This window comes from Enhydra lutris, unplaced genomic scaffold (assembly GCF_002288905.1).
Source record: "Enhydra lutris kenyoni isolate GAN:26980312 unplaced genomic scaffold, ASM228890v2 scaffoldscaffold24, whole genome shotgun sequence".
In the NCBI taxonomy this organism is placed as follows: domain Eukaryota; kingdom Metazoa; phylum Chordata; class Mammalia; order Carnivora; family Mustelidae; genus Enhydra; species Enhydra lutris.
The window spans coordinates 23,074,239-23,347,807 of record NW_019154108.1 but is presented as its reverse complement, the minus strand read 5'-3'; the positions used below and the strand labels follow the sequence as shown (position 1 = coordinate 23,347,807).

Below are 273,569 nucleotides of genomic sequence, written 5' to 3'. Positions count from 1 at the left end.
ATATATCATTGGAAAGTTTAACTACAATCCTGACTATCAGTACCAAAAAGTATGCCCTTTTTTTTTTTTAAGATTTTGTTTATTGGGGAGCACCTGGGTGGCTCGGTGGGTTAAGCCTCTGTCTTCAGCTCAGGTCATGATCTCAGAGTCCTGAAGGCAGAGGCTTAACCCACTGAGCCACCCAGGTGCCCCTATAATGAGAATTCCAATATATTTTTTTTCCTGCAGCCAAGTAGATCTTTTTGTGCTTCCTCTGAGCTGCACCCACACTACTTTTGGGACCAGTTTTCTAGAGGAAGGAAGAGTGGGGAGGGGGGAAAACAAATTGACCTTCAGGGGGTTGGGATACCATAAGACCTTAGGCTGAAGAGATAGATATGACTTATTATATAAAGGACTGGGTAGTTGAGGTTGGATGAGGGGTAGCAAATGAGTTTCACTAATAATAAAGAATAAAAGAGGGTGTCCAAATTGCACAGTGTACGGAAGAGGAGGAAGAAATAGAGTTGTTTCTATATGGAGAAGATAAGTGATTTGGGGCTATTTAGGTGTTACATGTCTACTGTTAAAGATGTGAGGGAGCTTCTCTTCCATATATATGCACATTTTATGAAGGTGTTATATGTGAGTTAGTCTTTATTAAAATGACTTTCTAGAACAATGGAGGGAGGAATGGATGGCATGCTTTCAGGGAAGATCATCCAAGTAGCCTAGCTTTATGGTAAGTGTTAGAATGCATTAAACTTGGCCCAGCAGGCAACAGTGATTTTCTTCCTCCAGCGTCTTATTGAAGACAAACTTTTCAGAGAAGGAGGAATGTCATGAAGAACAGAATAAGAAGAGATTTTGAAGGATGGAAGGATTTGGATCTCTGGAGCAAGGGAAAGAGGGCAGGCTGGGGAGGAGAGACAACTTGAGTATAAACAGTGGGAATTAACATCATTTCTTGGTGGGGTATTGAGGAGACATCTGTCGGGAATGAAGCAAGTTCTCCAGGAGTCAATCCTAGAGCAAAAACTGCAGGAATCAAGTTCTGGTCCTGGCTCCACCTGGCTGTGTGATTTAGTTACTTGCCATCTTTGGGTTTCTTTATCTGCAAAATGTAGGATTGGATGATTCCTAAGGTACCTTCTGACTCTAAGATTTTATGATTCTAATTAAAGTGATGGCAAGAAAGCTTTGGATATGTTTGATTGGGCCCGGGTGATGGAAAATGTGGCAGAGGAGTTTATATCAGTTTACATGATTGGCGAATTCATAGGATATATCAGCAAACCCAGGTATGTAATGCTGAAAGACTGGCCTTAAGTGGAGGCACAGGAAATAGGAGTAAGTTTAAGGGATATTTCATTCAATAAACAAAAGTTTTTTTGACTACCTGTTATCTAACTGGGCTCTGGGAATGTTGCTGTCCCTTATAGAACTTGAAGGACTTCATGATTCAGTATAGAGAATGAAAGAAGAGAGATCACTTTGGAGTATTTATTAAGGGCATGAACTCTGCGGCCGTTCTGCCTGGATTTGAAACCTGCCTCACCTGTTTATTTGTGTGATTCTGGGCAATTATTTAACTTTTTATGCCTTGGACTCCATTGGTAAAATGGGGATAAGAGCACCATTAATAATAGTACCAAGACTAAATTAGTTAATATTCATAAGGCACTTATTGCCTGACCAACAGTAAGAGTTAATATCGTTAGCTGCTGTGATTACTACCACTACTATTATAAAAATAGTATATTTTTAGGGGTGAGTCAGAGACTAGGAGGTTTTGAAATTGGCTGAAGTAATAATTATTTTATCAACAATTTTGGAAGTCAGAAGCAGATCGAAAGGATGGGACAGGGTAACTTTGTTGCTGAAGTTTAGTATGAAAAGACTGTCATTAGCAGATAATATAGGAAATAAAGATGGAGTACTGTTTCTAGACAGATGAGCGTTTATAAACTTCTTTAAAAATTTTCTGGTACTAATGGGGCGCCTGGGTGGCTCAGTGGGTTAAAGCCTCTGCCTTCGGCTCAGGTCATGATCACAGGGTCCTGGGATGGAGCCCCGAATCGGGCTCTCTGCTCAGTGGGGAGACTGCTCCCCACCACCCCCGCCTGCCTCTCTGCCTACTTGTGATCTCTCTCTGTCAAACAAATAAATAAAATTTAAAAAGAAAAGATTTTGTTTATTTATTTGGCAGAGAGAGACACAGCAAGAGAGTGAAAACAAGCAGAGGGAGTGGGAGAGGGAGAAGCAGGCTTCCTGCCGAGCGGGGAGCCCAATGTGGGGCTCGATCCCAGGACCCTGGGATCAGGACGTGAGCCTGACCTTAGCCGAAGGCAGACACTTAACGAGTAAGCCACCCAGGCGCCCCCCCCAAAAGTACCTGTCAAAGTATGAGAAAGAGAAATGCATGATCATCTGCTTTAGGAAAAAGAACAACATGAGCTGAGGATCTAGAGACTCATAAAGCTTTCCTCCCTTACTCCGAAGGTTTGTATATGTCAGTTTGAAGACCATTCTTCTGGGTAATATCATAGGAAAATGGAATGGCATAAATATCAGGAAACTGATTATTTGCATCTCTGATTGTAAATTTAGAAACCCTGAGGTGCTCAATTAAAGTTTCAGAGTTGATACCGCAAGTTAAAATGGCTTACATCTGAGTAAGGGTACACAAACGTAGCAGCTTGCTTTTACAGGAGTGATAACAAGTTTGAAATAGAATTGCAGATAAAGAGGGGCGCCTGGGTGGCTCAGTGGGTTAAAGCCTCTGCCTTCGGCTCGGGTCGTGGTCCCGGGGTCCTGGGATTGAGCCCCGCATCAGGCTTTCTGCTCCGCAGGGAGGCTGCTTCCTCCTCTCTCTCTGCCTGCCTCTCTGCCTCATTGTGGTTTCTCTCTGTCAAATAAATAAAATATTTTAAAAAAACAAAAAAGAATTGCAGATAAAGAAAGAAATATATACATATGCATACGTATGTATGTATATGAAATAAGTTGATCAGAAATACATTAAGCGGGGAAGTAAGTGGGAAACTGTAATTAAGAACACAAAGGAGTGCCTAGTGGCTCAGTTGGTAAAGCATGTGACTCTCTGGATCTTTGGGTGATGAAGTTAAGCCCCACATTGGGCATAGCACTTGCTTAAAAAAAATTCTTTTTTTTAAAAAAGGTTTTATTTATCTATTTGACAGACAGAGATCACAAGTAGGCAGAGAGGCAGGCAGAGAAAGAGAGGGGGAAGCAGGCTCCCTGCTGAGCAGAGAGCCCAGAGGCAGAGGCTTAACCCACTGAGCCACCCAGGCGCCCCCCAATTTTTTTTAATTAAAAAAAAAGAAAAAAGGATATCTGGGTGGCTCAGTGGGTTAAGCCCCTACAATTTGGCTTAGGTCATGATCTGAGGACACAGGGATCAAGTCCTGCATTGGGCTCCCTTTTCAGCGGGAAGCCTGCTTCTACCTCTGCCGGCTGCTCCCCGTGCTTGCGCTCTCTCTCCCTCTGACAAATAAATAAAATCTTAAAAAAAAATTTTTTTAAGTGAAAAGAATATAAAGATTAACTAATAAGTAGAAAATTCTTCCTGAGAAAGAGTATTATAAATTATAACTTCTAAGAAATTGTTTTACCACAATTTTAACAAAAATCCTTAATATAAAATAAACACCTATTTTTAATATTTTCTATCAATGGAAGAGCACATATGTGTATAATTTAAAAATACACACACACACATACACGCACACACCTATATCGAGGGAAAGAGGGAGTAAGATATGGCTTATATTCCAGTTTGGCTCTCTAAAAAGTTGGTCACCCTATACTGGGCATTCATTCACTAAATATTTATTAAGTTCTTACTATGTGCCAGAGGCTGTGTCAAGGACTAAGGACTAAGGTTACAGCTGTAAAAAGGTGAACAAAAGGGGCGCCTGGGTGGCTCAGTGGGTTAAGCCGCTGCCTTTGGCTCAGGTCATGATCTCAGGGTCCTGGGATCGAGTTCCGCATCGGGCTCTCTGCTCAGCAGGGAGCCTGCTTCTCTCTCTCTCTCTCTGCCTGCCTCTCCGTCTACTTGTGAGCTCTGTCAAATAAATAAATAAATAAATAAATAAATAAATAAATAAATAAATAAAATCTTAAAAAAAAAAAAGGTGAACAAAATTCCCTTCTCAAGAAGACCATATAGTTTAATGGGTACTCAGTTAAGATAACAGACATTATAATATACTGTGTGGTAAGTGTTAAGGCAGGGGAAATGATCTAAGAGCACAGAGGCAGGTCAAGGAAGGCCTCCCCTAGGATGGGAAACTGGAGGATGAATATGAGTCAGCCAGGGGAAGCTGGGGGTTGGGGAAAGGGCACAAGGAAACATCCTTCAGGCCCTAAATAAGGCCAGTGAGATCATGGCACAAGTGGGGAGCTATGAAACTTTCTATCATGTTTTTTAACATAGCATCAGCAAATAATTGTGTTTTCTGTGTGCCCTATGAGAAATACGAAGGGCAGCCAATAATCACAGAGTGATGACAATTTGGTGGGAATGTACGAGATAAAGTGCAATTTCAGTGGAGGAACATCACAGCACAAAAAATGTCACAACTATTAAGATACAAATTCCGGGGGCGCCTGGGTGGCTCAGTGGGCTAAAGCCTCTGCCTTCGGCTCAGGTCATGATCCCAGGGTCCTGGGATCGAGCCCCGCATCGGGCTCTCTGCTCAGCAGGGCTCTCTGCCTGCCTCTCTGCTACTTGTGATCTGTCAAATAAATAAATAAATAAATAAAATCTTTAAAAAAAAAAGATACAAATTCAGTTTACATTGAGGGGCGCCTGGGTGGCTCAGTCAGTTAAGCGTCTGACTTCGGCTCAGGTCATAATCTCAGGGTCCCGGGATCGAGCCCAGCATTAGGCTCCCCACTCAGCAGTGAACTGGCCTCTTCCTCTACCTCTCCCCCGCTTGTGTGCACTTTCTCTCTCTCTCTCTCTCTAATAAAATCTTTTTTTAAAAAATTCAGTTAACATTGTAAATTACTTAGGTCAATGCTTTCACATTCCAATTTGTTTATTTTGAACAATCTCTCCCTCCCCACCTAGATACGCCAGCTACTAACACCTTACCATACCTGCTTCCTCTCTCTCCATATGCGTACATACGCTTTCCTTTTGCCAAAACAGCTGAAGGTAGGTTGCCCACATCCTCCTACATTAGCCTTAAATATGTTATCCTGAATCTCCTAAGAACAGAAACATTCTCCAATACTAGCACAAGGTCCTAACTACACCTAAGAAAATCAACACAAACTCAATCACAACAACCAACACAGAGTGAACACTCTAAGTTCCACAACTGTCCCCAAAATGTCCCCTCCTTAATCGTTCCACCCACCTATTACATTTAAAAAGTTCTTCTTAGGGCACCTGGGTGGCTCAGTTGGTTAAGCTTCTGACTTGATCTCAGCTCCGGTCTTGATCTCAGGGTGGTAAGTTCAAACCCTGCATTGGGCTCCACGTTGGGCTTGGAGCCCACTTAAAAAGAACAAAGTTTTTCTGTATTTGTGATGTACTTCTGTTCCTAGAAAGTGAATATAACCTCTGTAGGTCTGTTTCCTCCCCTATATGATTAGCTATACATTAATGTTTATTCTATCTGGGCTTATTGGATCTATGATTTATGACAGGATCTGCGAGGAAAACAATTTGGAAAACGTTTCAGGATAGGCTTCCACATCACAAATAGCCTCTAGGTGTCCTCCTTGGATAGAGGAAACCTGTAGCTTGCTGCTACAGAGGACTATCCCAGAGCAGTCACCGCCTGAAGAAATAACCTTTTTCTCTTGTCAGTGTAGGTCAGAGAGTCTCACAAATGTCTCAGCACAAAAATAAACTCACTTCATCCAGTTCTCCAAACATTTGGCATGCTTGACCTGGGTAACGAAGTGGGAGTGTGAGGATAATAAAGTGACAGAACAAAAATAAACCAGGTTAAGTAGTGACCGACTTGTTTTCCCCACTTCTGTGCTTTTTTAAAAGGACCTTTTTTATTGCTGGGTATTGTGCCCTTGTGAGACTCCTCAGTTAAATGGATAGAGAAATAGACTAGAACGAGCCTAAGTAAGAAGGCCCAGGGGAGGGCTCCTGGCTGGCTCAGCTGGAAGAGCTTGAGACGCTTGATCTTGGGGTCGTGAGTTCGAGCCCCACATTGGGTGTAGAGATTACTTAAAAATAAAGTCATAAAGGGGCACCTGGGTGGCTTAGTCGGTTAAGCATCTGCCTTCTGCTCAGGTTATGATCTCAGGGTCCTGGCATAGAGCCCACGGGCTACAAGTTCACTGGGAAGTCTGCATCTCTCTCCGCCCCTCCCACCCCCCTTACACAGGCACGTGTGCACTCTCTCTCTCAAATGAATAAGTAAAAAAAAAAAAAAACTTAAAAAAAAAAAAAAAAAAAAGAGGGAGCCATAGAGGAGATATCTGTCAGGAGTGGTTCAGAAGGAGAGGAGAAGGGACCAAGAAAGGGTGGGAACTTCTGAAAAAGAAAGAAAAAAGGACTTGCGACCTCTCACCCTCTCTTTCCCTCTTTCTCTCAAAACCAAGGCACTGTAGATTGCCCATTTCTATTCTTTGGAAGAACAGCAGCAGTGAGAAAATGGCCAACATTTCCATGTATGATTCAGAGAAATGTGTTCCCCACCATTGGAATAAACTCCTCACCCAGTAGGGTAGGCAAATAATGCCCCTCTCCCCAAAGATAGTCAGGCCATAGTTTCTGGAACCTGTGACTATATTACCTCACAAGGTAAAGAGGATTTTGCAGGTGTGATTAAATTAAGTGTGCCGAGATGGGGAAATTTTCCTTGTCTATCCAGATCGGCCCCAAATCAACACAAAGGTCTTGTAAGGGAGTGGCAGGAGAGTCAGAGATGTGCTGATGAAGCAGAAGTTGGAAAAATGAGGGTCTACAAGCCAAAGAATTCAGGCAGCCTCTAGAAGATGGAAGAGGCCAGAACAGATTCTCCCCCAAAGCCTCTGGAATTGGTTTCAGCAGCCACAGGAAGCTAATAGGCCCAATGCAGGGTTGCACAAAATCCTTCAGGCAGACTCACGGTCACACTTAAAGCAAAGTCAATTCCTTGTTCACAGGAAACCCGGTCCAAACCCAGTCCAAGCCCAGTCTGATGCGGAGGGTGGGGGGGTGGGGGTAGGGAGCGGCGGATGGGCAGAGTTCTCAAGGAGGCCAACTCCTCCACAGGCAGGGGAAAGGAGAGTCTCCCACATCTGTAATAATGCTAAAAAGTCATACAGTTCTTATCCTGCACCAGGTATGTTCTAAGAGGTTGAGCCCATTACAGCACTGAATTCTCAGAGCAGATGAGGAAAGTGAAGCCCAGAGAGGTCAAATTCTCTGCACCCCTGAACGCCTGCTTTATTTTTCTCCTTAACACTTAACTTTATCCTGGGATCTCTGGAAAACAATCAGAGGGAATGATTAAGTGGCCATGCTTTCCCTCAGAGAAGGGAAGCCAGGGCAGCTATCCGCAGAAGAAGGGAAAGTGAAAATGTGAGGAAATGTGAAGTAATGCAGGACAACTGACGTCTCACTTCTTGCTCTGGAGACCCAGCGGGTCTCGAGATCAGCCAGCTGGGCCGTCATGAAGGGACATGAATTGGATAGACCTGATAGATGATTGTTTTGCCCTACATCGTCTCTCTTGGGAAAAAATATCCTTAAATATCACTTCCTCTTTTTCTTTTTTTGGTTGCTCTCAGGGTTCTGAAATTCTCCTGTTCTATCTGCTCTGTAACTTCCAGGGTCCTTGGGGAAAGGAGGAGACTCCGACAAGGAGATCACAGGTCACACGGGGTCAGTACTTGTTTATTTCATCTCTGTTGGCTGAGGAAGCACACACATTTTTAAAAAATATTCTATTTACTTATTTGAGAGAGACAGAGATAGTGAGAGAGAACATGAGCAGGAAGAAGGCAGAGAAGCAGACTTCCCGATGAGCAGGGAGCCCAACCTGGGGATTGATCTCAGGACCCCGGGATTATGACCTGACCCGAAGGCAGACACTCAACCGACTGAGCCACCCAGGCACCCCTGTCCCACATATTTTTCTTTTATGTTAATTATGTTCCCATAGTCAGTAATCAGAAGTGTTGTAGGGTTGGTTTTTTTTTTTTTTTAATATTTTATTTATTTATTTGTCAGAGAGAGAGAGAGAGAGAGCGCACAAGTGGGGGGAGCAGTAGACGGAGAGGGAGAAGCAGGCTCCCAGCCAGGCAGGGAGTCCAATGCAGGACTGGATCAATCGCAGGACCCTGAGATCATGACCTGAGCCCAAGGCAGCCACTCAAAGGCCAGGGCCACCCAAGCACCCCAGTATTATGTTTTTAAGAATGGTTTTTATTAACAATATCCTTCTACTTAATTGTTATGCATAAACAATGTTTCGCGTTCTTTAGCTGTAAATGCCTTTACAAGTGTGGGATGGTCATGGAACAGAATCACAGGGTGTGAGAGAAGCCCTGGGGTCCCAGGGTGACTCCTGGCCTGATCTTCCTGTGGAAGTCCCCTCCTCCAGGCTCTCACACATCTAAATTATTAGGAATTTAGGGTTTTCTATTCTGGGGTGCCTGGGTGGTTCAGTGGGTTAAAGCCTCTGCTTTCGGCTCGGGTCATGATCCCAGGGTCCTGGGATCGAGCCCCGCATCAGGCTCTCTGCTTAGCAGGGAGCCTGCTTTCCTTCTTCTCTCTCTGCCTGCCTCTCTGCCTATTTGTGATCTCTGTCTGTCAAATAAATTTAAAAAAAAAATTAAAAATAAAGGAATTTAGGGTTTTCCATTCTGCTTCTAAAAACGCCCACAAAAGGGTATTTAATCCATGGTAGTGATTTGAATTTTTAGCTTTGTAATGTAGTAAGTATTTATACAGGGTTTATGAGTGCCAGGCAGTATTCAAATTATTTTACAAATATTAATTTGTCTATTACTTTTAATAACCCTATAGGGTATGTACTATTATTATCATCCCTGTTTTGCAGATAAAGAAATGGAGGCCCAGAGAGACGAAATTACTTGCCCAAAGGTTATATAGCTAGTAAGTAACACAGCTGGGATTGGAACACAACTTCTTTGACTCAAGAGTCCATGGACTTGACCAGCTAGTAATGATGTTTGCCAGGCCAATAAAGAGCTCATCTTCAAATGGCATCATTTTTTTTTTTTTAAATAATGCAGAGGGATGCTTAGAATAACAAAGTCATAATGCAGGAATAAAACAGTGTGAGAGGTCACTTAATCCTCAAATACTGGATGAATTCGATTGATTTACATGCATTTTAAAATTTTCTTTCCAGAATTGATAAAATGTCATGTCACTGTCTAAAAGCCTGAGCATTAAGGTTCTTATTTAAAGTACAATTGATTGGGGCACCTGGGTGGCTCAGTCAGTTAAGCGTCTGCCTTTGGGTCAGGTCATGATTCCGGGGTCCTGGGATCGAGCTCTGGGTCCTGGGATTGAGCTCTGCGTCCTGGGATCAAGCTCTGCATCGGGCTCCCTGTTCAGCAGGGACCCTGCTTTCTCCTTCTCCTTCTGCCCCTCCACCCTGCTTGTGTACGCTCTCTCTCGCTCTCTCTCTCAAATAAATAAATAAAATCTTAAAAAATAAATTAAAAAAGTACATTTGATCCCCAAATCTGAAGCTGGCTCTGGGACCAGCCCCATCTTTTTAATGAGCTTGAATCAGGCAGGATCTACGGCCTAGTCAGTGCTCTGTTCTAGCTCACTAAGGGAAAGGACTCCAGGGAAGTAGGAAGGAAGGGGCTTGGAATGAGGCAGAGTTGGTTGAGTTGTCATTTAGCAGCCTGAATTCATCCCTTTGCTGATGAAAATATTCCAAAGTCCCAAAGTAAAAGTTAAATTTACTTTCTATACAATCAAAGTAAAATAAATTACTTTGATCTCGATTTGTGTTTTAGAGAAAAAGAGGATAGGTAGCCTTCAGGACTGGATCAGTTTTAATTCTTATCCCCATCCCTTCTGCACACATCTCTCACTTAGGTGATGGTCCTTTTTGTTTCTAGAACATCTAAGCATGACATAGAATTATCTTTTTCCTGGAGAAAGGATATCTGTATCCATTATTTACAGGATGTGAACAGTCATATGGACATTTTCATTCCACACTTAAAACTGCCAATGCTTTCATTCACTCATTCAAGAAATATTTATTGTTTGATCACTGGGTGCCAGGCACTGTTCAAGGCAGCTGGGATACAACAGTAAAGAAAACAAAGATCCTGCTTTCACAGAATCTGTATGTTGTTTCAGAAGTTCTACTTACATTTCTGAGTCCCTGTCATTCAAACAATTTTTCTCTGGTTGTTTATTTAAAGATTTTTTAAAAAATTTATTTATTGGACAGATAGAGATCACAAGTAGGCAGGGCGGGGGCAATGGAAGCAGGCTCCCCACTGAGCAGACAGCCCGATGCGAGGGGGGGTGCCTCCATCTCAGGACCCCAGGATCATGACCCAGCCGAAGGCAGGGGCTTTAACCCACTTAGCCACTCCTGCACCCTCTCTGGTTGTTTATTTAAAGTATATACGGGGGGCGCCTGGGTGGCTCAGTGGGTTGGAGCCTCTGCCTTCAGCTCGGGTCATGATCTCAGGGTCCTGGGATCGAGGCCCGCATCGGGCTCTCTGCTCGGCGGGGAGCCTGCTTCCTCCTCTCTCTGCCTCCTCTCTGCCTACTTGTGATCTCTCTCTCTCTCTCTCTCTCTCTCTCTGTGTCAAATAAATAAATAATTTAAAAAAATAAAGTATATACGGAAAATGTGTCTTTATTAACAGATGTATCAAAATGTTTCTCCAGCAGGTGACACTAAATTGTACTTGGTTTTATTTTTATCTATGGCTTTCATAACCATTTCCAGTCTTGTTCTAAAGTAGTGATCTTGGGACACCTGGGTGGCTCAGTTGGTTAAGCATCTGCCTTCCACACAGGTCATGGTCTCAAGGTCCTGGGATCAAGCCCCAGGTCTGGCTTCCTACTTGGTGGATAGCTGGCTTTTACCTCTCCTTCTGCTGCTCCCCTGCTTGTGTTCTCTCCCTCTCTCTGTGTCAAATAAATCAATCTTAAAACAAAAACAAAAGTTTCAAAAAAAAAGTAAAGTAGTGATCCGTAGCTGGGAAGCACTACTGTTCTCAAGTAGGGTTCCCAGATTTAGCAAATAAAAACACAGGATGTCCAGTTAAATTTGGGTTTCAGATAAATGATGAATTTTTTTTTGAGTGTAAGTATGTCTCACATATTGCATATATCCTACACACTGTAGTTTTTCTGGCAACTCTATTGATGAGGGAGCAGGACTTGCTGAAGACTAGCAAAGCTGATCCCCTACAACCCTCCCCAACCCCACACTTGGGTGGGACAAGTGTGCCATGCTTCCAGGAATCTCCCAACTATCTTAATGTTAATGCCTTGCTGGAGGGGGGATAAAACAACCTTAACCTGACAATGGCAAGCCTCTGTATCTTATAGGTCCTCTTTAGCATTTGGAAGTTCTTTTGAAATCTCCCTTTTTCCATACCTCCCCAACCCCAGAGTCTGTAATCAGCCACCCCTCTCCGCCACCTTTTTGCACCAAAGACATCTCAATAATTTTTTCTTGGTGGTCAGCCTCGGAGTCTACCCCACTGAACCCCACCTGTATTCCAGAACTACATCACTACCCACAAATGCCTGGAGACATTTTTGGTTCTCAAAGCTGGGGGTATGGTGCTGTAGGCATCTAGGGGATAGAGAGACCAGGGACACTGCTAACCATCCCAAAACACACAGGGCAGGCCCCACAGAGAAGAATGATTGGGCAGGAAATGTCAGTATTGCTACGGCTGAGAAACCCTGCTCAAAAATGATTTCCAAAAGAAACAGGACAGCTCAAAATCACCTGAGAAGTTTTTTCAAAATGTACCTCACTACCCATTCCCAGCCTGGGATACATCGGAGAGGTGTGTACTTCCAAAAAATAACCCCCCTTCACTTTAGAGATGCATCCCAGGCCCACCTTTGAAAACTAGTGGTCTGAATGAGTCCTAAGGAAATTAAGGAATGTAAGGGCCTTTTTAGCCAGAGTGATTCCATCCGGTTAAACAGTGATTTTGTTGTTTATGCAGTAAAATTTAAACTGTCCCTGACCCCCTTCCCCCCAGGGGACTTACTTAAAAACAAGTCCTGGAAACCAGTCCCAGGTAACAAAGCCCAAATACAAGGGTGGGTCAGGCCAGGTGGGGACATCCGATCAGTGGGGGTGCATACTGTCTCCCTAGTTACCAAGGAGTATGGGCCCCGCCCTTTGGGCGCCTTTTGGGCACCAATTCTGACCAAGGTGATAGGCTAGTTCAAATACTACTATAGGGTAAATTGTAATTCAATTGGTCACTTATGTGTGACCTAGCATGACTGTGCAGCTTTCTCTGTGTGTTACAATCTCATTGGCCACCTGTGCGTGGCCAAGGCCCAACCACATGGCCTTTGCCCTTAAAAGCTAGTCTGTAAAGCAGAGAGGGGTCGCCCTCTCTGTAAGAGGCGCGGCCCCAGCCAGTCGGTTTGATTCTTGATGCTTGGCACGGAATAAAGCTTTGCTTGACCTTTGCTTTGTATCAGTCTCGCTCCTTTAATCACGGACCCATTAGTGGGGGACCTTTCAGGAAAAAATAAATCCTTTTCTTTTCCTTTTCCTGGACTGCATATTGTACATACCACAGGTAACGTTTTACTTGGCATTATAAAGTTGGAGTACATACCATATCCTCTACCGGCCTTAAATACGTAGGAAATGTTTAACTGGAAAACGTGGGTCCCTGGCCCTCCTCTCTCCCTTTACTGAAGTAGGTGCTAGAAAGTTACCTTGGTCCCTTTTATCCATTAATCCTGAAAGTGACTCCTCCTCCCCTCATCACACATGCATAAAAGGGGATGTGCAGCGACACCAGGAGGCAAGCTGGGCAATTAGGTCAATTATCTGGGAAAGGTAGTGTAATTAGGACTTCTGTGTTTGGGAGTTGAAAATAAAATGTTGCTTAACCTGTTGAGCAGTGGATCACACTTGTGAGAGAAAAGGCTTTGGGTCACAAGTGATGAACATTTCAGCCCACCCTGACTAAGTGACCAAACATCCCAGACAGCCTGAGACCAGAAGAGGGACTTTCAGTGCTCAAACCAGGAAAGTCCCAGACAGACCAAGACAGTTGATGATCCCACCTACCTACCACCTGACCTGGTACTCCTGTGGTGTCTGGCTTGTGGGATGATGGATCCGATCACACCAGGCACCAATAGAACTCCTTTGGAAAATAAGCTCAGGGGCGCCTGGTTGGCTCAGTTGGTTGGGCATATGCCTTCAGCTCAGGTCATAATACCAGGGTCCTGGGACTGAGTCCTAGATCGGGCTCTCTGCTTCCTCCCTCTCCCTCTGCTGCTCCCTGCTGCTTGTGCTCTGTCTCCCTCCCTCCACCACCACCACCACCCCTTATCTCTCTCTCTTTCTCCCTGTCAAATAAATAAAACCTTTTAAAAAAACAAAAAATGAAAACAAAAGAAACCAAGAGAAACAACCTCAGATGAGCTTATCATTAAGTGAAAAGGCTCATCCTCCTTCAAGGTTCTACCAAGCCCTGTGCTGAGATCGGTGTCAGGATCTACCAGTATCTTCTCTCAGTAGAGTTAGAGCAGAGGTCAATACCATCACCTTGTATCAGTGAGAAACAATAGGAACAGTAGACTGGTCAACTTTAGGGGCTCCCCCACTCAACTGTTTTATTAGTTCAGCTAACACTAGCTGTTTCCCTGGATCAATGGTTGTCCAACTTCACTGTGCATCAGGATACCCTGAAAGGCTTGCTGGGCCCCACCCCCAGCACTCTGGTCTAGGGGGGTCACACAGAATTTGGATTCCTTCCTCCCTTCCTTCTTTCCTTTCTTGAAAAGTTGGATTTCTAACAAGGTGCCAGGTGATACTGATGCTGCTGGTCTGGAGCCGCCTTTGAGAGCCACTGACTTAGGTGAGTCCTCAAAATCTCAGTGGTTTGATATTAATTGTCATTCACCCCAACAGTCCAAAGTGTGTGTTTGCGGTTAGGTGGCTGTCTTGGGCAGCTCTCATCTGAATGGTGATTCAAGTGCCCAGCTTCCTTCACGTTGGTTCTGCCATCTTCAGTGTGTCCCCAAGGTGGCTATAGGAATCATCATCTTCTAGTCATCTGGAAGGGGGAGAAACATAAAGGGTTGTAAGGGCCTATTTAGCCAGAGCAGCTCCATCTCGGTTGAACAGCCATTTTGTTGTTTATGCAGTAAAACTTACACTGACCCTCCCCTCCCATCGCCCCCCCCAGGAACTTAGAAGCAAGTCCGGGAAACCAGTAAAATGTGGTCGACCAGTCCCTGATAACAGAGCCCAAATACAAGGGCAGGTCAGGTCAGGTGGAGACAACAGAGCCCAGATGCAGGGATGAGTCGGGCCAGGTGGAGACATCCAAACAGTGGGGCGTGCATACTGTCTCCCTAGCTACAAAGGAGTGTGGGCGGCGCCTTTTGGGTGCTAATTCTGACCAAGGTGATAGGCTAGTTCAAATAGCTACTATGGGGTGAATTGTAATTCAATTGGCCACCCGTGTGTGACCTAGCATGACTGTGCAGCTTTCTCCGTGTGTTACAATCTCATTGGCCACCTGCGTGTGGCCAGGCCCAACCACATGGCCTTTGCTCTGTAAAAGTTAGTCTGTGAGGCTAGGGGTGGTCACCCTCTCTGTAAGAGGCAGCCCCGAACAGTCGGTTTGATCCTTGATGCTTGGCGCGAAATAAAGCTTTGCTTGACCTTCGCTTTGTATCAGTCTTGCTCCTTTGATCACGGACTTCTCAGGGTCACTCCTGGGAAGTCTTTATGGACCAGGCCTAGAAGTCACTATATTGCTGAGACATATGGCCACACCTAACTGCAAAGAAGGCTGGGAGATGTTGTCCAGCCATGTGCCCAGGAAGAAGAGAATATAGATGAGGTCTCTGCCGTAGTCCACTTTTCTGGTCATCAAATATCCATTTCATACTTTTCACTATACATAGAGTACAATCCTCTTTCTCCACCAAGAGAAACAATCTGGTCTTTTTTAGTCATCACACCAAGCTGGAAACTGAGGATCTCTGGGAGACACTGTCTTCCCCATTATGTTTGCATCGAGCTCCCCATGATCTAATCACTCTTGAATTAGGAAAATTGTTTTCTTTAAATTGCCCCTCTCCTCTCTTGTAGATACGTTGGTAGAGCTAGGACATACTGTCCACAATGCAACAAACAAAAGGAAAAGTTAGGAAAAGGAAGTTAGGAAAAGGAAGAAGGAGATAGACACAGTTGTTAGTCCTTAGCAGTTTTGAAAAACGTCTGGGCAGGATTTGCGGAGACTTCTGTCTTGGGATGGGAGAATCTCCTTCATTAGATCATGTCCTGCCTTTTGGGAAGAGTTCCTGCTACCATTTTCCTTGGGAGCCCCTGGCTCCATCTTCTCAGAGGCTCTTCCTTTTTCATTATCCTTCATGGCCACATGTGAAATTGGCGTTGCAGAGCATGTCAACTTTGAGGACTTTTCATAGTGTGCTTCCTGCCCAGGCAAATTTGGAGGCTTGATTTTATTCATTTTTTTAAAAAGTTTTTATTTCAATTCCAGTTAGTTAAGATACAGTTCAATATTAGTTTCAGGGGTACAATATAGGGATTCAACACTTCCATATAACACCCGGTGCTCATTATAGCTTGATGGTTGTTTTTTAAAGTTTCTTGGATATGCCAAAGCTTTTATAGACTAGGCTCCTGGTTTCTTTGCCAGTGCCACTCCCTCAAAAAAAAAACTTGGATGTTTCTGCGATGCCTGGGTGGTTCAATCAACTGAAGCATCTGCCTTCGGATCATGTCATGATCCCAGGGTCCCGGAATGGAGTCCCACATCGGGCTCCTTGCTCAGTGGGGAGCCTGCTTCTCCCTCTTGCCCTGTTTGTGTGCTCTCTCCCCCTCTCTCTGACAAATAAATAAATAATATCTTTAAACAAACAAACAAAAAAAAAAACTTGGATGTTTCTGACCTATTTGCTTTCAGAAAGACTCACGTGCTAGTAACTATTCCAAAAGTTATTTTCTAGATGTAGGATTACCAGAAAAATTATTGGGCATTCCATATTTTTATTGGCTGCATTTGTTTTTTAAGATTTTATTTATTTATTTGACAGACAGAGATCACAAGTAGGCAGAGAGCAGGGAGAGAGAGAGGAGGAAGCAGGCTCCTTGCCGAGCAGAGAGCCCGATGCAGGGCTCAATCCCAGGACCCTGAGATCATGACCCGAGCGGAAGGTAGAGGCTTTATCCCACTGAGCCACCCAGGTGCCCCATATTGGCTATATTTTTAAAAAAAAAGATTTTATTTATTTGTCAGGAAGAGAGAGGGCAGGCAGAGGGAGAAGCAGTCTCCTTGCTGAGCAAAGAGCCTAATGTGGGATTCGGTCTCAGGAATGCCGAGCTGAAGGCAGTCACCTAACCAACTGAGCCACCCAAGGATCCCTTATTGGCGAAATTTGACAATTATATCGAGGTCGGGTTCTAAAGGCTGTCTTATTTCTTTGCTTCTTTACCCCATGATTTACTCTTTCACCTAATAGATGGTTGATTACCTGAAGGCTTGGCAGACAAGGGAATATCCTTAATCTAATTGCCACACAGCTGGGACGCCTGGGTGGCTCAGTTGGTTAAGCAGCTGCCTTCGGCTCAGGTCATGATCCCGGCGTCCTGGGATCGAGTCCCACATCGGGCTCCTTGCTCATCAGGGAGCCTGCTTCTCCCTCTGCCTCTGCCTGCCATTCTGTCTGCCTGTGCTTGCTTTCTCTCCCTCTCTCTCTCTCTGACAAATAAAAAAAAAAAATTTTTAAAAAAAAAAAAAAAAAAAAAAGATTTAATTGCCACACAGCTGTTATTTTGTTTACTTAGTAATCTTACCTTGAGCCTTTGTCACTCAAGGCTTTTACTATCTAATTCCTTAATTTTGGATTCTAGAAGCAGTAGGATTTTCCAGCCCTCCGAAGCTCATGATCTCTGGGTTTTCTTCGAAGCCTCTCCAATCTCTGATTAAATTGAGTCTCTCTCAGTGGTAGCTTGTGTTTCTCCCTCTTCGATAGTAACTTGCTGAAGAGCAGAAAGTTAAACCTCAAGCACGCCAGCACTCAAATTCTTTCCAACCACTTCCCCTAGAACAGGGATTCTTTTTTTTTTTTTTTTTTTTTTTTTAAAGATTTTATTTATTTATTTGACAGACAGGGATCACAAGTAGGCAGAGAGGCAGGCAGAGAGAGAGGAAGGGAAGCAGGCTCCCTGCCAAGCAGAGAGCCCGACGCGGGGCTCGATCCCAGGACCCTGGGATCATGACCCGAGCTGAAGGCAGAGGGTTCAACCCACTGAGCCACCCAGGCACCCCTAGAACAGGGATTCTTGAAGTAAGGGTTATACAACTTGGATGGTGTATGAAGTCAAGTTTTCTGGAAGCAGACCCTGAAATGAGGCTTCGTGTGCAAGTGGTTTACTAAGGACCGACCAGGAATGAGGGAAAAGCAGAATAATGATAGGATGCAGTTTTAGGCAAATTCCCAAGCTCACCACCCTCATCCCAACGTAGGAAGCTGGGTTTCATATATGCTCACCAGTCAGTCATTGGCTATGGGTTGCCCTTTGCCACGTAAACACCCATGCACTTCCAACTTTCTGATCAAAGGTTTGCAGTAGCCCAAGGGTAGGCCTCTGAAGTAAGTCTCAGGTGAGAGCTGATTTAAAAAAAAAAAAAAAAGTAATAGAAGCTGTAGGATTAGCACATGGAGCCCCTAAAAAGGATCTGAGGGGATCAGGAGGACTACCAACAGTGTTCACCAGTATGGGGGATAAATCACTTCTTTGTTTTCACCAATCCGCAACTGAAATGTAGCATTTACTTCACTCAGTTTTGAATGAAGCCAACAAATCACAGTAGTATTAGCTGTTCCTGAGAATTATAAGTCACAGGTATTGTCATCATGGTAGTCGCACACATGTTGCAACATCTCTCAAGATATCGTTTACACTCGGGGTATCTGGGTGGCTCAGTGGGTTAAAGCCTCTGCCTTCAGCTCAGGTCATGATCTCAGGGTCCTAGGATAGAGCCCCACATCCTGCTCCCTGCTCAGCAGGGAGCCTGCTTCCTCCCCTCTCTCTCTCTGCCTACTACTTGTGATCTGTCAAATAAATAAAATCTTAAAAAAAAAAAAAAGATATCGTTTACACTCATCGCCCATCACTACTTTGAAACTGGGTTAGTCCCAAGATCTGTAGTTCGCAAACTGAAGGCCTCGGAGAGCTGATGGTGTCGTTCTATCTCAGCCCGATGGCCTTGATGTGGTTTTGGAATATTGGTGAGGTCCAGATACGACAGCCGGGAAAGAGTTCTTGAGACATCTTTGGTGCAAAAAAATGATTTTACTAAAGCATGGGGACAGGACCCGTGGGCAGAAAGAGCGACTGCACTGGGGTTGTGAGGAATGGCTGATGATATACTTGGGAGTTGGGGGAGGTAAGACTGTTGAACTGCTTAAGTCCCCAAGTTAATTGCAAATTCAGGGAGAGAAGGAAGTCTGTACAGGGAGATTCCAGACTTCCTGATTCGTGGGATTGAGACTAATGCAATTTACTCGGGGAGATAAAGAGATGGGACAATATTTGTATCATGTATTCACAAAGGGAATAAGTTACATTACCAAGGGTCTTTTTTTTTTTTCTTTTCAGCGTAACAGTATTCATTGTTTTAGCAGCACACCGAGTGCTCCGTGCAATCTGTGCCCTCTCTAAAACCCACCACCTGGTTCCCCCAGCCTCCCACCCCCCGCCCCTTCAAAACCCTCAGATTGTTTTTCAGAGTCCATAGTCTCTCATGGTTCACCTCCCCTTCCAATTTACATTACCGAGGGTCTTATCCTAGGGTATTTATGAACTTTCCATCCTGTACATGCTTCTTTTACGGACTATGGAAACTCAGGGCGCCTGGGTGGCTCAGTGGGTTAAGCCTCTGCCTTCAGCTCAGGTCATGGTCTGAGGTCCTGGGATAGAGCACCGCATGCATCAGGCTCTCTGCTCAGCGGGGAGCCTGCCCCGCCCCCCCCACTATTTGTGATCTCTGTCAAATAAATAAATAAAATCTTAAAAAAAAAAAAAAAAAAGGACTACGGAAACTCCCCAAATGGGAAGTATTTGATATTTTTTAGACAGTGGCTATGATGCTGCAGACAGGCTAGAACACGTGGGTGGGTGTAGATACTTAAAAGTCTCTGCTAATGTAGGGGACAGACACTAGTGGTCTGTGGCGAACGGGGATTCTGCACTACACTTTCAAACCAGGCAGGTTAGAGTAGTTGGTGATACAGTTTTTTGACTGTAGGTGAGGTCCGGAGCTGACAGCCAAGAAAAAATTCTCGACACGTCTTTGGGGTGAAAAGGTGGTTTTACTGAAGCACAGGGACAGAACCCATGGGCAGAAACAGCTGTTGTACTGGGGTGAGGAATGGTTGATGATATGCTTGGCAGTTGAGGGAAGGGAAAAAGGGAGGTTTTCAAAAGAACTTTCACACACTGAAGAGGACCTATAAGATATTGGAGGCCTCGTCATTGTCAAGTTAAGGTTGTTTTTCCCTCTAGCAAAGCAGTAACATTAAGATAGTTGGGAGTTTCCTTCTGAAAGTTAGACTATTGATAAGAATGCTTTTTTCTTGTAAATCACTGACATTTGTAAACTGGGAGAGGCTCCTGTTCTGCAGGACTGTGTTGTCTATAAGTTAACCCTTTGTTTTTCTTTCCCTTAGCTTCAGGGCAGCTAGGAGTACCTAAGGAATGTGCCACATTTCCCACCTGGAAGCAAGGACTGTAGTTTGTGCTTTGCCCTCAACTTGCCTTTTGCTCCCTCATCAGTTGGCAGACAATGCAGGAGAGAAGACCTGATGATATTAATTTTTTGTTTGTAATCCCTATCCCTAGAGAATTTTGCGTAAGGTACATATATAGAAGGTAGTTTCCAGAACTTTTAACTCAGACTCTACAAAGTTCTAAAAATACCAGCACTCTTCCTTAAAGCAGGGACTGTGGCAAGTCTTGGTGTACAAAAAAACCTTTATTACCTCAAGCTTGCTTGAACAAGTCAAAGACATGCCCAACATGTTCTATTGCAGTAGTGGGGGCAGGTGGGAGCCATTCAGCCTCTGATAGAAATAATGTTTCCCAGAATCTGAGGGTCTGATCTGGAATGATCTTTACATCCCCAGAAAAGAAACAAAATTTTTAATTAGGACATATTGTTGAAGGCCTATAAAAGAGGCAGATAATAGAAGATATTAGAAGTTAGGACAGGGGTGCCTGGTGGCTCAGTGGGTTAAATCCTCCGCCTTTGGCTCAGATCATGATCCCAGGGTCCTGGGACTGAGCCCTGCATAGGGCGCTCTGCTCAGCGGGGAGCCTGCTTCCTCCTCTCTCTCTGCCTGCCTCTCTGCCTACTTGTCATCTGTCAAATAAATAAAATATAAATAAATAAATAAAATATATAAATACTTATATTAAATATAAATAAATATAGTATATATAATATAATATGTAAATATTATATTATATATAATATATCAAGATAAATATAAAAAATAAAAATAAATAAAATATAAATAAAGAAATAAAATAAAAAATCTTAAAAAAAAAAGTTAGGACAAATTGCAGAAGTCCTGCAAAAGAGACAGATATCAACACAGTGCTTCAGTGGGGGTGCCCTGAAAGTTACTGATGACCCTTTGATAGAAAATACCTTTATGGCTGTGCAAAGTATTTGGAGGTTCTTAAAAATATTTGGACAAAATAGTTTTTTCCATTTTTATAAAAAAGCATGATTTTTATGTACAGTAAAACTCGCTCTTTATCAAAACTGGACATGAGCTATAGTTCTCTGAGTTTTGAGTCATTTAACATCCACCAGAATCAAGATATGTAAGTAACATTTCCATCTCCCCAAATCACTGCCTTTTGTAATCACCCCCCCGCCCCAGCCCCAGTCTGTGGCATCCACTGATCTCTTTTCTGATGCTCTGGTTTCGCCTTTTTCAGGATGCACATCAATGGAATCATATAGTATGTAACCTTGTGAATCTGACTTGTTTCACTAAAGAGAACATTGTTGAGATTCATTCCTGTTGTTGCAGGTATTAGGATTTGAGACCTTTAAACTTAAAAAAAAATTTTTTCTTAGAATATAAAGAATCATCAGACATTTATTTATTTTTAAAGATTTTGTTTATTTATTTGAGAGAGAGAGAGAGAGAGAGAGCGTGACAGCACAAGAACCAGGGGGAGGGAAAAGCAGACTCCCTGCTGAGCAGGAAGCCCAAAGCGGGGCTCAATCCCAGGACCCTCGGATCATGACCTGAGCCGAAGGCAGAGGCTTCACCAACTGAGCCACCCAGGCGCCCCATGATGGGTATTCATAGAAGACTGCACAAAGGAGAGCCATAAAAGATAAGCCATGTTTTGGAGTTTTCAGAAAACAAGGGTAAAGAGAAAGGAGGATCCCAAAGCTGATACCAGCTTTCCCTCCCTCCATAGGTAGCAAAAGATCCAAAACAGAGAGAAGGCAGAGGCTCAAATGTTCACAAAATAATAGAGAATATGGGAGCTGGCCACCTCCAAGCTAGATCGCCTCTTATTTTGCTGCCTAAATGGTAGTTACTATCCATTCTTTGAATCCCATGGCAGGAACCAAGAAAAGTCTGGGAAAGAGTGCCCATTAATATAAAAAAGGAGCTGTATCTTTCCTTCTGTGGGGCCCACAGACTTAGGGGGTGGTCATAATTCTGAGGATTAAAGAAGGCTTGGCTGGATAGTCAGGCTAGAAAATCAATATATCTTTCTGTTTAGAGCTGAATTTGAAAGTAATGTGTCAGGTTCCCAAAGAGGAAAAGAGAACAATTAGCCAGAGCCTTGGGTTCATGAGGTGGCAGGTACCAGAATACATCCCGATTCTGGGTCTAAGGCCAGTTTATTGTCTATAAGGCAGTAGTGCTTAAGGATGGAGGAGATTTTTATAAAACAGGCATCGTACCAGCGCCTTAGCAGAAGCCAGCACAAAGCCCAGCACTCTGCATAGGCCTGCTGCCTTTTTATTGTCAGTATTCTACTTTATGATAGCATAACAAAGTCTGTGTACTGATTAATCTGGATTCTCTAAGAGTCCTAGATTACAGGGACCCAGGATGCACACTACGAGGAAAAGCTAGGGCTTGAGTAAACCCCAGTCTTGGAGACTAGGAGAATGGAGTCTCTGATTACATACACTGTTGTTGTTGTTTTAAGATTTATTTATTTTTAGGTGGGGGAGGAGGAGAGGGAGAGGGAGAGAATCTCCAGCAGATTCCCCACTGAGTGTGGAGCCAGACAAGGGGCTCCTGGGCCCAATCCCGTGACCCTGAGATCATAACCTGAGCTGAAACCAAGAGTCAGATGCTTAACCTACTGAGCCACTCAGGTGCCCCTGGTTACATATACTTTCATAAAACTTTGTCATACATAACTCTGCATCCCTCACAATGCTTTTTAAAATTATTCATTTAGGGGCACCTGGGTGGCTCGGTGGGTTAGGCCGCTGCCTTTGGCTCAGGTCGTGATCTCAGGGTCCTGGAATCAAGTCCCGCATCGGGCTCTCTGCTCAGCAGGGAGCCTGCTTCCCTTCCTCTCTCTCTGCCTGCCTCTCTGCCTACTTGTGATCTCTCTCTGTCAAATAAATAAATAAAATCTTAAAAAAAAATAAAAAATAAAATTATTCATTTAATTAAATGTTTACTGAGTGCCTGTTATGTACAAAGGTCTGTTAGGGAAGTCAAGTTCACCTATTAATCCCCTTTGCCCTGGTGACTTGAAACACTGATCCTATCGGTATATACACTTATGGAGTACTAATCACAATGATGGGTTCAATAAACCTTTCCATAATTTCTTTAAGAATTATTTAAAAAGGGGCACCTGGGTGGTTCAGTGGGTTAAAGCCTCTGCCTTTGGCTCAGGTCATGATCCCAGGGTCCTGGGTTCGACCTGCACCGGGCTCTCTGCTTGGCAGGGAGCCTGCTTCCCTTCCTCTCTCTCTGCCTGCCTCTCTGCCTACTTGTGACCTCTGTCAAGTAAATAAATAAAAATCTTAAAAAAAAAAAAAAGAATTATTCAAAAAGATGGGGCATCTGGATGGCTCGATTGGAGGAGGATGCAAATTTGGGGGCACCTGGGTGGCTCAGTGGGTTAAAGCCTTTGCCTTCGGCTCAGGTCATGATCCCAGGGTCCTGGGACCAAGCCTCGCATTGGGTTCTCTGCTCAGCAGGGAGCCTGCTTCCTCCTCTCTCTCTGCCTGCCTCTCTGCCTACTTATGATCTCTGTCTGTCAAATAAATAAAATCTTAAAAAAAAAAAAAAGGAGATTTGGAAGAGGATGCAAATTTGGTCTCAGGTTGGCAAGTTCAAGCCCCACACTGGGTATAGAGAAAGTATAGAATAAATCCCTTCAGTGTGAGAGCCAGACCATAGCATGTTGAAATCTGTGGGGTTTTCCTTTTTAAATAACTGGCAGATATTTCTACCAGAATATCTTCAAATATAATCATCTGGTAAATGAACAAATATTTACCAAGTACTTACCATGGGCCAAACACACTGTGTTACATAGTTTCAAATGTGCATGAGTATATTTTCTTATTCTTACTGTATCTTTTTTTTTTAACGATTTTGTTTATTTATTTGACAGAGAGAGAGAAAGCACAAATAGGGGGAGTAGCAGGCAGAAGGAGAAGGAGAAGCAGGCTCCCCATTGAGCGGGGAGCCCAATGCGGGGCTCAATCCCAGGACCCTGGGATCATGACCTGAGCCGAAGGCAGAGGCTTAACCAACTGAGCCATCCAGGTGCTCCTGTACTTTCTCATTCTTGACCTGTAAAAAGGTCATATGCTCTCAGAAAGGAGAATTCTCATTTACTTTTATAATTATGGAGAAAACATTTTGTAGAGGCAATTAAGTAAAGGTCTATGTGGTAAGATTTCTTTGAGAGCTGCCTGCTCCAAGACATCCTGATCATAGATTTGCTGATGTGCTAAGTTAGGAAAATGACAGACATTTGGGTTGGGAGGAGATACGAAAGACAAATCACATCTATTTCATGGTTTGGTTTCAGGGAGGCTCCATTACTGAGGGAGGAAAAGGCACTATGTAAGGTTTATTAAAAAAAATTAGTACTGCAGATGCTCTTTCTTGCAATGCAATAGTATTTGAAGCTTGGGTTGATTTTTTTCCCCCCTATAATGAATTTGAATGAGTGGAAAAATGCATCTTTCTCTCTTAATTCTTTTTTTCTAAAAAACCATAGCCAAAAGATATTTCAGGCTCTGAATGTTATTTTAACAAACAGATGGTTTAAAATGTAGTTTAAGTGAGTTACTGACGGTAAAAAGACCACCTTTTCTTGTCTCCTTGACTACCAAAAAGTTTGAAGTCAAATTTGATTTTCAGGGATACTGGTTACTACAAATGTGTAAATCAGATTTGATACTGGCTAAATCAAAGGTGTTCGTGTTCATTTTTTTGGTCCTGAGGCTCTACTTCTATTGTATAGATTATTACTGTTATTTAATATGTTTCTGATATAAAGTTACCATAAATTCTTCACTTAATAACATGAATGAATGAATAAGAAAACAATGAATAAATATATAAACAAAACATTGCTCTGTATTTGTTGGGACAACTGGATGAGCACGTGCAAAAGAAGGAAGTTGGACACTTTACCTCACACCATAGACAAAAATTAACTCAAAATGGATCAAAGACTTAAATATACAAGCTAAAACTACAAAACTTTTTAGAAAAAACATAGGAATACATCTTCATGACCATGAATTTGGCAATGGCTTCTTAAATATGGCACTAAAAACACATGCAACAAAAGAAAAGAAATAGGTACATTGGACTTCATGACAATTGGAAACATTTGTGTATCAAAGGATACTATTGAAGAGTGAAAAGAGAACCCAGAAAAGGGGAGAAAATATTTTCAAATCCTGTAATGTAAAGACTACTTACTACTCCAAAACAAAAGACAAACAGCGTAACTTAAAACTGAGCAAGGACTTGAATAGACATTTCTCCAAAGAAAATATACAAGTGGCTAATAAGTACATGAAAAGATTCTCGATGTCATTAGGAAAATGCAAACCACAACCACATTGAGATATGACTTCAGATCACTCAGAACACTTAAAAACAACAATGACAACAACAAAACAAGGGAGAATAACAAGTTTGGGTGAGGATGTGGAGAAATTGAAATCTTCATACATTGCTGGTAGGAATGTAAAATGGTGTCATTTCTGTGGAAAAAAGTTTGGCAGTTCATCCACAAGTTGAACATTGGATTCCATGTGATACACCAATTCCACTCCTAGTTATATAACCCAAAGAACTGAAAATAGGTGTTCAAATAAAAGCTTACACAAGAATGCTCCTAGTAGGGCGCCTGGGTGGCTCAGTGGGTTAAGCCTCTGCCTTCAGCTCAGGTCATGATCTCAGGGTCCTGGGATCGAGTTCCGCATCAGGCTCTCTGCTCGGCAGGGAGCCTGCTTCCTCCTCTCTCTCTCTCTCTCTCTCTCTGCCTCTCTGCCTACTTGTGATATCTCTCTGTCAAATAAATAAATAAATTCTTAAAAAAAAAAAAGAATGCTTCTAGTAGCACAGTTTTTAAGAGTCAAAAGTAGAAGTAATCAAATGTCCATCAACTGGTGAATAGATAAATGAAATGTGGTATCTTCATATAATGGTAAGAAAGGAACAAAGCACTGATACATTCTACAACATAGATAGACCTTGGAAACATTATGCTAAGTCAAATAAGCCAGACACAGAAAGTCATATCTTGTATAATTTCATTTGTATAAAATATCAAAAATAGGCAAATTCATGGAAATACAAAGCAGATTACTGATTATGAGGGGCTATGGGGAGCAAGGAATGGGGAGTGATTGCCTAATGGGTACAGGTTTTCCTTTGGGGTGGTGAAGATGTTCTGGAATTAGATAATAGTGATTGTTGCAGGACATTGTGAATTTAATACTTTACATTTTAAGTATTAAATGGCACTTAATTGTACACTTCATAATGGTTAAAATGTATATGTATATTTATAAGTGTGTATATATTTACCACAATTAAACAAAAAGAGTAATCTATGAACTTGTGAAAGGTTAAACAAACTGGGACATATTCATACACAAAATATATGTATACTGGGAAATAAAATGGAATGAACGGATGTAGGAAACAATATCGATTAATCTCAAGAGTATTTTATAATGTTAAAAAAAAAACACCATGTCATTTATAAGACATTCTAGGAAAAGAGAAACTGTAGATACAGAAATCAGAGCAGCAGTTGCCAGGGCTTGGGGTGGAGGATTGACTGCAAAGGGGAAGGAGGGTTTGTTTGAAAGCTGTAGACTAGTTTGTATTTCTATTGTGGTGGGGATTATTCTTTGGGTTTGTCACAGTGCATCACGCTCTACACCCAAAAAGGGCAAGTTTTGCTGTATATAAAAAAAAAATCTTGAGGCGCCTGGGTGGCTCAGTGGGTTAAAGCCTCTGCCTTCGGCTCAGGTCATGATCCCACGGTCCTGGGATCGAGCCCCACATCAGACTCTCTGCTCAGCAGGGAGGTTAAAGCCTCTGCCTTCGGCTCAGGTCATAATCCCAAGGTCCTGGGATCGAGCCCCACATCAGACTCTCTGCTCAGCAGGGAGTCTGCTTCCCCCACCCCTCTTTCTCTGCCTGCCTACTTGTGATCTCTGTCAAATGAATAAATAAAATCTTAAAAAAAAATCTCATAAAACTGACTTAAAATTTCAACATAGAGAAATTATACCCAAACTTTTAGAGAGATTCAGAAGATTATAAAATAAATTTTCTTGAGCTAGAAAAAGAAGAAACAAGCTTTGAAAATCAAGAACGGGGCGCCTGGATGGCTCAGTTGGTTACGTCCAACTGGAGTCCAGCTGGAGATTTCAGCTCAGGTCATGATCCCGTGGTATCGAGCCCCTTGTAGGGGTCTATGCTCAGCGTGGAGTCCGCTTCTCCCTCTCTCCTCTGCCCCTCCCCTTGCAAAATAAATGAACCTAGGCTTGGAGCCCGCTTAAGATTCTTGCTCTCCTCCGACTTTCCTTCCACTCTTCTATTCTCTCTCTTCCTCTCTAAAAAAAACAAAACAAGAACAACATTACTTTGGCTTTATCTAATGCCTTTCTTCTGAGAAATGAATGTAGATATTTCTATTATCCTGACCCATCAGCCTCTAAGGTAATATATTTTAAAAAATATGCAGTGTAAACATGAATCCTGAAGGCATTATAAATCACCATCCGGAAGTATTCCAAATAAAATTACACAGAATAGGGTACTAAAAAGAAACTCCTGGGGCGCCTGGGTGGCTCATTGGGTTAAGCCTCTGCCTTTGGCTCAGGTCATGATCTCAGGATCCTGGGATCGAGCCCCAAATAGGGCTCTTTGCTCAGCAGGGATCCTGCTTCCCCCTTCCCCTCTGCCTGCCTCTCTGCCTACTTGTGATCTCTTTCTCTCTGTCAAATAAATAAATATTTTTAAAAAAAGAAAAGAAAAGAAAGTCCTGCTGGCATCACATAAACATCACTATTCTATTTGAGGAACTCCTGTAAAGAGATATGCTCTTGTTTTCAGAAAAGAGCACCTAATATTTTGCATTCAGGTTATAGGTGAACTCTAGTGAACTCTGCTTGATTACCCAAGAACTAACCTTGGGGCACAGGTACCTGGTTTACAGCCAAACCTTGCAAGAAGTAGGTAGATAAGAACATCAGGAACATCAATCACCTGTATTCTTAAATTTTCACTTTGGTGTGGCTTTATCTGTATGATCTGATTTCCCAGAATTTATCATCTTATTCTCAATGGACGTCACAAACAAAATAATCAATGTCATAAACAAAATAATTAAATCTAGCCAGAAAACAAATACTGTAACTTTTTAAAATTTTTAATTTCAATTCAATTTAATTAACATATACTGTATTATTGGTTTCAGAGGTGGAATTTAGTGATTCATTGGTTGCATGTAACACCCAGTGCTCATGGCTCCAAATGCCCTCCACAAATACCATAAGTTTAAAAAGATCTATTTTCTGTTTTCTCTTCACTGGGACTCTTCCATTTAGATGTTATTTCCAAACTGGCTTCTTACATCACTTACATGCACTATTGTAACCCCAGCTATCTAATTGTTCTTCCGGTCTCGTTTTGGGGCTGTCAAAGGTCAGTAGCTCTTTTATGCCTGGCTATACCTTATCTGTATTAAATTAACCAATTTTAAGTGATGATGTTACAATATTGACTTTTACCCTCTATTCATGTTACAACAAACTCTCCAGGCTTATTAACAAACTATGTACATTCTTTAGATGAGAATGGAAAAAAAAATCTATTCTCAATTTACATATATATTCTACAATATATTGATTTCACATTTAGCATAGAAATACAACATAAAGATCATGCATGATCGTGGCTCATTACAGGATTTGTTCTGTGATCTTGATGGGGTAGCAGCAAGCCTGGGCCATTTCTCTTCCAGTCGCTTCTCATCATTCAGTAGCCAGCCTAAGCTTTCTTACATAGCCCCCTTGTTCCAGAAGAACAAAGGCAGAAGCAGCAAGCGTCCGAAAGCATAGGCTCCAGAACTCACGTGCCATTTCCACTGTGTTCTATTGGTCAGAGCAAGTCACAAGGTCTGTTTGTTCAGATTCTAGAGAGTACAATGAAAGACTCTACCTTCTGATGGAAGGAAAAGCAACACCACTTTGCAAAGGGCTACGAAGACAGGGACTCATGATACCATGGGAGCCATTATTATAATGCTCTACACAGTTGGGGAACGCAAATTATTTTGCTACCTAGGGATTTGATCAAAAGTTCTTTCTTTTTTCCTTTTGAATTATTCAGGGAAAATCTTTAGGATAAATCCCATGTATTCAATCAGCATAAAATATATTCCTGAACCATTTTCAATGTACCTGGAAAGCAAAACTGAAAGTTCACCTAGAAATGGCAAGAACTCTGCATTTTTCTTTTCCATTTGAACTCTATGTCTGAAGCATAGGATTCCCGGGGTTTGGACTCTCTGAACTACAAGCACTACTTAAACACTGATTAAAGGGAGCACTTACCGAAGAGAGGAAAGAAGTGATTTTTATCCTGTATAAGGCAAGAATAGCATGAATTTCTAAACACGATGAATGCTCCTCAAATCTGTTCTTTTCTACTTTTTTTTTTTTTAAGATTTTATTTATTTATTCGACAGACAGAGATCACAAGTAGGCAGAGGGGCAGGCAGAAAGAGAGGAGGGGAAGCAGGCTTCCTGCTGAGCAGAGAGCCCGATGCGGGGCTCGATCCCAGGACCCTGAGATCATGACCTGACCTGAAGGCAGAGGCTCAACCCATTGAGCCACCCAGGCGCCCCAATCTTTTTTAGTTTTTATTGAACACTTTGGCTCATCCTATGCTTTGTGATTTCTTAGGAAAAAATACATTTATCTGTATTGAGATGATGAATTTCAAGGTGAACAATACTTAAGCTTCTCTTCTTACTTGCTCCAGTACCTGCACATGCATATGATGATTATCTTTATTTATGCTCCATTTAAGCTACGGTGAGGCACCATGGAGTCCTGTATAGCAAATTCAGTTTCAAGGTATATTAACTCAGCTGAAGCTAAATTCCAAAAAAGATTGAAAATGGGGTTGCCTGAGTGGCTCAGTTGGTTCAGAATCTGATCAGTGGGGAGTCTGCTTTTCCCTCTCCCTCTGCACATACTCTCCCCAACCCCGCTTCTATGTTCTCTCTCAAATAAATTTTTTTTTTATTTTTTTTTTAAAGATTTTATTTATTTATTTGAGAGAGAGACAGTGAGAGAGAGCATGAGCAAGGAGAAGGTCAGAGGGAGAAGCAGACTCCCCATGGAGCTGGGAGCCCGATGCGGGACTCGATCCCAGGACTCCAGGATCATGACCTGAGCCGAAGGCAGTCGTCCAACCAACTGAGCCACCCAGGCGTCCCTCAAATAAATTTTTAAAATATATTTAAGAAAAAGAGACTGAAGATGGTCTTTGCAATTAAATGGGTATAAAATGATCTGGAAATTTATAGGGTGAAAAGGATTATAGAGAAGTAACATGGTATACAACAGGATTATAGAAAAGGATATAAAAAAGGGTCATAGGAGGCGAGCCTGGTGGCTCAGTGGGTTAAAGCCTCTGCCTTCAGCTCAGGTCATGATCTCAGGGTCCTGGGATCTGAGCCCCGCATTGGGCTCCCTGCTCACTGGGGAGCCTGCTTCCCTTCCTCTCTCTCTGCCTACTTGTGATCTCTGTCAAATAAATAAATAAAATCTTCTTTAAAAAAAGATTATAGGAAAGTAAACAAGGAATACAATAACTAAAATATTTCTCTGGGTTCTGACTTCTTTTTCTCTCTTATGGTTTCTGTAGATTTTACTTTTTCTCCCTTTATTTTATTAATGGTAGCTCATTATGTGTATGAGAACATAAGGATTAATTTCCTCATCTATAAAATGCAAGTTTATATTAGGTAATCTCTACAATTCTGTGATTTTTTCTTTTTATTTGTTAGAGGGGGCGGGGGAGCACAGGCAGACAGAGTGGTAGGCCAAGGCAGAGGGAGAAGCAGGCTCCCCACCGAACAAGGAGCCCAATGTGGGACTCAATCCCAGGACGCTGGGATCAGGACCTTAGCCGAAGGCAGAGGCTTTAACCACCTGAGCCACCCAGGCCCCCCTGATTCTGTGATTCTATTTGCCATCATGGGAAACGTTCATGACTCATTCAGGCTGGCTTTGGTTCTGATATTAACACCAAAGGATGTTTTGTGAGCAGATTTCTTTCCTAACTTCAATTGTAAGAAGATGATACGATTCTGAGATTTTAATTCTCTCAGTAAGTCTTTAAAATATCATGAAGTAAATTTTCTTTTAAGTTATTCAAGAAAACTCATTATTTTTATTTTTTTAAGAGATTTTATTTCTTTGACAGAGAGAGACGAAGAGCACTAGCAGAGGGAGCAGGAGGGAGAGGGGGAGAGAGAAGCAGGCTCTCTACTGACCAAGGAGCCCAGCGCGGGACTCAATCCCAGGACCCTGGGACCATGACTCGAGCTGAAGGCAGATGCTTCACTGACTGAGCCATCCCCCAACTTGTTTTAGAAAATGCAGTAAGTTGAGTTAAAATTCACATGCAAGTGAAATTGTCTGATATCATAATGCCTTTTTTTTTTTAAAAGATTTTATTTATTTATTTGACAGAGAGAGATCACAAGTAGGCAGAGGCAGGCAGAGAGAGAGAGGAAGGGAAGCAGGCTCCCTGCCGAGCAGAGAGCCCAATGCAGGGCTCGATTCCAGGACCCTGGGACCACAACCTGAGCCGAAAGCAGAGGCTTTAACCCACTGAGCCACCCAGGCGCCCCTCATAATGCCTTTTAAAAAATATTTTATTTTATTTTTTTCAGTGTTCCAAGATTCATTGTTTATGCACCACACCCAGTGCTCCAAGCAATATGTACCCTCCTTAATACCCACGACCAGGCTCACCCAACCCCCTACCCCCCTCCCCTCCAAAATCCTCAGTTTGTTTCTCAGAGTCCACAGTCTCTAATGGTTTGTCTTCCCCTCCGATTTCCCCCCACTCACTTCTTCTCTCCATCTCCCAATGTCTTCTGTGTTATTCCTTATGCTCCGCTACATACAATGGAGTATTATGTCTCCATCAGGAAGGATGAATACCCAACTTTTGTATCAACAGGACGGGACTGGAAGAGATTATGCTGAGTGAAATAAGTCAAGCAGAGAGAGTCAATTATCTTACTTGTGGAGCATAATGCCGTTTTGATAAGGGGCAATATGGAGCTTGGGGAAGTAACATATTAGTTTGTTCATTTCTGGTAGTACATTTCACTGTTTTATAATTTTCATGGTGAAATAGTCTTACCTTTTATTTGTTAATATTTACTTTTCAAAAGCTTCAAGGTGTGTCCTGGCCAAGAAGGCCAAACTGATAGGTAGAATAATGTCAAGGGTCAGGACCTACAAGTATATCTCATTTGGCTCTAATTCACATCTACCTTTGCCATCCCAATCCAGTTGTGGAGTATGTGGCTAGCAGGTGGAGAAATGTCAGAAGGAAACAAGGCTTATTTTCAGGAAAGGAATATAGGTTTCATTGTTCTATCGAAAAAACGGTGCTTGGTGACACCTGGAATATGTTCAGAAAATAAATGGATTTATCTCAGTTTGAGCCTTATATAAAGAATTGTAGGGGCCCCGGGGGTGGGGGGGGTGCTCAGTTGTTTGTGCATTCAACCCTTGATCTCGGAATGGTGTGATTGAGCCCTGTGTCAGGCTCTGTGCTCAGTGCGGTGTCTGCTTGTTCTTCTCCTTCTGCTCCTCCCCTACTCGTGCTGTCTTTCTCAAATAAATAAAAATCTTAAAAAAAAAAAAAGAATAGACTGTATGGGTCTCCTAGTAATGAAAATAGACCCCACTAAAAAAGAATGGAACCCTTGACGCAAGGATTTATAAACAAACAAGAAAGAAGGAAAGGAAAAGAAAATATAAAGGACAAATTAGGGGTGCCTGGGTGGCTCAGTGGGTTAAGCCTCTGCCTTTGACTCAGGTCATGCTTTCAGGGTCCTGGGATCGAGCCCCGCATTGGCTTCTCCACTCCGCAGGGAGCCTGCTTCCTCCCTCTCTCTCTGCCTGCCTCTGTGCCTACTTGTGATCTCTCTCTCTCTGTGTCAAACAAATAAATAAAATCTTTATTTATTTTTTTTAAAAGATTTTATTTATTTATTTGACAGACAGAGAGCACAAGTAGGCAGAGAGGCAGGCAGAGAGAGAGAAAGGGAAGCAGGCTCCCTGCCGAGCAGAGAGCCCAACACGGGGCTCAATCCCAGGACCCTGGGATCATGACCCGAGCCGAAGGCAGAGGCTTTAACCCACTGAACCACCCAGGCGCCCCTAAATAAAATCTTTAAAAAAAAAAAAAAAAAAAGGACAAATTAAAAAGTAGAGAAAGAAAAAAGGAAATTAGTCAAATTTATTTGAAGCATCAAATGCAAGATCATTAAACACAAAAATGCATCTTTATTATTTTTTTAAAAGATTTATTTATTTGTCAGAGAGAGAGAGAGAGAGAGAGCACAAGCAGGGGGAGTAGCAGGCAGAGGGAGAAGCAGGCTCCCCGTTGAGCAGGGAGCCCAATGTGGGACTCGATCCCAGGACTCTGGGATCGTGACCTAAGCTGAAGGCAGATGCTTAACTCACTGAGCCACCCTGGCATCCCAAAAAATGCATCGTTACATTAAAAAAAAAAAAAAAAAAGAACTTACTGGGGCACCTGGAGTTCAATTTGTTATCCGACTCCTGATTTGGACTCAGGTAATGATCTCAGGGTCATTGGCTGGAGCCACGTGATAGGCTCTGAACTCAGTGTGGAGTCTGCTCGAGATTCTCCCTCTCCCTCTGTAGCCCCTGCTCACGCACTCTGTGTCTTTCTCTCTCTCAAAAAACAAAACAAAACAAAAACAAAAACAAAAAAACTTACTGAAATTAAAATGCGAAACCTTTAGGGAAATGTTCACCTGGGTTTTCAACTAATAAATAGTATTACAGAAAGCGCTTGGTTAAAAATCAAAAGAGTCCCAGTATTCAAAACCAGGCTCTTTCATTAACAACCTGAATGAAACTGAGCAAACTAATTAAATTTGTTTATTTTCAGTTTCCTCATAGAGTTAAACAGGGATCTCTGATTCATTCAAGCGCTATCGTTCTCTGTTGTCGGTTATGTGTCACATCTTTAGCTGTAAATTCCATGTTGGAGTCTTTGATATTGATTGAAGACATTTCCTACCCTCTTGACCAACATAGGCGATTAGCAAGAGGACTCCTTGCATTTCACAACGGCGGCGGACACAGTGAATCATATTGACCTTCACAGGTGTCATGTTATCTTTCTATGATAGATTAACTGTCTTTAATAGAATCACGTTTCCTCAGACTGGCCTGAAGTGTGGCTTTTAAAACCATGAGGTTTGTTATTGGGAGCCTCTCACCTCCTTTTCTTCACCTCCTCCTACTAGTGTTGCCTTTGGCCTAACGCCAAGGGTTCCCATTTTCACAATTACTCTGCAGCTGCCAACGCCCACCTAACCTCCTCTTCCTCACCTTCTCATGCCCTGCCTGTGAGTTTATCCTTTAATACCCAATTATTAAAATTTTGTCATATTTACCCACAAAAACCAATGTCCGCTCTTAATGTCCCTAATTCGGTGGATACACTGAGGAAAACTATCCGAATGAAAGAATCAAGGGGTGCCTGGGTGGCTCAGTGGGTTAAAGCCCCTGCCTTCAGCTTGGGTCATGATCCCAGGGTCCTGGGATGGAGCCCTGCATCAGGCTCTCTGCTCAGTGGGGAGCCTGTTTGCCCCTCTCTATCTGCCTGCCTCTCTGTCTACTTGTGATCTCTGTCAAATAAATAAATAAAATCTTTTAAAAAGAAAGAGAGAAAGAATCAAGGGGCGCCTGGGTGGCTCAGTTGGTTAAGCATCTGCTTTTGGCTCAGTTGGTTAAGCATCTGCTTTCAGCTCAGTTCTGGATTGAGTCTGGCATCGGGCACCCTGCTCAGTGGAGAGTCTGCTTCCCTTTCTCCCTCTGCCCCTGTCTCCCACTCATGCTCTCCCTATTTCAAATAAATAAATAAAATCTTGGAGAAAAAAAAAAGGAAGAGTCAATATTAAGTTATATATAATCTGCAACTTGTTTCAGAAGAGTATAGTTGGTGGAATTTCAGATTCGGCAGCAAAATAAAAGAATTTTAGGAAATGGAGGGAAATTCGGGAACATACAAGTGGCAGAAAGAGTGATGTATAGTCCTAGAAGCACTAGCAATAAAATCTACTGGGAGCTTGTTGGAAATGCAGACTCTCAGGCCCTCTCTGCCCTCCTAGTCAGGCAGTGGGAGAGGTAGTGGTAGTTCACATGCACGGTACGGTATGAGAAACATGGTTTATAATATTCCGCATAGGTGAACACCCTGTCCCTTCTCTACTGTAAAGTTGGCCAACTACTGCTTCATTCAAATGAAGATCCATTTTCTATTTCTCAGCAGCCTTCCTTCTGATTATTGACCCAAAGACATTATTGCCACAAATACAGATTCCATTGTAATCTAATCCATTTGGAGAGGAGTAGGCATTACAGAAATTTCTCATTTAACACAGTATTGGAAGGAAGGATAGAAACCAGAAATTAGGAAACCAGGTAGGATACTCAAGTTGGAGTAGTGAAAGTGGAAGCCAGTGGTTGACTAAAAGATCCCGATCCATATGGCAGTCCAAACAAGGTATTCCCAGGAACACAATCACGACACAGTTGCTAGGACTGCTATTGGCTAGAGAAGAGAAGATGTTGAGCTCTTATGTATGTTACAGGTATCAATTGAAGAAGGCAGCCAATCTAATCTGACTAATTTTTTTTTTTTAAGATTTTACTTATTTAGGAGTGCCTGGGCGGCTCAGAGGGTTAAGCCTCTGCCTTTGGCTCAAGTCATGATCTCAGGGTCCTGGGATCAAACCCCGCACTGGGCTCTCTGCTCGGCAGGGAGCCTGCTTCCCCATCCCTCTCTGCCTGCTTCTCTGCCTACTTGTGATCTCTCTCTCTCTCTGTGTCAAATAAATAAATAAAATCTTTTTTAAAAATTTATTTATTCACCAGAGAGAGGGGGAGAGCACAAGCAGGGAGAGCAGCAGGCAGGGGGAAAAGCAGGCTTCCTGCTGAGCAAGGAACCTGATGCAGGACTCGATCCCAGGACCCTGGGATCATGACCTCAGCCGAAGGCAGATGCTTAACAGACTGAGCTACCCAGGCGTTCCTCCAACTAATTTTTTTTTTTAAAGGGTTTTATTTAGGGGCACCTGGGTGGCTCAGTCAGTTAAGTGCCATGATCAGGTCATGATCTCAGGGTCCTGGAGTCGAGTCCTGTGTCAGTTTCCCTGTTCAGTGGGGAGCCTGCTTCTCCATCTTTCTCTACCCCTGCCCCCTGCTTCTGCTCTCTCTCCTATGAATAAATAAAATTTAAAAAAAGATCTTATTTATTCATTTGAGAGAGAGAGAGAAAGCATGCATGAGTGGGGGAGAAAGGGCAGGTGAGAGAGAGAAACAGGCCCCCACCCCCCCGCCCCGCCCTGAGCAGGGAGCCTGATATGTGGCTCCATCCAGGACCCAGAGACCATGATCCGAGCTGAAGGGAGACCCTTGACTGAGACCCATCCAGGTGCTCCCAACTAATTTTTAGAGGGTCCTTTTCAACTTTCATTTCCTGTCTTCTATGAGGTCTACTCTGACTCCCCTTACAACATTGCCTTTGTTAAGGTGACCAACTGTCCTGTTTGCCCAGTACTATCTTGGTTTTCTCTCTGAAGGTTCTGTGTTCCGGGAAGCCACTCAGTTTCAGAAGACCAGGACAGTTGGTCAACCCACTCACAGTCGAGGCTAGAAGTACTGATCCTTACCTTGAACTGCTTTAGCTATTTCAACTCTCACCGTTTATTAAGCACTTGCCATGCTTACTTTGCATGGTAATCATTTGTACACAAGAAATGCTTCCCAGATTTGCTTATAAATTACATAACAGCAGAACTTGTCTTTCATGATTTCTTTCACTCCACACAGCAAGAAACAAGTGTCAGGCACACAGGAACCGCTTAACAGTTTGAATGAAAGAAGCTATTTGTTGGGGCGCTTGGGTGGTTCAGGCGGTTAAGCGACTGCCCTTGGCTCGGGTCATAATCCCAGGATCCTGGGATGGAGTCCCACAGTGGGCTCCTTGCTCAGCTGGAAGCCTGCTTCTCCCTCTACCTGCCGTTCCCCCTGCTTACGCTCTCTCCCTCTCTGACAAACAAACAAAATATTTTTTAAAAAATGAATGAAAGAAACTATTTGGAAAGAAAAAAAAAGCCCAAACAACTATTGCCAGTTAGAATTTCATCCTATTGAGGGGCGCCTGGGTGGCTCAGTGGGTTAAGCCTCTGCCTTCGGCTCAGGTCATGGTCTCAGGGTCCTGGGATCGAGCCCCGCATCGGGCTCTCTGCTCGTCAGGGAGCCTGCATTTCCCTCTCTCTCTGTCTGCCTCTCTGCCTACTTGTGATCTCTGTCTGTCAAATAAATAAATAAAATCTTTAAAAAAAAAAATTTCAGCCTATTGAATCACAAAAGTGACAATTTGGAAGTACAAATATGCTTACATTTGGATTGAAGAAGGCTTTAAATGTGACCTCAATTTACCTTTTCAATCTAATCTTTCCCTCCTCTGTGTTACTTCAACCATGACTGATGCAAGAATGTCCAGGGTAAAAGAGAGCACAGAATGAGCAGGGCACATTTTCCCAAAGACTAGTGTTTGTTTAAAGTTTTTGTTTTTGTTTTAAGAGTGGGGTAGAATGGGGAGTGTGAACGGCACAAATATACTTTGTCAGATTTTTTCATTTTGGGTCTTATGGCAGATTAATAGTCTAGAGAAATCCTGGTATGGCATATCTAAAAACACTAAAGCACACATATATACACACACATTTGTGAATGTGTGTGTGTGTGTTTATAGCTTTAAAATGTGTGGCTGAATTGGTTGAAAACCTCGAAATCATCAATGCAGTCAGATGTCGGTATTTACTCTAGGGGCATCTGTCTACACAGGTGGCCTAATGTTTGAGTTCTAAAAGGTGTAGTGAGCAGGGGAGAAAATTAAGACTTGCCCTGTTACGATGGAACATTGGTTAGAAACCCTCCCTTGAATGCGGAAATCCCCTCAAAGCTACTTTTCTTCAGCATATAAACCAGGAAAAAAAAATACCACAGAGAGTTTGTCAGTGACTCTTGTCGGTCTCCACCTAAGCGTTGTCGGAGGAAATACATGACTCTTGAGGATTTCCCAATCATTCAAAAAACAAAATAAACAGGACTCTAGCTAAAAATGTAGTTAAAACTGGTGTCAGATTGTTACTGTTTCACTTGGCAGAAGCACTTGACAGAGTCCATTTAAATACTCCCAGGAAGGACGCACTTTAAACGGGGGCCTCAAAAGCAAAAAACAAAAGACAAAAACAAAGGAAATAAACCGGGGCCTCCGGGCCTCCAAGACTTCCCAAAGAATGAGTTATACCTGTGGTAACTCCAAGTTTAACTTTTTGGGGGAACTGCCAAACTGTTTTCCAAAGGGGCTATACCACATTACATTCCTTCGAACAATGTGGCAGGACTCCAGGTCCTCTGTATCTTTGCCAACACCTGCTGCTGTTGTTGTTGTTATTATTATTATTTTTAATTACAGACACCTTAGTCAGTGTGAAAGAGTATCACATTGTGGTTTTCATTTGCATTAGTCCGTAATGACTAATGCTGTTGGGCATCTTTTCATGTGGTGTTGGCTGTTTATTTGGCTTTGGGGAAGTGTCTATTCAAATCCTTGGCCCATTTTTAAGTTAGGTTATTTTTCTTCTTATTGTTGCATCAAAAGTTCTTTAGATATTCTAAAAATGATTACTTTCTGATAAAGTACAGTTTACTCTTTTTTTCCTTTTTCTTTTTTTTTTTTAAAGATTTTATTTATTTATTTAACAGAGAGAGAGAGATCACAAGTAGGTAGAGAGGCAGGCAGAGAGAGAGGAGGAAGCAGGCCCCCCGATGAGCAGAGAGCCCGATGCGGGGCTCGATCCCAGGACCCTGGGATCATGACCTGAGCCGAAGGCAGAGGCTTTAATCCACTGAGCCACCCAGGCGCCCCGCTTTTTTTCCTTTTTCAAAAAAAAAATTTTATTTATTTATTTGACAGAGAGAGAGAGGGACAGAGAGAGAGGGAACACAATCAGGGGGAGTGGGAGAGGGAGAAGCAGGTTTCCCACCTAGCAGGGAGCCCGAATGCGGGGCTCAATTTCAAGAGCCTGGGATCATGATCTGAGCTGAAGGCAGACGCTTAATGACTGAGCCACCCAGGTGCCCCTATCCATTTTTTTTCTATTGCTGCTTGTGCTTTTGGTGACTTTTTAAAGAAACCATGGCAGAATGTAAGGTCACCAAGATTTAGGCCCCTGTTTATTTCTAGGAGTTGTGTAGTTTTCGCTCTTACATTGGGTTTTGATCCATTTTGAGCTGTGCTTTGTGTGATTGATGTGAAGTAGATGTTCAACTTCATTCTTTTGCATGTGGGTGTCCAGTTGTCTCAGCATCATGTGTTGAAAAAGACTAGTCCTTGGGGCGCCTGACTGGTTCACTCAGTAGAGCATCCAACTCTTGATCTTGACATTGGGTGTAGAGGTTACTTAATAAAAAATTATAAAAAAACTAAAAGGAAAAAAAAGAATATTTAATGATAAATTTTTAAAGAAGGAAGAGAAGAGGGGCACCTGGGTGGCTCAGTGGGTTAAAGCCTCTGCCTTCGGCTCAGGTCATGATCCCAGGATCCTGGGATCAAGCCCCGCATCGGGCTCTCTGCTCAGCTTGGAGCCTGCTTCCCCCCTCTCTCTCTGCCTGCCTCTCTGCCTACTTGTGATCTCTCTCTGTCAAATAAATAAATAAAGTCTTTAAAAAAAAAAAAGAAGAAAAGAAAAAGACCCTTCCTTTCTCATTTAAATGATTTGGCACCTTCTTGAGCCCAACTGTCCATAAATGTAAAGTTTATGTTTGGATTCTCAGTTTTATTCCCTTGACTTATTATATATCTATATTTATGTCATAGGATCTTTAATAATGTCATCTAAAACTTTTTTTTTTTAAAGATTTTATTTATTTATTTGACAGACAGAGATCACAAGTAGGCAGAGAGGCAGGCAGAGAGAGAGGAGGAAGCAGGCTCCCCGCTGAGAGCCCGATGTGGGGCTCGATCCCAGGACCCCAGGTTCATGACCTGAGCTGAAGGCAGAGGCTTTAAGCTGCTGAGCCACCCAGGCGCCACCTTTAATAATGTCATCTAATGGCATATTATCACTTCTGCCGTGTTCTATTGATTATGCTGATCATCCCTGGTACAGTATGGGAAAAACTATGTAAGGGTGTGAAAAACAGGAGACAAAAATAATTTGGGGTCATCTTGGAGGCTAGGTACCGTATAGCAATAACCATATCATTACCAAGACATATACAGAAAAAAATATGCTCTTAGCAATTTAGTAACACAAGAGCACTTTTAAATCTGAAAAAAAAGTTAGTTTCAAAATACCCTAAATATATGGGACGCCTGGGTGGCTCAGATGGTTAAGTGTCTGCCTTTGCCTCAGGTCATGATCCAGGGTCCTGGAATCAAGCCCGCATCCGGCTCCCTGCTCAGTGGGAAGCCTGCTTCTCCCTCTCCCACTCCCCCCGCTTGCATTCCTTCTCTAGCTGTCTCTCTCTCTGTCAAATAAATAAATAAAATCTTAAAGAAAAAATACCCTAAATATCACATTCAATGGTGAAACACTAGAAGTCTTCCCTTTAAAACCAGGAATAGGCAGAAATGTCCTCTTTGCCCATTTTTTTTTTAATATTTTATTTATTTATTTGACAGAGAGAGATCACAAGCAGGCAGAGAGGCAGGCAGAGAGGGAGAGAGGAGGAAGCAGGCTCCCTGCTGAGCAGAGAGCCCGACATGGGGCTCAATCCCAGGACCCTGGGACCACGACCCGAGCCAAAGGCAGAGGCTCCAACCCACTGAGCCACACAGGCGCCCTCTCTTCGCCCATTCTTACTCACTGTTGTATTATCAGTTTTAGCTAGTGTAACCAGGCAAGGAAAGAAATAAAGTATGTAAGAATTTGAAGGGAAGATATGACTATAAATCTTTGGAGAGAACGTATTTTCTACATGAGGGACGTCTGGGTGGCTCAGTTGTTAAGCAATTGCTGTTTGATTTCTGCTCAGGTTGGGATCTCAGTGCTCTGAGACTAAGCTCCCCCCATCAGGCTCTGTGCTTGGCACGGAGACTGCTTAAGATTCTCTCTCTCAGGGTTCCTGGGTAGCTCAGTCAGTTGAGCGTCTGACTCTTGATTTTGGTTCAGGTTGTGATCTCCGGGTCATGGGATTGAGCCCGGGTTTGGGCTCCACTCTCTGCAGGAAGTCTGCTCAGGATTCTCTCCCTATTAGGAAGGACTCATGACTCTATTATCATTGTAACAACAAAAAAAAGTGTAAAATATTGAGGAATAAACCTGGCAAAAATGTACAAGATATTCATAGAGCAATTTGTAGACAAAATAAATAGGGAGGGGCACCTGGGTGGCTCAGTGGGTTGAGCCTCTGCCTTCCGCTCAGGTGATGATCTTGGGATCCTGGGATGGAGCCCTGCATTCGGCTATCTGCTCAGCAGGGAGCCTGCTTCTCCCTGCCCCCACCCCCGCCCCGCCTCTCTGCCTGTCAAATAAATAAATAAATAAATAGGGAGACATAGCCTATCACGAATAAGAAAAATCAGATAATAGAGTCATGGCCTACTAGATATATATATCTATATATAGATATATAGATATATCGATATATCGATATATCTATATATCTATATATCGATATATCTATATATCTATATATAGATATATATATAAAAATAATTCAGGTGTAATAATTGAAACAATGTGGTACTGAAAAAAGGATTAACAAACTAATGGAATTGACAAGAAAGCACAGAAACAGGGTCACCTGGCTGGCTCAGTCCATATGTCACATGTCCATGTGTCACAGCTCCGGCCTGTGAGCTCAAGCCCCACATTGGGTGTAGAGATTACCTAAAAAAAATTTTTTTTAATCACAAGAGAAAGGTATATATAGGGGTGTCTGGGTGGATCAGTCCAATAAGTCGCTGCCTTCAGCTCAGGTCACAGCTCAAGTCATGATTCCAGTGTCCTGGGATTGAACCCTGAATCAGGCTCCCTGCTCAGTGGGAAGCCTGTTTCTCCCTTCCTCTGCTTTTGTGCTCTCACTTGCCCCCCCCTCAAATAAATGAAATCTTTAAAAAAAAGAGAGAGAAAGAAAAAGGTGTATATGTATATATATATTTTTATATAGATCATACATATTTATATATTTATATATATATTTAGAAAAGATGTGTATGTGTGTGTATATATGTATAGGCACAGAAACAGACCATACTATGGCAACTTGATATACAATAGGGCTTTCAGTTGAGAAAAGATCCTCAATGAGACTTATTTTTACAAATTTACCTCACATTAGGGTAACTGGCTGGCTGAGTCAGTAGAGTATGTGACTTTTGATGTTGGAGTTGTGAGCTTTAGCCTCATGTGTGGTGTAGTGTTTACTTAAAATAAAAAAAAAAAAGATTAAAAATTTACCTCATATCAAACAAAATTAAATTCCAAGTGTGTGATTAAAGACTTAAATATGAAAAACAAAACTTGTGAAACTTCTAGGATAAATTATAGGAAAACTTCTCTGTGATTTTATGATGGAAACATTTAAGATAAAAATGCTCAAAACATTAAGGAAAATATTGCTAGCTCCTGCTCATCAAAATACGATATCAAAAGAGTGAAAAGGACAAGAAACACCAGAAGTGACACTTGTAATATATATGACTGGCAAAGTGTTAGTACTCATAATATTTTTTATTAAGTTTTTAATTTTAATTCTAATATAGCTAACATAAAGTGTTATGTTAGTTTCAGATGTACGATCTAGTGATTCCATAATCCTATACATTACTTAGTGCCCATTATGGTAAGTAGACTCTTTCATTCCCATCACCTATTTCACCCATCTCCCCACCGACCTCCCCTCTGGTAACCTTCAATTTGTTCTCTATAGCTAAAGGTTTGTCTCGTTTCCCCCTGTCCCCTTTGTTCATTTGTTTTGTTTCTTAAATTCCACATATGAATCACACGGTATTCACCTTTCTCTGACTGACTTATTTCACTTAGCATATACTCTCTAGCTCCATCCATGTTGTTGCAAATGGCAAGCTTTCATTCCTTTTTATGGCTGAGTAATATTCCATTGTGCATATACACCACATTTTCTTTATCCGTTTGTCTCTCAATAGACACTAGGGCTGCTTCCATAATTTGGCTATAGTAAAAATGGTACAATAAACATGTACATTCATGCATCCCTTTGAATTAGTGTTTTTGTACTTTTAGGGTAAATATCCAGTAGTGCAATTACTGGATCTTAGGATAGGTCTTCTTATAGTTTTAAACAGTGACTGTACTAGTTTGCATTCCCACCAATAATGTATAAGACTTCCTTTTTCTCTACATCCTCACCAACACTTATTGTTGTTTGGGTTTTTGATTTGAGTCATTCTGACAGGCATGAGGTGATATCTTATTGTGGTTTGGATTTGCATCTCCCTGATGATGAGTGATGGTGAGCATCTTTTCATGTGTCTGTTGGCCATCTGTCTGTCTTCTTCAGAGAAATATCTGTTCATGTCTTCTGCTCATTTTTAAATTGGATTATTTATGTTTTGGGTGTTGAGTTGTGTAAGTTCTTTATGTATCTTGGATACTAATCCTTTATTGGATATATAATTTGCAAATATCTGCTCCCTTTCAGTAGATTGTCTTTTAGTTGTGTTGATTGTTTCCAGTACTGTACAGTACAGTACAGTAATATTTTTTTAAGTCCTACAAAGAAAATCTAACAGAAATATAAGCAAAAGCCTTGATGTTATGATAGAAAAAACACAGATGACCACTAAATAGATGAAAATGCTCGAATTCTCTGGTAAATACAGAAATTTAAACTAAACCATAATCGTATGTCATATCACATGTCTTAGAGATGCAAAAACTAAAGCCTGGTGAAGGTGTAGAAAAGATACTCTCATTAAATACTAGTGTAGATTGGTATAACCACTTTGGAAGATAATTTGTTATTTTTCTGGTGTTCCATTGTTGCATATGAACCACTCCAAACTTAGTGACTTAAAATAACATTCCAAAGGTTCCATGGGTCATCAAACTGGAAAGATCTTGGCTGGGCAACTCTGAAATCATTCTTTCAGTGACAGTGAAACATCTGGGGACTGGGGGCTGGCTAGGTTATCTCTTCATGTCGTCTGAGGTCCCTCCTTATGATCTCTACACATGGGTTGCTTGGTTGAGCTCGGAGCATGGTGACCTTTGGCCCTATGCCTATAAGGAAGCTAGAGTCTTTTAAGAGTTAGTATTTGAGCTAACAATGTAGATGTATGGACTTTTATATACTAGACTTCAAGTCATGTACAATAACTTCTTTTTTCTTTTTTTTTTTAAGATTTTATTTATTTATTTGTCAGAAAGAGAGAGAGCAGCAGTAGGCAGAGGGAGAAGCAGGCTTCCTGCTTGAGCAAGGAGCCCAATGCAGGACTTGATCCCAAGATTCTGGGATCATGATCTGAGCCAAAGGCAGATGCTTAACTGAGCCACTGAGTATGACTGAGCCACTCATAAAGAGTAACTTCTGCCATATTCTGTTGTTTGAAACAGTTACAAAACCTCACCCACTAAGAAAGGGAGGGGACATAGACTCTACCTCTCTCTCTCTCTCTCTCTCTCTCTCTCTTTTTTAAAGATTTTATTTATTTATTTGACAGACAGAGATCACAAGTAGGCAGAGAAGCAGGCAGACAGAGAGAAGGCCAATGCAGGGCTGGATCCCAGGACCCTGGGATCATGACCTGAGCCAAAGGCAGAGGCTTTAACGCACTGAGCCACCCAGGTGCCCCTAGGCGCTACCTCTTAATGGGAGGTATGTCAAGCTCACATTATAAAAAGAGCACGTGGATGGAAGTTTGTATTTTTTTTTATTTTATTTATTTATTTGACAGACAGAGATCACAAGTAGGCAGAGAGGCAGGCAGAGAGAGAGGAGGAAACAGGCTCCCCACCGAGCAGAGAGCCCAATGTGGGGCTCGATCCCAGGACCCCGGGATCATGACCTGAGCCGAAGGCAGAGGCTTTAACCTACTGAGCCACCTAGGCGCCCCTGTATTTTTTTTTAAGATATTATTTTTAAGTAATCTCTATGCCCAATGTGGGGTTCAAACTCACAACCTTCAGATCAAGAGCTGCACACTCCACTGAGTGAGCCAGCCAGGGACCTCAAATGGAGGATATTTTTGTAGGTACCTTTAGAAAATGCTATATCTTCTATAGGCACTATTTACTGAAATGGAAGATGTGTATACTTTATGATTCATAATTTCACTCCTGAATATTTACCCCATAGAAATTCCTTCCCATGTGCATCTGGAGACACATCACTTTGTAATTATAGAAAACTGAAAATAATGAAAATGCCTGGCAACACGGAATGGATACATAAAAAAAGATATTTTTTGTAAGTGAAAAATGAATGAACTTTAGCAATGCAATTGACATGGACAAATCACAAAAACAATATGGAACTGAAAAAGCAAATTCTAGAATACGTACATCGTTTATATTACAGTCACAAATAAACAAAGCTGCTTATGCTACTTTGTTATACTATTTAGGAATATCTGCGTTTGTGTTAAGCTAGCAAATTACAGAGAAAAACAGAGGAGGTGATTAACATAAAAGTCAAGATAGTGGTTTCAGGAATAGAGAACAAGTAAAAGAAGCAATCTGGAAGGGGCATATTAGAAGTTTTAAGATTCTGGGATATTTCATTTCTTAAGTTAGTGGTAGTTATTTAGTGTTTGATTTATTATTATTCTTTTTTTTTTAAAGAGTTTTGTTTTGTTTTATTTTATTTTTTTTTATTTATTTATTTTTTAAGATTTTATTTATTTATTTGACAGAGAGATCACAAGCAGGCAGAGAGGCAGGCAGAGAGAGAGAGAGGAGGAAGCAGGCTCCCCTAGAGAGCAGAGAGCCCGATGCGGGGCTCGATCCCAGGACCCTGAGATCATGACCTGAGCCGAAGGCAGCGGCCTAACCCACCGAGCCACCCAGGCGCCCCTGTTTTGTTTTGTTTTAAAGACTTTATTTGAGGGCGCCTGGGTGGCTCAGTGGGTTAAGCCGCTGCCTTCGGCTCAGGTCATGATCTCAGGGTCCTGGGATCGAGTCCCGCATCGGGCTCTCTGCTCAGCAGGGAGCCTGCTTCCCTCTCTCTCTCTCTCTCTGCCTGCCTCTCTGTCTGCTTGTGATCTCTGTCAAATAAATAAATAAAATCTTTAAAAAAAAAAAAAAAAAAAGACTTTATTTGACACAGAGCGAGAGAGAGAGATCACAAGTAGGCAGAGAGGCAGGCAGAGAGAGAGGAGGAAGCTGACTCCCTGCTGAGCAGAGAGCCGGATGTGGGGCTGGATCCCAGGACCCAGAGATCACAACCCGAGCCGAAGGCAGAAGCTTAACCCACTGAGCCACCCAGGTGCCCCTTATTACTCTTTATTTTTTAAAGATTTCTTTATGTATCTGAGAGAGAGAGAAAGAGAGACAGAGCATGAGAGGGAGGGGCGGAGGGTGAGGGAGAGAATCTCAAGCAGACTTTTCACTGAGCCTGGAGCTAGACTAAAGGATCAGTCCCACAACCGTGAAGATCAGGACCTGAGCCAAAACCAAGAGTTGGACCTTAGTAAACTGTGCCACCCAGACGCCCTGTTTCATTATTAATCTTTAAAACATATGCATATACTGAATACACATTTGTAGTTAAGATCATTCTCACAAAATTTGAAAAATATGCATTTAATATAAAAGGCTTTGTCATATTTAGGATGGAGTAAAACCAGTAGGAACCTATTTTTCCAAGGAAGTCTATTAGCCAAGGATAGAAATAGGAATCTTGTTTTTCCTCTAGGAAGAGATCTTTAAAATAGTATTTTTTAAAAGATTATATTTATTCATTTGAGACAGAGAGATACAAAGAGAGAGAGAGAGAGATAGAGCATGAGCATGGGGGGAGAGAGAAGGAGACTCCCTGCTGAGCTGGGAGCCGGACGTGGGGCTCTATCCCAAGACCTGGAGCTCATGACCTGAGCTGAAGGCAGATGCTTAACTCTCTGAGCCACAAAGGTGCCCCTAAAACATAATTTTTATATGATACTAATGTGGTGGACTGGTATGGGAAATTTGCATTCATTTTATCATATTTATTTATTTATTTAAGATTTCATTCATTTATTTATATGACAAAGTGAGAGAGAAAGAGAGCACAAGCAGGGGGAGCTGCAGAGAAAGAGGGAGAAGCAGACTCCTACCAAGCAGGGAGCCTTTATGTGGCACTTGATCCCAGGACCCCGGGATCATGACCTGAGCTGAAGGCAGATGTTCAACCTACCAAGCCACCCGGGCATCCTGTATTCATTTTAAAGATAAAACATAAGACATCAAAGACATTGGATGGAGATATGGGGACAAATGCTTAGATTTCTTGGCAAGTGGGGCATTCAAGTTTATTTTTTCTCTGTAAGAAGATATTTTGACAGACATGTCAACATATACTGTCTCTTCTAACTTCTATGCTTTTGCTCCTGCCATCATCTCCAATATAAACCTTTCAAGTCACAAAATTTACTCGGTGAGACGGAGGAGAGCCAACTTGCCCTTGCCCAGACTGAGCACAATTTTAATTTACATTCTATGTAGAATGTAAATTAGAAGGGAGACAGTCCTCTAATGTTTGTGCACGCCTGCCTTCTGACCTGAAAGGTGAAGACCTGCATTCATTGTTGCATGCTAATCTTGCAACAGCATGAAATGAGAGCTGTTCGGTGAAATTAACTGTTGCTTCACCTTATTTTCATTATTTAAAATGAGATCAGGGGTGCCTGGGTGGCTCAGTGGGTTAAGCCTCTGCCTTTGGCTCAGGTCATGATCTCAGGGTCCTGGGATCGACACCCGCGTCGGGCTCTCTGCTCAGCGGGGAGCCTGCTTCTCTTCCTCTCTCTCTGCTGGACTCTCTGCCTACTTGTGATCTCTCTCTCTCTCTGTGTCAAATAAATAAATAAAATCTTAAAAAAAAAATGAGGTCAGCCTCAGGGTGAGTGGCTGGCTCAGTTGGTAGAGTGTGTGGCTCTTGATCTCACGATCGTGAGTTCAAGCTCCACATTAGGTGTATAGAGATTACTTTAAAAAATAATTTTTAAAGAGGATTTTATTTATTTGACACACACACAGAGTGAGCACAAGCAGGGGGAACTGCAGAGGAAGAGGGAGAAACAGGCTCCCTGCTGAGCAGGGAGCCTGACATAGAACTCGATCCTGGAACCCTGAGATCATGACCTGAGCCAAAGAGAGATGCTTAACCGACTGAGCGACTCATGCCCCCCCCCAAAAAAAACCAAGTAAAATTAACTCAGCCCCAACAACCTAGTAGGAAATTTAGTCAAATTTGTAGTAGATAGCTATTCACTATGTTGTTGCTAAAACCACCACAATTATTACTTGAATCTTTACTGGTAATTTCTACAGAGTTAGAGTCCTGTGAAAATAAAAGCTGGATAGTTAAAATATTGCATAGAGGATCTTATATAGTTCTAGAGAGAGTGATGTTTTTGGTTTTGTTTTTGGCTTTGTTTTTCTCTGAGCATGAGGTTTAATGTTTTCCTCCTCTCCTTCTAAAGCAACATACCAAGAAGACATACGTCTCATTACTGTTCACTGGCCAGCCCAACTCTGGGTCAGTGAACTTTTCTCCTGTAGAAGTTATTCACTGTGCCGAAGGATGCACGGTAGTGACTCGGACTGGGTAAACTTGTTCTCTATTGTTTATACTTCACATGTCCTGAGGGCAAAAGACTTGACTTTTCATACCTATCACTCCCTCCTGTTTTTGGATTTCTTAAATCCACCATATCTAGAGAAATCTCTTGAAGTATACCTCCTACTTCCAACACATGTGATTCAGTTAAATTACTGGTGCCTACAGTCACTGTGATAGACACTATACCAGGGAATCAAGCATTGGTTGATACCTCTGTTCTTCAGAAGCAATACAGAATTGTGTGTGTGTGTACGTGTGTGTATGGTATTCGTGGGAATTTGGAGAAGGCAGTTAAAAAGTATATAGATGTCTGTAAACAAGGCAGCCCTATGTAGGCCCACCAGTACCATTTGTAGGAGTGATGACAAAAGAACAAATTGAAGCCCATATGCCTTAAGTTTAATCCTTTAAAGGTTATAAATCAAGTTTACACAGACTCAGACTATCAAAATCTATCCTCCCATTTTTATAAGAATCAAATAAGAGAATACATGTGATGCTATGGGTTTTTATGTGAGTGAAGGCCAAAAATGACAATTTAAGTATTATTGCATTTGTCTAGAATTTTGGCTGATGATCTAATGATGTTTGGATGAGGGATAAAATTAAAACATATTCTATTTATATATCATCATGTATTTATTCCATAACTTTTATCTTGCTATTATTTGAATAAAATCATTATTAGAAATAATTACCATAGAAAATTTTCATGTATTTGTGTTCTATCTGCTGTAATGATCTAAAGTATTAGTACACAAGTGTAGCAGTATTTATTTATTTATTAATTATTATTTTTTTAAAGATTTTATTTATTTATTTGACAGACAGAGATCACAAGTAGGCAGAGAGGCAGGCAGAGAGAGAGAGAGGAGGAAGCAGGCTCCCTGCCGAGCAGAGAGCCCGATGTGGGGCTCGATCCCAGGACCCCGGCATCATGACCTGAGCCAAAGGCAGAGGCTTTAACCCACTGAGCCACCCCGGTGCCCCGTGTAGCAGTATTTAAAAGTGTATGCGGCGGGGGGACATACGGGGTTAAGCCTCTGCCTTTGGCTCAGGTCATGATCTCAGGGTCCTGGGATCGATACCCGCGTCGAGCCTGCTCCCCCCTCCACTCGCCTGCTTCTCTGCCTACTTGTGATCTCTCTCTCTGTCCGATAAATAAATAAAATCTTAAAAAAAAAAAGTGTATGCAGGGGTGCCTGCGTGGCTCTGCCTTCAGCACCTGCCTTTGGTTAGAGTCATGATCCCAGAGTCCCGGGATTGAGCCCAGGTTGGGCTCCCTGCTCAGCCTCTCCCTCTCCAACCCCCTCTGTTTGTGTTCCCTCTCTCGCTGTGTCTCCCTCTGTCAAATAAATAAATAAAATCTTAAAATAAATAAATAAATAAAAGTATGCAAATTGAATGTGTTGAATATAGTTTCACTAAGAAAGCAAATGTAGGAGCCCTTGGGTGCCTCAGTCGGTTAAGGGTCAGACTCTTGATCTCAGCTCAGGTCTTGATCCCCAGGGTTGTGAGCTCGAGCCCTGCCTAAAAAAAAGGAAAGTAAATGTATAAAAATTTTATATGAATGGAAACATACAATATGGGCTCCTTTGTGACAGCCTTTTTTTTCCTTAGTAGAATGTTTTCGAGTTTAATCCAAGTCATAGCATATATCAGCACTTTTTTTTTTTTTTAAGGTTTGATTTATTTACTTCACAGAGAAAGAGAGAGAGAGGGTGAGCACAAGCATAGGGGAAGGGGCAGAGGGAGAGAGAGAAGCAGGCTCCCTGCTGAACAGGAAGACTGATATCAGGCTCGATCCCAGGACCTGGGATCATGACCCTAGCCGAAGGCAGATACCCAGCCGACTGAGCCACCCAGGTGCCCTGTACTTCATTTCTTTTTATGGCTCAATAATATTCCATTATATGGATATATCATATTTTATTTATCTCTTCGTTAGTGGGTGAACATTCAGGTTGTTTTCTCTTTTTAGCCACTATGAATAATGCTGCTATGAGCATTTTTGGACAAGTTTTTTATGGAGGTAGGTTTCCATTTCTCTTGGGTCTATACCTAGGAGTAGAATTGCTGGGTCACATGGTCACTCTGTTACAGGATTTCCTTCTCTTTGGTGCCCACGTTTCTTGGTCATGCCACTTCGAAGAATGAAGAGGTAGACCAAATGAAGAGTGGTGGGCTGCAAAGCAGTTTATTGAGCCATAATAAAGTGGTAGTACAAAGCTCCCGCAAAGGGAAGGATCCCAAGGGAGTTGCCACCTGTGTGTCTAAGTCTAGGGGGGTTTTAAGGACTTGTGGGCGGGATGCTTTAATCTAATTAACCCTCCCTGCACCTCTCATCCAATCAGATTTTTGTCATCTATCTATTGAAAGGGTGGAGGGCTCCTTCCCCAGGGAGTGTAAAATCTTTTTAAGTATGATTTCCTCTTAGGGTGGTGGGAGCTCCTGTCCCTGTCTGCCTTCCAAACGTCCTTCATCAACTCTAACTTTCACACTGTCTTGCTAAGTGGTACAGCATTTAAGCAATTTTTTTTTTTAAGATTTTATTCATCCATTTGACAGACAGAGATCTCAGGTAGGCAGAGAGGCAGGCAAGAGAGAGAGCAGGAAGCACACTTCCCGCCAAGCAGAGAGCCCGATGCGGAGCTCAATTCCAGGATCCAGGGACCATGACCTGAGCTGAAGGCAGAGGCTTTAACCCACTGAGCCACCCAGGTGCCCCTAGCATTTTTGCCTTCAAGTTTATTTTGTTTGATATTAACACAGACACTTAAGCTTCCTTATGGTTGCTTTTCGCATGATACATCTTTTTCCATTTTTAAAATTTCAACCTATGTGTATCTTTGAATCTAAAGAGTGTCTCCTAGGGCACCTGGGTGGCTCAGTCATTAAGCATCTGCCTTTGGCTCAGGCCATGGTCCCAGAGTCCTGGAATCGAACCCTGCAGTGGGCTCCCTGTCTGCTTCTCCCTCTGTCCCTCCCCCAACTCATTCTCCCTCTCAAATAAATAAATAAATAATTAAAAAAAAAAAGAGTATCTCCTAAAGATAGCATACAGCTGGATCTTATTTATTAATGTTTATTAATGACAATCTACATTGGATTGCTCAGTTCATTCACTTTTAATGTTGCTACTATCGATGTAGTTGAACTTAAGTTCTGCCATTTAAATTTTTCTTTTCTATGTCTCACATCCTTTTTGTTCTCTTCTTTGCTTTTGTTTGTTTGTTTGTTTTCATTACCTGAATATTTTCTAGTGTAACATTTTTTTAAAAGATTTTATTTATTTATTTGCCAGAGAGAGCAAGAGTGAAAGAGTGAACTTTTTAAAAAAGATTTATTTATTTGTCAGAGAGAAAGAGAGCACAAGCAGGGGGAGCTTCAGGCAGAGGGTGAAGCAGGCTCCCCACTGAGCAGGGAGCCTGATGTGGGACTTGATCCCAGGACCATGGGATCATGACCCGAGCCATAGACAAACGCCCAACCGACTGAGCCACCCAGGCATCCCTCTAGTGTAACATTTAAATTCCTTTACTTTTTTTCACTTTTTGGAAGATTTTACTTATTTATTTGACAGAGACACAGCGGGAGAGGGAACACAAGCAGGAGGAGTTAGGAGAGGGAGGAGAAGGCTTCCTGCAAAGCAGGGAGCCCGATGTGGAGCTCGATCCCAGGACCCTGGGATCATGACCGGAGCCAAAGGCAGACGTTTAAGGACTGAGCCATCCAGTGATCCAGCCACCCAGGTGCCCCTTTTCACTTTTTTTAGAGCTATTTTCTTAGTGATTCCTCTCGGGCTTAACATATTATCCTAAAGGTTCATAATCTTCTTTAGATTTATACCCACTTAATTTCAGTGAGATTAAAAAAAATAATCTGTGGTGATTCAGGAACTCTTGAGGGTGTTTCCTCTTATGTGTATATCCCTCGAACTATTATTATATTTGTGGCAGTGCCTAAAATGTGCTTCGCTATTTTGATAGAGCGAATCAACAGAGTCAAGTTGACTGCCTGTTTAACTGGGGTAGATGGTGCTCACCTTTTATACACCAACACTTCTGTCTGTAGAAAAACAAATGATGATGACAGAGCATGGAAGATGACTGAAACACTGAGACAAAGAATGAAATTGTGCCTGACATCTGTTTTGTTTGGGATCTGTCCCACAATCTAGGGACTTATGCCTTCTGTTGGCTTCATTAACCCATTCAGTGTATTTATCTGGTGGTTTTTGCGTACTGTGCTGGGTGCTTCTGGAATACATTACTAAGGTAGGGTTCCAGCTCTCCCAGTGTTTTCAGGAACATAGCAATCTAGGTCGTTCTGATTTACACTCTTGACTCATTGTCCTTAGTGCTTAGCCATAGAACTTCAACTCCAGCTGAGTCTAGCTCTCTTTCGCTAGACTGAAGTGCCAATGAAGAAATTACACGAACTTGGGCTGGGTTATTATTATTTTTTATTTTATTTTATTTATTTAATTAATTTATTTTATTTATATAAATAGATTTTATTTATTTATTTGACAGAGAGAGAGATCACAAGCAGGCAGAGAGGCCGGCAGAGAGAGAGAGAGGAGGAAGCAGGCTCCCTGCTGAGCAGAGAGCCCGATGTGGGGCTCGATCCCAGGACCCCGGGATCATGACTTGAGCCGAAGGCAGAGGCTTTAACCCACTGAGCCACCCAGGCGCCCCTGGGCTGGGATATTTATTGCTTGTTTGGTATCGGTCAGGGAGATGTGAACCTTTGAAGAACTGAGATATCTGTACTTTATTTTATTATTTATTTGTTTAGAGAGAGAGAGAGAGCACGTGAGAGAGCACGAGTGGGAGGGCTAGAGGGAGAGGGAGAGAGAGAATCTCAACAGATCCTGCCAAGCGTGGAGCCCGATGCAGGGCTTGATCCCACGGCCCTGAAATCGTGACTCCAGCTGAAACCAGGAGTCGAATGCTCAACTGATTGCTCCCTCCAGATGCCCCGAGATGTTTGTATTTTAAGCCCTGGTGTGGTTCCTTTTCAGTCTCCCTTTCTGGTTCCCCATAGAACCCAGTGCTTTCTTGTGACTGAGCTCAGTCCCAGGCTCAGGCCATTGTTCTCTTCCTTCCCCACATCAAATTTTAGGTGGATCTCTGGGTTAGCATTAGATGGCTTTTACCTATGACCTGTTCAACCTTTGATTTTATTTCCCGCAGTAAGTGTGCAATATCAACACAACCAGAAAAACAACAACAACAACACGTTAAAGCAATTTTATTCTGAAAACAAAACAGGGTGATGCTTCTTGTTCAGTTTCTTTAGGTCTTAATAAGAGATGGATGAGTTCAGCTGATGTGTTGTCCAGGATATATTTTCTTACCTCACTTAGCATCAACTTGGCAAACTCATTAACTTAGCCATTCAGGGGCATCTGGGTGATACAGCTGGTTAAGCGTCTGTCTTCGGCTCAGGTCATGATCCCAGGCTCCTGGAACTGAGTCCTGTATTGGGCTCCTGGTTCAGCAGGGAGCCTGCTTCTCCCTCTGCCTGCTGCTCCCCCTGCTTGTCGCTCTCTTTTTCTCTGACAAATAAATAAATAAAACCTCTTTTAAAAAATTTTTTAAAAAAACCCAGCCATTCAGTTTGCTAAGCTAGATATCCTAGCTACATCCTTAATCCCCACATCCAAACACTTACTAATTCTGTCAACTGTCCTTTTATTTTTATTTTTTTTTTTAATTTTTTTTAAAGATTTTTTATTTATTTATTTGACAGACAGAGATCACAAGCAGGCAGAGAGAGAGGAGGAAGCAGGCTCCCTGCTGAGCAGAGAGCCCGATGCGGGGCTCGATCCCAGGACCCTGAGATCATGACCCGAGCCGAAGGCAGCGGCTTAACCCACTGAGCCACCCAGGTGCCCTCAACTGTCCTTTTAAATATCTCTCAAATATGTCCCCTTCTTCTCACCCCACTTGGCTGCTACCTTAGTTTAAGCATTTGTCATCCTTCATCTATGTTACTGTAATGCCTTCCTAATTGAGCTCAAGTGCAGTTGCATTTCCCTCGAGTTCCGTCTCCTAAATAGTGACTCTTCTCTATGGAACGTCCTTCACTGGCTCTTCTGGGGGAAGTCTATGTCAGATTGTCCCAGCATGGCCTACACGCTTCTTAAGCACTGACACTAACTGGATCTCCTGCTGCTTCACACTCAAACTGCCTTCTTTCCTAGATGGCTCTGGTTCCCTCTTATCTGTTGGCCTTTGACTTTGTTTTTCCTTTGGTCAGAATGTCCCTCTTCCCTTGCCTGCCAACTAAACTCCTCCCCTACTGGTTCGGAAGCTGGAGTCAGTCCTTCTCCATTCAGCCTTCCCTCTCATAGAGTGCAGGCTGTGAAAATCATCCCATCTGCTCCCACTGTATCCAGAAGATAGCAACATCAACAGTGATGATGGATCTCGGGGTAGAAATTTTAAAATAACTGTTGATGTTTATTGAACACTTCTATATGCCAGTATCTGTGCTTGGGGCTTCCTAAGTATTAATAATGCATTTAATCCTTACAATGACCCTATTAGGTAGGCCTTTTTATCACCTCATTTTATTATAACACTTGGCCCGTTGTCTTTTTTCATTTATTCATTCGAGAGAGAGTATGAGTTGGGGGAGGGACAGAGGAGGAGGGAGAGGGACAATCTGACCCCATGCTGAGTGTGGAGCCCAATGTGACACTGGAACCCAGGACCCCAAGACCATGCCAAAGCTGAAAACAAGAGCCATTGGCTTTAACTGACTAAGCCACCCAGGTGCCTCAACACTCATCCCATTGTTTTGAAATGGATTAGTTATTATTTATCTCCCTAATAGACAGTTGTTCTTATTCATCTTTATATCCTTAGCAACTAGAACAAGTTCTGTACACATATTATTTGGAATACGGGGAAACCAACATTCACATTTAACCAAGCTTTAATATCAAGGATTGAGTGACGTGAGATTTTCAGGCCAGTGGGGGAAGAGGATCAGAGTTTGGGCATAGGGTTACCTTCCAATCAAATTAAATAGTTTTCCCCCTTGAACTAAATGGCACTGCCATCTTTCTACTTGCTTAAGAAAACAACCTGGTAGTCACCTTGTTTACTGTATTTCTTTACACCTGTACCTCAGAAAAATATCTTGAAATTTTTCCACTTCTATTTCCATAGCAGCTACCCAAATTCAGGTCACCGTCATCTATCCCACAGATTCGTGCTGTAGCTTCCTACCATTCTCTGGCTTTTCCCTGTTCCATTTCTGCTCTCTTCCAAGTTATACTCTACAAGATAGGTTGATTTAAAAAACAAGACGGTGTGTGTGTGTGCGCATGTGTGCACGCGTGTACCCACATGGTTTAGTAGGTTGAATGTCCGACTCTTGGTTTTGGCTTAGGTTATGACCTCAGGGTTGTGAGATTGAGCCCAGAGTTGGGTTCCATGCTCCGAGGGGAGTCTGCTTGAGATTCTCTCCCTTTCCCTCTGCCCCTCCCCTGTTCATGCTCTCTCTCTCTCTCTCTCTCCCTTTCCCTAAAATAAATAAATACATCTTAAAACAATAAAAAAAACCAACAAGATGGGGCACCTGGGTGGCTCAGTCAGTTAAGCATTTGATTCTGCTCAGGTCATGATCTCCAGGTCATGAGATTAAGCCCTATGCTGGGCTCCACGCTGGGCATGGAACCTGCTTAAGACTCTCTCTCTTCCTCTCCCTCTGCCCTGCCACCCCCAACATGTGTGTGCTCTCTTTCTCTCTAAAAAAGAAATAAAAATTAAAAAACAAGGTAAGACTTAACAACAAAAAGTCCAAACAGCATGGTTGACTCTCCTACCTCACTCTCCAACCTGTCTCATACTATCCACGAATGTGCTTCAGGCCTCCTGGCCTGTTCCTCACATAAGCAAAACTATGTATCAGCATCAGCAACTTCATAATCATTGTCCACTGTCTAGAATGCTCTACTTCCTCATGGTTGGCATAACTTGCTCCTTCATCTCTTTTTCTTTTCTTTTCTTTTTTTAAGATTTTATTTATTTATTTTACAGAGAGAGATCACAAGTAGGCAGAGAGGCAGGCAGAGCGAGAGGGGGAAGCAGGCTCCCTGCTGAGCAGATAGCCCGATGTGGGGCTTTGATCCCAGGACCCTGAGATCATGACCTGAGCAGAACGCAGAGGCTTAACCCACTGAGCCACCCAGGCGCCCCTACCAGCTCCTTTTGCCATCTAGTTGGCAGAAGCAGCAGTCACAGTTGTAGAGGAGGCAAGCTCTGAATCTGACTGACTGTTAGGGCCAGCTCTGCTCTGGGGTGAACAGTGCTGCAAGGGTAACTTGTATAAATCCTCTTGTTTAAAGGTTCACAGAGTAGTCAGTTCAAATAAAGCTGATCCATTTGTTCAGGGTGGTTTGACAGGGTCATGGGTGACTATCTCAGCTCTTGGAGTAGGGTCTCAGTCATTAGGCAGGCTAGGATAGCTCGCAGTGGTTTGTAGGCTGAGTGTGACCCCTCAGTCTCTCCTGCTCTCATCCATCCCTTTGCACCTACCTTTACTCTAAATTCACCTAAATCCGATTAACTGTTGCATCTAATCTACGTCCTAAATCTCTCTGCATCATTATTTTTCCTTTGATTAGGAAGTCTCCTTTTTAATTTTTTTAAAAGATTTTATTTATGACAGACAGAGATCACAAGTAGGCAGAGAGGCAGGCAGAGAGAGAGGGGGAAGCAGGCTCCCTGCTGAGCAGAGAGCCCGACGTGGGGCTCGTGGGGCTCGATCCCATGACCTTGAGGTCATGACCTGAGCAGAAGGCAGAGGCTTAACCCACTGAGCCACCCAGGCGCCCCTCCTTTTTAATTTCTTAATTGTCGCAATAAATTTCACTGTTTCCTTATCTAGTTCGCCTGTGAAGTCCACAGTCAAGTATAGTTCACGAAGCATTAAAGCATCCCATGATGAACGCTGCTGGCTAAGTGCTTCAGTTTTGTTCCTAGAGGGTTAGTTCCAACTTCAAAGATCCACGGTTCTAGGGGAGGCTTCTCTGAGTCTTTGGAAGAGGCACCAGACTGGCCGGTCCGGAGCTATCGCGCCGGGTGCCGTTTCGGACTTGTAGGACGTTATCTCAGCCTCCTCTCTGCCGCACATCGGATCGCTGGAGCAAAACGGAAAGCAAGCTGCTGTCACGACCCGATCGCGCGTAGCTCCCCGGCCCGGGTGCCGGGGCCAGGTGGGCTCTCCGGTCCCGGATACCCGGGAGCCCGGGAAGGGGCGGGGCGGCCGTGGGCGGTGGGCGGAGCCTGGCGGCGACCTGGGCCGCCAATAAAATCGCGAGCCGGCGCTGGCCGTGCGCGTGACGCTGCGTAGCGGGCTGCGAGCTTGGGGGCGGAGGGGCCGGGGAGCGGGGCGCTTTATCTTCGCTGGCGGTGGGGCTAGCTGCGACGCTAGCCTTGGGCACCGGGAGAGCTCCCCTCAGTGCACCTTTCTGCCGGCCGTGACGGCTTCCCGGCTTTGCCGTTCCTGACGAGGTCTCCGCTGTCGGGCTCCGGCCCCAGGTAATGCTCGTGAGGATCCGCTCCTCACTTTCCGCCCGGGTCCCCCCGCCTCAGCCGCAGAGGAAGGGGGAAGAAGTGGCGGCTGCACCTCCGGCCCAGCGGGCCTGGCCTTGCTCTGGGCCAAAGGGTGGGGGAGGCGGCCCGGAGCCGCGAGAGGGGGAGGCTCCGCGAGTCCTGGGGAGTTTGGGGGCTGGGGAGGGCGGGAAAGTTACCGTGGGGCGCCCTTTAAATCTTGGAGGTTTGTTACGTGCGCCCCAGATCTCGTGGCATCTGTCAAGCTGGGAGTAAAGTTATGAATTAGAAGACATTCTGTTGAAAAAGCGAAACCAAAAATGTGCCCAGGAAGTCTAGAATTGATTTGGGGGAAAAGTGTGTCAGGGGGCAGATGGCGCCTCAAGACGTCGAAGGCTGTCTGGGCACCAAAGCCTTTAATCACGCTCATATTTTTAAATATTAAAGTGCAATTTTTTGTCACTGTTAAATGTTAATAGCCATTCAGTTTCTCTGATAGGTATATTTAGAAGTTATTTGTAACCGAGAAACAACTGTAAACGCTATTTTTCTTACTTATATGTAGATGAAGTTCACTTGTCACTTTATAAGTCACTGCCATAGTTGAAACTACTTTTTTCAGAGTACCTTCCTTTGGCATAGAATTCAGCTTGAAGCGGTTTTTCCCCCCTTTGTGTGGGTAATATCAGTGAATGACTTGTTGGGGAAGTTTATGTGCTCTCTAGGCATGAGAATGGCTTTTGGAAGGAGCTCTGGTATATTCAAGACTAATCACTTAAAAATGCACGTGTCTCGGGGCACCTGGGTGGCTCAGTGGGTTAAAGCCTCTGCCTTAGGCTCAGGTCATGATCCCAGGGTACTGGGATTGAGCCCCGCATCGGGCTCTCTGCTCAGTGGGGAGCCTGCTTCCTCCTCTCTCTCTGCCTGCCTCTCTGCCTATTTCTGTCAAATTAATAAATAAAAATCTTAAAAAAAAATGCACGTGTCTCAATGTCTCACATGCTTAGAACTCTTAAAACACTTGACGTTCTCCTAGAATAAAGACCAAAATACTGCTGCCACTCTTCTCCATTTCATTTTGGGCCACTTTCCTTCTGGCTCTCTAGACTCAAGCCACATTGGTTTTATTTTTGTTCTAAGAAGTCCTCTTCACCATCTCCTGGTCTTTTGGGGTTTCCTCCACCTCTGATGTGCCATTCTCTTTTTTTACTCAAATCCAACACATTCCTCAAGTATCACTTCAGGAAACCCAGCCTTATCTCTCTTAAGCCCACCTGGTAGTGTGTTTTCTTTAGCAGCAGGTAATCATCAGTTGTAATGTTTGTTCTCTTTGTTTCTTCTACTAGCCTGTACCTTTCACGAAGGCTGGGGTAGTGCATCTTTTTTGTGTCTTAATTACCAGAGTCTGGCCAGGCACCTGGCACAAAGAAAGAATGAATGAGTTGGCGAACAGAGGAAAGAACTTTGTTTGAATGGAAAATGTTAACAAGGGAGTTAACAAGGAAGGAGTGCTCCTTCCTTTGGGGAAGGAAATGGAAAAGTTTTTAACAAAAGCCAGTTAACACCTTTTTTTTTTTTTTTTTTTTTTAATTTGTCACTTAGAGTAAATAATTATATTGCCCATATAGATGTGAATGAGATCTTGGGTTCTTTAGTTTAGCTAAGTGACTTAATCATTTAGTGATATTTAAGTGTTGTAGGGTTGTACTTGGGTTAAGTCTTTGTTGGGAAGAGAAGCGGGGGAAACTTTATTTTGGAATTTCCAAAATTTCCAAAATTCACTTTCACTGAAAGTGGGAGTGACACAGTGAAGTTGGTCCCTGAGAGTTAGTTGGTTACTCTCTTTGTTTTATATAGGTTCTTTTTTTTTTTTTTTTTTTTTAGATTTATTTATTTGACAGAGAGAGAGAGATCACAAGTAGGCAGAGAGGCAGGCAGAAAGAGAGGAGGAAGCAGGCTCCCTACTGAGCAGAGAGCCTGATGTGGGGCTCGATCCCAGGACCCTGAGATCACGACCTGAGCCGAAGGCAGAGGCCTAACCCACTGAGCCACCCAGGCGCCCCTATATAGGTTCTTTTGAAAGCTTTTTTTTTTTTTTAATTAAAAAAAAAATTTTTTTTTAAAGATTTTATTTATTTGTTTGACAGAGATCACAAGTAGGCAGAGAAGCAGGCAGAGAAAGAGGAGGAAGCAGGCTCCTCACTGAGCAGAGAGCCCGATGCGGGGCTCAATCCCAGGACCCTGGGATCACGACCTGAGCTGAAGGCAGAGGCTTTAACCCACTGAGCCACCCAGGCACCCCGTGAAAGCTTTTTTTTTTTTTTTTAAAGAGCTTTTTAAAATTTATTTGACAGAGAGCACTCACAAAGCGGTGGGGTGGGGAACGGCAGGCAGAGGGAGAAGCAGGCTCCCTGCTGGGAGCTCCCTGTTGGGACTGGGTCCCCAACACCCTGGGATCATGAGATGAAGGCAGACGTTTATGGACTGAGCCACCCAGGCATCCCTGAAAGCTTGCTTGCTTGCTTATTTATCTGTTTTTATTTGGGATAGAGAATGAGAGAGAGCACAAAAGTAGGGGAGGTCAGAAAGAGAGGCGGACTCCCTGCTGAGCAACTTCCTTCGACTCAAGCATTGTGACCTGAAGGCCATTTAACCAGCTGAGCCACCCAGGCACCCCTGAGAGCTTTTTTAACAGGTACACTGCATGCAGGCCGAAGTTGACATTCAGTTGACAAATCAGTTTTGTGTTGCTTCATTTTTTTTTTTTTAAGGATTTTACTTATTGGGGCGCCTGTGTGGCTCAGGGGTTTAAGCCTCTGCCTTGGCTCAGGTCATGATCTCAGAGTCCCACATCGGGCGCTCTGCCCAGCGGGGAGCCTGCTTCTTCCTCCCCTCTCTCTTGCCTGCCTTTCTTCCTATTTGTGGTCTCTCTCTGTCAGATAAATAGATAAAAATCTTTAAAAAAATCTATGCAAAAAAAAAATGATTCTATTTATTTGAGAGAGAGAGAGAGAGAGAGAGAGAGAAAGGCTTGCATAAGCAGGGGGAGGGGCAGAGAGGGAGAAGCGGGCTCCCCGATGAGCAGGGAGCCTGATTCCAATGCTGGCATGATCCCAGGATACTGGAATCAGGAGGGTAGCCGGAGGCAGAGGCTTAAAGAACGGACTGAGCCACCCAAGTGCCCCTTATGTTGCTTTCTTAAGGCAAATAGATATTGTCACACTGAACATGACAGAACCAATGCATAGATTGGAATCTTTGTATGTTGTATTTTAAAATAGCTCTCTGCTCAGATTTATGTCACCTTGAGTGAAAATGTTTCCATTGCCACTTACTGGCTGTGTGACTTTGGACAGGCTTTATAGTGTTTCTGAATCTTTTGCGTCTTTTAAAATGCAAATGTTAAATGCGATCCGTAGTGCACATGCCCTTTTCCCCAGTACTGTAAATGTTACTGGATTAGTAAACATGAGTTCCTGCTTCCTTTATTGCTAGACCTTCTGAGAGACTGGTCTTATGATCACTGTTTTTACTTCAACTCATTTTGCAACCCAGTCCAATATATTTCTTTGTCCTTCTTCCTGAAACATTGTACAAGTAAAGTAAATTGTAGCTATTAATGTCCCCAAATTGTGAAATATTCTAGGTCCCACCTCCTGTTTAGTTTTCTCCTTCCTTTTTTTTTTTTTGTCTAACTTGAATTTTCCATGATATTGATCAGATTAGTTCTTGAATCTTTTAACTGGCTTTATGACATTGCTTGCTCATAGTTTTCCTCTAATCTCTCCTAGGCCTTGGGTTTTCACTGTTGTTTAAGTGCCTTGTACTACTGGGAAAATTACTTAACCTCTAATAAGGGAAGATAGTATCTACTGCATAGGTTGTGAGAATTGAATGAGCCATAGTATTTACTAGGGAAATGTTAAGCTTTATTATTTCCTAGCTATTTCTTGATTTATGGTCTCTCCCTAGGAGATTTCCTTCCTGTGCCTTGGCCTTAGCGGACACTGATGTGTCCATATCTTTGTCTTTAGTCCAGACTTGTACATTCACCTGTCTGCTTTTTCATTATCTCTTGGCTGACCCACAGACATATCAGACTGAACTTACCTACTCCTTTTTCCATCTGTAGTTACTTAGCTTGATGGCACACCCATAACCTTTGTCAACTAAGGTTTCTAACAGAGTTAGAAAACTCTGGATCTATATTTCCAAATGCCTCTGGATATAGCCACCTGGATATCCTAGACACCTCAGCCTAATGCTTGTAAATTTATCTCCCTTATCTCTAATTTGTTCGTGAAATCATTTGTTCATTTAATAATTACATGCCATTTGAGCCCTATTTCAGGTCCTTTTTGTGTGTGTGTGCTAATTGTCCTTGCCATTCTCTCATTCTCCACATTGTTGCCTCAATTATCTTACTAAAAGACAAATATCAAGTCACCCTCTTGTTTATTTTTTTATATTTTATAAAAGTTTTTTTTAAGGGGCTCCTGGGTGGCTCAGTGGGTTAAGCCTCTGCCTTAGGCTCAGATCATGATCTTGGGGTCCTGGGATCTAGTCCAGCATGGAGCTCTCCGCTCAGAAGGGAGCCTGTTTCCTCCTCTCTCTCTCTGCCTACTTGTGATCTCTGTCTGTCAAATAAATAAATTCTTAAAAAAAAAAAAAAAAAAAAAATTTTTTTTTTTTTTTTTTTTTTTTTTACATAATCTCAGCACCCAACGTGGAGCTCGAGCTCACAACCCCAAGATCAAGAGTATGATCAAGATCAAGGACTGAAAAAAAATAAAAATAAAAAATCAAGGACTGAACCTGCCAGGCGCCCCTGTCCTCTTGTTTTTTAAACTCTGCAGCTCCCTGTTTGTGGAAGTTGCAAATATTTTCTAATCAGTTCCGAGGGTCCTTGACCTTTGGTCATGCCCTTCCATGTAGCCTGTGGAATTCGTATTCCTTCTCTTCCGTTAAGATTTAACCTAGATTTTACTTTATTTGGTAAACCTTTCCTAGGCACTAGTCTTGTAATTCCTTAATACCCTGTACATCTCAGTTATAGTTCCGTAATACCACTAGGTGTTAAAATTATGTTTTTGTCTTTTACCCACTAGAATTTCACTCTTTGAGGGCAAAGGCTGTTATGTAGTCATTTTTGTATCCCAGGGCTTGGTACTGTAGTAGACCTCCTTAAAATATTTGAAATAGTGAATCTGTCACCAAGGTCTGTACTTAGGTTTTTCATAAAGTGCTCTCTCCGTCCCATCCTGTTTTGATACCTAGAAACTTCATTTCTTCTTCTTCTTTTTTTTTTTTTTAAAGATTTATTTATTTATTTGACAGACAGAAATCACAAGGAGGCAGAGAGGCAGGCAGAGAGAGAGGAGGAAGCAGGCTCCCCGCTGAGCAGAGAGCCTGATGTGGGGCTCGATCCCAGGACCCTGGGATCATGACCTGAGCTGAAGGCAGAGGCTTTAACCCACTGAGCCACCCAGGCGCCCCTTCATTTCTTCTTTGAACTCTGGCTGGAATATCACCTCTTCGATGAGGACTTGTTTGACTTCCCTAAATAGTTTGTTATACTGTATGTGTGTGTGTGTGTGTGCGCGCAACCAGTGTGATGGGGGTAGACCTCTCTATTACACAGCACATTTATCTGGTATCATTGTAGAAAGAGGTGCTTAATCTACATGAATTTTCACATACTTGACATGTGCCTTTGAAGTGTCAGAACTTAAAAGAATTTTTTTCAGTTCAAATTACAAAGATTTTTCCTGCCTTCTAAGTTCATTTTATTTATTTTAAAGATTTTATTTATTTGGCAGGGAGAGACACAGTGAGAGAGGGAACACAAGCAGGGAGAGAGGGAGAGGGAGAAGCAGGCTTCCCGCTGAGAAGGGAGCCTGATGCAGGGCTGATTGGGATCATGACCTGAGCCGATGGCAGACCCTTAACCAACTGAGCCACCCAGGCACCCTCCTGCCTTCAAAGTTTAAACCAGCATAGCCTTTTTAAGGTGCCAGGGTCATTTGAGCATGAACTTTCAAGGTCTAATTTGATACACTGATGTTTTATGGGCCTTATAAGAAACATAACCCTTCTGGTCCTTCATTGAAAGACTTACTCTTGCTCTCTCTCTTTAATGTTTATTTCTACTTTTAAAGTTTTTTTTTTCCCTTGGATGCCTGCGTGGTTCTGGTTAAGCAGCCACCTTCTGCTTAGGTCTTCATCCCTGGGGTCCTGGGATAGAGTCCCACATTGGGCTCCCTGCCCAGCTGGGTGCCTGCTTCTCCTTCTGCCTGCCGCTCCCCCTGCTTGTGTGCTCCCTCTGTCTTTCTCTCTCTGACAAATAAATAAATAAAATCTTAAAAAAGTTTCCTTTCTTTACTGTTGTCTAGAGTTAGGCCTCTGGCAGCCACTGCCTTTTTCTGTTTGAAGATGCTGATGGGATTACCTCCCTCTTAGGGTTATTGTTAGGATTAAAGGAGGGAATGTACACAAAGGTCTTTTTTTTTTTTTAAAAGATGTTATTTATTTATTTGACAGACATAGATCACAAGCAGGCAGAGAGGCAGGCAGAGAGAGGGAGAGAGGGAAGCAGGCTCACTGCTGAGCAGAGAGTCCGATGTGGGGCCCAATCCCAGGACCCTGAGATCATGACCTGAGCTGAAAGGAGAGGCTTTAACCCACTGAGCCACCCAGGCGCCCCGTTTTTTTTGTTTGTTTTGTTTTGTTTTTTAAGATTTTATTTATTTGACAGAGAGAGATCACAGTAGACAGAGGCAGGCAGAGAGAGAGAGAGAGAGAGAGAGGGAAGCAGGCTCCCTGTTGAGCAGAGAGCCTGATGCGGGACTCGATCCCAGAACCCTGAGATCATGACCTGAGCTGAAGGCAGCGGCTTAACCCACTGAGCCACCCAGGCGCCCTGTTTTTTTTTTTTTTTTTTTTTTCTTAAATACTTAATTTATTTGAGGGAGAAAGAGAAGCAGACTCCCTGCTGAACCGGGAGTCCTGATATGGGACTCGATCCCAGAACCCTGGGCCAAAGGCAGACACTTGATGGACTGAGCAACCCAGGTGCCCCTTTTATTAAGTATTTTTTTCACCTTTTTTAAAGTAGGCTCCACAACTCGAATGAAACTCGAGGCAGGGCCTGAATTCACGACCCTGAGATCAAGACCTGAGCTGAGACCAAGAGTTGGATGCTCAACCGACTGAGCCACCCAGGTGCCCCATTTATTAGTGCTTTTAATCAACAAGGGATAATCAACATGATACAGTATCAGCCAAAAGCAAAGTAACATTGTTTTAGTCACCTTGTACAACTTAACTTTATGTGATAAAATGTGTAATTATTTCAGTTGCTGAAATATTTTAAGTTTTTGCATAGCCTTAAAAGTCTAGGGACCTCTTCTCACCCCCGATTAAGAACAGTTCTCTTAGGTCTTGATGAGTAGGATACAGGGAGCTCTTCATAGTAAAGATGATGCTCGTTGTCATCCTCCCAGTATCTGTTTTCCTCCTGATCCTCTGTGAGGAGCACAGTATCCTGTTGGAATAACTAGTCGCTCTGTACTCCTGCATGCCTGTCACGCTCCAGGTGCTCCCTTTCTAGATTTGAGGGTTAGGGTTAGGTTATTGTCCCTGTCTTGGAGAAGCTGATGCTTAGTGTAAGAGGCAGATGGTGTCGCTGAGTGTTGTGGTGTGATAGGATACAGAGTGCAGTGGGACTACAGAGAAGGGGGTGATGTGAGAGATAGTGCTCAAAGAAACCTTAGCACAGGAGGTCATTCAAGGTCATCTGGTCATCACAGGCCAGTCTCTGGAATTCCTGGGGTCTGGTTTTGGATCTCAGTTCTGCCTTTGGAGAATTAGGTGATTTGGGCAAGTTCAGTTCCTCTAAACCGTATTAGCCTCCTGTAAAATGAGGCTAATACCTGCCTCCTAAGGTTGTAAAGATTGGAAACATAAAGGACTTGGCAGTACAGTGTCTGGTAGGTACATAATAGCTGCTCATTAAATCAAAGCTCTGTTGTTACTGTTGTTGTTCCTATTGCTGTTGCTGTGACCCTCACTCACTTTGATGGGTGGGTAGGGTTAGAGGAATAAAGGGCAGAGGACAAAAACAGCTTTCTAGAGATAGGAAAGAGTATATGGAGAGACATGGTGACTAAAGATAATATTTGGGGAATAAAATAACATATCTGCCTTACAGATTATGTTGAGAATAAAATACATGTGAAACACATAAACATGCAAAAGTATAGTACCCTTCACGTCCCTGTTTAGATGCCAGGAAAAAAAAAAAGTACAGCCCTTATTTTTAAATTGCACATTACCCCTTTATAATTCCTTCGTTTTTAAAACATCTTGGTTCTTTTTTTGCATCTTTATATCTCTGTTGTTTTCTTCCCTGATTTCTTCTCTACTTCTTGATGTCTTACTTTGAGGCATCCCCCAGAGTTTAGTTGTCTGTTGTCACTTTTCTGTTGGAGAGGTTAGATGCTCTTCGGGCTTCCTCTGTCACTGTTAACACAAAGCACTTTTAACTTCATCAGTGGCCCTGACCTCTTTCCTAGGTTCCTTTAAATTGGCTCCTACTGGTCTTCTAAAATTTCGACCTGATCCATAATTCTGTCTCATTTGTTTGATTTCTGAAAAAACCAGAAGGGAATGATCTAGATTAGTCAGATGTTTACATTGCTAAGGAATGATGCTTAAGAAAACAATCAGACTCCCCATGTACTACATTTCATACTGGAAAGGATTTTTTTTTTTTAAGATTTTATTTATTTATTTGACAGAGATCACAAGTAGGCAGAGAGACAGGCAGAGGGAGAGGAAGGGAAGCAGGCTCCCCACCAAGCAGAGAGCCCAACGCGGGGTTCGATCCCAGGATGCCTAGGATCATCACCTGAGCTAAAGGCAGAGGCCTCAACCCACTGAGCCACCCAGGCGCCCCTGGAAAGGACATTTTAAAAGTGTAGAAAGGCCATTAATATTAGAATTTAAAAATACGGAGCTTTAAAAATTATGTAGTGCGGACTTCATTGTTTTTCCTTTTGCCTGAGACTAATAAATATCTAGTAAAATACTGTACTGTGTTGATATCAATCTGCCTAAAGTTTGACTGTTGTCGTATTTTTCAGTGCTTAGAATGGCTCGCTGTTGCCTAACTAAAACAAAACAAAACAAAACAAAACCCCTCCTTTCTTAGGCCTTTAGAGTTTAACTCTAGCTCTCCTTTCTAGTCTTTTCCCTTATCACATTTCTCTGTTACCAACTTAAAAAAAATTCAGAAAGTGTATGGTGTTTGTGGTTTGGATCTGACCCAGGTTCAAATTTGGGCCTGTGTGGTCTTGGGCAAGTTACTGTCAAGAGAAGAAAAGCAGCCCTTGGCATCCCGGAGCTGTGCTGGTACTGTCAGCTGGCCTTGATGTTGTTGTGAGCTAGCCTGGCACCTAACATCTGGGTCTTTGTGTTCTTGTGTTGAACACAAACAATTTCACTGAATATCAGCATCAGACAAGGCTACTCTCTAACAGTGATGGATCAAGACAAAAACAAGAACATCCCATAATCATGTCTTGACCTAGACAAAACATGAACATTGTCCAACTCACAAAATACACAACATCCCTCTCTCCAGGCTGTGATGTGAGTGATCATTGCTGTTCTACTGGTTATAGCTTTAGCCTCGGTAAAGAGATTTGTTGATATATCCAGTTGTAGAATTGTTCCCACTTTCTGATAGTACCCAACCAGAGTGAACCCCTGCTGCTTTGGACTCTTACAAAAAAATCACCTAGCCAATTCCCAAATCCTAAGTAAGTCATTTTTGATATTCTGGAATTCCTCATAGTTTCCCTTGGTGCGTGTTCTTAATAAATTCAACTTGTTCAGCTATAAGTATGTTCCTGGTGTGTGGGCAGAGGGCCTTGACAGTAACAATATGAGCCTTACTTGTTTTAATATGTGAACTGGGATTAATAACATCTTTTTTGGCAGAGTTACTGAAGATTAGGTGAGAAAATGTAAAGCACCCAGCAGAGTCCTCCAACTTTGAGCTGCTCAACAAAAGCCTGTTTCCGGTACTCTGATTAGTCATGGTCCCCTGGCAGGGCTTGGAAGGACCTTGTTTTAACCCTTTCTCATCCGTGGAGTACTCTGTTCTCATCCTTCAGGACTCAGTTCAGATACCTTTTCCGTGAAACCTTTCCCATCTCTTCATGAGCTCTTTTGTCTGAACTTGAGGTATTGTTTTTACCATTGACTTGCCTATTAATTCTACTCTATTTTGTGGCATCTTTGTACTTAACTTCTGTTATCTAATTTTTTTTTTTTTTAAGATTTGTTTATTTATTTGTGGGGGCGCGGAGAGACTCAAGCAGACTCCCTGCTGAGTGTGGAGCCTGAATTGGGGCTCAGCCTCCCAACCCAACCTGGAGATCATGACATGAGCTGAAACCAAGAGTTGGACACGTGACCAGCTGTGCCACCCAGGCACCCCTTCTTATCTGAATTTTTCATGTACTATGCCTTGTTCAACTAAATTGTTCTCTAGGGGTGGGGGCTTTGTTTAAACAAGGACCTTTGAAACCAGTTGTTTTGTAAGGACTCATTTATTTGAATTTGTTACAGTATGTTAGAAAATGCTTAAACATGATTAAATTAAAACAAAAGGGAGAGAACACATCATTTGTCACCTCCTGTGAATATGGTGATAGTGTGACGTTTGCCTAAGCCAGGTACTTCAAAGTGAAGGGGAGCAAATACACCACCCCAAAATGTGCCGCTTTGGCATATTATTTTGAGTCAAAGTTAACTTAAGAACATCCATTGCATGAGGATGCTCTGAGCCTCCCTTGTCTTTCTGAAAATAGGAGGTAAATCTCCCATGTGAAACATACCCTCCTTGTACCGGGAGAGTAGAGGACATACCTATCACCAGGCTTAAGGAATTTAGGGCTGAGAAGGATGTTTAACAAACGTTAAACAGCCTTCTTCAGTGATTTACTACCCCAAGTCCAAATCTCTTTGTCTTAACAGTTAATTCTTCACACATTTATTGTTCTTTGTCTGGAAAGATAGCAGCGTTGCCTGCTTTGATCCCACATTTTTATGGGCTCCCCTACATATGAAATTAAGTGTGTTTTTCTCCTGTTAATCTGTCTTAGGTCACTCTGATTGTCAGACTAGCCCAGCACCCTAGAAAGGAAGAAAGGAAAAGTTCTCCTCTCCTACAAAAGCTTTTTATATTTTCCTTCCTAGATAGTACAATGGTGGGCGAAGAGAAGACGTCTCTAAGAAAACGGCTGTCAAAGTCCAGGGAAGATTCTGAGGAAGATGAAGACCAGAGAAGCCCTTCAAGCGGGTCCCTGGAGACAGCTAGTAATGGTGAGGTTTTTAATTTTTTTCCTCCTGCTATTTAACTTTTGTTAATTTTAGTCAGTAAATACGTAGGATGTGAAGTAATTTTTATAATTTTATAGTGAAGATTGCTGAGGACACTGCAGAGGACACGCTTCACTTCTGTTGACTCAGGGACCTTGCTGACAGGGGATGACTGCTTATCTGCTGTCTTGATAACTCCAAGGATCATCGTTGTGTCATGTCCCGCGCAGCAAAATGGCCTAGACCTGGGTACTCAGAGGAGGTCTCCTCACACATGGCCTTGCTGGGGGCCGTCTGCACAGTGGCTGCCTCACCAGGCCTCAGGGCTTAGGGTTGTCCTCCAGCCTCTTGGCCGAGTGCTGGTCCGTGTTTTCCTTCCGTTCAGGAGATGTGAGCATGTGGTAGCCCAGCACTGCCTTGTAGCCAGCGTGGCTCTGCCCGGGGTGGTTGAGGACCATCACCTGTGGGCAGCCTCCAACGGAGCAGTTATTCCTGCTGTCTCTTGGACACATGCTTTGTGTCGGAGTCCACGTTGTCATCAGGCAGGGCCTCCGGCAGGCCTCATGGGGCATCATCACAGACTTGAGCTTGGGTGGGGACAAGGTGACCACCATCCCATATTTTGGGCAGCTAGTCTCCACCCAGCCCACAGGCATGGGGCCAGTGTTCCCGATCTTGTACATTCCGTGCAGAGCCAGCCTTAGGGGCTTGTCGACTGGGTGGGGGGCAGAGTCCAGAGACCTCTAGCAGAGTCACCTGGTGATGTTTCATTTACCCTCTTGACCTTCCAGCCAGGGCACATTGTTGCTGTGCCAGCCTGAGATGGGCACAGTGGCCACAGTGACCAGGTTGTAGCCGATCTTCTTGAGGCAGATGCTCACTTCTAGTGATCTGGAAGCACATGGTGCTGGAGGTAGGCTCGGCAATGTCCCTCTCGTTGATGACCACCCTGAGCTGCAAGCTGCTTCAGGCCCAGCGTGTAGGCCCCAGTGCGTAGGCCCCAGTGCGTGTTCACAGGTCTGCCGTTCTTAGAGATGCCTGCTTCGAACTTGAGCATGCTGCCGCCATGATGAGCATGACACACTTGGCCTTGGATGTCCAGTGATCGCATTCTTTTTCTTTCTTTTTTTTTTTTTTAAAGATTTTTATTTTTATTTATTTGACAGAGAGTTTAGAGGCAGGCAGAGAGAGGGGGCAAGCAGGCTCCCTGCTGAGCAGAGAGCCCAATGCAGGGCCCAATCCCAGGACCCTGAAATCATGACCTGGGCCGAAAGCAGAGGCTTAACCCACTGAACCACCCAGGTGCCCCCATTGATCACATTCTTGATGGATTCCCTGGGGCCTGGAGCATTGATGTTGGTGATGTCATGGTGGTTAGTCTTTTGACTTCCACAGGGAGGTAGGAGTGGTGATGCCATGCTTGCTTTCCACCTTCAGCTTGTCCAGCACCTGGGCGTATTTGAAGGGGTCCTTGCCCATCACTGTTCTCCGCCCTTGAACGTCTCAGTGGTTCCTTTATCAGTGCTCCCCTGCTTGTAGATGAGCTAGATCCCTGGTGGTGGGGGGGGGCGGGGAGGAGGAATTAGAGGAGTCCACGTGGCTAAGGATAACGATACTGATAGGGTCTTTGCCCATGGGGATAGGTTGATTAGTGCTCTAGAGAACCAGCAGCAAACTCGATTCAGAGATCAGCAAGAGCTCAGCAACTGTGGGAGAGACTTGTAATATTTTTGAGGTGAGTTAATGAAAGAAGAACAAATTCAGTGTTTTTTAGAGCAGGAATTGCCATCTCTTTAGCTCTCTTTATTATAGGTGGGTATGCTGGCAGTGTGAAGGTACAGAGGTGAAAAATACATTGATAAAGAGAATAGAAAGGAGCATTTTGATTTAAGTGCTGGTCACAGCAGCATTATGCTGGTGACACTGGAGTGTAAGTTGCTGCATGTGTCAGATCAGAGGTGAGCTTTACTGATGTAAGTGGAATTTGCAGTGTGTACTTAAAGATTTATATACATAAAATTTTCTATATCTGGTAACAAAGAAATTAGAAAATAAGCCTTTCTTGTTAATGAATTCAATGAACTTTTTTGGGGTATGTACTATGTTTTATTTTTAAAAATACTTTATTTATTTATTTGACAAAGAGACAGCGAGAGAGGGAACACAAGCAGGGAGAGTGGGAGAGGGAGAAGGAGAAGCAGGCTTCCCTCTAAGTAGGGAGCCTAGTGTAGGGCTGGATCTTAGGACCCTGGGATCATGACCTGAGCCGAAGGCAGACACTTAACGACTGAGCCATCCAGGCACCCTGGTACTATGTTTTAGACACCATTCATCCGTTTATTTATTCCTTCAACCACCTAACTTACCAGTGATTACTGGTGCCCTGCTAGGTGCTGGGTGTAGTGATGTATGTGTGTGTTTGCCCTCGTGGAGTTCCAGGTTAAGTGAATGAGAATCCCACCCCCAATTAACGTAATTATATTACTACAAATAAGTGGTACTAATTACTCCTGGGAGTTGTAATGAGCATAGTGAGACTAATTAGCGGGGTACCTAACTTATTAAGTACAGGGCTATAAATCTTGGGGGAGGGAGAGTTAAGGGAGTTTTTTTTTTTTTTTTTAAGATTTTATTTATTTATTTGACAGACAGAGATCACAAGTAGGCAGAGAGGCAGGCAGAGAGAGAGAGAGGAAGGGAAGCAGGCTCCCTGCTGAGCAGAGAGCCCGATGTGGGGCTCGATCCCAGGGCCCTGGGATCATGACCCGAGCTGAAGGCAGAGGCTTTAACCCACTGAGCCACCCAGGCGCCCCAGTTAAGGGAGTTTTACTAGTTCTTCTATCCAAGTTTGCTTAACACACAAATACAAAGAGTACGACACAGTGCTTATTGTTAAGGTCAAGGCTTAATGCTTGAGATTGATAGACCTGTAAGCACAACTCCAGCTGATGTCACCTCTTGCATCAATCTATTTATTTTTGCAATGACATTTGTATAGGTTTGATTTCAAGAAGGATTTGAAATTTGAGCCTTGTTTGGTTAACAAATAGGGATGGAACTTTCTGAGACAGGTTGTCTTCAGCATTGTGAGGTGTCCTACATAGAGAAACGTGCTTTGCTTTTCCTACTTAAATCTAATTGTAAATACAGCAGCTGGATCCCACCAGGAATATAAATGGTGCTGCTTACATTTGCATTACATCATTAAGCTCTTCATTAGCTACTTATGAAATATTTATTTTGTGTATTTTTAGTTTTAATATGTTAAAAAATGGGAAATTTGCATATAAGGATGAGTCCACATTGAGTAGAAACCTTCCCTTTCTGTGATCCTGGGACTGGGTGATAATCCATGTTGTCTGTCTTGGGAGACAGAAAAATCCCTTTTTGTTGAAACTTTCTGTCACCAGATGCAGTTTTCTCTTTATGTTCCATTTTGTAAAAATCTTTAAAATTACTCTAAATTTCTGCATATTTTCAGTACTCCTTACTGTCTTAAGTTTTAAACATTTCAAGTTCTACTGCAGGTATTAAAAATTGAATTGCTGAGCTTAAAGCAAGAAGTATGACCTCCTTGGTTTTAATGCTGATCTGAAAATAGAGTAATTCTCCACTTGAATTAACATTTGTTCACTTTGGGGAAGAAGCAGATGGGTAAAATTGTGGCCTTTGAGAGCAAGCCATGCCAATCATTGTGGTCCACCAACCAGGACTAGGGTCATCTGCACCATTGGTAGAACTTGGTAGAATGCCTCACCTCACCTTTACTGAATAAGGTTTTATTTTAATAAGATTTCCAGGTGATATGTAGGTTCAAGTCTGAGGCACAATTCTTAGAGGGGCAGTTCTCAATTGGTGTGTGCATTGGAGTCCTCCAGAAGAATGGAACCAGTAGGATATATACAGATACATAGAAAGATTGGCTCAGGTGGAGGCTAAGAAGTCCCACAATCTTCTGTGTACAGGTGGAGTCCCAGGGAAGCCAGTGTGTAGTTCCAGCCCAAATCCGAAGTCTTCAGAGACCAATGGCATAAGACTCACTCCAAGGCCTGAGAACCAGGGAAGGAGGAGAAGATGGATGTCCCAGTTTAATCCAGAGCACAAATTTGCCCTTCCTCTATATTTTGTTCTACTGTGCCAGCCCTCCAGCCATGGGGAGAGTGATCTTTACTGAGACGGATTCAAAAGCTTATCTCTTCTGGAAACACCCTTAACGTCTAGATTCTATTCTATCAGCCATCTGGGCATTACTTACCCCAGTCTAGTTGACACATAAAATTAGCTTATAGAATGAAAATAATTCATCAAACAAAAACAGCTTATTAGACCCCATTATAGTTGTACTCAATCAGAATCTCAGGGAAGGGGTCCCAGGAATGTTAGGTTTGAAAGGTTGCTGGGTAATAGTGACTGGCATTGTCGTTGAAACCCACTGTTACCAAGAGCTTACACCTGTCTTGTAACACGTCATTTTGACATTGCTCTAAGGATTTATTCATTACACTCAACTTAGTGTAATTCTTGAATTCTTACCCTGCATTCAGAATTCTAGTAAGCTATGGATGTGATGACTTTATGCTCAGTTTAGCCTCACAGGTTATCTGTGTCCAGCCTAATTCTTTATAGTGCCCCCTTACATTCTCAGAGGTGGACCAGTTTATTTCAGAAGGTGTCACGCAACTTCTGGGTTATTGAATTAACAGTGACCATTACTGTCACTTTATAGTATTCATATATCTTTATATGTGAATATATATAAAGTATCTTTAGTTTATCCAGTGCCTATCAGGTGAAATTATGATTAATTAGCTTTTTTGTATTTTGTGGCATTTGTTTGAAATACCCCTTCTGAAGATAAAAACTTTATGCCTAAATTTAAAAAATATTACCATTACCTGATTTTAAAAGTAATACATACTCATTTAAAAAAAGTGTTACTGTGCCATCATGTACCTTCAGTTAAAGTGTTCAGCTAGTTCAAAGTACATGGAAGAGGATAAACAAGAAAGCAGAAGTGACTCAAAATTCTGTAATGGAAAAATGAGTATGTGTTGTCCAGACATTTCATTTCCATAAATTATTAACATCTTACATAAATAGAATACTTTTTAAGTTGTTTAGTAACTGGGATCCCAAGAACCCCATGATAGACATCTTTCCATTGTCAAGTAGTAAATAGATGAGTGGCTATAAAGTATTTGATATGTGTCATACTTGTTTCCCTGATGAATATTTTTTCTGCTATAAACAAATGCTAATGAACATATTTACATATTTCTCCGATGCCTAAGGTAGAATTGCAGGTTTAAGTTGTTATTTTAAAATAAGTATTTTGAAATACTGTACTGGGTTGCAGCATTTACCTTACATTCTATTAATTTATCTTTCCTTGTTTTTGGTGTTACTGTGTCCAAATTTTAAAAATCTTACTTTTCCCTTACTACTACTTTTCATGACAGTATAACCAGCTTTTTGTTGTTGTTGTTGTTGTTGTTGCTTTTACTCTCTGATTTGCATTTCTTGTAATATGCTGTGTAATGGTTTTTCTAAGAAGTATATAGAAATGATGGCCCTGTATAACTTAAGCGAAAAAGCTAATAACATTTAGAGTCTTACCCAGACCCAGTATTAGCTCTGCCATTTACCAGTTCTGTCTTTTTTTTACGATTTTATTTGACAGAGAGTGAGCACACAAGCAGGGGAGCTGTAGAGAGAGAGGGAGAAGCAGGCTCTTGGCGAAGCAGAGGGAGTGCCCTCTTTTTTTTTTTTTTTTAAAGATTTATTTTTTTAGGGGCACCTGTGTGGCTCAGTCGTTAGGCATCTGCCTTCAGCTTGGGTCATGATCCTGGGGTCATGGGATCGAGCCCCGCATCAGGCTCCCTGCTCTGCTTCTCCCTCTCCCATGCCCTCTGCTTGTGTTCCCTCTCTCACTGTGTCTTTCTCTGCCAAATAAACGAAATCTTAAAAAAAAAAAAAAAAGATGTATTCATTTATTTGAGAGAGAGAGCATATGCACATGAACGGGGGAGGGCAGAGGGGGAGGGAGGGAGACTCTTAAGCAGACATAATGCTGAGCATGGAGCCCGTCCCATGACCCCAAGATCATGACCTGAGCTGAAACCAAGAGTTGGCACCTCGGCTGACTGAGCCACCCATTCGCCCACCAGTTCTGCCTTTATGCTGAATGTGGAAACATGATTTGAGTAGAGCTTGGTCTAGGTTCTTTTTTCTTTTTCTCCTCATTTTCATCTCTTCTTTCCTACTCCCTCCTCCTCCTTACAGCTCTTTCTCCTCTTCCTTTTTGCTTCTATTCCTCCTAATTTTTTATTGATACAATTCATATACCATAAAATTCAGTAATATTTTATTCTAATTTTTAAAAATTGTATTTATCTATTTGACACAGAGAGAACACAAGTAGGAGGAGAGGCAGGCAGAGGGAGAAGGAGAAGCAGACTCTCCACTGAGCAGGGAGCCTGACATAGGACTCGATCCCAGGACCCTGGGATCATGACCTGAGCCAAAGGCAGCCACTTAAGCAACTGAGCCACCCAGGTGCCCCAAATTCACTAATATTTTAAATGGTTTTTTTTTGTTTATTTGTTTTTTTTTTTTAAAGATTTTATTTCTTTATTAGACAGTGCAAGCAGAGGGAGCAGCAGAGAAGCAGACTCCCTGCTGAGTAGGGAGTCCGATGTGGGGCTTGATCCTAGGACCCTGGGATCATGACCTGAGCTGAAGGCAAATGCTTAATTGACCAAGCCACCCAGGTGCCCTTCATTAGTATTTTATTTTATTTTTTTTAAAGATTTTATTTATTTATTTGACACAGAGAGAGAGAGAGAGAGAGACCACAGGTAGCAGAGAAGCAGGCGGGGGCTGGGGGCAGGGAAGCAGGCTCCCCGCTGAGCAGAGAGCCTGAAGCGGGGCTCAATCCCAGGACCCTTTGATCATGACCTGAGCAGAAGGCAGAGGCTTCACCCACTGAGCCATCCAGGTGCCCCTTCACTAGTATTTTAAAGGATACAATTCAGTGGTTGCAAATATGTTTACACCGTTGTACAGCCATCATCGCTGCTTGCTTCTAGAACTTTTGTATCCCCCCCCCCCCAGAGAGGAACTCTGTTCTTGTAATAGTCATTCTCCATTCTCCCTTCTCTCAGCCCTGGCAACTACTAATCTATTTCCTGTCACTTTGGATTTGCCAGTTGTGGGCATTTCATACAGAAGGAATTCTAGAATATGTGATGTTTTGTGTCTGACTTCTCACTTAGCATAATGTTCTCCATGTTTTAGCAGGTATTGCTTGATTCTTTCTGAAGGCTGAGCATTATTCCATTGTATGGATAAACCTTTGTTCAGCTGTTTATTAGCTGATGAATATCTGATTATTTGGGTTATTTAAAGTTTTTGGCTCTTAGGAATCATATAGCTGTGAATATTCATGTATAAGCTTTGTGTGAACTAATGATTTTTCTTGGGTATATACTTAGAAGTGGGTTGTTGAGTTACATGGTGTATTAATGTTTAACTTTTTTTTTAAGTGAAGATACAGGAAAAGCTCTTAAGAGTGAGAGAGGGGTTCTGACAGGACCTTTAGGGTTGGTCTTTTATAGAAAGCTAACCAGGGAACATAAACCGTTTTAGCACCTCTGTTGATACCACCATTGAGCAAGGACTAGTGATGACACCTTCAGTGGCCCACCTCCCACCTCTGGTCTGGTTATTCTTTGTTGGTCATAGGTGATTATCATAAAAGACGCCCCCTGGCCCCCCCACACCTAGGGCAGGGTGGTCCCCACATCTTTGGTTTCCCTACACCTCCACATTTTTGGGATTTCTGTGAGCCTGATCACATAGCTCCTTGTCTGTCTCTCCCTACCTAGCCCCGCGTCCCTTACCCATTCATCTCCCTGCAGCGGTAACCCTAACTATCGTTAGGGAATAGGACAAGGAGTACTCTGGCTGCGTCCTGCTGAAAAGGGGTAGTGGGCTGTATGGCAGGTAGAATCTATCTATCCAGGGTTCAGTCCGGGGGCCCACCAGATGGCTCCAGGGGGATCCTGATGGGCAGCAAACGGTACATGCACCAGTACATGCAAAGGATGGACAGAAAACAAATTTTAGGCCCAAAATTATGATCACATCCCTTAGATAAGATCCCCAGTTACCAATTTTGTCAAATAGATCAGTGGATATTTTGATCTTAACTGATCACATATGTCCCCTTTTAATTGGGACACCTTGCAGGAGTTAACTGTAATGTTAAAACATAATGTGAGGAAATTTTTCACACCCCAGATGGTCTACAATAGTGCAGTCAAGAGTGGTGTAGTTCTCGAGAAGTCCTTCTCTGACTTCATTTAATTCTTGGCTTGAGTGCATCCAGTGCCTGGGTATTACTGTTTAGAGCCCTGCTGAGCAAGCATCCTGTTTGCTTGTTTTATATTGCAGTTCTCACTTAAGTCCCAGAAAGCCCATGATGAGCTTTGAGACTCTTACTGCTAGGAGGGCTGTTGTATGCATGGTTAAAGCCTTTGTTTGCAATTGTAGGTCAGTAGAGGTGGCTTCCAGGATAAATGACTATGAGGGATGAAACCATCAAGAAGCCCTTTTTGTTTGAGGTCCAGCCTGAACAATATCCTGATTACAAGGAATCACTGGCAAATGCGAGAAGACTTGTCTCAGGAGATGAGGGCATCCCCAAGTGCATTATCCTATCTAATCATAAAGAAAGTGGGGCCTCCATTATCTCCATGGGGTACCCTCTGACTTTTTTTTTTTTTTTTTAAGATTTTATTTATTTATTTGACAGAGATCACAAGTTGGCAGAGAGGCAGACAGAGAGAGAGGAAGGGAAGCAGGCTCCCTGCTGAGCAGAGAGCCCGATGCGGGGCTCGATCCCAGGACTCTGGGATCATGACCTGAGCCGAAGGCAGAGCCACCCAGGCGCCCTCCCCCCTCTGACTTTTTAAAAGAGCGATTTTGTCATCCCAGCCACATAGAATTGGTCAGGGTGATAGCTGAGTTACACAGTTATTGGGGAATCTATCCCATTTCCCAGTTCAAGTAATCCTATGCCCATGGGGTCCTCTTATCCCCACAGAATAACAAGCAAGGAGATTGTCTATACATGACCTACTGTGGCAATGTCTCTGAAGTTTACCTCAAGTTGTCTAGCATAGGCAAACAAAATTCAAAGACAATCAGAACTAAAATTTAGCATCTCGCAAAGGTGTGTTATTGAAACAGTTTCTCTCTGTAATAACCCTCATTTCCAGAGATAACCAAATAAGACTAATTTATTTGAAAAATGAGTCCAGTTTTAACAAACGGTGTCAATTATTTACATAAGCTCAGCAAGAATGATCATATAGAACTTTTAGAATCTGCTTTGCTAGAACTTTATTATAAACAATCTCTAGGTAGAACTTTTAGTAGCCTCTCTAGGCCAGAAGCCAAGCTCAGTACTTGCCATCAGACATGCCTGCAGGACCTGTAGATGTGGGTGAATTCCTTTTCACAAGGTCCCCAAAGTATCCTGAGGTTCCTGCACCTGCCAGGAAGTGACATTCTTTACTCACCTGGTGAGGCTGCTGGGCACTTTGTAAGTAATGTTTCAGGCCAACAGTTCAAGGGGCTTTATGGTTCCAGGTTTCATAAAGTCATTCTTAGTTCCTCAGAGCTGTCTGGTCATATTTGAGTCTATTCCTGTCTCTCTCAGATAGGACATTCAGACAAAGCCTTGGTAAAATTTAACCAATGTTTCCAATGGTACCCTGTTACAAGGAGATGGGGTCCTTATTGAACTTATGCAAATGACTATGATTGCCATGGAAGAGAGAGTACTTATTGAGATCTTTTGAATTTCAGAGGGTTCAGGTAGAGAAAAGTTAGGTGCTTTAATTTGTTTACAAATGAATACTTCGTTACTTTGTGAAAGTCGTAGATATCTTAAAAGTTTCCTTGATCTTGGAGAGCAAACATTAGAGAACCAGCAGTGTTTTAACCAAGAGTTCCAAAAAACCATAATCATTTTTTTCCCTGATTCACGTAGTCCCATGTTACTATTCTTGTTTAATTTTTTTTTAAGATTTTATTTATTTATTTGACAGAGATCACAAGTAGGCAGAGAGGCAGGCAGAGAGAGAGGAGGGAAGCAGGCTCCCTGCTGAGCAGAGAGCGATGCGGGGCTTGATCCCAGGACCCTGGGATCATGACCTGAGCTGAAGACCCTGGGATCATGACCTGAGCCGAAGACAGAAGCTTAACCCACTGAGCCACCCAGGCACCCCACTATTCTTGTTTAATTTGAATGCAGCTATAGTTCTGGAAATTCTTACCCATTTCAGTTTTTTTTTTTTTTTTTTTAGATTGTATTTATTTATTTGACAGACAGAGATCACAAGTAGGCAGAGAGGCAGGCAGAGAGAGAGAGGGAAGCAGGCTCCCTGCTGAGCAGAGAGCCTGATGCGGGGCTTGATCCCAGGACCCTGAGACCATGACCCCAGCCAAAGGCAGAGGCTTAACCCACTGAGCCACCCAGGTGCCCCACCCATTTCAGTTTTGATCTACTGAGTGTCTGTATTTGTCCTAAAGTCCTTTTTATGAACCTCCTTAAAGATGAAACTCCTTTTGCAGGAGAATAAGAAAGTTACAAATGACAGAAATTCAGAATGGGCATGGTTAAAGATCTGATGAGAGGTTGCAACATAGCTTGCAAGGCAATCTGGTTATTTCTGTGACACTAACCCTTCAGTAGCTAGAATATGGAGTGATAATGACCTTATGCCAGAATGTACCATACCAAACAAACAAGCGTAATTAGTCAAAGAGACTTAGCTCATGATTTAACTCTTGGGGAAGTTTGTTAAGACCTTAGAAAGGCACGTGAGTAAAGAGGATTGGGGATCATCAAAGACCTGATAAAGGAAAACCACAGTTCTTCTGCGCAGACAAAAAAGAGAAAATAGCTGTTTATGTTTTATCAAGAGCACCAACAATTCAAGAAAACTTAGTCTTTTTAAGATGGACTTTCAGTCTTATACGAATGTACTTTAAAATCCTTCTATTTTAATTTTAGTCCATCCTCACTGCGCCTAAAATTCCCTTCGAAAGTTTCCCCTTCACAAACCTACAACTATTTTTTGCGTTCAGATTTTGTCCCAAGCCATTTGTCTCCAAATAACCATCTGTTTAGGACATAATTAACTTCTTTTTCCTTCAACAAAAATGGATTCCCATTCTTTATATCTTTCTTACATACCTCCTACTTTTCTGCATACAGAATTGTTTTGTACTCTTAGAAATCTCAGTTTCCGGTGAAGACTAAGTAGTAACCAGTTGTGAACTGTCGCACCAGAATTCTTCAGATGGCAAACTTATGAACCAGTTAAGCACAAAATGTGTTTGCTAGCAGATTTAAATACCCTTAGTTTCTTTGCAATAAGTAATCAAAAGCACAAACCCACATCCACTAAGCAATGATTTAGCAATTATCCTGTTTGAAAAAGACCTAGATGTCCAATGAATTTAATCCCAAAGACTTTGAAAGCTGTTTTAACAATTCCCTATAAGAACTTTGATGGGACAATTATTTTAGTCATCTTTTGCTAACACATTGCAACAGAAAGAACATGAGCATATTTGACCTTCAGCAAACCTTGGCAGAATAAAAGTTTCATATTTAATGCTGATAACTTTTTTTTCACTCTTTTTTTTTTTGAAAGATTTTATTTATTTATTTGACAAATCACAAGTAGGCAGAGAGAGGGGGGAAGCAGGCTCCCCGCTGAGCAGAGAGCCCGACTCAGGGCTCAATCCCAGGACCCTGAGAGCTGAAGGCAGAGGCTTAACCCACTGAGCCACCCAGGTGCCCCTAATGCTGATAACTTTAAAGACATCTCTGTCCTGGGGCACCTGGGTGGCTCAGTGGGTTAGGTAGTCCATGTCAGGCTGGAGAAGACCGGGAACTTCCTGAAACAGAGTTTGGCAGCTGCTGGGGAATGTTCCTTAGAGTCCCTGTCCTGAGGTAGACAAGCCACAGTTGGCTCCACTTAACAGCCATTAACCTGGGAAATAAGGAAGAAGCCCCCACATCTATCAGGAGGAACGATGAGAGAGACAGTCAGCATCCCCCTCTCCGCCGTCGCCCCCCCGCCCCCCGCCGCCACAGAGGGCCTAGCAAAGTTTCTTCCAGCAACCTGGTTTTATTTGGAGGAGGCCTATTCAGACAATCAGACAATCATCTAGTATGTCAGGGAGTTTCCTGGTGTGGTTACCATCAAACGTGTTCCAGGAGGCCCTTAAGTCTGAGTCCCGATTAGGGCCCTGAAAGCCCGGATGGACTTAGGGTACCTGTCTATTCACCCTTTTCCTTCGGGAGAGACCCGATCCCACTGTGGCCATGCAGTGAGTATTAACAGGAGCTCAACCCTTTCCTGAAAGTAAATGGATTTCTTTTTCTTAGTTTGTTGCTACTGTATAGAAATGCAGCTGGGTTTGTATATTGATACTGTATCCTGCAGCCTTGCTGAATTCATTTGTTAGCTTTAATCATTTTTTTTTGCATGTATGGTTTTTGTAGTATTTATGATGTACAAAATCGTGCCATCTTTAAAGAAGAGGTAGTTTTACTTCTCTGTTTCCAATCTGCATGCCTTTTCATTTTGTTGCCTATTTGCACTTGATAGAATTCCATGCAATATTGAATAGAATTGGGAAGAGTAAACAAACTTGTCCTGTTGCTGACCTTAGGGAGGGAGTAAGCTTTGTCTTCCCATGAATTATGATAGCTGTGGGTGGTTTTTTTTTTTTTAATCAGGTGAGGGAGGTCTCTACCTTTTTCTAATTTACAGGTTGTGTTTATTCTTGATTACCTTTTATTTTGCTGTTTTGTTCACTTTCATAACTTAATCAATATACTAATAATATTACTAGCTACTAGCATCAGTTTTATCATGTGCCAGGCATTGTTTTAAGTGTTTCACAAGTAACAGCTCAGTTGATATATTTTAGTTCTGTTCAATTTCAGTATTTTTGATCTATACATCTATTGGAATATCTGGAGAAATGCCTTTTGTAAGAAATTTTGAGACTCCTTTGGCAAAAATATATGAGAAAAAGTTTTGAATGTTGTTACTCTATAGTCATTCCCTGTGTTCAGTATACACATCTAATCCTAAAACTGGCCAGTTCATATAGAGCTTTGAAGAAGCAGCTGAGTATGGCCAGTCCAAATAGAGCTTTGAACAACTGAGTAGGTTGAAAACACATTTTTTTCATTACAGTAAAAGCCAAACATGTTTACTTTAGAAAATGCAGATAAGCCAAAGTTTAGGTGTTTACAATTCCTCTTTGGGTACATTCCTAGAAATGAGGTCAAAAGAATATGTATTTCTGAGGGTTTTATGGATATAAATGCCAAATGGCTTTCTGGAAATAATGCACTTGTAGTAGCAAAATGTGAGTGCCAGTTATTTTGAACTTTTTCCCATCATAGATGATGTGAACTCTTTTTTTAAAATTTATTTGCTTTAAAGATTTTATTTTTTTGACAGAGTGAGAGAGCACACGCAGGGAGAACAGCAGAGGGAGAGGGAGAGGCAGGCTCCCTGCCAAGCAGGGAGCCCAATGGGGGGCTTGATTCTAGGACCAGGGGTCATGACCCAAGCTGAAGGCAGACGCTTAACCATCTGAGCCACTTAGACACACTGACTTTGACAGCTTTTTAACTTAAAAAAAAAAAACAAAATGCTAAAAATAATCCTGAAAAGGTTTCAAATTCTAAGAGGGCAAACAAAATACTGTGTGGGTTTTTTTGTTTGTTTTTTTGTTTTAAAGATTTTATTTATTTAGTTGACAGAGACAGAGAGAGGGAACATAGGCAGGGGGAGTAGGAGAGGGAGGGAGAAGCCGACTTCCCTTTGAGCAGGGAGCCACATGCGGGCCTGAGACAGGTGCTTAACGACTGAGCCACCCAGGTGCCTCTGTTTTTATATTTTTAAAAGATTTTATTTAGGGATGCTTGGATGCCTCTGTTGGTTAAGTGTCTTTGGCTCAAGTCATGATCCCAGGACTTTTGGGATCAAGCTCCACATTGGGCTCCCTGCTCAGCAGGGAGCCTGCTTCTCCCTCTGCCTGCTGCTCCTCCTGCTTGTACACTCTGTCTCTTTTTCTCTCACTCTCTGACAAATAAGTAAAATCTTAAAAAAATATTTTATTTATTTATTTGAGAGAGAAGACAGTGTGTGTGTGGCAGGGGCAGCATGGAGGGAGAGGCACAAGCAAGACTCTGAGTGCTGAGGGCAGAGTGGGACGTGGGGCTGGTTCCAGGACCCAGACCCCATGGGCCGAAATCAAGAGTCTGTCACTCAGCGGACTGAGCCACCCAGGTGCCCGAGGTACACTCATTTTTAAATAATGTGATATGAAGTACAACTTGACTATTTTGAAAGAAAATGAGGTCAGTAATTGTCTTTTGCTTTTAATGAGGTACTTTTCCTGGTCCTGCCTCTATATGTTTCCAGGCCCTGGAACTGGAATAGAACTGCAAATTGTAACAATGTACTGATGGGGAAAATACATAGTCAACTTTGACAAAATTTTTTTTTAAGATTTTTTTTTTTAAGATTTTTTTTTTTTAAATTTATTTATTTGACAGACAGAGATCACAAGCAGCCAGAGAGACAGGCATAGAGAGAGGAGGAAGCAGGCTCCCTGCTGAGCAGAGACCCCCCCCCGACCCTGATTCGGGGCTCGATCCTAGGACCCTGAGATCATAACCTGAACTGAAGGCAGAGGCTTTAACCCACTGAGCCACCCAGGTGCCCCCATGTAATTCTTAATCATGACCTTTTGAAGTCCTTAGAATTGTGTTACAATAAGACTTAAAAGCTCTTGGAACAGTCCAAGGGAGATTCAAGTGATTAAATCCCAACCAATTTACTGTTAATAGATGAATTAACTTTGTTTTAACATTGTGTTAATGAAACTATTTGAAACAGTTTCTTTGGTTGTAAATAAAAGAAACCTACTTCTGGCTTAAGTATAAAAGGAAACATTTGAAAGATATTAATGTATCTCATAGAACCCCAGAAGTTGAACACTTACGTTTTGGAAATGGAAAGGCTTTAATAGCAAGAGTTCATGTATTTCTGAATTTTTCAGTTAATCAGATTTTCAGTCTCCTCTCAGAGTTTCAGATTTATGAGAGAGAGAGAATTGGGTTTTGGCCAGAAAGGCAGGGCCATATAGTATCGCCCTGGTCTAACCACTGAGGACAGTTTCTGAGAAAAGTGAGTATGAGAAGAGTTAAAAGGGAGTGCCTTGATACTATGAATATTTGTAGAACTTTCATTAATTCATACAACTTTATAGAGGAAATGCTAGATCTAATGTGAGGGGATGAAAAATTACTTCCTATTTCTATTTCTTAAAAACACATATTTATTGCAACATACTTCATTTCCTTCTGGTGTGGCATTTAAGATCCTATTTGACACATCAGTACCTATGCTGTTGCCTAACTATTAAATGAGCAAACCGTAATGAGTAAGGCTCAGATGGCATGTCTGCAAATGAGGACTTCTCTTTATGGTTTATTGCTCATCCAAGTAACCTCTTCTAAAAAAGTGAGTGGTTAGATAGTGCCAATCTATTTGACTTATTGGCAGACTGCTGGAGCGACAAGTCTCTAAGTTTTTCCTGCCCAGAAATTGTTTGGTTATTATGTACGTTGAGGTTAGGTTGTGCTGTGGGAGACTAACATAAGATGAACACAAATAATTGTGGCTTTGTGTAATGCCCTTCCATGTAAATGATTTAGAAGTGGAAGGCTAGAATGGTTACGGTGACTCTGTGGTCCTCCCAGGACCCTGGTCCCTTCTGCTTCTGTGCTTTTGATTTTGTAGGCTGTGACCTTCCTATTCATTGTCCAGATGACTCCAGCCACTTCATCGGGAGTTTCAGGAAGCATGACTGAGTTAGGAAAACAAGAGAGGGTTGATAACTAACAGCCTCTACTACAACTTGTCCATTCTCCTTCCCTGCCCTTGATCCTTCTGGTCAAGTCTTCTTTTGACTGTATCCACGTGATTGTATCCTTCTGATACCTCCCTTTCTGGCTTTTTCCATTTTGCTTAAATACGTAGGTATATCAGTCTCTACTTTCCTTTGATGAACCTTGGGAAAATCAGTTTATTGTTCTTTATGATTTCATCACTTATAAATGCAGGAAGGTGCCTGTCAATATTGCCCTCTTAGGAATGTTCAGTAATCTAGCTCCATGAATAACCTACTTGGTTCGTCAGGTACTGTGTTAGGTGCTGGGATTCTGAAGAAGTCACAGTTCCTGTCCTCATGTTAGCTGAGAATATCATGTATAAAATGGATAAAAAGAGGAACAACAACTGAATTAGATACTTCAGAAGTGTTCTTTGAAAGCTGAAAAGTGATGTCAGTGTAGGTTGGTATTTGTGATAAGAAATTGCATTATTTTAGAGCTTTATTGAGGTCCTTACATGTGGTAGTTAACTCTCTATTTTATATTAATGAGAATCCAAAATATCAAAACTAGTCAGATGGTGATACTATGTATTTCGCTGATTGAGGGACATTTTGGTTCTGCCCCACCCCCAATATTTTGTTTTCCTTCTTCATTGTATACACAGATTCACGTGGACAGTGTAGACACATCTAGGCTTATACCGCATAAGTCTTAATGGCAAAAATAGCATCAATTCATATGTCCAGTTACATATTTTTACACATTATTTTGTGGGATTTTTTTGTGTTAAAATAGTTTTTGAAAATGTGATATAAAATGATTTTGCAATCATTTGTATGAATGTATGATTCATTAATTACTAGGAATGTATTTTTACTACTCTCTGGTTTTCTAACATTTAACAATGGCTGAGTGAAGGAGGTTGGTAAAGATGATGAGAAATGGCAGAATATATCAATCAAGTAAGATGGGGAGCTCCCTGAATAGATGAAAATAAATGTGTTAGCTTAGTTCGTATTGATAATAATGTGATATCAGGAATATTGTAGTCTGACTTAAGCTGGGAGACAGCTCTGGATGTATTTTATTTTAAATAAAAAGGGATTATAGTTTAGAGCTCTAATTTCATTAGTTGGGTATCTTGAACCTTTGGCTTCCGGTAGTAAGGATTATGCAGTAGTTAATGTTCAAGACTTAACTTCCAAACGTGTGTGTGTGTGTGTGTGTGTGTGTGTGTGTGTGTTTAATATGGAGGAGGAGTTTATTACAGCGCACTGTTTATGACTGTAAACCTCTTTTATATTGGTGCATTCAAATGAAATGTTTGTTATAGGACTGATTTATTAGATTACCTACCATTTTCAGGCTGCCTTTACACTGTTGACTTTTTTTTTTAGGTTTTATTTTTGGCTTATGGTACTAAGCATATAGAAAATATTTTATTTTTTTAAAGATTTTATTTATTTATTTGACAGAGAGAGAGAGAGAGAGATACAGTGAGAGGGAACATAAGCAGGGGAAGTGAGGGAGAGGCAGGCTTCCCGCTGAACAGGGAGTCCGATGCGGGGCTCGATCCCAGGACTCTGGGATCATGACCTGAGCTGAAGGAAGACACTAATGACTGAGCCACCCAGGCGCCTCCATATAGAGACATTTTAGATCAAGTACAGTGGAAAGCAGTATAATGTTTTATGAACTCAGAGTCCTATAGATTGGGGGTTGTCAAAGTCACAGCTTTCAAGTTCTGTGACTTTGGCCAAGTCACATTACGTGGTTTGTTCGAGTTTGGCTCTCTCTTGGGTAGAATAGGAATTATGTTGCTTATTTCACAAAGATTGTTTTAGAACTAGAACTAATAGTATATAAAAGCTTCTAACAGAGTATCTGGCATTTAGCAGTCACAGGCGTTGAATAAATCCCAGGCATTACCGACAATGGCAACAATAGTGATTTTTAGTCCCTTTTCCTTCATAACCTTTAGAAAGAAAGCAGGGCTAGGGAGTTCTTTTACACAAGTACTTTCTGCTTTTTGATAGACACTGAGTAAAGTCAGCAGTGGTGTGAGTAGGAGTTTCAGTGCCAGGGGTTGGTTTCAAAAGCTGTTTTGAAATATACTTAACGTCTCCTCTCTCTGACTGCCTCTCTGCCTACTTGTGATCTCTGTCTGTCAAATAAGTAAATAAAATCTTAAAAAAAAAAAAAAGGGGCGCCTGGGTGGCTCAGCGGGTTAAAGCCTCTGCCTTCGGCTCAGGTCATGATCCCAGGGTCCTGGGATCGAGCCCCACATTGGGCTCTCTGCTCCACAGGGAGCCTGCTTCCTCCTCTCTCTGACTGCCTCTCTGCCTACTTGTGATCTCTGTCTGTCAAATAAGTAAATAAAATCTTAAAAAAAAAAAAAATATATATATATATATATATATATATATACTTAACGTCTACAATCTTGCCAGTTCCTTCGCTGAGTACTAGATGTGCAGTGATTAACAAAAAGACGTGCTGTTTAAACTCAGGTTGGGGAGGCAGACATTAAGACATCAAGAAATAGAAATACATAGAATTTCAGATGGCATTAAGTGCAGTGAAAGAAATGAATAAGATGCAGTAGCTTTAGAGTGAATTGTTAGGGGAAACCTCTCTTGAGTTAATTTAGTTTAAGACCTAAACTTTGTATTACTTGTTCTATTGTGTTACCTGTTTTGCCCCAAAAGGTCCGGTTTCTGGTTCCACACCACTGTGGGTTTAAAAGATTGTCTGTATAAAGCCAGGCAGTGAGTCAGGGGAACAAGTAGTTCATGGTCTAGCAAGTAATATGACCTTGTGGAGTAGGAGTATAATTTTTTAAACACTCTTCTCAGTGTATGTTTTTACTTTGTGTTTCTCTCTGCCTTTTTTTTTTTTTTTGTGCCTTTGTGCCTTTGTGCCTTTGAAAGGGTGATTTTATCTATTCATAAATGACCCTGCTCTTCTCTCATTCTAAGTAAGTCTCAGTTCAAGGTAACCTCTCCTTAGAAGGCTTTTTAGAAGAATTACCTTTCTAAAATGCAGATCTGAGCATGTTATGTGTTTAAAATATCACTGGTTTCCAGTTGCCCTTTAGGAAAAAATGAAAAATTCTTAAAATGGCCTAAGGGTCTGTCATGCTGTGGCCCGTTTGCTTCTTCAGCCTAACTGCTTTCAGTAAGTGTTCGGACGGTGGGATCTTGGCTTCATGGTGGTTGTTCTTAGATTATTAGAAGTTGTCCAGTTCAGCCGCTTATTTTAAAAATGGGGTTTCTTTCAGAGGAGAGAGGGGTAAGGGGATGGGCAGAATGGGTGAAGGGGAAAGGGAGATACGGGCTTTCAGTTTATGGATGCTCATTCTCTCTCTCTGTCTCTCTCTCTCTCTCTCTCTGTCTCTCAAATGAATAAGTAAAGTCTTCTTTTTTTTTTTAAGATTTTATTTAATTATTTGGCAGAGAGAGAGATCACAAGTAGGCAGAGAGACAGGCAGAGAGAGGTGGAGGGGGAGCAGGCCCCCCGCTGAGCAGAGAGCCCGATGCACGGCTTGATCCCAGGACCCTGGGATCATGACCCGAGCCGAAGGCAGAGGCTTTAACCCTCTGAGCCACCCAGGCGCCCCTTTAAAGAGGTTTCTTGGGGTGCCTGGGTGGCTCAGTCACTTGGGTGTCTCATTCTTGATTTTGGCTCAGCTCATGGTTTCAGGATTGAGCGATAGAGCCCTGTGTCAGAGGTTTCTTTGAGCTCTAAAATACAGTGATTTAAGCACCTGCTTTTCTAGTTTCTAATTAACTGCCTGCCTCCTTCCTTTGGTCATCCTTCTGTCCATCTGTCATCGTGCTTGGACAATCATAATCCACGGGCTGAATGAAGTTAATATTCATAGAGGTGAGGTTAGGAAGATCAGCAAATTAGAAAGCCTGTAACACTCCAGTCTCCTTTTTCAGGTTACTAGTATCAGATTGTTCTGATTTATAATGATCACAGTGTGATGTTCGATTAATGACAGTTTCATATTAGGGAAGAACTCCAAAGGCAGGAGTGGAGCACTATTTGCTTTCTAAACTTAGTAAATCTTAGATGTCTTTTTATTCAGTATACATTAAGTGTGAGTTTTTAAAAGTATGTATGTGGGTATTTCTGTTCCACAGATGCTTGGTAATTTAACTTATGCATCACTGATGGGCATTTCAGTTGTATCCAGCATTTCAGTATCCTAAACAGTCCTGTAGGAAGCTTTCTTTTTTTCTTTTTTTTTAAAGATTTTATTTATTTATTCATGAGAGAAAGAGAAAGGCAGAGGGAGAAGCCCACCACTGAGCAAGGAGCCTTATGCAGGCCTCCATCCTAGGACCCCAGGATCATGACCTGAGCCAAAGACAGATGTTTAACTGACTGAGCCATTTAACATTTCAATGTTATTCTTCAAACAATAACATTGCTGACTTGTGCTAGTGTGCTCATAGGACACTTAATAGTGAAATTTCTGGATCAAAGAGTTTTTTTAGTTCACAAATTTAGGTATTACTTTGTTTTAAAAATGTTATACTTGGGGGGCGCCTGGGTGGCTCAGTGGGTTAAAGCCTCTGCCTTCGGCTCAGGTCATGATCTCAGGGTCCTGGGATCGAGCCCCGCATCGGGCTCTCTGCTCAGCAGGGAGCCTGCTTCCTCCTCTCTCTCTCTGCCTGCCTCTCTGCCTACTTGTGATCTCTGTCTGTCAAATGAATAAATGAAATCTTAAAAAAAAAAAAATGTTATACTTGTTCACGTGTATTTTTTCCCATACAGTTACCAGTATGTCTTTCCCAGTCTTTTTTTAAACTTTGCTAGTTTTGATGAGTGATGAACAGTATAGCATATAGCATAAATTTTCTTAGGATAAATTATAAGTGAGGTAGAGAACTTTTTCCATACATTTATTGACTGTTTTTCTTTGAAAACCTTATTCATATTCTGCACATTTTTGTTCCCTACCTGGTGGCTGCTATTTTTCACTCATTCATTCATTTATTAAAAGATTTTATTTATTCATTTGAGAGAGAGAAAGTCAGCATGAGCAGGCCGGAGGGGCCGAGGGAGAAGGAGACTCCCCAGCTGAGCAAGGAGCCTGATGCTGGCTGATCCTAGGACCCTTCGATTATGACCTGAGCTAAAGGCAGACTCACCAGCTGTGCTACCTAGATGCCCCATTTTTCTTCTTTTATTTTCTCCTTTTTAATTTTTTTTAGCATTTTATTTATTTATTTGACTGAGAGATCACAAGAGAGACAGGAAGAGAGAGGGGGGAAGCAGGCTCCCCGCTGAGTAGTGAGCCCAATGCAGGGCTCCATCCTAGGACCCTGAGACCATGACCTGAGCTGAACACAGAGGCTCAACCCACTGAGCCACCCAGGTGCCCCTCTCTTTTAAATAACTTACATTTTAAGGAAATAAATCTTTGTCATATACGTGCATACTTTTTAAACTAGCTACTTGTTTTTTTGACTTTGCTTATGGTGTGCTATGCCATGTTTAGTTTTTATATTACCAAATGTTCTTTTATTGCTTTTAGATTTCTTGTTATGCTTAGGAATCATCCAAGATTATGAAGAAGGAAAACATGAATTTTTTTTACTTTTTTGGGGGCTTTTTGTACTTAAATATTTAATCTGTATGAAATTTATTTTGAATAATAAATGAATTAGGGATCTAATTTTTCAGTTTTAGTTTTCCAAAATGGCTAGCAGATTTTTCAATAGTATCTATTAAAACCTGTTCTGTATGAATACTTATATACTGATCCTCATTTGTAGTTTTTATTTCTGTGCCGTTAGTACAGACGTGTAATTAGTTGAGAATTTCAGATTTTTGAGGTCAGTGGAGTAGTAGAAGGTGGTAGGTGGATTATACTATCTCCCCTTTTGCTGTTAAGGTTGATTAATGATTGGGGCACCTGGGTGGCTCAGTCAGTTAAACATTGAGACTCTTGATTTCGTCTCTGGTGGTTATCTCAGGGTGGTGGGATTGAGCCCCTTGTTGGGCTCTGTGCTTAGTGCAGGGTCTGCTTGAGATTCCTCTCTCTCCTCCTCCCTCTGCCCCTTCCTCTCAAGCAATCTCTCTCTGTCTCTCTCTCTCTCAAATAATAAATCTTTAAGAAAAGATTGACACATGATTGATTCTTTCAAGGAATACTTGTAACCATAACATCCTACAGACTTGAAGCTACTCTCACTTACTCTCTTGGATTACTTTTCTGTGGAGAGCGAAGTGAAGCTGAGATGAAGATCTAAGGCATAGTCAATGAGAGCTTTTTCTTTTTTACCCCCCAAAATAACCAGGATTCTAAAATGAGTTTGAATTTCTCTAGGCAATAAAAACCTGCTAGTCAGTGCCTACACGTTAGCTAATTCTGTACTTGCCACAAAGAGACAAAGAAAATGTTTGTTAAAAGAACTGAAAGTTGAAAAAATGGTTATTAGTCACTGCATAGAACTTAGTTGTCTTTAGGAAGGTAGTCACTATAATAGGCCTTGATTTTTTTTTTCTTTTTTTTAATTTTAATTTATTTTTTTTTAATTTTGTTTATTTATTTGACAGATAGAAATCACAAGTAGGCAGAGAGGCAGGCAGAGAGAGGAGGAAGCAGACTCCCCGCGGAGCAGAGAGCCCGATGCGGGGCTCGATCCCAGGACCCTGAGACCATAACCCGAGCCGAAGGCAGAGGCTTTAACCTGCTGAGCCACCCAGGCGCCCCTTCTTTTTTTTTTTTTTTTTTTAATTTGTTTTATTTTTCTGCTGCTTGCTGCATGACTTAGGGTTTAGAAGATGGGTATTAGTTCGGGCTCAGTTACTCAGTGGCCATATGACTGTGAGCCAGGAGTTTAATTTCTTTGAATCTTAGTTTTCTTTTTTAAAGATTTTATCCATTTGTCGGAGGGAACGCAAGCAGGGGGAGCAGCAGGCAGCGGGAGAGGCAGGTCCCCCCAAAGACGGAGCCTGATGTGGGACTCGATCTCAGGACCCCGGGATCATGACTTGAGCCAAAGGCAGACATTTAACCAACTGAGCCACCCAGGCGTCCCCAATTTGAACAGTATCTCTAAGGATGTGGAAGGATCAGGGCAGTAGTTTGAAGGGTTAGTGTGGAAGAGGAGATGGCCTCTGCCTTCTTCCGATGGTCGGAACAACAGAGATAGTGAAAGTTAAGAAAGAAGACATTTAAGGAGTTAGTATCCAAGGTGATCACCTGAAGGTTGCTGGGTAGGGCTTGGACTTGGGGGAAGGTGGAAAATACATGGAGCTACAGGTGTGAGGATTGTTAAATTCATCAAGAGGCCAAGGTGAAGATTTCATTTTTTATTGCAGGACTGGTTAAGGCTTGACAGCATCAGTTTAGAGTGGGCCCATTTTTAAAATTATCTCTGTAATAATTACTTCTGTAGTGCGCGGCAGTTTGAAATCTGAGAAAGCAAGTAGAGGGTGGTATCTGGGATTTTGCTGTGGCGTGGTAGGTCCAGGAAATTGGTGGTGGTGATGAAATGATTGAGGTTAGTAACTCTAGGCTGAGTAAGAAAACTGGTAAGGCAAACAGTCTAAATAAAAAAAACAGTTTTGATAGAAGAAGAGAAACTGTGTCCCTATGTTTCTCTTTAGAGCAATGAAATTTTAACTAGACATTCCCCAGTTTGGCTATAATTGGATTACAAGTTATGCTAGCTATTTTCCTTTTGTTTCTGTACTCTTCTCCCGGGTTTTGTGCCCCAGGAGGCTGGACTGTTATCAGTAAGGTGTGGTTGTGGCGGCGGGAGGGCGAGGGCTAGGGTAGGGTTGGGAGGGGACTGGCAGAGAGAGTAAGGGGAGTGTGTTGGTTGGTTTCCTCCTTGCTGGGTGACCGTCACTCCTGTCCAACAGTTCTCCAAGGGGTTCTCTTTGGGTTTCCCTGTTTCCTTTCTTTGTCCTTTGAGGCCTAGGGATGGGAATGGCTTCCCTGGTACTTTTTACTAGCTGTAGAATTAATTCCACACCATCTTTTGTTGCTTTTCTTAAATTCTGCCCACACATGTACATGTACACGCGTGTAAAGGGCCCTCTTTAAACTCATCTCAGTAAACTAGCTCACCTGGGTCATCTTTATGCTGCCCTCACTCTGGGAGATACTTGTGCCCGTTCTTAAATCAGTCTCTGGCAAGGGGAATGAAACACAGCCCTTACTGGGGAAGCAGCCAACAGCGTTGACCATGGTCTGTTAGCATGTACAAAGTCCCTTGTACTTTACCTGTCAGCTTTGTTGGGCAAATTTACAATTAATTTGCCATCTAGAACAGGAGTTGGCGACCACAGCCTTGTATGTTCATTTGTTGTGTTTGTAGTGAGTGGGCCATATGGCCTGCAAAGCCTACAATACTGACTGTTTGGCCCATTTGCTGACCCCTGAGTTTAGAACTACAGTGTGGGAGCCAGTAGTGTACTTCAATGTGGTCCAGCCAGTTAAGTGCTTGAAATGTGGCTAGTTTGCATTGAGGTCAGCACTCTAATTATAAAATACATATCACATTTCAGGAACTCACTTGTTACCTACCTACCTACTCCTCCCTCCCTTTATTTCTTTTTAGAGAGAGTGAGTGTGCCTATGCTGGGGGGCTTGGAGGGGCAGAGGGAAAAGGAGAGAGAGTATCAAGCAGGCCTGATGCTCTGTGCAGTGCCTGATCTCACAACCCTGAGATGGTGATCTCCGCTGAAATCAAGAGTCAGAGGCTTAACCCATTGAGCTATCCAGGCACCCCTCTTTTTTACTTCTTAATGTGGCTCCTAGAAACTTTAAAATTACATATGTGGTTCACATTCTATCTCTCTGGGACAGCACTGAGCTGGCAAGTGACTGGTCACTTAGAAAGTGAGTAGGTAGGGGCACCTGGATGGCTCAGTCGGTTACGCCTCTGCCTTCAGCCTCAGGTCATGATCTCGGTCCTGGAATCGAGTCCTGCATCTCCAGCATCTGGTTTCTTGCTCAGCTGGGTGCTGTTCCCCCTGCTTGTGCATGCACACATGCTCTTGCCCTGATAGACAAATAAATCTTTAAAAAAAAAAAAAAAGAGTAGATAAAAGCTAACAGGCAAAAAGCCTGTTAAACTTAGTTTGTAAAGCAAAGCAAGCGTGGCATCTAGAGAGACATTTGACCCAGGTTTTTTATGTCTTCATGTTCTCTCCTCTGCCTGAAATAATCTTTCTAGCACCTGTTACCATGATTTTCCTTTATTACCTGGGACTCAGCTCAAATATTTACTTACTCTGCAAAAGCTCCCTCCAGCGCAGAGTCCTCTGTGTGTTGAAATTATCTATGTTTGCACATTTCTCCTGAGATCCTAAAGGAAGGGTTTGGAGTACATGTGTACTACTCTATTTTGAGTACTCAGTGGGTTTTCATTTAATGAGTCAAATATATGATAGAATGAATAAATGAGTTACCAACTCAACGAGCTTGGTTATCTGCCTTTTCCTTCAGGGTGACTTTGGCAGAGTAGTATAAACACGGGCTTGCTACAGGAAGCAGATTTTTGGTGCAAAGTTGTGAAGAGGTAGCCCAAGTTGAAAAGAGCTTATTGTAGTCCTGATTGCTTTCATCTCTGTTTTACTGGAGGTATTGCTATGATAGAACAGTGCAGTAAGTAAAAAATCTTCTTTTTTTTTTTTTTTAAGATTTTATTTTATTGGGGCACCTGGGTGGCTCAGAGGGTTAAATCCTCAGCCTTTGGCTCAGGTCATGATCCCAGGGTCCTGGGATTGAGCCCTGCATCGGGTTTTCTGCTCGGTGGGGAGCCTGCTTCCTCCTCTCTCTGCCTGCTTCTCTGCCTACTTGTGATCTGTCAAATAAATAAATAAAATCTTAAAAAAAGAAAAGATTTTATTTTATATATAGTCTTCTGTGCACCCACATGGACATGAGCTGGAGGAGGGGCGGGGGCGGGGAGAAGCAGATTCCCCACTGAGCGGGGGCGGGGTGGGAGGAAGGGGGCACACAGGCTCCATCCTAGGACTCTGAGATCATGATCTGAGCTGAAGGCAGACACTTAACTGAGTCACCCAGGCATCCCTCGTCTGGTTTTTGGTTTTTTGTTTTTTTTTAAGGTGGTATATAGCATATAATAATTTTAGAAAGCTCTTCATCAAAACTGACTAAAATGAGGCAGACTCTTGATTTTGGCTCAGGTCGTGATCTCAGGGTTGTGAGATGGAGCCCTGATTCTGCCTCCATGCTCAGAGGGAAGTCTGGGATTCTCTCTGTCCCTGACCTCCCCTCCCCCCACCTCACTGGGTGCATGTGTGTGTGCTTTCTCTCTTTAAAATAAATAAATCGGGGCGCCTGGGTGGCTCAGTGGGTTAAGCCTCTGCTTTTGGCTCAGGTCATGATCTCAGGGTCCTGGGATGGAGCCCTACATGGGCTCTCTGCTCAGCGGGGAGCCTGCTTCCCCCGCCCCCCTCTGCCTGCCTCTCTGCCTACTTGTGATCTCTCTGTCAAATAAATAAATAAAATCTTTAAAATAAATAAATAAATCTTTTAAAAAATGGTTAAAATAAGACTTTTGATACTTCAGGGAATAAATTTGTGATATTTCAATTAATATATTGTAAAATATTGTAGACTTTACAAAGGTTAGATAATGTTCACAAAGGTAAATGTTGGATGCCTGATTTGTTGGAGATCAGAAGGCTAGGAGAAAACAAAATGTAAACTAGTTTTTTTATGGACTTATCCTTGGGTGTACTCATTAGATATTATCAGTTAGTGATTTTAGTAGACCTAGGCAGATCTTTCAGAAGTCGTATGACTCTCAGTCCTGGCTTATCACTATTTCAGGGTCAGTGTTTTAGAAACTTAGAAACCTTGACTTGACTTATGTGGTTGGATGTCTGTTCTTTAATCATTGGATGTTAGCTTTTAGGACTTATTCTTTTGGCTTTTATGGCATTTGATTTTTAAATTTTGAGGTAGTAAGAAAGTAACTTTGTTTTGACTATTACATGAAATTAATTTTAAGGTGAAGAAAAATAAGTAGAATTGGCTTTTTTTTCTTTAAAGATTTTATTTATTTATTTGACAGAGACAGGGAGCATGAGCAGAGGGAGTGGGAGGCAGAGGCAGAGGCAGAGGGAGAAGCAGGCTCCGGCTGAGCAGGGATTCTGATGTGGGGCTTGATCCCAGGACCCTGGTATCATCACTTAAGCTGAAGGCAGACACTTAACAAACTGAGCCACCCAGGCACCCTAGAATTGGCTTTTTAATACATTTTTTCCTACTATATAGCTTTGTAATGCTGCTTTAAAAAAAATTTTTTTTAAAGATTATATTTATTTATTTGACAGATCACAAGTAGGCAGAGAAGCAGGCAGAGAGAAAGGAGGAAGCAGGCTCCCCGCTGGGCAGAGAGCCTGATTCAGGACTCGATCCCAGGACCCTGGGATCATGACCTGAGCCGAAGGCAGAGGCTTTAACCCACTGAGCCACCCAGGCACCCCTAAAAATTTTTTTTTAAGGTTTATTTATCTTTAGAGAGAGTGAGAGGTGTGGGTGTATGGGTGGAGGAGCAGAGGGGGAGGATCTTTGAAGCAAACTTTGTGCTGAGTGAGGAGCCCCTATGCAGGGCTTGATTCCACAACCCCTGAGATCATGACCAGAGCCAAAACCAAGAACTGGATGCCTAAGCAACTGAGCCACCCAGGTAAACTTTAATTTTTTTTTTTTTTTTTAAAGTTATCTTTACAACCAACATGGGGCTAAAACTCAACAAACCCGAGATCAGTCAAGAGTCACACGCTCGAGTCACACGCTCCACCGGTTTAGGCAGACAGGTGCCCCATTCCACTAGATAGCTTTGATGTCATTCTGAGTGAGACCTTCAGAGAGTAGTCTCTCTGTGAGGAAAAATTCTCCCTGCCAAAATCTCTCTCTGTCAAATAAATAAAATCTTAAAAAGAAAATTCAACTGGGAGAAGTTGAAATCTAATTGGCTTTATTAATTGATTCATGAATTGGACATCACCCATCTGCCAAGTAGAGGGGAGTTCAGAGGAGAGGGCCATGTATAGGCTGTTACCTCATTGATGCTGACCAGAAAATTCCTGATTGGTTAAAACTGCATTTCTGGAAGTGGTTGCAAATTTAAGTAGGTTAGATTCTTGGTTTTGGTGACTTGTCCTACCATATGCAACTCCATTTTTGGCCTGTGGTTTTCGTTTTAGCACTGACAAAGTAAATATTTCTGGAAAATTACTTAAAACTTTGAGTGCCGGGGGAGGAGTCAAGATGGCGGAGAAGTAGCAGGCTGAGACTACTTCAGGTAGCGGGAGATCAGCTAGATAGCTTATCTAAAGATTGCAAACACCTACAAATCCAACGGGAGATCGAAGAGAAGAACAGCAATTCTAGAAACAGAAAATCAACCACTTTCTGAAAGGTAGGACTGGTGGAGAAGTGAATCCAAAGCGACGGGAAGATAGACCGCGGGGGGAGGGGCCGGCTCCCGGCAAGCGGCGGAGCAACGGAGCACAAAATTGGGACTTTTAAAAGTCTGTTCCGCTGAGGGACATCGCTCCAGAGGCTTAACCGGGGTGAAGCCCACGCGGGATCAGCGTGGGCTCAGGTCCCGCAGGGTCACAGAAGGATCGGGGGTGTCTGAGTGTCGCAGAGCTTACAGGTATTAGAACGGGCAAGCCGGCTACAGAGACAGAGCCGAGGAGTGAGCTCTAAGCTCGGGGTTACCTTGAACCGGTCGCAGGCTCGGTCAGCTCGGAGCGTGGCCAGAGGCAGGGTGACGGGAGTAATTGGGCGCTGTTCTCTGAAGGCGCACTGAGGAGTGGGGCCCCGGGCTCTCGGCTCCTCCGGGCCGGAGACCGGGAGGCCGCCATCTTCATTCCCGCCCTCCGGAGCTCTACGGAAAGCGCTCAGGGAACAAAAGCTCCCGAAAGCAAACCCGAGCGGATTACTCAGCCCGGCCCCAGGTAAGGGCCGTGCAACTCCGCCTGGGGCAAAGCCGCTTGAGAATCACTACAACAGGCCCCTCCCCCAGAAGATCAACAAGAAACCCAGCCAGGACCAAGTTCACCTACCAAGGAGTGCAGTTTCAATACCAAGGAGAGCAGCTGAATTCCAGAGGAGGAGAAAGCAAAGCACGGAACTCATGGCTTTCTCCCCATGATTCTTTAGCCTTGCAGTTAATTTAATTTTTTTTTCAATTTTTTTTTTCTCTTCTTCTGCTAATTTTTTTAAACTGTTACCCTTTTCTTTTTTAACGTTTTTTAACTAGTTTATCTAATATATATATATATATTTTTTCCTTTTTATATTTTTTCTTTATTTTTTTTATTTTTTTTTTATTTCTGAACCTCTTTTTATCCCCTTTCTCCCCCCTCATGATTTGGGATCTCTTCTGATTTGGCTAAAGCATATTTTCCTGGGGTTGTTGCCACCCTTTTAGTATTTTACTTGCTCCTTCATATACTCTTATCTGGACAAAATGACAAGGCGGAAAAATTCCCCACAAAAAAAAGAACAAGAGGCAGTACCAAAGGCTAGGGACCTAATCAATACAGACATTGGTAATATGTCAGATCTAGAGTTCAGAATGACGATTCTCAAGGTTCTAGCCGGGCTCAAAAAAGGCATGGAAGATATTAGAGAAACCCTCTCGGGAGATATAAAAGCCCTTTCTGGAGAAATAAAAGAACTAAAATCTAACCAAGTTGAAATCAAAAAAGCTATTAATGAGGTGCAATCAAAAATGGAGGCTCTCACTGCTAGGATAAATGAGGCAGAAGAAAGAATTAGCGATATAGAAGACCAAATGACAGAGAATAAAGAAGCTGAGCAAAAGAGGGACAAACAGCTACTGGACCACGAGGGGAGAATTCGAGAGATAAGTGACACCATAAGACGAAACAACATTAGAATAATTGGGATTCCAGAATAAGAGGAAACAGAGGGGAGCAGAAGGTATATTGGAGAGAATTATTGGAGAGAATTTCCCCAATATGGCAAAGGGAACAAGCATCAAAATCCAGGAGGTTCAGAGAACCCCCCTCAAAATCAATAAGAATAGGTCCACACCCCGTCACCTAATAGTAAAATTTATAAGTCTTAGTGACAAAGAGAAGATCCTGAAAGCAGCCCGGGAAAAGAAGTCTGTAACATACAATGGTAAAAATATTAGATTGGCAGCAGACTTATCCACAGAGACCTGGCAGGCCAGAAAGAGCTGGCATGATATATTCAGAGTACTAAACGAGAAAAACATGCAGCCAAGAATACTATATCCAGCTAGGCTATCATTGAAAATAGAAGGAGAGATTAAAAGCTTCCAGGACAAAAACAAAGAATTTGCAAACACCAAACCAGCTCTACAGGAAATATTGAGAGGGGTCCTCTAAGCAAAGAGAGACCCTAAGAGTAGTAGATCAGAAAGAAACAGAGACAATATACAATAACAGTCACCTTACAGGCAATACAATGGCACTAAATTCGTATCTCTCAATACTTACCTGAATGTTAATGGGCTAAATGCCCCAATCAAAAGACACAGGGTATCAGAATGGATAAAAAAACAAAACCCATCTATATGTTGCCTACAAGAAACTCATTTTAGACCCGAAGACACCTCCAGATTTAAAGTGAGGGGGTGGAAAAGAATTTACCATGCTAATGGACATCAGAAGAAAGAAGGAGTGGCAATTCTTATATCAGATCAATTAGATTTTAAGCCAAAGACTATAATAAGAGATGAGGAAGGACACCATATCATACTCAAAGGAACTGTCCAACAAGAAGATCTAACAATTTTAAATATCTATGCCCCTAACGTGGGAGCAGCCAACTATATAAACCAATTAATAACAAAATCAAAGAAACACATCGACAATAATACAATAATCGTAGGGGACTTGAACACTCCCCTCACTGAAATGGACAGATCATCCAAGCAAAAGATCAACAAGGAAATCAAGGCCTTAAATGACACACTGGACCAGATGGACATCACAGATATATTCAGAACATTTCATCCCAAAGCAACAGAATACACATTCTTCTCTAGTGCACATGGAACATTCTCCAGAATAGATCACATTCTCGGTCCTAAATCAGGTCTCAACCGTTATCAAAAGATTAGAATCATTCCCTGCATATTTTCAGACCACAATGCTCTGAAGCTAGAACTCAATCACAAGAGGAAATTTGGAAAGAACCCAAATACATGGAGACTAAACAGCATCCTTCTAAAGAATGAATGGGTCAACCAGGAAATTAAAGAAGAATTGAAAAAATTCATGGAAACAAATGATAATGAAAACACAACGGTTCAAAATCTGTGGGACACAACAAAGGCAGTCCTGAGAGGAAAATATATAGCGGTAGAAGCCTTTCTCAAGAAACAAGAAAGGTCTCAGGTACATAACCTAATCCTACACCTAAAGGAGCTGGAGAAAGAACAAGAAAGAAACCCTAAACCCAGCAGGAGAAGAGAAATCATAAAGATCAGAGCAGAAATCAATGAAATAGAAACCAGAAAACAATAGAACAAATCAACGAAACTAGGAGCTGGTTCTTTGAAAGAATTAATAAGATCGATAAACCCCTGGCCAGACTTACCAAAAAGAAAAGAGAAAGGACCCAAATAAATAAAATCATGACTGAAAGAGGAGAGATCACAACTAACACCAAAGAAATACAGACAATTATAAGAACATACTATGAGCAACTCTACGCCAACAAATTTGACAATCTGGAAGAAATGGATGCGTTCCTAGAGACATATAAACTACCACAACTGAACCAGGAAGAAATAGAAAGCCTGAACAGACCCATAACCAGTAAGGAGATTGAAACAGTCATCAAAAATCTCCAAACAAACAAAAGCCCAGGGCCAGTCGGCTTCCCGGGGGAATTCTACCAAACATTTAAAGAAGAACTAATTCCTATTCTCCTGAAACTGTTCCGAAAAATAGAAATGGAAGGAAAACTTCCAAACTCATTTTATGAGGCCAGCATCACCTTGATCCCAAAACCAGACAAGGATCCCATCAAAAAAGAACTACAGACCAATATCCTTGATGAACACAGATGCAAAAATTCTCACCAAAATACTAGCCAATAGGATTCAACAGTACATTCAAAGGATTATTCACCACGACCAAGTGGGATTTATTCCAGGGCTGCAAGGTTGGTTCAACATCCGCAAATCAATCAATGTGATACAACACATTAATAAAAGAAAGAACAAGAACCATATGATACTCTCCATAGATGCTGAAAAAGCATTTGACAAAGTACAGCATCCCTTCCTGATCAAAACTCTTCAAAGTGTAGGGATAGAGGGCACATACCTCAATATTATCAAAGCCATCTATGAAAAACCCACCGCAAATATCATTCTCAATGGAGAAAAACTGAAAGCTTTTCCGCTAAGGTCAGGAACACGGCAGGGATGTCCGTTATCACCACTGCTATTCAACATAGTACTAGAAGTCGTAGCCTCAGCAGTCAGACAACAAAAGGAAATTAAAGGCATCCAAATCGGCAAAGAAGAAGTCAAACTATCACTCTTCGCAGATGATATGATACTATATGTGGAAGACCCAAAAGACTCCACTCCAAAACTGCTAGAACTTGTACAGGAATTCAGTAAAGTGTCAGGATATAAAATCAATGCACAGAAATCAGTTGCATTTCTCTACACCAACAACAAGACAGAAGAAAGAGAAATTAAGGAGTCAATCCCATTTACAATTGCACCCAAAACTATAAGATACCTAGGAATAAACCTAACCAAAGAGACTAAGAATCTATACACAGAAAACTATAAAGTACTCATGAAAGAAATTGAGGAAGACACGAAGAAATGGAAAAATGTTCCATGCTCCTGGATTGGAAGAATAAATATTGTGAAAATGTCTATGCTACCTAAAGCAATTTACACATTTAATGCAATTCCTATCAAAGTACCATCCATTTTTTTCAAAGAAATGGAACAAATAATCCTAAAATTTATATGGAACCAGAAAAGACCTCGAATAGCCAAAGGAATATTGAAAAAGAAAGCCAAAGTCGGTGGCATCACAATTCCGGACTTCAAGCTCTATTACAAAGCTGTCATCATCAAGACAGCATGGTACTGGCACAAAAACAGACACATAGATCAATGGAACAGAATAGAGAGCCCAGAAATAGACCCTCAACTCTATGGTCAACTAATCTTCGACAAAGCAGGAAAGAATATCCAATGGAAAAAAGACAGCCTCTTCAATAAATGGTGTTGGGAAAATTGGACAGCCACATGCAGAAAAATGAAATTGGATCATTTCCTTACACCACACACGAAAATAGACTCAAAAGGATGAAGGACCTCGATGTGAGAAAGGAATCCATCAAAATCCTTGAGGAGAACACAGGCAGCAACCTCTTCGACCTCAGCCGCAGCAACATCTTCTAGGAACATCGCCAAAGGCAAGAGAAGCAAGGGCAAAAATGATCTATTGGGATTTTATCAAGATCAAAAGCTTTTGCACAGCAAAGGAAACAGTTAACAAAACCAAAAGACAACTGACAGAATGGGAGAAGATATTTGCAAATGACATATCGGATAAAGGGCTAGTGTCCAAAATCTATAAAGAACTTAGGAAACTCAACACCCAAAGAACAAATAATCCAATCAAGAAATGGGCAGAGGACATGAACAGACATTTCTGCAAAGACATCCAGATGGCCAACAGACACATGAAAAAGTGCTCCATATCACTCGGCATCAGGGAAATACAAATGAAAACCACAATGAGATACCACCTCACACCAGTCAGAATGGCTAAAATTAACAAGTCAGGAAATGACAGATGCTGGCGAGGATGCGGAGAAAGGGGAACCCTCGTACACTGTTGGTGGGAATGCAAGCTGGTGCAGCCACTCTGGAAAACAGCATGGAGGTTCCTCAAAATGTTGAAAATAGAACTACCCTATGACCCAGCAATTGCACTGCTGGGTATTTACCCTAAAGATACAAACGTAGTGATCCGAAGGGGCACGTGCACCCGAATGTTTATAGCAGCAGTGTCTACAATAGCCAAACTATGGAAAGAATCTAGATGTCCATCAACAGACGAATGGATAAAGAAGATGTGGTATATATACACAATGGAATACTATGCAGCCATCAAAAGAAATGAAATCTTGCCATTTGCAACGACGTGGATGGAACTAGAGGGTATCATGCTTAGCGAAATAAGTCAATCGGAGAAAGACAACTATCATATGATCTCCCTGATATGAGGGAGAGGAGATGCAACATGGGGGGTTAAGGGGGTAGGAGAAGAGTAAATGAAACAAGATGGGATTGGGAGGGAGACAAACCATAAGTGACTCTTAATCTCACAAAACAACCTGAGGGTTAATGGGGGGTGGGGGTTAATGGGGGGAGGGAGGTGGGGTTATGGACATTGGGGAGGGTATGTGCTATGGTGAGTGCTGTGAAGTGTGTAAACCTGGCGATTCACAGACCTGTACCCCTGGGGATAAAAATATATGTTTATAAAAAATAAAATGTAAAAAAAAAATAGTAAAAAAAAAACCAAAAAACTTTGAGCACCCTTCACTCTTCTTGTAAGTGTAATATGCAGTAGCAATTGTTGACACAAAAATACTCAAGTAGATTTTGCCAAGGAGAATAGATGAGAAAATATAAATTCTCATTTAAAAATTATTACTAAAATGATAAGAAGTTACCTTACAGTTCTTTCAAAGACTTCGGGAGCTAGAAGTTTTAGTTTTCCACTTCACATGTTTCAGCTCTGTCTGTTCTGTTTTATTCATTTGTGTGGAAGATCTCTACACATGATGGTGGCTGATAGCCTTGGTTCCCATAGTACAACAGGTAACTTTACATTTCACTTAAAATGATAAGGTAATATTTGCTATCAGATTATGAAATTCCTTTTCTGGAAGAAGGTACTATTAATATTTGAAAATAAGCTTTGAAAAAAATATAAAATGAAAGATACTGTAATGTTTGAAAATATGCTTTGAAAAAATATGAAATATACCATTTCAAGATAAGTCTATGTCGAACTTAAATGGATTCCAGTAAAACTGTAACTCAGAAAAATCTAACCATAACAAAAATTTCCAGTAACAGATTATTATAGTAAGAAAAGTGAGCAGTGTATGTGACTGTTAATGGGCACCAGGTTTATTTTTATTTTTATTTTTTTTTAAAGATTTTATTTATTTATTTGACAGACAGAGATCACAAGTAGGCAGAGAGGCAGGCAGAGAGAGAGGAAGGGAAGCAGGCTCCCTGCCAAGCAGAGAGCCCGATGCGGGACTCGATCCCAGGACCCTGAGATCATGACCTGAGCCGAAGGCAGCGGCTTAACCCACTGAGCCACCCAGGCGCCCCGGGCACCAGGTTTAATAGAATGGACATTAGCTTTCGCATTACTATTTAATTGTTCAGTTACCTTAAAAGTGTTGCATTAAGCTGTGAATGTTTTGCCAGAGAAAAAACTTAAAAAAATTTTTTATTTTTTAAAATATGTATTTATTTGACAGAGTGAGATCACTAGTAGGCAGAGAGGCAGGTGGGGTGGGAAGGTGGTGGGGGGAGGGGAAGCAGGCTCCCTGCTGAGCAGAGAGCCCGATGTGGGACTTGATCCCAGGACCCTGAGATCATGACCTGAGCTGAAGGCAGAGGCTTAACCCACTGAGCCACCCAGGCGCCCCCAATTTTTTTTTTAAACAGTTTTTTTCCTTTCTCCAGGTAGGAAGGATACAAGTTAGATATTTTTCAAAAAAACCTTAAAAACACTTTTTTTTTTTTTTTTGAAGATTTTTACTTATTTGTTAGAGTGCCATCACAAGCAGAGGGAGAAATGGGCTCCCTGCTGAGCAAGGAGCCCGATGCGGGGCTCGATCCTTAGGACTCCAGATTCATGACCTGAGCCAAAGGTAGACCCTTAACCAACTGAGCCACCCAGGTATCGTAAAATTTTTTTAGGGATGAATTATGCAAGATAATTGTTTGTGAAGACAAACTGATGAATGAAGGCAAATCTCTACCCATATTGAAAGGGCAGACAGTCTGCTGCTTGCTTAAATTATAATAGTACTGTGATTCTGTATGAAAATTAGGAACTGTCTGCAAATCTGTGACAGTAATAAATCAAAATATACAATGTATATGGGAGCAACAAATTCTAATTAGAAATATTTTAGTACATTGAAAATCAGTTTCTCTTTAAAAAATCATGAAAAAGATGCTCATGTTAGTTAATAATTGATTCTAGGGACGTCTGGGCGGCTCAGTGGGTTAAAGCCTCTGCCTTCGGCTCAGGTCAGGATCTCAGGGTCCTGGGATTGAGCCCCACATCGGGCTCCCTTCTCAGCGGGGAGCCTGCTTCCCCTCGCCTCCTTCATCTCTGCTTACTTGTGATCTCTGTCAAATAGATAAATAAATTAAAAAAATAATTGACTCTAAACCTCATTGAACATTAGGAAGCTATGTTAATGTGACTTAGTATACAGAAAGGAATCTTTGAGAATAAGGAAATGAGAACAAAATGAATTTTATTTATTTATCATTTATTTATTTACTTCATTTATTTATCAGAGCACAAGTAAGGGGGAGTAGCAGACTTCCCACTGAGCAGGGGTCCTGATGTGGGACTCCATCCTAGGGATCATGACCTAAGCTGAAGGCAGATGCTTAATGGACTGAATCACCTAGGCATCTCAGAATGAAATGAATTTTAGAATATTTTTACGCCCCCCCCACCCCGCCCCCTGCAAGAACAAGCGAAAAACAAGTCTGTACCCATTAGCAGTCATTCCCTATTCCTCACACTTCTACCCCTGGTCCCTGGGCAACAACCAGCCTTCTGTCTGTCTCTGTAGAATCATCTCTTCTGCATTTCATGTAAATGGAATCCTACAATATGTTGTTTTTTTGTGACTTTCATTTAGCTGTTTTCAGGTTTCATACATATTAAAGTGTGTCTCATGTTTCTCTCCTGTTGCTGCTGGGTAATATTTCATTATATGGATCAAAAACATTGTTAATCTATTGAGTTAATGGATATTGGAGTTGTTTTCAGTTCGTTATGGATATCGCAGCTATGAACATTTATATTCAGGCTTTTGGCTGGACACGTTTCATTTCCCTGTGTGTATACTTAGGACTGGGATTTGGTTGGGTGGTAGCTCTGTCAACCCTTTTGAAGAACCTTCAGACTGGTTTTCAGAGCGTCGTTTTACATTCCCACTAGCAGTGGAGGAGGGTTTTAATTTCATGTTCTGGCCAACACCTTTTTTACTCCCTGTGCCCCCAAACAAAAAACAAAACCTCTGTTTTATTCTTACCAAGTGGATACCATTCTTCTAGATATTCTTGTTACAGGTGTTTATAAACACTTATACCTAATTGTATCGCAAAAGAACTATCACATCCAGTCCCTGAAATAACACTTTTCTCAAACAACTTTTTTCCTCCCCCCAGCTTTATTGAAATCAAATTGACACATTAACATTGTATAAGTTTATGGTGTACAGTGGCCAACACTTGTTATTTTTGATTGTAGTCATACCGTGGGTGGGCGTGAAGTGCTGTTTTGTCTTGGTTGTGATTTGTGTTTTACTGGTGGGCAGTGATATGGAGTATCTTAGTATTGGCTATTTGGATATATTTTGGGGAGCAGTGTCTGCTCAGATACTTAGCCTATGTTTAAACTGGATTACTTGTCTTTGTATTACTGAGTTGTAAGAATTCTTTATATATATATATATACATATATGTGTATATATATATATATATATATATATATATATATATATATGTCCCTGATTACATTTGCAAAATTTTTTTTCTTGTTCTGTGGGTTGTCTTTTTACTTTCCTCATGTCCTTTGCAGGAATAAATTTTGATGAGGTCCATTGTATCAAGTTTTCTACTGTTGATTGTGCATTTTTTGGAGTCACAGTTGCAAGATCCATTCAGAGTCTAATTTCTCATGGTCAGAATTGGATCTTTTTATTTTTTTATTTTTTATTTTTTATTTTTTTAGATTTTATTCATTTATTTGTCAGAGAGAGAGGGAGAGAGAGCGAGCACAGGCAGACAGAATGGCAGGCAGAGGCAGAGGGAGAAGCAGGCTCCCTGCCAAGCAAGGAGCCCGATGTGGGACTCGATCCCAGGACGCTGGGATCATGACCTGAGCTGAAGGCAGCTGCTGAACCAACTGAGCCACCCAGGCATCCCCAGAATTGGATCTTAAAGCATCATACGATTAATACAGTTCTGATTACTGTGTGTACCTAGTTTTGTTCTTTCTTCTTAACATATTTTTTGGTAAGATTTTATTTATTTGTTGGAGAGAGAGAGCACAAGCAGGGGATGTGGCAGACAGAGGGAGAAGCAGGCTCTCCCTGCTGAGCAGGGAGCCTGATGCAGGACTCAATCCTAGAACCCTGGGATTATGACCCGAGCCGAAGGCAGACGCTTAACCAACTGAGCCATCCAGGTGTCCTTCTTAATATTTTTATGTATAAATTTCCTTCTATTGATACTGCCCATGCTGCATTTTTTAAGAGTTATATCATGTTTTGTTGTTGTATTACAATTTACATAGTTATCCTCTTGCTTGTTTTTCAACTTCATGATTTAAATAGTGCTGGTTAATAGCTATATCCATCAACTTAAGAGTTGCCTTGTTTTCTTTCCTTAGGTAGGATTAACTTAAAACAGTTGATGGCAAAGAAGATACAGTTGACAGCAGAGGCAGAGGTAAGTAGTAGCTTCCTGTTCTGAAACAAGAATGTAGAGTTAGGGTAAGGGATTTTGTTTAGAAAGTGTTTGATGCTCTGTTGCTTAAAGAATAATTTACCTTCCTTCTCAGTTGACACTATCCTGCCACTTCTGTCGTCCTACATGTAAGAACCCGATTGCTTTTTTGTCCCCATCCTGCCCACCACTCTCAATTTTCTGGCTTTTATTTATTTAAAAAAAAAAATTTTTTTTTTTTTTTTAAAGATTTTTAGCTTCTTCTTTGAGAACGAGAGAGAGAGAGAACATGAGCGGGGGTAAGGCAGATGGAGAGGGATAATCAGTCTCCCGTCTGAACAGGGATCCTGAAGTGGGGCAGATCTTAGGACCTCAGGATCATGACCCCAGTGGAAGGGGCTTGACTAACTGAGCCACCCAGGTGTCCCTCATTTTCTGGCTTTTACCAGCAGAACTTGATTTTAGTGAACCGTGATATAGTTGAATGTCTGTACAAGTGCTATAATGAAAGGTTCTGTCACCACCTGTCATGGTTTGTATTGAATAATGGCTCAGCAGTAAGTCTAAAAGTGGATTCCTGTTGTTAGGGAGGGTATGGCTTGAGCAGAAGTATGGAGGTAGGAAGTTTAGACTATCTCTTGGAAATGTTGCTTCAGTTGATCGGCATCTGTGCTCCTGTTAGAGCGTGACAGAAAGAAAAATACAGTTGGACAACTGGGGCTAGATTGTTAAGCATTTTTTCCCCTCTGTCTTCATGCCCTCTTCATAAAGCTCTTTCTTCTTGAAACTTGTAACTTCTGTTTTCACTAGTCAGAATACTGCATATCCATCAAATTCTAGCTCAAATGCTGCTGCTTCTGTAGTTTGCTAAGTACCAGCCTGAAATGGTGTCCTTCCTTCCTCCTTTTTACTTCTAATCACCAAAATTTTTTTGGTGAACTTACAGACTTAGGAATGTTTTAATTGGTAATTTGATATCTAATGAGATTGAACATCCTACCATTGTTTATTAATTGGAATGTTTTTGAGGGAGATATATTAGGAATGCTATTTTGATAGCAAAGTTGAAGATACTGTATGGACTTTGGAGATGAGACTATTGTAATATTCTACTATTCTAGATAGGGTAAACGGGCAGGGAGGAGAAGGGAACTCCATTTAGCAGTCCTGTTATGGGCTAGGCCGTGTACTAGGTGGTTTACATGCAAAATTTTATTAAATTACCTGATTTACAAGGTTGATCTCTAAATGATTACATTCGTTTTTTTATGGGTTGATATTTACTAATGTGAAAGGACCATTGAGGTTGACAGTATGTGAATATTATTTGGAGACCATGAAATGTACTTGTTCTTCTCTTTTGTGGGCTTTTAGAAATAACTGTGTTTCTTTTTTTAGAGAGGAAGAGGGGCAGGGAGGATCAGAGGGAAAAGGAGAGAGAATCTTAAGCAGGCTCTGTGTTGGTGAAGACCCCAAGGCAGAGCTTGATCTTAATACCCTAAGAGTGTGACTTGAGCTGAGATCAAGAGTTGGTTGCTTAACCAACTGAGCCACCCAGCTGCCCCTAGAAATAATTTTTAAAACAAATGAAAATCAAAAATCTTTTTAGTCATTTGTAGTTTGAAGTCATGCTCTGACCCAGTTCTCACTCAACTAGGTTGGACCATCTTCCCCTAATCTTTTTTTTTTTTTTTTAAGATTTTATTTATTTATTTGACAGGGATCACAAGTAGGCAGAGAGGCAGGCAGAGAGAGAGAGAGGAAAGCAGGCTCCCTGCTGAGCAGAGAGCCTGATGTGGGACTCATCCCAGGACCCTGAGATCATGACCTGAGCCGAAGGCAGCGGCTTAACCCACTGAGCCACCCAGGCGCCCCTCCCCTAATCTTTAAGGTGAAAACATGGTTCTGACTATCTCCAGGGTTCTGTTCAGCTCCAGTAGTCTGTGTCATTGCATAACTAATCTAAACTTTTGCTCCTAACTCACTGTTTCCTGGTGTCAAGGAAATGGATAATCTGTAGATTTTACTGGGCAACTCTTTCAGCTCCACAGAACTGGAATTCTCAGATAAAATATAGTATACTTAGCAAATTTGAATTTCAGATAAATAATTTTTTAGTCATCGTGCAACATTTGAGATATAATTATACTAAAAAAGTCATTTGTTTATCAAATTCACATTTAACTGAGTGTCCTATATGCTTATTTGCAAAATTTGGCAACCAACAAAGAACTTTCTGAAAGTTGAGATATACAGATAGAAGAGCTCGTATTAAAGAAAGGTGTGGAAAGGTTGTCAGGTATGAAACTCTAGACTGAAGGGAAGACAAATGACAGAGAGGATGATGAAATTAGTGGGTTGAACTGATAGAATCTGTTAAGGTCATGTCTAGGTACAAATGCTGTCTGTCATTAAAAAAGTTTTAAGTATTGAATTAAAAAAATCCAGTGCTAGTCGTATTATACAACATTATGTATTTCTTTATTATTATTATTATTTTTAAAGATTTTATTTATTTATTTGACAGAGATCACAAGTAGGCAGAGAGGCAGGCAGAGAGAGAGGAGGAAGCAGGCTCCCTGCTGAGCAGAGACCCCCCCCCCGACCCTGATTCGGGGCTCGATCCCAGGACCCTGAGATCATAACCTGAACTGAAGGCAGAGGCTTTAACCCACTGAGCCACCCAGGTGCCCCCATGTAATTCTTAATCATGACCTTTTGAAGTCCTTAGAATTGTGTTACAATAAGACTTAAAAGCTCTTGGAACAGTCCAAGGGAGATTCAAGTGATTAAATCCCAACCAATTTACTGTTAATAGATGAATTAACTTTGTTTTAACATTGTGTTAATGAAACTATTTGAAACAGTTTCTTTGGTTGTAAATAAAAGAAACCTACTTCTGGCTTAAGTATAAAAGGAAACATTTGAAAGATATTAATGTATCTCATAGAACCCCAGAAGTTGAACACTTAACGTTTTGGAAATGGAAAGGCTTTAATAGCAAGAGTTCATGTATTTCTGAATTTTTCAGTTAATCAGATTTTCAGTCTCCTCTCAGAGTTTCAGATTTATGAGAGAGAGAGAATTGGGTTTTGGCCAGAAAGGCAGGGCCATATAGTATCGCCCTGGTCTAACCACTGAGGACAGTTTCTGAGAAAAGTGAGTATGAGAAGAGTTAAAAGGGAGTGCCTTGATACTATGAATATTTGTAGAACTTTCATTAATTCATACAACTTTATAGAGGAAATGCTAGATCTAATGTGAGGGGATGAAAAATTACTTCCTATTTCTATTTCTTAAAAACACATATTTATTGCAACATACTTCATTTCCTTCTGGTGTGGCATTTAAGATCCTATTTGACACATCAGTACCTATGCTGTTGCCTAACTATTAAATGAGCAAACCGTAATGAGTAAGGCTCAGATGGCATGTCTGCAAATGAGGACTTCTCTTTATGGTTTATTGCTCATCCAAGTAACCTCTTCTAAAAAAGTGAGTGGTTAGATAGTGCCAATCTATTTGACTTATTGGCAGACTGCTGGAGCGACAAGTCTCTAAGTTTTTCCTGCCCAGAAATTGTTTGGTTATTATGTACGTTGAGGTTAGGTTGTGCTGTGGGAGACTAACATAAGATGAACACAAATAATTGTGGCTTTGTGTAATGCCCTTCCATGTAAATGATTTAGAAGTGGAAGGCTAGAATGGTTACGGTGACTCTGTGGTCCTCCCAGGACCCTGGTCCCTTCTGCTTCTGTGCTTTTGATTTTGTAGGCTGTGACCTTCCTATTCATTGTCCAGATGACTCCAGCCACTTCATCGGGAGTTTCAGGAAGCATGACTGAGTTAGGAAAACAAGAGAGGGTTGATAACTAACAGCCTCTACTACAACTTGTCCATTCTCCTTCCCTGCCCTTGATCCTTCTGGTCAAGTCTTCTTTTGACTGTATCCACGTGATTGTATCCTTCTGATACCTCCCTTTCTGGCTTTTTCCATTTTGCTTAAATACGTAGGTATATCAGTCTCTACTTTCCTTTGATGAACCTTGGGAAAATCAGTTTATTGTTCTTTATGATTTCATCACTTATAAATGCAGGAAGGTGCCTGTCAATATTGCCCTCTTAGGAATGTTCAGTAATCTAGCTCCATGAATAACCTACTTGGTTCGTCAGGTACTGTGTTAGGTGCTGGGATTCTGAAGAAGTCACAGTTCCTGTCCTCATGTTAGCTGAGAATATCATGTATAAAATGGATAAAAAGAGGAACAACAACTGAATTAGATACTTCAGAAGTGTTCTTTGAAAGCTGAAAAGTGATGTCAGTGTAGGTTGGTATTTGTGATAAGAAATTGCATTATTTTAGAGCTTTATTGAGGTCCTTACATGTGGTAGTTAACTCTCTATTTTATATTAATGAGAATCCAAAATATCAAAACTAGTCAGATGGTGATACTATGTATTTCGCTGATTGAGGGACATTTTGGTTCTGCCCCACCCCCAATATTTTGTTTTCCTTCTTCATTGTATACACAGATTCACGTGGACAGTGTAGACACATCTAGGCTTATACCGCATAAGTCTTAATGGCAAAAATAGCATCAATTCATATGTCCAGTTACATATTTTTACACATTATTTTGTGGGATTTTTTTGTGTTAAAATAGTTTTTGAAAATGTGATATAAAATGATTTTGCAATCATTTGTATGAATGTATGATTCATTAATTACTAGGAATGTATTTTTACTACTCTCTGGTTTTCTAACATTTAACAATGGCTGAGTGAAGGAGGTTGGTAAAGATGATGAGAAATGGCAGAATATATCAATCAAGTAAGATGGGGAGCTCCCTGAATAGATGAAAATAAATGTGTTAGCTTAGTTCGTATTGATAATAATGTGATATCAGGAATATTGTAGTCTGACTTAAGCTGGGAGACAGCTCTGGATGTATTTTATTTTAAATAAAAAGGGATTATAGTTTAGAGCTCTAATTTCATTAGTTGGGTATCTTGAACCTTTGGCTTCCGGTAGTAAGGATTATGCAGTAGTTAATGTTCAAGACTTAACTTCCAAACGTGTGTGTGTGTGTGTGTGTGTGTGTGTGTGTGTGTTTAATATGGAGGAGGAGTTTATTACAGCGCACTGTTTATGACTGTAAACCTCTTTTATATTGGTGCATTCAAATGAAATGTTTGTTATAGGACTGATTTATTAGATTACCTACCATTTTCAGGCTGCCTTTACACTGTTGACTTTTTTTTTTAGGTTTTATTTTTGGCTTATGGTACTAAGCATATAGAAAATATTTTATTTTTTTAAAGATTTTATTTATTTATTTGACAGAGAGAGAGAGAGAGAGATACAGTGAGAGGGAACATAAGCAGGGGAAGTGAGGGAGAGGCAGGCTTCCCGCTGAACAGGGAGTCCGATGCGGGGCTCGATCCCAGGACTCTGGGATCATGACCTGAGCTGAAGGAAGACACTAATGACTGAGCCACCCAGGCGCCTCCATATAGAGACATTTTAGATCAAGTACAGTGGAAAGCAGTATAATGTTTTATGAACTCAGAGTCCTATAGATTGGGGGTTGTCAAAGTCACAGCTTTCAAGTTCTGTGACTTTGGCCAAGTCACATTACGTGGTTTGTTCGAGTTTGGCTCTCTCTTGGGTAGAATAGGAATTATGTTGCTTATTTCACAAAGATTGTTTTAGAACTAGAACTAATAGTATATAAAAGCTTCTAACAGAGTATCTGGCATTTAGCAGTCACAGGCGTTGAATAAATCCCAGGCATTACCGACAATGGCAACAATAGTGATTTTTAGTCCCTTTTCCTTCATAACCTTTAGAAAGAAAGCAGGGCTAGGGAGTTCTTTTACACAAGTACTTTCTGCTTTTTGATAGACACTGAGTAAAGTCAGCAGTGGTGTGAGTAGGAGTTTCAGTGCCAGGGGTTGGTTTCAAAAGCTGTTTTGAAATATACTTAACGTCTCCTCTCTCTGACTGCCTCTCTGCCTACTTGTGATCTCTGTCTGTCAAATAAGTAAATAAAATCTTAAAAAAAAAAAAAAGGGGCGCCTGGGTGGCTCAGCGGGTTAAAGCCTCTGCCTTCGGCTCAGGTCATGATCCCAGGGTCCTGGGATCGAGCCCCACATTGGGCTCTCTGCTCCACAGGGAGCCTGCTTCCTCCTCTCTCTGACTGCCTCTCTGCCTACTTGTGATCTCTGTCTGTCAAATAAGTAAATAAAATCTTAAAAAAAAAAAAAATATATATATATATATATATATACTTAACGTCTACAATCTTGCCAGTTCCTTCGCTGAGTACTAGATGTGCAGTGATTAACAAAAAGACGTGCTGTTTAAACTCAGGTTGGGGAGGCAGACATTAAGACATCAAGAAATAGAAATACATAGAATTTCAGATGGCATTAAGTGCAGTGAAAGAAATGAATAAGATGCAGTAGCTTTAGAGTGAATTGTTAGGGGAAACCTCTCTTGAGTTAATTTAGTTTAAGACCTAAACTTTGTATTACTTGTTCTATTGTGTTACCTGTTTTGCCCCAAAAGGTCCGGTTTCTGGTTCCACACCACTGTGGGTTTAAAAGATTGTCTGTATAAAGCCAGGCAGTGAGTCAGGGGAACAAGTAGTTCATGGTCTAGCAAGTAATATGACCTTGTGGAGTAGGAGTATAATTTTTTAAACACTCTTCTCAGTGTATGTTTTTACTTTGTGTTTCTCTCTGCCTTTTTTTTTTTTTTTTGTGCCTTTGTGCCTTTGTGCCTTTGAAAGGGTGATTTTATCTATTCATAAATGACCCTGCTCTTCTCTCATTCTAAGTAAGTCTCAGTTCAAGGTAACCTCTCCTTAGAAGGCTTTTTAGAAGAATTACCTTTCTAAAATGCAGATCTGAGCATGTTATGTGTTTAAAATATCACTGGTTTCCAGTTGCCCTTTAGGAAAAAATGAAAAATTCTTAAAATGGCCTAAGGGTCTGTCATGCTGTGGCCCGTTTGCTTCTTCAGCCTAACTGCTTTCAGTAAGTGTTCGGACGGTGGGATCTTGGCTTCATGGTGGTTGTTCTTAGATTATTAGAAGTTGTCCAGTTCAGCCGCTTATTTTAAAAATGGGGTTTCTTTCAGAGGAGAGAGGGGTAAGGGGATGGGCAGAATGGGTGAAGGGGAAAGGGAGATACGGGCTTTCAGTTTATGGATGCTCATTCTCTCTCTCTGTCTCTCTCTCTCTCTCTCTCTGTCTCTCAAATGAATAAGTAAAGTCTTCTTTTTTTTTTTTAAGATTTTATTTAATTATTTGGCAGAGAGAGAGATCACAAGTAGGCAGAGAGACAGGCAGAGAGAGGTGGAGGGGGAGCAGGCCCCCCGCTGAGCAGAGAGCCCGATGCACGGCTTGATCCCAGGACCCTGGGATCATGACCCGAGCCGAAGGCAGAGGCTTTAACCCTCTGAGCCACCCAGGCGCCCCTTTAAAGAGGTTTCTTGGGGTGCCTGGGTGGCTCAGTCACTTGGGTGTCTCATTCTTGATTTTGGCTCAGCTCATGGTTTCAGGATTGAGCGATAGAGCCCTGTGTCAGAGGTTTCTTTGAGCTCTAAAATACAGTGATTTAAGCACCTGCTTTTCTAGTTTCTAATTAACTGCCTGCCTCCTTCCTTTGGTCATCCTTCTGTCCATCTGTCATCGTGCTTGGACAATCATAATCCACGGGCTGAATGAAGTTAATATTCATAGAGGTGAGGTTAGGAAGATCAGCAAATTAGAAAGCCTGTAACACTCCAGTCTCCTTTTTCAGGTTACTAGTATCAGATTGTTCTGATTTATAATGATCACAGTGTGATGTTCGATTAATGACAGTTTCATATTAGGGAAGAACTCCAAAGGCAGGAGTGGAGCACTATTTGTACTGTATTTTTCTGTATTTCCTCTTATATGGGGGAGTGATAGCAACAAGCATTCACTCTTCTATTTTCATCAGTATTTAGATACATGAAAGGAAAGGCTAAGGAAACTTGGTGCCCACAGCTGAGTTCTCCTTGTGTCCTGGTGGCATCAACTCCTGTGCACTTGAATTCCTTGGAAGAGGAGGAGAAATCTCAGCATTAAGAAATGAATATTAGTTATGCTGAGCGAAATAAGTCCATCAGAGAAAGACAGTTATCGTATGATCTCTCTGACAGGAGGAATTTGAGAGGCAGGGTGGGGAGTTGTGGGGGTAGGGAAGAAAAAATGAAAGAAGGTGGGATCAGGAGGGAGACAAACTATGAGACTCTTACTCTCACAAAACAAACAGGGTTGCTGGGGGGAGGGGGGTATGGAGAGGGTGGCTGGATTATGGACATTGGGGAGGGTATGTGTTGTGAGTGCTGTGCACAAGTAGGCAGAGAGACAGGCAGAGAGAGAGGAGGAAGCAGGCTCACCGCTGAGCAGAGAGCCCTATGTGGGGCTTGATCCCAGGACCCTGGGATCATGACCTGAGCTGAAGGCAGAGGCTTAACCCACTGAGCCACCCAGGTACCCCTAATAATAATTTTTTAAAAAAGAAATGCATATTAGGCATCTGGTTAGTATAATGCTGTGTATAGGAATGTGGTAGACTTGAATTATTTCCTTTTAATAGTTCTGTTGCAGTGACATGGGTGGAGTATTGTGCTAATAAGCAGGAGAAGTCATTCAGAGAAAGGCATTTCATTTATGTGGAATTTAAGAAACAAAACACGTGAGCATGGGGGGAAAAGAGAGAGAGAGACAAACCAAGGAACAGACTCTGAGCTGGAGAGAACAAACTGATGGTCACCAGAGGGGAGTAGGGTGGGGGGGATTTAAATAGGTGATGGGGATGAAGGAGGGCACTTCTAATGAGCACTGGGTGTTGTGTAGAAATGTTGAATCATTATATCGTACACCTGAAGCTAATATTATTACACTGTATGTTAACTAACTGCAATTTATTTACTTATTTATTTTTTTAAAAGATTTTATTTATTTATTTGACAGAGATCACAAGTAGGCAGAGAGGCAGGCAGAGCGATGGGGAAGCAGGCTCCCCGCCGAGCAGAGAGCCTGATGGGGGGCTTGATCGCAGGAACTTGGGATCATGCCCTGAGCCGAAGGCAGAGGCCTTAACCCACTGAGCCACCCAGGCACCCCTACTTACTTATTTTTAAAGATTTAATTTATTTAACAGAGCACAAGCAGGGGGAGGCAGAAGGATAGGGAGAAACAGACTCGCCACTGAGCAGGGAGCCCGATGGGGACCCCAGGACCCTGGAATCATGACCTGAGCTGAAGGCAGATGCTTAACCAGCTGAGCCACTCAGGTGCCCCCACTAACTGGAATTTAAATAAAAATACATATAAAAAATAGTTATAGGATGATTTTTATTGTGCTTTTTTTTTTTTTTTTCTCTTCATTGGTTAGTTCTGACTGGGTTGGAGCAGCAGATAGCTGTAAGGTGATGACTGTGTCAGGTACTGTGCTGGGCATTTTTTGCAGGGGATTTGTTTTGGGGCTTTTAAAAAAATTTACACTAGTTTAGTAAGATGTTTTTATTCATCTCAACTTTGCACTTGAGTAACTGCTCATAAAAGTGAAAGAGCTTGCCTGAGGCCACCACACTCAAGTGGTGGAGGTAGTATTTGAACCCAGGTCTGCCTGGCAGAAAGCTTCTGTCTCTTTACTACGTCACTACTCATCTTTTTCCTTCCTGCATATAAATTTTACTGCAGGAAAAGGAGACACAAATTAATCATATTAAAATGGAACTCTTGGGGCTGCCTGGGTGGCTCAGTGGCTTAAGCCTTTGCTTTGGCTCAGGTCATGATCTCAGGGTCCTGGGAACGAGCCCTCTATCGGGCTCTCTGCTCAGCAGGGGGCCTGCTTCCCCCTCTCTCTCTGCCTGCCTCTCTGCCTACTTGTATCTGTCAAATAAATAAAATCTTAAAAAAAAAAAAAAAAGAAATAGAGCTCTTTTTAGTTCAGCATTCCTGAGATGTGTTCTGTCCTGTCTTTGGTGTGAGAGGTTGGGGTCGTAGATGGGGGGGTCGGGGCGAGGCTGTTGTGAAAGGAAGTTACAAGGAGACTTGACATCTGCACCACCTTATGTTGGCTCTCACGCTGTTGAGATGCCTGTGATTTTTCTTTTTTTACTCTTTCTCTTCCCTTTCCCCCGTTCTATTAGTCGGAATGCCCCTTGTGACATTCACTACACTGTGAATAAATTACGTCTTTCCTCATTGATGGACGGTGAGCTCAGTGAGAGCAGGGCTGCGTGTATCTTGCTCAGCACCTTTGGTGCTGAATAAAAATATTCCTAGTCGTCCAGATCTGTTTGGTTCCTGGGGTTGGATAGTGGGTTTTCCTGGGGTTGGATACTGGGTTAGGATAACAAGGGGTACTCTTATTGGTGGAGTGACCGGAAAAGATCAAAAGATAGGAGTTTTGGAATATGGAGCAGAAGGAAGGAAATAGAAGTAAGGGGGAAAAGAAAAGGGTACAGTTGATAAAGAGGGTGGGAGGGTTGTTGTAGGTCTTCTCACTACAGGACGGGAAGCTGCAAGTTCTGTCGTATAAGGCAAAGGAGTGTGCAGGTGGGTTGTGTGGAAGGCCAAGCCAAGACTTGTGCTGGAAGACGTTGGCCGTGTGCTCTTCACTTTGAGTTGGGTGGATTAGGACCTGATTTTTAACAGCTTTTACTGGCATTTGTGTAACATTTATTAATGATTTTTTTTTTTCATATTTCTGGTCTGCTTCATCTAGTACTTAACTGGGAAGGAGACTGGTTGCAGAGTAAGAGGAATCCTAGTTAAAAGAAATGGTTTGACATCCTAAGCCACAGCTAAAGATTCCAGGCCTCTTTCTTAAAGTCGAGTAAAATTTCAGTGGACTGATGGGATTAGGGAGCAAAGTTTTAAAACCTTTATTTATTTTTATTATTTAAAATTTTTTTTTTAGAGTAGGCTCTTCTTCCAATATGGGGCTTGAACGCACGACCCCAAGATCAAAAGTCACTTGTTCTGCCTACCAACTGAGCCAGCCAGGCGCGCACCCTACCCCTGCCTTCTCTTCTAATCTCAGGTCTTACACTCCTCTTAAGCTTTGACATCCTCCTTCCTTGCTGCTTCTCAAACCTGTCCAGGTTCCCTGCTTTAGGACTTTCTACACTCATGCTTTTTTTCTTCCTGGTACTTTCCCCACAGGTACCCACTAACTTGCTCTCTTACCTTCAGATCTCCAATGTCATGCTGTGTTTGAGGCTTTCCTTTGACCTCTGTGAAAAACACGTCCCCTGCCCCCCCATACCTCTGCATTATTTCTTTCTGTACCACCATCTGGCATTCTCTGTGTCCTGTCTACCCTCATTGGAAATTTAAGTTCCATGAAGGCAGGGACTTGGTTTTGTTCATTGTTGTATCTCTAGTGCCTGGAACAACAGTGCCCAGAACTAGCACTTCCCTTCTACGTGGGACAGTGTTTCCATTGTCTCTTCATACCACTTTTCACTTAATCTTAATTCTTCCAATGTTTTTGAGGTTCCAGCTCAACTCCTATCTCAGAAAAGACACTTTTAATCATCTCCTAGTAGCTGTTGTGTAGAAACCAATTTTCTGTTTTTACTTCTGTGAAGTGACTTAACATGGACTTCTTTGATCCAACTCTGTTTAAGAGAATCCTTTGGAAAAAAAAAAAAGAATCCTTTGGAAAAATGTTAATAACCCACAAGTGTGTGTTAGTTCCTAATGTTTTTTGTTTTTATTTGCTTTAAAATTCTAGGAATTGAAGCCATTTTTTATGAAGGAAGTTGGCAGTCACTTTGATGATTTTGTGACCAGTCTCATTGAAAAATCAGCATCCTTAGACAATGGTGGGTGTGCTATCACAAGCTTTTCTGTTCTTGAAGGAGAGAACAACCACAGAGCTAAGTAAGTATGAGTATTAGTTTCTTTTAGTGCAGACATGTTCTCTGATAATGCTCAGCAGTCGGAATCAGGACTGCAGTAAAAATGCCTGGTTTCACACCGTGGTGCCACTTTTTATTAGCTCTGTGTTGCCTTGGGCAAATTAACCACTTGAAAGGTGGATTTCTTCTTTTTTTTTTTTTTTTTAAGATTTTATTTATTTATTTGACAGACAGATCACAAGTAGGCAGAGAGGCAGGCAGAGAGAGGGGGAGGCAGGCTCCCTGCCGAGCTCTGCTCGGTGCGGGGCTGGTGTGGGGCTTGATCCCAGGACCCTGAGGTCATGTCCTGAGCCAAAGGCAGAGGCCCGACCCACTGAGCCACCCAGGCACCCCGGGTTTCTTCATCTTAATATGAGGATTATAATAAATCCGGACCTCATTTAAGACTGTGTTGACTTACAGAACAAAAGAGCCAACACTTGTTGCATGCTCTACATTTAAACCAATGAGTCCACGAGGTAGGTACCAGAACTGCTTGCTGCAAATTAGGATGCTGAAGTGTGGGACAGTTACATGTCCAGGATCATACAGTGGGTATTGGAAGCCAGAGCCTTGCTCAGGAGTCCATGCCCTTTGTCACATCAGTAAAGTGCCTCTTTTTTGTACTCTATCCAATACTTGCAGTAAGGTTCAGTGCAGTTGGTGTATATGTTTCTGATTGGTCGGGCATCCAGAGCAGCAGAAGGAAAGCTATCAAAGGCCAATATGCGCTCATTGCCATTCTGTGCTCTCTCCGATTTTACGCCCCAGTGGTCTCTGATAGTCATGTTCTGGATTACAGTTTGACCACTAATAGTTGACAGAGTGGGTGGTTGTGCAGAAGCCCTAAAAAAGGTAATAATGCTGGATATTCACTATGTGAGATTTTAGTAACTGGAGGCAACCTATAAGATCAGGAGGCTGTTAGGGATTGTTGGGAGTCCTTTGACATTAGGGAGGGTGAAGGTCTCATAAATTTTCGTGCAGTTTCAGAGGACAGACCAGTAACAGCCTGTGAACTGGAGTATGGCTAGAGGCCTATCTCTGACCTTAGCGATGTTTAGGAGAAGGAAGAGGGGTTGCCATTGTTTGATGCCAGGAATGTGTTTCCACAGGGGCTGGGCTGCGGTGTGCTTCCTGGGGTGTGCTTAACGTCTCTTCCTTCTCACCAGATCTGCATGTATCTACCTCATTGCATTTTTCAGGAGTAAATGACATGCATAAAACCCTTCATACCTGGGTTAGAGTGAGAAGGTGCTTTATTACATGCTGTAGTTGGTAATATTCGTTCTCTTATGCATAGGCTTAGATGTCTTAAAATACTTGAAGTATTTATATTTTATTTTAATTTTTTGCTCTTCCTAGAGATTTCAGAGCACCTCCAGAACATGGAAAGGTTTTTGTTCTAAGGCAATCTCTCTTAGAGTGAGTATTTTTAGTTGCTTTTATTAATTATAAGTTTGAATTAAAAACTACTCTGATTATTAAAATCACTGCTTAGTCTATGCATGTTTAGTGAGTTTGTTCTGAATTCATGGAAATCATTAGTTTTGGTACTTATTGTACATTTGCTGTCTTGCTCCTGCTTTGTGAGTTTCTGGTTCTATATGTAGTTTCAAAGGCGGGTTTAGAGGTGAACATGGTTATCTATCCCTTGACAAATTTCTTGAAGTCGTATATACAGAAAATCGGTTACCCAAAAAGCTAGAACAAGCGTTTTCTAACTAGGTACTCCGCTCATGAGTGTTTTGGTGTTGCTGTTTCTTGGTATATTATGTATTTTTTATCTCTTATTTGGCTAGCTAGCTTAGAAACCTGATAGTTTTCTCACTTACTTTAAAACCCTGATTGTGTGAATTTTATAGAGAAAATTAGGCAGTATAAATTACTTATGGGACCTCATGTGTGAATGGAAAAAGATGTGCTTCGGGTAGGCAATGAATATTTCTTTAGATCATTTATTTATTTACTCAGTCGTTCCTCAGAATACTGCTGCAGTTTCACCTGTGTTAGGATAGGTCATCTGAAATAGTTGGGCTGGTGAAAATTACCTTGAGTGTCTTAATGTGCTTATTTATTTGTCAGTGAGAGAGACAGAGAGCACACAAGCAGGCAGAGTGGCAGGCAGAGGCGCAGAGAGAAGCAGACTCTGCTGAGCAAGGAGCCTGATGTGGGACTAGATCCCAGGAGTCTGGGATCATGACCTGAGCTGAAGGCAGCGGCTTAACTGACTGAGCCCCCCAGGCATCCCTTAATGTGCTTTTTAAAAAACAACATCTTACACTTACCATAGTTTACTTTCTGTACGCCACCTTGATCTATATTTGATGAGAAGGCCATATATCTAGGGGAAGATAAATTATTTTGAACATTATAAGATTGTAATGATAGAATTGTACTATATGAAAAAGAGAGCACTTAAAAGTTACTTATTTATTTACTGGAGAGAGAGAGACAGATAGCCAGAGATAGCAGGAGCAGGGAGTAGAGGGAGAAGCAGGCTCCCTGCTGAACAGGGAACCCATGGTTGGGGCTCAGTCCCAGGACCCTCTAACCATGACCTGAGCTAAAGGCAGATCCTCAACCAACTGAGCCACCCAGGCGCCCCTAAAGTATACTCCAATTACAAAGCTTTTTATTTTTTTATTTTTTAAAGATTTTATTTATTTATTTGAGAAAGAAAATGAGGGCATGCAAGCATGAGAGGAGGAAGGTCAGAGGGAGAAGCAGACCGCCTGCTGAGCAGGGAGCCTGATGTGGGACTTGATCCCAGGACTCCAGGATCATGACCTGAGCTGAAGGCAGTTGCTCAACCAATTGAGCTACCCGGGTGCCCCTAAAGTATACTTTAATTACAAAGTTTTTTTTTTTTTTTCAAAGATTTTATTTATTTATTTGACAGATCACAAGTAGGCAGAGAGGCAGGCGGTGGGGGGTGTGTGTGGAGAAGCAGGCTCCCCGCTGAGCAGAGAGCCCAATGAGGGACTCCATCCCAGGACCCAGGACCTGAGCCGAAGGCAGCGGCTTAACCAACTGAGCCACCTAGGCGCCCCTACAAAGCTTTTTTTTTTTTTTTTTAAAGATTTTATTTATTTACTTGACAGAGAGAGAGATCACAAGTAGACGGAGAGGCAGGCAGAGAGAGAGAGAGAGAGAGAGGGAAGCAGGCTCCCTGCTGAGCAGAGAGCCCGATGCGGGACTCGATCCCAGGACCCTGAGATCATGACCTGAGCCGAAGGCAGCGGCTTAACCCACTGAGCCACCCAGGCGCCCCCCTACAAAGCTTTTTAAAAGAGATTTTATTTATTCTAGAGAGAGAGAGAGTGCGTGCACATTCGCCAGTTGGGAGAGGGGTAGATGGAGGAGGGAAGCAGAGTCCCTGCTAAGCACAACGCCCTGCCAGTGCCCTGCTGGAAAGAAAGGCTAAAAAGAACAATACCACCTCACACTAGTTAGAATGGCTAAAATTAACAAGACAGGGAATAACAGATGTTGGCGAGGATATGGAGAAAGGGGAACCCTCTTAACACTGTTGGTGGGAATGCAAGCTGGCGCAGCTCCTCTGGAAAACAGTATGGAGGTTCCTCAAAAAGTTAAAAAATAAAGCTATCCTACAACCCAGCAATTGCACTATTGGATATTTGCACCAAAGATACAGATGTAGTGAAAAGAAGGGGCACATGCACCCCAGTGTTCATAGCAGCAATGTCCACAATAGCCACACTGTGGAAGCAGCCGAGATGTCCTTCAACAGATGAATGGGTAATGATGTGGTTCATATATACAATGGAGTATTACTCAGGCATCAGAAAGGATGAATACCCAACTTTTGCATCAACATGGTTGTAACTGGAGGAGATTTTGCTGACTGAAATAAGTCAATTATCATAGGGTTTCAGTCTTATGTGGGATATAAGAAATAGTGCAGAGGACAGAAGGGAGGGAAAACTTAATGGGAAGAAGTCAGAGAGGGAGAAAAAAACCATAACAGAATCTTGACTCCAGGAAACAAACTGATGGTTGTGGAAAGGGAAGTGGGTGGGGGGCTAGGGTGGTAACTGGGTGATGAACTTTAAGGAGGGGGCATGATGGAACACTGGGTGTTATATGCAACTAGTGAATCATTGAACACTACATCAAAAACTAATGATGTACTTACTATATGTTGGCTAATTGAATTTAAATTAAAAAAATTTTTTAAAAAAGCTAAATCTATACCACGACTTCTGAGATCATGACCTGAGCTGAAACCCAGAGTTGGATGGATGCTTAACCACCTGAGCCATCTGGGCAACCCCCTAAAACATTTTTTTAACCAAGGAAGTAAAACACATATTTTATGGCTCAGGTTGATTTTTACTGGAATTTGAAGATCCTTAATCCAGGGTAATCTAAAATATCCTTGAAAAGTTAATGTAGATGTGAGCACACATCATGGCAAAAACAAAGCTAAAAAAAATTTGTTTTAGTGAAATATAAAAAAGTACCTCTCCAAGAAAATGACATCTGGAAAGTCATTGCTCTATTTTGGAATTAGCCCTGTTATAATCAAATAAAAAGATAGGTGATGATAGAAAATAACAATATTTGTAAATGGTTAAGTTTATAGACATGTAGGGTAGTAGTTGGATTATAGAATAGCACTTAATAGTAGTTAGGTAGAGGGGGTGGAATGTAATATGATTAAAGACAAACACTTGTTAACATTTGGAATAGCTTTTGTGTTTCCTGTTTTGCCTACCTGAGAAGCACTCACTTTCGGCAGGTTTTCAAAAATGCTCCCCATTTGCTTTAAGTGTTTGATATCCATACTGTTCTCTAGGGGTAGTATCATTTTATTGGAAAGAGCCTTACCCTAACTTTTACATTCAGTTTTCACCTTGGCTGTGGCATTTATGTCTGTGCTTCACATTTAATATTCTGTGATTCCTCTTGGAGATGTTTAGTCATGATTACTATTTGAGGATGGGTTAAGAATGTGCTGAACTGCCTTAAAGACTTTAATGTATGGTGTTTTAAAATGAAATATAATTTCATTTGTTCAAACTGTATTTACAGTGAGCTGTTTGAGGTGGACCACATCAGAACAATCTATCACATGTTTATTGCTCTCCTCATTCTGTTTATCCTCAGCACACTCGTTGTAGATTACATTGATGAAGGAAGGTAAGACAAGAAAAAAGACGTTTGGCTAGTTGATGCATGGGATGTTGGGAGTTTTCATGATATTTAAATTTTGGTAAATTTTGGTGTTTCGGGTGAATTTGCTTCAGAAAATCGCAAAGCAGCTGATTGGAGGGTGAGATTCTTTTCTTCCGAAAAGGACAACTAAAGGAATATTAGAAGTTTTAATACTTTTATTTATTTAATTTTTTACCTTTATTTTTAAAATGGTCTATTTTAGGAGTCCATAATTGGTAGTTTCTAGGTAATTTCCAGATGGAAGAATTCTGTATATATGATTTAAAAATTTTCTCACTGTGGTATGCATTTCAGGTTATTATCAAAAATAAGTAGCTTATTAGAATTTCATGTTTGAAAACCTTTTTTTTTTTCTTTTACAGATTTATTTTTTAGGGAGAGAGAGTGCATAAGCATGTGTGTGTGAGTCGGGGGTGGGGCAGAGGGTGGGGGTGGGGGAGAGAGAGAGCGGTGGGGAGGAGTCTGAAGCAGACTCCAGATTGTAGGTGGAGCCTGACTCAGGGCTCCATGCCAGGACCTGGAGATCATGACCTGTGCTGAAACAGTCAGACACCCAACTGATTGAGCCACTTAGGTGCCCTGAAAAACTTTTCTTTTTAATACAAAAGTGAAATAAAACTTAAAAAATGACAGTGTGGTAATCATCCACCAAATTATGTACATTATTAGAAAATTATATTTTGAGGTAATGGTATAATAGTGTATTAATAGATTTTTGAATTCTTTTTTCTGAAAAATCATCCTTTTTTTTTTTTTTTTTTAAAGATTTTATTTATTTATTTGACAGAGAGAGATCACAAGTAGACAGGCAGGCAGAGAGAGGGGAAGGGAAGCAGGCTCCCGGCTGAGCAGAGAGCCTGATGCGGGTCTGGATCCCAGGACGCTGGGATCATGACCTGAGCGGAAGGCGGAGGCTTTAACCCACTGGCCACCCAGGCGCCCCCTGAAAAATCATCTTTTGAACATAGGTGATCGCTGTTTGAATACTTTTATGTATTAGATTATCTTAGAGTTTAAAATTTATTAATGATAGTCTCTAATCACTGCTTAAAATTTTATTATTTTAGGTTATCTTGGGTATCTTATGTTCAAATACTGTATTACCTTAGGACTTTTAGAATATTTATTGTTGGGTTATATTGTGAAGCAGAGGCTTAGAAGCACCTTTTCTTCTCGTACAACTTTACCCTCATGACCACAATGATGTTGTGTTTTCTAAGTTTGAGAGTTCTAGGTGTGAAAGTTTTGAGTTTTGAGTTTTGAGTTCTGTGAGTCAGTCAGTGCATATTGAAAATTTACTTTTGTGCTCTTTCTCTGTGCTTTTTCTCCCTAGGCTGGTGCTCGAGTTCAGTGTCCTGTCTTATGCTTTTGGCAAACTTCCTGTTGTTATGTGGACGTGGTGTACCATGTTCTTGAGTACACTTGGTGTTCCCTATTTCCTCTTTCAACGTTGGGCCAGAGGTTATAGCAGGAGTACTCACCCAGTGGTCCATTCTCTCTTCCACTGCTTCCTTTTCATGGTCTTCCAGATTGGCTTTCTAGGTTTGGGACCAGCGTATGTTGTATTAGCATATACGCTACCGCCAGCTTCCCGGTGCATTGTTATACTTGAACAGGTAAGGTTTTGAGGATTGCCCGATGCAATGCTATGTTTTGTTAAAAGAATAATACTGGTATTCTGTTACTTTCAATTGTATTAGTTGGGTCAGTTTTCCTGTTAGTTCTTCATGCTATTATTTATAAAATTAAAGTTTTAAACTAGATCATCTCATGTCTTAAAATTCATACTAGCTTCAGTGTTCTTTGATTCTTGGTAATGAAATTATATTGAGCTGTTTAGGACGAATTCAGATTTTATTCTTGAACACTTTGTAGAAGTCATTTATTTATTTTTATTTATTTATTTATTTTGTAGAAGTCATTTATATGATAAAGTTGTTTTGTAATTAAAAACTCTGCCTTTCAGGTTATCAGATTCATTGTTTTGTCATATAAACTGTTCCCATCTAAATAAAGGATTTGTTTTGTTTATATACCCTTCAGAATTTTTGGACTTAAATTGGCTGGCTGTTAATGCTCTGAAGGACTGTTGAAGGAGACTGTCTTTGAACAGGCTTTTAATTTCTTATTGTAATATAACTATAATAGATAGTGCTGTTAGATGCAAAATAATTTGAGTAATAACTTGTCCTTGTTTACACTTTGTTTTTCATTTGCTTTATTCCATAAACATGAATTCGAGTTGGTGTATGCAAAATTAGGAAGTTCTTCATATGATTTAGTGCTGTTCTGGGGTTGCTTATAGGAGACAAGACAATGGCAGAAAGTTCATCTTTTTTTCCTCTCCCCTTCTTTTGTAGATTCGTTTCGTAATGAAAGCCCATTCATTTGTCAGAGAGAATGTGCCTCGGGTACTAAATTCAGCTAAGGAGAAATCAAGTATGTAATTTCGTTAGGTCAAGGATTATTCAATGGATTATTTCAAACTTTGTATTTAGTGGGATGGCGTTTTACATTCTGTAGATGTTATGTTGGATTTTAAAGATGTGTAGGATCCATATTGATTTGGAAGACTATCTCACTATTTCTTCATTGTCCCCTGTTTCGTCTTTGTACCTACAATTTAAAAACACTGATCACCAGAGTGTTAAGCTTTACCTTACTTTCATAGAGTGTTAATAGACTCATTACCCCCATGTGTGCTTACTCTTTGAATTGCTGCTTCAAACTCTAGAAGGTATTTCTAAGTCACAGAAATAGCTTAGTTTAGAGGGATTGATAATACTGAATCAATATAAGTGTAAGAAGTCACTCTGGGAGATAAGAAATGATAGGAGCTAAGAGAGTCATTTTTTTACTCTTCCCTATTATATGCTTGCTTATTTCTCCCTTTTAGTTTTGCCAGGAAACACTGAAGAGTATCTGATCTAACCAGAGTTTCCCTTTTCCAGAAACGATTCCAATACCCACAGTCAACCAGTACCTGTATTTCCTGTTTGCACCTACCCTCATCTACCGTGACAACTATCCCAGGTATCTGTTCTGTGAACCAGAAATGTGTTGAGCAGCAGAAGTGTAGCGTGAATGAGGTGGGATAGGTAGGCAGGGGCCAGTTCATGTAGGGTTACAAAAAACATAAAATGAGTTTTAATTTTCTTGCTGGCTTGGGAAAGCCCCAGATGGTGATTCTAGCAATCCAGTTTGATTATGGTAATTCTTGACAGAATTATACAGGCATTCCACATGGGAAAAATGATGTGTTCTCTATGGAAAAAACATTACGAGGATCTTTATTAAAGTACAACTTACTTTATTTAGAAAATTTACTTTCTTTCTTTCTTTTTAGGACTCCCACTGTAAGATGGGGTTATGTTGCTATGCAGTTTTTACAGGTGAGTTTTTTCTTTAATCACTAAGATTTGTAGATTAGTGGGACATGGAGATTCAAATTTATAATAATAATTTATTTAGAGTGTTGGTAAATTCATGTCTACTGGGAACTTTAGACCTCTTTCTAAAGTCTTTTAAATTCTTTTTTTTTTTTTAAAAGATTTTATTTATTATTTATTTGACAGAGAGAGATCACAAGTAGGCAGAGAGGCAGGCAGAGAGAGAGGAAGGGAAGCAGGCTTCCTGCTGAGCAGAGAGCCCGATGTGGGACTTGATCCCAGGACCCTGAGATCATGACCTGAGCCGAAGGCAGCAGCTTAACCCACTGAGCCACCCAGGCGCCCCAAGTCTTTTAAATTCTTTACCAGTCCAGTAGATGGTCTTTGTCTTGCCAACGTCAGAAGCAATTTCCTTCAGTAAAAGAGTTCAAATGCTTTCCGTTTGGTTACTTTAGTAAGCATCTACATTAATCCCCCCCCCTTTACTTTTTTTTTTTTTTAAAGATTGTATTTATTTATTTGACACAGAGATCACAAGTAGGCAGAGAGGCAGGCAGAGAGAGAGGGTGAAGCAGGCTCCCTGCTGAGCAGAGAGCCCGATGTGGGGGCTCCATCCCAGGACCTCAGGATCATGACCCGAGCCGAAGGAAGAGGCTTTAACCCACTGAGCCACCTAGGCGCCCCTCCTTACGTTTTTTTATTTTGGGATATATTGTGGGTATGTTGTGACAGCTTCCCCATTGGCCACCCCTGCCCTTCTCCATCAGAATCATAAGTCCCAGGAGATCCATTTTAAACTTTTTTTTTTTTAAGATTATTTATTTATTTATTTGACAGATAGAGATCCCAAGTAGGCAGAGAGGCAGGCAGAGAGAGAGAGAGAGAGAGGAGGAAGCAGGCTCCCCACTGAGCAGAGAGCCCGACTTGGGGGCTCGATCCCAGGACCGCAGGATCATGACCCGAGCCGAAGGCAGAGGCTTTAACCCACTGAGCCACCCAGGTGCCCCGCCCATTTTAAACTCTTAATCTCAATCGGACACCCATGTGGTAAAGGGTTGGGAGAAGATTATGACAGAAACTAGCTGTGTAACGTCTCTGAAAGATTGAAGTCTGGCAGTCTTACATACTTAAGAACATACATATGAACGTTAGTCTAAGGGTCACATATCTATCTTCCTTTGAAGGAAAAACAATCACCGTCTTTCCTTCTATCAATCCATCAGTATTATAACTATATCTCTGTTATATTCTAGGTTTTTGGTTCCTTTTTTTATGTGTACTACATCTTTGAAAGGCTCTGCGCCCCCTTGTTTCGGAATATTAAACAGGAGCCCTTCAGCGCTCGTGTTCTGGTCCTATGTGTATTTAACTCCATCTTGCCAGGTAACATGGGTACTGGTTAATGTGGCCATTCATGAAGTTGTGAGGAAAAAAAGCTGTTGCACAGGCACATCTTTGATTTTCCTGCTTTGTGCTCTGAAGTCATCTCTACATCTGTCCTCATCTCGACTTCTTTCCGTCTGTTTTCATAAGTGAGTATACTTCCAGGTTCAGCCCAGTCTTTCTCTTTGTCTTCTGACTTTCATTCAAGTTTTGCTTTTTTTGGCTGTGGGTAGTCCATATTTATGCCTGATCTTCCTGTTCAGTCTTCAGTCCATTGTAATTTTGCTACTAATCCAGCCAGGATGCTGATGGCCTTTATGGAAGTCTCTCCTGATTCTAAATCTGGTAGATGGTTTAGCCCTTATTTGGTTTCATCTGTATGAAGCATTGTTTGCATCCACAGTGTGAAATTTCTCTCTTGCTACTCATTCTCATTCTCCTTTCTTTCTGGCCATTGCTCAGTCTCCTGACTTGATTCATATTTTTTTCTAGAGATACATGAGTACCTATCATGTGCCAGGGGTTGAGGACCTACCTACCAGTGAAGAGGACATAACATGCTCTTTACTCTCTGGAAGTTTGCAGTTTAATTGCATTTACAGTTTCCTTTACTTACTCTCTTTTCTCTACCTGTCAGATGTTGGTCATGTTTTCTGTTACCTTCTTTCTTCCTTAACCTCCGTCCCAGACTCCTAGGTAACCCTCCCTGATTGCCCCCCCCCCCCCGCAAATTGACTCCAATAAATTATTTTATCTGTCCCTTTAACAGAATATGTATTAAATACATATCTTCTTCACTAGGCTACAAATTCATTGAGATCAAGGATTGTGTTTTAACAGTGAGCCAGTCTTTCCCATATTGTCTAATGCATAAGAGATGATCCATAAATATCTTTTGATATTTTTTGAATAGGTTAATGAAAGGGATGGGCATAAAAATGGCTCTTTTGCAATGTAGTGTAGTAAGTAGGATAAGCAAAGTGCTGATGAACTTTGTATCATATTGGATATGACATTTAATATTGGGTATTGAGAAATAGGTGTTTGGCAGAGAAGTAGTGGAAACATGCTTCTAGGTAGTGGATGGAAGCAAAAGCATGGAGTATTTCAGAACGGCAGAAGTCCAGGTATGGACGATGTTTACAACACTGGGAATAGAGTCAGAGATAAGGTAACCTTGTCACTGGACATTTAAGGGGCTGTCTTGTGCATTATAGGATATTTAGCAATATCCTTCCTCTAAAAACTAGATACCAGTAGTACGACCCTTACCTCTTGAGTTGTGACAACGAAAATTGTCTGCAGAATTGTCAGATGTTCTGTAGGGGCAAAATCTCCCATAGTTTACAGCACCTGGTTTAGAGGAATGCACGAGGGCCATATGTTGAAGGGCTTTGGGTACCACGTTAAGCCATACATCCAGGCGTTTCTATTAAAAACAGGCTGGGTCATTTGTTATCTATAAAACCCACTTAGCAGGAATTTAATGCTTTCTAAAATTAAAAAAACTTCCAAAGAACATGGTGTCACTCTTGAATGGGTAAGCTAGAACAGTAACTTTTATTTTACAGAATAATTCTAGCTTTTAAGCACATCATGACATAAAATTAACTGCTTTGCGTGAGCTATTTGGAAAAGACTCTTAATATCGTTAATCTTATTTTTAGGTGTGCTGGTACTGTTCCTCACGTTTTTTGCCTTTTTACACTGTTGGCTGAATGCCTTTGCTGAGATGTTACGCTTTGGTGACAGGATGTTTTATAAGGTAATGCATACTTGGACTCCTTTCTTTGCACATTATATTTGTGCACTTACATCCTCATTGTTGAGTATTTGAACATCGTTGGCTACTAGCTTTTTAGCATAAACATTGTGAAGTTCTTTTTCCATAAGTTTTACCAATATTAATTCTGAGATTCTGATGTTGATATGCTTAGCACAGACTCACAGCCTTATCTTCTACCTCTAATATCTGTTCTCTTGAAAAAGCATATGGTTTCTGTTGGATCCTGTATCGGTGGGAAGGTGTGTGTTCAGAGGGCATCATGAGACTTCGCAGATCATTCTTTTGGAATTGACTGTCTGGTGCTGTAGGAGTGATCTTAGCAAATTATTTAAGACTGTTGAATAGTTCATAAAGGAAATAACTTTTCCCTCCTTTATTTTGAAAGACATTAATTATACTTAAATAGTATTCTCACACAGTTGGAATTAAGCTCTGGATGAGCCAGGGTGTTCTAGTGTTCTGTAATGCTGCGTAAAGCCCTCTAGGGTTCTGTTTGTTTTTGGTGGTTCTGGTAACACCCAGAGCCTTGCACTCCTTTCTCCAAGAAATGGGGGTGTGGGTTGCAGCATCTGTCTGATTCCATGGGCCTGATATTAAGATAAGGAGGGATATGTTACAGGTAACCATTGTCTCACTCCTTGTACAATGTAAATTTTGTCATTTATGGTACCAGCGGGGCAGTTCTTAGAATTCTCTCCCTGTGTTTTAGCAATGTAAGGGGATATACTGATCACTATTTAGGTGAACCTTAGATTTAATGATTCTCTATGTTCTGTATCTTCGATCATAACTTTTTTGATAATGGGACAAAGTAAAGTTGGGGACTTCATCATATATGGAACTAAAATTCATATATTGAGCACTAATAACCAAAATGCCTTTTAAGATTTTTCTAACATCAGTGTATAGACTAACGGATTGTCATAACACCTTCTGGATATATTTTGTGTGTGTATGTTCTTTAGGAATATTCAGGGGGTTTTGCTTTGGTTGTGTGTGTGTGTTTGTGTAGTTCTAAACCTTTGTTTTTTTTCCTCAGGATTGGTGGAACTCCACATCATACGCTAACTATTACAGGACCTGGAATGTTGTGGTTCATGACTGGTTGTATTACTATGCTTACAAGGACTTTCTCTGGGTTAGTGGCAAGATACAGTTGATGTGAAAGAAATAGAGATCCTTTTCCAGAAAGTTTGTTGTGTTTTTTTTTTTTTAAGATTTTATTTATTTATTTGATAGAGATCACAAGTAGGCAGAGAGAGGGGGAGGAAGCAGGCTCCCTGCTGAGCAGAGAGCCCGAGGTGGGGCTTGATCCCAGGACCCTGGGATCATGACCGGAGCCGAAGGCAGAGGCTTTAACCCACTGAGCCACTCAGGCGCCCCTCCAGAAAGTATTATTCTGCAGCTAGAAGTGGTCTTCATTTCTCTGTGGGCCATTTATGTCTAAGACAGCTGACGCTTTGGACAGTACTGCTTAGAGACCAGTATGAACAGTGATGAGATCTAATACCACAGTTGTGCTCTGGGTTTATTTTACACAATTATGAAGTAAGAACGCATGGAGGCATCTAGAGAAGGTGAAATGATCCGTCGGTAATGGATCATTTCTTATGAATCTCATTGCTAGTAAATAATCTCCGTCTAGCTTTTTTGGGTTTTTTGTTTTTTGTTTTTTTTGTTTTTTTTTTTTTTTTTGTTTCTCTGCTAAAGTAGGGAAACACTTAGTTTGGATTTATATCTCTCCATTGGTGATACGTGTCTTTGAGATATTCTTTAGAATGGAATGTTATATAGACTAATGACTGTCATGATTGACGATCCCTGGTATCTCTGGATTGCAGGTTTTGGTTATTAAGTCACTATTTGGCTAAGTGATTGCATGACATAGTGCAAACAGTGCTGTCGTCAAGCGTTCTTTCATTCATAAATGTGGTGTCACTTAAAGGTCTGTAGTGCAGATGGAGAGGATGTGTGCCTTTTCCACCATACCGTGTTACTCTAAAGGTTGAGATTTGATATGTCCATTTATATATGAAAACTATGTTTTGTCTACTGTAATGATTTACAAATACAGGTTACAGGTAGGTTTTTAAAAATATGCCCAATTTTTCCAACATGAATGGTTTTGACAGTGCCTCATTTTAGTAAAATAAAGATTTTAAGCGTAGATTTTTTTTGTAATTATTTACTACATTTTTTTTTAAAGATTTTATTTATTTATTTGACAGAGAGAGATCACAAGTAGGCAGAGAGTCAGGCAGAGAGAGAGGGGGAAGCAGGCTCCCCGCTGAGCAGAGAGCCCAATGTGGGGCTCGATCCTAGGATCCTGGGATCATGACCCGAGCAGAAAGCAGGGACTTTAACCCACTGAGCCACCCAGGCGCCCCTATTTACTACATTTGGATTAACCCAAGGAGTAGATTGGAAAAATCAAATATAAACATAATAAAATAGGTGCCTTTAGCATGTGATAATTATAAGTCTTATATACAGTTGACTCTTGAACAACAAGTGGGGTAGGGGTGCTGACCCTCCCATGAAGGGGGAAAATCTGCATGTAATTTTTTGAGTCCCCCAAAACTTACCTACTAATCACCTACTATTGACTGGAAACCTTACTGATAAGATAAACAGTTGGTTAACATGCATTTGTATGTTCTGTGTATTATATACTATATACTTAGAATAAAGCTAGGGAAAGGAAAATGTTGATAAGAATATGATAAGGAGAAATACATTTACTGTACTGTGCTGTATTTTTTAAATAATTTTTTATTTTTTATTAACATAAAATGTATTACTAGCCCCAGGGGTACAGGTCTGTGAATTGCCAGGTTTACATACTTCACAGCACTCACCATAGCACATACCTTCCCCAGTTGTACTGTGCTGTATTAATTGAATAAGTGGCCCCATGCTGTTCAAACCTGTGTTGTTCAAGGGTCGGCTGTGTCTACTTTGGGCTTAATTACTTTTTAAAAAATTGCTTTTTCATATTCTCCTTTTACCCTAGTTTTTCACCAAGAGGTTCAAGTCAACTGCCATATTAGCTGTCTTTGCTGTGTCTGCTGTAGTGCACGAATATGCCCTGGCTATTTGCTTGAACTTTTTCTATCCGGTGCTTTTCGTGCTCTTCATGTTCTTTGGAAGTAAGTATCTGGGCCTGCTGAGAATACTGAGGGTCGCGCTAAAAGAAATGTAGACGATGACGTCTAAGGCATGGCGGACAACTAGATCATAGCAATAGCATTTCAAGGCAGTGTTTATCAGACAGTCACAGCATTGACTTTGAGTAATTAACCACGCTCTGGCGCACGGCGCTCATCCTATGAAGAAGAGAAATGAACTTAAGTAGCCTCTTGAAGACTAATGATAAACACTGATTTGGGAGGTCATGAAGACTATAAACAAGTTCCACACTCTGTTAGTGTTCACCCCAGAAAAACATGGACCCTTGTTTGGGTGCGTGGAGGGAAGAACAAGTTCAAATATGAATGATTCCATGAAATATATTTTCACCTGCTCTGAATATTCTCTGATTTCTTGTTAATCACTGATTAATAAATTTCAACACTTAAAGCTTCATTTTTAAAAATTTTTAAATTATTTTTAAAGATTTTATTTATTTATTTGACAGACAGATCATAAGTAGGCAGAGAGGCAGGCAGAGAGAGAGAGAGAGGGGGAAGCAAGCTCCTTGCCAAGCAGAGAGCCCCACATGGGGCTCGATCCCAGGACCCTGGGACCATGACCCGAGCCAAAGGCAGAGGCTTTAACCCACTGAGCCACCCAGGCGCCGTGAAGCTTCATTTTTACTTACAGTACCAGTAGTCAGAATAAAACCTGTATACCCATAGTTGATGCTCATTGTGATAACAGCACGATTACAGCACATGTCTTAGGCCCCCTTGTTTCCTGATAGATGATGTTGTGATAACTATATATATTTTTTATCATTCTAACTTCAGTGGCTTTCAACTTCATTGTCAACGACAGTCGGAAAAGGCCAATTTGGAATGTTATGATGTGGACTTCCCTTTTCGCGGGCCATGGCGTCATCTTGTGCCTTTATTCCCAAGAGTGGTATGCACGTCAGCACTGTCCTCTCAAAAATGTGAGTCTTCGGTTAGGCTGGAGTGGAAAAGTAACGTTTTTGTCCCCTGATTGTGAGGCTGCGTAGGCAGTATTAAGAAGAAGAGTAGTGGAAATGATGCTGAATTAATGCTAAGGGAAGGTAAATAAGGAGGAAAAGGATTAGGTTATTATCTGATCTTACTGTACTGGCTTTGAAATTTTTTTCTCTCTGGTTTTCTTTACATTGAATGTTCCTAGTTCTTGGTTCTCTCTCTCTCTTTTTTCTTTCTTTTTTTTTTTTTCTTTTTCACTGTTTTCTGTTTTGTTTTGTTTTGTTTTAAAGGATCTTCTGATTTCCTTCCTGTGTCCTGAAAATGTAGGTGTTCTGCAGGGTCTTCTCAGTGGCATGTATATGCCCCCTCTGCCACCATCTACATATACATGTATTTCTTCCCTCTTCCTTCCTAGAGTAATAAACACTTTGTGAAAATGTCCAGCTATACTCCTATGTCTAAGATCCCATTTCCCTTGACCTTTGTTGTTGTGGTTGTTTGTAATTATGTAAGAGTCTCATTTTTAAATCTTTCACTTCTAGTTGCATACGGATAACTCCCAAATATTTAGGGGGCACCTTCTTGGTATTTCTGACTATTTCTCACAGGTACCTGTAACTGAAGACCCCTATAGGCAAATTAATGTTTCTTTCCCAAAGCTTCTCCTGCTGTTTATCCTGTATTTCTTATGCTGCCCTAATGCCTCCTCCTTTTCTCTTTATCCCCTTTGCGCATCTGAACTAGCTGCTTTGGGCTGTCTTTGGTAATGGTGCTCTCTGCACACCGAGTCCACCTGTCAGATTTTCTCAAAATCCACTTCGGATGCAGCATCTTCCAGCTTTTTCAAATTCTTGCTCCAGTCTTTTCCTGTTGGTGAACTTTCATAATGCTTCATGTGTTCTCATTTAGATAATTTAGTAATTCTAAACCTTATAGTAATTTGTGTATATATTTTATCATCCTTACCCTACCACAGTTTAGATGTTAGGCCACAAACCATAGGTCTGTGCTAAAATAAAATGCAAGATCCAGAAGAGAGGTAGCGCCTGTTTGGAATTTGGTCGGAAGTCCACGTAATTGTATAGAATTTACTGGACTTCAAAAGCTTTCTGTAAAACTTCTAAAGCACTATAATTTGTGTTACAGATAAAAATAATGAACATCTTTTAAATTAGCAAGCTGCTTATGGCTTAAAGGTTACTGAAATGATGGGAGGCATTGTAGAGGTACGCAGTGTATAAAATTAACGCACCCCTGTCTACCCTGACACCTTGTGCACACATGTGTGCAAATAAACTACTCTTTCATTCTTCTTTCCCCGTTGAAGCCCACATTTCTGGATTATATCCGGCCACGTTCCTGGACTTGTCGTTACGTGTTTTAGAAGCTTGGACTTTGTTTCATTCCTTGACACTGAAGATGGGTATTCTGCCTGATTTCGGGCCAGCATCTGTTTCCAGTCGTTACTGAAGTTATCTGTGGTATTTGGATCACTCCGTGCTTTACAGATGGTTTGCTCCGTTCCTAGGTCAGCTGAGATGTTGCGAGTTTACTGGAATCTTGTGCACTTAAAGCAGTACTTTTTTTTTTTTTTTTTTAAACCTTTTTGGGAGAAGGAGAAGGGAGACTTACAGCTGACAACAGTGACCAATTTTTGCTGGGTTTTGTTTTTGACTCCCATCTAAACATCATGACTAAACCCCCATGTGTCCTTGGCCACTGACTTCGCCAAAACACTTAACGAAGAAATAATTTAAATATTTTGGTCTTTGAAATTTTTTTCAGGCACACTGTTGGAATGTATGCTAATTAACTATGTACCTGGGGAAGAAAACAAAATAATGAGGAACATTTTGCTATTTCTAGTAGAGTGAAAATCTCTGGTTTCTGAAGATAATCTTGTTATGCCTCCTATTTGTTTTTTGTTGTTTTTTTTTTTAAAGTTTGTTCTACTCAGTTTTTACCTTGTTTTCTTTATGAAGTGTAGGTCATGATTTCTGTGAAGCAAAATTACACCTTTCACCTTGAATTCTTGAGTTTATATCTGAAATCTTACATATTGAGGGAACAGAAAGAAGTAGGAAGGGAAGAAGAGAGAAGTGGCACGGGACAAAGAAAAGACATTTCCTTTTACATCTTCCAAAGTAATTTTTAAAAAAGACTTGCTGAGTCAATCAAATGTTTAATTATTTTATCGTGGAACTTAATGTGGAAGATAACTTTTTTTTGTTGTAAACGCTTTAAGGTAATAACTTTTGGGAAGTTATTTAGAAGTACTCTTTGGTATACTTATTGTTTAATAAATACTGACTTGAAATAGTTGGCAGACTAGTAAGTCTGTAACATATAAGTATTAATCACATTCCATTAATATTAAAGTGATTTTTAAAGATCCAGAAGCTGGCTTCTGCGGTGCTTAATTATTATACTTTTAATGGTAGTATGTATACTTTAGCTGAAACAAATTAATATGTTATCATTTTCAAGAAAATGTACTCTATTATGTGATGTTTCCATGGTATAAGATGCTTATTGCTAATACAGTGTGGTGTGCAGGAATTATTTTGTTTGTCTGTATGGGGTGTGATTATGTTTGTCGAGACCGAGCATTGAATGGGATCAGAGACGGAGTTGAATCTTCCACTCAAACAAGTGAGACTTAAGAATTACCCAAAAGGTGATTTTTATTTGGAGTAGCCAACCTGAGAGGCTGTGTTGGTATTCTAATAGCCCTACTTCTATCCAGAAAGTTGTGGGACATCTTTCTAGAATTGTTTTAAAGTCAGTTTGAGTGTCATAAGGAGAATGGAGTTTCTTAGTCACAACTTAATTTGTACCACAAGTACCCAGCCTCATTACCCATTTTTCTTCAGTACCTTTGATGCAGATGACTTTGGGCAATTTTCAAACACCAAACCCAGCTTTAACAGATAGGCTTCTGGCTGTGACAGGAGGTTTTCACACATTCCCAGCAGTAACTGTCTATACAGTGGTGGTGTAATTGTGATGGAGCCATAACCTTCAAACGAGACTGCTTTATACTACATCTTGTAATTGCTGGTGTTTTTTTTAAAAGTTAAAACGAGTCACTTGAAATTTTTTTTTTAAAAGATTTTATTTATTTATTTGACAGACAGAAATCACAAGTAGGCAGAGAGGCAGGCAGAGAGAGAAGGGGAAGCAGGCTCCCTGCTGAGCAGAGAGCCTGATGTGGGGCTCAATCCCAGGACCCTGGGATCATGACCTGAGTCGAAGGCAGAGGCTTAACCCACTGAGCCACCCAGGTGCCCTCAGTCACTTGAATTTATGACTACATTTTAAATATATTGAGGGAGTTAAGAAAACCAGATTGGTCTAAGATTTGTTCATGAGTGAGTCATCGCCTGAAGGGAGAGAATGAAACCCTCAAATCTGTGTTTCTGTTAAGTGCTGTAAATGTTGGACTCTCATTGCTCATTGATTTTTGTTGCTCTCTATCAATTCTGAATATTGTATTTGTTGGATTGATTAAGGCTGGTGGGTTTTTTGTTGACTTGCTTTTTTTTTTAGCATGATTTCATCTTCCCTTTACTAGTATTTTTTCCCCCCTGCCCAAGACCTTGAAGTGACAACAAAGAATACTTAAAACTAAGGGTTTTTTAGAACCCTTAGACCTTAAGACTGCCATAAGAAATTTTCACAAATGCGTAAAGGAAGAGCTACTTTCTGTGACAGAAACTAGTTTGATAGCCATGGACTGCTAGCTGCTCATAGCAAAAGTCATTTTATTTAAACCACTATCTACACTCCTAAATAATTAAAACTTCTGGTGTGTTTTAGGAAGATTTATTGACTTTTCCTCTTTTGCTTATAGGATGATACTTTTTTTGTTTTGAAAAGGAAAGCTTTTAAAACTTCTGTCCTATAAGAAGTATTAATGATAGTAGCCATTATTGTGGGTGTTTCCTCCAAGGCAACAACTATATCTCAAACTTCGTTTTAAAATCCATTAGATGCTTTCATTCTCAGTCCTAGATAGTGAAGGAAAATGGAGTTGTTTTTGGTGGATTAACCTTCTACAATTGCCTAATAAGTGAAGTTGCTTGCTTTATGATAGAATTTAATTAGAAAATTCAGGCTGCTTTTAACCTTTCAGTAACTACTTTTTGATTTTGGAAGCATGAGGAGGGGGGGAAATGCCTTTTCCTTTTAGTTGTAGGGTAAGAGAGGGTGACATTGGTAGCTTAAGAGGGTACAGTGTGTAAATAGTCTATAATTGGGAGCACAGATTGTTGCACAAGTCATTGATTTTGTGTAGGCGGTTTTCATTGAATTTTAAAATTATACTTGGTCTGAAGAATGGAATCCTGAAGTCTTTATAGAAAGCCTAATAGAACATCATGTATCTAAAAAGGTTTGTCATGTGGGCTATGTACCTAAAAAGATGTAATTTATGAATTGTTGAAGTCTTCTATGCAAAAAGATGTTTGTTTTATGTGGTCATGAGTAATTTTGAGTAAAGCTCATTATTTTGTAAGGGAAAAATAATGACGGTAAACTAATAACAATTGTAGTAACCAGGTGGCCTGATGGAGTGTGTTTTAGTTATGAAACTATAAAAAAAAAATTGTTACACTTAAGCCCATCATGCAAAACAGAGAGAATAGAGCTGCTTCTGGTTGAGATTGGGATGCAGGGCTGGAGTCCTGTTGTTCGGGACACCCATTTTCTCCTACCCCCAGATACCAGTCAGAAAACCAATGACGCAGCGCAAAAGGCATGCACCAATGTTTGAGATAGCCTCCTTACTAAGCAGTGTGGCAGTAGGCACAGCTGCCTTGTTTATCAGAGCCACAGTTTCCCTCATCTGTAAAATGGGAGCAGTAACTACCTCATAGGGTTGTTGGAAAACACTAGCCCTGGCCGAAAGTGGGCCTCATTATCTTCTGACCTTCCATAAATTCTAAACCTGAATGCTTGTTAACTTGTTGGAATCTTGCAAAAATGTGAATGTTTCAAATGCTGCACACTCCTGAGAGTATGTGCTTTTAAATAGACTCGATGATGTGAATTCCCGTCATTACCTTGACTGATAGAAGCACTCCTGTAACAGAACTGACAAGAATTTAACAAGATTTCTTAAAGGCACTCATGTTTCCACCTCCAAAATTACTTTCATATTTACCTGCTTAGTATTTTTTTAAAAAGATTTTATTTATTTATTTGACAGAGAGATCACAAGTAGGCAGAGAGGCAGGCAGAGAGAGAGGGGGAAGCAGGCTTTCTGCTCAGCAGGGATGCCGAGGCAGATGCGGGGCTCCATCCAGGACCCCGAGATCATGACCTGAGCCGAAAGCAGCGGCTTAATCCACTGAGCCACCCAGGCACCCCTACCTGCTTAGTATTTTAAAAAGGAAAAGCATATCTGCTTTTACCTAGGTATTTAAGTGTTAGAAATAGTGTGTATACTTTATAGTTAAATTTTAGAATTTATGGAGAGGAAGGAAACCAATAAGGCCTTAATTTTTGCCGGTGTAAAGAAAGCTTCTAGTCTTGAAAGGCAAAATTCTTAATGGAAGATAGTTCACACTTTTGTTAATAATGTGTAATGGACTTGCTTGTTAACCTTGTGCAAAATTTTATGTGACTTACATAGTTTTTATGAACAGTTTATATGTGTGTGCATAAATACTACAGAGACAGCTCTGTCTTGGACACTTTTACATATCTTATCTCTAGGCTTTATGTTTATGGCTCAGAAATTGAGGAAACGAACATAAATGTTCTGAGGAATAAAATGAGTATTACTAGTAAAGCTTATATAAGCATTTGAGTAGTTTCTAACATCACTAAAGTTTCTATCAGGTCATAGAATTTTGGAACCCAGTTTATAAAGGAGGTGAAACACAATTTCAGCTCTGGTCGAAAGAGGGGAGAACGGAGTCCTTCTTGCTTGGTCTGCCTGTGCTTTTTCTCCCCCTGAATTTAATGCCTTGCTTGAACATCAATAATGATAAAAACTGGAAAGCTATAGCCTATGTAATCTACGAAGTCCTTTTAATCAAGTTCCCACTTTGTTTTTCTGTAAAGCATAAAGACTTTTTTTTTTTTTTAAGATTTTATTTACTTATTTGACAGAGAGAGATCACAAGTAGGCAGAGAGGCAGGCAGAGAGAGAGGAAGGGAAGCAGGCTTCCTGCTGAGCAGAGAGCCCCTTGCGGGGCTCGATCCCAGGACCCCGAGATCATGACCTGAGCCGAAGGCAGCAGCTTAACCCACTGAGCCACCCAGGCGCCCCAAGCATAAAGACTTTTTAATAGTTAATTTGGATCTGAGAAAAAGGGTTAATCTCAGAAGTGATATAGTTCTAAAAAAACAACTAAGACTGCCTTATTCTTTTTTTTTCCCCAAATGTTTTCTTCCTTATTTCTACTAGCACTGCCAAGGGAGTGCTGATGTGACACTAGCAGGTAATCTCCTTGCTGTGGGGTCCGTTTGTTTCAGTGAGGGGGTGGGTGTGCTCCCTCGTGGTTCCGACACTTGAGGCAGTTTGTGCATGCAGTCACGTAGGGATACAGTTTGGATTCCCGTGTGCAGATGTGCCAATTCTTGAGTGAGAAGAGCGCTGCAGCTCCAGCCACGGCTCTGCCATTTGGGCCCGTGCGGCAGCTTCCTTCCTGTGTCTACACTCGTCCAGCTTGTGCTTTGAAATCTGTCGTGTTCTGAGCACAGCAGAGGTCATGGACATCTGTGGTGGTTTTAAAGGTTTTCCTATAATTAAAGATGTCTTTTCTGATTCAGTCCTGTTGCTGTTTTCCAGAATTTCTATACAGGAACCATCCCCTTCTCCCCAACACCCTGCCCTGTGTGTCTAATCACTGGTACTGTCACTTTGTTCAGTATGCACTGTCTTAAAATCTACATACATAAAATGGCAAGATATTGGATATGTGAAGAATGTGGTCAATAAAAATATTTGGGAAAAACTTAGTTCTGTTGTTTTTAAAAGTCATCAAGTTCATTCAATATTTACATATTTCATAATTACAGATGTTTTTCAGTTTTAAAAGATTGTGACAGCGCGCATACACAAGCGGGGTGTGAGGGGCCGAGGGAGAAGCAGGCTCCTCGCTAAAGTAAGGAGCCTGATGTGGGGCTTGAGCCCAGGACCCCGGGATCATGACCTGAGCCAAAGGCAGGCACTTAACTAAGCCACCCAGGAGCCCAGAGTGATGGAGGGGGAATCATGTTAAAGATTACAGATCAATAAATGGTAGGGCCCAGTTGTGACAACTGCCACTTTGAGCTGCCTCTCTTCATTGTGGTCATTATTTGTTGCCTGACTACTTTTGCAGTTGGCCTCTTAAAACTTGTGAATGGCGGGGCACCTGGGTGGCTCAGTGGGTTAAAGCCTCTGCCTTCGGCTCAGGTCGTGATCCCGGAGTCCTGGGATTGAGCCCCACATAGGGCTCTCTGCTCGGCAGGGAGCCTGCTTCCTCCTGTCTCTCTCTGCCTGCCTACTTGTGGTCTCTGTCTGTCAAATAAATAAATAAAATCTTTAAAAAAAAAACAAAAACTTGTGAATGGCTGTTTCTAGAAATGTACTCAGCTCTTCCCCTAATGGGTAGAAATGGACTTCCTTTTCTAATGAGAGTTGGGAAATACGTTGGTGGAAAAGTGTCCCTTTTCAGACAAGACTGGGGGAAACTGATTTTGAAGCAAGATTCATTGCTTTCATTCCTCCAAGGAATCTCATAATAGAAACCTATTATGAGTAGGATTTGACATCAGAACATTCTTCCCATAGAAGCATCATCATACTAACAGCTAAGAAGTCTTCTAATCTCCCCTGCTCTGGCTCTAGCCACCTGCTTCTGCAGGGCCAGAGGACAGGGAAGGGTGCAGTTCCTCCAGAAATTAGATGAGTCCCTTTCTGTTTCTTGGACCTAGTGAGTATTTGGCACCAGGGCAGAACCATGGTGTGGCAGTTTTCCTTAATGAATTTAATGATGTTGAGGGTCTTGACCCTTTAGGCTCAGCTTGCATTTGGACTCCAATGAATGAAGTTCATGAAACTTAAAACTGGAATACCAGTTTGTAACTATACTGCGAGAAATCACATGGGTTGGTAAATAACACCATGAGAAATCAATGAGGTTGGCAACGATTGCTCTGTACAAGACCAGTTTATGGTATGATGAGAAGGAGGAATTTCTTCTAGACCGCATCAACATCACATGCCAGGTACCGCACTGTACTGTTCACAAGATAGGCTTGTGAACAAAACCAAAAGCATCTTCTTCCATATGCACACTCATGTGGAATCAGAAGGAGGGGACTTAACTGAATGATGACATAACTGAGACAAGCTCAGGCATCATCTCAGTTTTAGGAATGTCCTCCTGTGGAAGCAACACTAGAAGTTACTCTTCCCCTGAGAGACGCTTGACTGGGCAGTGTCTCCTTCACAGCACTTAGGGATACCTTCAGTGTTCAGCTACACTAAGTACAAATATTGGCCTCTTCCCCAGTCAGACTCCTTCAGGAAGCTATGCATGCTATTTGTAAGTACCCACGAATGAGTGTGTAATCCCTGCCCATACACTTAGAAAGGTAATTGGTGAGGGGTTCCTTGGTTGTTCAGTCAGTTAAGCATCCAGACTTGATTTTGGCTCAGGGTGGTGAGACTGCACTGAGCTTGGATCTTGCTTAAGATTTTCTCCCACTCCCCAACTCTTTTTCTCTCTCTCAAAAAAAAAAAAAAAAAATGGAATGATCAAAGAGATTGGTGCGAATGCACTCCTGCTTTTTCCCCAGCTCAGGACATGTTCAGTGATCACACTGAATCTCTTCTGAGGTACTCTTCGCCTGAAGCGGGAGGTCCCTACTGCTGAGCTGGGTGTGTGTTAAGCTGCCACAGAATTCAGTCAATGCCAACAAGCTCAGTTAGCCCTGTTTGTTATAACTACGTGACATTTTTACTATCATGAGGTTTTCCATTTAGGAAAATTACTACCCGCTCATCTAGGATTGTGCTGTGATATTTTCCATCAAAGACCTCAATATTTTACTTCTCTCCACTTCAGGGTTCCCTTGGTATCGAAGTTAGGAGTTTTCCCAAGACTGGCAACTGTGTTATTCGATAGCTATGATCTTATTGTAATATATATATTTTTAAATTTTATTTATTCATGAGAAAGAGGCAGAGGCAAAGGGATAAACAGGCTCCGCAAGGAGCAGGGAGCCCAACGTGGGACTCGATCCCAGGATCCCGGGATCATGACCTGAGCCAAAGGCAGACACTCAACCATCTGACCCACTCAGGCACCTTTATTGTAATATTCTTAAGTTCTCACCTGTTTTTGTGCATTTACTTCATATACTTCTACAACTTTAATGCACACCTTTGCTCGAAACAGTATGTATAATCACACCATTGCATAGGATGGAAAATGAGAAGTAGCCTTTGATGTCTTTTTCTTAATACCAAAGATCTAATCACTTAACCAAATTCAATAGATTTTATTTTCTATGTGTCCTTGAATCTGTTCACTTGTCTTTATCTCTTCTATCCATCCCCTACTTAGATACGTTTTAAAAACTAGGTTAAGAATATGAAAGATTAGTTACCTTGGTCTTCCAGTACCCAAAGGCTTGATAAACTTTAAGAGGAGCTCTCAAAATTTTAGAATCTCTGAATTCAGTTAGTCTTCTGGTTATGGTTGCAAACTAGACTGTAGAGTCACACCACCAGTGAAGAAGGCAGAAGGCAAGCTGGAGGGAAGTTTCCTTCTACCGGCTTGTGCATTGCTTTTGCCCTTCGCCTGTTTGATCACTGCCAGTCCTTAGAGGGAACTAGGTGTGTGCTATATGAGTGTTGTGTCCTCTGTTGATTTCTTGGAAAATCTAGAGAAAAATGAGTGATGGGATAGGGCTAAAGGCTAAAATGCTCAGCCAGCCAAGGTGTTTGACTAAGAATTACAATGGGCCACAGAGATTGTGTATTTTTTTTTTTTAAGATTTTTTAAAAAAATTTATTTGACAGAGATCACAAGTAGGCAGAGAGACAGGCAGAGAGACTGGGGAAGCAGGCTGCCTGCTGAGCAGAGAGCTGGATGCAGGGCTCAATCCCAGGACCCTGAGATCATGACCAGAGCGGAAGGCAGAGGTTTAACCCACTGAGCCACCTAAGTACCCCTGTGTGTGTGTATTTTTTAAAAAAGATTTACTTATTTTAGAGACCGGGATGGGGGAGGGGAGGGACAGAGGGAGAGAATCTTCAAGCAGGAGCCCCCCCTCCCCACCACTGCAGAGCTCACTGGGGGCTCTATGCCACCACCCATGAGATCATGGCCCAAGCCAAAACCAAGAGCTAGATGCTTAACTGATTTTCAACACTTACGTCATATTTTTCATTGCTATTATCCTGAAAACCAGAAACCAGAGACCAAATCCATCAGCACAGGAGAACTGTCCAGTTGATTTTCAAAACACCACATAGTTTGGGCCAGGCACCGTGCTTGGTACTAGGGAATAGGAAAGTTGGAGAATATAGTTATCTTCCCTTCTAAAATTTATTTGACAGACTGGAATCATCTAGACACTGGGATTCCACCTGCACTCTTTGGCATTAAGGCTCCTTTTTAAATTTTTTATTTTTTTTAAGGTACTGAGTGGTATTAGGGAATTTGTTCATAATATTGCTAGGATTCTAAAAAGTTGTATTTTATTTATTAGAGAGTAAATCAGCAGGAGCAGGGGGAAGAGGGAGAAGCAGACTATCCCTGAGCAGGGATCCCGATGTGGGGCTAGATCCCTGGACCCTGAGATCACAACCTCAGCCCAAGGCAGATGCTTAACCCACTGAGCGCCCCAAGGCTCCCTATTAATAGAAAATGACCCCCGGTGACGGTAAGGGGCAGGACTTCAGCTCCTCCATGCTAGTGCGTTTATGCCGTTCTTTCCTGAGAACAGCTTTTTGGGAAGCCCAACTATTTTATTCCGGTTGGCTCCTCCTAAAGCGCAACCATCTTCCCTGCCTCCACCCAAAACCAGCCTCGACCTACAAATGCCTTCAGGGCGCTGGGTGGGGTGGGGATGGGGGCGGGGTGGTGCGGGTAGTAGGTGCCCAAGGAAGCCTTCACCAAGAGGTCAAGGGCAGGGGCAGCATCCGCAAGGAAGCCTCAACAGATGGGAAAACAGAGCTTTTGGTTAAGTTCACTTTGAATTTGGCTTTTTTTTTTTTTTGTAAAAATAGGAAAAACAAAAAAGTGGGAGAGAGCGATGGGCAAACAAATCTCTTACAGCCTGCTAGCTCCAATCTGGTGGCTGGCGCCTTCCGCCGGTAGCCGCGAAGGTCGTCCCCGGGGGAGGAGGGAGAGCGACCCCGGCCCCACTGGCGCCTGCGCACTGGCGACGACCTGGGGCGGAAGCGCCGGCATCTACACTCTTGCGCATTCCGTGAGAACCGCCCGATTAAATATGTTTGTTTTCTATGGCTGCTGAACCTATCCTGTGGTGAGAAACACCGCATCCCGGGTGTTGGGACTCTTCGCTATCCCCCTCCTCCGCCGGCACTCCGAAGACAGCCCCCCGTGAGGGCGGCCAAAGCTCGGGGTCCTGGGTTTCTATGGCGACACGCAGGCGCTCCGGGAAAGGGCGAGGCGCGATGTCTGGCGGGAAACACAATTTGCCGGTAGTGGCTGTCTCTGTTTCCCATCACTTCTGGTGAGCGACGCGGCGCGGACTCTGCCCTACCCCGAGTCCTTGCAGCTGGTGTGCCCCGGGACGCTGCGTGGAGCGGGGGTGGGAGGCCGCGGACCCCAGCTCCCCGCCTGGAGCCAGGGCGCCCTCCGGGTGGGGCCAGCGGCCGGTGGGTGGCCGGAGCGTGTCCTTCCGGGCCTGGGCCCGGACCCCGACCCAGCCGCAGGCTTCTCAGCCGCGTCAGGTGACCTGAGAGAACGCGGAAGGCTCCCCAAAGAAGGAAAACCCACGCCAGAGGAATTATAAACTCTGATCCTAACAGAAGCACTAAATGGGTCTCTCTCGTTTTCTTCCTTTTGCCTGCAGGACTGTCAAATCCCAGTACGCCGCTGATTTGTTTCTAAGTCCGCTTTCTGGAGCGGTATTTCAAATGACCAAAGAGAGTGGTAGGAAGCCTTGACTATTATGTCTCTTCCGAAAACGTCCTCCACATTGCTAACCTCCATGTTAACACCTGAGGGCAAAAAGTTAAAAGTCTCTGCATCCAAGGAGGAGACAGGTAAATTTCTTCAAGGATCCCGCAGACACAAGTAACCATGGCCGTGGACGGAACTCAGTCCCTTCCCCGTTCGGCTGAATTTTGAGATTTCGGGATACCTTAATTGGTTTTGTCTTTCTAATACACTTGTTTCAACAAAATCAAAAGCCATTCCTTTTATAGTACTTTTGAGTCAGAGCCTCAGTACGCCACCTAAAGACTGTACTTTTCTTTTTAGATTTTTTTTTAAATGTTATTTTTTTAAATATTTTATTTATTTATTTGACAGACAGAGATCAGAAGTAGGCAGAGAGGCAGGCAGAGAGAGGAGAAGCAGGCTTCCTGCTGAGCAGAGAGCCGGATGCGGGGTTCCATCTCAGGACCCTGAGACCATGATTTGAGCTGAAGGCAGAGGCTTAACCCACTGAGCTGCCCAGGCGCCCCTGTACTTTTTTTTAATATGATGAGTTTTATATTGTTTTAAAGCTTCTTTTTAAAGGTTTATTTATTTTAGAGAGAGAGAAGAAGTGGGGGGAGCGGCAGAAGGATAGGGGGAATACGCAAGCATAGTCCCCAGCCAAGTGCAGAGTGCAACGGCAGGGCTGGATCTCACCACCCTGAGATCATGACCTGAGCCGGAATCCAGGGCCATATGCTCAGTGGACTGAACCACCCAGGCGCCCCTAGTTTTATATTCACCCTATTTTTAGTTCCAGTAGTTGCATGAAACTTTTTTTTTTTTTGTACCTGGGCTCTGACTTTAAGAAACCAGTTTGTATGAAGTTTTAATAATTATTCTAAATGACAGTGATTCCTTAAGATTTTCATTCATATAGAGATAAGTGCAGGTCTGCTCTAGAATAAGAATCAGCTAGACTCATCCCTACTCCCATTATGCCAAAACTCCCTTTAAGGGGAGACTGTGCTAAAGCCCCACCCAGCTTTTTTTTTTTTTCCCCTTCCTATTTCTTGTGATATTCTACCTCCATTTCAAACATTCAAGAGATAAAGAGATTTGGTAATGGGAACTTTAGAACTTTTGCTGGTGAACAGGGAAGGCATGCTACCTCCTTATAGAAATTAATGATGAGGGAGCAGAAGGCAAGCTGGGGCAAAGTTAAGCTGACACCGGAAACCCTCCCAGCACGTACCTGCTCCTGGGTGGGATGTGTGTGACACTCTTCAGATACTGCTGGCTGCCCTAAAGCCAAGTGAAGGGAAAAACAAAATGGTTAACTAACAGAGATCATAGTCCCGCCAGACAGGAGTCTCCATCATTTTACCAGTGTCTTAGTGATTTACAAGGAAAAAGCATTTGTATCAATAGTGTAACTTTCAAAGACACATAATTCAATTTTCTGGAGTCCTAACATCACCCTCTTCCATGAGTGACGTGGGAAACAGAGGCAGAAGGAAATGTAAACAAAGTTAAGTTTCTTTACCACCTGCTACTTATTGACAGAAAGTTGTAATAGAGTATAGCATTCCTCCAAAAACCTCCCCAAACCGACTTAATGTTAATGCCTTACTAGAAGAAAAACACTATAACTCAGCATTAGCCAGGCCTCCAGTATCCTATAAATCTTTAGCATATCAAAGTCCTTTGGACACCTCCCTTTTTCCTTACCTCCTCCAAGTCCCAAGTATATCATCAGCCATTCCTCGAAACCCCAGTGCAGCCGCTCTTTCTGCCCATGGGTCCTGTCCCCGTGCTTTAGTACAATCACCTTTATTGCACCAAAGACCTCTCAAGAATTCTTTCTTGGCTGTCAGCTCTGGACCTTATCAACATTCCAAAAATATGTCATTAACATAAGCCATACTTTGTGGGGGCACAGATTAGTGGAGAGTGATATAAGCATCAACCCACTCTCCTTGACTTCACGGGAGGCCTTTTCCTGTTTGTCCCCATTCCCTATCTTTACAACAACTCTGCCCTCCTCAGGCTGAACAGAGCACTCTCCGTACGGTTCTTACTCTGCCGCTCGCTCGGATTATTCCACTCTCTTCATTTCCAACAATCCTCATTCTGCTTTTACTCTTAAACCCGACTCAGATCCCTTCCACTGTAGAAATGCCCCAATTAAATCAGTTCTTCTCACCTTTGAATTTACATAGAAATAATTACTAAATCATTTGACAGTTTTGAGGAGAGGTTTCTTTTGTCCTTTTCACATCAGAGGGGAAATAGGCATTCCCGTCATGTTAAGGCTGTTCCACTTAATTGAGCAGGTGATGTGAATTTAATTTTCGATTTTGAATTTGGAATAATGGAGGTTCATCTCTGTGCCTCGGTTTTTGAAACTGTGATGTTAGTGTGAGGAAGGAAGGCAATATGAGGGGTTTTTTTGTTTTTTTTTTGTTTTTGACTAGATGATGTTCAGTATTTAAAATATTATTACTAATCTTGGCAACCAGAAGCAGTGTTTGCTCTGATAGAAACGTACAGGTGGTATTGATGAGGCAGCCTGGGAATCTCCAACTAACTACTGCACCAAGTTTTTCTTTCCTGTTACTTTCTTAGGACTTCCTGAACTAAAGGAAAAAAAAAATATGGTGGATCGTTCAAAACCCCTTCCTACATCCCTTCAGAATGAGTTCATCCCTGAGGAAGTTCTTCTTTCTCTGACCTATGCCGCCAATGCTGGTCCTTGTCCTGAAAACTTACTGCCCCCTAAGAAAACTAAAACCCCAAAAGTGAGTATATACCTATACAAAGTACATGGGAACCCATCTCTTTGGTATCCAGTTCATTAGGTATTTACTGAGCATGTTCTTTGTTAAAAATCAAAATTCAACTGAGTAAATTAGAGGAGCTAATTGGCTTTATTCAACAATTCATGAATCAGACTGCATCCCATATAGGAAGTAGAAAGGAGTTCTGAGAAGTTGTACAAAATAGAGGTTTTTTGTTTTTTGTTTTTTGGGTTTTTTGGCAGAAAAGGGCAGGGACAAGGATGTCATAAACAAAAGAAAGGATTATTTTGGGCAAGGTCATCTTCTGGGGAAGGGTGGGAGCCTATCAGGCTGATTACCTCCATTGTGCTGATCAGGAACTTCCAGCTGATTGGCTTAAAATGCCACTCCTGGGAGATGCTAGAACTGCAATTCCAGTTGCTTTGCTGATGTGAGGCTTAGCACAAATGCCTTCAATTTGGGCTTGGTTCTTTTTTAATGTTTTATATATATATATATATATACATACATACATATATATATATATAGTTTTCTTTTTTAAAGATTTTTATTTATTTACTTGACAGAGAGAAATCACAAGTAGGCAGAGAGGCAGGCAGAGAGAGAGGAGGAAACACGCTCCCCGCTGAGCAGAGAGCCCGACGTGGGGCTCAATCCCAGGACCCCGGGATCATGACCTGAGCCGAAGGCAAAGGCTTTAACCCACTGAGCCACCCAGGCGCCCTATATATATAGTTTTAAGATTTTATTTATTTGACAGAGAATGCACAAGCACAAGCAGAGGGAGTGGCAGGCAGAGGGAGAAGCAGACTCCCCAGCTGAGCAGTGAGCCTGATGTGGGGCTTGATCCCAGGACTCTGGGATCATGACCTGAGCCGAAGGCAGAGGCTTAACCAACTGAGCCACCCAGATGTCCAGTGTTATGTATTCCTTTTTTTTTTTTTTTAAAGATTTTATTTGTTTATTTGACAGAGAGAGAGATCACAAGTAGGCAGAGAAGCAGGCAGAGAGAGAGGAGGAAGCAAGCTCCCTGCTGAGCAGAGAGCCCGATGCGGACCTCGATCCCAGGACCCTGAGCTGAAGGCAGAGGCTTAACCCACTGAGCCACCGAGGCGCCCAAGTGTTATATATTCCTGATTGTCTTTCAACATACTTTAAAATTAATTTCCTAGAATGAAAACTAAAATCATTTGCGCTAGTGTTTCCAAGGAAATGCTATTTAAAATGTGATTTACCTAAGTGATCATTATTACTACTCTCAGTCTTGATATTTTTCTTTCACTTTTGAATTGTCCCAGTTTCTGTTTTTCTGCATAGTATTGATTAAGCATTCTGCTTTCTCTTTTTTCCCATGGACTCTCCAAATGCCTTTCCAAAGGATTAACAGATTTCATTTGACTAGAGCTCCCTCTGCTGTGTATTCATGTATTTGCTTTTTCTTAGGGCACTCTTCCGCGTCAGACTGACCAGGTCTGGTATCACCCTATTCGAAGAAATAAGTTCAAATACCTGATTGATCATCCTGTTTCCCTAACTGGTGCCGGAAGGTAAAGAAGGCAGATGGTAGGGAGGATGCTGATGAATAGAGTTGTTTTCTCATTTCTTGGGGAGGGGCACAGTTGGAAAATTACAGAATCAAAGATTTTATTTTATTTTAATATATTTTTTAAGATTTTATTTATTTATTTGAGAGAGAGAGAAAATGAGGGAGAGAGAGAGCATGAGAAGGGGAGAAGCAGACTCCCTGCCGAGCAGGGAGCCGGATGCTGGACTCAGTCCTGGGACTCCAGAATCATGACCTGAGCCGAAGGCAGTCACTTAACCAACTGTGCCACCCAGGTGCCCAGAATCAAAGATTTTAAATTTGAAGTTTACAGTATCTTTGTTGATCAGAATACAATCTGAAGAAGACACAAGACCATCCTTCTGTGTGTAGGATTATTAACTCTACTGGCTTTTGGTTTGTTTAGATTTGCTTTTTTGCATGCCTTTGTGTCCTTGTCCACTTGCTCCTCTGTCCCTTGTTGTACCCTAGTAAAAGGGACAAGATCCGAGAGGCAGAGTGCCTTAGAGTGCCTCTTTCATCTGCACGTTTAAGAAGAGTGAGGTAACATAGCTTCATGAAAACCTTGAAAAGCAAGTGCTTACTCCTTGGTTTTCTTCTCCACCTTTAGATCAAATCAGCAAATACTATTTGTTGTTTTTACGTCATCCCTAAAAATATTCTGACTGTCCCGGGTTTCCCTGTGAAGCTTGTGACCAGCTCATTTTCTATGTGTAGTCTGTTTATCACTTGCACGCCCCTCATGAGATATTGTTTCATCTGAAAGCAGTAATATGTAATATTATCACACATTAATGACACATTAATTTGGAATAATAAACATTAACACATGCGTAGGTTATTTAATCTTTCTGAGTTCCATTTTTTTCATCTGTAAAAAGGGAATAATAGACTTAGTCCATTTTGTGGACCTTCCAGGGTTATTGTAAAGCACATATTTTAAAGGAGATAATGGACAGTGCTATGTATGTATGTATGTTTGTATGTATGTTTGTATGTAAGCTCTACACCCAACGTGGGTCTCAAACTCATGACCCTGGGATCAAGAGGCATGCGCTCCACTGACTGACCAGCCAGATGACTCTATACAGTGCCATTTAAATATAAGTTATTATGGGGCACCTGAGTGGCTCAGTGGCAGCTAAAGCCTCTGCCTTTGGCTCTGGTCATGATCCCAGGGTCCTAGGATCGAACCCCGCATCGGACTCTCCGCTCAGCAGGGATCCTGCTTCCCCCTCTCTCTGTCTGCCTCTTTGCCTACTTGTGATCTCTGTCTGTCAAATAAATAAATAAAATCTTTTTAAAAAGTAAATAAATATGTTATTATTACTTAGCTATGTCTCAGTGCTAGAAAAAGTGGCAGGAAATTGGGCTATTTTTGTGTCCTGGGGCTTAAGTGCCAAAGTATCTGTATTGTATTTTATAAATCTAAATCATGGTTATAATTATCACTAGTTATGATTAGTAGTTATGAGATGTTTGAAGTACTTTGAAAAAAATAATAAGCTATATCTGAATACAGCAGTAACCCAGTATTAAAGTTTTAATGTCAAATGACTTCTGACTTAGAATTTTGAAACTGTGATCTGTATTGTGGTAAACAGGGTAATGGCCTCCCTACAAAATGTTCTCACTATACCTCAGAACTCGAATATAGAATGTATGCCTTACGTAGCCAAGGAGACTTTGTGGATGTGATTAAATTAAGGAACACAAGATGGTGAGATTAACCTGGATTCTTGGGATGGGCCCAACCTAATAGCCTGAGTCTTTAAAGTGGAAAAAGAAGGAAGTTGAACAGGTCAGAGATGGAGGAAGACATGGTGGAAGTGTGAGAGAGAAGGAATTCAGCCTACTATTACTGGCTTTGAAGATGGAGGACGGGAGGACACAAGCTAATTACTACTCTTGGCTTCTAGAAGCTGGGTATGGCCCTCAGCTGATAACCATCAAGGAAACAGGGAACTCAGTCCTAGAACCGCAAGGAATTGAGTTCCTTTAACAACTCCAGTGGGCATGGAAATGGATCTTCCCCTAGAGCATTCCAGAATGGAATACAGCCCTGTCAACACCTTGATTTTAGCCTGCGAGTCCTGTGTTGGACTTCTGACCTACAGAACTATAACATAATAATTTGTGTTGTCTAAGCTACTAAATTTGTGATAATTTTTATGACACCAGTAGAAAATTAATACACATGTATAACTAATGGTATTTATAACAAGAGGTAACTTGTCTGGCAACCTTAAATATTTAGAGCACAGCAGTAAAATATAAAACAACCCAGCAATAGCCTCTGAGTAATACTTTTCGACAGCTTTATCAGTCAGAATTCAGTGCAGAAAGTAAAAACTATTTTAAGCGGTAAATCAAGTGTTTACAAAATTCTTGGAAGGGCTAGAGAAGCAGGTATGTAGCAATACTTTTGGGAATAACTCTCAGAACAGGGTGGAATTAACCTACTATCCTGTTACCTCCAAGGCTGTCACTAGAGTTCAGGAGTTTGCCCACTTAAATAGACATTTGTCCAAAGAAGGTAAAAATGGGCGATATGCACATAAGATGCTCAACATCATTAGCCATAAGCAAATGGAAATCAAACCTGAAAAGATACTATTTCTCACCTACTAGGATGACCAAAGTCAACAAGCAGACAATAACAAGCATTTGTGGGGATATCGACATCGGAAGTGTCATACGTTGCTGGTGGGAATGTAAAATGGAGCGGCCTCATTGGAGAATAGTTCCACAGTTCCTCAAAAATTTAAACATAGGCTTACCATATGCCCCAGCACTTCCACGCCTAGGTTTATACCCAAGAGAATAGACAATATGACTGCACAAAAACTTAGAATGAATATTCATGGAAACATTATTCATGCACCCCAAAAGTGGAAACAAACCAACTGTCCATCAGTTGATGAAAAAATAAACAAAATGGCATATGCAGTGGAATATTCTTCAGTCATAGAAAGGAATGAAGAAGTACAGATACTTGCTACAACACTGATGAACCTTGAAAACATGCTAAGTGAGAGAAGCCAGTCATAACAGGGCACATGTGTGTTTCTATTTATATGAAGTGTCAGGATAGGGAAATCCATAGAGACAAAAAGTAGACTGGGAGTGGGACTGGCGAGAAGAGTGGAGAATTACTGCTGATGGGTAAGGGTTTTTTTGGGAGGGGTGATAAAAATAATCTGGAATTAGATGCTGGTGATGGTCATACAACTTTGAATATATTGAAACTTGTAAATTGTGAATATAATAAAAACTTGTAATATACTAAAAACTTATAAACTGTACTCTTTAAAAAGATGAATTTTATGGTATGTGAATGATATTGCAATTAAAAAAAAATCCCTTAACTGTGATCCAAGGATCTGGAAGCTGAAATCAAGAAGCTGTCCCTGTGGTTACTGCACTGCCCCTATGGACTGGGGTAGCTGGACAGTGCATTCTGGAATGTTTCAGGAAAACCACTTTTTCATGATGATGTTGGTAGAATCAGCCAAAGACATGGCAAGAAAGCGACTCCCGTTTTACTTCTACCTCTGAAATCTTGCAAAAGTGCATCTACTTGCAGAAGTTAGTTCATACCCAGGACCCTAGCTTCAAGGGTGTCTGGGAAATGCTTTCCAACCATTGAACTCAAAGAAGGACCCAACACACACCAGGGCCTGCCATATTCCAGTACTGACTTAGGTGTCAGAAACATAACCAGACTGTCCTCAGGACACTTCTAACTTCATAAGTCATTACTTGAATTGTCAAGAAAAGATTATATTGTGTTACATACACTCTGCTTAAGGAAGCTGTCAAGTTTTAAATACATTTTAGAAAGACAGTGTTTTTTTTTTAAAAAGCATATCTCAGCTATTTAGAAAATCAATCTCTCTGAAATACCTCATTCCTTGACATCAGATAAAAAACATGCTTATGTATGAACATAACCAGTGATTATTTGAAGAAAAATTTGAAGTATGAACTCAGTGTAATAAACTGGGGGATCCAGTTTTTGTGTTATGGCTAGGAATCAAAGTTTGTTTTTTATTTTTGTTTTCGTAAATAAAAATAGATTTTCCAGGGGCTCCTGGATGGCTCAGTGGGTTAAGCCTCTGCCTTCGGCTCACATCATGATCTCAGGGTCTTGGGATCAAGCCCTACAATCTGGCTCCCTGCTTGGTGGGGAGCGGCTCCCCCCGTCTCTCTGCCTGCCTCTCCGCCTACTGTGATCTCTGTCTGTCAAATAAATAAATAAAATCTTAAAAAAAAAAAAAAAGATTTTCCAGAGGAGTAGAGACAAGTGATTTACCACAAGAATTTTATCAGAAATAAAACATTAAAAAAAAAGATTTTATTTAATTAGTTGACAGAGACAGAGATCACAAGTAGGCAGAGAGGCAGGCAGAGAGAAAAGGAGAAGAGAAAGCAAGCTCCCTACCAGGTAGAGAGCCCAATGCGGGGCATGTTCCCAGGACCCTAAGATCATGACCTGAGCCGAAGGCAGAGGCTTAACCCACTGAGCTACTCAAGCGCCCTAAAACAGATTTTTTTTTTTAAAGACTTTATTTATTCATTCGACAGAGATCACAAGTAGGCAGAGAGGCAGGCAGAGAGAGAGAGGAGGAAGCAGGCTCCCCACCAAGGAGAGAGCCCGATGCAGGGCTCGATCCCAGGACCCTGGGATCATGACTTGAGCTGAAGGCAGAGGCTTTAACCCTCTGAGCCACCCAGGGGCCCCAAACAGATTATTTTTAAATGAGATTTACATACCAACACATAAACCAAATGTTCCCTCTAAAAATAAAGATAAGAAAATAAAAATCAAGTAAGATAACTGATTATTTTTATTTTTAAAAAGGTTATTTATTTACTTGACACAGAGAGAGAGATCACAAGTAGGCAAAGAGGCAGGCAGAGAGAGGGAAGCCGGCTCTCTACTGAGCAGAGAGCCTGATGTGGGAGTTGATCCTAGAAACCTGAGACCATGACCTGAGCCAAAGACAGAGGCTTAACCCACTGAGCCACCCAGGCGCCCCAATAATTTTTGTAATAGAAATATAAGAGGGCCCTAGAATTATTTTTTGAGAAAATTTGACAGTTACCAAACCAACATTTCCTTTACAAAGATGTGTATGTGTGTATATGTATATGTATGAACCATTCATTATTTTTATATAACAAAGTTGTATTGGCCAATCTCTAGTAGGAGTTATTGGTGTGATAGTGACTAATGTCCCATAACCCTGAGAGCAAGTTTTTAAAAACATAACTTTATTAAAAAAAAACTTTATTGAGATAGTTTTGACAAAAAAAAATTGTGTATATTTAAAGTGTACAACTTAGTGTTTTCGTAAATGTATACATTGTAAAAAGAGCACCACAATCAAGCTAAATGACTTATCTGTCACCTCTATATAGTTACCATTTGTGTGGATTCGTGTTTGCGTGTGTGTGATAAGAAGATAAATTTAAGATCTGTTCTCTTAGCAGATTTCAAATATACAATACAGTATTGCTAACTATCATCATTGTGCTATACATTAGATCTCCAGAACTCATTCATCTTGCATAACTAAAACTTTGTACTTTTTGACCAACATCTCCTCATTTCCCCTTTTCTCCCCATGCCCTCATCTGACATAAATGAAATCATACAGTATTTTTCTTTGTCTGGCTTATTTCACTTGGCATAATGTTCTCCAGCTTCATCCATGCTGTCACGAACGGCAGGATTTCCTTTTTAAAGGCTGAATAACATTCTGTTCTCTCTATATATACACATTTTCTTTATCCAGTCATTCATTAGTGGACATTTAGGTTGTTTCTCTGTCTGGGCTCTTGTGAATAATGCGGCAATGGACAAAGGAGTGCAGATATTTTGTCAAGATCTGGATTCATGGGGTGCCTAGGTGGTTCAGTTGTTAAGTGTTTGCCTTTGGCTCAGGTCATGATCCCAGAGTGCTGGGATCAACACCCACGTCAGGCTCCCCACTCGGCAGGAAGCCTGCTTCTCTTTCTCCCTCTGCCTGCCACTCCCTCTGCTTGTGCTCTCTTTCTCTGTCAAATAAATAAATAAAATCTTTGAAAAAATCCAGATTAATTTCCTTTGGATATAAACCCAGAAGTGGGTTTGCTGGGTCATATGGTAGTTTTATTTTATTTTATTTTATTTTTTTTGAGGAAGCTCCATTCTATTTATCATAATGGCTATACCAGTTACAATTGGGGGAGGGGCAGAAACGTGAAAATCATATGCAGTAAGTGGTGTGATTATAACTGCTATAGGAAGGTGAATCTGGCAGAAGTGTGTAGAGTATACTAGAGAGAATTGAGAATCCACATAAAAAGTAGGTATAGCTTGGACTAGTGATTTGGCATTGGCAACAACAGGGTCTGCTAGAATGCTATGAGGGTGACTATAAAATTAATAAATGTTAGTGGTGGATGAGAATTTAGGGCAGTGGTTGGGAAGAAGTCAACTATGTATGCTGAGCTTTTAATCGATAGAGTGGTGGTACTTCCTGACAGAATTAATGAGGATAGGAGGGTGGAGAGTTAGAATGGAGGGAGGCTTATTCAGAGGTATGTAGAGGTAACAAATGTGATCAGGTGAGATTTGATGGCATTGCTCAGAGAGAAAGTGTAGGGTCAGGAGACAGAGAGGTGAGGCTGTAATGTTGCAGAGCATTTCCATTTAGTAGACAGGAAGTCACAGAGGAGTTCAAGAAGGAGAGGTTGAGGCAAAAGAACTAGGAGTCCAGTAACACAGAGGATAGAGGAAAGGAGAGTGGTTTTAGAAAGAAAGATGGGCAACCCTGGGAAATATTACAGGGAAATGGTGGAAGAAAGGAACTGATGACTTAGCAGTAGAAGTCATCAGCTTTCTAGAGTGGTTTCAGAAGAGAGGGATGGAAATTAGATTGCAAGGAAATTTCAAGAAATCTGATTAACGTCTGATTAAGACAGTGAGAGATCTGATAGATCCTGATAACATGACAGCCATGCATGGTCAAGGAAGGACTTTTAGAAGGAGAACAGATTTGAGTTACAGATCAAAGTGACTATTCCAAGGAGGGGGAAGCAAACAGAGAGTAGATTGGTGGAACGAGATCCCAAACGAGATGTGGATAAGGATGAAATCAAGGGCGTCAGTGGAGGAAATAACCCTGGGGAAGAGAATACATCTTAACCTGAGGTTGACGGAAGGGAAAGGATTTGTGATGTGAAGGAGAATGATGAGGTGGAGAAGAGGGAGAATGGGGAGGGGGTGGCTCGTGTTTAACGCCTCTGCTCTTAGTGAAGCATGAAGTAAGGAGACTGGTTTTGTGCCCCGTTTTACCCACTAGAAGGATGTGTGTGGATCTTACCCACTCTTATCCAGTAGCCAGACAGAAAATTTATTTTGTAAATATATTTTTCTTATTTTTTAGGGATATTTCTTTCCTGTATGATGTTAAATATGTTAAAGGTGAGGCCAGGGAGAGTTCGCTTTGTCCCCCACGCTTGGAACGATCATTACAGTCACATGATGGTGTCATTGTGCCTCATAAGGTAAATAAAGTATTTGACAAATAATTTCCTCTCCTAATTTTTAAGTCATTTCCTTAAAAATATAAAGCAATGTTGTACTGTAACTACAACCTGTATTACTTGTCAGTTTTCGTAGCACTTTCTGATTATGTCTAGGAAAGAGTGTTTAGTGGGAAAGGATCTATGATACCTCTTTTTAAGCCATTTTCCAACAACAGTTACCACTTTAATCTAGAAAATACAGTATAGGAGATTAGATTTTTTTTTTTTTTTAGGTTTACAGTTCAAAGTTGTAGAATTCTTAGTTTTGGCATGTTGCTAAGGTAAATTTAAAATTCCTATTGAATTTTATGGGGCGCCTGGGTGGCTCAGTGGTTGAAGCCTCTGCCTTCGGCTCGGGTCATGATCTCAGGGTCCTGGGATCGAGCCTCACATGGGGCTCTCTGCTCAGCAGGGAGCCTGCCTCCTCCTCCTCTCTCTCTCTGCCTGCCTCTCTGCCTGCTTGTGATCTGTCAAATAAAAAAAAAAAAAAAATTTAAAATTCCTATTGAATTTTAAAGAGTCAATGGATTAACTGAATATGTGGGACATGTGTGAATAACAGTAAACACAAGATTGTTCTTTAATTCATGGTTATTTTTAAAATGTGTGCTGAATGTTTTTTTATTACATCCTATGGTCCATATTACTAATGCTATTAGTTCTATAATCAAAACCTCTTAATAAATAGCATCCCTGTGGGGGTAGGAATGTTGATTTATGCAATTCAACTTTTTTTCATTTACTAATTTTTCATTCTTGTCCTTCTTTTTTTCTTTTTAAGACAAAGAAACTAACAGATACTTTGGTTCCTGAAGAATTTCATATTGTGTCAAATACAGGAGTTTCAGGTTTGGAGTGTTATGATGAGTAAGTACTGTAATATATTCCAGGTAATATGTACATTACAATAAGGAAATATTTGGCCTTCCATCCTAAATTTAAGAAAGGTGTCAAAATGAAAATGTTTTATTGAAAAGAGTTCGGGATTTTAGTGATCAAATTGGTCTCTATCTTTTCCTACTATTTAATTTTCAATTAAAAGTGTATCTTTGTTCTGAATGCTCACCTAGGCCTCCTTAGGAATGGTTTTGGCCAAGGAGACAAAGGAAAGTAGCCTTCTGAGCTGATGTCTCATAAGGCACACTCTAGGGCTTGTGAAGGCTCCGGCCTTCACACTAGTCATCTCCAGTTTTCTTCTTAGGGGATTAAAAATAGGATCTTGCTTGTATGTTCTGAAACAACGTTTGAATGTTTCATAGTGTAAAAAATTAGAACTTTGGACTAAGGTTTTATAATAAAATATCCAGAGGCTGTCACTCTTTACTTTTCCAATACACATGCTGTGGCATTTCCTTATGATGGTGGGTTTCAGAACAATATTTTGTCAAAAAGAACTAAATGGAATTCATTTTAGGGGAACTTTTTATTTTTATATAATTTCAAAATTATAAAACTGTTACAAAAATATGAAAAGCAACTCTCAAGTACTCTCTTTTAACTCACTGAGTATTTACTTTTTGCCTTATTTGCTTTAATACACACATTAAAACTATTCAAGAGTAAGTTGGAGATATGACCCTTTACTACCAAATACTTCAGTGTTTATTTCTTAGAAGCCCACCAGTTATAGATCTTTTTGATGACTTTTTTAGCTTCATTGTATCTTCTCTGTTTATTAGTTAACATTTTACCATATGGATTCATGGATTACTGTTTTTTTCAGTGGGTTATAGTTCTTTTACTATGATTATTTTATGTTAAAAAACTTTTAGATTTGGTCAATGTTCGCTCCTTTGAACTGGTTCTTATATTTTTTGGACCTGTCCCCATGATTCTTTGAGTGTTCCTTTATTTTCTAACTTGGTAAAATTTCCAGGTTCATCTTCTATTTCCCAGCTCCAGCTGTGGAGTGAGCTATGTCACTTCTGTAGGGAGTGCAGATTCCTTCTAGTGGAGAATGGTACTTAGAAGTCAAGATCTGGGTGGTGGGTGTGCTCATTGTGCCTGGGCTATCATTGTTTCTGGTTTCTCTTACTCATTTTTGAGAAACTTTAAATAGTCTTCATAGTCCCTGGAGATTTTCACTGCTCTAAATTCTGAAAATGGACCTTACTAACCAGCTGAGTTCCAGTAGGGGGCAGAACCAAAGGAAATGCTTATTAACTAGGGGAAGAAAAATGTTGCATAAATAATAATGAATTAGAAGGATTACCATGTGATTCTCACTGTGATACTCATTTAGGTGGAAATGGGCACTTTTCAGAGGACAGATTTGGCTGGGAGTTAGGAAAACTGGGTTCTAGTTTTATTGCTGTTGATTAATTTTATAGCCTATTTATTCATTTAACTTTGTTGACTTCAGTGTTTTTAGAACATCCTTCCACCTTTGAAGAGGCATTTAAAAAAATGAATCAAGGAAATGTTCATATTTTCACATATGAGGAATGTTATTAAAACTCCTTTACTAGGGGCTCCTGGGTGGCTCAGTGGGTTAAAGCCTCTGCCTTCGGCTCAGGTCATGATCCTAGGGTCCTGGGATCGAGCCCTGCATTGGGCTCTCTGCTCAGCAGGGAGCCTGCTTCCTCCTTTCTCTCTGCCTGCCTCTCTGCCTACTTGTGATCTCTGTCTGTCAAATAAATAAATAAAATCTTTAAAAAAACACACACAAAAAAACTCCTTTACTAAAAATATTCCAAATATGATAAATGTCATTACATCTATGTCTGTAGTTATCTAGGTGTGATCTTCTGGGTAAAATGATGGACCTTTTCAATTGCCTCCAAGCTTCCTAATTTTATGAGGTCTTAGGTTTATCATGTTGTGATATGTGATAAATAGGCCTGTTAATTTTCTTATGATAATATTTATCTGTCTTATTTATTATAGCAAATATACTACTCTCCTCACAGATAGTGAAAACAGGCTGTTGCTCTTCCCATCCATGTAAGTATGGTTTATTTTTGAAAATATTTCTCAGAAGGAACATAAACACATGAATATATTTATTTATTTTAATATACATATTTATTAATTTACATATGCATATTTATTTATACATATTTATTTTTCTTGTATATATATTATTTACCTTAGTACTTTATTGCACAGAAAATATTAAAATTATAGCAGAAATCCAAGACAATAATTGTCCACAATTCTATCATCTAATCAATGTTTTAAATTTTTACATATTTATAATAATATTTAAGTGCTATAAAATATTTTTTTTTACAGTTTAAAATTTTTTTTTCCTAAAATTTTATTTTATTGTGGGAGGAGCACTTACCATGAGATTTATCTTCTTAACAAATTTTTAAGTTTTCAATACAGTTATCACTGAATCTAGGCACAATGTTGTACAACAGATCTGTTTGCTATAGTCTTTTTTTTTTTCTTCTCTCTCCCTTGTCCCTTTTCTTCACTTACATTGTGAAGTAACCAATATTAACAGCTTGGTATTTATCACTCCATATTTCTTCTATGTTCTTACAATCCTACACACAAAGTATATAGAAATGTTGGAAGGGCGGCGCCTGGGTGGCTCAGTGGGTTAAAGCCTCTGCCTTCGGCTCAGGTTATGATCCCAGAGTCCTGGGATCGAGCCCCGCATTAGGCTCTCTGCTCAGAGGGAGCCTGCTTCCTCCTCTCTCTCTGCCTGCTTCTCTGCCTACTTGTGATCTCTGTCAAATAAATAAATAAAATCTTTAAAAAAAAAAAAGAAAAAGAAATGTTGGAAGGAAGCGTTATTTTCTTTACACAAAAGAGGATCATACTATTTACATTTCCCTTTATCTTTTTTTTAAACTATATTACTGCTATAACCCACTAGATCAGTACATACAGGGCTATGCTTTAAAGTAACATTAATATTCCAGGGGCACCTGGGTGGCTTAATCTGTTGGGTGACCTCCTGGTTTCAGCCCCAGTCATGATCTCAGGGTCCTGGGATTGAGCCCTTTTTGGGCTCCGTGCTCAGTGGGGAGTCTGTTTGGGGGTTCTCTCCTTCTGCCCCTCCTCCAGCTCGCTCTCTCCCTCAAGTAAAAAATATGCCATTAATATTCCATAGTATATACATTTTATATATATTATATTCTTTTAGTCACTTGAGGATGACCTGTTACACCACTTAATTACATAAATTTCTCACTTTAATCCTCTAGGAAACCTAATAAAAGAGTTGAAGTGGTCCAGCTGAATGACGTGATGGATGCTATGCTAGAGAGGGCTGGTGTGGAAAATCAGGAATATACAGGGCCAACCAAGGTACTTGCAAAGTGGTTGAGAGCATGCATTCTGGAGCCAGAATGTCTGGACTGGAATCTTGGCCCTGCAGTTTATTAGCTAGTGACCTTGGGCAAGTCACTTAATGTATTTGTGCTGCAATTTACTCATCTTTAAATAAGAGGTAATAATAATACCAACCTCATAGGGTTGTTGTGGAGATTAAATAACACGTGAATGTAAAGGGCTTAGAATAGTGCTTGGCATGTGGTAAACACTGTATAATTGTTGCTATTATTATTACTACTGCATTTCATTGACTGTAAAGTACCATTGATTATAAGATCTTCATTATTTTATGTACCACTAAAAAACCACTGCCAATTAAACCATGCTTTCTTAGCACTTAAAATTTTTATTTTGTTAATGAAAGCACTCTTTTAATTTTAAAGAGACACAGATAGTTTTCTTTATGAGGGCTCTTTTTTATTTTGTAAATTCTTATTTTTACAGAATTTAAAACTTAAAGTTCAGTATAAAGCATTCCTGTGTAATCTTTATCCAGATTCACTAGTTTACATTGTGCTCTACTTGCTTTATCATTCTCTCTTCTTCTCTACACACCTATCTGTATATGTATAGTTTCTTCTCAACCGATTTGCTGTAAGCTGGTGACATCATGCCTCTTTATCACCAAAAATTTCAGGGTACGTTTCCTATGGATAAGGACATTCTTTTACATATCCGTAATACTCTTATCAAAATTGGGAAATTTAACATTGATGTGATAGAATTATCTATCCATATTCAGAATTCAAATTTTGCCAGTTGTCCCTATAATGGATGTTATAGCTCTTGTCCCCTCTGTTTCAGGATCCAAGGATCACATAATACTTTCCGTTGTCATGTTCCTAGACAACTGTAATCTGAAACAGTTCTTTGCTTTTCTTGACCTTGATATTTGGAAGAGCACATGCCAGTTACTCTGTAGGACGTTCCTCAATTTTCATTTGTCTAATGTGTACTCATGATTAGGTTCAGGTTATGTACTTTTGGTGGGGATGATATAGAAGTGATACTGTGACCTTCTCAGTGCATCATGTAAAGAGGTACATGATGAAGCAGACTTCTAAAAATAATATATTATTTTTGTAGTTATATTTATAAAGAAAAATGTAAGTGAAATAAATTATCAAGGTGTTTCTAAAACATTCACATTCGGCGTACTTACTTCCTAAAGTGCTATTTTACTGATAAGACTGCAATAAATACTGATGATATTCCTTATCTTCTGCCAGATGCACAAACTACTACATATGTTAAGGAAGGAACAGAATATTTACAATACAGTATTTCATGAACTAATTCGACAAGTCAGTGTGGACTGTGCAGATAGAGGAGAACTACTGTCCAAAATCAGGTTAGAGCTATTATTGGAATATCCCGGTTTCCTTTTGAGTTTTATATTAACAATTCTTTTATATCTGCTTTTAAGAAAATAAAAAAAGTTCCCTTCTCTATTCTATTGATAATAAGGAACTGAATTGCATTTCTATTTTCTACAGTAAAAAAAAATAGTTGAGGACTTTCTTAAGATGATTTCTGTTGGAATGTTTGACACCATATTCTTTTTTTTTTTTTTAAGATTTTAAAATTATTTATTTATTTGACAGACAGAGATCACAAGTAGGCAGAGAGGCAGGCAGAGAGAGCGGGGGAAGCAGGCTCCCTGCTGAGCAGAGAGCCCGATGCGGGGCTCGATCCCAGGACCCTGAGACCATGACCTGAGCTGAAGGCAGAGGCTGAACCCACTGAGCCACCCAGGCACCCCTCTTTTTTATTTTTATTTATTTTTATTTTTTATATTTTTTAAAGATTTTATTTATTTATTTGACAGACAGAGATTATAAGTAGGCAGAGAGGCAGTCAGAGAGAGGAGGAGGCAGGCTCCCTGCTGAGCAGAGAGCCCCATGTGGGGCTCGATCCCAGGACCCTGGGATCATGACCTGAGCCAAAGGCAGAGGCTTTAACCCACTGAGCCACCCAGGCACCCCAAGATTTATTTACTTTAAAGAGAGAGAGTAAGGAAGCATGAGTCAGGGAGAGGGGCAGAGAGAGAGGAAGAGAGAGAATCTCAAGCAGACTCCATGCTGAGTGTGCAGCTTGATCCCACGACCCTGAGATAGTGACCTGAGCTGAAACCAAGAGTCTGATGCTTAACCAGCTGTGCCACCCAAGTGCCCCAACACCATATTCTTTTATGATTGGGAGTTTGTCCCAATTCATTTGTCCATTTGTCCATTCATCAGTCAATGATGTCTGTGGAGTATCTACTCTATGTCAAGCATTAAAAGGCTTCATAGGATTGTGGTGAAGTTAAATGAGAGCACAGAAGTAAATGCCTTGTATATATAATTATTATAGATGATCATGATAAATACTATTAAAACTATAATGCTTCTTATGACTGTGGTACTTAACAAAAAGCTGGAAGGAATAGTGTAATTAGAATATTGGGTTCAAATTACATATCTGCAGCTTACTTGCCGTGGAACCACAGGAAGATTATTAGCTCCTCTGAATGTATTTCTCCTGAATGAGAACAAGTAATATAAATTTGCCTTATTTTCCCACTGTCTGATTTATGGAATGAGAATAAATAATATGTTTGCCCTATTTTCCCACTGTCTGAGTTATGGATTTATGGAGATATGAGGAGCAAAGCCATTAATAAGATACTTGTCAAGATTGGATACTAAGGAGTCAGTTCTTGGAACACCTCAAGAGCTGGAGAATGCAAATTGAAATGAGGGTAGGAACAACTGAAGTCTGAGTTGTCAATCCAAGAACGGAGCTGGGAGGGACAGATGAGGAAGCATAGCAAAGGAGCTAGATGACTAATGGCAGATCCAGACTTTCCCCTTAGGAGGCATAGAAATGAGTGGGACTCTTCCACCTGATTTCAGGAGTTAGCCTTTAGGGGCCAAAATAAGGTCAGGTCCAATCCCAAAAGTCTAGACAGAAAGAGACGGGCAGTCCTAAGCTAAGGACTTAGAATAGGGTAAAGTTGGGAATTAAAAATGTAAAGTAGGTGATGGGGTGCCTGGCTTGCTCAGTCAGTAGAGCATGTGATTCTTGATCTCAGGGTGGTGAGTTCAAGCCCCACTTTGGGCATAGAGCTTATTTTAAGTAAGTAAATATATACATACATAAGTAAATAGGAAGTATACATGAATGTGGAATATTCTTTTTTAAAAAAAGAATACAATGTAGGTGAGAATAAGCCATGAGGTTTTAGGCTGATTGTGCAAACATTCACTATGTGTTTGTGGAATGGTGAAACACGGTAGTTCAGAATAATCTAGTGGTCAGCATTTTGTTGTGGTAGGAGATCTTTTGAAGGTCTAGGGCCCACCTTCAATGGGGAAGACTACGGTTGTCCTGAGCTTGGTATCTTAAAGTGTTTTCTCTGCTTCACGAGATCGTTGTGAGGATCCAATAGAAGTCCCTAGGAGATGGTAATACCATGCATGCCTTGGAAATACTTGAGATCAGCCTCTGACTTCTTCTCTCCATTTGCCTGTTACCATAGTTTTCTGCCTCCGGTCTCATTGAGTGCTTTCTGATCTGCTTGTGTGTGTCTCTGCTTTTCATGCAACTGCCTCTGAGGCCTGTTAACAGCAGAGGGAAGTTTTGTTTGTTTGCTTCTTCTTCTTCTTCTTTTTTTTTTTTTTTTAAGATTTTATTTTTTTTTTTGCCAAACAGAGAGAGAGAGTACAAGAAGGGGGAGTGGCAGGCAGAGGGAGAAGCAACCTCCCCCTGAACAAGGAGCCCGATGCGGCACTCAATCCCAGGACCCTGGGATCATGACCTGAGCCGAAGGCAGACATTTAATCAACTTAGCCACCCAGGAGCCCAGAAGAAAGTTTTCATACGCAACAGAGTTTCATAATAATATTTTTTATAGGAGGAAAAATAACTGCCAGATTGAATATGAGCTGAACAAGATTCTCACATTACAAAGAACTAGGGATGCTGTTGCAATCTTTTTGGTTGACGCTATAAATATCTTTGGTTGCAGCAGGCACCTGACTTTTTTTTCAGTTGTTGTTATTTTTATTTTTATTTTTTACAATATTTTATTATGGGAATTTCCAAATATCTGTAAAAAGGGAAAGAATTTTATTTTATTTTGTTTATTTTATGATCTTAAAAAAGATTATTATTTTTAGAGAGTGACAGAGAAAGAGTGCGAGCAGCGGGGGAGAAGGAGAGAATCCTCAAGCAGATTCTGTGCTGAGCAAGGAGCCCAACACAGGGCTCGACTGAGCTGAAATCACTTAACCAATTGAGCCACCTGCATGCCCCCAAATGGAAATAATTTTTTTTAAAAGATTTTATTTATTTATTTGACAGAGATCACAAGTAGGCAGAGAGGCAGGCAGAGAGAGAGAGAGAGAGAGAGAGAGAGAGGAGGAAGCAGGCTCCCTGCTGAGCAGAGAGCCAGATGTGGGGCTCGATCCCAGGACCCTGGGATCATGACCTGAGCCGAAGGCCGAGGCTTTAACCCACTGAGCCACCCCGGTGCCCCCAAATGGAAATAATTTTAATGTGAACGCACAAATACCTACTATCTAGATTCTGCCATTAACATTTTACTCTGCTTTATCACTTGTCTACCCATCCAGCCATTTCATGTATTTCAAAGCAAATTGCTGACGTCAGTGTATTCCCCCTAAACACTTTGTCATGTATATCATTACCAGACAGAGTCCTTTATTTGCCTTTTTTCCATTTTCAGTAAAATTTACATGTATCGAGAAACACAAATCTTGTCTGCCTTTATTGACTTTTGACAAACACAAACTCTTAACGAGATGTGGAGGCTTACCTTCCCCCCACAAAGTTCCCTAATGCTCTTTCCTCCCTTCTCCATATACAGTTTCTTTCATTATTAGCATCTGTTATTAATGTGGCATGCATGATACACTCTGATATCCTATGGTTAACTTAAGTCCATAGGTTACATTATGGTTTATTTTTTTGTGTTGTATTCTATGGCTTTTGACAAATGCATATTTTGCACATTTTTCAATCATAAAAAGGAATGAAGTATTGATACAGATATAACAAGGATAAACTCTGAAAACATACTAAGTGAAAGAAGCTAGTCACGAAAGGTTCCAGTATTGTAAGATTCCATTTATATGAAATGTCCAGAAGAGGCACATCCAGACAGAAAGTAGATTAGTAGTTGCCAGGGGCTGGGAGAAAGAGAAAGGAAGAGTGATTGCTAATAGGTACCATTAAGGATTTTTTTTGGGGGGTGATGAGAAAATACTCTGGAATTAGTGCTGATAGTTGCACAACTTTTTGAATATACCAAACAGTATTATATACTTTAAAGGGTGAATGTTATGACATATAAATTATATCTCAATAAAAAATTATAAAGTGTTCACAGTCATTTCATCACTGTGATTCTTCATTTGCACATATTCCTTTGTGTATCAAATTTCACCTACTAAAAAAATTTAACAGCTACTTTATATAAATGTAATCTGCTTTCCTATAAATTTACCCATTAACCCTCATTTTGTACTGTGAAAATACTCAGAATAACTTGGTTCTTCCTTTTACCTTATAGCTCTTTAAATATTTGAAAATAGCCATTTTTGTTTTCCCTGTTATGCATTCCCTTATTCAGGCTAAATATCCCCAGTTTTTTCAAATCTTCTTGGTGAAATATACTATATGTGGGAAGCACGCTAATTAGTCAGTGTCGATTTCATGCAGTATCACCATCATTACAGAACAGTTCCATGACCCTGAACCCCCCCACCTATCACCTTTCTTTTTTTTTTTTTTTTAAAGATTTTATTTATTTGACAGAGAGAGAGAGAGATCACAAGTAGGCAGAGAGGCAGGCAGAGAGAGGGGGAAGCAAGCTCCCTGCTGAGCAGAGAGCCCGATGTGGGGCTCGATCCCAGGACCCTGAGATCATGACCCGAGTTGAAGGCAGAGGCTTTAACCCACTGAGCCACCCAGGCGCCCCCACCTATCACCTTTCATCCCTCCTCCATTCCCATTCCTTTAAACCCACAGAAACTACTGATCATTCTGCAGTCTCTATACTTTTTCCTTTTCCAGAATGTGATCTAGTTGGGATCATTCAGCAGGTAGTCTTTTCAGACTGGTTGCTTTACTCACACCTCAATTTTAACTGCTGAAATGTTTTCTGACCATTATTTTGTAGAATTCACTGAGTTGTGAGCATCATATCATTGCTTTCGAGCAATTTGATTATAATACACCTTGGTGTAATTTTCTTCATATTTCTTGTGCTTGGTGTTCATTGAGCTTTTTGGATTTGTGAGTTTATGTTTTTCATCAAATATAGGAGTTTTTTGGCTAGTTTTTCTTCCAAGTATTTTTTCTGCCCTCCTCCCTTTTCAGGAGAGTCCATTTACTCATACATCAGGCCACGAATAATGAGATAGTCCCAGGGATCACTGATGCTTTGAACATTTTTTCATATTTAAAAAATACTTTTTGTTCATTTTGGATAGTTTCTATTGCTCTATCTTCAAGTTTACTAATCTTTTCTTCTGCAGTATCTGATCTGCTTTTCTAATCTAATCTACCCAATGATGTTCAACTCAGACATTTTAGTTTTCATCTCTAAAAGCTCAGTTTGGGTCTTTTCAAAAATACCTTCCATGTCTCTACTTAACAATGCAAATATAGAGAATATAGTTATAGTTTTTTTTCCCCCAAAGCTGATATATCCATTTTATATTGGAAGCAAGTGCTTTCAGTATTTTTATTTGCTGCAGTTTAAAAACATCTGGGGTGTTTGTGTGGTTCTTCCCAAACCCTCAATCGTAACATGGCCAGTTTAACATCCAAGGTCCTTTCAGGATTCCGGGTCAGGAAGCTGTGGGAGGGACCATTGAATCCTCAAAGTCAAGATAATGATGTCCCTACCCAAAGTTTCTCCAAACAGAGCCAACTGCTCCTCCAAACAGGGCTGGTGAGGCTGTCTCAACACTCTTAGGAAGTGGTAACCCTGAAGGCAATACTTGGAGGAGTGCTGACTGATGGGGGAGGTTTTAGGCTAGTCTTCCCCAGAACCCCAGCCAGGGCAATCATCAATGTCTACCAGAAAAGTCAAGCTGCAAAAGTGTTTTTGTAGCTCAGGCAGGGCCTGGAAGTGATGGAAGGCGGCATTCTTCTCAGCTCTGGGCATCTTTGCATATGTCTGCTTGTATCCATCAGGCTGAAAGCGGGGGTCCCAGCCAAAGTCCTGGAGGCCTTGGAGCACCACGATCTGGCCCCTGAATAGGGGCACTGGCTTGCTTGGGTCCTTGGTTCTGAGCACAGATGTGTAGAGCACACAGGCAAGTCTGTCCTCAAACCCAGCCGGGAGCTGGCAGAGACCTTCAGGCTTTAACTTCTCCAGAAACCACTTTATGTAGGGGGCCAGGGGGCTCCCAAGGGAATTGAAGCAGCTAGGTGTCCTCCACCAGTACAAGCTCCTGTACCTGGTGAGCTGTTTGCTGACACTTCTGTACGCAAATCTCCTCAGGCTCTCTCTGGAACTCTGGCAGGTCAATTTTCTGTGCCACCCAAGATCATGGAAACTATTTCCTAGAATCTGAATGACCTCCTCCAGCTTTTAATATCTGTGTCTGTTAATTCTAACATTTATGCCAGTTCTGGGTCAATTTTTTTTCTCTTCATAAATGTGTTTCCTGACTTTTTTGCATGACTAATAAATATGACTGCATGGCAGGCATTGTGAATTTTAGTTTTATTAGATGCTGTGTATTTTTCTATTTCTAAAAATATTCTTGAACTTTGATCTGAAACACGATGAAGCTACTTGAAAATAATTTGATCCTTTTGGGCCTTTAGGCGGGACCAGAATGGTGCTTAATTTAAAGCTAATTATTTCTGAATACTTAGGCAAGACTCTTCTTTGTACTGTATCCAATGACCCATGAATTGTAAGTTTTTCCAGTCTGACTAGTTGGAACCAGCACTATTTCGAGCCACCTGTGAATCCTGGACGCTCTTAGTTATTGATCCTTTCAGCGGGCTCCTTCCCTGGCTTCAGACAGTTTCTTCACATTGATCCTCTGATCATTACTTAGCTGAATACTTGAGAAGGACCCTCTGCAGACCGTCAGAGGATCTTCCTATACAGCTCTCTTCCCTCTGGTTCCCTGTCCTCTTTCTCTCCCTAGACTCTTAGCTCTGTCTCCGTAACCCAGAATCCACTGGTTTTCTCCTGGGTTCTTTGTCCTTGTGCTTTGTCCTTTCAAGTCCAAAAGATTGAACAATCATAGGGCTTACTTTACCTCTGGTCAGTGATTACTTTCTTTCAGTGCCTTAGGTGCAGTGTCTTGAAAATTTTTCTGTCACACATGTCTTGAAAATTGTTCCACATACTTTGTCTTCTTTTGGTGGTTGTTATTTCATGCAGGAGAGTATGTTTAGTTCCTCTGGATTCTTTTTTTTTTTTTTCCTGTACCTATTTCTACTCCACAATCCTATTATAGATTAATATCCTTAATGAGTTTTGCAAAATTATCAATGGTGATCTCTTCGATAAATGTCTGCTTTCCATTTTCTCTGTTTTCTCTTTCTGGAACTCTGATTAGATTTATACTGGATGCTTTCATCCTATGCTTTTTGTCTCTTAATATCTTTTTCCTCATTTCCATCTCCTTGTCTCTGTGCTGCATTCTAGGTAGTTTTTCTGAAGACAATAATAAACCACTTGAGGTGCATCTTTTCCAAAACCCATCTTTTGAGTTTTACAATTCAGTAATTAGACTTCCCATCTAAGAGGTTTCTGTTGGTTTGTTTCCATATCTTTCTCATCATAGTTAATATGTTTTTTATTTCTTATTTATAGATTCAGTCTTTCATTTCTCAAACATTTTCTGCATAGTTTTATATTTTAAATCTCATACTTCTAATATATGAAAACTACTAGTGACTAAAATGACTGTTGTTTCTTCTGAGTCTCATTTGTGATGATTTATTTAATTGAGTATTTTGCAGTGTTTGCTTTTATAGGTAACATTTGGCTAATCTTAATCATGAAATCCTCAGGTTGTAAACCATGGGTGCTTCTTGAACAGAGGATTTCCATTTTCTTCCTTCTGAAATCCTCGCTTCATATAGTGGTCCAACACTCAGGTCTTCTACCTTGAAGCTGGTCCAAGGCTTAGTCTTGAACAAAGTGTTGGTATTTTTTTTTTTTTTTAAGATTTTATTTATTAGGCACCTGGCTGGCTCAGTCAGTTAAGCATCTGCCTTAGGCTCAGATCATGATCCCAGGGTCCTGGGATTGAGTCCCACATCAGGCTCCTTGCTCAGCAGGGAGCCTGCTTCTCCCTCTGCCTCTGCCCTTCCCCCTGATTGTTCTCTCTCTCTCTCTCTCTGAAAATAATTAAATATTTTTTTATTTTTTAAAAGATTTTATTTATTTATTTGAGAGAGAGCACAAGTCGGGTATGAGGGGCAGAAGGAGAGGGAGAAGCACATTTCCTGCTGAACAGGGAGCCCGGAAACAGGGCTTGATCCCTGGACCGTGGGATCATGACCTGAGCCAAAGGCAGCTTAACTGACTGAGCCACCCAGGTACCCCTCAATGTTGGTATTTTTAAAAAATTTATTTATTTATTTTTAATAGAAGTATAGTTGACTACAATATTATATTAGTGTTAGGTGTACAACATAGTGATTTGAAACTATGTATATATTACGAGATATTCTCCATGATAAGTCACCATAAAGTTAATGTAATATTTTTGACTATATTTCCTGTGCTGCACTTTACATCCTCATGACTTATTTATTTCATAGCTGGGAGTCTGTACCTCTTAGTCCCCTTCAGCTGTTTTGCCTAGTCCTTTACACCTTCCCCTCTGGCAACCACCAGTTTGTTCTCTGTATTTATGAGTCTGTTTCTGTTTTCTTTGTTTTGTTTTTTAGATTCCACATAAATGAAATCAAATGATGTTTGTCTTTCTCTGTCTGACTTATGTCACCTAGCACAATACCCTTTAGGTCCATTCATATCATGAATAGTAGGACTTCCTTTTTTTAATGACTGAATAATATTGTTTTATACACACACCATTTCTTTTTTATTTTAATTAATTAATTAATTAATTATTTTTTTTTCACCACCATTTCTTTATCTCTTACCATTCATCTTTCAATACTTAGGTTGCTTCTATGTTTTGGTTTTTGCAAATAATGCTACGATAAATAGAGGAGTGCATATATATTTTCAAATTAGTATTTTCATGTTCTTCAGGTAAATATTCAGAAGTGGAATTACTAGATCATATGGTATTTTTATTTTTAATTTTTTGAGGAACCCCCATATTACTTTCAAAGTGCTGCACCAATTTACATTCTCACCAACAATGCTTGAGGGTTCCTTTTTCTCCACATCCTCACCAGCACTTGTTATTTTGGGTCTTTTTGAGTCTAGCCATCCTGACAGGTGTGAGGTGATGTCTCATTGTGGTTTTGATGTACATTTCCCTTATGATTTAGTGATGTTGAACATATTTTCATGTGCTTTTTGTACATCTGTATGTATTTTTTGAAAAGGGTCTATTCATGTCTTCTGCCAATTTCTTTCTTTCTTTTTTCTTTCTTTCTTTAGATTTATTTATTGGTTTATATGAGAGAGAGAGAGAGAATGAGCACATGAGTGGGGAGGACAGAGAGAAACAGGCTTCCCAAGAGCAGGGAGCCTGATGCGGGGCTCGATGCTAGAACACTGAGATCATGACCTGAGCCAAAGGCAGATGCTTAACTGAATGAGCCAACCACGTGCCCCTTCTGCCCATTTTTAAATCAGATTGTTTCATTAGTGTTAAGTTGTATGGTTTCTTTATGCCTTTTGGATATTAGCTCCTTATTGTGTGTATCATTTGCAAATATCTCCCATTTAGTAGATTGCCTTTCATTTCATTGATGATTTCCTTCACTGTGCAAAAACTTTTTATTTTGGTATAGTCCCACTTGTTTATTTTTGTTTTTGTTGCTCTTTTCTGAAGAGATAAATCCAAAAAAATATTGCTAAGACTGATGTTGGAGAGATTATAGCTTATTTTTTATTTTTTAGGGTTTTATTTTTTTAAAGATTTTATTTGACAGAGAGAGAGAGATCACAAGTAGACAGAGAGGCAAGGCAGAGAGAGAGGAGGAAGCAGACTCACCACTGAGCAGAGAGCCCGATGCGGGGCTCGATCCCAGGACCCTGAGATCATGACCTGAGCCAAAGGCAGAGGCTTAACCCACTGAGCCACCCAGGTGCCCCTTTTTTAGGAGTTTTATGATTTTAGGGCTCACATTTAAGTCTTTAATCAGTTTTGAGTTAATTTTTGTATATGGTGTAAGAAAGTGTTCTGCTTTCATTCCTTTGCTATGTTTGTCCAATTTTCTCAATACTACTTATCAAAGAGACTATCTTTTCCCCATTGTGTATTCTTGCCTCCTTTGTCATAGATTAATTGACTGTATAAATGTCGGTTTATTTCTGGGTTCTCTGTTTTATTCCTTTGATCCGTGTGTCTGTTTTTGTGCTAGTACCACGTGGTTGTGATTACTAATGCATTGCAGAATAACTGGAAATTTGGGAGTGTGATACCTTCAGCTTTATTCTCCTTTCTCAAGATTGCTTTGGCTATTCAGGGCTTTTGCAGTTCCATATGAATTTAGGATTATTTGTTCTAATTCTGTGAAAAATATTATTAGTATTTTTAAAAAGATTTTATTTATTTATTTGAGAGAGAGAGTAAGAGAGCAAGCGCATAAACAGGGCAGAGGGGGATTATGACCCAAGATGAAGGCAGACGCTTAACTGACTGAGCCACCCAGGCCTCCCCGTTGTTAGTATTTTGATAGAGATTTCATTGAATCTGTAGATTGCTTAGGGCAAAATGGATATTTTAATGATATTAATTCTTCCAATCCATGACAGGGTATATCTTTCTATTTGTTTGTGTTACTTTTTAATTTTTTTCATCAGTATCATACAGTTTTTATAATATAGGTCTTCTACCTCCTTGGTAAAATTTATTCCTGGTATTTTGTAATTTTGGAGCAATTGTAAATAGGATTGTTTTCTTAATTTCTCTTTCTGCTTGTTTATTAGTATATAAAAATACAACTCATTTCTGTATATTAATTTTATATCCTGCAAATTGGCTGAGTTCATTTATTCTAATAGTTGGTGGAATCTTTAGGGTTTTCTATATTTAGTATTATGTCATTTGCAAATAGTGACAGTTTTATTTCTTCCTTACTAATTTGGGTGCCTTTGTTTTTGTTTCTTGTCTGATTGCTATGGCTAGGACTTCTTGTACTATGTTTAATAAAAGTGGTAAGAGTAAACACACTTGTCTTGTTAGAGATCTTAGAGAAAAGCTTTCACCTTTTCACCACTGAGTATGTTAGCTGTGGGTTTGTCATAGATAGCCATTATTATATTGAGTTTTATTCCCTCTATATCATTTTGTTGAGAGATTTTATCGTGAATGGATGTTGAACTTGCCAAATGATATTTCTGCATCTATTGAGATAACCGTATATCGTTTTATCCTCCATTTTGTTGATGTGGTGTATCACACTGATTTGTAGATATTGACCCATCCTTGCATTCCTGGAATAAATCGCACTTGATTGTGGTGGATGATCCTTTTAATGTATTGTTGAATTCAGTTTGCTAATATTTTGCTGAGGATTTTTATATATATGTTCCTTAGGGATATTGGCTTCTAATTTTCTTTTCTTTTTCTTTTGTGGTGTTTTTGGTTTTGCTATCTGGGTAATGCTGCTGTTATCAAATGAATTTGAAACAGTTCTTCCATTTTCATTTTTTGGAATAGTTTAAGAATAGATATTAACTCTTCTTTAAATGTTTGGTAGAATTCACCTCTGATCCTGACTTCTGTTGATTTTGAGATTTTTTTTTTGTTTATTGATTCAATTTAATTACTAGTAATTAATCTGTTTAGATTTTCTATTTCTTCCTGCTTGAGTCTGGGAAGATTGTACTTCTAGGTTGTTGAATTTGTTGAGAAATAAATTGCTGTATCCTCTTGTTGAATTTTTCCCTTTATCATTATGTAATGCTGTTCTTTGTCCCTTGTTATGTTCGTTGTTGTAAAGTCTATTTTGTGTGATATAAGTATCGCTACCATAGCTTCTTTTCACTTCCATTAGCATGGAATACCCTTTTCCATCCCTTCTCTTTCATTTTGTATATGTCTTTGTATTTGAAGTGAGTCTCTTGTAGGCAGCATATCAGAGTCTTCTATTTTATTGTATTTATTATTTATTTATTTTGGTTAGAACCAAAATAAATTCATTTACATTTAAAGTAATTATTGGTATGTTTGTACTTATTGCAATTTTATTAATTGTTTCTAACTCTTTTTTTTCCCCAAAGATTTTATTTATTTATTTATTTATTTTTTAAGATTTTATTTGTTCATTTCACAGACAGAGAGATCACAAGTAGACAGAGAAGCAGGCAGAGAGAGAGGAAGGGAAGCAGGCTCCCCGCTGAGCAGAGAGCCCTATGTGGGGCTCAATCTCAGGACCCCGAGATCATGACCCAAGCTGAAGGCAGAGGCTTAACCCAGAAGGCAGAGCCATCCAGGTGCCCCAAAGATTTTAATTTTATTTCTACACCTAACATGAGGCTCAAACTTAGATCCCCGAGATCAAGAGTTGCATGCTTACTGACTGAGCCAGCCATGCACCCTCTGGTTCTTTTTATAGTTCTTCTCTGTTCCTTTCTTCTAGTGCAATTTGATGATTTTCTTTAGTATTGTGCTTGGATTCCTTTCTCTTTATGGTTTCTTATGTATTTATTATAGTTTTTTTGTTTTTTAAAAGATTTTATTTATTTACTTGACAGAGAGACAGACAGCGAGAACAGGAAAACAAGCAGGGGGAGTGGGAGAGAGAGAAGCAGACTTCCTGCCGAGCAGGGAGCCCAATGTGGTTCTCAATCCCAGAACCTAGGATCAGGACCTGAGCTGATGAAGGCAGATGCTTAATGACTGAGCGACCTAGGCACCCCTATTTATTAGAGGTTTTTGGTTTGTGGTTACCATGAAGTTTATCTGTAATACCCTATGTATTTAACAGGTATTTATTTATTTATTTACTTTAAATATTTATTTATTTATTTGAGAGAGAACATGTGTGTGCTCCTGAGCAAGAGAGAGGCAGAGGGAGAGGGGGAGAGAGAGAATCTTAAGCAGGCTTCATGCCCAGTGCAGAGCCTGACATGGGGCTTAATCTCATGACCCTGAGATCATGATCTGTGATGACCATGAGGTTTATATATAAACCTGGGTGGCTCACTTGGTTAAGGGTCTGTCTTTGGCTTGGGTCATGATCCCTCTCCCTCTGCTGCTCTCCCTGCTTGTGCTCTCTTGCTCTGTCAAATAACTAAATAAAATTTAAAAAAAAAAGACCTTTTTATTTAATAGTCTGATTTATTTATTTATTTAAGAGAGAGCATGTGCCTGTGCCTGTGAGCAGGGGAGGGACAGAGAGAGAGAGCACGAGAGAATCTTAAGCAGGCTCACACAAGACTCAATCTCACAACCCTGAGATCCTGACCTGAGCCAAAATCAAGAGTCTGACACTTAACCAAGTGAGCCCCAGGTTCCCCTTAACAGTCTATTTTATTTTATTTATTTATTGTTTTAAAAGATTTTTTTTTATTCATTTGAGAGAGAGAGTGTGATCAGGGGCAGAGAGGCAGAAGGAGAAGCAGAGTCCCCATGGATTCCCCACTGAGCCAGGATCCTGACATGGAACCAGGAGATTCTGACCTCCAGGACCAGGAGATCATGACCTGAGCTGAAGGCAGATGCTTAACCATCTTAACCACCCAGGTGCCCCATTAATAGTCTACTTTAACTTGACAGTTTATGAGACTGACGCGATTCCTACTGCGCTAAGGAGGCAGGTGACAGTTGTTTAAATTAAAACTCCCCACGCAGCCCTTTATGTATTTGACATCCTGTTTGACATTTTTATATTTTATATATTCCTTAATTAATTTTATATATTCCTTAGTTAATTATTATAGATATAATTGATTTATTGCTTTTGTTGTTAACCTTAATTCTACTTTATAAGTGATTGGTATATTACCAAGGTATATTGCCTTTAGCATATGCTTGCTTTTACCATTTTTTTTACTTCATAATTTTCTAACTTCTACTTGTGGCCCTTCCTTTTTTGGTTAAAGAAGTCCCTTTAAAATTTCTTGTAAGGCCGGGTTAGTGGTGATGAATTCCTTTAATTTTTGTTTGTCTCTTTAGCTCTCCTTCAGTTCTGAATGATAACCTTACCAGGTAGACTATGCTTGGTTGTCAGTTTTTTCCTTTCAGCACTTTGAATATATCAAGTCACTCCTGTTGGCTAGCAGGGTTTCTGCTGAAAAGTCATCTACTACACTTATGGGTGTTTTCTTGTACATAACTAGTTGTTTTTCTCTTGCTGTTTTTAATATTCTCTTTTTCTTCAGTTTTTAGCATTTTAATTAATATGTGCATTGGTACAAACCTCTTTGGGTTCATCTTTTTTGGTTTTTTTTTTTGTGTTTTCTGGATCTGGATGTCTGTTTCCTTCCTCAGATTACAGAAGTTTTGAGCTATTATTTATTCAAATCAGTTTTTTGCCCCTTTCTCTCTCCTCCTTCTGAGACCCCTATAATGTGAATGTTAGTGCATTTGATGTTGCCTAGTGGTCCATTACCCTGTCCTCATTTTTTAAATTCTTTTTTCTTTTTGCTGTTCACCTCAGATGATTTTCACTACCTCGTCTGTAGATCTCTAAGCCATTTTGCATCCTCTTATCTGCTTTGGATTCCCTTTAGTGTATATTTCTTTTCAGTTATTCTTCAGCTTCATTTTTAAAAAATTTTAATTTTCTGTCTTTGTTGAAATTCATAATCAGTTCATCCACTCTTCTCCCAAGCATCTTAAATGACCATTACTTTGAACTCATTATCAGGTAGGTTGCTTATCTCTGTTTCGTTTAGTTATTTTTCTGCAGTTTTGTCTTATTGTTTTGTTTGGAACATGTTCTTCTCTCTCTTTGTTTTGTTTAAGTCTGTATTTGTTTGTATGTATTAAGTAGGTCAGCTATGTCTCCTGGTCTCAAATGAGTGACCTTATGTAGAAGGCATCTTGTGGGACCCAGTAATGCAGTCCTTGCTGGTCTCCAGAATTAGGTGCTCCAGGGATGACCCCTGTGTGAACTGTGTGAACCTTCTTGATTGGGCCATAACTGCTGTGGGTGCACTGTAGGTAGGTGGGGCTGGCTCCTGGCATGGCCAGCTGTGAGGTTCAGCGGGACTGTTGTAGGCATGGCAGTGGGTGGGGCTGACTCCTTCTCTCCCTGGGGTAGGACTCACTTTGGAGGCATGCCTGCTGGGTGTGATACCTGCTGGGTGTGATACAACAGTAGTCACTTTGGAAGACACAGTTGCCAGGGTGGGCAGGTTGTGCAGGGACCTCCACACCTGTGATATCCCTGCTTGTGGGTCTCCACACCAGGGATTTAGTTCTTGATTCTCTCTCTGCCCCTCCTACCCTTCTTCATGTAGGTTTTTATTTATATCTTTATATAAAGTGGAAATACTGTTGGAAGTACTGTTCTGCTCATCTTCTGGTCTTTTGCAGAGTAAGTTGCACTGTATGTAGTAGCAGCCTTGGTATGTCCATGGGACAATGTGAGTTCAGAATCTTCCTACTCTGCCATCTTACCCTTTCCACCCAATGTTACTATTTTCACTGGGGCAACATGACTTGGGTTTGCCTAGTGAACACTGATTACCATTTCCCAATCCTTTCTTAGCTTATTGTATCTTGTTTATAGTTTTTGTTTGTTGCCCCTGGAGACATCTGTGCTTTACTTGCAAGCCCAATAATGCTTCCGAAAGTATGCTCTGTCATGGATCTAGTTGTAGTGTAATAAGAAGACCCTTCAGATTATTTTGTCCTTGTATTTCCAGGAGGGGAAGTCCTAAAGAAGGTGTGTTTAAAATTGATATTTCCAGTATATGAACTGCATATCAAACTGACAAACTCTCCGTGACTCTAGGTGTTTGAGCAAAGCCTGGATAATTCTTTCTATTATGGGTGAGATATTAAACTAAATGGCCATTCCAATTCAAAAATATTATATATTGCCAGTCTCAGGCTTAGGATATAACACCTAGATCACTTTTAATATAAAGAAAGATTGCTTTAGAATGGTATTTGTAATTTTTCATTTGTAATCACTTCCAAATATTTAGTTTTATTTGAAACTGAAAGAAATGGCTTCTTTTGATTTAGGGTCTTTATTCATTTTTGAACAGTTGGTGTCTTTTGACATTTAAACAACTTGGGAAAAGTGGTTTTACTCATTAATTCAACTATTTATAAAAAAATCCCATTCTATATAAATAAATAAGACATGCTTTCTATCCTCATAGAGTTTATAATTTAGGAGGAGGTATAAAAGGATTCCTCCTCTTGCTTTACATCTCAGACATTACATTCCAAATGATTATGACTCTGCTTAAAATCTTCCACAGTTTATTCGCTTGTGTGAGCATGGCAGGAATATACATGTTAGATCCCTTTCTTTTCCTATTTTGTTCTTCTTGCATATCTTTTATGAGTATCTACTATTGCTTTCCCTAACATTACTTTTTCTTTCATATATTTTCTGGCTCTCTTTTCCTTTTTTTGCATGATACCTTGTTTTCTTCCTCATGCAGAGAGCGGTATGTACAAATGCTTGACCAAATTGCCAGACAGATGATTGATTTCTACAAAGACTTGGTAACTCAGCGAATGATGGACCAGCGCATTCTAGAAGAGCTGTACAATTTTAAGAATGTTATTGAAGAACTGACCAGGTAAAATCTGTGATTATCTCAAACACAAGACACAAGTCAAAACCGTGTCTCTGAAGAGAATAAAAATACGAGTAGAATGGTTAAAAGAGAGGACTCTTTTTTTCTTTTGGGGGGTTTAGGAAGAGAACGGAAAGGACTAGATGTAGAAGTAGAGACCTGGGTTACACAGATTAACACAAAACTAGGGCTCTATGTATGTTTGATAGGGAGACAATTCCTGTTCTTTCTCCAGAATTGAGATATTGATCTTAATCATGTTTACAGAGCAGTGCCATGATTACAGATGTTAAGGTTTAAATCCAAAAGAGGATAAGCGTTACATAGCAGTCAAGGTTAGTGCTCATGTAACCTGAGTCAAGATGATTGGTAGCAAGAATGAAGAGGGTAAGATAGGCATGTCAGAAGGTAGGATAGAGCAGCCTGGTGGCCTTGCCTATTAGCATCTGCCTTCATCCAATTTGAGAAGATCTTTCACATAATCTTTCGGCCCTTTCCAGCTAACTGGATTCCACTGGCAATAATTCCATCTAAATGGACACTAGATTTCTTGATTTGGTTTACAAGGTGTAAAAACTAGGAAGAAATGTACACATAACTGAGAAGATTCCCGAGTATAAATCGGATTTCCTGGGTAGAAACTTTCCGGAACTCTTCAACTATGGATATAAAATTTCTTTGCTCTATTTCAGGGAGCTATGTCTGGTTCGTGCACATGATATGAAATTAACAAAGGAAACAGAGAAGGCACACAAGGATTTGGCGCAAGCTCTTTTAGATGCTGAAAAGAATGCCAGGTGAGTTAACCAGATGTTAGCCCTTATGTCATACATGCTTCACACCTTATTTGAAGAAACAAAATTTTATAGAAACATTTGAACTTTTTTATTACAACAGTGCCTGGAGGAGTTAATATATATACAAGGATCTTTTAATCAATATATTTACTAACTCCTCAGGCACTGTTTAATACACATCTCATTAGGGTCTTCTTGTGTGAATTTTCCAAGGGTGTATCCCTAGAAGTGGAATTACTGGGTCATAGGCTCTGCATGGCCTTGTCTTGCTAGGATGTTGCCAAATGCTCTACAAAGTAGTCAAACCGGTATATCCTCTCATCAGTGCATGAGATTTCCCCTTTGTCCATATCTTTTATCAGTCCAAAGGGTATGAAAAGGTATCTGGTTTTTGTTTGTGTTTTCCTAATTAGTGTGAGTCTAGTTCTTTTTAAGATTTTAATAAATCTATTATGATCCTAATGTTTTTTTTTTTTTAAAGATTTTTTTTTTTTTTTTTTTTTATTTGACAGAGAGAGACCACAAGCAGGCAGAGAGGCAGGTAGAGAGAGAGGAGGAAGCAGGCTCCCTGCTGAGCAGAGAGCCCGATGCGGGGCTCGATCCCAGGACCCTGAGATCATGACCTGAGCCGAAGGCAGCGGCTTAACCCACTGAGCCACCCAGGCGCCCCCGATCCTAATGTTTTTATCCTATTTTAGAGGTTAGCAAACTTTTCCTGTGAAGGGTCAGGTGGTGAGATACGGTTTCTGAAGCAACTACTCAATCAACTCTGCCTTCCTAATGTGTGCTACTACATTATAAAAGCAGGCAAGGGCGATACCAAAACATGGCTGTGTTCCAATAAAACTTTATTTACTGACACTGAAATGTGAAGGTATAAACCTTTACATGTGTCCCCAAATACTGTTATCCTATTGCTTTTTTAACCATTTAAAATATAAAAACTAAAAATCTAAAATTCTTAGCTTGTATTCTATACAAAACACAAGTGGCAGGTTCTGTTTAAACCCACAGGCTGTAGTTTGCTGACCTTTACTCTATTTCATGTTCAGTTAGAGTTCTGATTACTAGGAATCTCTTGGATATATTATCAAATGATATATCTGATTTTTAATTTTTCTTATTTTATTGATTAAAAATAATATTATGCTATCATAGAAGCATTTTATGTGCCTTGTAGTAGAAATACAAACAAGCAAAAATGAATTAAAAATATCAGTTTCACCACCCATAGATTACTGCTATACATGCTTTAGTGTATATCCTTTTTTCCCCTATGTATGTGTGCACACATGCATTGTTTTTAAATTGTACTGTATATACCGTTATATAGCCTTTTTTTTTTTTTTAGTCAGAAGTCCACCTATTTGAGTTAAGTTTCACTTTCCAAGATACCCAGGTCATATTCAAAACTTCCCAGTTATTCCTAAAATATATTTTACATTGGGTTGTCCGAATGAGTATCCAATATAGGGCCACACATTATATCTTGTTTTAGGATCCTTTTAATTCAGCATAGTCTGCTTTTTAAAACGATGTGTCAAAGAGTAACTGTCTTTTTTTTTTTTAATGTCAAGAAAACCACAAATGTATACAAAATCTAAATTCAGGGATATATTCTTAACTTTTATTCTGTTTTATTTCTTACTAGAATGAGAAGGGTACCTTGATCTTTTTTCATGTACTGATTATACAGCTGTTTTCTGTAGATGATTCACCCTTCTGGTCTTAGTAGAAAACTATTTTATACTTTGTCTTCTATCCTCATTCTTCTAATAGTATCTCTCCATCCTTTTTCTGAGCTGATGACCTTGCTTTCTAAAAAGTAGAAGCGAACAGAAGAGAACTCAAGCTCTCACCCCTCCATGTACCCACCCACCTGCATCTGTGCTCATCTGGTGCACATGCCCATCTTTTACTGGGGACAAACTCTCTCTTCCTCTCTGAGGCCAGTCTTTCCATTTGTGTATTATTCCATCACCTCATACCTACTCAAGATATTTTCAGCAAATATTCCCTGTTTCTCCCATATCATTAATTTTTCCCTCTTCTCCAGATTAGTCCCAATAGTATACAAATACGCTATAAGTACTCCCATCTCAAAAACAAGAACCAAAAAACAAAAAAGACTCCTAAGTCTCTTAGGACCACACGCATATCCCCTTCTAGCTATGGCCCCATTTCCACCTCCCTCCCCGCTTATAATAATTTTCATCAAAAAGTTGTCACATGGGGCACCTGGGTGGCTCAGTAGGTTAAAGCCTCTGCCTTCAGCTCAGGTCATGATCTCAGGGTCCTGGGATCGAGTCCCACATCGGGCTCTCTGCTCGGCAGGGAGCCTGCTTCCTCCTCTGTCTGCCTTCCTCTCTGCCTACTTCTGATCTGTCTCTGTCAAAGAAATAAATAAAATCTTTAAAAAAAAAAAAAAGTTGTCACATTCACTGTGTCTACTCCTGGTCCTCCCTTTGTCACTTGAACCCACTCCAGTCAGGCTTTCACTCCCCCCACCCCACCAAAGCACACTTGTCAAAGTCACTAGTGACTTTCATGTTGCTTAATCCAAAGGTCGCTTCTCAAGTCCCTTTTAACTTACTGGCAGCATTTATCAGAACTGATCACTTGCTGTTGCTTGAAACAATGTCTTTCAGTATATTACACTCTCCTAGTTTCCTCCTACTTTACTCTCTTCTTCTTACTGATATCTCTTGCAGATTCTTTTTCATTTCACCAATTTCTAAATGGTAGAGAGTTCATTCTGTGGATCGTTTCTATATCTATATTCTCTGACTAAATGAATCTCTTTAGTTTCCTGGCTTTCAGTGTCCTCAACCTGTATATTCTCAGCTCACAAATACGTATCTACAGGGGCGCCTGGGTGGCTCAGTCGTTAAACATCTGCCTTCGGCTCAGGTCATGATCCCAGGGTCCTGGGATGGAGTGCATCAGGCTCCCTGCTCAGCAGGAAGCCTGTTTCTCCATCTCCCACTCCCCGCGCTTGTGTTCCCTCTCTCACTGTCTCTCTCTCTCTAATAAATAAAATCTTAAAACGAAATGAAACAAGACAAAAAACCCCAAATATGTATCTAGAGCTTTGCCCTTCTCCACAAATTTGTATGCCCAGTTTCAATCTTCTCTTTGAATTCCAGACTTAATATTCAACAGCCTCCCCCCTTCTACTTAGATGCGTAACATTCCCAAACTGAATTCCTGTTCTTTTCCCTAAAACTACTCCTCTCCCCCTCATCTCATTTCAGTTAATGGCAACTCCATCCTTCCAGTTTCTGGGGCCAAAACTCTTGGAGTCCTTCTTGATCCCCTTCTTTCTCTCACGTCTCACCTCTCCAGTGGCAGAGTCACCTTTTACTACATATACAGAGTCCTCCCTGCTTCCCTTCCTGACATTCGCATCTCTTGCCTGCCATGTTGCTGTAACCTCTGACCCGCCTTCTACTTCTGCCCATACACCACCGTCGTCTCTTCACACACCAGCCAAGACTGTTGTCCAAAACCGACCTCTGTGCCCCAGGGCTAAAGTACAATGCAAAGACCGAGTTTGGGGAGAAAGAGGAATGATAGTGTTAGGTCCATAATCAAAGGAACGAGACTGATATAAAACGAAAAAGTCAAGGGGCACCTGGGTGGCTCAGTGGGTTAAGGCCTCTGCCTTCGGCTCAGGTCATGATCTCAGGGTCCTGGGATCGAGCCCCATATCGGGTTTTCCTGCTCAGCAGGGAGCCTGCTTCCTCCTCCTCTCTCTCTCTCTCTCTCTCTCTCTCTCTCTGCCTGCCTCTCAGCTTACTTGTGATCTTTGTCTGTCAAATAAATAAATAAAATCTTTAAAAATAAATAAATAAATAAATAAATAAATAAATAAAATGAAAAAGTCAAGCAAAGCTTTATTTTGAGCCAAGCATCGAGAAACAAACCGACCGTTCGGGGCCACCTCTTACAGAGAGGGCAACCCCTCCCTGCCTTACAGAATAACTTTTATAGAGCAAAGGCCATGTGGTTGAGCCTGGCCACACACAGAGAAAGCTGCACAATCATGGTAGGTCACACACAGGTGGCCAGTTGAATTACAATTCACCTCATAGTAGCTATTTGAACTAGCCTTGGTCAGAATTGGCGCCCAAAAGGCACCCAACAGGCGGGGCCCACCCTCCTTGGTAGCTAGGGAGATAGTATGCGCGCCCCACTGCTAGGATGTCTCTACCTGGCCCACCTCATCCCTGCATTCGAGCTGTTATCTCCACCTGATCTGACCCGCCCTTGTATTTGGGCTCTGTTATCAGGGACTGGTCGACCATATTTTACTGGTTTCCCGGACTTGCTTTTAAGTAAGTTCCCCTGGGGAGGGGGGCAGGGTCAGTGTAGGTTTTACTGCATAAACAACGAAATGGCTGTTCAACCAAGGTGGAGCTGCTCTGGCTAAATGGGCCCTTACAATAGTTTTATTACATTGCCAGGCAAAGGAGGCCAGAGCAGGCCAATGCCTTCAAAACTGCGGACTGCCCCAGGGAAAAGGCTGAGGGGTTTTATAGGAAAATACAGGATCTGGGTGGTTCCGCTAGGAATCTGGTATGTGCTGCCAGTCACGTTCCTCATGTCTTCAAGGTTGTCTTGTGACTGGTGCGTGTGCCGGCCGTGAGTCTGGTTACTAGGTTTCAACATTCATACTAAGTTCCCAGAACAGAGGATCCCAGAGAAGCACAAGTGACTGGGGGAGGGGTCTTCAAGAACGAGGACGAGAAATATTCATTCAACTCAGAGAGTCAAACAAATGCTGAAGCATTAGTACATCCATCTTGATTTCCATCTGTCTTTACAGTTCTATGTGGTTTCAGTCTGATCTTTTAAAATTTGACTCCAATAATGTCATCTCTCTGCTCAAAATTCTGCAGTAGCTCCCCATCTTAAAGGGCCATGTTTTTAAAAAATGGTTTACAAGATTCATCCTACCAGTATTTCTCTGACTTCTCCCACTTTATTTCAGACCTGCTGCCTTTGTGTGCTCTTCTTTGAACATACCAGACAGACTCCCACCTTGGGGCCTGGAATCCTCTTCCTTTCCTTTTCCTCTTTCTTTCTTTCTTTTCTCTTCCTTTCCACAGTGTGTAGCTTCCTCCCTCCTTCCTTTGGACCTTTACGCCCCCTCCATTTGAAACCACAATACATTTTGTACCCTCAGTCCCCTTTCCCTGATGTTTTTTTATCTATTGTACTATCACTGCTTAATATGTTTTACTTTTTTATTTGTTGATTATCTCTTTTGACTAAACTTTATAAGGGTAAAGTTTTGTTTTGTTTTGTTTTGAATAGTATCTGGCATATAGTAGGCACTAAACAGATAATTATTGAATGAATTAATAAAAATAAGTTAGAACTTTTTAGAAACTATTTTATTTATTTGACAGAGAGAGCAAGAGACACAAATAGGCAGAGCCCAGAGGGAGAGGGAAAAGCAGGCTTCCTACTGAGCAGGGAGCCTGATGCAGGGCTCCATCCCAGGACCCTGGGATCATGACCCGAGCTGAAGGCAGTCACTTAACCAACTGAGCCGCCTAGGCTCTCCAAGTTAGAACTTCTTTTATGCTAATGTCCATTATAAGAACATCTAAAGCCAGAGAAAAGGGGAAGAAAATGGAGAATATCTGAAGTAGGATGGATTTTGTGTGTGTATGATTAGAAATTTTTAATAATACTTTTAAAAATAATAACAGGGACGCCTGGGTGGCTCAGTGGGTTAAGCCTCTGCCTTCGGCTCAGGTCATGATCTCAGGGTCCTGGGATTGAGCCCTGCATCCGGCGCTCTGCTCAGTGGGGGGTCTGCTTCCCCCTTCCCCTCTGCCTGCCTCTCTGCCTACTTGTGATCTCTCTCCCTCTGTCAAATAAATAAATAAAATCTTAAAAAAACAAATTTATAAAATAATAACATTTTATTGAAAATTAGGAAAATAGAAACAAGTAAGGAAAAAAGAACACCCACAATTCTTTCTCTCAGAAGTAAACACTATTAATATTTTCATATATTTTTCATTTTTTCACTTCTATGGATTTTTTATATACATGAGATCAAACTGAATGTATAATTTTACCATTTGGGTTATCTCATGTTAAAACATGAAAAAATTTTCCCATGTACCAGAGTATTAACAACAACAAGATCTTTAATTAGTTGCAGAGTATTTTCATCATAGAGCTATATCATATATTTTATGTGACCAATCCCTTATTATTGAACATTGAGGTTATTTCTGAATTTTTTCTTTTGCTATTATAAACAAGGGTCTTTAAAAGGTGTCTTCCCTTTTTAAAATCACTGTCTGGGTTGCCTGGGTGGCTCAATCAGTTAAGTGTCCAACTCTTGATCTCAGCTTAGGTGTTGATCTTGGGGTCTTGAGTTCAGGTCCTGCATTGAGCTGTATGTTGGGTGTGAGCCTACCTGAAAAAAAAATCAGTGACTAACTTTCAGGTAGTAATGTGCACAAATTGTAAGGGCATATAACCTGAATTTTCATATGTGTATTCACCTATGTGACGCCTAGGTTGATTACTTTTTATTAGTTACTCTGAACAAATGGAAGTCTCCAAAAAGAAGACTTTCAAGAACTGATGCTGGTGGTTCCTGGCTTTCACCAAAATTAGAAGAATTCTATGCCACAGGCTTTTAATTCTTAAAATTTTTTTTTTAAATTTAAATTCAATTAATTAACATAAAGTATATTATTAGTTTCAGATAGAGTTCAGTGATTCATCATCAGTCATTTATAACAGCCAGTGTTCATTACATCACATGCCCTCCTTAATGTCCATCACCCAGTTAACCCATCCCCTCAACCACTCCCCTCCAGCAACCCTTAGTTTGTTTCCTATGATTAAGAGTCTCTTATGGTTTCTCCCCCTCTCTGGTTTCATCTTGTTTTATTTTTCCCTCCCTTCTTCTAGGCTCCTTTATTTTTTTCTCAAATTCCACATATGAAATCATATGATAATTGTCTTTTCCTGATTGACTTGTTTCACTTAGCATAATCCCCTCTAGTTCCATCCATGTCATTGCAAATGGCAAGATACCATTTTTGATGGCTGCATAATATTCCGTTGTATATATACACCACATCTTCTTTATTCATTCATCTGTCAGTGGACATCTGGGCTCTTTCCATAGTTGGGCTATTGTGGACATTGCTGCTATAAACATTGGGGTACAGGTGCCTCTTCGGATCACTACATTTGTATCTTTGGGGTAGATATCCAGTAGTGCAATTGCTGGGCACAGGGTAGCTCTATATTCAACATTTTGAGGAACCCCCATACTGTTTTCCAGAGTGGCTGCACCAGCTTGCATTCCCACCAACAGTGTAGGAGGGTTCCCCTTTCTCTACTTCCTCACTAGTATCTGTCGTTTCCCGACTTGTTAATTTTAGCCATTCTGACTATTGTGAGGTGGTATCTCATTGTGGTTTTGATTTGTATTTCCCTGATGCCTAGTGATGTTGGGCATTTTTTCATGTTTCTGTTGGCCATTTGGATGTCTTCTTTGCAGAAATGTCTGTTCATGTCTTCTGCCCATTTCTTGATTCGGTTATTTGTTCTTTGGGTGTTCAATTTGGTAAGTTCTTCATGGATTTTGGATACTAGTCCTTTATCTGATAAGATATCTGATAAGAAGACATTTAAAAATATCTTCTCCCACTCTGTCAGTTGTCTTTTGATTTTATTGACTGTTTCCTTTGCTGTACAAAAGCTTTTTATCTTGATGAAATCCCAATAGTTTATTTTTTTCTTTTGTTTCTCTCCCCTTCAGAGACATATCTAGCAAGAAGTTGCTGTGGCCAAGGTCACAGAGGTTGCTGCCTGTGTTCTCCTCTAGGATTTTGATAGATTCCTATCTCACATTGAGGTCTTTCATCCATTTTTAGACCATTTTTGTGTATGGTTTAAGGAAATGGTTCAGTTTCATTCTCCTGTATGTGGCTGTCCAGTTTTCCCAACATCATTTGTTGAAGAGACTGTCTTTTTTCCATTGGATATTCTTTCCTGCTTTGTCGAAGATGAGTAGACCATAGAGTTAAGCGTTCATTTCTGGGTTCTCTATTCTGTTCCATTGATCTATGTGTCTGTTTTTCTGCCAGTACCATACTGCCTTAATGATGACAGCTTTGTAATAGAGCTTGAAGTCCGGAATTGTGATGCCACCAGCTTTGGTTTCCTTTTTCAACACTCCTTTGGCTATTTGGGGTGTTTTTGTTCCATACAAATTTTAGGATTATTTGTTCCAACTCTGTGAAAAAAACTTGATGGTATTTTGATAGGGATTGCATTGAATATATAGATTGTTCTGGGAAGCATAGACATTTTAACAGTATTCTTGGGGAACGTGGGTGACTCAGTTGGTTAGGTGCAGGTCATGATCCCAAAGTCCTGGATTGAGCCTTGCTTCAGGCTCCCTGGTCAGTAGGGAGTCGTCTTCTTCCTCTGCCTCTCCCCCTGGTTCATGCTCATGTGCGCTTTCTCTCTCTCTCTCTCAAATAAATAAATAAAATCTTAAAAAAAAAAACCCACAATATTTGTTCTTCCAATCCATGAGCATGGAATGTTTTTCCATTTCTTTGTGTCTTCCTCAATTTCTTTCATGAATATTCTGTAGTTTCCTGAGTACAGATTCTTTGCCTCTTTGGTGAGGTTTATCCCTAGGTATCTTATGGTTTTTGGTGCAGTTGTAAATGTGATCCACTCCTTAATTTCTCTTTCTTCTGTCTCATTGTTAGTGTATAGAAATGCAACTGATTTCTGTGCATTGATTTTATATTCTGCCACTTTGCAGAATTTCTGTATTGGGCCTTTAATTCTTGTTGCAAGTTAATATTCCTTGGGAGGAGGTGTTTCAGATGGCTTGTACAACAACTTTGTATTTAATCTCAGAAACACTTTTAATTCTAATTTAATTCTAAGCTTTAGTGTAAGTTAGAAGGAAAATGTATATTCTGGTAAACATGAAGAAAAGATAGTTAGGAAAAAGGTACTTACTTGATTATACTTAATCTTTTAGCTGGTTGGTAGAGAATTTCTTTAAATCATATTCATTATATGTAATTTAAAAGTATAGTGGCTCATAACTACTGTTTTTTTGTCTTTAATAAAGAACCCTAATTTGGTCGCCTGGGTGGCTCAGTGGGTTAAGCCTCTGCCTTCTGCTCAGGTCATGATCTCAGAGTTGTGGGATCAAGACCCACATCAGGCTCTCTGCTCAGTGGGGAGCCTTCTTGCCCCTCTCGCTCTGCCTGCTTCTCTGCCTACTTGTGATTTCTCTCTATGAAACAAATAAATAAAATCTTTAAAAAAATTAAAAAGAACCCTAGTTCTATTTTGTATTCAGATTTTTAAAATTAGATATACTGCTGTTATTCTATTGGAATACCATGTTGTGAAAATTCTAGTGAATAAACAATATGAAGAAAAGAGCTCAGAGCAGGAACAATATATGTAATTTTTTACTTGAAATGAAATGTGACTGTTTTTTTCTTCTATTTTACTTGGTATTAGTGGTATTAATACTTTATTAATACATAATTACTTTATGATAACTTTTAAAGGAACAAACTGCCTATTGTAGAACAAAGTTGTTTTTTTAAATGTCTAATATCATAATAATTATCCAATAAATGTGACTTCTCAAAAACAAAGTCTGTCTATACTTTTTAATTTTTCTTTTAGGGTTGTAGAAGAATACCATGACTTATACACATTGCAAAGAGGAAGGATGGAGAGTGATATTAAACAGTTAATGGCAGAAAGAGATCTTTGGAGCTCAGCCACATATGAACTGGCCCTAAAGGTTGGTTCCTCTGGAATCATAACTCAGACTTCTTTTTTGACTGAATAAAGTTTTGTTTTACAATTTTCAATAATCTAGACAAAAATTTTAAAAATGAGGATGTATATTTAATTTGTGAATAATGTAGCTATTATGGGCCTTGAAAAAGGAAAGTTACATTTTTTTTCTTTTGTTTCTTCTCTATTAAGTACCTGGCTATTGCCAAGTTAAGGGATCTTTTTCTCACCAGAATCTATGAAGTATGAGCAAGAATTCTTTTTCTGTTGTTTGTGAAAAGGTTAAAACTTTAACTTTAATTTATGCTAATAATAAACTAGAAAAGTTGTTTGTATTTTTTTACACAGTGTAACCATATTAGGAGTATATGATTTTGGTTCTATTACCTTGGCATCCAAGATGACAAATGAGTTAAAATTTGGCAGTCTGTGGGCCACTAATATAATACTTTAGGGAAGTATCATAGTCCACAATATTCTATTTTTTGAAATGTTTGCTGGTTGGTTGCCTATTCTCACACTTGGGATGTGATGTTTACTAAGAATTAACAGCACATTATGACCATCACCAGATTCAAATTTCTGTCTCATTTTCCTCTGGAATAGTCAGATCTCATCTAGGATATAATGTTTCATCCTGATGCAGAATTTTAAAATGCCATGTCAAGAGGAAACAATCATGATAGTAAATGTATTATATATTTTTAGAGGTAGTCCTGTTCAGTGGAATAAAGAAGACAAGTAAGTTTCTCCACTCTAGAAGTATTTTAAATAGAGAACTGACCCCTTGTAGTGGTTTCTGTGGAAAAATACTTTGAATTTGTGGAGGCTTTGTGTTAGCTCATCCCTAAAGTCCTTTCCAATAGGAAATGAGTGATAGCTAGAATGTCACTTCCCTAAAAAAAGAACTTTGTCTCTTTTGTTCATGGCTATATGCACGGTGTCTAGAACAGTCGTTCATTAAATGACTATATAATTGATTCGATGTACTGGTGGTTCTCAAAATATGGTCCAAGGACCTGCTGGGGATACGTGAGACCCTTTCATTAGGTGAAAACTAGTTTCATCATAATATTAAGATGTTATTTGCCTTTTTCACTCTCATTTGCATATGAGTGCATCAAAATACTATTTATGTTAATATATATTGGATTTATTGTTACGTTTAAGTGAATTAACAAATATATATTTTAAATAATTTTTGTTTTAAGTTTCAATACAGAGAATATCAAGTAGATATAATGCATATAAATGAAAGTTCTTTGGAGTCTTCACTAATTTTTAAGAGTACGAAGGGGTTTTGAGATCAGACTGCTTGAGAACCTCTGCTGTATACTTCAGTTTGATTTCAGTTTAGTAGGTTTAGAAAACATGAATTTATGATTAAGATTAGCTCATGATTTAAACAAAAGATTGTGACTGAATTAGTGATTCAATGAAAAATTGATATTTGAAATTGGTTTGGGTTTAATAAATCACAGTGGTTTATTAATGTCTTAGATTCCTCATTTTAGTACTTTTTTCAAATAGGTAATTGAAAAAAATAGAGTCATATTGGCCAAAAGACTTTACCTCAATGAAAAAGGTTGGAATAAATATACTAAGCATTTCATCATACTGCTGTCAACCAAGGTAAAGCTCAATTCACTTACATTATAAGAAAAGAGACTCTAGCCTTTGAGGGTATAAGAAGACTTTGCTAAGTTTGTAAATTTTAAATACAGTTTTGTATTTGCACTTAATTGTGAGTGGAATGAAAAATCTAAGGAAATGTGAATAAATGCTCTTCTTTGTATTTGTCTTCTAGCCTAATTAAAGCAATTTAAATAATTTCTCTAAGTTAATAATAGTGCAAATATTATTTATAGACTTATTCTATTTGTTAGTATTTAAACTGAAAAATGTAAGTAGCTGTGTTCATTGATGTAGTGGTATTCTTGATCCATTTTATGCAATTTTATGCAAAAATTCAATGAGCACACTTGGTTGAAAAGGAGAGAAGTGTCATTTAGTGTGTTTCTAGAATCATACCATTTACACTGGTCATTTCTTTTTTTTTTAAAAGATTTTATTTATTTATTTGATGCAGAGAGAGATCACAAGTAGGCAGAGAGGCAGGCAGAGGCAGAGGGAGAAGCAGGCTCCCCACCGAGCAAGGAGCCCCATGTGGGACTCAATCCCAGGACCCTGGGATCAAGACCTGAGCTGAAAGCAGATGCTTAACCAACTGAGCCATCCAGGCATCCCTCATTTCATTCTTCTTCTAAGATTTTATTTCTTTATCTGAAAGAGAGAGAGAGAGAGGGAACAGGGGGAGTGGGAGAGGGAGAAGCAGGCTTCCCTCTGAGCAGGCTGCCTGATGCGGGGTTCGATCCCAGGACCCCCAGGATCACAAGCTGAGCCAAAGGCAGATGCTTAAAGACTGAACCACCCAGGCGCCCCCTCATTTCATTCTTATAAAAATCCTTTGAGATATATATTAGGGTCTTTATTTTATGGATTAGAAAAATTAATCCTAATAAATTAAATAACATCCTGTAAGGTTACAAAGCCAATAATTGGCTAGGATTCACATTTGGTTTTGTTTGGCTTTGAAATTCCTGTTCTTTCCAGTGTACCACACTACCTCCCATGAATGTCGCATGGGGAAATTGGGCTCATGTTGGAAAGGAAAAATATCTTGTCTCCAATATTTTATGTACCATGGAAAATCCACCAGCAAAGGAACTGTGTGATGTTATGATGATATTTTGAAAGAGGAATACCTTCTCAATTTTGATCCATTTTCCATGGACATCTCTAGTATTATAATATTAATACACTAATTAATATTATTAATGCATGCTGAGAAGTATTCGTTATGTGAATGAGTGGTTTGATTCCATGCGTATTACCTAGGACACTGCAGACCTTGCACTGTTGCAGAAGTTGACACTGAAATGGAGAAGCTCAATGAATAAATTTAAAAATGAAGTGGAACAAAATGAAGATTCTACAAGGGAGAAATTGCAAACTATTAAGGATAGTCTTACCAAATGGCAGGAGTTCCTCCGAAATGATGGGTGGGTCTACAAGAATCCTGGTTTTCATTATGCTGTGTCCTGTCTGATAACTCAGTCCAGTTCTTTCTCTCTTTTTCTCTGCCTCTCTTTTCTCCTGTGATGACTCTAACATTGATTTGGTCGGATAACTAGGAACCCTTCCAAGGCTGCGGTCCGCTAGGGGCTTGAGTGGTTCTGTGGTTTCTGGTGCTAACCATCTCTGTGGTCCATCCTGCTCCTTCTACCCTCCTGCTGCTGCCTCTGTGCTGTTCAGCTGGTTTGTTGTTTTCTTTTCTTTTCTTTCCTTTTCTTTTTCTCCTCTTCTCTTTTTAAAAAATCACATCAACTTATGTCATTATTATTGGAGCCCCTGAACTTCTTGAACCATCTGCAGATTCTATAGCATAGTGCATATGCAGAGAAATAGAATCAGTGGATCGCCATTATAAGGTGACTGATTTTTTTGGATATTATACTTTGTAGCAATTAGAGAAATCTGACAGGGGACAAGGCTGCCTATAAAGTACTTAAGCCAAGGTGGGATGATTAAATCACAGCCAAAGTTAGTGGGAATCAGGACTTTGAATGCAGGCTTGATTCAGTGATTTCTAAGGTTTTGTGGGGTGTTTTTTTGTTTGTTTGTTTGTTTACTTTAAGATGTTCTGTCTGTTGAAGAAAAATGTTTAGGTGCCATTTCCATTTCAAATTGAGGACAATGGTTTCGATTTTTCAGATCCTCTAAGGTTTCTGAGTTAGCAGAGTTAGAAGTTCTTGAAGCTGAAGCTGGTACATATCCAAGCTGTTGGCTGCTGCCATCCGTGTTTGCTGACTAGGCTGGGAGGGGAGCACAGGTCAGGCAGGGATTCTTTTCTCTTTCTCTTCAGAAACTTTTATCAAGAGGTTTCTCCTTGTGAGACTTCAGAGATTTTTTTTTTTTAAAGATTTCATTCATTTAGTTATTTGACAGAGAGAGAGAGAGAGACAGAATGAGAGAGGGAACATAAGCAGGGGAATGGAAGAGGGAGAAGCAGGTTTCTGGCTGAGCAGGGAGCCTGATGCAGGGCTTGATCCCAGGACCCCAGGATCACAACCTGAGCCATAGGCAGATGCTTGACAACTGAGCCACCTAGGCACCCCAAGACTTCAGAGATATTAAAGGAAACTTTCTTACCAAAAGTTGGGGCTCCTGACCTAAACGTTGCATCTTAAATATTCCTTAGTCTTCCCTTCTAATTACAAGTTGTTTTGTCTGCCGTATTCAACAGGAATTGCTCTTAAGATGATCTAATTTTGGATGGCCAAAAGGGACCACCCTTTTGATACTCGCATGATTTCCAACCCTATAACTTGATTGCTTAGGGCTGGTTGGAGCCTGAAAGTATATTTATGTTTGTAAATGTAAAGATGAATGCTTATGAGGATGGAAGGCATGTTTGAAAACCCTTCAGGAGAAACCCAATATTGTTCTGTAGTGTATGGATTCATGGTTTTCTTTGTTGATACATTGTTCTGAGAGCCTGCTCTTACTCCTTTTCCTTCTTCCAATAGAAAAGACATTTCATCTCTTAGTAAAGAAAATACATTTGAATCAGTTATTGCAGACTTCAAGCAGTGGCAAAAGGTAAGACTCTCATAAAACGTTTGGTAATCAGAATGCTGTCTGTAAGCTTGCCGCTCATCATCTACAACTGAGTCACACCTCATCCTTTCAAAACGCCATACTGTATTTTTTGAAAGACAAAGAAAACAGCAAGATTTCAGGGGCTTTAAAAATACACCAAAATTTTTTCTTTTCAGTTCTGTTTCATTTTTTTTAAAAGTATTTATTTATTTGACAGACAGAGATCACAAGTAGGCAGAGAGGCAGGCAGAGATAGAGAGAAGGGGAAGCAGGCTCCCCACTGCGCAGAGAGCCTGATGTGGGGCTCCATCCCAGGACCCTGGGATCATGACCTGAGCTGAAGGCAGAGGCTTTAACCCACTGAGCCACCCAGGCGCCCCTCTATTTCATATTTTTGAGGCAAATAAATTTAGGCTGCCGGAAAAAACTGGGAAATGATAGTTGGGTGGCAGTGAGGGTAGTTCTGATTTTCTCCTCTAATCAACAGATGTGACATTTGTGCCTCTCCCGTACCTTCCTTCTGTCTTAAGGACAACTTGGACTTTTAAAATTCATACGATCTTTTCATTTCATTTTATTTTTTAATTTTTTTAAGATTTTATTTATTTATTTGACAGAGACAGAGAGAGAGAGAGAGAGAGAGAGCACAAGTAGGCAAAGCAGCAGGCAGAGGGAGAAGCAGGCTCTCCACTGAGCAGAAAGCCCCATGCGGGACTCAATCCCAGGACCCTGGGATCATGACTTGAGCCAAAGGCAGCTGCCTAACCAACTGAGCCACCCAGGTGCTCCTCATACCATCTTTTTAAAAACTTGTGGTACAGTATATTCATGACATCACATTGACCATCTTAGTCATTTCTCAGTGTATAGTTCAGGGACATTAAGTACTTTTACATTGTCGTACACCCCCCACCACCATCCATGTCCAGAATTTTTTTGTCTTCTTGAACTGAAACTCTACCCATAATACAAGAACCCCCTCTATTTCCTCCTCCCCCAGTCCCTGACAACCACCGTTCCACTTTCTGTCTTTCTAAATTTGACTATGCTAGGGGCACCTGGGGTGGCTCAGTCGTTAAGCATCTGCCTTTGGCTCAGGTCATGATCCAGGATCCTGGGATCAAGCCCAGCATCCAGGTCCCCACTCAGCAGGAAGCTTGCCTCTCCCTCTCCCACTCCCCCTGCTTGTGTTCCCTTTCTTGATGTCTCTCTCTCTCTCTCTGTCAAATAAATAAATAAAATCTTTAAAAAAAATTTGACTATGCTAGACACCATATGTCTGGACATATCTGTCCATAGTATCTGCCCCTTTGTAACGGGCTTATTTCCTTCAGCATAATGTCCTTAAGGCTTGTCTGTTTGGTTGCCTGTGTCAGGATTTCCTTCCTTTCAAAGGCTGAAGACTATTCCGCTATAGGTGTATACTACACTTGGTTTATTAATAACATCTCCTTAAAAGAGTTGGAGCTTTGAAAATAGCTTTCATTAATCAAATTACTATAATGTCATAGCAGGCTGACAAAGGAAACCATGTAAGATATTGAAATACCTCCAAAGTGAGTGTCAGACTCAGCCTGACAAAGTCTCCTCCAGATCCCAGGAAGCTGTTTTCTTATCTTTTGGAAAGACAGGAGCAGAATAGTCTCAGAATTGAAGATGTTTGTCGTCCTGTTTGTATGTAGCAGGTTTAGTGACTCTGTTTATCTGGCAATTTTGACATTTCATGATAAGACTGAAAAAGAATCATGCAGCTTTATTTCATAGGAATAATAATAATTGGCCTTCATTAAGCACTTACCCTGTTGGGCTGGAGGTGCTTTCCACACGGTGTGGTACTTTTCACCGCAACCACCTGATGCAAGTTTTTTATTCCCAGTCTCACAGACGCAAAAGGGAGGCTTAGAAATGTTAAGTCACTTGCCCGAGTTGTCTATAAATGGTTAAGTGGTGGAGTCAGAATGAGTCCAGGTCTCTCCACCCCCCAAATCCTTGCTCCTAATTGCTCTGCTACATGGCTTCCTGTACTGATTACTCTTTTTGAAGCAGGGGTGATTCGTTTGCATTATCTGAATCACATATCTGTCAATTACACTTTGTTACAGGACTTGGACTCCGGGCTAGACAAATAAAACACAACCTATACATTCTAGCAACTTTCCCAGTCCAGTGGGGATCATGTAAACAGATAGGTGATATCCTCACTGAAGCAGGTAGTAATTAAACATGCTCAGCTCTCTGGTCCTTATTTGCTTGTTATTAATTTTTACCCATATAGGATTTAATATAATTATTTTCATCTGGTAAAATATGGGTTATCTTACGGGGTATTATAATTAACCTAAATTCACTTTAATTTTTTTTTAAAGATTTTATTTATTTATTTGATAGAGAGAGAGCCCAAGCAGAGGGAGCCACAGGCAGAGGAAAAGGGAGATGCAGGTTCCCTGCTGAGCAGGGAGTGAGCCTTGGGGCTTGATCCTAGGGTCCTGGGATCGTGACCTGAGCTGAAGGCAGACACTTAAATGGCTTTAATTTTGAAAATAATAATAATAATTTTTCATGTCACATGAAAAAATTGTATGAACAAGTAATAATAAGGTATATAACTCTAAAATAATTGGCAGTCATTGAGAAATAAGGATCTTGGGTAGACTTTGATGAAATCATTAGTGAATAATAGTCTAATTTCCTCACCCCCTTTCATTCTCTAGGTGTTAACTGAAGATAAAGACAAGTATACTGGGTATTTGCTGGTGTCAAAATATGATTCTCTCAAGATTATTAAACATTTACAGGAAAACTGGACAGATATTGGGTTTGGGATATTGAATCGCCACAGAAGTATGGAGGGGGAGATGCCACCAGAGCTACAGTACATGCAGGAAATTGTGAAAACCATAGGAAGACTCTATAAAGAATTTGAAATAAGAATAAATGGGGATAATGGTAAGAAAAAAGCAATGACATGTTTGACATTATAAAGCATTTTAATCATGATGATTATTTGTAATACAATTAATATTTAAAATCTAAATAATGTTACATACAGTTTTAAAAATCAAACAAGGGGCGCCTGGGTGGCTCAGTTGGTTAAGCGACTGCCTTCGGCTCAGTTCATGATTCCAGGGTCCTGGGATCAAGCCCCGCATTGGGCCTCGCTGCTCAGCAGGGAGCCTGCTTCTCTCTCTCCTTCTGCCTGCTGCTCTGCTTACTTGTGCTCTCTATCTCTCTGTCAAATAAAGAAATAAAATCTTTAAAAAAAAAAAACAAAATAAAGTATTGAGCACTGCTTCTTTTCTTTTTTCTTTCTTTCTTTCTTTTTTTTTTTTTTTAAATCAGAGCGAATGAGAGTATAAAGCAGGAGGAATGGCAGGCAGAGGGAGAAACAGGCTGGGATCAGGACTCGATCCCAGAACTCTGGGATTATGACCTGAGCTGAAGGCAACCATTAACCGGCTGAGCCACCCAGGTGTCCCTGAGCACTACTTTTTTTGAGATATAATTCATATATAGTACAATTTCCAATTTAAAGTATATAATTTGGGGATGCCATGGTGGCTTAGTCGCTTAAGCATCTGGCTTCAGCTCAAGTCTTGATCCCAGGGTCCTGGGACCGAGCCCCGAGTCAGACTCCCTGCTCAGTGGGGAGTCTGCCTCTCCCTCAGTTCATGCTCTCTCTGTCTCTCAAATAAATAAAAAAAAATCCTTTAAAAAAAAGTATATAGGGGCGCCTGGGTGGCTCAGTGGGTTAAAGCCTCTGCCTTCGGCTCAGGTCATGATCCCAGAGTCCTGGGATCGAGCCCCGCATCGGGCTCTCTGCTCGGCGGGGAGCGTGCTTTCTCCCCTCTCTCCCTCTGCCTGCCTCTCTGCCTACTTGTGGTCTCTGTCTGTCAAATAAATAAATAAAAAATAAATAAATAAATAAATAAAATTTTAAAAAGTATATAATTTGATGATTTTTAGTACATTCACGGACTTGTGCCACCATTATCACAGTTTTAAATACCCACCCCCAGTGTATGAGGGCTCTGATTTCTCCACATCCTTGCCATCACTTGTTGTCTGACTTTTGATTCTAGCCATATGAGTGGGTATGTAGTAGTATCTCATAATGGTTTTGATTCATGTTTTCCTGATGACTACTGATGTTGAGCATCTTTTAAAGGCTTATTAACCATTTATATATATTCTTTGGAGAAATGTCTATGCAGATCCTTTGTCCATGTTTTAATTATTTTTTTTTTTTTGTCTTTCTGTTACTGTTAGAGTTCTTTATATACTCTATATACAAGTGTTTTTTCAGCTATATGAATTGTAAATATTTTCTCTTACTCCATGGGCTGTTTTTTCATTTTTTGGATGGTGTCCTTTGCAGTCCAAAATTTTAAATTTTGATGAAGTCCAATTTACTTTTTTTTTTGTTTGTGCTTTCAGTGTCATATCTTTGAATCCTTTGCCAAATTTAAAGTCATGAAGTTTACCCTTATGTGTTCATCTAAGAGTTTTGTAGTTTTTGCTCTTATATTATGATATTTGACCATTTTGAGTTAATTTTTGTATATAGTATGAGGTAAAGCCTTCTTTTGCGTGTGGATATTCAGTTATCCCACTACCATTTGTTAGAAAGACCACGTTTTCCACATTTAATGGTCTTGACACTCTTGTCAAAAATTAGTTGACCATGGATGTATGGGTTTATTTCTGGACTTTGAATTCTATTCTATTGATCTGGATATGTGTCCTTGTGCCAGTACCAGCTGTCTTGATCACTTATAGTAGATTACTGCCTATTTCCTTCTAGGAGTTTTATGGTTTCAGGTCTTACATTTAGTCTTTAATCCATTTCGTGTTTATTTTTGTGTATGGTGTAAGACAATGGTCCAGTTTCATTCTTTTGCATGCAGCTGTCCAGTTTTTCCAGTTTATCAAAGAGATTGTCTTTTGTCAATCATATATACTTGCCTCCTTTGTCATAGATTAATTGACCATATAAGTGTGGATGTACTTTTTGGTTTTCTGTTCTGCTCACAGTTAATTTTAAAATTCATGCCGGATAATCTGGTTCTCCTATAGGTCTTTTTTTATTGTCTGTATTTTGTCTTGACTCATAAGAGTCAATTCTTTTCACATTCTTGATTGTTTCTGATTGATATTGGACATTGTATATGAGAAATCCTAGAGATAATCTGAGACTCTGAATGATACTGTATTTCATGAGAATGATGACTTTATTCACTGTGTTATGTGTTACATAGGAATCCTTCTCAGCTAGGCTGCCTGGCTAGCTCAGTTGGTAGAGCATGTGACTCTTGATCTCAGTGTCTTGAGTTCAAGCCCATGTTGAGCAATGGAGCCTACTTAAAATTTAAAAAAAAAAGAGAAAAAAAAAAAAAGAATCCCTCCCAGTGAAATGTTTGGGCAACCCTGGTTCATTGACTGGCACTATTGTTCAACATAAAACTACTTCATTGGGAAAACACAATCTTAATTATCTATAGCATCAGTAATGTAGTTAGAGATAAGAAGCTAATAATTCCCATGAGAATATATAGTGGGAAGAGAAAAAAATGAAGTAGTAAATGGTTTAAAATAAATGAAGAAGTCAAAATGATGAATGAATAGTGAAATTAACAGATCATTTTGAATACTCATAAGAGATCAAAATTTCCTGATGAAGGCAGTAAAATATTTCATTAAGGACAAAAAAAGTTTGGTTTTTAACCATTTCTCTTTATAAATCTCTAAGGTGGGAGCATATCTTCTCTTTTTTTTAAAGATTTTATTTATTTATTTGAGAGAGAGAGAAAGAACACAGAGGAAGAGTAGGAGGGAGAAGGGGAAGAAGCAGACTCCTTGCTGAGCAGAGAGCCTGATGTGGGACTCAATTCTAGGACCCTGGGATCATGACCTGAGCCAAAGGCAGATGCGTAACTGACTGAGCCACCCTGGTGCCCCTAAGATGGGAGCATATCATCTCTTATTTTGCAAATGAGTTAAGACAAAAGTATAGAGGTGATATTTTACCATGATTTCACAGTGAATTTGTCAAAGATTAGGATCCAGACTCAATCCTTGTTCAGACCAAAACAATAAGCTTTATGAAAACCTGAACAATGACCTAAAAAATGACTCAAGTGTTAAACCATTCTCATTTCTGTTATTAACGACCCTATGATCACAAAGGAACTGCTTATCATCATTGTCTTCTTAACAGAATCACTGAGTGAATTAATGCCTGTTACAGAAAACTGTAATTTGTAGTTTCTGCATTTGGTTCTCAGCTGAGAAGACAAGAAACTTAAGAGTATAAACTGTCGTCAAAGAAACAACTAGTCCGAGAGCCAGAAAAGCACTGACTGCACTGTGTTTATTTACTTTTACTGAACATTTGTTTAACAACTACTCTTTGCAAGGTTCCCTGCTAGGCAAACTGTAGGATAATAAAAAGATGAAAAGAAGATAAGCCCCTCCCCGTTGGTATTTTTGTAATTTATTATTGCAATAGTAGACTTATGAACACTTTTTAAAATTAGTACTTTCCTCACTTTTCTAGGTATATCTAAAATTCTTTCAAGTTTGGTTAGTTCTCTAGAATTCTGTTCTTTCAAGTTGGTAAATGGCCTGCAGTTTCCTGAAATGCTTCATGAAGAATGGGAAAGACTTAATGAAAAAGTTAATGAAATGAAATCTCAGTTGGATGCATCGATAAACATTATTGGTACCATTCCTCAGTATATGGATGTGGATTCTGGCCCGTAAGTTCCCACAGCTTTCTTCTGGACAGAAGGGAATCCCCACTTCTCAGCTACATTTTCCCAGTACCTAGCCTCAGCAATAGGCAGCTGGGGTCATGTAAGAAACCTTGGAAGTCCTGTGCCTCTCGGGAAGAATGCCCTCCGACCGACCTACCACGAGCTGGAGGGCGAGGGAGGGAGTTCTGTGCCTCACTGAGCTGAGAGCGAGAGAGAGGGAGTAGCCTTGTTTTAAATACCATTGGCTCTTCTTACCTTTCTTACTGAATTTTCATAGATTGTCTTGAACACTTGTTTCTTCAGTTGCTCTTTGTCCTTAGGACGTTTCCAGAGGCTTTCAGTGTTTTGGTTTTGTTTTGTTTTTTAAGTAATTCTCACCAGCCTCACTTGGTGGGGGTGGGGGTTGGAGGATGGGGTAGGGGGGTGCGGGGGTTTGGGGGGGTGGCACGGATCAACTTTGTTCCTCACACTTTCATATTGGAAATTGATCTCTTGAGAATTTCAAAATTCATTCTTCTCACTTTGTGGCCTCACTGCCTAGAAGTGAATGTAAAGGGTATGAGGGTGAGTTTTTTTAGTAGAGAGCTAGCACTGAATCTAAGATTTACCTTGTTCAAAGTGCATAATGCCTGTTGCTACCTGCCCAGGGTTGGGAAGGCTGTGATAATGAGTAAGCCATTATACCAGGTAATTCAGGGCTTTCATTTCCCTTTCTCTGAATTCTCAAAAGAGTTGTCAACACCAACATTTCTAGGTCCACCCAAATAAAACCTTTTCTTTTAGTTGATAGACTTTTATACTCTAAGTATATCTCATATTTATTTTACTTGATTTTTCCTTCAGGGTACTTCAAGCACAAATATTTAACATGATTCAACAATGGCTTTTGAAGATAAGCAATGAGATTAACAATGGTAACATTGAACTTCAGCGCCATGTATGTACTTATAAGGGTTTGTGAAATTATATTTTGCCTTGGCTGGGAGTTTTCTTCAAGGAGATACTAGGTCATGCCTATCCAACTGAAGCAGGAGTTTAGGAGGACACACTGGGAACTTTTGTGATATTATTACTCAAATGATTTGCAGGGATTTTTAAACGTAGTATATTCCTGCACTAGGAATGAAGTTTCAGAGATGATCAAAAGTTTCAAGTTCTAATTATTATCTTTACTCTTTACTCAGTATACTGATTTTTTTTTTCCTTAATAGTCTTAATCTGGAATGTGAACATTTTAAGGATTTATGTTGGTGCTACTGCCTGGCTGATGGATGACAGAAACATGATATTAGGAAGAAAGACAAGATGCCACCATATATATTAGTCTATCATTTTTAGGACAAATAGAATTCTTCTGCAATTCTGAAGAACTGAACCTGTGAACTTTTCTTTTTTTTTTTTTTTAAGATTTATTTATTTATTTTAGAGATAGAGCATACACATGAGTTGGGGGAGGGGCAGAAGGAGAGGGAGAGAGAATCCCAAGCTGAATCCCCGCTGAGCACAGAGCCAGATATGGAGCTAGATCACAACGGCTCTGAACCATAACCTGAGCCAAAATCAAGAGCCAGGTGATCAACTGACTGAGCCAACCAGGCACCCCTGAACCTGTGGACTTCTTAGCCAGCACAGCATGAAGTAATAATTTCCAAAGGCATAGTTTACTGTATTTACTCCTACTGCCTAGTCTTAATTATAATCTAGATTCACACCGGAATTTCTTGTTATAATTAAACAGTATACAAATATTTGATCTTACAAAATTGGTAAAAGGAACTTAATTCACTTAAATATTGCTTAAATTTGAAATTTAAGGAGTACCTCAGTGGCTCAGTCAGTTTAGCAGCTGCCTTCAGCTCAGGACATGATCCCAGGGTTCTGGGATGGACCTCTGTGACTGGCTTCCTGCTCAGTAGGGAGTTTGCGTCTCTCTCTGCCCACCCCCTCCACTCATGCTCTGTCTCTGTCTCTTTTGGTCTCTCTCTGTCTCTCAAATAAATAAATAAATTTTTTTTAAAAAGGAATTTGAAAGGCAGAGACTGTGATGTTATATGGAAATGCTATTTATGAAGCATTACGTTATATCAGTCTATGAATATGTTGTAAATATATAGACACCAAGAGTTGAAGTGCACATATGTAAAGACGGGAAGATTGAATCCAGGGGATCCCCAAACTTAGGAGAAATTTCTATGACTTGGAAGACAACCAAAATTAAGAAAAAGGGTAACAGAGTACTGTTGCATAATGAGACTTAATAAATACTTATTGAGTGAAGAAAGAAAGAACATTCCAGCACTGTTGTCTTATGGTATTGCTACATTAACTCCTTCTTCGGTAAATAATTTACTATTAGGTATTTATCTCCATGGAATCATTTACTCAATTTTTTATATTATTGAATTCAATCTTTATAATAATACAGGCTTATTTAGAAAGTGCCTTAATATACCTCTATTTTGACACTACATTATGGTGTTATAGTTTGTAGAAAACTTGCGAGATTATCAATTCCCTGAGGAACTGTGTATATCCATATTAACTGCTATAACTATATAAAAATGAAAAAGTTTGCCTTTGTTCCACCCATCATTCATTTTCTTCTCTGATTCATTTTCTTACCTTCAGTTTTGTTTTGTTTTTTCCTTTATGTCATAAATTCCGTCTACTCTGTGCTGCTTGATGGGCTAAAACTCTGATCCTCAAACCCTGTCCACTATGTGTCTCTATCAGCAAAAAGATCTTTGTCTTTTGTATATAACTTATGTGTATAACACACATACAAACAGTGGAACAGGCTGAAGTAAAAAACACTTTAAGGTAATTTTTAGTAAAATGTGAGAGAACAGGCTTCATAATTTTTTATAATCACAAGTTAATACTTAGTGATAAAGTCATTTGAAGGTCAGCTTCAGCACTTGCTTTTAAAGACTGTCACTCTGAAATGATAGCTCACAAAGAAACATGAATCAAAATTGAAGAAGTGCATAATTGACTGTCTTTATTAAATAATAAGACTCAGCCTTTAATTCCATGAGTGTTATGCAGAGGTTTCTATTAAATTGTGACTAGTTAAAATTTCCCTCTATCGTAATGTCAGTCAGTTGTTCTTGCTGACATTAGACGTTGGGGCACTTCTACATTTTAACAAAAGATTCTCAGCCAGCTGAAATGCTTTAACTGTAAGATTTTAGAACAATTAGAAACTTATTTCCAGATTTTCAAGTATATAAATTAGAAAGTTTTAAAAAATGAGCTATGTGTCATTTTCAGCAGCAAAATCATACCAAGATAGAAATTCTTCTATCATTTTCAAAATGACCTGTCCATAACATAAATTCCTCTTACTCATTATTAAACATCACTTATATTTTGAAGGGACAAATTAAATATGATTTAAAAAATCAGCTAGAAGGTGGCTAAGTAAGCTACTTGTCATCCCTGACAAGATTAGTGAATTTGGAGCAAGTCTTTTCATAAAAGAAAAAGCACTTAATTCATTAAAAATTCTCTTAGGATTTTGTATCCAGATCACAGTAAACCTCTGGTTTATTATAAAACTTATCATATGTACTCTCTATCTAATTACAAAGAATGCTTTCATATCTTTATGAAAGTGAAAGATGTACTTTTTTGCTTAATTTGATTCTAATTTTATTTTTTTTTTTTAAAGATTTTATTTATTTATTTGACAGAGAGAGATCACAAGCAGGCAGAGAGAGAGAGGAGGAAGCAGGCTCCCTGCTGAGCAGAGAGCCCGATGCGGGGCTCGATCCCAGGACCCTGAGATCATGACCTGAGCCGAAGGCAGCGGCTTAACCCACTGAGCCACCCAGGCGCCCCTTGATTCTAATTTTAAATTCACCTATGAACTATTGCATGCCCTAGATTCTACCATTTAGTCTCTCCAATATAACTCTGAAATGAAGATAACATGTTTCTTTTTGTCTATTAGGAAGAGTTCAAGGATGATTAATATTTTGTATAAGCACAAATGAGTTGTTTCTATGACAGTATAATCCAGGCCATTGGTATAAGAAAGAACAGTTAGGAATTTATTTACTTTGAGAAGCAGGACGGGCATAGCTTGTGAATGTGGGGGGGGGGAATATCTTTTAACTTGTAAAATGGATAACAATCTTTTTTAAACCATTCCTCAGGAAGAGTTGCCCTTTTCCTGATGTGTTAATTAAGGTGTAAAAATACATTCATCAACATTGCTTTAGGTCATTAATAATGTTTCCTTCTGAGGTGGGGGGCTTGTGTTTTACTATCAGATGGGCTACCGAGTTTGATTATTATTTATCGATTTAACAAACATCTATTAAGCACTTAATTCTTTGCCAAGTACTGTGTGTGGTTTTGAGGGATAAAATGATGGGCCATGTCTTAAAGAGATGCACTGGCTAATTGAGGTCACAGATGTGCAAACCGTTATAATAGGGATGTACAAAGTACCATAGAAATGTGGGGAAAGGAGCAAATTAAAGCCAGGGGAAGTTAAAAAGACTTCTCAGGGTCATATTTAAGCCTGGAGAAGAGTACTGAGGAACTCATCAACAGAGAAAGGGGAGGGAGCACGTGAAGAGGATGGTGTGCTTGACATTTGCATTTCATGAAGTTTTCTGCATTTGATTTCTGGGTCCCAGCTTCTCCAAATAGCATAATGCAGAGGTTCCCAAACTTGACCGGTTATTGCCCTTTGGGTCTCAGTATTTTCATACTCCTCAACCAAAAGAAAAACTCCAGAGTTCAGTTTATTAAGTAGCTAGGTTCAAACAACTTACTAAATATTTCTTTCCTAATAACTTAGTAACTGTTTGAAAAAGTAATACATGTTGAAACAGTTAAACAAGGAGGCCATTAGACTGGGGTAGCTCTTGGGCCACTGGTAGCTTCTATAAACAAACCAAGTCCAGAGGAGCTCATGCACTTGAACCTGAGAAAACAAAACTCAGGAACTAATTATAAACAGTCAACTAGATTCTCTTGATTATGAAAAAATGAAACACAAGGACAACTATCACGATAGCCAAATACCTGAATTTTCCCAAATAGGGCAAACATTTGAGTTGTAAATCAATTAAATAATTTCTTTTCTCTACTTTAGCATCTTCTCTATTAAAATGTTTTTCCTGGCCCCTACCTGCAGAATGTCCCTAACCACTTTTTGGTTTTGATGCTGCCTGATTCTAATTGCTTATTCAAATAAGCTTTGTAAAATATAATGTTTTAATTTAACTTCTTAGATATATATACATTGAGAAAAAGAGATTCTTTTATTTTATTTTCCTCTCATCAAAATCATTTATCAATGGAACATATGTACTTGAACACTGTACGACTTTAACCTTAGAAACGGGTTGGACAGTACCATCCTCATTGCCTCTTGTACCTTGATTTTCCCAAAGTACTTTTTTTTTAAACCATAAAACCATCAATAAAACCAGCTTTGCAAAGCTAAGAAGCCATCAGAAGTGGTACAGTGCATCTAATGTTGGAACTGTGATCTATGTCAAGTTCGTGCTGTGCTGATAGATGTCACATAACACTGTCACTTCCCTCAAGAATTTAAAGTCCCATAGCGTCCTTGAGATTTGGCTGCAGAGCCCTTCAATGCCTTGGTACACAATTGGGGAACTGCGGCTTTCATAGGTTAATTCCCTTGACCAAGCTAAAGAGGAGGAGGAGGGTAGTTTAATGGAGTTCGTATAGTAAACAACAGAAACTAAGTTTACCCTAGCTGAGTAGTGGTGATTTGATGTCATTTAGAATGAGAGTGTTGTTTAAAGTTGGACACAGGTGTGATTTCTATTTTTAAATTTGTATGGTTTTCACTGTTTGATTTACTTAAAATAAGTCATTTATATTATAATCATTTTTTTAACAGATGGATGAATTGCATATATCTATGATCCAGTGGATGGTAAGCTTGTTGATTTTAATGGTGCCTGACTTCACTGACCAAAACACTCTCCCAAATTTGAGGGAGGAAAGTGCTGAGAAACATGATCTGGGAGTAGCAAAGTTGGAGCTAGACGCAATTGCGCTGGCCAGAAAGTTGGCGCAATATTCCAGCTATTTGAACAGGTGAAACTCTCTGTTGTTTTATTATTGTCCTTTTGAAGATTAAATGTGACATAAAGTAGAGGAGATAAGGGTAGGGAGGTAGCAGTAGTGTTTTCCCAATGGCTTTCGAATTCCTTTGAACAGTGTTACCATAGGTAGGGTGGGAAGTATATGCTTATATTGGAGTGAGAATTAGTAAAAAGAAAACCAAATTAAACCAAAAAGGTCAATTTGTTTGCATTAAGATATATCTTACATGTTTGCATATAATGGGGAGCATTTATGAAGAAGCTTGTACTTCCCGTGTCATTCCATACAAAACTGATTGTATACTTATATTTCACTAAATATGCTTGGTTTCACTGAACACCAACTGAAACATCTTTTTTTTTTTTTTTAAATTATTTCTTATCTATTTAAGAGAGAGAGAGAGAGAGAGTGGGTAGAGGGAAAGGGAGAGGGAGAAACAAGCTGAGCCGGGAGCCCAATGAGGGGCTCCATTCCAGGACCTCGGATCACGACCTGAGCTGAAGGCAGACACTTAACTAACAGAGCTATCCAGGTGCCCCCAAAACATCTCTCAAAAAATTTCAACTGAAAATCCCTTCTATCTGAAAAAGTGGGAGATTCCTACCAAATAAAGATGAGGCTGAAAAATCATAATTTATTAACTAGGAAGCATGTGTCGCTAAGATTGCTTCAAATTCAGGAAGTAGCTTTTATGGTCTAGCCAAATTTCCCCTTCATTTCCATTCAATGTTACCGGTGGTCAAGAGTGAGAAAAATGGGTGGGGGACAGGATGGGGGTGAGAAACTGAGAGATTATTCTCAACAGATTAATTGTTATGGTAAACTTCCACTGTATAGGGATTTGAAACATTTAGAAGAGGAACCAACAATAAATCGATCATGTTGTGTGTGTACTTTTTGTCCCCCCAGTTGTTGCAAAGGCATGGTAACAGCTATGGCTCTGAATAAGGCAGGTCACTTAGAAAAAAATCCTGCTAAGGAACTTCACGAGCTGAATGAGATGAAGGTAATAGCACTATCTTTCCTTTACTTTTGTTTGTTTTCAGCAGACTTCTTAGGTTGACTTGATTTACTAAAAACTACACATATATAAAGTATACAGTCTGATAATTTCTGAATTATGGATACTCCCACAAAACGGTTATGACGATAAAAAGAAAATACCTAACACACTCAAAGTTTCCTTGTGCCCCTTTATCATTTCTCCTTCCAGCCTCATCCCTTCCCCAGGCAATGTCTGATGCACTTTCTAATACCAAAGATTATTTTTAATTTTCTAGAATTTATATGAATAGAATTATACAGAATGTACACTTTTTTGGTCTGACTTCTTTGACGAGTCATAATTTCTTTTTTTTTTTTAATATTTTATTTATTTATTTGACAGAGAGCTAGAGAGAGAGCACAAGTAAGCAGAGCAGCCGGGAGAGGGAGAGAGAGAAGCAGGCTCTCTGCCGAGCAGAGAGCCCGATGCGGGGCTCGATCCCAGGACCCTGGAATCATGACCCGAGCCGAAGGCAAACGCTTAACCACCTGAGCCATCCGGGTGCCCCGAGTCATAATTTCTTTTGAGATTCATACACATTGTTGCTTTTATTAAAAGTTCATGCATTTTAGTGCTAAGTAGTATTTCCTTGTATGGTTGTACACTGTCCATTCTATCCATTCTCTGTTGATGGGCATTTGAATTGTTGCTGTTTTGATTACAGCAAACAAGTTCCAATGCATATTCACATACAGATGCATTGCTTTCATTTCTCTTGAGCAAATATCTGGGAATGGAATGTCTAAGTCACAATGGTATGTGTGTATGCTTACCTTTTAAGAAACCGTCAAACTGTCTTCCAAGGTAGTTGAAACATTGTACACTCCCCCCAGTGGCGTAGGAATGTGGCAGTTGCTTCACTTCCTTCTCAACACTTGATATGGTCTGTCATCTGCGGTGGATACTATTCTGGACATTCTGTTGTGTTCTGTTAATGAGACTGTCTTGAGACTGTTAATAAGACTGCAGTTTTACACTTTTGAAATCCAGTAGTGTATCCTCCAAATTTGTTCTTTTTTTTTTTTCTCAAAGATTTTATTTATTTGAGAGAGTGAGCGAGAGAGAGAGAGAGAAGGAGCGGTAGTAGGGAGGAAGAGCAGAGGGATAGGAAGAAGCAGGCTCCCTGCTGAGTAGGGAGCCCTACGTGGGGCTTGGTCCCAGGATTCCAGGATCATGACCTGAGCCAAAGGCAGATGCTCTACTGCCTGAGCCCCTCAGGTGTCCTTGTTTTTCTTTTTCAGGACTGAGCAGGCCATTCTAGGTCCTTTGCTTTCCATATATGAAATTTTTAAAATTAGCTTAGCAATTTCTCCAAAAAACCCTGTTGGGATTTTGATTGTGATTACATCTTATTCATTGATCAGTTTGTGAAGAATTGACATACTGACGATATTGAGTCTTTGAATCTCTGAAGACAGTATATCTCTCCATTGACTGAAGTCCTTTATTTCTTTTGACAAATTTTTATTGTGTATAGGTTTTCCACAATAGTTTGTAGAGTATAGGCATTACACATCTTTTTTTTTAAGATTTTATTTATTTATATGAGAGCACACGTGAGGGAGAGCACATGAGAGAGAGAGTGAGAGCACAAGAGGTGGGGAAGAGTAGAGGGAGAAGTAGGTACCTCACCCAGCAGGGAGCCCTACATGGGCCTTGATCCCAGGATTCCAGGATCATGACCTGAACGGAAGGCAGACACTTAACCAGCTGAGACACTCTGGCGCTGCTACACATCTTTTGTCAGACTTATCCCTACATAATTCATATTTTGTTACTATTATAAGTGTTTCATTTGTTTTTTTTAATAAGTTGTTCATTTGTAATTTCAATTTCTGATTATTCATTGCTAACATATAGAATTATAATTGATTTTAAAAATATATTGATTTCAGGGGTGCCTAGGTGGCTTAGTCGTTAAGCATCTGCCTTTGGCTCAGGTTGAGATCCCAGGGTCCTAGGATCGAGCCCTGCATTGGGCTCCCTGCTCAGCGGGGAGCCTGCTGTTCCCTCTCCCACTCCCCCTGTTTGTGTTCTCTTTCTTGGTGTCTCTCTCTCTCTCTCTCTGTCAAATAAATAAATCAAAATCTTTTAAAAAATAAAAAATAAAAAAAATGTACACTGACCTTGCTGAACTTATTTTTTTTAAACAGTTTTTTTCCCATTTAGGATCTTTAGACTTTTCTCTATATACAGTCATGGCATCCGAAGATAGGAGCAGTCTTCTCTCTTCCTTTCCAATCTGTGTGCCTTTTATTTATTCTCCTTGACTTTTGCACTACCTAGACTCTCCAGTACCAGGTTGAATAAAAGTGGTGAAAGCTCATATCTTTGCCTTGTCTGTCTTAGGTGAAAAGTATTTATTCTGTCATCTTTAAATAGAACTGTGGCTGTAGGTGTTTCACAGATGCCCTTTATCAGCTTAAGGAGGTTCCTTTTTAGTCCACGTTTGTTGAAAAAACTTCTTAAAGATATTTATTTATTTATTAATTTGAGAGAGAGTGAGAGGAAGAGAGAGCCAGCATGTGAACAAGGGCAGGGAAGAGCATAGGGAGTGAGAGAGGGAGGGGAAAGAATCCCAAGCCAACTCTTTGTAGAGCACAGAGCTTGATATGGGTCTGGAGCTCATGATCCTGAGATCATGACCTGAGCCAAAACCAAGAGTCTAACGCTTAACTGACTGAGCCACCCAGGCACCCCTGAAAAAGCTTTTTAAAGTCAAAGATAAATTTTTTAATTTTTCAAATCCTTTTTTGCATTGAATGAGATGGTCATATGAGTTGTGTTTTTTACTTTTCTAATATGGTGAATTCCAGTAGTCCCCCCTTATCACAGTTCCACTTTCCACCTTTTCAGTTACGCACTGCCAACACAGTCCAGCCCAGTAGACGATCTTTGTTCTGATGTAGCATCACAAGGTCAATAACAGCCTCGTGCTAGGTCACGCTGCCTATGTCATTCACCTCACTTCACCTCATCATATCATATCATTACAAGAAGGGTGAGTACAGTATAGTAAGATGTTTAGAGAGTGAGAGAGCACATTAACATACTTTTATTACAGTATATCATTATAATTCTATTTTATAGTTTGTTATTAATCTCTTACTGTGTCCTTTATCATACATATGTACATATAAGAAAAAGCATAGTTTATATAGGGTTTGGTACTCTCTGTGGTTTCAGGTATCCGCTGGGGGTCTTGGAACATATTCCCCATGGAGAAGGGGGCAACTGCTGTACCTTGATTGATTTTTGAATTGAACATTAAGCCAACCTTGCATCCCTAGGATAAACTCCACTTGATCATGATGTATTATCTTTTTTATATGTTGCAAAATTCAGTTTGTAGTTTTGTTTAGAATTTTTGCATTGACGTTCATGAGGGATATTGATTATGTGGTTTTGTTTTCTAATGCCTTTGTTTGGTTTTAATATCAGGGTAATGCTGGCCTCTCAGAATGAGTCTTCTATTTTCTGGAACAATTTGTGTAGAACTATCAATTGTTGCTTCCTTAAATGTTTGGTAGAATTCATCAGTGAAGCCATCTAGGTTCTGTGGGAAGGTTGTAAATTACAAAAATGAGCTATTCAGATAAAAGGCTATCTAATTTCTTCAATAGATTCAAGGAAATGTCTTTATTAGATATAAGGCTATGATCTTTTTCTTCTTGAGTACGCTCAGTGGCTTTGGTTTTATAAGGAATTTGTGATTTCATCTCAATTGTTTAGTTCATTGACACAATTGTTCATATTATTGTCCTACTATCCTTTTAATAATGATAGGATGTGCACACACTCCTTTCTGTTATTGAAAATTTGTGTCTTCTCTCTCTTTGTCCTCATCATTCTACAAAAAGAGTTACCATTTTTCTTACTCTCAAAAACCAGCTTTTGGTCTTATCGATTTTCTCTATTTTTCTGTTTTCTACTTCCTTAATTTCCAGTCTGGCCTTTATTATTTCCTTTTTTTCTACTTCTTTAGATTTAATTTTCTCTTTCTTTTCTAGTTTCATAAGGTACAGCTGAGATTAGGTTTTCAGACCTGTTCAGTCAGTGGAGTGGATAAATATATGATGGTTTATAAGGACTGGCATATAAGATACAGGTGGTTCCTCTTTTCTGGCCTGTGTGATGTTTAGATGACTGTTCTTATTAAATTCTACATACATATTTTATGTCTTATATATAGGATAGGTCTCACTGTTGTTGTTGTTTTTTAAGATTTTATTTATTTATTTGACAGAGAGAGAGAGATCACAAGTAGGTAGAGAGGCAGGCAGAGAGAGAGAGGGAGAAGCAGGCTCCCCGCTGAGCAGAGAGCCTGATACGGGGCTCAATCTCAGGACCCTGAGACCATGACCTGAGCCGAAGGCAGAGGCTTTAACCCACTGAGTCACCCAGGTGCCCTGGTTTCACTGTTTTTAAAAACTAGGCTGTAAAATATTTTATGTGCACTATCTTACTAATTTCAAAATCTCTAGGAGATGGAGACTTTTCTAGGAAAATATAAATTAAGTAAAATTAACTTTAGATGGGTAAAATTGGCCGATTTTCAGAGAGGAAATGAATGCATTGATTAAAAACAGAAAACAAAAAAATACTAAAAATTTTGCCTGTACTCCACAGACAAGTGTTTTCAGACTTTCAAGGATCAGGTAATCCCTATCCTATATAAACAATTTAAGGGCATAGATAATGACCAAAAATTTTCCCATTTTATTTCATATAACAGTCAAGGTTTAAAAAAAGTTCTAATAAATATAGGGGAAACAAACCTCATAAATATAGTTGTTAAATCCAAATTTTAAAATATCAAATTTTCATTCAGTAGAAAACTAAAATAATAAAACACTGAATAATTAAGGTACATGTCAGGGGAGTAAGAATATTGTATTACTTGAATGTGGTTACAGATAGATTTCACTTTTCATCTAGGAATTAAATGTCTCAGTTTTATTTTTGGTTTTGGGAAGGCCTCTGTTTTTCACAACAGACTAATGTGCCTCTGAACTAAACAGTCTTTTGGAGTTTACAGCCCTCACTGCATTTAGAAATGTGCTCACATCCGTTCAGGCCTGCTGCAACTAGTTTTGCTGCTACCCACCCTGAGATGTGGAGGTGCTCCTGGTTTGGGGAACTGGATCTGCCATAGATGGGGTCAGACTCACTGGCCTGTTCTACAGCGTGCCTTAGTTCTCATTTGCTTAAACATGGGTAGAGCCCTGTGAGGTGAGACCATGTTTCTGGTTCAGGACAATTTCAGAATGAGGATTTCAGGGTGTTCTGAGGCTTACCACCCCATTAAAGTTAAGGCTGTAGCAATGTGGGGGGGTGTTGCTGTGAAGGGCCCTTCCTGAGAGTACCTTGGGAGACCTATATAAAACCACCCATATTAGGAAATTTTGTGAAATCTTCATGCAAGGGGTGGAGCCTGCTCCCCCCAGGCCATGACTGGAGGTCCATGACCTGACCACCTCTTTGAGAACCTACACTTTCCACCAGGTTACTTACATCTTTCATTAAGCTCTTCCCCACTCACTGAACCTTCTTTGGCAATTTCAGATTAATAAACCAGGGAAGTATTAATCAGAGGAGGCTGAGAATCTGCTCTCCTACCAGAAGTAAGACTAACTGATCTCATACTTGGATTTTTTCCTACCAAAGGCATATGCCTCCCTCTCTCAGCCTGAGACTGAAGGCTTTCAAGGGTACATAAAAATAGTTCATAGCTTAGGGTGCCTGGGGAGCTCAGTTAGCTGAGCATCCGACTCTTGATTTTGGCTCAGGTCATGATCTCAGGGTCATGAGATGGAGCCCGCATCAGGCTCCTTACTTAGCACAGAATCTGCTTGAGATTCTCTCTCTCTGCCCCTCCCCCTGCTCCTGCTCTCTCTCTCTCTCTCTCTCTATAAATGGATAGACAGATAGATAGAAAGATAAATATTCAAGACAAAAAACTAGTTTAGGGCTTAGCAGACCCCATTGCCCTGGAAGTGCCTCAGTACTCTATAAAAAATGGAATGCTTAGTTTCCCTCATCTCCTGGGCACCCTGTCTGTCTGGTACATGAATTTTTATTGCATCCGGCTCAGGGACTCCTGTGGCCTCATCCGGATCCCGCATCATGTAGAGCGGAAGACGGTCCTCCAGAGAAGCCTTGTCTAACGCGGGTACACTGTGATGCCATGTGGCTTGTGCCATTCTCCAACGCATTCCAGCACTGGAAGAATAACATCTTGCCAACCTACTGCAGTGATGATATAGTTTCCCACAATATAATGTTTCTTGGGCTCCTTTCCAGTAAATGAGAGTTGCCTAATACTGGACAGATTCTGGAGTGGGAATCCTCTTAAGTAAGCATCTTTTGGAGGAAGCGTGGGCATGGAGGCGGCTGGGGATGCCGAGCCCGGGGCTGGCGCCGCTGCCTAGGGCACCCCATGGGCTCCGTGGGGGCACAGCCCGGTGCTGCACAGATGGCTGTCCTTCCGCTGCCTGCGCTTGCCCTCGTGATCCTCCTCTTTGTGTCCGCCACTCTCAGGTGCCAGGAGCAGGCCCAGACCACTTACTGGTGGGCCACCCTGAAGACCATCCAGAACGGCGTTCACAAGATAGACATGTACCTGAACGCCGCCTTGGACCTTCTGGGAGGTGAGGATGGGCTCTGCCAGTACAAGTGCAATGAGGGGTCTAAGCCTTTCCCAGGTTACGGTTATAACCCCTCCCCGCCGAATGGATGTGGCTCTCCACTGTTTGGTGTTCACCTTAATATTGGCATCCCTTCCCTGACAAAGTGCTGTAACCAACACTGCAGGTGCTATGAGACCCGCAGCAAAAGCAAGAACGACTGCAATGAGGAATTCCAGTCTTGCCTCTCTAAGATCCTCCGGGATGTGCAGAAGACACTAGGACTGGCTCAGCACGTTCAGGCCTGTGAAACCACAGCAGAGCTCTTGTTCAACAGTGTTATGCATTTAGGCTGTAAACCTTATCTGGACAGCCAACGAGCTACACGTAGGTGTCGCTGCAAAGAAAAAAGTGATCTTTAAAGAATATGCTGACAGTTGATGACAGCAGATAAGGACAGAAGAGTATAGCCTTTGACAAAAACTACTGTTTTTACAGCATAAATCTGCCTTATTTTTGTGAAAGGAATATTTTAAGACTTGATTTTGGCACTAAAACTACAAACTAGAGGAAAAAAAGTGGGGGAGGTGATCTTCCTGGATGTTGCAGCCTGATTGTACCGAATTGCCTTGACCAATCTCAGAAAAGGTGCATGTTAAGGGGAGAATATTTTAAAAGAAAGAGTCTGTAACTCAGTTTTCACAACTGTACTTACCAAAACACTGAGGTCAAAATATAAAATTGATTACAAGGTATGTTGAACATGATCTTATTTGGAAATACGGGAAAATCTTCACTTTGAAGTATACATTTATTATAAAATTTTAAATATACATTTATTCCTGGAAAAAAAAAAAGTAAGCATCTTTTGGATTTTGATCACTTTTATTGATGGTTGTCAATCAATTCTTCCATCATAGCTGCCCAGATAAATTACTTCTTTAAGAAGTCTTGGGGATTATTTAGTTTCCCAAGACCATTGAGATTGTCCAGGGGTTAATGATTCTATTTGCTTACCATCTGATCTTGGCATATCTTGATCCAGTCTGATTCTTAATAACTCCATTACCACCTTAGTCTCTGTATAGTCTCTTTATTAGTACCTTATAAAAGACTATCTCTTCTAACCTTTTTTTTCTCCCGCTTTTGATCCACAGCAATAGGCTTAACATTTAGGACCATCCCTTGCTTTCTAAATCCTTCTTTAGCCCAGACGTGAATTTTAGTGCTTTTACTTTACACCAGAAGCATTTATTGACACAGCTCTGAATTAGACTTTATCAGAATTAAATAAGAATATTGATGGAAAGAGATCTGTATGTTTTGATTAATAACCAAACTATCTGGTCTAGAGCTGGTCAAAGGTGATGTTGAAGGTTTTGAAGGAAAACTTGCTTAACTCCACAGATTACAGTAATACTTTCATCAAAAGATTCCTACTGATTTTTTTTTTACCCCCATCAGAAGTCCGATGGTAGTATTTTCAATATCTCAGAAGTTTATGAGAAAATGGCTGGGAACTGGTTCACAGTATGCAAATTCAACTAGAGAATAGTTTATTTCTCATGAATGATGAATTAACTCTGAGGAAATAAGATTTCAAAACTATTGTTACTATTTTCAAAATTAACTAATTCTTTGTTCTAGATACAATAAAGTTAAATAATACATGCTTCAATTTTGTAGCTGGAAAGATCCTTAGGGGCAATGTTGTGCTGGAGATTCACAATGACAAGCAAAAGCTGACTGTGCACACATATCCCCAGCTCCACATTTACTGATAACATACTGAATCATTGAAATTGAACCATTGAAATTGCCTTGGTGGGATGTATATGGCATGGAAATCAGCAAATGCTACAAATTAGGACTCCTCGCCCCACAAGATGGCTTTCACCAGCTCCCCACTGCATAAGGGTCACCTAGAGTAAACCAACAACCTCATTTTTTCGTTAAGATTTTATTTATTTATTTGACAGAGAGACCACAAGCAGGGGGTGCAGCAGGCAGAGGGAGAGAGAGACGCAGGCATCCTGCCGAGTGTGGAGCCTGATGGGCAGTTTGATCCCAGGACCCTGGGATCATGACCTGAGCTGAAGGCAAACACTTAACCGACTGAGCCACCCAGGCGCCCCCAACCTCATTTGTTTTTAATAGATAGAACACTTTTAAGGATTTACTCAAGAAGCCAAAAAATTAGATGAACTTAGGACTAGAACCCAATAGTTTCACATCCCTTGTTTGATCCTCTTTCTGATATGCAATAAGATATCATCCTAACCCTTGAATCCAGAATTGAAATTTATCAGTGACATTAACAAAGCTGTGTTAAACTTACTGTACCCCCATAGGCTTCAGTTTCCTTATCTAGAATCTAAGGTTATAGATTTGATTTCTAAAATTTTTTGACTCTGACATTTCATAATAATCCCACAATTAGAATTGGGTCTAATAATGAGAAAAATAGAAGACATATTACAGTTCTTCCTGATTGATTTCAGGAACCTAAAGTGGGTCATTATTTCACCACACAGTACAGTTTTTTGATGGTTAGAGTGACCATATCTCCATCCCCAGAGAAGATAATGTTTCCTGGTTTACTCTGCTGTTATTCAATAATAAGGAATAACATCTCTTTTAAATATTGAGGCCAGATCTTAGCTGTTAAGAGATCTTGGTTAAGTGAATGTAGTATTATTATACACTTTAGGTGAATGAGACCTGTTGTAGACCTCTCCTGTATCACAGCAGATAAGGGGTGAACACCTTTTCCAAAACAGTGTAGCTGCTGCTGCTTTTTTAAAAAATAGGCTCCAAAAAAAAAAAAAAAAAAAAAAAAGGCTCCACACGGAGCCCAGTGTGGGGCTTGAACTCATGATCCTGAGATCAAGACCTGAGCTGAGATCATGAGTCAGACACTTAACTGACTAAGGCACCCAGGCACTGCCCCCCAAAACAGTGCTTCAGATCTGTATTTATTCATTTTAATGGGGACTGGGGAGTTTTTTGTAATAGTTAAAAGTCCATACCACCTGGATTAGAACCCAAATGCTATCCTTAACTATAAATATGACCTTGGGCAAGATGTCCAACTGCTCTGTTCTTCAGTTTCTTCATCTAAAAAATGAGAATAGTAGTACATAGTTCCATTCTCATCACAAGAAAAAAGTTTGTACCTTTATATTAACTAGACTTTTTGTAGTGATCATGTTCCCATATATACAAGTATTGAATCATTATGCTGTTCACCTGATATTAATGTTATTTCTTGTGTGTGTGTGTGTGTGTGTGTTTTGGAGTTAATCCATTTTTTAAAATTTAAAAATAATTTTTAATTCAATTCCAGTTAACATACAATGTTATGGGGTGCCTGGGTGGCTCAGTGGGTTAAAGCCTCTGCCTTCGGCTCAGGTCATGATACCAGAATCCTGGGATCAAGCCCCACATCAGGCTCTCTGCTCCGCAGGGAGCCTGCTTCCTTCCCTCTCTCTGCCTGCCTCCCTGCCTACTTGTGATCTCTGTCAAGTAAATAAATAAAATCTTTAAAAAAAAAATACAATGTTATATTAGTTTCGGGTGTACAATATAGTGATTCAACAATTCTATACAACACCCTGGGCTCATCACGACAAGTGCCCTCCTGAATCCCCATCACCTATTTCACCCAGTCCCCCCACCCACCTCCCCTCTGGTAACCACAAGTTTGTTCTCAATATAATGTTATTTCAGTTATACCTCATAAAAATCATAACCTGTATTTCATACTGAAGGTAAAATGAGTTAATATTACACATGCTTACAGCAGAATCTGACATATAATTAATGCCATGTAAATGTGGGCTATTTTCATTGTTACTGTTACATAATCCCAGTGGCCTGGTCGGTTGCGAACCATTTTTTTGGGACAGACCGTTTGCCCGTAGTAAATCCAGCGATCTTTCTTCACCTTGTTTTATGGCACTTCACTGCTCCTTGTCTCAGTACGACCCAGATCTCAAACACTGGATAAGAGAAGATGTGATTTCGGGTCTGTATACACAGAGAAACATTTCTGCCCAAATCTTCAAACTGAAGTGATAACAGGTTAATTGAATGGAGTTTTATTTAGAAGAGTTGTACTTGGCAGCTCCTCAATAGACGTGAGTTGGTATAGTCTGACTTTTTTCCCACTTAATAATTATCTTTTCTCTTTTCTCAGAGAGAATGTTATGGGTGGATCACCACATGTTCTCACCTCCTTTCTGGGATCAAAGGCAAAAAAGTAATGTTACTGACAAGGGAAGAAAAAGAACATCTATTTGGAGAAGAGGTATTCGCCATGTGTTGGCACTGATCATTATTCAGGTTCTTCCTATATTTGTTGCCCCCCCTGAGTTTCAGTAGATAAGGATTCAGTGACTTCTTCCAATCAGTGTTCTAAGTCCTCATTTATTTACTCTGCCAGAAGAGAATTTTGCCCCTGACCAAAAGCATTGGCAGTTCTCCCTTCTAAGGGAGAGAATCATCTACCTAAGCTTCTCTCCTCGATTTCTTAGAGCACGATTTTGTTTCATCCTTCATGAAGGGAAGGATGGCCTTCCCAGGGGCAGCTGCCTGCCGTTTCCTGAGGCATGCCTTCAGACTGGTTGGCTGCGCACACTTCCTCCTCTCCTCCAGGCTCCGTCTTCCTATTTAAGGTTATTTCTTCCTTTGAGCACCTAATCCCAGCCCACTGTCCTCTCTCTTTTGTATCTTTTTAACATCTTCCTCTCTAGTAGTTCCATTGTATATGTATAAATAATCCAATATATAAACAATAAGCATGGCCATTGCCTTCATTCTAAAAGATAGATTCCTTGAGCATGTCTTTTTTTCCTACTACTTAATTCTCTCCTTCCTATCAGAATCATTTCTCTTAAAACTCTGAAACTATCGCAAGGTGCTGTAATGACTCCTTATTGTCAGATCCAACGAACCCCGATGCCGTATTTAGCTTATTGTCAGATCCAACGAACCCCAATGCCGTATTTAGCTTGACTTTTCTATATTTAGCATTTGACCCTGTTGACTAGTCATTCACTTCTTTTGTAATCTCTCCTCACAAGACAAAAAATTTTTTCTCCTACTTTTTTATTTCTTTTCACTCTCCTTTTGGTCTTCCTCCAATTGCCTGCCTCTTAAATGTTGACATTCTGTCTTTCACTTGCTTTCACTTTTCTTTCTACACCCCACACCTGACTGTGCTAATGCTGTGGTATTAACTACCACCTGTTTACTGAGGATTCGAAATTAATGAATATCCTGTACTTCGAGGCAGTCACAAATGCTTAGCTTTACTTCAGTGTGTTTGAAGGAGTTGGTTTCCAGTCAAGACTGCAGAAGCCCGCATTGCTATCAGAGCTGGGAACGGTAGAAGAGAGATGTGATGGCGTCTCTGTCAGAGCTCCAGGGTCTGCCAGGGAGGGTTCTACCTACACATGTGTGGGACTTTCATCTCACATTTGAACACTAAAGAAACACCACCTTTCTAAATTATACATCTTGGGCACCTGGGTGGCTCAGTGGGTTAAGCCTCTGCCTTCAGCTCAGGTCATGATCTCAGGGTCCTGGAATCGGGTCCCACATTGGGCTCTCTGCTCCGCAGGGAGCCTGCTTCTTCCTTTCTTTCTTTGGGCCTGCATCTCTCCCTCCTTGTGATCTCTCTCTGTCAAATAAATAAACTCTTTAAAAAAATAAATAAAATATACATCTTTTACAAATGCTTACTTTTCCATTTGCTGCCCAGGTCTTGGCCAGAATTATTTTGAATTAATCACTGAATGATTTCATCAACATTATAAATCTTAAATTATATGGGGCGCCTCGGTCGCATAGTTGGTTAAATGTCCGACTCTTGATTTCAGCTCAAGTCATGATCTCAGGGTTGTGAGATGGACATGTGAGGGTTGTTGGGCTCCATGCTGGGCAAGGAGCCTGGTTAAGAGTCTCTCTTCCTGGGGCACCTGGGTGGCTCAGTTGGTTGGGCCACTGCCTTTGGCTCAGGTCATGATCCCAGAGTCCCGGGATGGAGTCTTGCATTGGGCTCCCAGCTCTGTCAGGAATCTGCTTCTCCCTCTGACCTTCTCCCCTCTCATGCTCTCTCCCTCTCTCTCTCAAATAAATAAATAAAATCTCCAAAAAAAAAAAAAAATTCTCTCTCCCTCTCTGTTTGGCCCTCCCTGCTCCCATGAACTCTTTCTCTCAAAATAACAAACAAACAAAACTTAAATTACAGTATAGTTTTAGAAAATTAAGTTTCACAGACATGATCTTGGCTACACAACAGGTCTATGAAAAAATTAAATTCAAGAACTATACAGAATCATAGAGACTTAAGAACAGGGAGGATTTTTTTTAAAGGTTTTATTTATTTAATTGACAGAGATCACGAGTAGGCAGAGAGGCAGGCAGAGAGAGAGAGAGAGGAGGAAGCAGGCTCCCTGCCAAGCAGAAAGCCTGATGTGGTACTCGATCCCAGGACCCTGAGATCATGACCTGAGCTGAAGGCAGAGGCTTAACCCACTGAGCCACCCAGGCACCCAACAGGAAGGATTTTTAAGGGTCATTGAATTCAGCCCAACAACTGATGCATGAATCTTTATATAATACCCAACTTGATCATTATGTCTATGTTTGAATATCTGAAGTGGCAGAGACCTACTTTTAGAATTAGCCCACTTGTTTTGGTGACAACTGACCATTAGAATGTTATTCTTCCTATTGAAATGGATGAATATGTTTCCTTGTAACTTTTTCTACTCACTGGTCCTCATTTAGTCTTTTGGGTTGACATGAACAAGGCTGATTTGTTTTCCACGTTATAGTATTTACAACATTCCACGTTATGGTGTTTTCCAACATTTGAAAATAGCTATATTCAACCTAATTCTATTTTTGAAATTTCTGTTATTTTCGATTAATCTATCTCTTCCTGGGTCATCACCACAATATTTTAATTTTTGAGGCGCCATGATGCATTTTCATATCTGATTGGGCCGGCCCTACTCACTGATCTTCTTTAGGGGTTCATCACTATGCTTGCTTATTTATTCTTCTGTGTAACTCTATAATCTATGTCTGGGAAAATATGAATTTTAAAGACTGGGGTAATACTAAATTTATATATTAACTTAGAGCAGAGATAATTATGCTGTCAAGTTGTCCTATTCAAAAATATAGGATGTCTATTTTTAACACCTTTCAATGATGTTTTATGATTTACTCATTTTATATATTTCTTGTAAGGTTTATGCCTGAGTATTTCATTTTATGTTTTACTATTTTATTTTTTAAAAGTTTTTATTTATTTAAGTAGTCTCTACACTCAACATGGGGCTCAAATTCACAACCCTGAGACCAAGCCAGACACCCCTATTTTTTGCTATTTTAAATGGGATCTTCACATTTTATCTTCTTTCTGGTAACTGTGTATATGTTATTGATTTCTGTATTTTAATTTTTTGGGGGGACTTTACTAAATTACCTTATTGTTTTTAGTAGGTTTTGGTAGAACAGATTCTTTAGGGTTCTCCAAATATTTAATCAAATCATCTACAAATAGAGATAATTATAACCTCTTTCCATGATTATGCCTCTAGTTGTTTTTTCTTGTCTAATTGCAATGAATAATTCTCCCAGTCTGGTGTTAAATAGTAGTGACAATAGCGAGCATCCTCAAGAGGGAATGCCTTTAGTGATTGGAGTTGATTTTTTGTTTAATTTCTTTATTGTTCTTTGGGTATCTCAGATCTTCCACCCAAGGTCACTTTCCTTCTGCTTTAACCTTTAAATTTTTCTTTAGTGGGACGCCTGGGTGGCTCAGTCATTAAGCGTCTGCCTTCAGCTCAGGTCATGATCCCAGAGTCCTGGGATCGAGCCCCGCATCGGGCTCCCTGCTTGGCAGGGAGCCTACTTCTCCATCTCTCACTCCCCCTGCTTGTGTTCCCTCTCTTGCTGTGTCTCTCTCTGTCAAATAAATAAATTAAATTTAAAAAATATATATATAAATTTTTCTTTAGTGATGATTTACTGAGGCAAACTTAATTTTTGTTTGTCTGAAAATGTCTTTATTTCACCCTCAGTCTTAACATTTTTTGCAGGGTATATAATTCTAGGATGATACCATTTCCTCCCAGCTCGTTGATGATGCTGTTTCTACTGTTTTCTGGATCTTGTTGTTACCAAAATGACAGTGGAGAATTCAGCTGTCAGTTCCTTTGAAGTTCTCTTTGGCTACTTTTAAGATTTTCATGTCTGGCATTTTGCAGTTTCACTCTGGTACATGTGGGTGTGGAATCCTTTTCGTTTTGCTGGGGATTCTCTTGGTTTCCTAAATCTTTGACTTGTTATCTTTCATTAGATATAGAAAATTCTATTATCTCTTCAAATATTGTCTCTACTATATTTGCTCTCTTCTTTCTGGAACTCTGAATGGATGTGTATTGGAATCTATCCCCATGTCTTTTAACCTTATTTCATATTTTTCTTTGCTTCTGCATTGAACCCTGAATAATTTCTTCTGGCTTACCTTCCCATTCACTAATCTTCTATTAAACCTTTCTGTTCAGTTTTTAAGATTTAATTGTTAAAGTTCTACTTGGTTCTTTTTCAAGTCTGATCATTCTTGTAATCTTCATATTTTTAATCTCTTATTTCTTTAAACAGATTAAATATAACTTCATAGTCTATTTGATAATTCTAATATATGTTATATCTGTATAAAAATGTTAATTATAAAACTGGACAGCTATATGCAAAGGAATGAAACTGGACCACTATCTTACACCACACAAATATAGGTTCAAAATAGATTAAGGACCTAAATGTGAGACCCGAAACCATAAAACTCCCAGCAGAGAGCATGTGCAATAATTTCTCCAACATCTTCCGTAGCAACATTTTCAAGCTTTCAAGCTTTTAAGGCAACATTTTCAAACTTTCAAGCTTTTAAGGCAAAATAACTTTGGGACTACATCAAAATAAAATGCTTCTGCATAACAAAGGGAACAACCAACAAAACTAAAAGAGAACTACGGAATGGGAGAAGATATTTGCAAATGATATATCTGATGAAGGGTTAGTATTCAAATTATATAAAAAACTGTAACTCAATGCCAAAAAACCCCAAATAATCCAATTTAGAAATGAGCAGAAGATGTGAACAGACATTTCTCCAAAGAAGATATCTCGATGGCCAACAGACACAGGAAAAGATGCTCAATATCACTCATCATCAGGGAAATGCAAATCAAAATCACAACAAGATATCACTTCACACTTGTCAGAATGAAGAAAATAAAAAAACACAAGGAACAAGAAGTGTTGGCAAGGACCAGGAGAAAAAGGAACCCTGTGTACTGCTGGTAGGAATGCAACCTGGTGCAGCCACTGAGGAAAACAGTATGGAGGTTGCTCAAAAAATTAAAAACAAGACTATTAGGTGATCAAGTAATTCCACTACTGGGTGTTTAACAAAAGAATGTGAAAATACTAACTTGAAAAGATATATGCACCCTGATGTTTATTGCTTCATTATTTATAATAGCCAAACTGTGGAAGCAGCCCAAGTGTCCATTGGTAGATGAATGGATAAAGATGATATGGGGAAAAAAAAAAAAAAAAAAGATATGGTGCGCGCATGCGCGCACACACACGCACACACACACACACACACACACACACACACACACACAGTGGAATATTACTCAGCCATAAAAAAGAATGAAATCTTGCTATCTGTAACAACATGGGTGGAGCTAGAGAGTATAGTGTTAAGTAAAATAAGCGAATCAGAGAAAGACAAATACCACATGATTTCACTCATATGTGGAATTTAAGAAATAAATGAACAAAGGAAAAAAGAGATTAAAAAACAGACTGTTAACTATAGAGAACAAACTGATAGTTGCTAGATGGGAGGGGGTGGGTGGGAATGGGTGAAATAGATAAGGGGATTAAGAGTAATCCCTTTATAGCCCCACTTATCACAACTACACACACGAGTAGTGTGTAGAATTGTTGAATCAATATATTGTAATATAACACTATGTTAATTATATTGGAGTTAAATAAATAAAGAAGAATGCTAGTTACAGCATTACTTATAAGAGCAAAATACAGACCTTCCTTGACTTATGTTGGGGTTATGTCTCAATAAACCCATTGTAAGTTGGAAATATTGTAAGTCAAAATGTATTTAATACACTTAACCTATCCACCATCATAGCTTAACCTAGCCTACCTTCATTGTGCTTTGAATACTTACATTAATTAATAGTTGGGCAAAATCATCTAACCACAGCCCATTTTATAATAAAATGTTGAATATCTCATGTAATTATTTTTTTGTTTGTTTTAGGAAGTTATCTTTTTGAAGGGGGGGCAGAGGGAGAGAATCTTTCAGACTCACTGCCGAGTGTGGAGCCTGACCCCAAGACTCCTGAGATCATGACCAAAGCCAAAACCAAGAGTCCATCCTCAATGAACTGAGCCATGCAAGCGCCTCTGAATATCTCATATAATTTATTGAATACTGTATTGAAAGTGAAAAACAGAATGGTTCTAAGTATAACAGTTGCTTATTCTTATGATCATGAGGCTGACTAGAAGCTGTGGGTCACTGCCACTGCCCAGAATCATGAAAGAGAGTTGAACCACATAGTATTAGCCTGGAAAAAGATTAAAAATAAAAATGCAAAGTACAGTTTCTACTGAATGTATTTCTTTTTCATGTTATAAAAACTTTAAGTTAAACCATCATAAGTCAGGGACATCTGCACTGGAAACAATATAAATGTTCATCAGTAGGGGATTGGTTTGAAAAAAGCAGATTATGGAATGCAATAAATGTGATTATCTCATTTACATTAAAATGTTTAGATGTATATAAGGCAGTCTAGAAGAATGTAGTCAGCAAACTGATAGCAGTTGTTACCTCTGAAAGTTGAGATTTTTGTTTGTTTGTTTTAAAAATATATTTTTTATAAGTCAAACAGAGAGAGTCAATTATCATATGGTTTCACGTACTTGTGGAGCATAAGGAATAACAGGGAGGACAAGGGGAGAAGGAGAGGAGAAGTGAGTTGGGGAAATCAGATGGGGAGATAAACCATGAGAGACTGTGAACTCTGAGAAACAAACAGGGTTTTGGAAGGGAGGGGGTGGGGGGTTGGGTGAGCCTGGTGGTGGGTATTAAGAAGGGCACGTATTGCATGGAGCACTGGGTGTGGTGCATAAATAATGAATTTTGGAACACTGCAAAAAATAAAATAAATGTATTTTTTAAAAGTTAACATGTGGGGGCGCCTGGGTGGCTCAGTGGGTTAAGCCTCTGCCTTCGGCTCAGGTCATGATCCTCTCTCTCTACCTGCCTCTCTGCCTACTTGTGATCCCTCTCTGTCAAATAAATAAATAAAATAATTTAAAAAAAAGTTAACATGTGTATAAAGGAAACTGAAAAACACAAGAAGCAAAGAACAAAGTCATCCATAATCACAAGCAGTTTACAGGTTGACTTCTATGTTCTTAATTTCTCTGTATTGTCTCTTTTACAGCATTATCAGGGAAAAAAATTTATTTGGTAAAAACATCCTAACATATTTTGAATATTTTTCTATACCATGTGCATATTTCTGCAGCATAATTTAAAATTGCTATAAAATATCTTATATAGGGCGCCTGGGTGGCTCAGTGGGTTGGGCCGCTGCCTTCGGCTCGGGTCATGATCTCAGGGTCCTGGGATTGAGCCCCGCATCGGGCTTTCTGCTCGGCAGGGAGCCTGCTTCCCCCTCTCTCTCTGTGCCTACCTCTTTGCCTCCTTGTGATCTCTGTCTGTCAAATAAATAAAATCTTTAAAAAAATACCTTATATAGTTTATGTCATTTATTTATGCATATTCCTATTACAGGCATTGAACTTCTTTTTAGCTTCTGTTTTATACACATCATTGCAATAAACTGAAGGACATTTGTTAGTCAGTATTTGTGTAGACTCATTTGAGGTATTCAACACTGTTGACTCCTTTCTCTTCTTTTGACTTTTCTGGTGGTTCTGTCAGACTTCTGACACAACTTCTGGTCTTTTTTGTGGGCTTGTCCTTCTTCCCTCGTCCTTTATGTGACTAGGTTCCTTTCCTAAGCCCTCATCCTCTAGCAACTTCACAACCTCACCTTTGGTGATACAATTCACTTTCTTGGCTTCAACTAAATGCAGATAACTGTTAAATGATTATCTTTAACCCAAATGCCTCCATCTATACTCTAGATCTTACTGAGTATTTCCACTTGGGTAAGTTTGGATACCTTAAAGTCACATGGCCTAGTCTGAACTCACCTATCTTCCTAAACCTGCTTATGCAACTTTGTTCATTATCTCTGTGAATGGCATTATCATCTGTGTAGTGGCCTGAACCATTTACCAGGTATCATTCGAGATGCTTCCTTTCCCTAGCCATCCCATATCATCTAAACTCTCCAGCACTAAGAGTTAACTCATAAACATCTCTTGAATCCTTATCCTCCTCTTCATTCCTGCAACCCTGTGCTGTTCATTCTCTGCTCTTATTTTTTCTTCCCATTCTTTCTCCCTCTCTCCCTTCTTTCTCTTTAAATCTGCTTTCCTGCTGCTAGAGTGGTTGCTTTAAAATGCAGAACAGATAAGTCAATTTTTTTTCCAGATAAGTCGATTTATCAGTACCTCATTGCCTTCAGGATAAAATCCAGTTTCCCTGAAATGACACTCTAGGCCTTCCTCTATGACTGTGCTCCTGTCCATCTGCCCCAAAGTTTCTGTTACATTAACTACTTTTGTTCTCAAGAGCTAGTCATGCCCATTCAACATCCTTTGCCTAGAACCATGCTATCTTTTTCCCCTTACTCATCCGTTAAAAATAAACTCAGACATTACATCCTCCAGGAAACCTTCCTGACCAATCCACTCTCTTATTTTTAACTTTTTTTTATTTTTAAAGATTTTACTTATTTACCTGAAAGAGAGAGAGCATGAGAGGGGAGAGTCAGAGGGAGAAGCAGACTCCCTGCTAAGCAAGGAGCCTGATGCAGAACTCGATCCCAGGACTCCAGGATTACGACCCGAGCTGAAGGCAGTCGCCCAACCAACTGAGCCACCCAGGTGCCACTGACCAATCCACTCTTTCAGCCACATCCACTACCATAGATTATGTGCTCCTACCATGTGACTATATGTATCCATAGCATTTTCTTGTCCACTAAATTGTTAAGCTTTTTAAGGGCAGGGGCTATTCTCTTTTTTTTTTTAATTTAAATTCAATTAATTAACTTACAATGTATTATTTGTTTCAGGGGTGCAGGTCTGTGATTCATCAATCTTATATATTAGCCAGTGCTCATTACAAGACATACCCTCCCCAATGTCCATCACCTAGTTACCCCATCCTGCCACCTCCCTCCCCTCCAGCAACCCTCTGTTTGTTTCCTATGTTTAAGAGTTTCTTATGGGGGGTGCCTGGGTGGCTCAGTGGGTTAAAGCCTCTGACTTTGGCTCAGGTCATGATCTCAGGGGGGCTGAGAGCCCCACATCGGGCTCTCTGCTCAGCGGGGAGCCTGCTTCCCTTCCTCTCTCTCTGCCTGCCTCTCTGCCTACTTGTGATCTCTGTTTGTCAAATAAATACATAAAATCTTTAAAAAAAAAGTTTGTTATGGTTTGTTTCCCTCTCCGGTTTCATCTTTTTCATTTTTTCCTCTCTTCTCCTATGATCCTCTGCCTTGTTTCATGAATTCCACGTATCAGTGAGATCATATGATAATTGTCTTTCTCTGATTGACTTATTTCACTTTGCATAATATCCTGTAGTTCCATCCACTTCATTGCAAATGGCAAGATTTCGTTTTTTCGATGGCTGCATAATATTCCATTATATATGTATACCACATCTTCTTTATCCATTCATCTGTTGACAAACATCTAGGCTCTTCCCATAGTTTGGCTTTTGTGGACATTGCTGCTATAAACACTGGGGTGCAGGCGCCCCTTCAGATCACTATATTCGTATCTTTTGGGTAAATACCCAGTAGAGCAGTTGCTGGGTTGTAGGAGGATGGGGGGTATTCTTATTACCCTTTTTGTCCTTATCCCTAGCACAGTGTCCAGTTGCAAGATTAGTGCTCATTAAATACTTTTGAATGAATAATCAGTATATACTACAAGTTATTAATATACACTAAACTATAATCGTACTATTGTTTCATCTCACAGGATTTTTTAAAAGAATTAATTGAACCTGAAATAGACAGCCTTTTTACTTTTAGAGAAGAGGAAGAAGAAAGCACGGAGGATAATTTTCAGATGCAAAAGGAAGAAGAGGTAAGATGATTTAGTATTATATTTCCCTTTCCCTTTATATTTTTAAAGAATATAAGTATAAGTACTGAGGTACCTGGATGGCTCAGTTGGCTAAGCATCCGACCCTTAATGTCAGCTCAGGTCATGGTCTCAGAGTCATGAGATCAAGGCTCATGTCAGGCTCCATGCTCAGTGCAGTCTGCTTGAGATTCTCTCTCTCTCCTTCTCCCTCTGACCCTCCCCTTGCTCACACTCTCTAAATACATACATACATACATACATACATACGATCTTAAAAAAAAAAAAGAATATATATAGGTACTATTGAAGATAGAAATAGGTCATCTGGAATAAACACTTCAGCTCCATTCCTTTCTTCATAGAGATTTAACCATATCAGAGACACCCTTATCTCTTTACTTTCCAAGGTAGGGGTATCCTTTTCCTTTTCAAAAATTGGTCACTTCCCATCAGCCTCACCCACACCTGTACTCCCATTACCTACACAATCCACCTCTCACCCTGATGCTGTTTCTTTGTCCTTTCATTACCAGATTTTTCAAATAGTAATTTAAACTCTATGTTTCCACTTTTTCTTCTTCTTTTGTTTTTTTAACTAATGCGGCTTGAACTCATGACTCTGAAATGAAAACCTGAGCTGAGGTCAGGAGTCTGATGCTCAACCATCTCAGCCACCCAGGTGCCCCTGTATCCACTTCAGTTTCCATTCTGGGTATCTTTCCCCTTCCTCCCAGGCCCGTCTCCCCACCACCTTTCTCCTAACCCTGTCTCTACACCTGCTGGGGAATTTGTAGTAATAAAACCCTTCCTGGGGCATTTATAATGATAATGATGATGACGATAATGATGATGATAAAAATGCAATGATAACTACAAATAATTGAGTACCTATCTTGAGCTATATGTTCTGCATGTGCTACTTCTTATCTATACGACACAACTTCAAGGTAAAAATTACTGCCCCATTTTATAAATAAGAAGCTCAGAAAGGTTGACTCTGACTTACCCTAAGTCAGAAAGCTGTAAGTGGTGGAACCAGTGTTCAAATCCAGATTGGTCTGGCGTAAGAGCCCTTGCTGATTCCTGGGTTGACTACTACCGTCCTTGGCTCTCAGAACTCAAGATCACCGAACACTCTCTAGACTGTCTTCACTTACTTCCTTGATGTTTCTTCTCTCTGAATAGTTTAAATGTTGGCATGATCCCAGGCTGTGACTAGGTCCTCTAGACCCATGATACATGCTACACAGCAGAAGAAAAATTTTATACAATACCTAAGCCTCTTTTGGCCAGCATTTTCTGTTTATTTCTGGTACAGTGCTTAGGATATAGAAGGCACAAAATAAATGGAAAGCAGTGTTAATTGGGCATTAAATTCTGTCATACCCTTTAAATGTGTAATACATGTCTTTTTTTCTTCCTCTTGTGGCCTTAGTTCTGGCCCTTTCCTTTCTCTGTTACAAAGTCTTTTTTTTTCTTTTTAATAAGATTTTATTTATTTATTTTTTTTACAAGGAGAGAGACAGCTAGAGAGGGAAAACAAGCAAGGGAAGTGGAAGAGGGAAAACAGGCTTCCCACAGAGCAGGGACCCTGATGCAGGGCTCAATCCCAGGACCCTGGGATCATGACCTGAGCTGAAGGCAGACCCTTAACTGACTGAGCCACCCAGATGCCCCTATGTTACAAAGTCTTGTTTGGTCTCCAGATATCACTTTCTCTGTAAAAACTTCCCTGAGTGTCTAGGCAGAATTTAGGGCTCTTTTCTGGGTGCACAAAGCTTTTGGAGCACACCAATCGTGCATACCGTAATTATTTCCTGGTCCATCTCTCCTACTGTGCTGTGAATTCCTGGGGTCTGGAGGACATCCTCTTTGTTTCTTTCACCATTGTCTCCCCTGCTCTCCACTTCCCCATCCCCACTAATTTCTCGGTATTTGCTGTACACCTTCAAAAATGCTTGTTGAATGACTAATGCAAATGGAAGATTAAAGCTTCAGATATTGCTCTGGGGAACTTGCCATGCTACTGAGTCACACACCAGCTCGCTAACAGGCCCTTTGTGTTTCTGTGTCCTAGAAGCCTTCAACATCCAAGGAGGAGGAAAAACTCATTCGAGTAATTGAAAAAGATGAAAATATTCATTCCAAACCTCTATTTGAAGCAAATATATTATCTTCCTGGGTATGTATCTGAAACCCAAGTAGGAAATTCAAAACCAGAGAAAAAAGCTAAGAAATTTAACATTATGTAAGAATGATACGGATTTAACATAACTTTTAGCTCCAGGAGGGCCAGGAGCTCCTACATAATGCATTTTTCAGATTTTTTTCTTTCCAGCATCATCTCTGGAAAACTCTTGTTTTTTACCTTAACTTTATAAAAAACTTCTCATTCTCTTCTTTGAACCTCATTTTAAAATTAACATTCCATTGCCTTCCTTAATTTAACAATATCTTTGTCAAAATTTGACCTATTTTTTAAATGAATCCATTCAGCAGACTCTATTGAGAACTGTGATTAGCATATACCTCTGAGCAGAAGAATTATTGGGAAATTGGAAGACTTTAGAAACTCAGCAGGAAAACAGATTTAAAATTCTTCCACAGAAAGTTCTAGGACTGTGGTAGACTTAAGTCAGTTCTAGATTTCCGTTCTAGATTGATATGCCTCTCTGGAAAGGTTGTCATGCCTTGATCCCGTTAATCCCCTGAAATGGCACATAGCATTTTGCGTGTACGTTTCTACTGTGCCTGTCCTTGCTGGGGAGGCAGGTACCAGAAATCCATAGACTTAGTCAAATTTCTCAGCCTCAAAGTTAAGAACCACTTGACTGTCAGAGATCTGATCCACCTGGGTAGTCAGCGTGTGTGGAGAGGTGGCAGCCGGATGGAGGGTGGCAGCAGGCGACAGCGGGATGGCCGAGGCAGAGGTGTGGCCCAGAGGGGAGGTAGATTGCGGGGCTGTGTGTCCAGGGAGGCTGTTGGAAATAGGCTCCAACTCTTGTAGGAAGAGCTGGGCAAAACCACGTGGAGAGTCAGGGAGGCGCTGCAAACGCGTGAGAGCAGCGCCGAGAGGGGTTGCAATCACATTCTCCCCAAGTTCCATCTTTTCAACAAGTTTTCCGTATAGTATATTAATCTATCAGTCTTTAAGACTGGGTGAGGCAAGGATGTAAGAGAAAGCAGGGCAGTGAGCCCTGTAAGGAAAAGGGAGATAAAGGGTAGCACCGTTTAATCTGTTTAAGCACCCCCCCATCCCACCCAAGCCTTCCTGCCTCAGAGTTTCTCCCCTGCTGTGCCATCCAGGCTAGGAGTCAGGGTCAAACCTCCCCAGTGATCCTCAAGACAGGTAGGAAGCATAGTCGGGGCGGGGGTTTGGGGGGCGTGGTGCTTGTTTTTGATGGTGGGGGCTCCTTCTCCAGGACCTTTCCATCTGACATGGTGTGGTGCCACGTGATTAGCTCACCTGAGGCCGATGTGGCCCAGGAAGTCTATCTCCAGGCTTTGGAAGTTTGCTAATGTTGCTACTCTAGATCACTGAAGATCTTTGTTTTTTTTGCCAGATAGCCTCTGGTCCTAAGGACATAAATAAGCATTTCGCAGGGATACCAGACCTTTCAGGCAGCGGCAGTCTCTCCTGCTGCTCTAAGAACACAACTCCCAGGAGGCAGTACGTTTGATTAACACTAGGGAGGAAAAGGGAAAAAGAAGGGCTCGGGCAGCAGAAAGCCTGTGGTGTGCAGGTGTAACCTGTCATGTCGCTGGGAACTGAGCTGTGAAACTGGAGAGCTCCAAGAGATAGAGGGGTCCCAGGTGTCTAGCGAGAAATGGCTCCAGACCCCTGAGAAGCTACAGACCTGAGCATGGAGTTTTCAGTTAGTAACCCCTTCTGCAGGTGACTCTGGATGGGATTTTCTGGGCATTGAGATATGAGTGATAGCTCAGCAGGAGAGGTGGTAAGTCACCACCAGCTTGGGCAGACTAGGGGCTTGGCCTCATTCACACCATTACCTGATGCCTAGTGTTCACCATAATGGGGCTGGACCATCCAGTATGCAAAACGCTCCTCAATTAGCTGGGAGGTAGGGCTTTGTGAGAATTCCTGAGGATTGTACTCAAAGCAGACCCCATGTACAGGACTTGGCCTGCTGTGCCTGAAATGGTCATGCCCAATTTGGCACTGGGCCCGATTCACTGGTTTTCCCAGTAAGTTGCACCAACTTTGCCGCTGCCCCTCCTGGGAGAAGGCTGCTCTGCCTTCAGATGCAGCCCAGTTTAAGAACCTTGTCGCATAGCACCGCTTGGGACCCTCTCTGAGTCACATCATTCCAACACCGTTGCTGCAGGACAAGCAGCCAGAATTCTGTAACATCTCAGCTGGCTAGAGGAGCCAGGGGGTGACTAAATCCACCAGCTCTCCCAGAGGCAATACCAAAAGTGCTCAGAGCGACCCTGGCCCCCAGGTGCTGTGGCTTGACCACAGGAGTAGCATTGCCTACAGCTCAGCGACCCCAACAAGCAAGGTGTCAGGAACAGTCTCTCTCGGGCTCTTCTTCACACCATAGATTCCTGCTGTCTGTAAGTGTTCAGTATTTGAGGGAGATGGGAGAGTTTGCTGGATCACCTGTGAACTGGGGAAGGATGAACAGGGGCCAGACTTGGGGGCATCAGCAGTATTTTTAACATAAGATTAAACTTTCTGTCTTTCCCTCTGTTATTGGGCTGAAGGTGGCCCTAAGACGCCTGTGTTTCCCTCTCACCTACCAGAGTACGCCAGAGCAGCAACTAATTTACCTATTTTATAACAGCAACAGGGAAAGGCCGTTGGAGTTGGTCCAAAGCTGATGAGGTGCTTTGTCACTGCTTAGATCCCAAGGAGCTGGGCCTAGAGCCAGATCTTCCCTGAGATAGACCCAAACTAGAGATACTGTCCAGTCAGAAGCCCATAAGTAGAGTCAAACCTGAGGAAGACCAAGTCAAAAATGCCAAAGACAGAATGGGAGTCAGAGACCATGTGCAAAGCTACAGCAGATTGGCACAAACAAGGGGGGGCTGAGGCAGTTACTGCCAAGAGCCATGAGGCCAGTGTTAACGATCACCAGCCCACGGTTGACCCGAAGCCTTACAGAGAACATAAACAGTGAATGAACACACATTCTGTATGTTCTATGTGTTATTTACTGTATTCTTACAGTGAAGTAAGCTAGAGGAAAGGAAATGTTATTAAGGAAATCATAAGGAAGAGAAAATACATTATAGTAGCAGACTGTAAAAAATCCAGGTACAAGCGGGCCCACATAGTCCAGACCCACGCAGCTCCAGGGCACACTGCTTATGTCTTGAGTGACCGTGGAGTCTGAAAGATCACATGTACAGAGTACAGTCCTGCTTTACTCTGGTTCCTACCGATCAAGTTGTTTCATACAGTTAGAAACCATGCATGGAATTCCAGTTCTAGAAGCCTCTGCTCTGAAAACCATTCTTCTGGGCTCAAAGAACAACTAAGTTAGTGGCATGTGTGGGTCCAGGCTGGACAGTGATCACCATTTACCTCCCAAACGAGCTACCCAAGAAAATGGAGCAAAACAGAAAGAGGAGAATAGGTGACTGGGAAAATAAGAGAGTAGAAGAGTGAGAGTAAAAGTGAACATGTTTAACATTTCTTTTCTCTGGTTTTCTTTTAGAAAAAGCTAGCAGGGTGCAGGGTTCTCCTGCAGGAGAACTAGGGTTCTCCACCCTAGTGGTGGAGAACGAAGAGGCCTCAATGAGGGGTTTGCTTTACCCCACTAGATCCTTCTGTGAGGATGGCAGGCTGCCTACCCTCTTCCATCTCCCTTTGCATCTGTAATGTGGGGCTTACCTTTTACGTGACTCAGGCTGGGAAGCATGGATAAATGAGATTTTAAACACAGTTCTGGGCAAAAAGGGCTGAAGGGGACTCGGAGTTTCAGGCTTCCAGTGATGGAATGAATAAGTCATTGGGACTCGCAGTTCATTCATACTACACATTTCCTTTGTCAGAGAGAATCAGCGAAGCAAGGCACATTGGCCCCAAAGTATCTTGAAGCAATGGCTATCATTGAACGCACACAGGAGAAGTTATTGTGAGTATGAGGCACCACAATGGTAATTACAAACAGGCCAGGAGGTGTTGCTGAGGAATCCACACCTCTCGATTTACCTTTGTTTCTTCTGCTTCTTTTATCCTTACTGCTTGAGGCAATGAATTCTACTGCTGTCGTAGGACACCATCCTCACCCACAGTGGAGGTGGAGGAAGTGGAATGTGTGTATGTGGGGAATAGGGTGTTAGGAGTGAGCCATCCAGTCTGTTTCTAAGAGATGAGCTAGTGATGGGAATGAAACTGGGAGACACTACTCTGCAAGAAAGAATGCTACATACTCCGAGAATAGGAAGGGCGGTATAGTTATGATGGTCAAGAATGCCAAGAGAAGAGCATAGCCGTGTAGACATAGACCATGTGCTCCAGGAAGTAAGAAGTGCATTTCAAACTAGTTTTCTTGACTGTAAAATCTGGTTTTAGAGGTGCTGGCAAAGAAGGGAAACTACTGGATTTAGTTTGTTGGATCACATCAATGAAGAGAAGCCAAAATTAGCTCCTGGAAAAGGGGTTCCTTGGCTATTGATGGATCCAAATACCCACAAGTCAGGTTTCACTAAGAGCTGATAAATACATTGCGTTCTTAAATCACAGCATGATTGCCATGCTGACATTACCACCCAGTTCTTGCTTAAGGATTGATGCTGCTGCCTCCCTTATGTGTACCTTTCAGATGCAGTTAGCTAATTCTATGCCTCTTCTCAACAATGAGTTTCTGTATGTGAAAGATACTTTTTCAAACCTTTCCATTTTGTTGTGTTTCTCTGGACTCTGTCCCCATCAGAGAGGTTGAAAGCAGAGCCAGACAAGCAGAGGAGAAGTTTGATGATGTAAATGAGAAACTTCATTACGCCCTTATAAGAAATAAAGACCTGGAGAGAGAATTAGAGACTATTTTGACGAGTTCTAGACAGAAGGAGTTTGAAGGAAGAGAAGAAGAAAATGAAGGAGAAAGAGAAGATGGAGAAGATGAAGAAGAAGATGACGATGATGATGAAGAAATCAAGCCAGTAGAACATTCGCCAAAATCTCTAAAGAGAGGTGAGGCTCGCTTTCTCATTTTGCTTCATTTAGGTTATATTCATGAAACAAAACATATTTGGGTCACAAATATCTTAGAAGAATATTAATATCCTTAGTACTGATTTATTGGTTCATAATTTTCATAGGATACACATACATTATCCTATCATGAGTACACATAAACTATCTTATTCAAACAACTCACAAAAAGAAAACAAAATGACTGACAATTGTAGACTAGGAAACTAACGTAAGATACAAGTTTAGCCTCTAAAACTAGCAAAGATTTTTATTTTATTTTATTTTATTTTAAAAAATATTTTATGTATTTATTTGACAGAGATCACAAGTAGGCAGAGAGGCAGGCAGAGAGAGAGGAGGTAGCAGGCTCCCCACAGAGCAGAGAGCCTGATGTGGGGCTTGATCCCAGGACCCTGGGATCATGACCTGAGCTGAAGGCAGAGGCTTTAACCCACTGAGCCACCCAGGCGCCCCTAGCAAAGATTTTTAAAAACAAAAGAATGTTATGCTAGTCAGAAGGGGAAAACTGTTTTATAGGTAATACTTGTGGGTGGACAGAATATAACTTTTTCAGGTAATAATTTGAGCATATGTATAGATATCCTTAAATACATGCGTCTACTTTGACCTTTGACCTAATACTTTTACTCTTGATGATCTAGTCCAAGGAAATAATCCTAAATATAGAAGAAAAGATTAATGCACAAAAATGTTCGATGTATCATTGCATATAATAGAAGTGACCTACCTCTCCAATCATGGAAGAAAGGTTAAATAAATTATGTTATACAATATACTTGAATATTATACCACTATTAAAATGGTTTATAATGACATGGAAATTTTTTTAAAAGATTTTATTTATTTGAGAGAGAGAGAGAGCACAAGCAGGGTGATGGGCAAAGGGAGAAGCAGATGCCCCGCTGAACAGGGAGCCCAATGTGGGGCTTAATCCCAGAAAACCGGGATCATGACCTGAGCTGAAGGTAGATGATTCATCAACTGAGACACCCAGGTGCCCCAAGGAATTCTTTTTTTAAATTTATCTTAGGGAGAGAGAGAGACAGACAGAGAGAGAGAAATAAGAATGAGCAGAGGGGCAGAGGAGAGAGAAACCCAAGCAGACTCCACGCTGAACACAGAGCCTGATGCAGGGCTTGATCTAAGGACCCTGAGATCGCAACCTAAGCTGAAACCAAGAGTCAGATGCTTAAATGACTGTGCCACCTAGGTGCCCCAGAAATTCTTATTTGTAAATATCAAAATGCAAGAAAACATGCTTTTTTAAAGCTAGAGAAAAGACCAGAAGGAAATTGTATCCAAATATTGATAGACATTGTCTCTGGTTGATGGAGGTTTGTGGAGAATTTTGACTATGGTTTTTGGTACTTGTTTGATTTTCTATGAAAATAATCACCATTATTCTATGGGAAAACGAATTTAACTCTTTACTTTCTTATCTCTAATTAGTGCAATAACCTGCCTTTTTTCAGTTCTCAGTATCCCCAGGATTGGAGGCTGGTTTTTTTATATTTGCTCTCACCTTCACCCTTTAGTGTATTCCCAGGACAACTCCTGGTGGAAGGGATAGGACAGGGAGAATAGCGACTTCTGTTTCTCTGTCACCCCAGTCTTCACCTATGCCCCCAGCCAAAGCGGTCGCTAAGCCAGTGCCCCACAGCCTAAGTGCATTTTCTCGCCTTCTGTTACCTCTCAACTGGCAAGATGCTAATTGTTCCAAGCATGACAATCCTTTGAATTTATGTGTGATAGTTTTCATGGCTTAAAAAATTTTCATCTTACACGGTATAATTGTATCCTGATAATTTGAAAACTAGGCTTTTTCCAAATTACAGAAAAATAAATATGCAAACCATGCAAAAGTAACCATGTTAAACTGGAGAGGTTACCTCAGTACGGAATGAGTGATGTTATCTTTGTCCATTTCCATAAAGATCTTGGGGATGAGGTTAAATCCAGAATGGAAAGTATTAAAAATTTTAAGCAGAGGAAAACTATATGCATTAGTCCCCATCCTATAAACAATTACCTACACAAACATAGCTACCCTTCACCTTCCTTCCAAATATTCCTTCAGAGTCATTGTCGGGGGTGGGGGTGCTCAGAGGTGAAGGAGAGGCTCTGCAAACCTTAGGGGAATCGGCTCCTTGGTCAGGCCCTTCATGCAGGAGACCTGAACGTTTTCTCCAGAAAATCCAGAAGTTGGACATTCCTTAGAGGCAGACACCCCACCCCCACCCCGAGCAATGTGAGTCTCCTGTGGCACATGCAGCGTCATACGTGCGCGACTTCCAGCATGAGATCACATTTCCCTCGAGCGCTGTGCGGTGAAGAACGGACAGTTACATACGGTGAAGGAGAGAGGCTTGTACATGCTGGGCAAGGGGAAGATCTGGACGGAGCAGACATATTTGTTTTGTTTTTGTGTCAGTCTTTTTAATAATTAGCAAATCGTTGTGCTCTGGGCTGTGAATGAAGACAGGAATCCAGAGAGACGTTTAGGAAGATGAGTAGTGGCTTAGACTCTGATCTCGGTGAAGCCTGCAGTTAGGAGCTAGGAGCAGGGAGAGACACTAAGAGCAAGACAAGGGTGTGAACAAGATGACCGTATGTGGGATGGAGGTGGAGGCAGCCAGTCAGAAGGATTCCAAGTGAGAAGCTTGGTGTCATGGAGCAGCCGGGAGAGCTGGCTTATGGCGGGAGGCCTCCTGCCCCCGTCCCCGGGGCCGGGCCTGAGGTGGATCTGTGCACGGAGGACTGGAAAGAGGGACCAGGAGACAGAACAGGAATGCAGAATGGATGTGGGAGGATGTTGGATACTAGCTCTCTTCGAAATTTTTTTCCGCCAAGTTTGGGATATCTATAGAAGGAAGGCGGCAGTGTTCTTTCTGTTTCTCTATTCTCCTTGACCACATAGTCCTCTTTTCCAGGACCCAGAACTCAGGTAACTAACTAATTACACTTTCAATTTGGGAAAATGTGGGGTGCCTGGGTGGCTCAGCGGGTTAAAGCCTCTGCCTTCTGCTCAGGTCATGATCCCAGAATCCTGGGATTGAGCCCCGCATTCGGCTCTCTGCTCAGCCGGGAACCTGCTTCCTCTCTCTCTGCCTGCCTCTCTGCCTACTTGTGATTTCTGTCTGTCAAAAAAATAAAATAAAATCTTTTTTAAAAATTGGGAAAAATGCATTCTGAATCCCAGTAACCAACATAGAGGCAAATTTTGCACACACTGCCTGTTTGTAGCTCGGGAGTTACTCAGGCAGAATGGAATTTTAAAAACGCTTTTTAAAGTTAAAAGTCCTTAGTAGGGATGCCTGGGTGGCTCAGTTGGTTAAGCAGCTGCCTTCGGCTCAGGTCATGATCCCAGCGTCCTGGGATCGAGTCCCACATCGGGCTCCTTGCTTGGCAGGGAGCCTGCTTCTCCCTCTGCCTCTGCCTGCCATTCTATCTGCCTGTGCTCACTCTCTCTCCTTCTCTCTCTCTGATAAATAAATAAAATCTTAAGAAAAAAAAAAAGTCCTTAGTAAATATTAGATCTTGTTACTACAATACTCTGATTGTTTTTGTCTTTTCAGAGGTACAACGTAAGGAAGGTCCTCTCAACCCTAAACCCAGAGCTCGGACTAAATCCAAGACCAAGTCCAAGTAGCATCCTTCGGGCGCCGGGCTTCAGCAGGGCTCCCCTCACTGATCTCTGTGTGCTACTGAGCTGACTGTGGCTCAGCTGGAGGGACTCCCTGTGCAACAGCTACTAGAAAAGTCACGATGTACAACCCAAGAACATTTTCTCTTTGAAAGTCACAGTGAAGGCTGTAGGGAATAAGTGTGTTAGTTTATCTCCCAGATTAAAAATGGCTTGTTCAAAAATTTGCTGGCCTCTTCAAATGATTTCCTAACAGAGGTCTGTGAAAAGTGTCAGTTCCTGTCAAGAAAATAATATTTTTTGAAGACTCTGAACTCTGCAGAGAAGAGTGGCAAACACAAAGGATTATTTTTTACAGTTTAAAAGAGAGGAGCCTGATAATGTTCTTGGGTTTGGGCACCATTTTCAGATTTCTTGTGATTTCAGGCATTTTTATGATTTGATTTTCACAATAATCCTACAAAGAAGATGGGGGAGATGCTGTTATTATCCCCATTTCTCAGAAGATGAAACTGAGTCCCACCCCCTCCCCCGCAAGTGGTTATAAGATTCCCTAAGGTCACAGAACTGATGGCTTTCGGAGCCCACTGCTTACTGGACCTGTGTCTGGATGTTTGACAGTGGTGATGGGTCACCAGGCCACTGTTCAGATGGTTTCCTTCACAGGGTGAGGATGGAAGATTGTACTGAAATTTAAGAATGCTGTTGAAGATTCACCCAGAATCGCCATTTTTTGCTTTGATCGCCTCACTTGTCTGCTCTGTTTATGACCCCGGATCCATCGAGGCATTAGAGATGGACTAACTGGCAAAAATAAGTTACGAGTGACAAGTGGACGTTTGGGGCCGGCACTTGGCAAGGACTTCTTCTTTACTGCTCCCAGGGCACTTGGATTTCCTCTGATTTCTGGGTCCAAATACCTAGGCGCCTGCTTTGGCGCCACATATTTGGTGTTCTTTTGAATTCATCTCCTGGAATTTTAGACCCTTGCCTGTTGCCTAAGCCTCAGAAACCCCGTGACCCGGAGTCCCCAGCCATTTTCAGCCCAGTCCCGGGCCAGGCCTACCTTGGCCATCATCGAAGTATAGTGTAGGATGGGTTTAAAAAATGCATAGGTTCTGTCCACCTCAGCCCACCGGATGACTCTTGAAGTCTGAGGGAGGAAAACACGACTTCAGACAGTCGGCCGTGCTCGTGGCCCCACTGATAAGCGGGAGCTGACACTGAGCTCGTGCTTACAGTCCTTGCTTTCTGCTTTCCCAAAGAAATTCTTAGGTGATTCTAGAAAATTTGGAGGCTTTTTGGTCGGCTTTCTGAATACTTCTTTTTTTTTTTTTTTTTAAGACTTTATTTGTTTTATAGAGAGAGCGCATGAGCAGGGAGAGCAGTGGGCAGAGCAGGCAGAGGGAGAAGCAGGCTCCCCACGGAGCAAAGAGCCTGATTCACCAAACTAGAACACAGTGTGGGCAAAGCAAATGCCCAGAGAAGAAAATGAGGGTGGTGGTAAGAGGGCATCAGAGATGTTAGGTTTTTTAAAAAGCAGGGTGCTATAGGAAAGGCGTCTACACCGGCGCCCCTGAAAGTTCGCTCAGGCAGCTCTGCTTTCCCAAGCAGCTGATGGGTGGGAAGGTTGAGCTAGTCCTCCAGACCTTGCCACACCTTCTCCGAGGGACCCTGTGCTAGGCTCCCAGGCAGAGTGGAGGGAGGGGCACTTGGCGCATGTGGCTGGTGGCTGGGCTGCCAGGGGAGGCTGTCCTGCTTGTGCAAGGGGAGACCAGCCACTCTGCTCAGATGTCCAGACACAGGCGCACAGCTCAAAGAGCTGCACACCTTTAAAACAAATGCTTGAAATAGTGAGGTGGGATTCTAACACAAGAGACCCCTGTGCCAGTTCTTAACCTGGTTCTGTCCAAGAGCAAGCACTCTGGGGGCAGGAGCTGCTGGCCCTCAGGGCAACCATGAGCATGGGGGGCCCTGTGGAGGGGCCAGACTTCCATCCGGATCCAGCTGGATCACTGCCATTTAGAGCTACTAATTTTAACTAGAAAGACAGTAATGGTCATTTCCTGAGGATTTACTTCGTGTAAGCACTGTACGAAGCGCTTCGTATGTTCTCTCATTCAATCACAACTCTGTGTTGTGGGTTATACTTTTATCCCCATTGCTGCCAGGATAAGTAGCACGGTTACGGTCACACATCTCGTGAGTCTGGAGTGAGTGGCGTCCAGCAGCAGGGCCCAAGTTCGCGGTTACGGTGTTCTCTTGCCTCTCCCAGTCAGAAAAAGCTGGATGTGCAGTTGATGACCCCTCTTTTTAAAGGATCTGATTTCTGTGTCCTTTACTTTTTGCTCTGCTCAACCACTGAGTAACTGCATGGGCACACAAGCCAAAATTCTAGACACATCAGAACTTCACAGACCCAGCGGACTCTGCCAAAGAACACTGGAGCCACCAGGAAGAATCTAGTAAGGAGGATTGTACCTCCTCAGCCATCCTGACCTGGCCCTCAGAGAGCCCGGATGCAGACGCATAGGCTGGACCTCCCCGATTTAGGGGAGTCCAGACTGCAGGGCTCCAGCGCCACGCTGATTCTCCTGGGGAGCCAGGGTGGGCCTTGAAGTTTCTAACGAGGGCCTGCAAAGCCTCCTTCGAGCTGACCTCTTTCTGGTGAGCTGGAGTGCCAACGACCTGCAGGCCGCCAGCCATTCAGTCACGTGCCTGTGGGGCAAATGCAGGTCTGGACAGACCTAGGAGTCCCTGCCCATTGCCAAGTGCCCTGAAACACCACCGTCACAGAATCTGTCATAGACTCATGCCACTCTCACGGCCGTGTCGTTTTGGTCATGGTGGACTCCAGCTCCAAACTGAAACACCTTCTCTCCTTTTATCAGCTTACTCCCTCCCATACACTCCAACTCCAGTGTCACCCCAGAATTCCTGTGTTGAAATCCTAGCCTCCAAGGTGATGGTCTGAGGAAGTGGGGCCTTAAGCAGGTGATAGGTCATGAGAGTGAAGCCCTCATGAATGGGACAAGTGCCCTTTTACAAAAGACCACAGAGAGCTCCCCCACTTGTGCCATGTGGGGACACAGTGAGAAGACACCTCTCTCAGAACCAGGCCTTGGGCCAATACTAGATGCCAGATCTTTTGGCATCTTGGACATCCCAGCCCCAACTGAGGAATTTCTGTTTTTCGTGAGCCAACTTACGGCAGTCTGTTAGAGCAGCCTGAACTGACTAAGGCACCAGTGCTCTATTATAATTAAATTTCTAGAGAAAAACTTCCCTAGTACACATCTCAGTCTTGCATCATACTGTCCAACTTGTCCTCCACCTGCATTTCAAGGTCAGTAACCAGCCAGAAGGCAGCACCTGGGTGTCAAGAGGAGACTTCCGCTGCTGAGACCTTGCAGGCAGCACTGTCAGCTCACCTTGCTAGTCTCTGAAGAATGTCCCTTGACCATTCACAGCTTCATACGACTTATTTCCCATCCATCAAGCACTCCCATGCCAATGGTCACTTAATAGCTGAAGATATCACAGGCTGCTTGAGCAGACCTGGAAGGAGCCTTTTGGCAAGCTAATGAGGAATTTAAATGTTGACTGAGCCAGACAGCAGAGGAGACCAGCTAGTGGGTGATACCCAGACCTATAGATAAACCTACCTTTGACAAAAGGAGCCATGCTACAAGGAATTCTTAAGGGTCTTAAAAGCCATTATTATTACCTTATTACCCTGGCATTCACTCCTAATTATTCTGTTCCTGGCTCTGGCTATGCCCAAATCAGCATGACCTTACCTCCTCCTCCATTATTTATGACAACATCTGCCAACCTGAGATCAGGAGCCATCTCTATGGGGTAAAAAGTGGCCAACAACCCTCGATGCCATCTTAACTCCAATAACCAGTACATTGGGATGGGTGTGGGCCAACACAGTGGTCATGAGAAGTACTTCCCACTTCAGGGATGCTCTAACTGGTCCTTTAAATGGGCTGGGTCGTCAATGACTGTGCCCTGGCTGGTCCACAAAAGCAAACTGCAAACCCTAATCTGTTAGATATTGTAGGAAATTACCCAGGAATTTCTCCCATCTCTTATCCTATCTATTGCTCCCTCCTCAGTGCTTGCTTTCCTCTCTGTTACCGTATTTTTGGGCAGATTTTGGCACCTGTTTTTGGCTTACTTGGATCTGACACCCTTTTGGATTCTATATTTTGTATTTTGGCACTTCTGCATGGTTTAAAGCTTTGCCTGCCCCTTTGGCTTCACAATCTCCCATTGCCTCCAGCCAACACTAATCAGTCTATGCCTTTCAGTGCTGCTACTTCCCCACAAGCAACTATGGTACTTGGGAGTAGGGAGGGAAACTTCTTTTAAGAGGGTCTGGAAATATTGTTCAGAGCTGGCTGAAATAGCTTTTTGGAACAAAATTCAAAGTTATTATCTCAGTACATAGTAACCATAGAAACTGATTGTTAAAATAAATGAATCGGGCATGATTGTATGGATATGTAGGTTTTGAAATCATCCAACATAATCTTGGGAAAATGCGTTGCTTGCCAATGCCCTCGGGCTTGCAGGCATGGGCTAGAGAGTTTTCCCAGGTGTGGATGGAGGCTAGGGGGAAGCTTAGAGGTGTATGACAGAGACAATCCTAGGACGGCATCATTATATACTGATATTTTATATCAGGGAGCTAGGGAGCTTTTGGTCTTTTCTTGTTGGAAAACAGGAGGAATGGCAGGGCAGAAATGTGAAAGTGATCAAGAGAGAGAACAGGAAAGGCAAAGGATCCTTGATCTTGGGCCCTGATTTTTGTCTCTTAAACATAGTGGGGAACCAGCCTGTCCTCAATAGACATAATTTTATAAAAGTTTCTAGGTCCATTCCTGGGAGCTCAGAATACATTTTCTCTCTGAAATAATGCTCTATAGGATTTTATGAGTTAACATTCATAAACAAAAACTCTTTACAGGTGTGTTTATGTAAAATGTTCTAAGTTCTCACTTAGGGATAGCAAGCAGGAACACATCTTCAATATAAAATACTAATCTTGGATAACATGAAGAGTAAAAAGGTACAACCACCAGATAATTTCTCTCTGTCCTACCACCATTTCTCTCTGTCCTAGCTACATGGAAATTTTAATTATAAGTACCGTTTTACTAACATACAGGATTTTAGTAATATTTTTGGAATGTTAGTAAGATTTAATAAATTATTGATTTTTTTTTTAGATTTTATTTATTTATTTGACAGACAGAGATCACAAGTAGGCAGAGAGGCACGCAGAGAGAGAGGAAGAAGCAGGAAGCAGGCTCCCTGCTGAGGAGAGAGCCTGATGCGGGGCTCGATCCCAGGACCCTGAGACCATGACCTGAGCGGAAGGCAGAGGCTTCAACCTACTGAGCCACCCAGGCGCCCCTAAATTATTGATTTTTTAAAGTCTATAGAGGATTTGCTGTCTACCTCAGGATGCTTTCTCATTTACTTGGCTAATTTTTTTCTATAGAATCATACTTTTTACTTTTTAACTAACATATAATGTATTATTTGTTTCAGGGTATAGTTCTGTGAATCATCAATCTTACACAATTCACAGCACTCACCATAGCACATACCCTCCCCAGTGTCCATCACCCAGCCACCCCATCCCTCCCCACCCCACCCCTCAGCAACCCTCAGTTTGCTTCCTGAGATTAAGAGTCTCTTATGGTTTGTCTCCCTCCCCGGTCCCATCTTGTCTCATTTTTCCCTCCCTTCTCCCCCAGGGCCCCCTGTCCTGCCTCTCAAATTCCTCATATCAGAGAGATCATATGATAATTGTCTTTCTCTGATTGACTTATTTCACTTAGCATAATACCCTCTAGTTCCATCCACTTCATTGCAAATGGCAAGATTTCAGGGTTTGTTGATGGCTGCAATATATATTTATTATATATATATATATATATATATATATATATATATCACATCTTCTTTATCCATCCGTCGATGGACATCTAGGCTCTCTCCATAGTTTGGCTATGGTGGACATCGCTGTATAAACATTCGGGTGCACGTGCCCCTTCGGATCACTACATTTGTGTAGATACATATTTCTTTCTTTCTTTTTTTTTTTAAGATTTTATTTATTTATTTGACAGACAGAGATCATAAGTAGGCAGAGAGGCAGGCAGAGAGGGAGGAGGAAGCAGGCCCCCTGCGCAGCGAAGAGCCCAATGTGGGGCTTGATCCCAGGACCCTGGGATCATGACCTGAGCCGAAGGCAGAGGCTTAACCCACTGAGCCACCCAGGTGCCCCTAGATACATATTTCTAATTGAGTAAGACAACTTAGTGGAGAGTAAGACTTAAAGAGTAAGAATATATTTATATTAAAGAATATCTGTACTAGCAAAGAATGCTTCTGGACATACATAGGTCACATACTGTCAGTACTGCTTGAGAAATAAGCAAGCTGAGGGGCCCCTGGGTGGCTCAGTGGGTTGAGGCCTCTGCCTTCGGCTCAGGTCATGATCCCAGGGTCCTGGGATCAAGCCCCACATCGGGCTCTCTGCTCTGCGGAGAGCCTGCTTCCCCCCCTCTCTCTCTGTCTGCCTCTGCCTACTTGTGATCTCTGTCAAATAAATAAATAAAATCTTAAAAAAAAAAAAAAAAGCAAGCTGGTAAATAGTATACTGAGAATATGAGTCCCATGTTTACAGCGATGCTTCTTAAGATTTTAAGCAACACGTATCAGGTAAATGTTTTTGTCCTTTGATTTCTCTCTTTTAAGAATTTTTTTTAAGGTTTTTATTCATTTAACAGAGAGGGAGAGTACAGGCAGGGAGAGCAGCAGGCAGAGTGGGAGGGAGAAGCAAGCTCTCTGCTGAGCCAGGAGCCAGATGTGGGACTCGATCCCAGGACCCTGGGATCACAACCTGAGCTGAAAGCAGCCGCTTAACAAACTGAGCCACTCAGGCGTCCCTTATTTCTCTATGATAAAGTCTCCATAAAAAGAATTGCTTTAAAATTCTTTTAATTAGATGTAAATTTTATATCCATCCCAAGTACATCTTGTTTTCTTTCAGTCGCTCAGGAACATTTAAGTGTCATTGTGGTGCACCTATCGGGGTTGGATGTGAAGACCATAGGGTGAATATATAAGGTTGAGTGTGGCTGGGGGTGGGGGGGTGAGGGACAATGACCAAGAGGTGCCTTAGAGGAGTAAACCACAGTACAGCTGGCGAGAAGCCTGCGTCTTAACTACGGGTTTACAATAACGTGTGATGAGCACAATAAAAGGGACATGTAGAAAGGACCACGGGAGCACCACAGACCTTGCCAAAGGGGCCAGGGGGCATTCAGCAAAAAAAAAGACACTTGAACTACATCTTTGGAAGTCAGAATTTAGCCACCTATAGACACAAAATTCTTTTCCAAGTAGAATGTTGGCTAAAGCTCTTTCCCATAACCACTCTAATTAAAATGATCTATCTAAACTCGTCATCACATCACCTCACTGTCTCCTCACAGACAACTGCTTCGGATTGCTGGGCTGTGACTCTGCATTCCAAGGGCATTCCGTATGGCAACCGAAGAAAGCGTGGGAAGTGCGGGCCGTGTGCCTCCCTCAGGGATGTGGCTGTCACCTGGCAGGCCCCTTCCAGGCACCTTACCCTTGGCTCCTCCTATAGCATGGGAGAGTCTTTCTTTTTAGGATTTGGGGGCTCGACAGGTTTGGAAGGATTGGGGAAAGGGAGGCTTCCTTGAGTTCTACTGCCGGGCGAAGACAGGAAATTGAGCAAGTCAAATGGCAGAGGCAAAACCACGGTGGAAGGTTTGTCCGTGGACAGGGACTGGAGGGTGTGGAGGTACCGCAGCTGAACAGCGGCCGGAGTGCCTGCCAGGATCTCCGCTGCCCGTCTCAGGGACTCCGACGCGGCCCTCTCTCCTTCCGCAGCGATCACCTGAGGAGCAGATGCGAAGAGAAGCTGAGTGATCTTTTTCCTTTTCGTGGCTTCAAGGTTTTCCTCCCTGTTCAGTGTTCCTCGGCCAAGAAGCACAGCGCGCCCGCCAGGCTCCAGGCACGGTGAAGGCACATGGCAGACGGCCTCCTCCTCCAAGGATCCTGATCTAGGGCGGAGCAGTGGCACTCTTCGTTGTAATTTAAGGCCGAATTTGTCAAGGGCCCTGACAAGTGTAGTGATGTGTGAGGGCAGTCATTAATTATGTCCTCTGGGCCTTGAGAAATGAGTAGGAGTTCCCATACTGAGAAGTTGGCCAGCATTCTAGGTGAGGACGTGGCAAAATGAATGAGGGAACGTTTCAGAGGAAAAGGCACGAAGCTCACCATCCAAATGCCACCTTAACGTGGACAAAGAGACTAAACTCAGATCTAGAAGCAGCTCTGCCCAGAGGACCGCTTGCTTCCCCTTCCTCCTCTCAACACTCCCGGGATCCCGAGCTCTTCTGTGGTGGGGTTCTTCTTCGCCTGCTTTCTGTTCTTTACGAGCAATTTGTCTCCCCTTCAGTCCATCCTCATTTTCCTTTTCCTCCCACCCCTCCTCCCACCCCCACCTCCATCCCCAGGAGCTTCTGGCGGCCACAGCTGTGCTAGGCTGGGCCTGGTGGCACCTTCTCTTGGCTCTGGCATTGCGGGAACCGGGCCTCATCTCGGTCGTCCCTGCACAGCCTGCACTGAGCTAGGGAGGCGGTTCTTTGACATGAACTCATTAACACAGAGGGGACGTGGGGCTGATATTACTTAGGGAAAGAGGCCTTCGTGAGAGAAGAGGGATGGAGGGTGGGGAGAGGCCTTTCAGGAGAGAGAGCAAAGGCAAGACTCGAGGAGGAAGAGAAGCTCGCTGTTACCAGAGGCTTCAGAGAGCGGGCGTCGTGGAGGGGGCCATGTGGCATTAGTCAGGTGGCTGTGATCACGCTTTGAGGGAATTAGTAGGAGGGGTGAGGGGCATGAGCTCGGGGATGAGCCGGGGGTGAGGAAGCTGCAGGCCACACGCCTGGCCTCGGGGGGAGGCTGCCCGCTCCGCGCTGGCTCACCCGCACTTTGGCCTGTCTCTGCGCTTCGGCCTCCACAGCCAGGGAGTGCTGGAGCCCCGCCGGCAGCCGGACGTCCTTGCTGGAAAGGAAAGAGGGTGGGCGGGCAGGTGCGTGAGCCGCACGGCTGTTAGCAGCCAGGGCTTCGGCCAGGCAGCCAGCGTCTCTGCTGGCACTTCAGGATGCACATGCCATCTAACAGGGTGGCCGCCCCCAGGCCTCTAAGGTCAATGGTGGGCGGAGAAGGGCCGCTCGAAAGTCAGGGCCTCAAAGGCAGACACTCATGGTCGGTGATGCTACGGTGGCAGCACTCGGGTTTGTCTGTGCAAGTAGAACACATTCTGTTGTTGATGGAGGATTATGACTTTTCCTGCTTAAGGTTTAATCTAAACCCCAGCTATTAAATTTAAACGATGAAAACAGCTTTGATGGGGTGCCTGCGTGGCTCGGTCGGTTAAGCGTCTACCTTTGGCTCAGGTCACGATCCTGGGATGGAGCCCCTGGTCAATCAGGGAACCTGCTTCTCCCTCTCCCTCTGCCATTCCCCCACCTGTGCTCTCTGGCTCGTTCTCTCTCTCTCTCAAATAAATAAATACAATCTTAAAAAAAAAAAAAGAAAAAGAAAAACAGCTTTAACAAGCTGGGAAGACATCTAATTTTCTAAAGGAATTGATTTTGAAAAGAGCAGAACTGACCACATAAGAGCAATACTTAATGTATTACATAAAAGATACAAAACTGTATTTTTACTCTGTTTGCAACTATGAAAACGACGCAGCTGGAAAACAACTGGCACTTCCATGGAAAGTTAAACATGGAGTTACCATACGAGCCAGTAATTCTGCTAGGTATATGTGAAAACACGTTCCCACAAAAGCTTGCACATGAACGGTCGCTGCAGTGTTCTTCGGAATAGTCCCAACGTGGAAACAACCCAAATGCCCATCGTGAGTGAGCAGGTGATCCCAATGGGCTGTACCCACACAACGAACAGATAGTATATGACCGTCAAAAGGAATGACGTCCTGATTCCTGCTTCACCACGGATGAACCTTGAAAACAACATCCTGAGTGAAAACAACCAAACACAAAAGGTCGTGTAATGGACGACCACTTTTGTCTGAGACAGCCAGGACAGGTGAGGGCACATTAGTGTCATTGGGCTGGGGGGCAGGGGAGCAATGAGGAGTCCCTGCTTGATGTGTGTGGGTTTTCTTTTGGGGGCGATGAACATGTTATGAAATTAGACAGTTGTGATGGTTACACCACTCCGTGAATACAATAAAAACACCCCGTTGTACTTTAAAATGGTTATAATGGTGAGTTTTTATGTTATAGGAGTTTTATCTCAAAAAAGTTGTTTTAAACCCATGGAGAGAAATATCATGAAAGTAACCTGCCTAAATGTTACGGAGGTTGTGTTATGGCTGTGAGTACTAGGTAAATTTTTTTGTCTCAATTTATGCCAATGTGGCTATAGTGCTAACCTCATTGAAAATAATTTAAAAAATTATTTTAAAATAAAACCAGAATATATCCGTTTGTCACATTGCTTTTCTTGCTTAATTTCCTACCCACATTTCTGTTCTCTCCACTTTGATTCCCCAAATACAGGTCACTGCATCCAAGGCCACCTGTGGAGGGAAGAGTTGAGATGTCAGTGAGAACCTCCAGGCGAGTAGAGCACCCCTGGGCCCTCACGGCCATTGTTCTGAACTGAGAAAGTACATTTCCTTTGAAGAGACGTTCATCTCCTATTTTGTATTAACCTTACGGTGTCTTGCAAAAAGTTGCTTAACTTGGGGCGCCTGGGTGGCTCATGTCATTAAGCACCTGTCTCTTGATTTCGGCTCAGGTTGTGATCTCAGGGTTGTGAAATCAAGCCCCACATTGGGCTCCATGCTGAGTGTGGAGCCTGCTTGAGATTCTCTCTCTCTCTCTCTCTCCCCCTTTGCCCCTCATCCCACGCTCTCTCTCTTTTTAAAAAATAAACTTGCTTAACTGCACAGTGCCGCTCAATAAATATTGGGGAATTAGAGATGGTGTGGTAGGCTGAATAATGGCCCCCAATCCATGTCCTTATCTCTGGAACCTGTAAATGTTACCCCAGAAGAGACCTTGAAGATGGGATTAAGTTTAAAGGATCTTAAAATGGGGGAGATTACCTAGGATCTTCCCTGTGGGGCCCAAAAGCAGTCACAAGTGTCCTTTTAAGAGGGAACAGAAGGAGATGTGACTATGGAAGAGGAGAAGGTAATGTGATTCTGGGGGCAGAGTTTGTTGCGATAGGAAGGAAGGGGCCAGGAAGCTGGGGAAACAGGCGGCCACTAGAAACTGGAAAGGCAAGGAAATGAATTCTCCTCTTAGAACCTCCAGAAGGAAGCAGCCCTGGTGCCATCTTGACTTTGGCCCCAGTGAGACTGCTTTTGGACTCCTGGCCTTCAAAACCATACGAGATCAAACTGGCATCATTCTAAGTCACCAAATGTGTGGTAATTTGTTACAGAAGCAATGGGAAACCAATACAGACGGTGAACTTGTTAAATTGTTTTAAGATGCATTTATTAGAGAACCAGAGTCTAGGCTCTCCCAAATGGTTTCATTTAGAGGTGCTTCCTTCCTGCTGGTGGCGCCCATTTGCCCCACTTCCTTGTCCCAGAAGGCAGAAGACAATGAACTGTGGGCTCTGGAAAGGCAGGGCAGGGCATGGCGCACCCAATGGGCGCCCATACTCTTTTCCGATTCACTCGTTTCTGAGGATTTCTGTGGCTAGACAGCTAGCTAGCGACTAATCTGGGGGGTGGTGATGAGAGGGCGTGTTGAAAAGACCTCATGTAAGCAGTGGCATCTTAAAAGACAAATAGGATTTTGCCTGTGGGGAAAAGGGAAGCATTCCTTGCAGAGGCACCGGGGAGCAGGAAGTGCTGAAGGCCAGAGAACGCTGCGGGAGTGTGGGGTGAGGGAGGGGGGTTGGAGGGTTAGAACATGGTGGAGGGTAAGGGGAGATGGCAAGGGATGGGGCTACAACAGCTGGCTCATTTGTTCACTCATCCGGAGAACATTGTCTGACTGCTGTGTGACAAGCCCTGTGCCGGGTGCTATGAACAAAGAGATGGATAAAATATGACCCCTGCCATTGTGGAGTCCATAATCTGGGAAGACACATGTGGACATACATAAATTATAATCCAGTGTAACAAAGGCAAGCTTGGGTGTCCAGCCTCCGGACCTTGTCTTGCATCCTTTAGAAGGAGTGATGAAGAGGAAGAGAGGCTGAGGGGCCAAGGGGAAGTGCACTCAGATGGGATGAAGGGCAGAACCAGTGGCAATGACTTTCAACTTCTCACTCAGCTGTCAGCTCCTTGAAGGATGGCACCTTCAACAGTGAATGCCTGCCAGATGCTTCCATTGCATGTGCATCAATGAATGACCAGTGAAGAGATGAATAAAAGAGAAAGAGGTATTTCAACATATTCAATGACAAACGTATCAAAGTACCTTTATATCTTGGGCAATGCTCTTCCTCTCTAGAAGAATTTCAGTGAGGGATCGATGTGCTAGGAGACGTTTCATGGTGGTCTGCACAAGAAATTGGACTGCTCTGGGCACGTGAGCAAGACTGCTTAGGAGGAGAGAGGCATTTTCCATTCGGTAGTAGCAAATGGCATCTATCTCCATTATAAACATGTCTTTGGTCACAACCTGGGCAGAAAACAAGAGTTTGGAGAATAGGCCTTATTTTAGGTCTCTTTTCCCAGGTGAGGATAGTGAAGCTAAATGTGTTCAAGGGAAATTTTCTCAGTATGATTACAGGGGGAAAAAAAAAGAGTCTTTGGCCCACCCTTTTATTCAAAATAGATGTGTTTTTGGAGATTATGGGGTTTTTATGAAATATACTAAACAACTCACTATTTAAAGGAATCCTGTTGTAAATAGTTTTAAAATTTTATTTATTTTTATTAATAATTATTTGCTTCAGGGGTATAGGTCTGTGAATCATCAGTCTTACACAATTCACAGCACATACCCTCCCCAATGTCCATCACGTAGCCACGCCCCACTCCAGCAACTTTCAGTTTGTTTCCTATGATTAAGAGTCTCTTTCGGTTTGTCTCCCTCTCTGGTTTCATCTTGTTTTATTTTTCCCATCCTTCCTCTATGCTCCTTTTTTTTTTTTTTTTTTCAGATTCCACATGAGTGAAATCATATGATGACTGTCTTTCACTAATTGACTTATTTCACTTAGCATAATCCCCTCTAGTTCCATCCATGTCATTGCAAAGGGCAAGATTTCAGTTTTTGATGGCTGCATTGTATATATATATATATACACACACACATATATATGCATATATACTTCTCACATCTTCTTTATCCATTTATCTGTCATTGGACATCTGGGCTCTTTCCACAGTTGGGCTATGGTGGACATTCGGGTACAGGTGCCCTTTTGGATCACTACATTTGTATCTTCTGGGTAAATACCCAGTAGTGCAATTGCTGGATTATAGGGTAGCTCTTTTTTCAACTTTTTGAGGAACCTCCATACTGTTTTCCAGAGTGGTTGCACCAACTTGCATTCCCACCAACAGTGTAGGAGGGTTCCCCTTTCTCTGCATCCTCACCAACATTTGTCATTTCTTGACTTGTTCATTTTAGCCATTCTGACTGGTGTGAGGTGGTATCTCACTGTGGTTTTGATTTGGATTTCCCTGATGCTCAGTGATGTGGAGCACTTTTTCATGTGTCTGTTAGCCATTTGGATGTCTTCTTTGCAGCAATGTCTGTTCAGGTCTTCTGTCCATTTCTTGAATGGATTGGATTATTTGTTCTTTGGGTGTTGAGTTTGATAAGTTCTTTATAGATTTTGGATACTAGATCTTTATCTGATAGGTCATTTGCAAATATCTTCTCCCATTCTGTTGGTTGTCTTTTGGTTTTGTTGACTTTTTCCTTTGCTGTGCAAAGGCTTTTGATCTTGATGAAGTCCCAATCATTCTTTTTTTTTTTTTTTTAAAGACTCCATTCATTTATTTGACAGACAGATCACAAGTAGGCAGAGAGGCAGGCAGGAAGAGAGAGGAGGAAGCAGGCTCTCTGCGGAGCAGAGAGCCCGATGCGGGGCTTGATTCCAGGACCCTGGGATCATGACCTGAGCCGAAGGCAGAGGCTTTCAGCCACTGAGCCGCCCAGGCGCCCCCCAATCGTTCATTTTTGCCCTTGCTTCCCTTGCCTTTGGCGATGTTCCTAGGAAGAAGTTGCTGTGGCTGAGGCCGAAGAGGTTGCTGCCTGTGTTCTCCTTAAGGGTTTTGAAAGATTCCTATCTCACATTATGTCTTTCACCTATTTTGAGTCTATTTTTGTGTGTGGTGTAAGGAATGGTCCAATTTCATTCTTCTGTATGTGTTTGTCCAATTTTCCCAGCACCATTTGTTGAAGAGACTATCTTTTTTCCATCAGACATTCTTTCTTGCTTTGTTGAAGATGAGTTGATCGTAAAGTTGAGGGTCCATTTCTGGGCTCTCTATTCTGTTCCATTGATCTGTGTGTCTGTTTTTGTGCCAGTACCATACCGTCTTGATGATGACAGCTTTGTAATAGAGCTTGAAGTCCAGAATTGTGATGCCACCAGCTTTTCTTTTCTTTTTCTTTTTTTCAAGATTTTATTTATTTATTTGACACAGAGAGAGAGAGCGATAGAAGGAAAACAAGCATGGGGAGTGGGAGAGGAAGAGGAGGCTTCCCGCTGAGCAGGGAACTGGGTGCGGGGCTTGATCCCAGGACACTGGGATCATAACCTGAGCCCAAAGGCAGAAGCTAAACGACTGAGCTGCCCAAGCACCCCTGCTTTTCTTTTTCAACACTCCCCTGGCTATTCAGGGTCTTTTCTGGTTCCATATAAATTTTAGGATTATTTGTTCCAGCTCTGTGAAAAAAGCTGATGGTACTTTGATATGGATTGCATTAAATGTGGAGATTGCTCTAGGTAGCATAGACATTTTCACAATATTTGTTCTTCCAACCCATGAGCATGGAACATTTTTCCATTTCTTTTGTCTTCCTCAGTATCTTTTGTGTGTATTCTATAGTATTCTGAGTACAGATTCTTTGCCTCTTTGGTTAGATTTATTCCTAGGTATCTTATGGTTTTGAGTACAATTGAAAATGGGATCGACTCCTTATCTTTCTTTTGTCTTATTGTTAGTGTATAGAAATGCAACTGATTTCTGTGCATTGATTTTGTATCCTGACACTTTACTGAATTCCTGTATGAGTTCTAGCAGTTTTGGGGTGGAGTCTTTTGGGTTTTCCACATAATGTAAATATCAGGAATACTCTTTCCTAGATGAAAGCATTCAGTTAATTGTTTTAACCTGATGCCAAAAAAAAATGTGCTAAAAGGAAAGCACGTTCTAGGAAACAAGTGCTCTGATATGTTGTTTGCTGAGTATATACTAGGCAGCAGACGGGTGCTACACACCCAGAGCCCAAAAAGCTGCTCCTTCTCAGTATTTCCATTTTTAGACACTTATAACAAGGACATAGTTTAAGGATGTAACTGCAAGGATGTCATTCATAGTGTTGTTTATTATAATGAAAAATTAAAAATTAAAAATAAATTAATATTCACAATAGGGAATTGTGAATTGTGGTACATCCATACAATGAAATGCTATGTGCTCATTTAAAACAAAGGGCGCCTGGGTAGCTCAGTGGGAAGAGCATGAGACTCTTGATCTTGAGGTTGTGAGTTCAAGCCCCACGTTGGGTCTAGATATTACTTAAAAATAAAATCTTGAAGAAAATAAGACAAAGGGATAGAAACATAGCTTGAAAACATGATCCAACAGAGGGTTGAGTGGAAAAAGGCATGTTATAAAATAGTATATGTATACCTGTCTGTAAATACAGCCACATAGAAAAATTTGAAAGGATATACTCTGATAAAAGGGGAACTTAGCTTAGCCAAGCTGACCCATAAAATTAACCATCACAAGGTCCTTTGCCCATTTTTAAGTGAGTTGTTTGCTTTCTTGTTGATTTGTAAGATTTCTTTATATATTCTGGGTATTAAACCTTATCAGAAGCATTATTTGCAAATATTTTCTTCCACCCCCATAGGTTACCTGTTCATTCATTTGATCATGTCCTTTGATACACAGGAGTTTTTAATTTTGATATAGCCCATATCTCCACTTTTCTACTTTTGAGCTTAAATAGTCATTTTGCCTTGGACCAGAATTGGTAGCTCAGCCATATGAAATGTAGAGAGAAAGCAAAATCCAATCCAATCCAAAAATTGACTTACCTCATGAAAGGGTATCTCCAAAGTTTGGAGACGAAGGTCAACCTTGTGATAGGTATCCAGGCAGGGCAAAAAGAAGAAAAGGCCTAGAAGAGGGTGGTACGGAGATTGACAGGTGAATGGTTAGTATGGAGATTGTTTGGGCTTTACCTCTTTGAGGTCAGGTTGCATATTGCATTGCTTTCCTTAGTCTCCAACTACAGACTGATTGGGTAATCCGTCTCTATCCCTATAGTGAGTCTGTGGTTGCTAAAGTTACCACATAATTTTTTGTTCAATCTAGGACACTTTTGAGGGTAAAAGGAGAGCATTGTTACAACTTACTCTAGGATAACAGATATAAACAGGGATTAACCCCAGCAAAATGGGCTGTATGGTCTCCTTGGTCATGGTGCTGACCCCTCCAGATCTTGGGTAACATGTCTGTCTTCTTCACTAGATTTAACTCTCTAACAAGAGTGTCTTATGAACATCTATTAGTCTTAGTGCCTTTAAGGGGCTCTGTAAAATTATTTTTGAATCCATCCATGTACCATTATGAACAACTTTAGAGCCGGCAAACTCTGGAGCCCAGGACCTCTCAGAGGAGCAGACTAGCTACTATCCCTTTCTAGTTGCAGTAAAGAAGGATGCTGAAAACTAGAACCAGAACAAATGCTCCCTGTCCTAGACCACAGGCTCTGGTTCTACTTTTGTGTGGATCCATCTGCTTGTTCTGAATTGTCAAACTCGGATTTGTGTCTTCTAGTCTAGTCTAGTCTCTATTCTCTACCTGTTTCTATAGAGCTGGCTTGGCTCTTGGATGCTTGCTAATATATGCACCTGGGACTTTACTCCTTCCCATGCCTTTCTGGCTGGCGGGGATCTGCAAACCCCAACTACTAGACTTTGTGGACTAACTATACTTCTGTCTGTGCTTCGATCTCTGGACACCAACTCTGCTAGACTTTAAGGTCCTAGAGATCAGAAACCACGTCTCATGTATCCATCTTTGCCTCCCGGGCAGTTAGACATCGTCTAAACCACAGGAAGTGCTCAGTCTATGTTTTCTAAATTCCACGAACTAAAGGCCAATTTGTCACTCAGATGCTGGACTTTGCCTATCTCTGGTTTGTTCTGACCCCCCCCCCCCAAAACAGATTCTGAACTAGCTCACAGCACTCTAACCAAAACATGTTCTGCTCAAACCGGTGCCCAGCCATGGGTCTTAGGCCTACTTGCTACACCAGTCAGCCCGGCCCCGGCACTTGACTCTCTATGCCCATCCTCTCTCTTGGCCATTGTGACGGGATAGTAATGCTCTCTGAAGACTCTTTCATAACCTGTGTTACAAGTAACAGATTAGTCAATACAGATATCACGAACCAGGTGACTTTATATAATCTGAGGTCCATATTATGAATATGCACGGACTGAAGAAATTGGCAAGTCTATGGCAGGGGTAGAAGGGTGTTTCATACCAGGGCCTTTGGCTCTTCCAGGAAGCAGGTGTCCCAGTCGGAATATTAATACTCTCTCATACTCCTGTGCAACCTAAAGGGAAAAATAATACTTTCGAAACACTCCAAGAAAGAAAAAGTCTTCAAAAGGCCTTGGCACATGAGAATGATCCTAGGTATCAGAAAACTAGTTTTGAGAACTAAGAAAAAATTTCTATTAACATTTACATTTCCAGAATGTACACTTAGTAAAGGTAGAACTTCAGAAACCTTTGCAAGTATATTGGCCTTGTTAATTTTTGAGCCCATGAACAGAATTTTGATTAAAGAGTCATGATGATCTAAAAAATAATGCTTCTACGATGTCCAACATACAGAAATCAAGAAAATCACAGTGTGTTTAATCTTGTAGTTTGCTGTAACTTCTCCATTATTAGCTTTTATAATGATCCCACATTTGCTATTTAATGGAAAGAGGGAGTATATTTTAATACCTCTTGTGATAATTGTTTCAAACTGCAATTTCTTCTGAAGTTGATTCACAATGATTCAACTAGATCTCAATTTGCCAATTGCCATTGGTGATCATGTCTAGAAAAATGAAGTGTGCCCTGAAAATGTGTAGCATTTTTAAATGACACAAAGGAAGATTCTCTTTGTGTAGAAATATCTGTATGTTAGAAGAGAAACAGGGAAGTTAACACACACTACTTCAAAAATAAACTTCAGTTTTTCTGGCCCAGTATCAAAATCTGGGTTCTACTGCTTGCTTATCATTAGTTTATTTGGTCTGTTGATTTGTATATGTGCCCCACCTGTGAACTCTTGTTGAATGAACAAATGAATTATTTGTGACTATAGACATGCTTTCCTTCTTCATCCTTCCTCCACTTTGGAAAGCTCCACTGAATAATAATTAGTCAAATATGAAAATGCAGTAAAGAGACAAAAAGTAACACATTTTGAAGTGTGATTCCTAAGGGAAGAGCTCCGGCCCCCCCCCCCCGCCACCCCCCAACTAAAGTCCCTTGGGACATGGCTTGTTGATCTTTCTGAGGTTTACAAGTCCTGTACCTGAATCCTGCCTTTCTTGTTGAAACAATGAATGAGAAGGAATGCCTACCTAGATTTGTTTCCTAGAGCAGGCCCCGGGCACCTCCGATTTCCTGGTTCCCTGGCATTACTTGTTTCTTTTCTGCCTTTACTGGAAGAAACAAATTCTTCCTAGAGATGCAGAGGAGACTTACTCCTTTGAGACCTTGCTCAAATGTTACACATCATTCTGCTTTTGTATCCTCTACCCTTAGGTTTACCATTTTTTCCTCTCTAAAAGTTTATTTAATTATTTTAGAGAGGGAGAGCATGTGCACATGTGCATGCACAGGCAGGGGCCAAGGGAGAGGGAGAGAGAATCCTTAAGCAGGCTCCCTGCTGAGCACAGAGCCCAATCTGGGCTTGATCCCAGGACCCTGAGATCGGGACCTGAGCCAAAATCAAGGGTCGAGTGCTTAACCCACTGAGTCACCCCAGGCACCCAAGACAAAATGGAATTGAAAACAAACACACAAAAATGTGCTGGTGATAAAGAGGGACACTGTATAACAATAAAAGGGTCAGTGTGTTGGGAAAGTATAACAATGATAAACATATATGTACCTAAAAATAGAGATCTAAAATACAAGAATCAAAAATCAAAAGAACTAAAGGGAGAAATAGACAATTCAAGCAACAATAATAATTGGAAAATTTAATATTCCACTTTCAATCATGGAGAGAACAACTAGGCAGAAGATAAACAAGGAAGTAAGACTTGAATAACACTATACACAAACTAGACCTAACAGATATCTACACACAACACCCAACAACAGCAAAATACACTTTCTTCTCAAGAACACATGAAACATTGGGGTGCCTCTGTGCTTGGTCGATTAAGCATCTACCTTCAACTCAGGTCATGATACCAGAGTACCAGGATTGAGCCCTATATTGGGCTATCCACTCAGTGGGGAGTCTGCTTCTCCCTCTGACTCTCCCCCCTCTGGTGCCCTCTCTCTCACACTCTCACTCTCTCAAATATATAAGTAAAAATCTTCAAAAAAAGGTAAAAAGAACACATGAAACGTCTATAGGATAGATCAAATGTTAGCCATAAAACAAACCTCAATAAATTTAAAGCTATTGAAATTACACAAAGTATGTTATCTGATTACAATGGAATGAAATTGGAAATCATTAACAAGGAAATTTGGGGAATTCATAAATATATAAAAACTGAACGACACACTCTAAAATAACAAATGGATCGGGGTGCCTGGGTGGTTCAGTGGGTTAAAGCCTTTGCCTTCAGCTCAGGGCATGATCCCAGGGTCCTGGGATCAAGCCCCACATCGGGCTCTCTGCTCAGCAGGGAGCCTGCTTCCTCCTCTCTCTCTCTCTGCCTGCCTCTTTGCGTACTTGTGATGTCTGTCAAATAAATAAATAAAATCTTTAAAAAAATAAAATAACCAATGGATCAAAGAAGAAATCAAAAGAGAAATTAGAAAATATTTTGAGTTGAATGAAAACAAAAACTTAGATACCAAAACATGAGAGATGCAACTAAAGCAGTGCTTAAGAGGAAAATTTATAGCATAGATGCCTATGATAAAAGATAAAAAATATCTCAAAATAAAATCCCAGTTGTCTACCATAAGACGCTGGAAATAGAAGAGCAAACTAACTCTAAAGCAAACAGAAAGAAGAAATTAATGAAGATTAGAGTGGAAATAAATGAAATAGGAAATAGAAAAACAATAGAAAAATCAACCAGAAGTTGGTTCTTTGAAAAGATCAACAAAATTGACAAATACTTAGCTAACTGGACCAGGGAGAAAAAAAAAGAAGACTCAGATTCCAAAATCAGGAATGAAAAAAGGAATTACAGGAACATCACTACTGTCCTTACAGGGGGAAAATTTAAAAAAAGATGATAAAAGAAAATACTATGAACAACTATATGCCTCAAATTAGATATAACTTAGGTGAAATGGACAAATCCCAGTATAGATGCAAGTACAAAACTGACCTGAGAAAAAAACAAACTGAAAAGACCCAGAAGTAAAAGACTGATTAGCAGTTTCGAAATTTCCCACAGAGAAAAGTCCAAGACCAGATGGTTTCACTGGTGAATCGTGCCAAACATTTAACAAGCAAGTAATACCAGTTCTTCACAAATTCAGAAAGAGAAGAGCAGAGAAATCCGTCCAACTGCTTCTCTGAGGCCAGTATTTCCCTGATGCCAAAACAAGAGATCGACATCACAAGGAAACTACAGACCAATATGTCTTATGAATATAGATGTAAAATCCTCCACAAACTACCAGCTGCCTGAATCTGGGAACATAAAAAGAGGATTAGACACCATAACCAAGTGGGATTTATAACTAGGAACACACAGTTGGTTTAACATCCAAAATTCAATGAATGTGATACACCATCTCAATAGAATAAAGGGCAAATAGCATGTGATTATCTCAATGGATGCAGAAAAGGCACTGGACAAAATCCAACACCCTTCTGTGAAGAAGGATGGCTGGGGGGTGGGATGGGTGCTGGGGGCAGAGGAAGAAGAGGAGGGGGGGGAGAGGGGGAGGGGCGTGCCTGAGAAGTGCCATCAGCAACGGTCCCAGCAGCACCTGTAGTCTTCCAGTCAAGGACTTGATCTTCCCCGGGAGCTCCAGCCAATGACAGCAATGGCAGGGGTACTCGGGCCTGGCCATTTCTGCCCATCATGGAACTCCTCTTTGAAGCGGACTTTGCTCTGGAGTTCCCCCTCAGCTGGCCAATACTACACCCCAGTCTGAGGTTCTTTCTGTCCCATCCTTCCTTCACTTCTCATAGCACAGGTGTCAGACCTGCATTCTTGTCTGACAGCTCTCTCTGCCTACCCTTACTCTCTCTTCCTTAATCTTTCACAGACAATGCCTCCCAATGACTCCCAGAGGAGTAGGGGGGAGGCCATTCCATGCAGAGCAGACAGCACATACCAAGTCACAGAGGACTGGAGCTGGGGTCAGTGAGAGGCACCAAGAAATTCCTTTCTGGGCTCTCACGGAATCTTACCTTTATGCAGAACCAGATCGAAAAAGGGAAGGTCACGATGATGAAGAGCAGGGATGTGAGGACAAGGAGCCATTCACAGACCCCTAAACCTGAAGACTTGGTACCTAAAACAAAACAAAACAAAAGGAAAAGAATAATTATACTGGAGGGGCACCTGGGTGGCTCAGTGGGTTAAACCTCTGCCTTCAGCTCAGGTCATGATCTCAGGGTCCTGGGAATCGAGCCCCACATCGGGCTCTCTGCTCAGCAGGGGGCCTGCTTCCTCCTCTCTCTCTGCCTGCCTCTCTGACTACTTGTGATCTCTCTGTCTCTGTCAAATAAATAAATAAAATCTTAAAAAAAAAAAAAGAATAATTATACTGGAATGTTACCATATTCACTGACCAGTACTTGTTCATCCAGTTCTTGGTAGGAGGGTCAGAGCAGTGTGTAGACTTTGCTAGAAATTTAGAGGGAGCTGGATATCAATGGTCAGTTCGCATGATGGGACATTGTCTGGGCAGGGCTCTGTGGGGCTGTGGAAGGTGGAACAGACTTCTGGAAAGGCTGTAGTGGGGTACCTGGAAAAAGCACAGAATCTCGGCAGAAGGTCTGGATCGAGTTCTGGCTCCACCATTTTCTGTCCAGTGACCTTAAGCAAGGCACATGACCTCTTCAAACCTGTTTAGTTGGGGTGCCTGGGTGGCTCAGTTGGTTAAATGTCTGCCTTCGGCTCAGGTCATGATCCCTGGGTCCTGGGATCAAGCTCTACATCAGACTCCCTGCTGGGGGAGGGGGAGTCTGCTTATCCATCTCCCTCTGCCCCTGATTGTGTGCTCTCTCTCTCTCTCACTCACTTTGTCTCTCAAAGAAATAAATAAAATCTTAAACCAAAAAACCCCCGCAAAACCTGTTTCCCCATCTATATGGTGGGGATGTTAACTAGCTCATAATAACTATCTCATAACTCTCTCATGAGATAGTTTTTATAGCATTGATATAAATAGGAAATTTCATATTTACATAAAAATCACTGAAGTGTGCTTATTAGGTATCAAGTATTGATTCTTATGTGATTCAAACCACATGAGTGCAGAGACTCATCTTCTCAGAAATGACTTCCCCGTCTACTACTTGCCCCAAATGTCTCAAATTCCTCCATTAGAGTCTCTTCTTTGGATTAGGGTGTGGATCTCCAGACAGTCTTTGAAAAAATCATCCCTATGGGGTAATATCAGCCTTGTAGCATCTAGAAATAAAAGTAATGAGGAACTGGACTGCAGAACTCCAGATTGCTTGAGTAATAAAGGAAAATGTTTCAGGAAAAGCTAATCTCAAGAACACAAGCCTCCTGGGTTATTTACGTTGTATCCCTAAGGGCTTAGAATAGTGCCTAACCTAATATAGGTGCTCGATAAATTTTTTTTTCACTTTTCTTTCTTTTAATACCTAAGAGTAGGTGCTCGATAAATATTTGTTGACTTGTAAGGATGAAGGAGAAGTGGATAGAGAAAATTATTTAAATGGACTAGTTATGGCAACCTCAAGAATTTTAATTTCCAGGTCCTGGGAAGCTGGCCAAAGCGATGCTGTTTGTGAGTTTAAAAACATCACGGATGACCAGAAGTTGACTAAAGATTAGGAAGGTGAAAAGCCTATTTTCAAGGGATGGGGGAAAAAAAGGAGGAAAACTAGTTGGTAGCCTTGAATATTTGATTTCTGTGACTGGAAAATAATTGGCAAGGTCATCACCAAATCAATCACTTGCTACACAAGCATCAGCCCAAAATTAGCATCAGCACTAAATGCTGTAGTATGGTAGCTCCTAAAGTGTGTCTCATGAAACACTAATCGCTCCACAAAACAAAACAAGAGTTCCCAGGACAAACAAGTTTAGGAAATCCTGTGTTCCCTGTCCTACTCCTAGAGCTCCCCTGTTCACATGCATATTGAAGCAGGAGAATCCCTGCAGTAAAGAAGCATTCTTAGCTTTGTTTAACCTAGGATTTCCCAAACATTTGACCAGGCAGTGTTTTCTCCAAGGAAATTCATGTCCCATAAAATTTATTTCTCACACAATCCATTTTGGGAAATGCTGCTTTATCAACATCGTGTTGGTTTTTTACAATATTCTTCCTTAAGGACAATAAGGGTGGTACTGCCATGTTTAATTAGTTTATAAACATATTTCAATTGCCAGTGGTGACCATGGCAAGTAAAAAGAAAGAAATACTCCTACGGACAAAATAGCATTTTATAAGGGAAGAAAGTCCTCAAAATGCCTTCACATAGGAGTTAGAGATGTGAACAAAAAAAAACCGATACTTAATACCCCAAATCTAACTTATAGCTTTACTCACAAAGTATTGTTCTCTTGGAATGAGTTCCTTGAATAGTCAGCTTTTTTGGTTTAAGTGAATAGTGAAATACTAAATGTTAAGGCAGAGAGAGTCTTAGATAGGCCATAGTCTAAGAAGCTCCAACATTTTGGTAAGGTGAAGCTCTTTTCATCTTTCTCTAATCTTTTTTTTTTTTTTTTAAGATTTTATTTATTTGACAGAGATCACAAGTAGGCAGAAAGGCAGGCAGGGAGAGAGGGGGAAGCAGGCTCCCTGCTGAGCAGAGAGCCTGATGCGGGACTCGATCCCAGGATCCTGGGATCATGACCTGAGCTGAAGGCAGAGGCTTCACCCACTGGGCCACCCAGGCACCCCCATCTCTCCCAAGTCTTAAGGAGCCTGGCTGAGGGAGCATGGTGCTAGGTGAGCCGGAGGAGGGGCTGTTGCTCCTCTCCCTCCCAGGACCCCTGGAAGTCACAGAAACTTCCCAGACAAGGGCTCAGCAAGGCCACCTCATCCTCAATGGGACTTCTCGTCTATTGCTTAGGGTCTTGGGCTCCAGTCACTTTATAGCTGGAGAGACTGAGGAAGGTCCGCAAATTCCTTGCCTGAGGCCACACAACTGGTGGCAGTGCTAGGACCCTGAGGAGGAAGCAGGGGCAGCACCATGCACGGAGGGGCGGAAGCTGGAACTCCCCCCTCCCCCGCTTCCAGCCGTAGGTCTTTGGCAAGGCATTTAATTTCCCCGAAAGTTTCCCTATCAGCGATGTGGGAACAATAATAATACTCAGTAAAACACCGAGTGTGTGCCTGGCAGATATTAAAGGGGGCCTCCGTTCCTTGCTTACCCCAACCGATGTGGTCTGAAGCAGGATACCTACAAGACCTCTCACCTCAGCAGTACTGCAGCATTGAACCTAACAAACCTTTAAAGACCTGAAGTTTCCGACGGATGAAAGGGCATCCGTTGGGCCAAACAGCATTAAAATGATCCATATAAATTGCACCAACTGCACGAATCTTTGTCAAATCACACCTTTCAATGCACCCACATATACTGCATTGCTGGTAACCAGGAAATGATGTTAAAATTTCATAGCCCGCAGAAAGCAAAATAACACACGCTTCCTTATCGACTTTCCGTTAGACCTTTGCCATTCTACACTAAAGGTGTAAGGCATTTTTTTCTTCCATTTACTCTAAAAAGGATTGGAAACAGATAAATTTGTACCTAAGAGTTGCTCCACCCACAGAAGCCAAAAAGACATCTTTTCCCAGGGATTCCTTCCTTTGGTCTAACCTTCCTCTATTTTAGCTTGCAAGGATTCTGTTCAAATTGGGTCTGTTCTTTGCTCCCAGCTCTGTGCAAAGTGCTTTGAGTGCCACATCTCCTTTTATCCTCACACCTGCCCTCCCAGGTAGGTGCAGTTGTTTTCCCTCTGGCACAGCTGGTGAAGGCCGCACCTCTGATCCCATGGCTAGCTAGTTGAGGTTTAAATTCAGGTCTAGCTCTTCTCCACTTGGCTCTGCTGCCAAATGATCACCCCGAAGAAAGGTTAAAATACTTTTAGGTAAGGGGCGCCTGGGTGGCTCAGTGGGTTAAAGCCTCTGCCTTCGGCTCAGGTCATGATCCCAGGATGGAATCGAGCCCCGCATCGCATCGGGCTCTCTGCTCAGCGGGGAGCCTGCTTCCCTTCCTCTCTCTGCCTGCCTCTCTGCCTACCTGTGATCTCTGTCTGTCAAATAAATAAATAAAATCTAAAAAAAAAAAAAAAACTTTTAGGTAAGACTGAGGGGTGGGGATGAGGGGGAAAAGAATAAGCTGTTCAGTCGCCCAGAACCACCAGTTCTTGAATGTCTGCACTTAGATTAGGTGCCCATATACTCTTCCTTGGCCACAACAACTCCTGCAAGATTCCTTTGCCAAAATCGCTCCTTGGTCCTCAACCTGGACCACTCTCCCTCCCACCTGTCATCCAAGGCTAGCCTCTGAGACCAACAGTATTTAGTTGATGTCATCTGTATTTCTTCTGATGTATTTGGGTCCCCATCACTGGGAAGGAGGATGGCGGGTCCTAACTCGGGCCTTTCATTTTCTGGGAATCAGAGCAGGTCCAGCAGGCTGCTCTGGCCTCGGTGGCTCTCAGCGCCGTGACTCGTTCTCCTCGACCTGCCGTCCCTTGGGTACCACGCGGAAAGGCCACCCCATCTCCCGCATCTCCGACCTGCTATACCTTCCTCGGGCCGCTCGCTCTCCAGCAGCGCCACCACCTCGGTGCCCTCCTCACCGGAGCCCCGGACCTCATCCACGTCCACCACGGTGGCTGCGGGCGCGGTGGACTCCCCCCGGCTCCCCGCCTGCTCGCGCCCTGCGTCCCGGCGCCCACGGCCTCCACCGCCCCTCTCGGCCCTCGCCCTCTTGTTCTCCTTGTGAGGGGACCTGCCGCCTCTCCCGTGGGCCTCTCTGGAGGAGCTCCGAGCCCTCCTCTCCATCTCTGGGAGCCAGCCCGTGAGCGGGGTCGGGGCGGAGTGACCCTCAGGCACAACCCGGGAAGGTAATGACCGCGGGCGGGGCGCGGGGCGGGGCGCGGGACGGGGCGGGGGCTCTGCTCGCGGGGAGGCGGGACGCCGAGTCCTACCAGTCCCCGCGTCTCGGGGGATCTCCCGCGACGCGTTTGCGTGAAGGCCGTGTCCCGCTTCGTGGTGTTTGAACGCGGGTTTCTACAGACGGCAATCTGAGCCGTGCAGCAGGTTCAGTGGTCTGACCACCCCCGAGGCCCGCAAACCGCCGAAGGGGCGGGGGGCTCCGCGCGGGGTTCGTGAACACTGGAAGGACTAAGGGATGTGGTCCTCGTGCAGCTCCGGGCAGCTGGAGGGGAGAGAATAGGTCGGCAAATTAGGTCTTTAAGGAAACGTTAGAAACTTCTCCCCAAGCGCCCCCGTGCCCTTCCGGAGGCTTCCCGAGGGCGCCTTTCCCATTCCGCCTCATTGATTTTATATCCTGGCGCTGCGTTCTGCCGCTGCTTTACCAGTGCTGTCTGTTGGGCGGACTACTCCTGGGACCATTTACATTTCAAAGGTTGGGGGGGGGGGGGGGAAAACTCTTCTAGGCCCCTTTCCTCTCTTTCACATGCACACACTCTCTTATTTGCATTTATTTTTATTAGCTTACGATTGTGCTTACTAATGTTTAAGCCTGTTGCTGATGTAATGCTTCTTGAAGAATCGTAGAAGGGAAGGGATCTGCTTTAACTTTTGTTTTTAGGAAGGGGATGCTTTTGCTTTTGGCTATTCCTTGTTCGCCTGCCTGCTTGGTGAAGGCCTGGCTTGGACTTTGTCAAGGTTCGTTGGCCACTGTCCATCCAGCAGCGAACGGGGGGAGCTGCCCCATTTGCTTCTGAGGAGCTTGAAACATGAAATACATTTATTTACCCTTTACCCTCTGTTAACCACTTGTTTCTCACTGAATGGGTAACCCTTCAAATTCAAGATTTATGAGTCTATTCCAAGCTCAGATCAGGATGGCAGAAATAAGGTTCATTTATTTGTATTTTTCAATATTTACTGAGTTCACACAGGTGTTCCTCTCAAAAACCTTATTAAAGAAAGAGGACCAAAGTAACTTACGTGACTCTGGAAAAATCATTCCACTACTTTCTTCCATATATTCCAAGTTAGGCCACTGGGAATGAAATAATTATAAAATTGGTAATAAATTAATTTAAATAGATTTGTTTTTACTCTCCAAACCCGATTATTGTGTGCGTGATGTAGGGGAGGCAAATGTTTTCTTCGAGCGCCTGTCTCAATTAATAGTTCCTGCCTAGAGCAGGACATTGAGAAAAATTCAGAAGCTGCGTTTGGCCCACAGAGGGAAAAGTATTGCAATTACTTAATATTCACTCAAATGAGCTGTTGCAATTAAACACAGTTTATCATCCTGTAAAGATTTCCCTGTTCAGAGAAGCATGAAACTAATTGTAGCGTTTATTATTTTTTTCTCAGCCTTTGATTCACTTACAAATTAATTTGATCCAGGGTTCTAGCTATACATTCCTAAAATAAACTTGCACCTCAATTTTTACTCCAAGAATTGGCCAGATGATAATCTCAAAACTGTACTGTGTCTGCCAATAAGATAGAGGGATTTCTTGCAGGAGAAAAACTGATGAGAAAAAAGTCTAACTTGGCGCTGGAGTGCATATTGGGTGCTTCTTCTCAATCTCCTTTGCTGTGGGACCATGGATAAGTTACGTAATCTCTACTTCATTTTCTATATCCACGCATAACAGTAATGCAAGCACCTGCTTATAACACAAGGCTGTTGGGGTTATGGATGGCAATGATGATATCTGAAAAAAAGTGTGACATTCCATGGAAAAGAGGTCAATCTGGCATTTCTGAAAGGTGGAGGGGTTGGGGAATGCTGAGGTAGCAGAATGAGTCCCTAGCTGGCTGTACTTACAATGATGTTGCTGTTTTCTTTTTAGATTCCTTTTTAATTGAAAGTATTCTCAGCCCTTTGTTGAAAGTATATGTACACATTTTTGTACTCTTAATACTTTCCTCCTCGTTTGGATTTGTTATGAGACTGGCATCTGTGAGGAGGTTACTAGGAAGGGAAGACCAATTACAGTTGTTGACTTTTGAGTTTGTTTCCAAGACAAAAGACCATGGATGGTTTCAACGCTTTCTAAATTATAATTATTTCTGTTCAGTGTTTTGAAATTTTATATCCATATGGGTAAAAGGAAGGAGTATTGACATGAATTATTTGACGGAAAATCTGGAATTCACTGTCACTAGATAAAATTGCAAATCTTACCATTTTACAGCTGGAAGAAACTACAGGGACTTAATTTGACTTTCTCAACTTGTAGATGGCAGAGAGGCCAAGGAAGATGGCACAGAAGAGTGGTGCTGACGGGAGCTGGCCATGGGCTTTGGGGATGGCAATGGCCAGGGTGCGGGAGCTATTTCTCAGGTAGAGAATCAAGAGAATTTGGTGACCATGTGGGTTAATGAGAGAGGTGGTAAGGAGATAGAAGGCATGAGAAACGTGGCTATTTTGACCTTTATGGGACAAGTAGTTGGTCATAACTGTAGGTATCTCTGCCAGACCCACTTCTCTTTATTATACTGATTTTGCACATATGTGTTCTCACCTTCTTCTCCTGGAGGGAGAAGCTGCTATTGTCAGCTTGTTAGCCACAGTGGTGAGATAAGACTGACTTGACTTTTCTCTCATTAATTCACTTCACAGAAACTTAGTGAGCACCTACTGTGTATTTAGCCCTGCTCACCTCTGAGGATGTAAAGGTAAGATAAGGTGCCTGCCCTTGAGGAATTTATAGTGTAACAGGGAGATACAAATGTGTAGTCAGGTGTGACAAAGTGAAACTCTCAGTTTCAATGACCAAAAATGTCTCCAGACATTGCCAAGTATCCAATAGGGACAAAATTGCTTCTGCTAGAGTACTTCTGATCTATATGGTACCATGAGGACACAGAGGAGGGGGTAATTCTGTTTGGGTGGAGTCAGAAGGGACCCAGTTTGAGCCATATCCGGAGATGGGCATGTGATCCTCAGGTGGGTTTCAAGAACTGAACTTTCCACTGGAGA

General features: G+C 41.2%; 3 protein-coding genes and 2 pseudogenes across 5 annotated transcripts; 3 read left to right on the top strand and 2 right to left on the bottom strand.

The window, feature by feature from the left end:
- The first annotated feature begins 58,332 nt into the window (after window positions 1–58,332).
- On the top strand, window positions 58,333–139,569 carry LOC111150910 (sterol O-acyltransferase 1). Of its 2 annotated transcripts, XM_022508598.1 has the most exons (16): window positions 58,333–58,458; window positions 69,736–69,861; window positions 108,593–108,651; window positions 120,436–120,584; window positions 121,967–122,026; window positions 125,660–125,767; window positions 127,137–127,419; window positions 128,164–128,242; window positions 128,755–128,836; window positions 129,150–129,195; window positions 130,446–130,575; window positions 132,243–132,340; window positions 133,401–133,499; window positions 135,375–135,510; window positions 136,330–136,475; window positions 137,816–139,569. In XM_022508598.1, the coding sequence occupies exons 2-16, from the start codon at window positions 69,744–69,746 to the stop codon at window positions 137,870–137,872; spliced, it is 1,650 nt and encodes a 549-aa protein (XP_022364306.1). In that variant the 5' UTR covers window positions 58,333–58,458; window positions 69,736–69,743; the 3' UTR covers window positions 137,873–139,569. The 2 variants fall into 2 exon arrangements, with proteins under 2 accessions (XP_022364306.1, XP_022364305.1); XM_022508597.1 differs by lacking the exon at window positions 137,816–139,569 and having other exon boundaries at window positions 58,339–58,458; window positions 136,330–136,705.
- Window positions 139,570–148,159: 8,590 nt separating this feature from the next.
- Window positions 148,160–243,744, top strand: LOC111150809 (axonemal dynein light chain domain containing 1). Its single transcript, XM_022508421.1, has 26 exons — window positions 148,160–148,194; window positions 148,537–148,729; window positions 151,233–151,405; window positions 152,849–152,952; window positions 160,406–160,526; window positions 161,329–161,414; window positions 163,434–163,490; window positions 164,708–164,810; window positions 166,067–166,188; window positions 182,602–182,742; window positions 183,432–183,536; window positions 193,251–193,371; window positions 194,898–194,999; window positions 196,266–196,429; window positions 197,957–198,029; window positions 200,741–200,975; window positions 204,583–204,784; window positions 205,625–205,718; window positions 210,672–210,871; window positions 211,790–211,886; window positions 222,750–222,860; window positions 232,802–232,909; window positions 234,987–235,091; window positions 238,931–239,013; window positions 239,815–240,071; window positions 243,671–243,744. Exons 2-26 carry the CDS (start codon window positions 148,636–148,638, stop codon window positions 243,742–243,744), a joined length of 3,132 nt encoding a protein of 1,043 aa, XP_022364129.1. The 5' UTR covers window positions 148,160–148,194; window positions 148,537–148,635.
- Window positions 171,886–177,285, bottom strand: LOC111150621 (annotated as a pseudogene).
- Window positions 218,401–219,119, top strand: LOC111150810 (annotated as a pseudogene).
- A 7,669-nt stretch (window positions 243,745–251,413) lies between the features above and the next one.
- Window positions 251,414–270,439, bottom strand: LOC111150919 (NPHS2, podocin). 2 transcript variants are annotated; one of them, XM_022508607.1, is made up of 8 exons: window positions 270,181–270,439; window positions 265,629–265,732; window positions 261,546–261,618; window positions 260,089–260,171; window positions 256,278–256,481; window positions 254,358–254,413; window positions 252,783–252,861; window positions 251,414–251,692 (listed from the first exon to the last, which is right to left on the bottom strand). In XM_022508607.1, exons 1-8 carry the CDS (start codon window positions 270,437–270,439, stop codon window positions 251,414–251,416), a joined length of 1,137 nt encoding a protein of 378 aa, XP_022364315.1. The 2 variants fall into 2 exon arrangements, with proteins under 2 accessions (XP_022364315.1, XP_022364316.1); XM_022508608.1 differs by lacking the exon at window positions 256,278–256,481.
- Between the last annotated feature and the right edge of the window lie 3,130 nt (window positions 270,440–273,569).

Excerpts from the sequence above, each read along its gene's own strand:
- LOC111150910 (XM_022508597.1), top strand. The coding sequence starts at position 69,744 with ATGGTGGGCGAAGAGAAGACGTCTCTAAGAAAACGGCTGTCAAAGTCC. Across the intron at positions 69,862-108,592 it reads CCTGGAGACAGCTAGTAATG|GTAGGATTAACTTAAAACAG; the intron begins GTGAGGTTTTTA and ends TTCTTTCCTTAG. Across the intron at positions 133,500-135,374 it reads CTTACAAGGACTTTCTCTGG|TTTTTCACCAAGAGGTTCAA; the intron begins GTTAGTGGCAAG and ends CTTTTACCCTAG.
- LOC111150809 (XM_022508421.1), top strand. The coding sequence starts at position 148,636 with ATGTCTCTTCCGAAAACGTCCTCCACATTGCTAACCTCCATGTTAACA. Across the intron at positions 161,415-163,433 it reads GGTTTGGAGTGTTATGATGA|CAAATATACTACTCTCCTCA; the intron begins GTAAGTACTGTA and ends TATTTATTATAG. Across the intron at positions 163,491-164,707 it reads CTGTTGCTCTTCCCATCCAT|GAAACCTAATAAAAGAGTTG; the intron begins GTAAGTATGGTT and ends TTAATCCTCTAG.
- LOC111150919 (XM_022508607.1), bottom strand. The coding sequence starts at position 270,439 with ATGGAGAGGAGGGCTCGGAGCTCCTCCAGAGAGGCCCACGGGAGAGGC. Across the intron at positions 256,482-260,088 it reads TGGAGATACCCTTTCATGAG|GTTGTGACCAAAGACATGTT; the intron begins GTAAGTCAATTT and ends TTTTCTGCCCAG. Across the intron at positions 254,414-256,277 it reads GCATTGCCCAAGATATAAAG|GTGGCCTTGGATGCAGTGAC; the intron begins GTACTTTGATAC and ends TTCCCTCCACAG.